The sequence below is a fragment of the Mesocricetus auratus genome, unplaced genomic scaffold (assembly GCF_017639785.1).
Source record: "Mesocricetus auratus isolate SY011 unplaced genomic scaffold, BCM_Maur_2.0 Super-Scaffold_100004, whole genome shotgun sequence".
Taxonomy (NCBI): domain Eukaryota; kingdom Metazoa; phylum Chordata; class Mammalia; order Rodentia; family Cricetidae; genus Mesocricetus; species Mesocricetus auratus.
Genome location: NW_024429189.1, coordinates 110,076,443 through 110,364,800, shown reverse-complemented (window position 1 = coordinate 110,364,800; position 288,358 = coordinate 110,076,443). Strand labels below are relative to the sequence as shown.

The following is a 288,358-nucleotide window of genomic DNA, read 5'->3' as shown; positions in this document are numbered from 1 at the left end:
GTAAAATCAAATTTCAGTTTCAGGGAGAGCTTGACCTTTGAAAGGAAAATAGTTGACAATATTTGTAAGAGAATAGCAATCACATACTTGTGCAAACTGCTACTCCCCAGTTCCACTAACCTGGTAATTTCTGATTGGAATCTAGACTTTCAGAGCATCTGTGCCAGAGACATCCCATTTGCTCCCCCTGGGCTTTGCCTGGTTCCCGTCTATTCAGCTCAGTGTCTTGGGATGCTGAATTCTAAAGCCTGGGTCAGTGGCTCCCTAAGATGTTGTTCTAGCTGGTCCTTTTTTATAGTACTAGGTAAGGGGGAGGCATATCTCCCTCCCCATAATCCCTTCCCTTCTGGGTCCCTGTTTGTTGGGTCCATCTCCCGCCTAAGGCCACGATTTCTGGCTGGGGCCCGGTCTGTGCTGCCACCTTCTCTGAGTTGCAGTAGTTGCCTCCTCACCTTTGGGAGCGATCCCCCGATGTTACTGGTCATGGGATGAGCAGTACCCTGTACTGCATCTTTGTATATGGCCTCTATTAAACTCTTCTCAAACTGCCCAGGTGAGTGTCCTGTCTGCATTTCCAGAGTCCATGCGACATTCAAAGCCTTATTTTGTAAGTGTCTTTTCACTCTCTGTGGTGTTCTTTTCTTTTTTTTGAAGACCTCAAGGAAACCTTGAAGCTGCACTGGAATTGCCACGGTTTGAACTTGAAAACCCAGAGCTGGTCTTTGGGGCAGGGGGCAGACTGGCTTTGTGCCTTCCTTCAGTGCGAGAACCAGCTAACTGAGGATGGCTTCATCCCTAAGGGACCATCGAAGACTGTTCTGAATAAATTCTAACTTATTCTGAGAGGGGGAAGGGAAAAGGAAAGTGAAGGAATCGGGAGGGGGGTTGGGAGGATAAATGATCAGTTATTTTATTTACAGCCGTGAACTTCAGATTGTTGGTGCACACTTCAGACACAGGAACATTGCTGTGAGTTTGAGGCCACCCTGGTCTACACAGTGAGTCCAGGTCAGCCAAGGCTACACAGCGAGACCTTGTCTCAAACAACCACAACAACAAAATGCCAGATCAAAGGTGTATGACAGCACCTTCCCTGTTTCCAAAGGGGGCCTGGAAGGATCCAGGCAGATAATTTATGCTCCAAATTCCAGTGACAGTTACTAGGAAGACATCATGGGTTAAGGGGCAAGTCAACAAAACAAACACCAGTAGCTTGTCCGGTGGAGTGTTGTGGGGTTGTTCAGAGTGGATTTCAGTTGCTCAGGGAGATGTGCCCTTGATGAGGAGAGCTTGATGAGTGCTAGACTCATACATTCAAAACTTAAGTCCTAAAGTGTCTGTGTTGGAAGTTGAGATCTCTTCCCTCATGACTTAACTAGCTATCCTGGGAGTGGGTTTTTTTGCATTGAGAGTGAGTTGTAAAACTGAGTTCAGTCCTTTCTTTCTCTTCCCACCTTCTGCCATGGGTTGATGCAGATGTTTTAAAGATTCTTACTACACATCATATGCTTGGGCTCCTTAACCTTCAGAATCAGGAGTTAAATGTCTGTTGGGTATTCACTTATAGTGACAGAAGGCAGGGAAAGCTGGCTGCAGGGAAAACATAAGCCCAATTTTGTGGGACGGGAATGATCTGTGTTTATTTGGGATGTAGAAGCCCATAGGCTGGGGTGAGCCACATTAAGGCTATGTGAGAGGTATAGCGGAGAGGGGCTGTGGGGAGGGAAGCAGACATGGGGGAAAAGAACCAGCAATGACACATCTCTAGCCCTTGTTCTTGTCAGGAGCTCAGTGTCTTTTGAGAACCCCCTCCCTTCTCTGGGCTGGTATGAAGACAGGGTCAGCGTGGTGAAGGTTTCAGGATGCTTGGCCCAACTGCCATCACCCTCAGTTTCCAGATGTGAAAACAAAGCTGAGATGACTCGACGTTGTCTGGGCCAAATATCGAACAGTTGCATTTGGCTTGCATAGGTGAGGGGTAGGGGGTCCATCAGGCTGCCATCAATGTGGGCCACATCAGGAGACAAGCAACAACTCAGGGTGTATTACTACAAAGCCTATCTTCATGGAGAGGCTGCTCTCTTCTGAGTGGGTTGATCTAGGGATGCAAGGGTGTTGAGGCCCTCTTCCTGAAGGACTCTAGGATGAGTTGCCAGAGACAGGTCAGAGAGGCAGGCGGCCCCCAGAGGTCACTGCATGGAGCCTCCACTACACAGACCTATGGTGAGGGAGGAAGAAATGGGCTGTATGTCTCCATCTCATCTCCTACCATTGTCTCCTATAGACCATTGAATCTCTACTTGGGTCCTGACCTGCCTATGCCTGCAGGGTGATGGCAATGGGGTCAGTGAATAGCTTTCTGGAAAAGCCTGCAAGTATCCAGAGCTGACAGGAGGGGGCAACCCTTTGGCTCTGACCCCTGGAACTGATGACATAGTATCTATCAGCCATGTCTCCTCCTCCATGGACCCTTTCTCATTCTTTGCATTGTACAGATTTCACTTCCTCCTCTTTCCCCACAGGGTGAGGATGAGTAGAGGGAAGAGGTGACAGACTACCGGTTTACAGTGTCCAAGTCACTGCTGCCTGATATTTACCAGGCACATGGAAGTCAGGGACGAGAGCCAGACTAAGCAGAAGATATGGAATGATGTTCTGGTCCAAAGCAGAACCTGGAACTAGCACTTTCTTTACCATATGCAAGGAAGGGAATGGAAGGAGGGAGATAAGAAGCCAATGGTGAGTATGCCAATGCTGGGTACCAGTGCAGACACTGGGCCTCCTTCACACTGTTGGGATCATCCAAGGAGCCAGGGCGGACACATCAAAATAGTCCAGCTGAGGGAGTAGAGAAGAAGAGGCTGAAGTATTTACCTGTTGGATCCAGACCCTCACCAGGAGGGTTTTCTTGTCTCCCTTGAATTCTGGTCACTTATGGGTTGTTCTGAGAGCAGGCTGAGGGGTCTTGAGCAAAGCCTGCAGTGTGGACATGGCAGCTGAGCTCCTTTGGTGACTGTCCACCAAAGCACAGCTGAGCTCAGTGGAGAACCCAGGGCTGGGTAGCTGCACCCAGCTACCTAATAGAGAAGCAGTCTTCCCAACTGAGAACCACACATTGGGCACCTGCTGTGTTCATAAGGACACACAGTTTTCATCAACTAGTGGTCTGGCACAGGAGCCATTGCTATGGAGACAGATGCCCCTGGGGCACTGTGAAACTGTATAGACAAAACTATGCCTAGCACATAGAAGGTACTCAATAAAGTGTGTTCCTCCTGGCAGTGGAGGAATTGGAGAAATGGAGGGAAATGCAGATGCGAGTGGTTGAATGATTTGACAGTCTGGGGAGCTCTGACTCTGGTGGGTTCCAATATCTCCAGAGAGTTCAAAAGCAGATGGAGCTGGGCCTGGTGGTCCAGGCCCATCATCCCAGCCACTAAGCAGGTTGAGGAAGAAGAATAGAAAGTTCAAGTCCTGCCCAGGCAACTTAGAGAGAGACTACCTTAAAATGAAAATTAAAAAGAGGACTAGAGATATAGCTCAATGGTAGGGTGCCTGCTCCGTATCTGTAAGGTACTAGACTCAAGGCTTGATCAAGAGGAGGCTTCAGAGACACTGGCAGCTGCTGAACCATTGCAGGACAGCCACCGCTATTGCACTGGAGCCCTGGAGGACCACTTTTGGAGCTTTAAGCCAGACATCGCCTTGTCTCCTCAGCTGCCTGGGTAGCCTCCTGGGAAACTGTGATGACTTTATCCCTGTGCCTGGTGGAGGAAGGGAGGCAGTGGGCTCATTGGGCAGGCCACACAGACCAGTCTTTGTGCCCTGTGGCCTACAGGAGGTGTAGGCTGTCTGCAGGCTCAGCGTCTGCTGGACGGCAACACAGGCACTCTTTGTGGTGCCCAGGACCCAGGAGGCATGGGGGCGGGAGGCCTAGGGGCAGGTTCCTGTGGGCCAGCTTATGGGTGGCATGTTGGAGGTAATATGATGATCCCAGCAGAGATGTGGGGTAAGGCACAGGGGTGTGTGTGTGTGTGTGTGTGTGTGTGTGTGTGTGTGTGTGTGTGTGTGTGTGTGTCTTGGGAGAAGATTCCTTTGGACTAGCCTGGAAATGCCATGCAGTGAACGGATACCGACTCCAGACCCATTGGCCTGGTCTGAGTGAAGGCCTCCTTCCTTGATCTATTTTTCTGGCTCTACTCCTAGCTATGTTTCTGGTGGAAATTCTCTCTACTTGTTTCAGACGGGTCTATAAGTAGGGATAGTCTGCCAGGCCCACTGTCTATGGAGTCACATGGGGTACCATGCTTAGAAGTGCATCATACTTGGAATTTAGAATTTTTGTCTTGAAGAACCAGAGCTTATATTTCAGGTCTCATGTATGCCAGGCAAGTGCTCTACCTGTGAGTCTTTTCCTTAAAATTGTGTTTTGAGACAGGGTCTTAATAAGCTGTCCAGACTGACTTTGAATCTGCCATCCTTCTGTCTCAACCTCCTGAGTAACTATACCAACTTGAAATTCTGACTGTGTCCCTGTTTTTGGTTTGCTTTGGACTCCATAAATATGTAGCTAATATGAGGTTGAGGGCCAGGACCACAATCCATCAGAGCCTTAGTCACCTCTCTGTCCCTAGGATCTGAACTTAGGTCCTCACACTTGCATAACAGACATTGCATTTTGTAAGTGATTGTTTCATGAGTCAGTGAAATGGCTCAGTGGGCAAAGGCACTTGCTGCCAAGCCTCATGACTTGAGTTCAATTCCCAGGACCTACAAGTTGTCCTCTGGCCTCCATATATGCATTATGGCACACATTCATGTACATGTACATATGCAAAGTAAACAAATGTAATAAAATAATTGCTCCATTATAATTATGCATGTTTACTGTGAAAAATTTTAAGCAATACAGAAAAATAGTAAGAAGATTTACACACACACACACACACATATATAAATGGATGATCATTTGGTATTGGACAACCACTTGCTGTGCTTTTTCCTGGGAGAGACTATTTCTCCTGATCTTAGCATTCCTTAGTTGGTGGTAATTCCTTGTGTAGAGCTGAGGACTCCTGAACTTCCCCCTGACTTTCTTGTTCAGCTCATGTTTAGGTGGTCATGTTGGTGAGGCTTCATGGGTGTAGTTTCTGACATTCCAGGACATATAATCTCACAGCAAGCTTCCTTTTCCTCTGGCTCTTACAATTTTTCCTTCCCCTTTCTGGAATGCTCTCTAGGCTTTGGTGCAGAGTTGTGTTGTATATGTATCTACTGGGAGTCCGAAGCTCTGTAGTATGATTGGGTGTTGTTTTCTGTAATGGTCTCTGTTGCAAAGAGAAGTTTCCTTCATGAGGGATGAGGACTACATTTATCTGTGGGTGTAAGGACAAATACTTAGAGTTTGGTTGGGATTATACTGGTTGTGGTGGCACACGCCTTTAATCCCAGCACTCGGGAGGCAGAGGCAGGCGGATCTCTGTGAGTTCAAGGCCGGGCTGGACCGACAGCCTCCAAAACAATACAGAGAAACCCTGTCTCATAAAACCAAAAAAAAAATGTCAGTTGTAGGTTCTCCTCTGAGTACTATGACTTCACTAACCCTGCGTATTTGGCTAGGTTTCTAGTGCCAGGCATGAATTCCCTCAATAATGAGTGTCTTAAGTCCAGTTAGAGACCTATTGGTTACCACCAAGGTATGTGTGCCACGATTGAACCTTGAAGACTATTGTGTCATGCTGGTGGTTGTTGTAGTTCCTAAGTGTCAGAGCTGAGTATGACTTGCTTCCCTTCTTTGTAAGCTTTCATGATGCCTTCTGGTTCCATGAAAGCTATTCCTCGGGGAGGAAGTTTTCAGATCTTATCCATTTTGAAGACAACACTTTTACAAAAATTTTTATTTTTTATTTTATATGTATGGTTGTTTTACATGTATGTGTGTCTTATTCCATGGGCATGCAGTGCCCGTGGAGGCCAGAAGAGGGTGTTGGATGCCCTGCAACTACAGACAGTTATGAATGATCATGTGAGTGCTGTGGATCAAACCTGGGTCCTCTAGAAGAACAGTCTGTGATTTTAATCCCTGTGCCATCTCTCCAGCCCTGGTGAACACTTTTATAGTGCTTTTGTGTGTTTATGTAAGTGGATATTTATAGTTACATACATACTCACATAATTCCAAGTACTTGTATATTTTTATGTCAATGGACTCATTATATATTATTATATAGTACACATGTATTTATAATGTGTGTGTGTGTGTGTGTGTGTATGTGTGTGTGCCTGTGCGACTGCATGTGCATGTGTGTTTAGCTTGCTATTTAGTTTTAGGCAGCTCAAAAATCCAGAACATATAGATAGCGTCCAAATTTTTTGACAGCTGTGTGGAATTTCATTGTATTTCTACACGCTGGCCTTTGACTGACTCTGAATTCAAAATCCTTATGACTCAGCCTCTCAATTGCTAGGATTCCAGGTGTGTTTACTCCTAAAAAATCTTTATTGAGGTATGATTGACATATAAAACTCTGTAGATATTTAATGTATACAACTTGGTGTGTCTAGAGATAAGCATATATCTACATCATCAGCAGTAAATGTCAAAAACTTGTTCATGATCTCCAAATTTTCCTCTTGCCTATTGTGCTTTTTCCCCCCATTTACTTATTTAGTGGGAAAAGCACTTAGTACCAGATCTGTCTCCAACAGACTTTCATGTATATAGCACAGTATTCTTAATCAAAAGGCCATGGATTATATAGTAGACCTCTGGAGTTTTTATCCTGCATGTCTCAGTTTGTGCCCTTTGACCTTACCACCTCAGTTTCCTCCTCCCCTAGGCTCTGGCCAGGACCATTCTACTTTCTGTTTTAACAGATTCCATGTGTAAGGGAGACAGTACCTTAGCATAGTTCCCTCCCAGTCCACCTATGTGGCTGCAAATGGCAGGCTCTCATCTATCTATCTGTCATCTGTCTGTCTGTCTGTCTGTCTGTCTGTCTATCTATCTATCTATTGGTTTTTTGAGACAGGGTTTCTCTGTGGCTTTGGAGGCTGTCCTGGAACTAGCTCTTGTAGACCAGGCTGGTCTCGAACTCACAGAGATCCGCCTGCCTCTGCCTCCTGCATTCTGGGATTAAAGGTGTGCACCACCACCGCCCAGCTAGGCTCTCCTTTTAACATTTTATCTATTGTATGTGTGTATGAGAGTGCGAGTGTGTGTGGTCAGAGGACAACTTCCAAGACGTGGTCCTCACCTTGTTCTCATCTTGTTGAGCAGGGTCTTTCTTGTTTCTGCTGCTGTGAGTACTCTAGGCTAACTGGCCTGTGGGCTTCTGGCTATTCTTACTTTTCTGTTGTTGTGACAAAGCATCTTGACCAAGGCAACTTCTAAAAGTAAGTGTTTAATTGGTTTGCAGGTTCAGAGGGTTAAAGCCCATGACAGCAGAGCAAAAGTATGGTGACTGGAACAGCTGAGAGTTCATGTCTCACACACTGGGAGTAACCAAGAGTCTTCTGGAGCCTCAAAGCCCACCCCCAGTGACACACCTCCTCCAACAAGGCCACACCTCCTAATCCTTCCCAAACAGTTCCACCAACTGGGACCAAGTATGCAGATGTATGAAGAAATGGGCACATTCTCATTCAAATCATCACAGCATCCTCCCATCTTTGTTTCCCATCTTGTGTAGGACTGATGGGACCACAGGTGCATGACCCACATCTGATTTTTATGTGGTTTCTGAGGACTGAACACAGATCATCAGACTTCAACCGTTACTCATTCTGCCATCTTTCCTGTCTTCTCTAGAAACGGAATGATATTCTGTGCATGCTTATGGCACAGTACCTTTTTTAATTCATTTATCCACCTACAAAGATACATATAGTTTCCCTACTTACCCATGGCTAACACTTCACGGGTAAGTAAACATTAGGGCATCTCAAATTTAATCTTAACTATTTTCATTTGCCATTACTCCTACCGTCACCACCCTTATCTACAGGAATGTACATCAGTCTTCCCTATCCATGGGAGAAATGTCCCAAGATCTCTAATGGATACTCCAAATCACAGAGATTATCAAGCCCTCATATGCTATTATTCTCATAAAGTTTAGTTGATAGTTTAGGCACAGCATAAGACTAATAATAGTAGCAATAACAAAACAGTTGGCACAATAAACTATAACAAAGGTTACATGAATGTCTGTTTTTCAGCATATCTTTCTTGGGCACATGTATGTGGTGTATGTGGTGTGGATATACGTGCATGTTAACATCTGTGAGGGTGCCTGTGCACACGTGTGCATGTGGAGGCCAGAGGTTGTTATAATGTGTCTTTCTCCATTGCTCTTCTTTTTAGGTGTTGAGGTAGGGTTTCTCACTGAACCTGGAGCTCATCAATCGGGTGAATCTAGCTAGCCATCTTGCCCCAGGGATTCAGTCTCTGCTTCTCTAGTCTAGGTTTGCACAAATGTGGGGACTGGGGATTGGAACTCTGGTTCTCCCACCTACACAGCAACCATTTTACCCACAGATCCATCTCTCTAGGCCTCGTCTCTCAGAGTAATATCTTACTGATGGCTGTCCCTCTGCTGGCATGCTGTGAGATGATAGTGTCTTCATGTGGAGGTGAACCGAGGCACACAGTATAGGCATAAAGCTAGCATCGGGTCTCTACCTAAGGGTTCCCTGATGTGAACATTATGTAAGGTCTTAATGTCACTATTTAAGAGTTCCTTGAGTCAGGAGATGATGGCACACGCCTTTAATCCCAGTACTCAGGAGTCTAGTAACACCGCAAAGTCATGTAACAGCTTACAGCCCTGCTGACGGGGGGTGGGGTGGGGGCGGGTGGGGGGTGGGGGGTGGGGGGGAGGTTTTCCCAATGTAATGACTCTGCTCTGGCAGGGGAAGTTTTGCCAGGAAAGTTGTTACCACTCTGCTTAGGCCCCGGGGGAGTGTAACAGCTCTGCTCCCTTCTGCTCCAGTAAAAGTTGCTTCAGCTGGACTTCACTCTGGCGAAAATGTCATATGTCACAACAAACCTCACTCAAGAGAACTACTGGGAAGGAAGAATCCAGGGGGTGGCTGCCTCCAGGGTGAGAAGCTGCAGCAGACTGAACAGGGTACAGAGCTTATATGGGGTTTCTTGGGGTGGGGCAGCTTTCCAGAGTGGCTTGGGGTTGGTGGATTTTTGTAGCCTGATTTTGGGGCAAGCTCAAGGATTGGTGGGATTTTGTGCTTAGGGATTGGTAGGATTCTGTGCTCAGGGATTAGTGGGATTCTGCAGCCTGACTCTGGGGTAAACTCAGGGATTGATGGGATTTCAAGTCCTAGTCCTGAGGTCAAATCAGAGTCAGGGTGTTTTTTCCTTGGTCCTTTTCACTGTATAATAGGTGACAGAGAGCAACCAAACCACAGAAATCAAAACCATGGACAAGACAGGAATACAAAAAAAAAAAATCTTGTTTACCTGTGATTTAAATGTAATTGTGTGCCTGCATTTTCTTTTGAAAGTCTGTTCCCCTTTCCTTCCTCTGCCCTTGTGCCCATTAAGGAAGTCTGGCACATGTGGGCTGAGTCAGAGAGCTCCTGTCTCCTCTGTCTGCTTCCCTGTGGTGTTGGAGCCAAATCCTTCCTCCCCAGGCAGGAAGTGCTGCCCTGTGTCCTGCATTCCCATATACTTTCTGCCAAGAGCATGATTTGTCTATCCGATGGTCTGTTACCTGTGAGTCCTAGCAAAGAACTTGCTCACTCAATGCCCTTAAAACTCGAGTGGCCCCCATGTTGTCCTCCACTGACACTCGAGAGCGTGGGGCATCAGAGGGGGCTGCTGCAACCACCTTTTCTGGCTCTGAACGGTCCTCTTTTGAAATCCTAACATGCTAAACCACACCTGGTTGTTAAGAGCCCTGTTTGGGGGTTCTGGGAATTTCAGGGACAAAATCCAGCCTTGAGGCTGGTGGGGCAACGCGGGGACAGGGTGCTTATGTTAGCTCTCCTCGCCCACGTGTGCAAAGTCCAGACACTGCAGCAGGCCAGTGGCCGCCTGGTCTTGCTTATCTGCCTGACGCAGCTCCTCCTCCCTCTTGTCTTCCAGCAATCTCCAGTGCAGTTTGGAGAGGAGGAGTGTCAGGGCCAGCTTACGGGAAGTCTGCTCATGGAGAGATAGATGCCCCCACGTTCAGTGCCTGGACTTCTTTTTAGTTGTTGTTTGTTTTAAAACATTTACTTATTTTTAATTATGTGTATATGTGTGTGTGGGTGAGTGTGGGTATGTGCATTAGCCATGGCCGCTGCCTGCAGGGGACAGAAGAGCGCTTTGCATCCTCAAACTGGAGTTAGAGGTGGTTGTGAGCTGCCTAACACGGGTACAAAGAACCAGACTCTGGTTCTCTGCCAAAGCAGTATGTGCTCTTAATTGCTAAACCACCTCTTCAGCGCCGTGCTCAACTTCTTTACCTGCTGGATGGATGGAAGGACTTCTGCTTACTCCAGTTGTACAGCAAATGAGATTACCTTGCAGCTGAGTCAGAAATGGGTATCTCTGTCACCAGAAGCTTTCCTAACTGTCCTCTTCTGTCACGGTGACATTTTTTAGTCTATCACTACAGTGTTTTCAGCATGCTGTGTGATGACCATTCCTGTTTCTGCTTCTTCCTGTTACTATAACAGGAGCTCCATCATTCCCAGGGGGATGAGGCCAGACTGGGAGTAATGTCCCTTTATAGTTTCTGCATACAAGTAGTACTCAATACATGTGTAGTGTAAACTACTGGGTGCAGGAGAGACAGAGGCTGCTGCAATTCACTGGCCCCCACCCCCACTCTAAATCAAAGTCTTAGATAAGCAGGTAGTGATTCACTGGACTCCCCAGGGTCCCTGGGGTCCCATGCTACAGCAAGAGTGAGCATCTGACTGCAAAATCCTGTGGTCCTGAACGCCGTGCTCCCCACGGAGGAGTGCCAAGCACTGGTACCGCTCTTAAGATACGCAACAGTAGGCACACCCTTTGTTGCAGCTCCAGATATGTGTGTTCCCCCCTCCTCCCAGTGCAACAGTTATTGGGGCTGGCATGCCACCTGCCCCGCTGAGCTCCCCTCCAGGTTAGACTGTAGTAGGTGCTCCCCAATCTCCTCAGACTCCAGCTTCTTAGGCTGCATCTTAGAGTGCAGCACCCAGGAGGGTGTCTCAGGTTCAGAAGCCACAGTCTGGTCCAGTCTCTGGGCAGATGCTGCATCCTTCCTGGGCTCCATGGAGTTCTACTCACCCCTAGATGTCTTTCTGAGACTTCCCTGGCCATTACTCTGTCCCCTGGGAAAGAAGGCTTTAAATCTGGACTTATGTTTTGTGCCTAACCTAAACAGTGCCGCCCTGATTCAATCCCAGGCTGCTTTACCTGGGTTATTTTATTCATCCTCAAAAAAAATACAAGGCAGATAGTATTCATAACACCTTCGGCAGATGGAGAGAGTGAGAACCAGTGATGTTACTTGTGGGAAATCACTGCTGGTGGACAGTGCAGGAGGAAGTCAGACACACTGGACCCTACTACCTAAGGGTTTTACTGGCTCTAACATGGTCAGGATAGGGGGCTGTGATCGGGTGTGTGCACTAATATGTCAACCTGTGGCGCATTAATGTAACAGTGCATGCTTAAGTAGGCTTACACAGAAGAAGTGGCTCTACACGAGGAGGGACATAGGGACAGGAGGTGCAGCAGGTAAAAAGGGGAGCCCTGGGAGGGGCAGGGGCATTGGCATTGGCAGGGCGACGAGGAGTGTAGAGGAGACCACTCCTCATGGCACTCAGTCAGGTACCATCTAAGCCTTGCTTTCACAAATGGAGCAACGGGGCTGGCTAGCAGAAGGTCTCTGCAACGTGGCATCCTATGTCTGTTGCCAACAGCTGGCCAGCGGATGGACCTTCCTCCGGCTTTTCTCCAGCTTGGACTTGCCAGCCAAACTCCGGGAGTTCTTTGATCAGGCGGATTTAAATGTTCAGCAGCGTTGACAACGATCAGGCACGCCCTAAGAGCTCGTCCTATGGCCAGGTTTTGCCTGAAGGCTCAGCATCCAGCCATCTGCTGCCACCCACCCTTCCATGGAGTCGGGGAGCTCAGCGCAGGTGGCAGGTGCGTTGAAGCTGGAGGAGCAGCTCCCGGGAGTCGCTCTTGAGTCTCCTTTCTACAAAGGTGGGGTGCTGAGGTGGCATTTCCGTGAGAGCCAGGACAGGGCGTGCCAGTGACAGCTGTCCCGAGCGCAGAGCTGATAGAGCACCCAGAAGTTGCAAACTGGTCAGTCAGGCTATTAGCACAGTAGCTCTGCAAACAGGTTCTGGGATCTTCAGCCCCAATACTTGCTAGCTCAGGAAAGAACTTAACCTCTCTAATAAAGCTTCAGTTTTTCTGTCTCTACAATGGGGACAATAGTAATCTTTACCTTTCTCAGAGTGTTTGGAAAGTTAGGGCTGACATCCACGAGTATTTAATACCACCAAGACGTTGTTTTAAGAATTTTAACTGTGTTCACTCACTGAATTCTCCACAGGGACTTTGTGAACTAGGTACCATGATTGTCCCATTCTGTGGGTGAGAAAAGGTACACTCAGAGACATTAAGTAACTTTCCCAAGGCCCACTGGCAGGGGGCGAAGTCAGGCTTCGGAATGGCTCTGAGCCAAGCCCTGAAGCAGGTTCCACTGGCGGCCTCTGAAAGGTACAAAGCCTGGCTTTGTGCCTGGCTTATGGTCAGTGCTCAATTAAAGGTCACCATCTGACAGGGTAGTGGAGGGTGACACACGATGCTTTATATCTTCATCAGGGAACTGAAGTTGAGGCAAAGGGGTGTGGGCAGGGGTAGATAAGAGACACTCCCTCCTTAGAATCTGCTTGAAGCCTCTTGTTAACGGAGAATCAAGAATTCCAGCACAATTAACATTTGCTACAGCTGGGTAGTGGTGGCTCATGGCTTTAATCCCAGCAATCAGGAGGTAGAGGCAGGCAGATCTCTGTGAGTTCCAGGCCAGTCTGATCTACAGAGCAAGTTCTAGTACAGCTAGGGCAACACAGAGAAAGGAGAAATGCACCATGCTAAATGCCTAAGCTGCATGACCTTACTCCCTCCCTAGACATTTTCCAGTAACCCAACTACACCAAACCTTTGTTTACAGTAGACATCTTAACTCAACCAGCAAACCTTGTGACCTAGGGTTTTACTTCACCAGCTGTGATCCTATGTAGTGCATAGGAACCACCCCCAAGATCTCAACAAGGTTCCCTTAGCAACCTTGTATACTTCCACAACCCACCCAAACCAGTATATATGGCTGCTGAAAAGACATTATGATTCTTTCTTTGAGAAGCCAATGCCCATGCTCGAAGATGTGTCTTTCTTCCAAGTGCCTCTTTCTGTTTACTCCTGTGCTTAAGATCTACATTAAAAATGTCTCTCGACAAATAACTGATTCATACTGTCTCCACACTTGGAATTCTTTTCTATGCTGAAGAACCAGATTTTTACCAGAGTGGAGATCCCTAAAAGATGAGGGAATTCCTCAGGCTGTGGGGAGCAGCATGAAACTATTTCTCTATGTTCCCTCCCACTGCTGACAAAGTGTCAGTATTTTGTTAATATTGACCATTCATCCATCCATCCATCCATCCATCCATCCATCCATCCATCCATCTACCCATGCATTCATCTTCCTCCAATAATTCTCCTACCATCTTTGCCTAGCATGCACTTTTTAAGGGTACAAATGACTCTGGGGCCATCATGCTCTTTGAAGCCTATTCAAGGGCATTCAGATGAAAAGGGATGAAGGATCTTCTACAGGGACTCTGGGACTCTGGGGTACCTGTTACAGGAGGAAGCATGATGCTTACTGAGAACAGCTGCCAGTGCCCTCCCCCCTACTAAGACTCTTCTCAATGAGCCGATAGTCACAATAGTACATAGACTGCAAAGAAGTCCCACTCACATTCCCAGCTCTGCCACTTACCAGGCTGCCTCCCCAACAGCTGGGCAGCTGTGTCTATTCTGCCAAAGGACAGTGCCAGGCTCTGCAGCCTCCAACTTGCCCCCTGGTCACCTCACTAGGCTGGCTTCTTCACCTGATCCTCTTCAGCCTCAACAACATACCTAATTCCCATTTCCTCCAAGACCTTCCCATGACGCCAATCTGGGGGTCAAGTTCTGAATGTAGCCTTTAGTGTTCCACCAATGTAGTCATCTCACACACAGCCATGACGAAAACACTAACAAAAGGCTTCCCAACACATACAAAGGCTGTGTCTGCTAAACATCCATTGTAGAGAATCCCTCCAGGCTATCTCTGACTTCACTGTCTTCGGTGACACTGAAATCAGAAAAATTGTAATGATGCAAGTGGTTCACAACCATAGATGTGCAAATTGTGTCCAATGGACTGTGTTACACTTGCTTATTGCTCTATTGATAGACTTCTGCATCTAATGGAAGTTTGTTTCAGCATTCTGATAACCCATAAGTGTGTGGTTCTCACAATTTTCCTTTGAACCAGACCAGTTAGAATATTTTTATGTGTTCCCTTATGTGTTGCCGAAATGAACAAAATCTACATGTTTTTATGAGGATTATAATTTCACATCTTCTTTCCAGTTACTCCCAAATGCTTAAAAAACTCTTGAGCTTAAAAACGTCTCGGGGACTGGAGAGATGGCTCAGCAGTTAAGAGCACTTGCTACTCTTGCAGGGGGCTTGACTTTGACTCCTGCCATCCACATTGGAGCTCACAATCCAGGTCTACGGGATCTAATGCTCTTTTTGGCACACAGGTGGTACACATGACCTTACACAAGCACACACACATACATATGAAAATGAATAAATAAATATATTTTTTAAAAATCCTGACTTGGCCAACCATATCAGCCAATGTTGGGAAACAAACAACAGAAATCAGCTGTGGGCTCCCATGTCATAATATGGAGGTTACAGAACAGCTTGCAGGAGTTGAACCTGGGGCTTAACTGTCAGGCTTGTGGGCAAGTATCTTCACTCACTGAGCCATCCCACCAACCCCAGTGCTCACAGTTTCATATTATAATTTTGGGCATGACTGAAGATACTCATGAAATGGCAAAATGGGGCCTGGTCATTGTCATTAGCGGGAGGGAAGTCATGCACTAATTTAAAACAGAACATCTCAAGGCCTGTTTGGCTGTGGGACCATTTTCCAGCATCCTCAGCTATAGCCCTCTTTTCTGATGTGTCTTTTACTGACATGGCTGGCCGCCAGAGCTGGGATACACAGCTTTCTGAGGGATGGTTTGTAAAACTTGCTTTTGATCTCCCTCGAAATCATGGCTGTGGAGAGATGTGAGCTCAAGGCCGAGGGCAGCCTTCCAGCAGACTTTGGAGACCCACCTACACTCTGTGGAGACTTCAGCTTTGTTCAGTAGCCTGTGACTCCATCATGTCCCCTCTCAGGGTTCTGTGAGGGAGAACAGGGTACCTTCCATGCTGTGTTGACCTCCATCCTTCCCAGCCTGCTTCCTCCTCTTCTTACCACTCCTGTACTCCGATTTCCACGACACAGGGAGCCTGCTCCTGGTACCCAGGGGCTCAAATACAGTTGTGGGGCTCCTATATGCTTGTTCCTGGTGTAGGAATAGGGGCCCATTCTGAGGAGGTTTCCAGTAGGGTGAGTGAGGAGTTTCCAGCAGACAGACCATGTGATCTTTCCTTGGGGGACACCCTTGCATTAGCAGGAGATACCTTAGAAAAGTAAAAGCAAGAAGCAGGATTTCCCTGTTCTCCACCCCAGTTACCCAGCTTCTCCAGAGGGAACCAGTCCATGCTGGTACCCTGTAACCTGACTAGAAGCAGAAGAGCAAAGGATGGGGTGATCTGAGGAAGGACATCAACCCCATTGTGGTGGCTTGTCTTGGCCGTCATCTTGACTACATCTGGAGTCAACTAAAACCCAAGTAACTGGGCATACCTTTAGAGGAAATTTTCAGATCTTCTGAGGCAAGAGGTCCCACCCTAAATCTGGATCATTTGTGGTCAAAAGGCCCACCCTAAATGTGGGCCACACCTTCTGGTGGCAGCCCACATAAAAAGACATGGAAGAAGGAAGCTTTGCTGGCAAATACATCTATACTACTGTTGAGGCATTCCTTTGCTGGGATTAGAACCTACTTCTTTGGGAGTGTTTAGGCTGAAGACCAGCTGAGACATCCAGCCTTGTGGACTGAACAACTACCGAATTCTTTCCATTGAGAGACAGCTGTTGTTGGACTACTCAGACTACAGCCTGTAAACTGCTCTAATAAAGTGAGTGTGTGTACACACGCACGCACACACACACACACACACACCAATGCATACACACATTCGTTCTATCAGTCCCGTTCCTGATTAGTACAACCACCCGTTCTGACTAGAGAGTGACATGCTGCATCCCTCTTAATTGTTATTTGCTCTCTGCACTGGTCCTGGTTTGCAGATGGTGAAACTGAAAGGCCAGAGCTCAGCCCTGCCCAACTTCCCAGCCCCCAGCTCTCTTTGGACTCTGCACTCTGTCTCTCCCCGATGATTATCTCCAGGCTTCAGTTCTGTTAGTCAGCAACTCCCTGCAGATGGGATTGCCTGGTTACTAAGACAGCAAAGAAAGGGGGGGAGACTCCTATTTTGTGTTGTTTAAAACCCTTGCAGCCATTTGCTTGCTCATTTGAAATAGTCTTGGGTGTGGGGTTTGGAAGGGGACCCAGATGTCTGGCAGGAACTTTTCATTTCTGGAATGAGAAGAACCACCAGACCTCCAGCTGCAGTGCCAGAGGTTGCCCTGGACGCTAGCTCAGGAAGCATACTGCCCAGCCATCCAGGCTATGCTCTCCTGGGCTTTGCTGATTCATACAAGAGGTTACCACTGGGTCTGGAGAGATAGCTCAGTGGTTGAGAGCACTGCTGCTCTTCCAGAGGACTGGGTTTGATTCCCAGTATTCACATGGCCATTCACAGCAATCTAATACTCTAGTCCTAGGGTATTCAACATCCTCTTCTTGCCTCCTTGGGCACTACACACATGTGGTGCATAGATTTACATGCAGGCAAAATGCACATACATGTAAGAATAAGCTAATTAACTAGAAAAGAGTCTCTTTAACAATGCCCATGCTTGCCAGGCAGTGGTGGCACATGCCTTTAGTCCCAGCACTCGGGAGGCAGAGGCAGGCAGATCACTGTGAGTTTGAGGCCAGCCTGGTCTACAAGAGCTAGCTCCAGGACAGCCTCCAAAGCCACAGAGAAACCCTGTCTCGAAAAAACAAAAACAAAAAAACCCCCAAAAAACAAAACCCACCACCACCACCAACAACAACAAAACAATGTCCATGCTTTGGGAGCGGCAAGAACACCCTAAAGTCACAGCCAACACTTTCACCCCACTGCTTCTTGATCTGCTGCAAGCCTTCATGTCTCCACTTGTTAGCTGAAAAGGTATACCATGCATTCTGATGACTTAACTTCCACCCCATCCATACTGAATTTAAAAAAAGAAATAAAAGGAGGACATGACTGCTCCTAGATATGGAGGAGAAGGTTCATTGTAGATATGAGGGAGAGCATGGCCAGAGGCAGAGACATCTGGGAGAATCCAGAGTGAGCATGGCCAGACAGAGGCAGGTCATGTGAGGGGGGGGGCTGTAGAGCAAGAGAGAAGGCACTGATCAAGAGGGGTGGCCTGGGCCAAGAGACTGGCATAGCCAAATTGACTGAGTTGTATAGAGACCAGAGAAGCTGGGGGAGGGGAATGGAGAAGTTTAGGGTAGGGAGTGGAGTATGTCAGCCAGGAGGACCCTGTAAACAGGTAGGGACTGAGGAATTCTTGTAGAATTTGGCAACCAGCATCAGCTTCAATCGGGTATAAGCATCTTAGCTTGACATTTGTCCCAGGTTTGAGACCTAACAAATACCATCTCCTCAAATCTCTTTCCCACATTCATGATTTTTGGTTTTATTTTATGATTTAGTTTAACCAGGGTTATCTGTGTGACCACTGAGGTGGATTGGATTGGAACCATCTAGTGGAGTCACTATTAGGTACACGTGGAAGCAATCACTCCCCTTCTTCCCGAATCAGTAGCAAATAGTTTATCAATGAGGAGTGCCCCCCAACCCCTTGTCCCCAAATAGTTTATCAATGAGGAATGCCCCCACCCCTTGTCCCCAAATAGTTTATCAATGAGGAGTGCCCCCACCCCTTGTCCCCAAATAGTTTATCAATGAGGAGTGCCCCCACCCCTTGTCCCCAAATAGTTTATCAATGAGGAGTGCCCCCACCCCTTGCCCCCAAATAGTTTATCAATGAGGAGTGCCCCCCACCCCTTGCCCCCAAATAGTTTATCAATGAGGAGTGCCCCCCACCCCCTTGTCCCCAAATAGTTTATCAATGAGGAATGCCCCCACCCCCTTGTCCCCAAATAGTTTATCAATGAGGAGTGCCCCCACCCCCTTGTCCCCAAATAGTTTATCAATGAGGAGTGCCCCCACCCCCTTGTCCCCAAATAGTTTATCAATGAGGAGTGCCCCCCACCCCCTTGCCCCCAAATAGTTTATCAATGAGGAGTGCCCCCACCCCCTTGCCCCCAAATAGTTTATCAATGAGGAGTGCCCCCACCCCCTTGCCCCCAAATAGTTTATCAATGAGGAGTGCCCCCACCCCTTGCCCCCAAATAGTTTATCAATGAGGAGTGCCCCCACCTTGCCCCCAAATAGTTTATCAATGAGGAGTGCCCCCCACCCCCTTGCCCCCAGCCCATTGGCCATTCATTCCTGTCTGACAGCCTTTTGTTTTGAGCAACAAAGTGTTTGGAAGAGTCATTTTGCCGGAACAGGCCCCACTGGGGTGACTTTGGCGATCTAAAGTTCATGGAAGTGCTGGATGTGTCCCCTCCTATGGTCCTGTTGAAACTGCATCTCCACCATGCTGGTAGCAAGTGGTGGGGCCTCCCCTCCTTCACAATGGATTAGCACTTTCTGCCTGCCTTGGGATGATGGAACCAGCTCGGTCTGGAGAAGAGTGAAAGAAGACTTTCACTCTTCTGCCCCATGAGGACTCCTCCCTTCTGGAGGAGGCAGCTACCGGACACCATTGTGGAAGCAGAGAGATACGGCCCCTCCAGAGGCTGAATCTGCCAGCACGTTGATCTGGGACTTCCAACTGGTAGAACAGTAAGGAAATAAATTCATCTTCTTTATTAACCAGCCACTCAGTGGTCATTTGTTTCAATAACGCATTCACATTGATACATGAAGCTAGGAAATTGAATTCTGATTTGGAACAATTTCCAGAAGGCGTGGCATGGAAGTACGGCTCTGTGAGGGTGAACAAGTCCTTTAAGGACACCTAAGCAAGCCACACCAAGTGACTGCATTATGGAGACAACATGTGGGCCCCTCCACGATGAATGCCGCAGCCAGCTGCCCTAATGTTATGCAAATAGGTGCTTGAGACTTGGGAGAAAAATTCCAGCAAATGCATCCTACAGATTCCAAAAGTGCTGATCACTGAGAACGGAGACAAGAGGGAAGGAAATGTGCTGGTGGGTTGGGCTGCAGTGACTCAAAAGGTAGCTCTGCCAATGCTGTCAATGCTGTTGACCCTAAGACCAAAGATGACCTGGGAAAAGTGGAATAAAATTTAATTATGGAATGGGGACAAAGTAAGTAACATTTCTAAATTAGCATATCCCTAGGATAATGTTATTATACGCACGTAGGGCAAGTGTAAAGGTTATAAATAGGTATCTAACAACCTCATACACTTTAAAATGGTGATGTATTCAGCCAGAGCCCTTGGCTCCTCCTTGTGGGGATGCAGGGAGTCCTCCCATTCGGAACCTGTCTTGTATGTGGAGGCTGCAGCAGGACGCTAGTGTCTTTCCAGCACCCTGATTTCCACCTGCTAGCTTTGTACTTTGTCCCAGGGCTTTCTCCAGCTGCCAGCACTGGGGACATCCATCCGGAAATACCAGGGAGACAGACATACCAGGAGGACTTGGGGTATAATTTCCTAGCTTCACCATCTGTGGGTAAGCCTGTGCTGGGGTCTGCTGCCCGGGGCTGAATCCCTAGTTGTGATCCCTTTGACTCCTCACCCCTGTTGGTTACCATGTCTTCTCTGTCTTCTTTCCTGGGACTCTCAGACTTGCCTCCAAATAAATCGTGTAGAATACAGCAGTCCTGGACTAGGTCTGCTTCTAGGGACATTTAGTCTGTGACAAGATCTGCACGCCATTTTGATAAAGGTCAGGAGTGTTGCCTTGTCCCTTCTGTACCTAGGACTTGTGGGGGTCAGCTGGTCAGCCACACATTCTGACTGTGTTATTTGTTTTAAAGCGAACTTTTAAAAAGCTCCCCCCACTCCCATTATATGCTTGAGCAGCTAAGCCAAAAATTGGTCCATCCAGAGCAATTAAAAGCTTCCTTTGTCAGACCTCTGGGATTTCTATCTGATCAATGAGAAACCTCACAGATGGAAAAGAGCCGAAACCAAGAACAGAGTAATCGCCTCTCAGCTGCATAGATGAGCCAGGCACCAGCAAGGCCTGCTCCTAAAAAAGCTTCTCACTAGTTTTCCAGTCTCTAAATGAGATTCTGTAAATATTTGTGTGTAGCTCATGAACCCCAGTAACATGACCTTTTTTTTAAAGTTATATTTGTGATTAATAGTGAAATAAAAGCAAAGGGAATCGTGTAGAATACAGTAATGATGTGCTATAGCCTCTGTGCTAAGAATTCCACATACAATCCAGGCGGTGGTGGCGCACGCCTTTAATCCCAGCACTTGGGAGGCAGAGACAGGTGGATCTCTGTGAGTTTGAGGCCAGGCTGCTCTACAGAGCGAGTTCCAGGACAGTCTCTAAAACAATACAGAGAAACCCTGTCTCGAAAAATAAAACAAAACAAAGCAAAAAAAAAAAAAAAAAAGAAAAAAAGAATTCCACATACATCCTCTCAGCTGAGTTAGCCATACCAGGAAGATTATCATTATTGTCTCTGTATCATTGTGGTAGTGTCTCAGACTCAGAGGGGTGAAGCACACAGCTAGGAGATGACACAGTTAGGAAGTAGGTTACAAACCCAGGCAGTTTGGTTTCAAAGTCTGGAGTTGTAACAGTCTGCCTTTTCCACCAGGAGGAAAGTGGCTATGGATATCTGTCTTAGCCAGAGCTCTGCAGTGGAGTGGAACTGATGGAATGAACATTGCCTTAGCTAGGGTTACTATTGCTGTGATGAAACACCGTGATCAAAAGCAACCTGGGGAGGAAAGAGCTTATTTTATCTTACACCTTGTAGCCCATATCCAGGAAAGTCAGGGCAGGAACTCAAGACAGAAACCTGGAGGCAGGAACTGACATAGAAGCCATGGAGGATGCTGCTTACTGGCTTGCTCCCCATGGCTTGCTCAGATTGCTTTCTTTTTTAAATTTTATTTATTTATTTATGTATCTTTTTAGGTATCACTGCTTGTCTGCATGTATCTACATGCCAGAAACAGGTACCAGATCTCATGACAGATAGTTGTGAGTCATCATGTGGTTGCTGGGAATTGATTGCAGGACCTCTGGATGAGCAGCCAGTGCTCTTAACCTCTGAGCCATCTCTCCAAGCCCCTCAGATTGCTTTCTTTTTTTTTTTTTTTGTTTTTTTTTGTTTTTTCGAGACAGAGTTTCTCTGTAGCTTTGGAGGCTGTCCTGGAACTCACTTTGTAGACCAGGCTGGCCTCGAACTCACAGAGATCCACCTGCCTCTGCCTCCCGAGTGCTGGTATTAAAGGCATGCGCCACCAACGCCCGGCCCAGATTGCCTTCTTATACACCCCAGGACCACCAGCCCAGGGGTGGTATCACCCACACTGGGCTGGACCCTCCCATTCATCATTAATTAAGAAAATGTAATTCAGACTTGCCTACAGAAGAATCTTATGAAGGCGTTTTCTCAGTTGAGAGTCCCTTCTTCCCAATGATGTGAACCAAGACATTATGTATCACAAAAGGGATTTGCTAGATTGGCTCACATGATCTGGACTGAGTAGTTCAGCAATGGCTGTTTGTACACTGGAGAGACTGAAAACCCAGTAGCTGCTCAGTCCACAATGCTGGATGTTCCAGCAACCCCAATCTGTGCTGAAGTCTGGAGGATTCCTGGAGAGCCACTGGTCTTCCATCTACATTTAAAGGCCAAAGAAATTGGGTTCCACTGTCAGTGAAGGTCAATGGCAGCAGAGACAGCATCAGAGTAGATGCATTCACAAACAAGAAGCAAAAGCACTCATGAAAAAGCCATGTTCTCTTCCCTCTGGCCTTTTTATTCCTGGATCTCCAGTGGAAGGCGCTACCTACTCTGGGGGAGAGTCTCCATGATCGATTAATTCTTTCAGGAAATATCCTCTCAAACAGCCCAGAGGGTTGTCTTAGTTGATTCCAGACTAAGTGAAGCCGACAATCAAGATTAACCCTCAAACCTCTTTGCCTGACTTCATTGCCTTCTCCCTAAACTCATGCTCTAAGAAGTTGATTGTAATGTTCTTCCTACTTTCCACTCTCCTTGGTGGAGAGTTTCTGTAGGTTCCCAATGGCCAGCATGGTCACCAGGGTGATGTGTCCCCAAGGAGATGCCCTGTGTGTGTTCAGCAGCCCCTTTCCTCTGCAGCTATATGGCTGCAGAGGGTGATGACTCATCTAGCAAAGCAGGGTGTTTGGAGAAAACACACACCTTAGGTGGATCAGCCCCGAGAGGCAAAGGCCAAGATACTTAGGGAACCCAGGATCCAGAGAGTGGGTAAAGGTTGAGGGTAGTCTGTGAGGACATCCTGGGATGTTGCAGGGATTAGAGCTGGGCCAGCCCTCATTCACTGTGTCACTTTGGTCACATCAGACCTCTGCTCCACTTCCTTTTCTGTGAAATGGGCTAATGGCTTAGGAGATCTTAGGGCTCCTATCTCGCTCAGAGATCTGTGAGCCACACCCCTGGCAAGTATGTGCCCCCTGTTCTTTGCTCTGCCTCTGACCACTTCCTCCACACCCTTGGTCCTTTGGCACTTGAGGTAGCCCATTTGTGTGGCTGTGTGTCTGCTTGAGGATCCAGCTGGAGCAAACATCTGTAAGACCAGTGAATGGGAACCTCTTTGTGTCTGCATTTTTACAGACAGATGGAGCACAGTATTTTCCAACCAGGGCTGACCTTGCTCCCTTTTCACAAGGCATCTGGAGATGGTAGAAGACGTTTTTGGCTGTCACATCTGGAAAGGGAGCAGTCAGCATCAAGAGGCAGAAACCAGGGTGCTCTTGAATGTGCAAGCTGGTCCCCATGAGGAAGGAGGGTGTAGCCCATGATGTCACTATTATGATTTTGAGGAACTAGGGGGTGGGGTTGAAGTGGAAGGCCTGCTGGGTTCATGGACTCATGGGCACCAGTGATGTGGCAGGCAGGTCCTGTTTCCTTCTTTAAGTCTTCCCTCCTAACAATCAAGAACAGGACACTCGTTAATTATGGTGGGCAGTCAAGTCATTGAAGTCATCGTAGTTCTCCTCCTCCTCTTTCTTCATCTTAAAAGCCGTTGGTATAATCAGTAAGAAATTCAGCACAGACTGTGTCAGAAGGACACACAAGGGAAAGAAAAAACTTGCATATTTATGCATCTTGATCCCCACCTGATGGGGACCAACTGTCAACCTATGTGATGGTCACAATTGACTGTCAATTTGACAGATGTAGAGTTACCTAGGAGACAAACCTATGGGCATGCCTGTGAAGGAATTTAGATATTGGGTTACCTGAGGCAGGAAGAAACATCCTAAATACCGCTGGACATTCCATGGCTGAGTCCTAGACTGAACAATAGGAAGGAAAGCTGAGCATCAACATTCATCTCTCTCTGCTGCCCGGCTACAGATGACTTGTGACCAGTGGCATGTCACACTCTTGCTGTCAGGCTTTCCTTGTCTTCAGGGACTGTACCCTCAAACTGTGAGCCAGAATAAACCCCTCCTTCCTTAAGTCACTTTGGCTGGTATTTTGTCACAGTAACAAGGAAAGTAACGAATACAACCTGCTTCTCAGTACCTTTCTGGACAGGTTTTGCAGTCAGCACAGTAGACATCTTGGAGCAGATGGCAATGCTTTGGTATGGGTTGTCTTGTGCATGGCTGGATGTCCAGTGGTCCCTGGCCTCTCCTATTTAGATGCTAGTATCACCTCTTAGTTGTGACAGATGTTGCTAGATGTCCCCTAGGGAAGAGTGGGATTCTGGTTACAAACTTCTGTTCTAGACATATCTGTTACATATTCACACACACGCATATATGATGATATACTTTTCCAAGTTTTATTTTACTTGTGTGTGTGTGTGTGTGTGTGTGATATGTACAGTAAGTGCATGTGTCTTGTGGTGCAAAATGGAGATCAGAGGACAACTTTCAGAAGTAAGTTATTTCATTCCACTGTGAATTCAGAGGACAGAACTCGGGTCATCTACCAGGCTTGGGCGGCAAATGCTTTAATCATTGAGCCATCTCGCTGGCCCTGAAAAATGCTGTTTTTATGATGTTTAGCACATATCTATTTCATATTTTCTTTTCATTAGGAACATTTTGTTAGTTTCTGTAATCAGACATAAGTAAGAGCCTATGTATTTAATACAGCGAACTAATTCCATGCATGGGGAGGGGTGTAGCTTTTGACAACCGTGATGTTAATATCTCTATGATGCCAACTCAACACTGTAAACTGGGAGACTATTTTCTGAGGCTACATAAATATTTGTTGAACGAATGGATAACAGAGAATAAGCTGTTTAAATGCCCTGCCGGAACAGGTTATATATTTCTCAGCGTAAGTATCATATATGAGCATCTTGGTGATGTGGAGATTGTTGGATCCTACATGCCTCGGAACTCTGCATACAGAGCCTAGGCTGGCCATAGTCATGATCATGGGTGTTGCCCTACTCATGGCGGTCTCTGCTTCACTCCTCCCACCAAGACTGGGACAGGAGTGATGGGGCAGCCGGGCCTCAGGGATGTATCTGGCACACCCAAGGGCTCCTCCCATATCTATCTTGCTCTGTCAACACCTGGTTTTTGTGACAGGTGGTGGCCTTGGTTCTGGAGAAAGTGCCTTTTCCAAGAAGGTGAGGGCATTAATCCAGTGTGGGTGATCAGCCCAAGTCCATTCTGGGTGATTCTGGGCAGCCTGCCCAGTTCCTTCCTGGAGTGCAGCTGACCTGGTATGGCCTCTGGATTTGATTTTCTGTTTCCTGGAGGGGGCATGGTTGGCTGCTGGGCATGTGCCCTGTGCCAGTTATCATTAGGGTCCACTCACAGTGGGTGCTGTACTTGTGGAGAGCCTGCTCGTCATTCTTTCCTCTGGGTCCAAGGTAGAGCACAAATGCACAGCAGGTAGAGGGGACAGGACTTGGGGGAAATCTCCAGAGGACAAGGTTGAGGGTTAAGACCATGGGGAGTGCTGAGGCCCAGGGAACTTAGATGAGCATTTATCTGACACTGCGGCCAGGGACTTGGGTCTTCTCCACATGGGTCTCTCTGGGATTATCTGACACGATCCCCATCAGTGATCTTTGCAGCTGTTGCATAAGCAATTAAATGAGAAGGGCTAAGTGACTGGGGACCTCAGAATCTCTTCACGTGGCTCAGTCTATGTGGCTTTAACAACTATTAGCTTTGAGAGACCCAGGATCGCTGTGTAGCCATACCTGGTCTGGAACTCTCTAGGCACACCAGGCTAGCCCCACACTCTTAGAGCTCTTCCTGTTATGGCCCCCCAAGTGCTGGAGTTAAAGGCATGAGCCTTTAATTAATGGACTTGGGCTGATCACCCACACTGGATTAATGCCCTCATCCTGTTTGGGATGGTGCAATATGGTAGATTTAAGAAAACCAGGATTGTTACGTGGTGGCTCTGGACTTCAGTGGCATAATTCCCAAAGAAGAACCTTGCAGGAGAGGCCTGACTTTATCTAACCACCAGGATCTGGTTACCTGGAGTTTACAGTGGACTCTTCCTGCTGTGGAGGACGTGACAGAGCTGTGCCCACATTCAGGGTGAAGGGACCCAGCCTCCACTTCTTAATGAGGATCTTGTCTGATTGTATAAGAGGAGGTAGGAGGAGCTACTGGGGCTGTTTGGGACAACATCATCTGCCACAGGCTGTAATGAATGAAGACAGGATGAAAGCCAGTGTTTCTCTGCTGTCCAGGAGCCCAGAAAGCTCTAGTTCCCAGGGACAGTCTCTTTGAAGCGCCTCTTGACAGCCCAGGTTTAAGGTGAGTTCAAAGGGCCCAGACATTACCTCTGCCCATCTCTTCCACGTGGCTCACTGCTGGGAGTGTTGGCTCAAATCAGAGAAGAAAACACAATAGCTCTTCTCTCTGTGGTTTTAGTTTCTGCTGTTTCAGGATGGTGAGCCACGGTCCCAAGTGATTACATAGAAATTCCAGAAATTAACAATTCAAAAGTTTAAAGTTGCACATAGCTTTGATGAAATCTTACAACATCTGCTTCACCCCACCTGGACTGTAAACACCCATTTGCTCAATGGGTCCATGCTGTGTATACCACCCACACAGTTAGTCACCTTGGCCCACTTGGCCATCAGATTGACTGTTGCAGACCTGCAGTCTTGTGTACATTTACTTAACAATGGCCCCCAAAGTCAAGAGTTGTGATCTGGGGATTTTATTTCAGCCTACTGTTATAATTGTTCTACTTTGGTAGAATTTGTTGAAATCTCCTCCTGTGACTAGTTTAAGAATTTTATTAGAGATGTGTGTATGTAGGGAAAACGCACAGTGTACAAGGGTTGACACTAGTGATGTTTCGGGCATCTGCTGATGGTCTCAGACAGTGTCTGTTGTGGACAGGGGTGACTGATGTGTACAGTGTCTGTGGTGGGCAGGGGTGACTGATGTTTACAGTATCTGTGGTGGACAGAGTGATTTCTGTGTATGGTGTCTGTGGTGGACAGGGGTGACTGCTGTGGATGGTGTCTGCTGTGGAAAGGGGTGACCACTGTGGACAGTGTCTGTGGTGGACAGGGGTGACCAATGTGTATCATACCTGTTGTGGACAGGGGCAACTGCTGTGTTTGGGTGCATTTGCTTAGCCCGCAGTGCAGGACCAGAAACTTGTGTCCATTCCAGAATCTCCTTCACCTGTCTTGAGTCCATCCTTCTGCTCTCCTTCCTTCCTTCCTTCCTTCCTTCTTTCCTTCTTTCCTTCTTTCCTTCCTTCCTTCCTTCCTTCCTTCCTTCCTTCCTTCCTTCCTTCCTTCCTTCCCACTGAATCTATTCTTGGCTCTTTGTTGAAGGAGTGACTGTCATCCTTGTGTGGCCTCTTGTGGATGGGGACACCTCTGCTTCTCTGAGATGTTTTTGCTGTGCTCCCTGTTGGTCCCCAGTCACTTAATCCTGTCTGTTCTTGTCTTGCTGGCTTGACCTCTCTCTGGCCCTAGGCAGGACCTTCCTTTCTTCTTGGGTCTCTTCCTCTGGTATCTACACCTTCTCCTTTCTCCTGGATGGCCCCTTCTCCTTGCTACACATCCCTGATACTCTTCTCTCTCTCTCTCTCTCTCTCTCTCTCTCTCTCTCTCTCTCTCTCTCTCTCTCTCTCTCTCTCACTCAACTCCTCTGTCCTTAGAAGTAGTGATGGCACGGTCCGTTTCCTGTCTCTCTGCCTATTTTGTGAGCTCTGGCTTCTCAGTCCCTTCCTGCTGGATAGCCATTCTAGCTGATTATCACCTATCTCAGGCCCACTGGACCAGGTTAGCTCAGCATGCTTCCGGGGTCCCCTGTCACAGAACAGCACCATCCTGCCTGGGAAGACAATAAAGTAGCCTATAGATTGGATGCAGTTAGTCCACATCAAGATGTATCCTTTACGCACTCACTTAAAGTGTGTATGGAGCTTCAGAAGACCCAGATAGGCAAAGTGAGCCTGAGAAGAAGAGCTGGAGGCACACAATGCCTGGCTTCAAATCCTACTGGAAATAGCACAGTGAGGATGGAAATGAACACATAGACAGATAGAGAAGGGAAGCCAGAGGCAGATCCGCACATCCATCAACAGAGGTGCCAAAACTGCACGCTTAAGAGTGGACAGTCTGTTCAATAACTGGTTTAGGAACATCAGCGGTCCATGGGCAGAAGAAAGAAATTAAGATCCCCTTCTCTTACCATGGGCAAAGGTAGCTGAAAGTGGGTGGAAGACGTAAAAGTCAGACCAGAAGTTATGAAACTACTGGAAGGGGAGGCACTGAAAGATGTTGAGCTGGGCAAAAACAAACAAAACAAAACAAAACAAAACGAAACAAAAAACAGGACTATGGGGGCTGGAGAGATGGCTCAGAGATTAAGAGCACTGGCTGCTCTTCCAGGGGTCCTGAGTTCAATTCCCAGCAACCACATGGTGGCTCACAGCCATCTACAATTCAATCTGGTGCCCTCTTCTGGCATGTAGACAGAACAGTGTATATGCAACAAATAAATAAACCTTAAAAAATGAACTTAAAAAAAAAAAACAGGACTATGGATGTGGCCTTAAAAGCACAAAGGACAGATCTAAAGCAGACAAGTGGGACTGCAGTAAATCTAAAGCTTTCGTCCAGCAAAGAGAAGAAGTAATCGAGCCCGGAGGCAGCCAGCAGAGCAGAGGGAAACGTTTTCAAACTATTTTATCTGACAAGAGATTAAGTTCCAGGAGATATAATGAACTCAAACTCACCTACTTCTTAATAATCTGTTCAAAGGAGGTGAATGAGCCGAACTCTAAACCCAGCACCCCAGAGGCAGAGGCAGGTGGATCTCTGTGAGTTCAAGGCCAGACTGGTCTACAAAGTGAGTTCCAGGACAACCAAAGCTATGTAGAGAAATCTTGTTTCAAACAAAACAAACCAATCAACCAACCAAACAAACAAAAATAGGTGAATAACTTGCTTATTTAACACTCAAAAGAGGATTTACTAAGGGCCAAGAAGCACAGAAAAACAACAACTAACGAACAAAAAAACAGCCAGGTAGGGTAGCACCCTGTGGTCCAGTCCTTAGTAGGCTGAAGATGGAGGTTCCCTAGTTTGAAGTCAGTCTGAGATACAGTTTCAAGAACAAAGTTGAGGAACCATTGAGATGGTTCAGCTGGTAAAAGTGCTTGCTGCCAAGCCTGACAACCTGAGTTTGATCCCCAAGATCCACATGGTAGAAGGAGAAAACTGACTCCTGCAAACTGTCCTCTGACCCTCCTCCCCCGTGCTCTTCTGTAAGTCCCCTGCCACGAGCAACATGCATACAAAATCAGTCAGTCAATACTTTAAAAAAAATCTGAGATGGCCACCTCATTCTTGGGTCTACACCCAAAGACATCAAGCCCATAGTTGTGGAGGAGACACATGTTCTTGCCTGTAATGAAGCACTTTTCTCAGCTGCCAAGATCTGAATTAACCTAAGCATCCACCAAAACTGAGCAGATGAAGAAAATAAAGGAGATATACACAGCAAGTATTCATCGGCCATGAAAAGAACACAGTTCTGCCTGCCATTATCAGCAATAGGGATGAACTGGACAACATTGCTTTAAATGAAATAAATCAGGGGCATACTGATAAGGACAAGTACTGCATGTCCCCATCTATATATGAAAACAGAAGTTTATCTTTTCCAGTTTTTTCCTTGCATTTACTTACTTATTTTGTATGTCTGTGTGAGTGTGGGCTGTGGCACATGCATGAAGGTCGGAGGACAACTTTGCGGAGTCATTTCTCTCTTTCCACTGTAAGGGTCCCAGTTGTCAAACTCAGGCCATCAGGCTTAGTGGCAGTTGCTTTGCCCTCTGAGTCATCCCTCCAGCCCCAAGAACAGAAAACTGGACTAGTGAAGTGACACCCCATACCCTGAATAAACACTTTGTAATAAAGAGGAACAGAACAGTGATTGCCAGGCTGTGGGGGAGAAGGAGTAAGGCCAGCCAGCCAGCAGGTGCAGAGAGGGGCAAAGGAGTTTCCAAGGTCCTATAGCTCACAGGACCACCACTCTGTTATCAGCGAGGAATTGGCTGTTTTAAAGCAGCTGGTAGAGAGGATTTTGAATGTTCCCAATACACAGAATTGAGAGTACCCCTGGGGCGGGGGATACGTTGGCTACTCTGATCTTATACCTTGTGCACCTGTATCGAAATAGGCATGGACATGTGGAGTCGCTGTGCTGTCATTAGTGTTTTTAAAATCCCATCGAGTCAGAAGACACAGAATGCCACTAATGGGTGTTTCTTTCTGCCACGGTTTAATTGTGTGAATTCCAAGCAAGTCTGTTGTCAAGCCATCTTTTTATTTTTAGATTAACTTATTTTGTTTTACGCCTATGAGTGTTTCACCTGCATGTATGTCTGTGCACCAAGGCGTGTCTAGTGCTGGGAACCAAACCCAGGTCTTCTGCAAGAGCTGTTTTTCCAGCCCCAGGCCATCCAAGAACTCAACCATGTATTCATCTGTTCCGCCGCAGACAGTTATTTCGTATGTTCTGGATCCAGACACTGCTCTGGTAGCTTATATTCTACAAAGGACAGAAATATAATTAGCAGATAAGTAATGGAACACACTGCAGGGGACTTGCTGTTAAGGGCTGGGAGACATAGAGCTGGGTGAGGAGTTGGGTCAGGGAGATGGGAAGAACTTTCAGGCAAAAAGAGATCAAAAGGAAATGCAGGCGGGATAGGAGGTGTTGAGTCTCCCCAAATTCCATGGCCCCCACCCTCATCCCATTGTCCCCAGAACCAAGGCTCCTACCTCCCAGTCGATCCCTTTGTCACCTTCCTCATCCTTTCCTCTCACGCCCTTTCTCTCTTTCTTTCCTCCCTCCCTCCCTCCCTCCCTTCCTTCCTTCCTTCCTTCCTTCCTTCCTTCCTTCCTTCCTTCCTTCCTTCCTTCCTCCCTCCCTTCCTCCCTTCCTCCCTTGATCCCTTCCTTCCTTCTTTCCTTCTTTCTTTTTTTCCTTCCTTCCTTTACTAAATCTTGCTGGTGTGGCTGGAATTTCAAGTCGGTGCCACAGCACAGACCTTTCTTCATGACTTCTTACCTTTGACCCACAATCAATAGATGGCTTGCTTCCAGAAAGAAACAGGGATGTGAGATCTCGTCTTTCATATCATATGGGCATCTCTCTGGAAAGACTTTATTCTGTTCTGTTTACAAAAACTAACCACTGTGCTGGTAGTCACCAGTGGAGAGGGCACTAGGCAGGGAGCTGTAGATGGTCCTGGGGTCTGAGGGACGCCTTTAGCAGGTAGTGTGTTAGAAACTTAGGAGAGAGCACGGTGAGAAAAGCCCTGAGAAGCCAACCAACTCTGCTGCCATCCTGGCCCAGATCCAGTGTTTCCAGTTGGTCTACCCCAAAATCTGCCTCTATCTATGAACTGCTGGAATGCATGGAGGAGAGGGTCGTGCAGAACCAGATGTCATCACTGAATAGGGCCAGTCCTAGGACCACTGTCTGGCCCCCAGCTTGGAGCTGCTGCAGCTGCAGCCTACACTACTTTCCCTGATAGTATATGGAGTGTGTGTGTGTGTGTGTGTGTGTGTGTGTGTGTGTGTGTGTGTGTGTGTGTGCAATGGTGCTGCGCACAGGCTACAAACACAAAGCCTCAGGGAAGCTGACACCAAAGGCTAAGAGATGTATGACATCCTGGAACTCACATAGAACCTGCCCCCAAACACCCTGCCAAGCCACAAGATTACACTGACTTTGGGCAATAGTAGGGTATCTAAGATGAGTTCCTGTAATGGTCCAATATTTAAGGTACATCAGAAACCAGAACCTTTGAACCATATCAATGATTCACTGCAATGACTATTTGCATGTAAAACTGTTTGGGCAATAAATATACAGGTATGGTTAAGACTAATGGACACGGGCTGTGAACACAAACCTTGAGTGGAAGCTGCTGTGTTAGAGCTACTAGGGGGTATTGGATTTTGACCTTCTAGCTAGTTGTAGCTGGGGTGGAAGAATCAGAAATCTCTACAACCCACTGTATTCTGCAAGCAAGCTATTGTTTTGGCATCTGTGAAAGCTTAGTTCTGTGGGCAACCTGTGTTCCCAGTAGGAGTGAGACTGATCCAGCCTGGGGAAGAGAGAATCACCAGGGTGAGGTAGCAGGAAAGCCCAGGCCTCTGCAGGATGTGAACAGAATGCAGAGTCTCGGGGACAAAGGGCACAGCGGTCACCTAGGAGGCTGGCTGGTTCTGCCTTTGCCTTTTAATAGCCCAGGTGCTGGGTAACCATTTCCCCAATAGGCTCCCCTGGGCCTTGGAGGATGTTTGGCAGTGCCAGGGTATTTTTAGCCCTCTAGCAACTAGAGCAAAGCACTCAGCAGGCCAGCCTTGTTCTGGGGCTCTGAGACACACTTGGTGGTTTTCACAGAGGGGAATATGAGTTCTGTGGGTCTGGTCCAGTTCCCTGTCTCACTCCTGGGCTCTTTCAGGGGTCTTCAAGAGGGATGTCTGGTCCTCATTAGCTGGTTGCCATTGGGGATGCCTACCCAGGTGTTCATAGAAAGGAGAGAGCATGAAAGCTTTTCTTTTACCAGGACAGGAAGGGTGCAGAACCAGAGGCTGCCTGGATGGCTGCTAGCTACTCTCTGGGGGAGATAATGATGTGGACTAGGACCATGTGTGTTCTACGGGCAAAACAGAGAGCTCCAGGTTAAGTGTGGTGTGGAGGACCAGTGGACCCCAGGCAGAGGGAGGGAAGAGGTGGGCAAGGGTGACAGAAAACCACTTCCTGGGGACCCTGGGAAAGACATTCAGGGCTAGCTTGCTGCTCACCATCCTGATGTTGCATTCACAATGTTTGCAGTTAACAGGTCAGTCTTGAACATTGATCTGACAAATATTTGCTTAGATCACTGACCTAGGGGACTTCCCATGCCAACCCCTCCCCAGTGGCAACCTGAGAACTGGTGGCTTGAACCCTGAGTGGTCATGTCCGGAAGAGAACTCTCCCACCTGTGGGTGTGGGCTGGGGACTGGGATCTTGGGTAGCCACCTGCAAGAGATTCTTTGCAGTGGCTCCTTGGTGCAGGTGGTCAGAAGCGGTCAAGATGTGTGGCAGCTGCCCACACAGAGACACTCCACAAGGTCTAGGCTGACTGGGTCCTGTTTCCCACACCAGTCACCTTGTCTACCCAAGCCTGGGAAGGAGAGAGAGACCTTGTTTTCCAGAGAAAACAGATGGAGGCCCAGGGAGGCTGGAGTCAGAGTTTGGGAAAATTTCTGTTTCTCTCAACACCCACATTGACATTTGCATTTGATTAGGAACACACACACACATACACACACACACACACGCACACCACCACCACCACCACCACCATCATCATCATTGTCATCATCACCCCATTATTGGGCCATTTCCCTCAGGCTGCCACCACCCTGGATCCAGTTCTGACTCAGCCATCATCTCCTACGAAATTCTTGCAACTCTGGTTCTTGCTTTGCTCCATTTGCCTGGAAGTCAGGAAAGATTAAACAGCGTGGCCAAGCTTACACAGTGAATGGGGAAGCTGAGGTCAAATCAAGATGTGTGCTATCTCCCACGAGAGGAAGAGAAGACCAGAAGAACTTATGTGCCTGTTCTTGAAGATTCCAGAGCAGGGGCTGATGGGCAGGTCTGAACAATACAGAGCCGCTGTGTGTGAACTAGCTTCTTGTGTACGGCTGTGTTATGGATGCTCCTGGGCTTGGGAACTGAGTAGCAATAGGCCTTCTTAGTGCCAAATTGGGGGAGAACCTGTGAACTCAGGGTGCCTTAGGCTTTAAAGACTGACTAAAATGAAATGGCGTTTTGTGTAGGGTTCTCTGTCCCATGAAGCCAGGCTGTCACTAAATAAAACCTCTGAGTATTGTTGTTATTATTATTATGAATTATTATTATTTAGTGCCTTCACCTGGCCTATTCCCACATGCAAGCTGCCTTCTCATGTCTGCTGTGGTGGTCTTTATTTTTCCTCCTTGTGATGCATGTCCTCATTTTTACACTGTGGAGACCCTGGCGTCCTTTCCCGATGCTCTCCGGGCTCATCATCTCAGTTCACTCTGAGCATTGACACCACAGTGTCTGATCGCTGTGTTACCATTTTCCGTGTTGTCTTGGACTGTCTTGCTCACTCATTTAAAGGAGGTAATGGTTGCTTGACTGACAGGCAGTGGTATGCTGGGAAAACAGCTGTCTGGGAGAAAAAGCACCTGATGAGAAGAGCCAGCCAAATCTCATGGTGTAAATGTTCCCACCATAGTCAATGTCAAGCTAGAATAATTTATAAAAATCCCTGAGCAGGTGAAGGCGGGCTCTCTCCAGCTAGCTGTTCCTGGGCCTGCTGCTTTGTTCTCTTAATGTTTGGGCTTAGTAGGCGGGCCCAGCCTGTGCCACAAACCCTTGAAGACAGTTCCTTTTCCAAAGCACTTACTTTGTTTCTGGAAGAATTAGAACGGACGTCAGGGAAGAGCCTTTTCAAGTAGATCTGGTGGCACTCCTTCCCTGCTCCCTGTATCTAATGTTCCTTGGTGACTTCATAAAGACCTAGGGCTGATTCCTTCCCTTTGTCACCTGCAGTTGAATAGGGAAGGAGCGACTCTATGCAGTTCCAAGGTTGGATTTCCAGAGGCCCTGCATCTTTTTTGTTGTTGGGCCAATACATTTATTGAAACCCATTTTGCATATAGTTCATAGTTCAATCAGATAACCTATAAATATAACAACATTTTTCCCTTTGGACATCACTGTAGTCCATGTAAGTACTCAACAGTCAGTCATCTGAGCAAGTGCTCCAGGTCTTACTGCTAGGTTACAGACCTGAGTACACGTCACTCAGCAATGGCACTGATGCACTTAAGTAGCTCAGGGGCTTTCGAATGTGACCACTGGAGGCCCTGCATCTTACTGTGCTTCTCTTGGGACTTGACCAGCTCTCCTGTATGATGCCCGCACTGCCATGCTTAGACCATCTTTCAGGGAGCCAGACTCTGAAGGGCAGAGATACACCATCTTTGGTGAGTGATCCCAGATGAACTAGTTTCCAGAAATCTGACAGCAGGCCAGATGCCCAAGTAAACTAGCTGGGAACAAAAGGGTTACCCAGCCAAGCCCAACCTGCATGGCCCTTGGAAGCTAAATGTTCTAAGCACTAAATGTTTGCTTAGTTTTTCTCTTTTTTCTTTTTGTTGTTAAATAAAGCAGAAGCCAACTGATATAGCATCCTGATGTGATTTTTGTTGTTGTTGTTGTTGTTCTTATTTTATGAGACAGGGTTGCCCTGTATAGCCCTGGCTGTCCTAGAGTTAGATATATAGACCAAGTTGGCCTTGAAAGTACAGAGATCCTCTGCCTCTGCCTCTCAGTTCTGGAATTAAGGTGTGTGCCACCACACTCCGCCCATCCTTGCACTTATTAGGAGCTTAGTTCTGGTTGCATTACCCATATCTGAGTGAGGTAAAGGTAGAGCTTGTGTCTGTTAACCACAGACAAGCATTCCAGTTGCCAGCACAACTGACCCCTAGCATCCATCTTCTGGAACAGTCTCCCCACCACCTTAAGGAGTCCATAGGAACCCTGACATGTCTAAATTGCTAGCAAGGTGGTTGTGGAGAAAGTAGCTAGAAGAGAAAAAGAAATTACTGCTAAGGAAGAGACCTTGGGCGTTTACTGAGACAATAAGGAAGGTGCCCGGAGAGCAAGAATCCACTGAAGAGTCTGCAGGATGTGGACACTGATTAGACCAGAGCTAAGCTGATTTGGCCTTTGACTTTGCCTGCGTCATAGTGACCTGGGTTGGAAATTGCCCTGCCCCCACCTGATCAATGAAGACCTAGTTACCCTTTCCAGGAAATGTACAGACAAGAACAGGAAACTGGCAAGTTGCCTAATTTTCTTCCCTTGCAAAAGCAATTTTATTGTTTTGGTTGAACAAAAACATCCTAATGTGTTGCGGGTAGGAAAGAGAAAGACACCAGGATGTGAAACTAGACTAGATACATTTCTACTTTTGGCTGGAGCGTCCTTGCCTGTAACCTGGGAAAGAACTGTGTAAAACTGAACTCCACCCATTCTGCCCTCTAGAGTTGAGCTGTCGAAAGTCCCTGGTGGGTGGCAAAGGGGCACTCTAGATCAGAGCAAGCAGCTCATGAAACAGTCTTGTGGCTGCTCGGGGGCCTTGTCGTTTCCCTCCAGCCAGCTGTGTGACCTTGAGTAAATGACCCAACCCCTCTAAGACTCCACATCATGCTGCCTCCTTCACCATAGAGTATTTCCCACACATTTAAAGATACACACGTGGAGATCTAGACAACCCTGGCATGTGACGTCTATGCTGCGAATGGAGGTGTGTGTAAATTTGGTTCCATCACTGTCCATTGTGATGACATGGATATAGTGATGGTATCACACTGTGACAGCTTCATAATTATTTAATCTTAGGACATCATAAGAGCCCACACACCAACATTAGTTCTTCCATTACAGTGGTGTATTTCATTAATAAGCTTTGTGATACTGAACAGATGATCTCACTTCTCTGGTTGTCTATTTCTTACTCTAAAGTATAATGTCTTGTAAAACTTTTCCAATGTCAAATCCCAGTAAATATTGAAGAAAACATACCTACTGAGCTGTATGGTTTAGTTCTTAGTTCACATGCAACCTGTTTTATCTACTTTTAAGAAATTTTATTGACTCAAAGGTCTAATTTGGCCTCAAACGTGTGTGCATGTATGTGTGTATGCATATATAATGCATGTGAATATATGTGTGCATGTATATATACATATACACATATTGTATATGCACACACACACACACAGAACTTTGGGGATGTTCTCATTTTCAGTTTCGGGATCTTAACTTTATGCAGTCATTCACGGAAACCTGGTGCGTTTTCTATGAAACTTCTCTGGTACTTAGTGCAGAGAGCTGTGACAGGATAGAAAGAAACAGTCATGTTTAATCTGTAGCTGCAGCAGCCATCAGGCCCTCTGCTAGAGTGTGGTTCCTGCTCACACTGCTCAAGAACTGCTGTGTGGAAAGGCAGTCATCCTGGTTTCCCAGGCCAGGTGTCATTTTCTAATCTTAAACCTTGTATGGCTACCCCCTTCTGTTGGGGACAGCCCACCACAACTTTCCCCCTTTCTGCTCTCCCCTCTATAGATATCTGGCTCTCATACTCAAAGGCCTCGGCTGAGGAAGTCTCCTATTTTAGGTAGGCTAGGGAGACCTTTCCATTCTCACAGTAAACTTGCTATTTCTCTCCCCAGGCTGGATTCCATACTCTGCCAGCTTGCAGGGCCCTGAGGTCTATGGACTACATTTCCCAGAATCCCTAGCTCACTGTCTTCCTGGTGGGTGTAGCCAATGGGAGACACTAGCAGAAGATTGGTGCTCTGAGGAAGGGAGAAGCTGAGGTGGGAGGTGGGCCGACACCAGCTCTCTCTGCTCAGGACAGTAGCCACTGATCCCCTCCTGCCTGGCTCCAAGTTCCAGCTGTAGATATGACTCCCTTCTTCTTTGTCCCTTCAGCCCAAGGAAGCAGCAGTTTCGAGCAGATTCCAGTCTCTTCCTGCTCTTCTGTCATCTTTTAACTAGGATAGTGTGTGAAATCGCGTTTGAATCGTTCATCCTAAGCTCTGTTTTTCTGATGGGATTCTGCCTGCTGCAACTACCTTGACAGACATCTAAGTAGACAATGTGCCTCTGTATCCACAGGCTCCAGTAACTGAGGATTGAAAATATCCATACCAAAAAAAAATGCAGACTTTTTCTTGTCACTTCCCTCTAAGCAGTACAGTGTAACAACTATTTCCATAGCATCAACATTGGTTATGAGTCATGTAGAAATGGTTAAAGTACATGGGAGGATGTTTGTAGATTATATGGAAGGATTTCACCATTTTAGTAGTGTGTGTGTGTGTGTGTGTGTGTGTGTGTATGCATACGTGCGTGTGTGCATGGCCTGAGATCAGACCGGATTTAGGAGTGCATTAAGTAGAGAATGTCTTTTGCTCCCTTGAACTCCTGGCTCCTGACATATTCTATGTCCAACAGTCTCCAGGGTCAGTGAGGGCCTCCTAGGTAGGAGTGAGACAGTCCGGTTGAGCTGGCTCTGACCTCAGTGACTGACCAAAGAAAACATGTGTGGGCAATTAAACGATGAAGTCTACCGGTCAAGTTGACGATGCAAATGCTGAATGTAGGGCTCAGCTACTGCAGGAATCCCCACTGCTCAGGTGAGGTATCCTGGGGGTCAGACTCTGGAGGGGAGCTACCCTATGCCCTCTACTACACTTAAAAGTGAAGCAGAGAAAGGCTGCTAATGGCCTGCCCCAAGCATCTTTGCTTATCTTACCACTTCCTAGATGTGATATGAGTTTCCTTGATCTGGTTTTCCTTGATGACCTGTCTATGCAGAAATCAATGGATGGGATCCTGGTCCAGAAGAAAGGCATGGCTTTTAACCCCCCATTATTTATTTCCCTGTCCAGTTCTAGCCATGCTGAGGGAGCTCATTCATGATTGACTGGACCTTCATGGCACCTTCTAGAATAGTTTATGGAATCATCTAGATGGGTATGTTCTCTTGGCTGATCAGCTCTTTACTTGATGGTGAGGGGCACAGCAGATTGGGGAGCTCTGCAGAGCCTCAAGATAGGGCAGGACTTTCCTTTCCTGGGCTGCCTGGAGTCACTGCAGACCTGCCCCTCTAGGACCCCAGAGCCAATGTTTCCCAGTGGGTCCATTCCTTGTACCTTGTTCCCTTCATTTAAGGAATGTCAAATGCCAGTCACCCCATGATGTTGTCCTGTCCCCACCCATTCTGTGAGATGGAAACGTTATTTCTCTTAATAATCAAACACCACCACCCCACCACCACCACCCCCTAGTTCACTGACTCCTGGGACATCTACCTCACTCCTTGGAGGATTACCTAGTTCATCCTAAACAGGTCACTATCCTTGGTGCTCAAAGTCAGGGGACCTATCTGTGAGTTGTCCTGTCCATTCATGTGATCCTGTTTTTTGCACCTGCAGCAGGTTGCCCGCTGGTCCTTTCCTGTTTGAGACCCAGCCAGAGGCCATCAGTTTGCAGCTGTCTACCCCTATCTTGGAGTCCCTGTTGCTCAGTATGGAAATTCACGTGGGGCAGATGTTTTTGGCAAACCACTGGGCTGTGGCTAACCTGGAGGGTGGGGTGAGTGCACGTGTGTGAGGGTTCCTTTCCTCCCTGGGCCATCTGGGCTCTTTGGTGGAGGAAGCTATAGATGTATTTATAGTGTCAATGACTAATGGAAGTCTGGTAATAAATAATGGTGGCCAAGAATTTTGGAAGCATGCCAACCTTGGAATCAAATTCCTCCCCAGCTGCATCTAGGGTCAGGAGGCTTCTATTATGTGCCAGATATAAGCCCCTGGTTAGAATTGAGAGGTTCCTTCTGCCACAGAGAAGGAAACAGAAGCTTAGAGAAGAGCAGAGACTTGATCCAAATACCCTAGTTTATGAATCTTATTAGATTTCTACCAGAGTCTGGGAAAATTGAAGCCACTACCAGAGCAGCTCTTCTAGAGACTCGGTTCCTGGTACTGCAAGCATTCACTGATCATGGGGACAGCAGGGCCTCCCAGACCATAGTGTCAGAAAAAAGTGCTCTCTGGAGCCTACTCTGGGAATGCACTTTCAGAACATGTTCTGGGGTCCACAGAAGCTCCCCAACCCTTGAAAGAGACCCTGAGGAGCTTCTCGGAGGAGACAGTTAAGTCAGGAAAGCTTTGTCAAATCCCCCATCTATTTATTTATCATCTATCCATCTATCTATCACCTGTTTACTGATGAGCAATTGGTTGGTTTGTGGTGCTGGGAATGGAATCCAAGGATTATACAAGGTAGACAAGCACTCTATCCTGGAACCTTATTCCCATCTCCAAGTCTCACTCAAAAAATGAAACAGGCCAGGCGATGGTGGTGCGCACCTTTAATCCCAGCACTCAGGAAGCAGAGGCAGGAGGATCTCTGTGAGTTTGAGGCCAGCCTGATCTACAGAGCCAATTCCAGGACAGCCAGGACTGTTATACAGAGAAACCTTGTCTTGAAACCCTCTCCACAAAGAAAAAAGTGAAACAGAGCATGCCCATGAGATGTTTTGTAATGGTTTCAATGTATATGTTATATACATGGGGGTACATGTGTAGATATATAGGTTTGATTGTACATGACAATGCGTTTCTGTATGTTTTTGTGGGTATAAACACACATGTATTGTGGACTGGCTTGTAAGAACATATGCACTGTTTATGTATATAATTTTAAGAATACATGTGTATGTTTACACACGTATATGTAAGTGTTAGTGAGGAATAACCCAGACCCTGGCATCATGTTAGATCTGACTATGTTGTTCTTTTTTAAGGGAGCAGGTGATAGTGCCCAGTGCTGTGATGAGCCACCTGGCTGGTAGGTCCAGCCTCCTATTGTCATCTTTCGGCCTCAACTTCCTTCCTGCTGAGCTCTTCATTTGCAGCTCCGACTTCCAGTTTGTTGCTGCCTAAAGACGACCAACAAAGCAACGCACGCTCCTTGTTAAACAAGCCAGAAGGCCTTTAGGCATACAAAGAAGATAAAAATTGTCCTTTGTCCCCAGAGCAAGAGTCCCAGATGTTGCTTAACAGAATTTTCCTCTCCAAGGTACGGGCAGTGACTTGAGGGTCAGAAGAGAAAGCAATGGGAATGCTGCCGTTATGTGGGCCTCTGCTCTCTGACCCCACAGTCGAGCTTAGATCTCAAGGATTCTCTTTCACCTTGCTCCTGCTGTTATTGAATTCCTCAGGAATCATGAAGTCCTGAGGTGGCCAGTCTTGCTCAAGCCATGGAGACAGACACACAGAGCTGGGTCTAATCCTGAGCGCTGCTTCACTTTGCTGACTCAGCTACCCAGTCTCTAAGCAACTGTGTCCCCATCTGTAAAATGGGATAAAGACAGCTGAATCCCAGGCATCAGCCTGGGAAGCCAGCATGGGACTGATCAAGACCCCCTGAATCTGGGTGTCAGTGAGGAGGCCTAGGGAATCTATTGAGCCTTGGGCAGCAGATCAGTACCCATCCCAAGTATACACACGGACTTTGGACTCCCATAGAACAATGTGAGGTACACTCTCACCCCGAACTCTTGGGGAAGGGTCTAGGCCCTGCCCTATATGAAATGACAGACTATGCACACCCCCATGGAGGGCCTCACCCTCCCTGGGGAAATGAGGGGATAAGAGGGGGGGAGGGCTCTGGAGGAAGGGAGGGAATGGGAGAGGGACCTGGAACTGACTTGTGAAGCAACCTTGTTTCTTATCTAAATTTAAACTGGAAAATAAAATAAAAAAAAAAAGACAGCCACCTTCAAGGGCAATGGTGGGGGTTCGAGTGGTGCCTGTCCTTTCTCTGCCCGCTTTTGTACTACCATCTCCATGTCCCCCCCTGCCCCCCACTTTCCACTTTCCACTTTGCAGAGGGCTCCCTTAACTGTGGCTGTCAGGTAGGTTTGGCCAAATGAGTGGAGGCTGAAGAGTGGAGGCTGGGGAAGCCAGTATCTTGTCATCTTCCTTTGCTGACAGTAGTGTCTCTGGCAGTGGTGGCTCCAGTTCCTGCTGGTGGCTTCAGATCATTGACTCAGGTGCACCTGCCTTACTGTGCTTTCCTCTCTTGTCCAGGCCTAGTGGTGGCGACAATAACTTCCATCTGTCTTAGTCCCAGTTTGGCTCCTCAGCAATTCAAAGTTCAAAAGCCAGTTCCTTACATTAAGTTCCCTGTGCTGAGAGGCCTGGGGTGGTTGTGGTTTTATGCTAAGGCCTATGCAATATGGAAACGACAAGCAGAGCACCGTGGTCTGCAGCCGTGGCCCCTTATGAACTTGTGACGGTTTTACTGGGTAAATCAAGGCTTACATAAGGCCTGCCTTCTTCCTCTTGACCCAATGGCTCTTTTCCATTTTGCGGTAGCATGGCCCAGGAGTATGGAGGTAGGTTCTGGAGTAAGAGAGGCTGCTCTGCTCTGAATCTCAGACTTGTCCTTCCTAGCTGGGCTTGGTATAGCTCAGTGGTAGAGCATCTGCCTAGAATATAGGGTCCTGGCTTCTATCCCAGCGCTGAAACACAAAAGACAACAAACAGCTCCAGCTGTAGTATCTATAGCTATGGGATAAGGATGGTTAATCAATGGAGATGATGTATGCTCAGTGTTTGATGTGTACAAGTGATCACATTTATTGAATATTATGATTAAACTGCTACCACAGCCCCTTCTTTCAAGTACACAGGGGTCTTTTCGCTTGGATTTGTGCTGTGGGATATTTGTACATCGTGGAAATGTATTACTGTGATTGGTATAATAAAAATCTGAACAGCCAATAGCTAGGCAGGATAGGCGGGATTTCTGTGGGAGATCGAAGAAGAGAAGGAATCCAGATGGACATATAGAATGGGATAGAGGTAAAGCCACATGGTAAAACATAGATTAATAGAGTCAGGGTAATTACGTTATAAAAGCTAGTGGGACAAGCCTAAGCTAAGGCTGAGCTTTCATAATTAATTAGCCTCTGTGTCATTATTTTGGAGATTGATGGTAGGACAAAGATTCGTTTCAGATTTGGGTTACTGGACATAAAAATGACTTACTGTTGTTCTTCCCAATATCTCTCTATATGAAGAGCTCAGTGAGTAAGTTTTCACAGCTGCAAAATAATGGGAAAAGAAAGAAAAAGATCCAGAACCTTCCCTTCCAACAGAGCATCCGTGGACTGAGATCACCCTCCAAAGATGGGAACCTGTCCATGAAGCACAGCTGGACCTTGAGAGGTTTCTGATGGGTGGAGCCAAGGCCTAATCACTCCTGGCTGGAGGGCCTGGCCTGGTGCCTGTGGAAGTCAGGCAAATGAATATATGTCAGCTGGAAATCTATCCCTCCCTACAAGACACTTAGAAGTAGCATTTGCAGTCCCTCTGCTCCTTCTTCCCTCCAGGTCCCCTCCAGGCCCCAAAGCTTGCTTTGCCTGCAACAGCTTTTTTTGTTTTTCTTTCTTTTTTTATTTTTTGGTTTTTTGAGACAGGGTTTCTCTGTATTGTTTTGAAGGCTGTCCTGGAACTCGCTCTGTAGACCAGGCTGACCTCGAACTCACAGGGATCCACCTGTCTCTGCCTCCGGAGTGCTGGGATTAAAGGCATGCGCCACCAACGCCTGGCTTGCCTGCAACATCTCTTCATTTCTTTTCTACCCAGAAAAATTCTACATATCCGTCAAGACCCAGCTGAATCTTGACGCACAATTAAGCACGTCCGTCCTGTGTGTTCGAGAGTATGCCCCTTGTGCGGTGGCACTTTCACTTCTGTGTACCTTTAATAACTCATAAATGCTTTTATCGTGGCACCTGGCACGTTTCTACAACAGCAACAGGCATAGCGGCAACTGGCCATGCCAACAGCCATAGCCTCAGTCGGGACTGTTGGTGGCAGCTGTTAAGTATTCGCCGAGTGGTAGATACTCGGTGTAACCTTCCCACCCGGACCCTCATCGTTTCTCTATGAAGTGTTTGCATTTTACACACGAGGGCACACACCGGTTCTCAGATCTACTGCACCCTGGTTCACTCTCTCGTTTTCCCTGTGAGCCCTCGGAGGCGAAAAAAGGAGACCTGGGTATACCCTGTCTCTGTACCCAGACACGGACAGGGTGCCTGATACCAAGCGATCACGATCACCTAAATGCGGTACAAAATAAAAGAGCTTTCTATGGCACGGATGTGCGGAGGTTTGTTAAACCATTTCCAACGTGTTGCTCTAGTTCCGGATATTCTATCTTTCTTGGACTGGATTATTTCCTTTGGGTCAGTTCCTGGGAGTGGAGCGACTGGATCCGAGGATGTGGCGCTTCTTCGCTCCGCCACGTCATCTTCCGCCTTGCGGAGCCCTGCGGAGCGAACGAGCTAAGCGATCGTGGCAGCCCTGAAAGCCTGGTTCCCACCTCGACCTTGACGCGGTTGTCCTGCAGGTGCCTCGGAGCGCCCAGGGCCGGAGCTCTGCACCGCAGCATTTAGATAGTGATCAGGGCCGCGGGACCTGCACGCTCCCGCCACAGCCGCGACCCCCCCCCCTCCGCTCCCTCCCCCATCCCACCCCGCCAGCAGCTGCCTCGTTGGCAGTTGGATTAGGCCTGGGGGCGGGGACCAGACCCGGCATCCTCGCCTGGCAATCGCGATGCTCAGATTCCTTATTTGGAGGGACGGGAGGTGGGGAGCCAGAACGGCGGAGACCGCCCGGGCCAGGGAGGAAAATGTAGAGCAGAGGGGGGCGAGGAGAACAACACCCCCCGCACCCGCGCGGGGACAGGTGTGTGTGGTGTGTGTGTATGTGTGTGTTTGGTCTCCTGCGCCACTCAAGGGTTGGAACGTGGCAGCTCTCCACCTTCCTGCAGAGACCCCCAAATCACCTCGGGGAGGGGACCGCGCTGGCAAGGCCGGTCCTGTGGTCTGACGGAGTGGTGGAAGGTGCAAGGATATTGGCTCTCCAATATCTCCACGCATGGACCTCCTCGCACAGTCTGAGTATTCCACTTTCATCTTCTCTGGGTGTTTCCTCTCTCTGTGTTGTAAATCCCCAAAAGCCAAATATACCCGCAAAGGCAGGGACACCCACATAAATGACTAGCAAGCCCCCACTGAAGCAAAACTGACCAGACTAAGGCAAAGGCATCTAGTGAAAGGTTTCTAACTAGTTGACCACATATATTTTTAAATGTACATTGGAGTTTTGCCTGCATGGATGTCTGGGTGAGGATGCCACATTGCCTGGAGCAGTCGTGTGGGTGCTGGGAATTGAACCTAGGTCCTTTGGAAGAATAGCCTGAGTGACCAGAGTGGGCAGTGCTCTTAACTGATGAGCCATCTCTCCAGTGCCCCTGACTCTAATTTTTACCTTACAATTTAGGGTTGCCAGATAAAAACCCCAGGATGCCCAGTTAGATTTGACTTTCAGATGGGCAAAGCATAACATTTTACTGTAAGTTTATTGCATGAAATATTGATAAAAATTGTCTGAAATATTGCAGAGCAGACAATAAAATTTATTCATCGTCTAAAACACAAATCGAACCAGGCACCCAGTGTTTTTATTGGCTAAATCTGTCAATGCTAATTCCTTCTTTCCTTGAATTTAAACTCTGGGAACTCCATATCCTCCCTTCTCCAGTCCCTCCCCCAACCAGTTTCCTTCTTTTTGGCTTTTCGGTGGAGACTTGGTTTCTCTGAGACAGTCTATTTTTTAATTTCCCTCATCCTCTGGGTTTTATTTACTTTAGCTAACTCACCCTGGGTCTCAATCTAAAAGTCTTTGATGCTACTGCTAGGGACCAGGGTTGAGGCAGCGGAAGCTTTAGGGGGATTTCTTAAGGACATTGGGAGGAAATTAAACCTCAGAAAATAAGCCTGACTCCCACCCCCCCATTTCTTTCTAAGCAGTCTGTGGGTTGAGCTCAGTTTATGGCACAGGAGCACGAACAGCTGAATCAGCTGAATTAAGGCCTAAAGCTCGTTTCTCAGCCGCGGTTCCAGCCAGTAAACGGTTTGTCCCTCCTTCATGGGTGTTTTCTCAGTGTTTCCATCTTCAGCTGAACTTGTGCAAAGAGGCCTCGAACCTGTCGGGTCAGAGTGCTCCCCTCTACCTCCTCCCCCCGCCCCCCAGGGATCTTTTAAGCGGTCCCCAGCTCAGGCTGGCCCAGTCTCACAATGTAAACACTCAGAGAGTGGGGCCTAGAAGATGTGAGTAAAAAACAAACCAAAAGCAACAAACCCCCCAATCCTTCCCAGATGACTCTAGCCTGAGACCCAGGAATCTAAGGCAGGGATTCTCAGTGGCTGCTGAGAGGTGGCAGCGGAGTACCCGACTCAGACAGAATACCTCTGACTGCTAGTGGGCAACTCGGAAGTGTGTGAGCCCTCTCTGTTCCTTCCTTGTAGCATCTGCTCCCCTTCACCCCACCCCAGCAGCACCAGCTCCATAAATCACTCCCCAGTGGCCTCTCTCTCTTTCGTCCTCTTCATTCCTGGTTGGTGCTTCCTAGGAACCCTCCCATCACATGCTGTGCCTGCCACCCTGCTTTCTGGGTCTGCAGTGGAGATACCTTAGTTTGGTGGGTTATGCTGCTTTCTGGGTTGCCACATGATTTTTTTTTTTCGAGACAGGGTTTCTCTGTTTTGCTTTGGAGCCTGTCCTGGAACTCGCTCTGTAGATCAGACCGGCCTCGAACTCACAGAGATTCCCCCTGCCTCTGCCTCCTGAGTGCTGGGATTAAAGGCATGCACCACCAACGCCTGGCTCCACATGAATTCTTGATGTAAAGGAATATCAGAAGACCCCAGTGTTTGGATTTCTGAGGCTTAGACACTAAACATTGTGGTATGAGGTCTTGTTTTGTTTTCCAAGCCTAGCTTCTTCAACTCTGCATTGAGGTTACCTATCTCAGAAAAAGAAAAAAGAAAGAAGGAAAAGAAAAACAGAAAGAAAAAGAAAGAGAGATGATATTTAGATTTTTTTTGTTCAGAGAGATTTGGCCCAATCCATCTGACTTAGCCATGGCTTTACATCACCCTTTGCAGCCCAGCCAACTTGATCTCTAACCAGATGGAAGGAAGATCCTTGAGGGAGATGAGGCACTGGGTGTACTTGGTGGGTACATTGTGCTGTGACACTGGTGACTGATAAAGCCTGAGGAATCAGCAAGGGACATTCATGCTTATGGTAAGGCTGGTTTTCTTGGTTCTGTGGACACACTCTATTGTTGTAAGGTGAAGATCTACTGGGATATCCGGGTCCTTGTGTTCCAGGACAAACTGAAACAAAGCAAGCAATTACAGAATGCGTAGGTAATAGAAATGGAGACAGTTTACCAAGAAAAAGAAAGGTGTTCCCCAGAATGAGCTACAAAGAGACAGGTGCTCGAAAGCACTGGGCCAGCAAACGCATGCCCCTTCTCAGGTCATTTACATAGCACCTGCCTTCTCCCATGTTTGTGTATTACTGGGCTTGTTGATGCAGGTAGCCCAGGTGGTGATGAGTTTCTAGTCCTTTTGGGCCACAGGCTCCCTGTCACACGTCAGTCTCCACACCTCTCTCTCCATCCCTTTACCTTCCCACCACTTGTGTTTCCTGCTCTCAGCATTCATCAGCTGCACTGGACCAGCCCTGCTTCCTCTGTGCCTCTTTCCTCTGTCTTGGGGACTCCACAAATTTCCAAAATCCACAGTTATGTCTGAGGATCTTGGCAGGCATCAGGATGCTTTTGGTAACAAGCAACAGGAAATTGACTCGGACCATGGTACCCTTTCCCTTCAATTCTCTCATCAGTTCACCTCTGTAGACTTAGTGGGGTTTTTTTGTTGTTTGTTTGTTTTTCAGCTGGGTCCCCCTGGGGTTCCAAGCCTTACTCCCTCCAGATTGCATTTGTGTTCAGTTATCTAGTACCAAGATAACTGAATTCTCTCAGGCCCACTCACTGTGGCATTCCAGGAAAATGTCACTCACAACATGACTTAAGTTCAGCTTGTATCAGTCACTGGGGCAAGTGGTCTAGAATTACTGAGTCTGGATTGGGACAGGGTCACACACACAATGCTTGCCTAATCCTTGGGGAGAGTGAGAAGAGGTTTGAGAACAGTTGGAAATTTATGAAGGGATATCATGGAGAGATAGGGGTCAGGTAGGAGAGCAGAGGGCCCAAGCATACTCAGTTGATTCTCAGACAATGCCCTCCTATAGATGCGGTCTTTTACAACCATGTCCTCTGAGATACTTAGCTGATTGTGCCATTTTTTTTTCTTCTTTAGTAGAATGGCTCCTGGAAAGGCCTTGTGGCCCAGTGATTTATTAAGGAAGTGCTCTCAGGGGTAATGAAGAAAGCAGTTCAGGGCGGCAAGGACACTAAGCTAAGGACAAGCTCAGGCAAAGTCCCCAGAGGATGACTCTGACATGGTCTCCGGAGGCTGGAGAGACACCTTTTTGAGGGTCAAACCCTTGCCCAAGCCACTGGCAAAGGATGGGGGGGGGGTCGGTAAATTCTAAGCACAGTGAGTTCATAGTATTAGTTTATCTTTTTTGTTGCTATGACCAGAAATGACCTGGGCTTCACTTTGGTTCACAGTTCAGAGGGAGACAGTCCATCAGGGAAGGGAAGGCCAAGAGGTGGGAACAACTTGGTCAGTGGTGTCAACCGGGAAGTAGAGAAGAGAAATACCAGGATTCAGCTCAACTGATAAGACATGCAGCACAAGATTGGACCTAAGCAGATCCCATTGGACCTAGGGAGAGACAAATACACCATGAAGGCAGAACTTATGAGAAGTTTATTGGAAGGAGGGAAAGTGTAAGCATTGTGGCTCAGGTGGAAAGATATTCTGGCACTCAGGAACCAAAGAGTACTGAGTGTTACAGCTCAGATGGAAAGGTATTCTGGCAATCGGGGCCAAGGACTACCACAGGTCACAGTAACCGTAGCAGTTCATAGCCCTGCTCCAGGGAAATGCTTCCGCAGTATTAACAGCTCTCCAGTTTACAGCCCTCCTCCAGGGAGGGCTTCCCCAGTAAAGTGGTTACATTTGGCTCCCAAGTTTAGCAACTCAGCTTCTCTAGGGGAAGGTTTCCCCCCCAAAGTGTTACAACTCTGCTCAGTCCTGTCCCACTCTGCTTTGGAAAACTTCTCTGCTCCATTCCCACAAAGGAAGGTCTCACCCAAAACTCATTCAAGAGATTTATTGGGAGGGAAGAATCCATGAGAGTGGTTGCCTCTGCTGGGGTAAAAGAAGACAGCCAGACAGCCACAAACTGAACAGGCACAGGTTATATAGGGTTTCTTAGGAGCAGACTTTTTCCAGGGAAAAGATTTCCAGGGTGGGGATTGGTCAGATTTCAGTCCCTGAACTCAGATTGGCTAGATCTCGTGCTCAGGGATTGGTTGGTTTTCTGCTCAGAGTCAAGGGCAAATTTGGTTCTGGTTTCAGGGCCAAAGTGTATTTCTTTTATTGGTCTTTTTTTAGCCCATTGGCTCTAATTTTAGGGCCAGGATGTATTTCTTTGACTGGCTCTGATTGTAGGGACAAAGTGTGTTTCTTTGGCACTAGTTTCAGGGTCAGGGTGCATTTCTTCCAGGGTACTACTTGCCATGCACGGAGGGGTTACCCACTCGGCCAGGCCCCCAAGTGGCAGGGTCTAGGTGTTCCTGGGTGCTAACATAGACTGTTTTCCTTTTCTTTTTTATTCAGTCTGAGATCCCAGCCCATGGGCTTCTGCTGTCCACATTTAGGGTCGATCTTCCTTTTCTTTTCTTTTTTTTTCTTTTTTAATAGGGTTTCTCTGTGTAACAGCTCTGGCTGCCCTGGAGCTCATTCTGTAGACCAGGCTGGTCTCGAACACACAGAAATCCTTCTGCCTTTGCCTCTGCCTCCTGAGTGCTGGGATTAAAGGTATGCACCACCCCCCATGTCAGATATTCCTTTCTTAGACAGGTCTGGAAACACTCATTATGGGGTGTTTCTGTTTTGGTTAGTTTTTGTTTTTTAAATATTTATTTTTATTCAGGTATAGAGTCCAGAGGGATGTCTGATCCCCTGGATCTGGAGTTACAGGTGGTTGTAAGCTGGGTGTTAGAAACTGAATTTGAGTCTTCTACAAGACCAGCAATAGCTTTTAGCTACTAAATGGTCTCTGAGCCAGCCCAGGTATTTCTTAATCCAATCAAATTGTCAACCAAATCAACTGACATCCTGCCCCCTCACACAAGGTGACTCCAACAGTCTCAGGAAAGGGCCTCAGTCACGCACTGCGGGAAGAGGAGTTCTTTAGACCTGGGAGGGGCTAGGGACACACCAAAGGCAAAGAAGGAGCCACAGTGCAGAATCGATGACACACTGCTCCAAGCCAGTTCTGGTGTCAGCCCTCTTCCAGGAAGCCAGGCCTCAGCAGGAGTCTCACATTCTCCCAACCTCCCCCCATTGAGGTTAAATTGCTCAGGACCTTCAGCTTAATTAGTTGTCAACATTTAAATCTCAGGTGTTTTTTCACATAAAAATCCAGTTTTCTGGCTCCTCTGGGGTAAAAACAACAACCAGGTTTGTAATCCTAGGCCCACATATCCTCTGGTAGATGCCATAGAGTCTGGCCAAGCCGTATGAGGTCACCTTGGTGAATAGTGCCATAGACCCCTTCGCTCTCTCAAGCTCCAAGTCTGTGAGCTATAGTTTTTCTTGTAGGAGAGCAAAGAAGAGAGAGAAATATCTGCAATCAGGGAGGTTAATATATATGTATGGAGTACGTCTGACTTTAATACATACAGCCCGGGACGCATTAGTGTTTTGTGTGCCTGTAGGGCCCTGTGTAGTGAGCAGTGTCCTTTCCACCCTGATGCAGAGGCTGGGCCTCCCTACTCTATCCCATTTTGTTAAAAGCAGCTGTTTTTCCCCTTCCAGCTTTCCAAGCGGTGATTTCATCTTTTCCCCTGCCCCCACCCCCCACAAAAGTTTAGAGCCAGGAGAGAAACGGTTTGGCAGGAAGTCAACACTTCTGTGGGAGGAAGAAGACAATGTGGAGAGAGTGGAGGCCAAGCAGGGGCTCTGAGGACTCCAAGAAGCCCCACCATCCCGGGGATCCAGATGCGTGTGGGGGGGTGCTCTTTTGCTTTCAGCAACTTCACTTAAAGGTGGAGTCCTGAAAGTTCTTTCATGCCACAGTTTGTTTCTGGTGTAGTCTGAGAGAGCTCGAGGGCAGCCGAGGGGGAAAGGAAATGGAGAGAGGATGGATTCCCCCACTCCCAAGCTGGAGCATCAACTCCAGCCCTCCGTTCTGCCCACCTTGGCTCCAGCAGCGGAATTTTGAGCCTGTTGTGTTGTGCTGGGACATAGGGAGTCCAAGCACTAACGGGGTGGTTAATGGGTAACCAGGACCCAGGCAACTGGCCCACAGACACACCAGATCCAGGAAGACCCCAGGGGGGTTTGCACCCAGCTCTTGGAGTCTCATGTTGCCCTTCAATCCCCATTCCGCAGCAGCTCCTTAGTTCTTCTTATCCAAGCCCTCCCTCCCCCCACCGGTACATCTGAGCCAACATCTTTGAGCTCTGGAAAAATTCCTTTCCCCTTAACTTTGAAAAAAAAAAGGTTGAAAATTTCCAAAGGGAACATGTAAGTAGGACAGAAAGGGAAACCCAGATGTGGAGAGGTGGCAAGTTTGCAGAGCACACGTGGCTGTGGCAACTTGATCTAATGTCTTGGGGTAAGGTCACTGGTGTGCACACACACTAGGGGCATCTACTCCTTGCAATTCTCTGAGGAAGCTGGGTCTGGAGGAGGCTGAACACAGGTTGCTGTGTCTGCTTTCCTCCTAGTGGGGACCTTAGCACCTCCTATGTTTTGAGCCTTTTGGGGGAAAGGGGCTCAGGCCCAAACTGAAACACTGGAGGGGCCTGGGGTTCCCTGAGTCGTGTGGTCCTGCCTCCTTTCCCAAGAAAAGCACTGAATTTCTGTCTTCTAGAAGTCACTGGTTTCTGGCTCCAGGTGGCTCCCTGTCAAACCCTACTCTGTCTCTGTACCTGGTCAGGTTTCCAGGGCCTACATGGGGCTCATACTGACTCTGTTCTGGAGCAGCCATGTTCCAACAGATGTGGTGGTGCTCCTTGCTTGAAGGATATGACACTTTTGGGATCCTCCTGGTTCTGACTTGAGACACTGGATTTATCTTTGGGGAAACAACTTACCCACATTTAATGCGATGAAGAAGTAATACATGGAACTGACGAGGTGGCTCAGTTGGTTCAAAGCCTGACAACCAGAGTTCCATCTTCTGACCACCACATGAGCACTGTGGTGTGAGCATGCGCATGCAGATCAACATGCTAAATAAATACACGTTTAAAAAAAATCAGCCACCACCCCCTTTTATACATTTGCATGTTAATGCAATCAAAGACAAATGCAAGTGGCTTCCCTCTCCATCTTCTCTTTTCTCTCCATGGGCAACCACCATAATGTGCATCTTCCAGGGCTGCATTATGCAAACATATATGTGCTTAGTAAAAAATTTCATATCTACCTACCTATCTATAGTTATCTATTGGTATTCGTGGGGTATTGTTTCCAGAAGCTCCTGCAGATAGCAAAATCCTCAGATTTCTCAAGTCTTTTGTTTAAAAAAAATACAATATTAGCATATAACCTATGCATAGCTCACCTCTGGACTATTTATAATGTTGAATACAATGTAAATGCTATGCAAATAGTTGTTAAACTGTATTGTTTCGTGTATAATGGCCAAATGTTCAGTAGAGACACAATTTCTTTCTGAACGTTTTTAGTCCACAGTTGTTTGGATCCATGGATGCAGACAAGAAGAGCTCTCAGTATCTCGTTTTGTGTGTGTGTGTGTGTGTGTGTTTATTTTGTTTTGTTTTGTTTTTCCCCCTGATGTTTTTACAATTGCAGTGTTAAGCCCTAATTTGTCTGGAATTTATCTTTGTGTGAGGAGGAAGGCATGGATCTATCTTTAACTTTTCCCAGGTGACTACCCCATTGTGGGGATGAACTGGGATCTTTTGATAAAGCCACTTAGGAAACTAATGTTCCCAAAAGGCTGCATTGACATGCTTTGATGGGGACACTAGAGAAAGGAGGGTTGCTAGACATAGACACAGTGTTGGCCTTGCAGCCTTAGCTTTGGCTCTGTCTTCTTGAACAGTTCAGTTCAGGCTACAAAGTTGCGTCTTGCCTAGTTGAAGCAAAGTTCAGCTGCTGAGATCTTCTCTTCTTGATAGGCACCTTGGTGACTGATGGCTCCTTTTCCTTACCCACTAAGATTATACAGTCTACCCTCTCCTCCCCTGCTCTCCCCTCCCTTAGCACAGAGCACTCTGGGAAGTGGGGTTGTCTCTAGCCTTTCTCTTCTGCTAGTTTCTCGATGGGTTCCTACTTGTCGGGCACTGCTTGATTTAATCTCTACCTAAAAAACATCATCTCATACCCCATCAGAGCACACTTTTCAGCCGATACTTGAATTTTAGGCATGAAAAAGGAAAGTTTAATTTAAGAAAGCCAGGATGAAGCCCCTTGCTCAAGGTCCCACTTTGATAAAATCAAATGCAGAATCAGCAATAGACTCCCTCAGTGAGGGAGGTCCAGGTGTCCCCATGAACTCAAGGTCAAGGGCATTGTTTTCAGCAATCCCGTTCTCTGCCTGCATCACCTTCCCCAGTGAGGTCACTGCTAGATGCTGTGCTGAGAGCTCGTTCAACAGAACTCTGTCTCCCTGCCTGGTCTGCTGGCTCCCACGGGTACTGTTACATCGACCTCTCCAGAGGCACACATGCTGGACAAGCATGGATTGTACCAATAGGAAGGAGTGCAGAGTGGCCAATCCAAGCCTGAATTTCCTGGGAGGCCTCTTGCAGGCCCCGCCCCCATCAGTCTGTCCTGGCTCCTACAATGCTGGGACTTCCCATTATCCCATTCATTCTGTAAAGGCCACCTGGATAATTGGTTTTTTTTTTTCTTCTTCTAAATCTGAGCTTATTCAAAGAGAAATGACATTGGCTTGGCATGTGTAAAGGGCCAGGCCATTACACAGCTGGAGATGTTTGTGACTTGAAAAGCATCCAGAGGCTCTGCAGAGGTAACTGCCCTGGCCAGAAGCTAGGAAGTAACTCTCCATGCTTGGGGTCAAAAGGGAGTGGTTTCATCTCATCTGTCACCCACAGGGGTGCCAGATCAGTTTGTTACCAGACTAAGAGGAAGGATTCGCTTTTAGTAAAGATGAATGGCAGTGGTTCTGTCAAATCTCAGATTCTTTTTTCCCCCATCCATAAGCAAATGTTTAAAAAAGTATTTTTATTTCATGTTAATCTTAATTTCTCCATTTAGAGAATTAAAAATATTGTGTGTGGATGATGATGATGACGTGTGGGGGGGGCTGCATATGAGCTATGGCACTTATGTGGAGGTCACAGGACAACTTTGTGGAGTTGGGGTCAAATTCAGGTTAGCATGACCAATGCCTTTACATGCTGAGTCATCTTGAGGGAGGGGAGCTGGAGTTCACGAATGGCCACTTAGGACACCAAGTGAGAGACTGTGCAGGGTCTTGTCTCTGTAGATGCTTCTGGGGAGGGGCCCAGTAATTTTGATTTAGTGAGTTAGAGTGCAGCCTGCTTTGCTGATTTTAATGTGTAGCTTAGGCTGAGTGTCCTTACTCTGCAGCAGTGAGCACTAGAGAAGTCAGATGAAAAATGCTGCCAAGCCTGGCAGTGGTGGCACACATATGTCTTTAATCCCAGCACTCAGGAGGCAGAGGCAGGTGGATCTCTGAGTTTGAGGCCAGCCTGGTCTACAGAGTGAGTTCCAGGACAGTCAGGGCTACATAGAGAAACCTTGTATTGAAACACACACACACACACACACACACACACACACACACACACACAAAGGAAAAGAAAAATGGATACCATAGAGGTCATGGGATTGTGTATGGCTGTGGGCTGACTGTAATGTGAAGGGAAGATTCCTCCTGGATTTGTGTAAGTATGAATATATAATTTATGTATTACAGATACATAATTTAAATACTAATTGCATCTGTTAACTCTAGCCCTTTGGGGGAGGACAAAGTGACATTACTATGGAGGGTGTACAGCATTTTAGAAAAGCTTAGCTTGTATCAGCTGAGATTTTCAAAGGTGATAAAGGCCAGGATACAAACTGAAAAAACAAAACAAAACAGCATCAAGAGCCAAACATCGGGCTGGAGCGTGGGATGCAGAGGACAGAGAGTCGAGTGGGCTAGGATGGTTGTGGGGCACGCTAGCCACTGTTGGTCAGGAATGGCTGTTTCCTGCTTTGCTATACCTACAGCACCGCCTGGCCCACTGCAGTAGCTCAGTGATCTGTGTTGAGTGAACGCACCGAGAAGCAGCAAGATTCCTCGATCAAACGGATCCACAACCACACATCACTTGCGGACCAGTTATTTATTTTTTGTCCACTTGTTTTTATTTTATTGCTTTTATTTAGCTGTTGTACATGTGTACATATGCCAGGGCACATGTCAGGAGGTCAGGGGCATCTGTTCTTTTCTTCTGCCATGTGGGTCCCAGGGATTGAATCAGGTTGTTGGTCTTGGTAGCAAGTCCCTTTACCCTCTGAGCTCCCTCACTGGCCCTAATGACTTATTTTTGAGACAGGATCTTGCTATCGTGCCCCAGGCTGTCTTCAAACTTGCCATCCTCCTTCCTCAACATCTTGAGTGCCATGGCTAGAGGAATGCACCACCATTCCTCAAAGTGTTATTACTGTGAAGTTCCTGACACACTAGGGAAGGCTGGGGTCCTCTTGCTTCCTCATCCCTAAATACTTCAGTATCCACTTTCTAAACACAAAAGCAATAAAATCTCAGTAAAAATTATAGAATGCAAGAGAATGGTGCAGAGGTTGTTATTTAATATGTAGTCCTGGGCTATATTTCTTTACTGGTCCTTTTAGTGTTCCTTGTAAGAGGCTCTCCTGACCTCAGAGCACTCGCTGCCCTTGGCTAGTCATTTTGTCTCCTCTCACTCTTTTGTTCTTCCTGGCCTGGCCTATGGAAGACCTCTGGGAAAATTTCCTCCCCATGGGTTTGATCTACATATTCTCAGGACCTGATGAAGGCAATGCCTTTGGCAGGAATAGGACCCCTGTGTGTCACTCAATCTCTAGGCCTTGTGGGTTCACAGACCACAGCATCTCCTTCCCCAAACCTGCTCACATCCTCTAGAGATGACCTTTTCTACCTAGTTTCTGTGTATACTGCCAGATCCCAGAGTTGGTGGCCACCCAAGGTCACCTACTTCATGAATGGATGAGATTCATTTATTTACCTTCAGCTGCTGCTTAGAATCTCATCATGCTTGCCCCAGTCCCCAAGCTTTGGAGGCCTTTACACTCCGTTTCCCAAGACAATCGTCTGCTTCCCACCCAGTACCCCCAACACTCCTGTCAATGTGCTGTGGTTGCTCTGAGCCTCACCCAGCATGCTGTTGGGATGCTGGGTGTAGAGAGGGGACCAAAGGAAGCTGGAGGCTGGCAGTGAGGCTGACTTCAGAAGCACTACCTCAGGCTGGAAAGATGGCTCAGAGGTTAAGAGCACTGACTGCTCTTCCAGGGGTCCTGAGCTCAATTCCCAGCAACCACATGGTGGCTCACAACCATCTACAATTTAATCTGGTGCCCTATTCTGGCATGTAGGCAGAACACTGTGTATGTAATAAATAAATAAATCTTTTTTTTTTTTCGAGACAGGGTTTCTCTGTGGCTTTTGGAGGCTGTCTTGGAACTCGCTTGGTAGCCCAGGCTGGTCTCGAACTCACAGAGATCCGCCTGCCTCTGCCTCCCGAGTGCTGGGATTAAAGGCGTGCGCCACCAACGCCCGGCAAATAAATAAATCTTAAAAAAAAAAAGAAGCACCACCTCAGAGTCATCCTGTGGAGCAACCTTCTCGAAGGGGATGTATAGAGTTGGGAGGGTTGTAGGGCATAAAAGGAGCTTAGGCCAGAGGATTTGAGGACCAGAGAAGAAAGGCTGCTGGGTCCTTAGCCTATGTTGTGGGTTGTGTAAAAAGAAGTTAAAATATTACGGTGTTAAAAGATTTTTATTTTCATTTTCAGTTATGTGTATTGTGCATCTTGTGTGTGGGCATGTGACTTGGGTGCAGGTCCCTACAGAGCCCAGAGCCATCAAATCCCCCAGGGTTGGAGTTCTAGGCAGCAGTGCCTTGCTCCATATGGGTGCTGGGATCCTAATTCAGGTCCTCTGTAAAAGCATCATAGGCTCCTAAATGCTGAACTCTCGCTCCAGCCTCTGTGACATTTTTGCTAGGTTTGGAGTGTGTTGTAGAATATTATTTTAAGATGTGTTACATTTGTTTATGCTGTGGAACATTTGTTTAATGATGCAAAGATGTATTGCATTCTTTCATGTTGCATTTGTTTAACTCTGTGAAGCTGTGTTACTTTGCCTGTCTAAAACATCTGATTGGTCTAATAAAGAGCTGAATGGCAGGAGAAAGTATAGGTGGGGCTGGCAGGCAAAAGAATAAAGAGGCGAACTCTGGAAAGAAAAGATAGGGGAGAGAAAGGAGGAGGAGAGGAGGACAAAAGGGCTAGCTACTAAGCTACACAGCCAGCCATGGAGTAAGAAGTAAAGAAAGGTATACAGAAACAAAGAATGACAAAAGCCCACAGGCAAAGGGTAGACAAGATAGTTTAAGAAAAGCTGACTAGAAACAAGACAAGCTAAGGCTGGGCAGTCATAAGTAATAAGTCTCTCTGTGTGTATTTATTTGGGAGCTGTGCTGTTCTTGGTTTCCCTGTGTAACCCAGGTTGGCTTTGAACTGTGATTCTCCCAGTACTGGGCTTACCATCCTAACTGCCATGGCCTCTCCACTCCTTCCTCTTCCGATTCTACCTTTTTATTTGTAGCCCTAACTGGCTTGGAACTTAGGTAGACCAGGCTAGCCTCAAATTCACAGAATTCTACCTGCCTCTGCTTCCTGAATGCTGGGATTAAAAGCATGCACCACCACACCCACCTCTCTCTTGGTCTGCCTTTTTGAGAGATTTTTGTTGTTTGCATTTTGAGAGAGTGTCTCACACAGCTCAAGCTTGCCTCAGACTTACTATACAGCTGGGGATGACCTTGAACTCCTGCTCCTCCTGCCTCCTCCTCCTGAGTGTGGAGACTGCAGGTGTGCACCACCACACTTGGCTCCTCTTCCAGAGCCTGTGACAAAGACATCTTGAAGGCCATAGGAAAGCTCTGTGCTTCATTCAGATACAACTCTGCATGTAGGACTGGCTTCAGGGTGCTTGATTGTGATGTGGATACAAATAGAGGGAGGATACATAGTGCACCAAACGCGCTAAAATAAAACGAAACACCAGAAACCCAGTGGTTTGAACCAAATTCCTATACTAGGCTCCATCAGACCAGACTAACAATCAAGATGGAGTTCACTCGTGACACCATTGTGTGTCACCGTTGGGAAACTAAGGTGTTATCTGAGAAATTGAGAGTGGGGGGAGGGAGAAAGAGAGGGAGGGAGAAAGAGAGGGAGGGAGGGACAAAGGAACAGAGAGAGAGGGAGGGAGAGGGGAAGAGAGGGAGGGAGGGAGGGAGGAAGAGAGGAGGGAGGAGAGAGAGAGAGAGAGAGAGAGAGAGAGAGAGAGAGAGTGTCTCTTGGCTATTTTCTTTTGTTTTGTCTTGCTATCTCTGCCTCTCAAAGAATGTCACTCATTTATTTATTTATTTATTTATTTATTTATTTATTTATTTATTTTAGACCAGGCTGGCATCCAACTCAGAGACCTGCCTGCCTCTGCCTCCTGAGTTCTAGGATTCCTTCTTTGCCTCCCGCCCCTGTCTAGCCCTTTTCTGGAGTGAAATATTTCCTGATCGTAGAACCACAAAATGAAGCTTCTTTATTCCTTGGCTGGGAAGGAGAGCTGGGAAGGGTCACAGGAGCAGCAGGTTGTCCCAGAGGGCTCCCCATAGGGCTTCTTCAGAGCAGGCCCACAGGGCTGGAAAGACCACAGAGAGATTTCTCTATTTCCTGCTGGGAGCACCCAACTCTGTTCTTAGGGTGGGTGAGGCAGTGGCAGGAGCCAGCATGTGGTGCACATTGCCCACTGAAGTCTCTTTGGGCCTCAGCTCAGCGTCCTAGCCTGTAAACGGGGCTGCACGCAAGAGCTGCAAGACACCGCCACCCGCTAATGCATCCAGGAGCTCCAGACTCCTGCTCATGCACCAGATCCATGTTTTTTTGCAATAGGAGCCTGTGCAGAATAACACACTGAGAAAATGTCCTAGGCCACACCAATGCTGCTCTAGCCCTTAGCTTTGGAGTGTCCTGGAGACGTGACTTGAGACTAGAGCAAGTAGGCACAGAACAGCCAAGTGTGTGAAGTACAAGTGGAGCTCAGACTTGAGGCCGGGTTGTTTGCAGCTGGGACACAGCCTGTACAGTGGCAGGGGTATTGCTTGCTAAGTGTCAAGGAAGGGGCTGGGCTGAGGCTTGGGCCAGCTGTCTTTTTGCAGTCTTGTTCTGGGGCAGAGTTCATGGAAGCTTTAGAACACAGAAGTCAAAACTGCACCCAGGGTCTCTTGAAAGCACTCAGGTCAGAGGAGGGGCCTGGAATATCATTTATTGAATCGCTCACTGCTTGATTTGTGATGTTTAAATATTTAGACAGATGGCATGTCGGTTATCTCTCGGACCCTTGTCATAGGCATGACTGGAGCTCAGGGACGGAGCCATCAGGCCCAGCACATGGCACCTCTAAGCTTATTGCTTGAGAGAGTCAGTTGGGAGCTGAGGAGAACAGCAAGGACCAGGTTGTGAGGAGTGCTGCCATGGGCTTCGGGCCGTCGTCCTTAACTTTATGCCCAGTGTGCTCCAAACGCAAGTTGTTGCAGAACTAGGTAAACTGCCGGGATGGTGGTTTGGAAATGGAGCAACATGAGGGACAGATAATGGAACCCTCCAGGAAGAAGGAGAGCCTGCAGGACCCCTTCCTGACCTGTCCTGGAGAAGTTAGCCAAGAGGTTGTCACGGGGTGGGGAAGGGAGGGAGGAGGGAAAGGAGCACTGTTTTGGTCTCATCCTGGTTTGACTGTGACCCAGGAGGTCACCCCGCATCACAGGCTGCAGCTTTCAGGCCATGCTTAGCGAGCTGTCAGCCTTCTGGCTGGCGGGCGGGTAATGGGCCCTCATGGCATAAGCCGAGGCACCCACTGGTCAGTAGAGCAGGTGTTGATAGGTGCTTGGAATGAAAGCATGTGTCACCCAAAGGAAAAATTCAGAGGACGCTTGAAACTGAAATAAGTATCAGAGCTAGAAGCTTTGGAGGTGAGAGATTCTTTTCAAATCTTTCCCCACCCCTCAGAGCAGGGTGAAGACGATGAATTTGGCACCTGAAGTTCTCCAGCCTCTTGAGGAGGGAACAATGTGGCTGTGTGCCTTGTCCCCTCAGACTTGCGTTTCCGTGGCAGAGAACACATTTCCTGAGATGGGCTTGAGTCATCTTTTTCCTCTGGTCGGGAAATTCTGGAAGCTTGAGGTAAGCTGTGTGGGCGAGAAGGAATGTACATCGTGGACTTGCTGGGCATTCCATCTTGGAAAGGAGCCACCGTGGGCACAGTCTTATAGTGAGAATAACAAAAACCCAGAGACGGATATTGAAGATCAGAGAAGCCAAGTGGCCAGCCACTAGAGAGTTCTTACCTCTACCAAGGCTGGAGCGTGGCTGGAGACAGAGGAATGCCCAGATGAGATCCTGAGCTCGGGTCTTATATACCACTCTAGTGCTGTGATTAATGGCATGCACTCCCATCACCTAGCTTCTGTGACTAACTAGTGTGGCTGCTGGGATTAAAAGTGTGTGCCACCACTGCCTGGCCTCTATGGCTGTGGCTAGCTTTGCATTATGATCTTCAGGCGACATTTATTAGATCATAAACAATATATCACCACACGATCTGTTCAGATGGGCCCTCTTGGAACAGAAGGGGCTCTAGAGATGTGGCTGGAGTCACTTTGGTTTTCGCTCTCCTTTGGATTAAGAAGAGGCTATGAGCAAGGCAGAACATTTCCAAGGGTTCTGCTGGAGAGACCCAGGTCTGTGCTGCACAGGACATACCGCTAGGCCCAGGGAGCCTGGGCTGCTGATCACGTCTAGGGAACGGTTCTTGTTTGCTGTTTTTCAGTCTCAGAGAAGGGACTTTAAGGGCCTTTGTTGGACCCAAACTGGCCGCAGGGCTTTGGAGGAAAGCCACCAACCAGTTTAGCAAGTCCTGTCCCCTACAGGGAGCTGGGGTGGGTGACCATCCTAGTTACCTTTCTGCTACTGTGGTAGGTACTCTGACAAAAGCAGTTTAAGGGGAGGAAATTTGTTGTAGCTCACAGTTTCAGGATCCATAGTGGGGAAGCCAAACCAGCAGGAACTTAAACACATTGTGTTCACAGTCAAGAGTAGAGAGAAATGAATGACTATAAGCTTACTCCTCTTTTATACAGTCTAGAACCCAAAACCAGGGACTGGTGCTGCCTGTTTTACAACTGGGTCTTCACATAATCAAGACAGTCCCTCACAGGCTGGCCTTATCTTGACATCACTCTCTTGTCAAGTGATTTCACATTATGGTGACAAACTAAACATCACAATGGCTCTGGCTGCCATCCCTCAACTTCCATTTAGGTTGGTTAGTTGGGCCAACACGGCAAGTCTTCACCCCCTGAGATTTGCCATTCTTTATCTTGGAGGGAGGAAGGCATGTTTATCTTGGAGAGGGCCATGGAGTCCACATAGTGTGAGGGTTGGAGAATCCTAGCCTCAGCTTCTTAGAGAATGGGGTGGGATAGGAGCTGTTTGGAAATAACAATCTTGTTCCCAAACACTTTCCTGAAAGTTGTATGGAAGTTAAATTAATGACTTGGAGGAGTTTTGAGGTAGTTCCTTATTCTGGGAATGCAGAGGTGAGTATGGCAGTAGCATTGGGGAGACCAGTGGTGCTCCTACAGCCCCTGCTACCTTTAAAGCACGTCCTGTCTCCTCACTTTGAGCCATGAATTGAGTGTGTAACAGATTCCTGGAACTGCTGTTAAAAGTGACCACAGATTAGGTGACTTTCAACAATGACAATTTAATCTCATACTTCTGGGACCAAAAGCCCAAAAGCAAGAGGTTGGCTCCATCCCCCAGAGGCTCCAGGAAAACTCTTCTGGTTCCTTCCTCCTTCTGGTGGCTGCAGGGCAGCTCTGGACTTGTGACCCAGTAGTCAGTCTATGAATAGGAAAATGGCCGTTTTCCTTGACTGTTTCTGCCCATACCAAGGCGATCTCCTGACATCTTTAACTTAATTCGTTTTTCCAAATAAGGTCACACTCACAGGTTCTGGGACTTAGGATAAGAATGTGTTTTGAGTGAGTTCTGTGGTCAGACTACACTTAGGCCATAGTTCGGTTGTCAGCAAAAGTGGCTGGTGACACTCCAGGATCTTTTCTTTCTAGCATATTCCAAGTGCAGCTCCTGACAGTCCATGTCATATGTGTCCACTCCCCCCAAACCCACATCTGTGGTGGTGACTTTGATCTTTTCTAGGGTTTTACAACTATATGTATATGTGCACACCTGTCTGCATCTTATTGTAGCATAGTACAGTCAGCCTGGCACTTCTGAGGATTCTCCACTTGTGGATTTAACCAACATCAGACAGAAAATAGAAAAAAACATACCTATCCTACATTCAAAGTGTGACTGGAGATTAGAACCGTGGCTGATCGTCTAGGTGTGCCCAAACTTCTGACATTATAACACAAGGCTGCCGTCTACAACATCACTCTCAAGAATGCTACAGTTGAGTTAAAAAAATCATAAAAACCCTCTCATAACTATATAACTCAATTAAGTTCATGATTTTTGTATTGGGTGGTTGGTTGGCAGCATTTGCAACAACCTAGCCTAACAGCTATATATATTGAACTCATTTACTTGTATCAGGTGATAAGAGTGACCCAGAGGTTATGGAAAGTATGCAGGAGGGTGTGCAGGCTCTGCACAAATGATAAACGTCACATGGAAGGGGCTTAGCACACATGGATTAAGACATCTGTGATAAGCGGGGCTCAGTGTCTGCATTTTCCCGGTCTCTGGGTGAACAACATTGCCCCAGGTACACAGAAGTTCACAGCCAGTCAGTCTTTAGCCCAAGAAGATGTATGGATAATGAACCAAGGACACTGACATATTCAGTGAGATCATCTGGGTCCGGGTGCAATTGGCCTGTCTGAGGACACCTTTCCATGTCATCTAAAGATTCAAATTTCAATATTTCTTGGAAAAGAATTGATCTGTCTGGCAGTCCCAATACACATACTCCCAGGGGGATGAACCATCAGTTAGCCCATGCTCCCCAAGTGTGAGTGGTGAACTCCCCTCACTTGCATCCCCTCACCAGCTACAATAGAGAATTTGGATTACAATTTCTAGACGTGAGTGGGGCTCATACACTATAATAGCCTAGGGTAAATGGCTAACTTCATATATTGCCTTGGTGAGGCCATGATGTCCAGATATGTAGAGCAACTGTAGTCTGGATGCTGCTGTGAAATTTTTTGTTTGTTCGTTTGTTTTTGACAGGGTCTCACTATGTATCCCTGGTTGTCCTAGATCTCAAAATGTGGACCAGGCTGGCATTAAACTCACAGAGCAACTACTGCCTATCCCTCCAAAGCACTAGAATTAAAGGCATTTGCCACCATGCCACACTGGGATTTATTTTTAAAGATAAGGTTTATTTATAGACCAGGCTAGTCCTTAACTCACTCCATAGAAGAGGCTGGCCCTTGAGCTTAATCTTCCCACTACATCCTGAGCATGAGGATACATGGGTGTGCCATCTGCATTAAAAACACAGCACTGGGGATCAGTCTTGGGTTTTGTGCATGCTAGGCAAACACCCCACCAACTGAGCTACACCCTCCCCCCCGCCCTTCTGTGACAAAATTTTAGACGTTAGCACTGAACTAGTGGACCTTGAATGAAGCAGATTACCCTCTCTAAAGCCAAAAGGCCCCATCCAAGCAGATGGTGATAATCTCAAGAGGAAAAGGGAGTTGGCCTGCACTCTGCTTTTAGACATGCAACATCACCTTGTCACTGGCCTCTAGCCTCCTGACCTACCATGTAGACTGTGGGCTTGCCAGCTTTCATAATTGTGTGGACCAATTCCTTAAAATCTCTCTCTCCTCTCTTCTTTCTCCCTCTTTTCTCTCTCCATTAGCATCACCAGTAGTAAAACACGTTAACATCATGAACCCTTTGACATGATAAGGATGCATAACATTTTAATGGTATTCTTTCCAAAAATGTGTGTTTTTCTTAGGCTTTTGTAGCTGTAAAGAGACACCATGCTTCTGGACACATTGGGGTACTGAGGCATATTTGTGAGTGACCAGCCTAGTGGGAAGCACAGGGATGGAGGGTTTATTCTTCCAAAAAGTGATCATTTTCTGATGCACTCTGGGAGCTATGCCTTCAGAGATGGAGGCTGTGGTGATATATTATTTATTATCTATTAAAGCTTGCCTGAGGATCCAGAAAGCAAGCCACAGAAGCCAGGCACACACTTTTAATCCCAGCAGCCAGAAACTAGGAGGTAGTGGTACACACCTTTAATCCTAGGATTTAGGATTAAGAGATAGACAGATCTCTGTGAGTATAAGGCCACCCAGATCCACACAAGATCCAGTCCTAAAGACAGATAGCTTACACAAAGATGATCTTAGCACCTGGGATCACATGCCTTTAATCCCAGCACGAGAGGGGAATAAAAGATAGGAGCAGGGTCTTCAGCAGTCAGTATCAGGCATTCATTCTCCAGCCGCATTGAGGACAGGAAGACACTGAAGTCTCAGAATTCTCCAGCCATGCTGAGGAGAGGCAGCAGTCTGAGGTTTGGTGGAGCCAGGCACGCATTTCAGTCTGAGGTAGAGTGAGAGCTAGTGACCAGGCGCTTTGCTTTTCTGCTCCTCAGCCTGAAGCTTGAACCCCAGTGTCAGTCTCTAGGTCTTTTATTTTTCATGTTACAGGAGGCAGAATCTAATGAATAATGTTACTGTATTAATAATAACTAATAAATAGCAACCAAGCAAATGGCACACTGATGTTATTAACAGTTTTTACTGAGTGTTGTTACTTACTACTGGGCTCTGTACTCAGGGTCTATCTAGTTGCATGTATTGAATCCTACTTAATATTTGGAATTGCCTAGTGTGGCAAGCACAGTTTTCATCACACTGTTTCAATGACAGAGAAGTCATAGGAAGGAATTAACTTGCTGAAGTTTACCTAGCTCCTGTGTGGCAAACCACAGCTCTGAGTAGGCAACTGAGGACCGTGGTGAGTCCTGCCGGCAACACCTACATCACCTACATTTCCTAAGGTGGCAGAGACTTTAGAACCCCAGTTGGAGGCATGAGCCAGGGTAGCTCCTGGCGCATGAAGGGCAAGGAGAATGGAGATGAGATCAGAGATGGTTTATTTTACCCCACTCAATGTTATCCATTCCAGGTGAGGTCACCCTCCACCCAGGTGAGCCACCTGCATCTCTCTACACCGCTGAACCCAAAGGGACCTGGGGATTCTTGAGTCTAGCTTGAACTTCACAGAGCTGTACTGGTGTTGGGTCCTAGAGGACTTCACATAGTTGCCCTTTCTCTTTCCACCCTGAGCCATTCCCACGAGCCCCCCCCCAACATTTATAGCCAGTTATGGAATTTTGGTTTCACTCAGGGAACATGTCACTGCAGTACTATGAGAACACTTTTGCAAGTGACCACAGGTCTCTCTGTCTAGGTGTAGCCTGTGTGGTCCCAGAAACCACCATAATAATGCTGTCCAGTGACCTCTGGTAATGGTGGCAATGTCCTGGCTCATCTTGCAGTCACATGTGCCTACTGAGCACTTAATATGTGGTTAGGAAGAATGAGGAATTTACCTTTAAGTTCACTTAAATTGAATTAATTTACATGACCAGCTATATGCCCTCACGTAAAGCTACTGAATGAACTGCACAGCTCTCTAACAAAGGAGATTCTGAACCTGGGCTGTGCCTGGATTTGGGGTTGAGATACATGCTGTCATGCATGCCTCATGCAAGGGTTGTAGCCAGAAACAAAGTGCTCAGTAGTTTGTTCTCCAGCTTAAGTATTTTCTTGGGTTAAGTACAAGTGGGGCAGGTTTGTTCCTAGCCCTTTGCACAGGATCATGACTATGATGGTTTGAATGAGAAATGTCCCTCCCAGGCTCTACTACACCTGTTAATGGTGTAGTTTGGGGTTTATGGAACCTTCAGGAGGTGGAGCCTTGTCGGAGGAGGCTCCTTGTTGGGTGCAGATTTTGAGAGCCCATAATCTCACCCCACTTCCAGTTCTCTGTCTCCACCCTACTCCTTCTGCTTTGTGTTTGCTGCTGAAGATGTGATCTCTCTGCTTCCTGCTCCAGCTGCTCGCTGCCATGCCTCCCCAGCCATCATGGACTCTTCCTCTGGAACCCTAAGCCAAAACTCTTTCTTCCGTAAGTGGCTTTTGGGATGATGTTTTATCACAGCAACAAAAAGTAATTAATGCAGTGACCTTGACTGGGTCGCAGGATCAGAACAAGAGCTGTGAATGCACTATCTGCCTGTGTCAGGAGCTTTAAATGAATGACCGTCCTTGCCTCCTGGGACTCCCGGCTCAAGGTTGCTAGAGGAGAAAACTGAGACTCAGCAAACTCTATCACTCACTCTTCTTCAGCTTCATAGTGTGAAATAGCCAAGTCGGGGCTCAAACCCGGGTCTACTGAGGCCCGTGACTTTTCCCTAGAAGCCTGGAGTGTTGTCTTTTCGCTTCTGGACGACTCTGACATTTACCAGATGGTTGCTGGGATGTCCTGGAATTAAGAGGTCAGCAGCAGAAGTGATCTGTTTCCCTTGGTCCTGTGCTGATGGGCTTGTGACCATTCTCAGCATCTCTAGTCTGACTGTATCCCACCAGCATGACTCTAGTGTTAAAAATAACCAGCAATGACAAGAACTGGGCTTCTGCAGTCAAAAGGACAACATATGTTTCTCATTTTGTCTTTTTCTTCCATAATTCTCTAGACATGGATTAAATATGAAAAAAGTACTTCCTGACCAAAGACTTGGAAGACACTGGGAAAGTCATTCAATAGTGAACTTACTGTCCAGAGAATTCTTTTACAGGCCTCTTTAAATTGTAAAAAATTCTTTGACAGCATAATACACCTATGCAATAAATTTTAGGTGTTTCACTCTCCCCTATTCTCTTTTATCCCTCTTCCTTCTCCCACTGGAACAGTAATTCCCAATCAGTCTTGTTCCTATTTTCATAGTGTGTGTGTGTTTGTGTGTGTGTGTGTGTGTGTGCATGTGCACGCACGCAAGTTCATGTGCACATGTGTATGAGACAGATGTTCAAATTAGGGTGGATCATTCCACAGTCATTTAGTCTCTGTCCTTTGACCGGTGGTGAGTCTGTATATTACCCTCTGTCTACTGTGAAAAGACGTGTGTGATGAGGGTTGAAAGCCACACTACAGTATGGGTGTGAAGGTAAGTATCTAGAAAGGATTTGGAGACTCAGAGACATCTCAATGGTTAGAGCACTTTTGCTCTTGTGGAGGACCTGGCTTTGGTTCCCAGCACTAACCTGCCGTCTCACAACCATCTGATGCCTCCTTCTGACCTCTCAGGGAAACAGCATACACAAGATACATACATACATATTCAGGCAAAACACTTATACACTTAAAACAGAATAATTTAATCTAAAAGTCCTGTTTTAGAAGACAGTTTGATACCATATTTATTTAGCAAAATAATAGTAGTATGCTTTTTTCTGGGGCCTACAACCTCTTAGGTACAGGTGCTTGGCCACATGGATACCTCGATTAAGTTGCCTCCTAGAGTGGGCCTCAGGTCCAAAAAGCAAACAGTAGGCTGCCCCGTAGCATCCACACCACTACTGCACCAATAGGTACATCTTGCCAGGTTGATTATTACTGTAGTTTGCAGAATTCACAGCTGTGAGAGACTGTTGATGAGTATGTCTCGCAGTAGCCTGTATAGCACCTTCTAGTGCTATGAAAACCAGTTAGCAGAGAGAAAGCTTCCAGGTCGCTTTCAGCTTGATGTCCTCAAGCCATGAGAGCAGAGTGTGTGGCGTCTTCAGCCATAGGCTTTCATCATCAAGTTCTGGTGGGCAGACAAGAGCAATGACAACTGCTAGTAATAATTTGGGGACCTATCTGGTAATTCTATGAACAACGACTTGCAGGGAAGTATCCTACACCTCGTAGGTTATTTAATAACCTACGGCTTCTGGAAAAGCATTATTCCCTCCATGTAGGATACCTCAAATCAAACTCTTTTCTAAAATTATAAATTAAATAAGTTTATGAGTAGATTTCCATGTTGCTTTTTCATAGATCCTTAGTGTTGGTTATCTCTAGAAGTCTCTTAATTATACAATCCTTAGCAATAAAATTCATGGATGTTCCTTAAGGACAACAGACAAACACAGTGAGAGAAAATGCATTGTAATTCTATTCAAAGAACCTTCACTAAAGAGCTACTGCATTCTTTTTTAGCTCTCCCACCACACTCAAGAATGTTTTGTTTGCTGTAGTTACCACTATAGATTTGAGGAGGATTATAGTTCATGGTGGGCAGATTCAAAGCCTCCCTGGGGATCAAAAGAACGATTTAAATGAAACCACTTCTCAAATCTTCTAAGGGTATGGATCAGATTTTTTTCAAATCTTCAAATCCTCAGCCTACCACTGACCCATGTGACTAGGCTGTAGCATATTCAGTGTTGTGTACGGGGACTCAATATCACTCCAAAAATGGGTAATGTTGGGTACACTAGACACTTGGCTTGGGGACCACTGTAATGTCACACTGTTTTAAAAGTTGACTTGAACTCTTCCTAGTAACAGATCTGAGTCAGGGTTGGTGAACTATGTGGTCCTGTCCACCATTTTATTTGAGCTAAGAAGAGAGTTTTAGAAGGAAAAAAAAATGAAAAAAAATTCCATAGCATGTAAATAAATCTTCTATGACATTTAAAATTTACACATTTAGAATTTATGAGATTTGATTAAAAAGGTTTTATGGAAGCATGACTTCTCTGATCTATGGCCCACGTTTTACTGCTCTTGCGTATCAGGGCAGAGGCTAGCACATGTGCAAAGCCTGAAGCGTTTACCACCTGGCTCTACAGGAAAGTTTTGTAGACCTCCGATGCTGGGGGTGGGGGATGGGGCCTTGGAAAACCACACACCCACCTGGAACTGCCTACCTCCACCCTGGGTCCCAGGGTGATTCTGGAAGCCAGGGGCTTAGGGAAGCAGGCAACTGTGTCTGAGGCTTGGTGTCAGCCTCCTTTGGACAAAGTCTGGTGCACCGGATTGCTCCAGTTGTGGGCACAGCATCCGTGTTCCTAGCAGATGGATCCTTAAGTCTGGCCTAGAAAGGTCCCCCTGCAGGATGCCAAGCCCCCCCCCCCCCCCCCGCTCAGTCCTCTGCCACCCCTCCTTAGCCATAGCTTCTTAGAATCTTTGGCAGCTGGAGAGGAGCAGCAGGCCCTGCGGCCCTTGGGCTGGGCCCACCGGGAACGCCCTGTCTGGGCCCGGTGTCTTTCCCACTCTTGGTTGTGTTTCTGGCACCAGCAAGGTAAGCCCCATGCCAGCTGCACACAGGGCCCCAGCCGCCGAGCTAGGAAGAGTGAGTGTTGGTGTCTGCAGGCATTTTCAGCTCTGTGGCCCTCTCTGTCCTTAACTCCCCTGTCATGCTCCATCTTTAGATTTCTGATTCAGGCTTTGTAGATGCCCTCACAACACCGAGGTACTCTTTTTACTAGACACATGCCCACACCTAGCTCCCAGAATGACTGGGGAACATGGCTTTAGCTAGATGCAGTGCCTCCCTGAGCAAATTGGGCTTCTGTTACTCCTGTGGCTCAGACATGTCTTGAGGGTATCTGGAAGCTCCGGGGTGGCAATGGCAGGGTGGTCGGACCTGAGAATTGGAACCTACTGGAAGGGGTGGAGCTTTGAGGGGTGGAGGCTAGTGCTGAGGATGGACTAGTATTAGCCTCTGGGAGTGGATTAGTTCTCAGAGATTAAGCTGTTGGGAGCATATTTAGCTGCTTCCTGTCTTGACACGAGATCTCTCATGCACCTTTATTGTGATGCCTGGATGCCTGGAGGTTCTCTCCAGAGCCACACTGATAGATGTCAGAGCCTTGTTCCTAAGCCTGCAGGACCTAGATAATAAACCTGCCTTCCATATGAAGTACCCAGTTTCAGGTAGTTTGTTACAGCACCAGAAAGCCAATTAATAGAGTTCCTAAGCCATAAAGGTAACACGAATATTGAAGGGAGACTAGGGCTCCTCCTTTCCCCCCAAAACAGACAGCAGTGTAATATTACATGCAGCAGACCAATGGCCCTTGGGCTTACCTCCCATCTCCTATATTACTCACTACAGCAATGAAGTAGAATCAAATAGTCTCCCCGAGATTCCAGATGCCTGTTCTAAAAAATAGACTGTTGGCCACAGTTGCCTTCCCATGGTAACAGTGACCATATGGGACCATTAACTAACTCTATGAATTAAAACAGGTAAGGCTGTTGTTTAAAAGAGAAAAAAATCAGTGAAATTGAAAACACAGCAAAACCCTTTTTAGCCTATAAGGGACCACAGCATGGATGGGTAGCTCCAACCTTGACAGCTGTCCTGTCCCCAAAGCCTGTGGTTCTTTTTATAAGGTGTGGCCGGAGCATGGGAGCAGGCAAGACACAGTATAAGGGTGGAGTTGGCCCCACCGAGGTGGAGGGCGTGTTAGTAATCTTTCTGTTGTTGTGACACAAACACATTAGAAAATCAAGTCATAAAGAGGGTTTTTTTTGGATGACATTTTCAGGGGCTTCAGTTCATGGTCTCTTGATCCTATTGCCCTGAGCATGTAGCACCACAAACATATCATAGTAGGAACATGACCAAAGAGGCCTGTGGGCAGCCTGGAAGTGAAAGTGAGGGAGGTCCCCTTGTCCCTGTAAGGGCACACTCCAGTGGCCTAACTTGTTACTAAGCCCTTCCACTTAAAAGGTCTACCTCTAGTGCCCAGGCTGGGTACCAAGCCTTTAGCGTCTGGGCCTTTGTGGGAGACATGCAGATCCACACAGCAGCAGAGGGTTCTTCTCTGCTGGAGACCGTGTGTCCCTTGCTGCAGTGCTTACCTGTGGATGCCCCTTTGATCCAGTGGTTCTTGCCCATTCCAGCCATTCTCTGCTCAACACACAATTACTGCACAGCCCGTTGGTTAAGGTCTCCATCCATTACTGCCCCTCATGGGTCCAGGAGTGGCCTGAATACAGCAGGGTACTGATTCCTATGCTTGTTCCTGGGTGTTGAGTGGGATTGGGGGGGGGTGGTCACCTGAATGTTCTCCTGGACTGGACTGGCCCTTCTGGAAGCTTCTATGTGGCTGGCAGGGATTCTGGGAGATCAGCTAGGTCACTGACCGATCTCTTAGCATGCTTTCTCTTTGTGGCAAAAAAGCTGGACTCTGAGCAGGAATGGCTCCAAAGGTAATGCTTCAAGAGGGAAAAAAGAGGACATTGTTAGACAGGAGTATCAGGTGTGATGGGGAGGCGTGTCTTCACGGAAGGGAAGGAACCACAGCAGCACCTCATACACCAGCTGCTACAGCTGCCCTGGCTGTGTGCTGAAACCACTGACACCAAGTGTGACCCCAGAGACCTCTGTGGTCCGTGATCTGGTCTGGTTTGGACATCTTTAAACCAGAAAGCTCCTGGGGATTGTTTGGAGGTGCAGTCAAAGCTGAGAGCCTTGGCTTAACCCAACTGCAAATAAAAACCAAACTCAACCATAAAATCCAGGGAAGGTAAAAAGGCAAGGCTAGGTGTGTGACACCAGAGAGGTGACTGGTCTGTACCCGCTAGCTCTCCAAATTAGCTATAAAAAAATTACCTGAAGTGAAGATGTTGTGTGAACTCAAAGGCTTCAGGTGGGAGGGGAGCGTGTCCCATTGCTTTAGGCCTCAGAATGGTGTGCCAGATGACAATGCTGGAGAGTACATGGTAGATACATACGTTTTCTTATGGCCAGGAAGCCCAAGGGGAAGAAGAGGAAGTGGCCAAGGGATTCCAGTCCCCTCCCCCATAGACACACCCCAAATGACATAAGAACTTCTTCCTAGGCCTACCCACCAATAGCTGTAACCCCTCCCAGCACAGGAACTAAGTCTTTGACAATGAGTCTCTGGGCATCATTCAAGGTCCAAGAAACAGCAGCTACCTCTCCTTGTTGGCTTGGTCCCCATGAAACTCTTGCTGTTAGGTATGGCTGGGTTTGCCCAGTTTATAAAGCCACTCATAGGCATCCTGAGGCCCAGGGTTTGGTCCTAGTTTGGCCTATTTTCCCCATTGCCTTTACCAGAAATTAGCTTTCTCTAATTAACCAATTAACAAGGCTATCAGTCTCCTTGTTGAGGATTTGGGCTCAGCCAGCCTAACCAGTTAGGATATCTTTCCCTCAAATGGGTGGTGCCTAAAAGAATGCTCTCCAGCCCTCACTTCAGAAGTATGCTTATGAATATTCATGGCTGTCTTCTGGCCTCACAACACTAGAAAACATGATTTATTCCTTAGGCTAATGAGCTCTTTAGTTTCTTTCATGGTAGAGAAAGCGGTCTTGTTTTTCTGGATAATTTATTTTTGGTGCTAGTCCATTTTCTGGAAGGAATCTTTCCATTAAGATGCTGAGCACATTTCAAGAGGAGAATGGGGCTGTGAGAAACGCTGCGGAGAGGAACCTGAGCACCTGGGGATGCCACCAGGAGAGCTGCACCCGAGGTTGGCGGCAGCGAGGCTCCAGGGGGAGATGGTTATTAGGGAAAGCAAGCGTACGTGATGGGAACCACCCTGTGAAATGCACAGAGCTCACAGCGACTCAGGCATGGAAGCTGGGCGTGGACAGCACACAGCTGGAACCCGAGGTACTGAAGAACAATGTCCAGTGAGACATCAGAACCTGGTTCTGCTGCTGGAGCCCAGAAGAGAAGCTCTCGCCTTTCCGTCTCTGTCTCATCTTCATCTGGCTCCAGTATCCCATCCACACAGTTCCTCTCCACCTGCCAGCTGCCCTGTGAACTCAGTGGTCCTTAGCTCCACTCCTGCCCTCCGTGCTCTGCTGGCTGCCAGGGTGGCTGAAGTCCTGCAGGTGGCACTTCACAGACACAGAGGCAAGCTGTCTTCTCAGAGTCAGTCCAGGGGAGGCACTGGAGAGGAACTAGAAGGTGGCAGAAAGGGGGTAAGGACCTTGCCTTTTCAGTTTCTGTAGAGGAGCGAGAAGGACAGCATGCAGGGGTCTGTCCCAGCAGCTCCATGGCCCAGCAACCCATGGGGTTTCCTCTTTTCCCTGTGGCTTCTCCAGTGGCAAAAGTGTTTATGGTTCTCTGAAGTTATTACCTCCTTTATTTTTTTAAGCATTTATTTATGTGTAGGTGTGTGCGCTGCATGAGTTTATATGCACCACATATGTGCAGTTACCCGAGGAGACCAGAAGAAAGTGTTGGATCCCCTGGAATTGGAGTTACAGGCAGTTGTGAGCTCCCTGGCATTGATGCTGGGACCTGAACAAGAGTTCTCTGAAAGAGCTGTGCCAGATCTTAACCACCGAGTCATCTCTCCAACTCCCTCCCTGCAGGTATTCATCTTAAAGCGTTGTCCCCTTTCCCTGTGAACCCTATCAGCTCTTAGAGGCCGCTGTCCCTGCTTAGTGGCAGACACTCTTTGTTAGAGGCTATTCTGTGCCTGCCTGAAACAGCTGACACCACCGGATCCTATGTAACCAGGCTCCCCACCCATACACACACATCTGAGGTAAAGATTGTTTTAAGCATAGTAAGAGATTTAGTCAGTAATAGTAGGATAAAACAACTATAAATACATACAGTCATAAACACTATACATTATTTCATTCTGGCACTTTCCATTTAGTATTTCGGAACTGCCGTTGACCACGGACAGCTGAAACTGCCAACACTAAAACCACAGATAAGGGAGGGACTATTGTATGTTGGTGGCCAGTTCCCTGTATCAAATTGCTCGTTTGAAATAACTGAGGAAGCCCCTATTTCTCCAACGGAACAGAGACAATTTTAGGGGGTTACCGGAGTTGTGTAAAGATTTTGTTTCTTTCAGGAGATAAATGATATCTGGACACGACTGTGCAATTCTTTTACTGTTTTCTCTTCAGCATGACACAAGTCCTTGGCCTTCAGCTAAAGCCTTGTCCCCTGTTCTATGGATTTCAGGTCTGACTCTTTCTCCCTCTCTGCAATGGGGTCGTTACTTTTGTCGTTTTCTGTCCCTGGCCCTTGCTAGGTTGTTGCACAAACCTGCAGAAACCCATATTGTGGTCTTCTCGACTCATCTCACAGAGAGCTTCTCAAGGCTCCTTCTGCCACTCCCACTTGCTTCTGGTCTTTGGCAATGCCTCCAGGTGACCCCCACACCATTGTCGCCCTCCAGTTTCCAGATCTTGATTGGAGCCCGGTGCTCTGTGGGTTCTCCTCTCAGTAACCCTTACATGTCCTGCTCATTTGGGGGACCCTGGCCTCCACAAACCTCACTGCCCTACCAGGTGCTCATTGTTTCAACTCCCCTAAGACAGCTGGAGGCAGAAAGGGGCTGAGTGACCCAGGCCTGGCAAAGGGAAAGTAATTCGGGGGCTTTTTGTAGAGCTCCCCTCTAATGGAGAAAGCGTTGTTTAAGCCCCCTCACTCCCCAGTATTGCCTGACATAAGGACTGGACAGAGGTTTAGCTACTGTTGTGGACGACAGGCGCCTCGGCTGACAGGAGGCATCCCTGGAAAGGGTGCAAATCACCTACCTTAGAGTCATCCCTGAGAAAGTCGTGGCATAGGGGTTAGGGTTCACTAGAGGAGCACAGCTGACCCAGTGAGTATCCATTACAAAGGGATCCATTCAAGTGGCTTATGTGACAGTAGGTGTGTAGTTACAATGGCTGACCACAGTGGAGAGACTGAGAACCCAGTAGCTGGCCAGCTTGTGAGGACAGACACCTCAGCAGATGCTAACACTTAGAAGGTTTCTGGACAGTCATTGGCCTTCAGTTCATGTTGGCAGCCTGCTAGAGTCTGATGCTAGCTAAGGCTGGTGGCGGCAGCAGTGGTGGCAGCAGCAGCAGCAGCAGCAGCAAGGCAGATGCCCCCACCAGCAAGAAGCACAGGCTGGCAAGCAGTACTGGTTTTTTTTTCTCCTTAGGACCTTTTATATATGGGGTGCTGTGAGAAGGTGCTGCCACCCTGGGGAGAGTGTTCCCCCTCAGTTAATCATTCCTAGAAGGGCTCCCACAAACCCACCCAAAGGCATCTCTCTTAGTTGATTCCCATATCCAGTCAGGTGGACAGTCAAAACTATCCATTAGACCAACCTCTGCAGTCCTTGGCTGGGATTTCTCTTGGGAGAAACAAATGTTTTAGTATTCCTAATCTGACACGCACAGTCATCTATGGTTTTAGGAGAAAACCCTAGGGAGAGACAGCTGGAACTTGGCAGGAACTCAGTGAAACAGCAGAATGGATGGAGAGGAGTGAGCTCCAATAGCCTCTGCGACAACACCCTCCGTCACTGGTCTTGCCTGTGCGTGGCATCTGGACATGCAGCATCTATTTTGTGACTGAGTGATAAGCAGGAAGATGACAAATCAACACACTGAGGTTGGCTATTCAGGACCGATGGGAGGGGTGGGGGAATCCATGGTTCTTGGTATCACTGGCTGCTACCCTAAACCTGAGCTAGCATTTGTAGTTCATGGAATAACTGTGTCTGTAATTCTCCAAGCTAGTGTTACTTCTGTGTTCTGTTACTTGTGCTCCATTCAGTAAATTCTACTTGAAACAGAACTACAGGGTACAGTTGAGAAAGCCAGCCTAAGCAGCTTACCAGACACTGGTACCCCAGTCTCAATGTTTGCTTCAAGGGAAGACTAAATGAGATTGTTAGTAAATGCTTGCTAATAGACAGGTGAATGGGTGGCAGACTAGACACCATGGAGGGGGGAACACCAATCTCTCTCTCACTGTTAAGTGACTCAGTTCCTATCCCTGTGGCTAATGGCTGTATACTTTGGGTCTTCTTTTGTCATCTGAGTTCACATTAAGACATCATCTGACACTAATTGTTGGCTTCTCAGATCCTCTGCTATTCTGCAATGGCTCAAAGGTCACTAATAAAGTCTTGGCCAATTTATTAATAGTCACAGCTATTTTTACTTATGCTTGATGCCGCAGCTCTGTGTAGTCCTGGAAGCGTAGGGACACTGTTTTCCTTTGGTATCCATGGTAGGAGCTGGTGTGAGGGGAAGGGCTCCACAGAACATCTTGGCATCATCAGGATGAGTAGCTTTGGGGCTAGGCACAACTGCAAATTGTCTCCTTGTCAAGATCCCTTTGCTGCAAGTGTTAGAAATCCAATTCAGGCACACAGGGAATGTGTTGGCGCTGGTGACAAGACTGTAGAGTGATTAAATTCACGCAGAGCCGGCTCCAGCAGCCCTCGTGAGACACATAACCCTTTCTGTTCTGTGTTCCTCCCCTTTGCTCTGCTTATTTCCACTTCCCTCTTTCACTCTCTCTTCTCTCTTTCTCATGTGCAGACACCTCATCTCATCTTATTTCTATTTACCTTTATTCGGCTCTATTCCTGCGCCAGGCAAAATGGCAGCCACGCTTCCTGGATGTTTCCAAGTTTTCTTTGTAGCCTTTCCCAGATCTCCTATTAACCTCTAAGAGGACCCTGATTGGGCTTCCCCGAGTCAATCACAGTGCCCAAGAGGATAGAAGATTCTGATTGGTTGCCCTGGGACAATGCCTGCAGCAGAGGGATGAGCATGAGAAAGATAGAGCTTAGGATGGAGTCATGAATGGAGGAGCATCCCGAGCAGCCAGCAGAAGGAAGACAGGGATGCATGCCGGGCAGACGTGGGCTGTGGCTGCTGCCGCTACCGCCTCCATCTCAGGCTCACAGACCCGCATTGCACAGTCAGAAGTCCCTCCACCAAAGCAACCAGTGGGTTTAACCCGCTGTCCCCTCTGTAGCTTTGAGGGAAGGGGCAAACAGGCTCACTTCCTTCCTACATGTCAGTGATCTGGGTTGAGACTAGCTCTGAGACAAGGACTGGGCACAGACTCCTTTAGAGACACACCCAGGGCAAGGGGGTGAATAAGTGGAACAGGGAGGGTAGGAACATCGATAAGGGGGGTGTGTTAACGAAGCCGGTAAATAGACCCAGATGCCCTTCCCCAGACCTCCTGAGAAGTGATACCAAGTTCTATCATTCCAAGCCAAGTGTGGGAGTGCACACCTGTAATTTCAACACTCAGGGGCTGAAGCAGAAGCTTCAGGCGTTTAAGGCCAACCTGGGCTGCTGGGGGGGCTATCCCAAGAGCCATTTGTAGCCCATCTGGCTTGTGCCACGTGTGGAGGGGAGCACAGCGACTATTCTCAGATAGACAGATGAGGTTCAGGGTGGCGGCTGTGGGTCAAGTCTGGCTTGGGCCTCATGGCCTTCTTCAGCCACCTGTTAATTGTGACCTCTGCATTTGGCCCAACACTTACTAGTGAGGCACACTGCAGCCCCAAAGGCTTCAGGGCTCTCACAGCACACAGGTTCTCGTTACATGGATTGGATTGATTGATATGTTAACAAAAAAGATTTTGTTTCCAGAACTGCGCATTCTAAATGTTTCATCTGAAACTCCCACCTGAATCCTACTGAGAATTTCTTGCTACGGTCGCTTATTTACTGGCCGTAATAAAAGAGCTTGGCAGTTATCCGGGATAGTTAAAACTTTTAGGCTCTTCAGAAATAGAGACAGGGGGAGGTAAGTCAGAGCCTGATGCACTGGAATGTTCTGTGTGCTTGTGATCAACTTTTCCCTGTGGAATCCATGCTAGTGGAGCATTTCCTGTTATAAATGAAGTCTGGCCACACTGGGGCCACTTCCCAGCCCACCACAAAGAGCAAACAGCCTCCCCTACAAGCCATCTTCTTCATCTTTCAGATGTCAAAGATAGGTACTTTTTCCACAGGCATGAAAACTTCTAAACATCAGTTCTTGCAAACCAAGAACTAGCAAGGGCTGTGGCTTCTTTGCTCTCAAGGGGGCAGAGCAGAAACCTTGGTACAGCACGGCCAGGACAAGTGGTTAGGCTTAGATATGTATTGCTGTGGCAAGAGGACAAATGCAGCTTTCCACCTGCTGCAGAGGTATGCCTGACCCAGCTGTGTGGCCATGGCAAGTCCCCCTCTCTGGGATCTAGCTGTTGGCTCAGAATGTGAGGGTTAATCATGTGGTTGACTTGAGGTCCTGATGCTGTCCCTGTCCTTTCCATGGTCAACTACATAGGGTATTCTTCAGTGATGGCACCTTCCCTGGAACCCTCCTTAACACAGCCATCCAGGAAGTCACCTGGGGGGCAATTTGAATTGGCAAGAAAATTGAAGTCTATGTATCATCCTTTAACCCTAAGTCATCTCCTGTGAACACATAAACCATGAGGCTACAAACTGTGCCCACAAGTCAAATCTGGCTCTCTGCTTGTTTGTGTCTAATAAAGTTTTATTAGAATAGTCAGATCACATTTTTATGCTGCATCAAATGCTAGTTTTGAACTTCTGCAGGAGAGGTAGTTAGTGTTTGGTGGTGGAGACCCTTTCCTTTGGCATGAAGTGGCTGGATATTCACTGCCAGATCCTTTATAAGGAAAGTTTGCCACCCTGGATATAAATCTCTCTCCTTGGCTCCGGTCTTTCTGTCAGGCCACAATGAAACTCTTCTTTATACTTGAGATCCTTGGAGCTGAGCAATGCTCCAGGGGCTTATGGACTGCTGGCATTCTTGAGTTGAGAGGAGGGAAAGAGAAATGCCAGGAGAGAAAATTAGAGGAATGAAAATGTTGTTGGAAAAGGGTGGGAAGAAGATGGCGGGGGTGGGGCCTCCTCTGTGTTGCATCTGCAGGGGCATGCCAGTGTTTAGAGAGCCGCTCAGCCTGGCCTGATGCCCAGGCTGGGACTCAGCCACCTTCCTCAGCTCTGTGCTCCAGGAACCCTGCCCAGCAGGCACCCATTGGCTACTACAGCACTTCCAAGTGGCAAGTATGGGCTCAAGCCCTTGTGTTTTTTCCTGATGAAAATGACAGCCTTTTCCTGGTCTCTAGACAATCACAAACCCCAACCTTCGCAGGTGGGTGCCTTTTCTGGCATCTGGCTGATGACCCTGCAGCTGTTTGGTGGGGGGCTCTATCTGGATTACTGCCTGTGGGGTCCAGCCCATTGTTCAAATGAATACCACACAGCCACAGCCGCACCCTTTCTCCCTCTTTTCCAGGGCCATTGGTGTCCTCTAAGACCTGTGTGCCCTGCTGCTAATGGCTCATACCATTGCTAGGTCACTGGGGTACCTGGGTACTCCATAGTCAATGATTAATGTGCAGGAGGGCAAAGGCCAATTGCCATTGCCTCACGATACCATCCCGCCTTGAGCTCCCTGAAGGAACACAGGCAGACAGAGACTTTATCAAGATCAAATACACACAGTGCAGAGCATCACCGAGTCTTGTACGACTCAGATGGTACAAATTACTTTCTTTGGCTTGAGGTGGTGTGGTGGTTTAAATGAGAGTGGCCCCCATGGGCCCCCATATTTGACCGTTTGGTTCCCCGATGGCGGACTGTTTAGGAAGAATCAGGAGGTGTGGCTGTGTTGGAGATGCTGTGTCACCAGGGGTGGGCTTTGAGGTTTCAGAAGCCAACACAGGGCCGGGTTTTGCGCTCTCTGCCCGCGCTGCTTACAGATCAAGCTCTCAGCTACGGCACTAGTGCAGTGCCTGCCTGCCTGCCTGCCACACTCCCCACGTGATAAAAGTGGACTCACCCTCGGAAACTGTAAGGCAGCCCCCAGTGAAATGCTACTCTTATGTGTTGCCTTGGTCATGTCTCTTCCCATAAATAGAATAGTAATGGTTTTTGACAGACTTATTCTGTAGTCCAGACTATCTTCAAACATGCCATCCTCCTGTCTCAATCTTTGGAGTTCTGGCCTCACAGTCATGTAGCCCCATACCTGCTGGTCAGTTTTAAATGAAGACAGTGCTATGGTTTGAATGTCCTGTTCTAAATTCAAATTCAAATTCAATTGTCCTTGTAGCAATACTGACAGGTGGGACCCTAAGAGGTGATAAATTATTCATTACTGTGGAAGTAAGACCCTGATTAAAAAATAAATAAATAAAATAAAGTTGAGCCTGCCCTTCTCCTGTTCCCTTCTGCCACGTTCCAATACAACAGAGAGACCGTCACCTCATGGCAGAGCCCTAGGACTCCCCAGCCTTCAGAATCATGAGCCAAATGAACTGTTGTTTCTAAGTTCCGAGGCTGGTAGTGAGTGTGCTGTCACGCCAGCAGGATCTGGACTCAGAGGCTGTTACTGACAGAGAGTGAGAAGACAGTTAGGTCAAAGGTGCCTTGTCCCTCCCACAAGCCAAGCCAGGCGCCCTGCTACTGAGGAGCCCTTCCTAAACCATGGCAGAGTGAAGGCAGGGTAGGGAAACTATGAGGACCTAGCTCATGACTCATTCCAGGGTGTCCCAGAGGTGAGGGGGTTGGGGTCAAAGCTGGAGGTTCCTGAAGTAGTCCGTGGTGTGTTCTGTTCCTATTGATCACCTGACTAAAGATCCTGGAGGTGTGGCCTCTGTGCAGGTGAAAAGTCTGGGGTGGGGCTTCCGGACAGGAGTCCAGGTGGATGCAGGCTGCAGCTCCTCTAAAGCGTCTAGAGAGAGTTTACTCACTAGTCTTCTCAGGCTCCTGGAGGCCAGCTGTACTCCTCCCCAGGGTCCCAGCCCCGGTTCAGTCATTGTGTCCCTTAGCCTCTGCCTGTGCCTCTTGCCATGGTCTCTGCTTCTGCTCCTCCCCTCCTTGACACACAACCTTCAGGTGACCTTGGGCAAGCCTCCATAATCCAGGATCATCGCCCCATCTGGGAGCCTTCAGTTATGCACATCTGCCAGGTCCCTTTTCCCATATAAGCTGACTTAGTCACAGGTCCCAGAGATCAGGACACAGCCATGTGTGGGAGGGAGGTGTCACTCTGCCCACACATTCAGCGGAGCTGTGGACCAGGCGTTGGCCTATTTGGGTCCATGCAGATGGCTGAGCACTGTGGTTTAGCCGTTTTCCCAGACTGGCAGCTGGAGCTGTTCCCTCTCTGCCCCCTCTTCTCTGCCCTGCTCCCCTCCTGCTCTGATCCTCACATGCTGTCTTACTAAATCTTTTGCACCAAATAGAAGGGAACATCCCCCAGGATAATGTGCTCTCCCCAGTGTCTCAGCGCTTTTGTCTATTCCTTACCTGGAATGACAGACTGGGACTGTGGACTCTTCACGGGAGACTGGCTAGTACTCGTGACAGTTTATGTTGCACCCTTCCTCCAAGAGGTTCTGCTGACCAGCTTGTGACTGGGAGCTTCTAGCAAAATACCTCTTGTCCCCTCTTCCCAGTATAGCCTGAATGCAAGTTCCTGTTTTCTACCTATCCTTATTGTCTAAATTCAAGTTCCTATTGTCCGCCCATCCTTTGCTGGAGGGCCCTGGGAATGTGAGCACCTGACCTTGGTAGTTTTCCACTGTGCCTGCTATTGGTATTTAATGCTCTGCTCTTGTTACAATAAATGCCATTCTCCTTGTAAGAATCAGCCACTGTCTTTGTCTTCATTTAAATCCTTAGCCCTTCGCCCAGATCATTGAGAAGTGTTGTAGCCCCGTAACCGAACTGTTTGCTACAGGTTTATATAAGACTGAGTGCAAGGCACGGAAGGTTGGGTAAGAGCTTTGTAGACCCCTGAGTAGAATAACCCTAGGAGTCCTGAGGCTAAAACAGACAGACAGTCTAGAGTCTCTCAGCTACAAGGCTGCCTTAGCATCTACCTCATGCTTAGTGGCTCACCAAAAGCAGAGAATGGGGCACTGTCTGCCTGTAATTGTGGCACCATCCACATGTCCTGAATTTGGAGGCCCCCTGCCCACTGCACAAGGGTGTGATCATTGGGTGCAGAATTTGAGCTCTTTCACTGATGGGCTTGGAAGTTCCTGAGAAGATTTTAGCAAAGGAGTGAGTGACATGGTCTGTCACCTCTGGAGCAGTCTTTCTGAGGCTTCTGGAAAGCGCAGTGGTGGTGCTGATGAGGCCAAGGCGCTAAGGGATAGGGGAGGCTGCAATATTATTCCTAGTAGAGAGGGTGATGGCTTAGGCTGGCCCCACTCCTGCCCTCTTAAAGAATATTCCCAGTGAACAGAGCAAGAGGCCTGGCCTCCACTTCTTGCCTCACAGTCCCAAAGCCAGACATCTCATCTTTGGTTGTTAGGTACTGGGGAGCCTGCCTGCTCCAGCCATTCTACCTTAGAGGGTATCCTTCCCTGCCTAGGCACAGCCCCCTCCCTCCCCAGTCACTGCTCATCCTTGAGTTTCTACCTCGGCCTTCTTTCCAGAAGAACACATGACCCTGGTCTAGAGACATGCTCTGGATGAAAGTGCCAATTCAGAGCCTCCTGGGGTCCTAGTGACTCAGAAGCATGCTTGCAGAAGGGGACCTGGATGTGGGCCCAGGTTTGATAAGCCCTGTTATATACACATTGGTGTCACCTGGGCAGTTCTCTAAAAATCCCATGATACTTGGGTAGGACTGTTTTGTCCCTTTTTAGTTTCTCAGGTGGTTCCAGTGTGCAGCCAAGAGTGAAGCTGTTCATGTTGGGAACAGGGCACTGTGTGTGATGGGCACGTGACTAATTCTACTACTCACGGAGTCCTCGCATCATCCACATGATGTTAGTGGGGCTGTGAGATGCAGATCCTAAGTGCTTAACAGGACGGCAGCAAGCCAGCTGTGCTCTGTGGGTGGGTTCCACATGTGCAGGGAGGATGTGCGGGAAAACAAAGACTCTGGATAAGTTTTAAAGACAAGCCGGTAGCCTAAGTGGCTACTTCTGACCAGTGACCATGGCCAGCCAGCCTGACCCTGGGGTTGGCAAGATCCCAGAAGTAGCTCCCTGAATCATCACCTACTATGCAACTGTCCCTTGGCCCTTGGCAGATCCAACAGCCTGAAAATGGGCAGTCTTCAAAGAGAGCTGGGGCAGGGTTGGAAACTGGCCAGGTCTCTGGGGGAATGCCAGCCCTTCCCACTATGGGGGGGGAAGAGGGAGAATGGGAATGAGTATGGTGGTCTGCACCAGGCCCACAGGCTGTAGGTTCAGTCACTCCTGCCTCCTGGCCACCAGTAGGAGGGTGCTGCGGGGCTTTCCCAATTTCTAGAGAGGAAGTTAATCTCTAAGTCAAGCCCTGCTGCCAGGAAAGTTCATGCTTATCTAGGGAAAAAAAACAAAAAACAAAAAAAACTAAGCACACTCCCTGTACTTGTTGGCCTCCCAGACCCTTTCTGGGGACTTCCTCTCTGCTGGGAGAATCCTGGTTACCAGAGTCATGACTTCATGGGGGGAAACTTAGCCAAATCTATCTAAAGAAGAAACTTAAAGAGCTTGGAAAAAGGAATCAAATAGACATTTCTCAACAGAAGAAGTAGAAATGGCCACAAAGTGTGTGGCAAGACATTTAGCATCTGAATCACAAAAGAAATGCAAATGGCAGTGATGCCATACCTGACCCTGGCTAGAGTGACTAGCGTTTAAACAAGAGAAAGAAGAAAGCACATGTTAAACAGATGGGGGCGTAGCTTGGTGGGGGAGTGCTTGTCTAGCATGCGTGCGGCCCTGAGTTCAACTCCCAGCACTGTAGGATAAAGAAAGCAAACCAAAGATTGCTGATGACCCAGGGGGCACTGGGTTACGCTTAGGCCATCTGGGAAGTGGCCATTTGACATGCGTACCTGGTCACAGCAGTTCTAGTTACAGTGGCTGAAGGGGGAAAAGGGGAAATGCAAATGTCTTTTGAAGGGGCTCTAACAGGTGCGAGCATGGCAAACATTTCAGACAGGTTTTGCCCTTATATCCCCTTTCTTTTCCCTTGCTAAAAACCCTTACATTCCTAAAGCTAGCCCCCAAGGGTCTGCTCCCTTATTTGGACACTGACTCATTCCTGAGACAAAACACCAAGGGCCAACAATCAAAATTCATTCTTTGGCTTCACTGTCCAATCAGGATTTACCAGCTCACCCTCTTTTTCCCCTTAAAAATACACTCCTGCAGAAATACCTTCTCTTGCTTGCTCTTGCTGCTGTTGCCTTTGCAGCCTCCCCCACCCCTGCCCCTACCCCTCCTGGGTCATATATGTCCTTTGTGCTGAGACTTTGGTGTATGGGTTTGTCCTGTACCAATCTGTGGGGTGGGTGACCTTCCTTTCACCTTCCAACGGGTAAGTGCTAACTGGGGCACATCCATAGAAGAAATAGTATTCACTTGTGAAAACGAGTGAGATGCTGATCCACGCTGATGTTAGGAGATGAGCCTTGAGAAACGTCCAGTGGAAGAAACCAGACATCGAAAGATGAATGTATAAAAAGTACTCAGAGCAGGTAAATCCATAGAGAAAACCCAGACTGAAGGTTTCAAGGCCTGGGTGAAGGAGTAATTGGGTGTAATGGCAGACAATCCAACAAGCCGGCACTTGAATAGAAGACACATGGACTGCATGTGCCCGAGGTCTGAAAACTTCGAGGGTTAAGAAGGTGATTCTGGAACAGGTGGCTTTCAGAACTTACAGTTTCAGATAGAACGACCACCTTCCAGGTTGGCATCACGGAGAGGAAAGGTAGCTGTGTCAATACCTCAAGGTTCTGCTCCTTCCAGAGAGCAGGAGTGGCAGAAGTTAGCAGGCAACTTTCATGTTGGGTCTTTAGGGCATAAAAGATGCTTTCCATAATGTGCACCAGTGGGGTTTCCATGGAGAAGGGGAGAGAAACTATGTATACTTTCTCAAGCTTCTACTACATGCTAGATACCATGTTAGCCACATCCATTGAAAGTGTGCCGGCTCCTGCCTGCCGGAAGTTGCTGGGGAGAGAAAGAAAGACCAACACGAGGTGTTTGGTATAGTGGTGAGGTCAAGGTAAGAACACTGGCTGTGGAAGGAGATAGGCAAGGAGGCAGGTTACAGCAGGAAGGACAGGTGGTCAAAGGAGCCTCTGGAGGGCGGGGTGGGCAGGGAGAGGCTTCCACCTGGGCAGGAGAGGCACCCCAGCCAGCCTTCACGGTGGCTATATCTAGTGGACATGTTGGTGTCTCCCATGTCTTCTCCTGGCCCACTGACTGCAGATGTTGGCTACGCTTGTGGATGACTTCCCACACCAAGCAACTCTATGCTGCTGTGATTTGTGCCTCAGAAGTTAATGCTCCGGGGAGGTGGCCCTCTGTGAAGGAGAGGACAACATATCTGAGAAAAGCAACTTAAGGAAGGAAGTCGTTCTAGTTTCATTTCTGTTACTGTGATAAATACCCTGATGAAAGGCAACCTCTATGGGGAAAAGGGTCTAGTCATCTAACAGCTCCAGATTGCTGTCCATCACTGAGCGGATGTCAAGGCAGGAGCTCAAGCCTCTATTTACTCCAGTATGCAGAGCAGAACAAAACCAAATGCATGATTGCTTTCGCGTTTTCTCTTTTCTTATACTTTCTAGGACCCCTGCCCTACATCAATTAACCAAGACAATCTCCCACACACAAGCCCACAGGTCAACTTGATCTAGATAAATCCTCAATTGAAGCTCTCAGGTGATATTTTAGGTTGTTTCAATTTGGCAGTTAAAACTAACCTTCACATAACGTTTTTTGTTTGTTTGTTTTTGCTTTTGCTTTTTTGAGACATGGCTTCTTTGTGTAGCCCTGGCTGTCGTAGAACTAGTGCTGTAGACCAGACTGGCCTGGAATTCACAGACATCCTCCTGCCTCTGCCTCTTGAGCCCTGGGATTAAAGGTGTGTGCCACCACCACTGTGCAAATGGTTTGTTTTGACTCAGTTTGGGAATACAGTCCTTCATGTCAGGAAACCATGGCAGCAGGAACGTGAGGCCGCTGGTCACATGCAAGCCCAGCCAGGGAGCAGAGGAATTAATGCTGGTGTCTAAGAACTCACTTCCTCCTTTTTACTCAGATTTGGACGCCAACTTATTCTAAGTTCCTCAGAAGTCCCCGAAGTGCCAAGACCCAGTGCCCCTAGCAGTACCCATCCCAGTCACAGACTTTTCCTGGACTCGCTTTCTCTGTCGCACTTCTGTTTGGATCTGCTTCCATGTAAGATGCCTGTGTGCAAGCCCCTGCCTCAGGTGAACCCAGACTAAGACTGCGAGAGTAGAGAGTTTGAAGCTGAAGGAAACCAAGGGAACTCCAAACAGGACAAGAAGATTGTGTGGTAGCCTTGAAAAGTTGTCCCTGGATTTATCAATGATGAGACTGCCGATGTCTTCCTGGCTTATTTCCTGGAATTCAAGGGTGATGAGGGCTGAGGGCTGAGGGCTGTGGGCAGACTGGGGCACAGGTCGCTTCTCAGACCTTCCCTGTCTCCATTCCTAATTCTGGTTGCACTCTGCCTCCCAACCTCCTCGAAGATCTCCAGGATCCTTTGGGAGGGGGTGTTGTTTTCTAATTTTTCTTCTGGAATTTTTCCTGATGAAAGTTCTAGCACTCAAAGGCCTGTCACCCTTCAGAAGTTGGATCTGTCCTCCGCAGTGTGACAGTCCCTGTACCCATGCTGTGCTTGGAAGTGCCGTCAGCTGCTTTTAAGTTGGCCTTCGGCATTTACCCATCCATCCCTAGCAGTGAGGTAAGCAGTAGCTAATGACAAAAAAAGAAATACAGGTCGGGCAGTGGTGGCACATGCCTCTAATCCCAGCACTCGGGAGGCAGAGGCAGGTGGATCTCTGTGAGTTCGAGGCCGGGCTGGACTGATAGCCTCCAAAACAATACAGAGAACCCTGTCTCGTAAAAACCAAAAAAAAAAAAAAAAAAAAAAAAAGAAATACAGACATAGCATAGGCGTGTGTCCCCAACCAGTCAGGAAGCCCATAGTGGCCCAAGTCTACGACGTAGAAATCAGATCTCCAGATGAAACCTCAGTGTGACAAGCTAAGCTAAGTGCCTCCAGAGGAGAAGGGACAAAGGAATTCCTCTCTCCTGTCTGTCTGGACAGCACAGAGGGACAGTAAGAAGCCAGGTGCTGTCATGTCAAGGAGGAAATGTCCTCTTGTTGGCTTAGGCCCCATGGCCTTAGGGCCTCTTAAGGCAGCTGAGGGTGGGCCACCCCATGCCTATCCTAATTCCAAGGCAGGAGGCTGTGGGTTAGAAGAGGTAAGAGGCGAGGGAGGAGAGAGTGGATTGGGAGGCTTTCCCTCTGCAGGAACTGAGGATAGAGCTGCCTACAGGATTACAGGGAATGGAGGAAAAGAAATGTGTGTGTGTGTGTGTGTGTGTGTGTGTGTGTGTGTGTGTGTGTGTTATAAAGATATAAAAGGCCCTTTAAGATCAATGACAAACATCATCTTCATGAAGTTAGGGCTATAAAACTGTAAGTCTTTTTATGAAAATTTAAAGTTTGAATAAACAGCAAGCAGATATATACTGATTGTAAATTTAAAAGTACAACCAGTGCTTTCGTTGTTTTTGCTTTTTAAAACTGAAATAAAGTCTCACTCTGTAGCCCAGGCAGGCCTGGAACTCATTATGTAGCTCAGGCTGGCCTCAAATTCATGGCAGTTCTCCTGCCTCAACCTCCCAAGTATTAAGATTACTGGTGGGAGCCACCATGCCTAGCCCATAGGTACCTGTCAATATTTGTAGCCACTGTTTATTTATGGAGGTGTGAGCGCGTGCCATTGCATGAATGTGGTGGTCAGAGGACAACTTTTGGGAGTCTGTTCTCTCCTTCCGCCGTGTGGGCCTTGGGGATCAAACTCAGCTCATCAGTGTCATCGGCAAGTACCTTTACCCACAGTGTTACCTCACTGGTCCCTGAGAAGCTCTTCAAAACCTTTGTCTTTCAGAACTACTTTAATCACTTGTGTGAGTGTGTCTGAGCACATGAGTGTAGGTCCCATGGAGGCCAGAGGCATTGGATCCCTCTGCAGCCGGAGATACAGATGGTTGTTAGCTGCCTGACATGGGTGCTGGTCCTCTTTGAGAGCAGCCGGCGCTCTTAACCAACAAGCCATGTCTGCAGCCCCAGCAGGTGCTTTTAAGGACAATTCTAAGATGCTCAGGTCTAGGTCTAGGGTTTTGTACATGCTTTTCTCTGCCACGGGGAACTTCAGGGACGTGCTGGTAAGCATTAAACTAGCTCTCAAAGAAAAACACGTCAGCAGTAGCATTTCCCCCACAATGTGGTGTAAACACTCTCCCATGGCCCACTTCCATCACCCCATGGGACATTGCTGAATCCAGGGTACTAGGAAGAGATGCTCTCACAACCTGCTGTCCCAGGCCAGCATGAGTCACAAGGATGTCAGCCCAATTCCTTCCTATACCAAGAAGGACAGAGGCTCATAAAGAAAAGACCACCCAAGGTGACAGCAGGGAATCAAGGGCAGAGCTGAGCCCCTGACAAAATGCTCTGCTCTTTGATTCATACTAATGTTTATTGTTATTCGTCCTGTTCAAGAATAAGTGATGAAGAAAAAAAAAAAGAAGCAGCTTTTAAACATTGTGTTCAGCCAGGCAGTGGTGGCACACACTTGGGAGGCAGAGGCAGGTGGATTTCCATAAGTTCTAGGCCAGCATGGTATACAGAGCTAGTTCCAAGACAGGTAGGACTGTTACCCAGAGAAACCCTGTGTGTGTGTGTGGGGGGGGAGTGACATTTATGTTAATTCAGAACCTTCCTTTTATATTTTAAAGTTGTGTGTGTATGTGTATATGCATGTGTGTGGGCACGCATGTGTATATGTGTGTACCGGTGTATGCACACACTCATAGCCTGTAGCATTTTTCTTTGGCATTCCCCTCTGGAGATCACACATCTTACCTGCCCCAAACTGGCACCTTTGTCTTTCAGTCTCAGTTCAGGTGTCACCTCTCCAGAGGGCCTCCTTGTCCTTTGCACACATTCGTCCTCCATCACAGAGCCCTGCCCATTTCTTCCAGAAATCTCCTCATGGTTAGTGGTCTCCTCCATAAAGAGTGATCACTGCGAACTGGCACACCAGTTTCTAGAATGAGCACCTACTTTGTGCCTGGCATAACTTTGGCACCTAGCATCCCAAGAAGAGCTGACTTCTGTTGTTCTAGGGTGGGATGCATGGCGTTTCCTCCAGTAGGCTGTGTGCGAAGGCGCCCACTGTCTAACCCAGGAGCAAAGGCTGATCTAGGGCACAGTGAGCAAACACACTGCAGCCATAGCTTCCGTCTCTTCTCCTCACGTTCTCTCTCTCTCTCTCTCTCTCTCTCTGTTCTCATATTTTTCCCTGTTACTGTGTAGCAAATGATTCCTCAAACTAGAGGCTCAAGGCACAAAGTTTCATCATTTTATTTTTTTTTATAGTGTCTCTTACTCTTCCTGGGAAATACAACCTGCCCGTGGATCCCCGTGGAGTTGCTATTCCTCCACTGAAGTCTAGTGAGAATTGTATGTGTGAAAACTAGAGGGACAGAAAAGGAGTCAAAGCGCTCCCGATGGCCCTGTGTGCAGAGTGACTGGTGCCATCCTCTTCTTGTCCTCTTCACCTGTGGTAGTTGTCTTTTGCTCCCTCTTGTCACAGTTCTTAGTGACCTCAGAATGGGAGATGATTTCTCAAGCAGGAGCTACAAGCATTGGGGGGGGGGGCTCAAGCCGGGGTGGGGGAAAGTTAAATTTATGGAGCATTCCCGGTTAGGCTCAGTGGGCAGCATGGGCAACAGTCCCTTTTGCAGTTGCTGGCAGCCTGCATCTGTTTTCTGTCTCCATACACCTGATCTTTCTAGAATGTCATAGGACTGAAATGAGAATGCAGCCATTTGGGTCTGGCTTCTTAACATTTAGCACAGGGCATTCGACTTCATTTGTGCTGTTGCCTGGTAGGCTCTTTATCTTTCAGAATGGCTGTCCTGTTGCTTACCACAGTCCCGTTTCCCAGCTCTGGAATTCTTTAGATGAACTTCAACTAGAACCTCAGGAGACAAAGCATCTGAGAATGGAGATCTGGCTGGGAATGGAGAGGGTGGGGTGGGGTCGAGTCATGGAAGCTCCTACAGACAGTCTGGAGTATTCTTTGGAGCATCCTGGGAAGTCTGGTCTTTATGCTTAGAGACAGGCTTGTCTCCATTTCATTGTCCCCTTGCTCATGTCTCGTGTTTCCTACTATAATACACAGCTGTTCCCTATGCCTGGGACCCTTGCTTTGAGACATCCGCAAGACTCGCCCTCTCCATCTCCATCTCTGCAGAGGCCTCACTTTTCCTGAGGTTCCCTCTGCCTCTGTTTAACTTTCCAAACTGAGCCCAGGCTTACTCACCCTCCCTTCCCCAGTCCAGTTTCTGCTCATAGCCTCTAACTCCATCTAGCCTGCTAAGCAAAAACTATTACTCATTAGGCTGCCTCCCTGCTGGAGGGTGAACTCTGGATGGTAGGAACCATTGTTTTACTTTCTTTTCCTGTTGCTTTGGTAAAACACACTGACAAGAAACAACTTTAAGAGAGAAAGGGTTTATCCATCTTATAATTCTGGGTAAGAATCTATCAGTTCGTGGAAGCCAAGGCATGAACTTGAAGCAGTCAGTCACCCAGAGTCAAGAGCAAAGAAAACTGATGCATGTATGCTACAGCTCAGTTCACTTCTCCTTTATACTTTCCTGGACCCAAATCCAGAGAAGGATGTCACACCCTTTTAAGACCTGTCCTCCCACATGAATTAATGTAATCAAGTCAGTTTCCCTAGACATGCCCGCAGGCTAACCTGAGCTAGACAATCCCTCACTGAGACTGTCTTCCCAGGTGATTTGATGATGTGTCAAGCTGACAATTAAAACTAACCATCTCATTCCTCTGTCTTAAATGCCTGGAGAGTGCCTGGGAAATTGCAGATCAATAACACTGAGTGAGCTAATGACAACAGGACCTGAAGATCAGATCTGAACCTGTGCTGCCGGCTTCAGTTGTCAGCTTTGTTAACTTTACATTCACCACCTGGACACTCTGACCCTGGGTTTTCCCTTCTGGAAAATAGTAATAATGACAGCCTACTCCACAAAGCCCTGGTAGCCACAAGAAAATAAGTATGCATTGCAGGCTATAAAAATAAGACTAGATTGCATTCATGTCCTAGGATGCTATAATCATTACCACAAGCTAGGTCGCTTTGGAAAGCAGAAATGTACCACACAGTTCTGGAGGCCAAGTTTCAAATCATGGTGTCAGCAGAACTTATTCTGTCTGGCCCCTGCAGTGAGGATCCTTCCTGCCTTCCTTCTCCCAGCATCTATTAAACACTGCAATCATTGGCCCTCTTGGTCTGTTAGCCAACTTTCCCTTGCTCAGTCTAACCTCAATTTCTTCTTTTGCTAACTTTTTTCTTTTTTTTTCTTTCTTTCTTTCTTTCTTTTTTTTTTTTTGTGGCGTCATACTTTCCTTCAGCCCTGAAATCCTGGCTATTTCTCAATCTGGTAGGCACAACACTCTTTTTTTCCTCACTAGGCTCTGTACTTAGTGACATCACCCTGTGGATTCTACAGAGAACATTCAAGTAAGGTTGGTCCAAACTCAGTTTTCTGCCAGCCACTCAACCTCTTGGAAGACAGAGCCCAGGGAGTGGTCCTTTCGGCAAGGACCCAGGGCCGAGTCATTTAGTTGGAAGATGACCCCAGAAGATATAGATGGGGGTGAGAGAAGGAGGGAAGCAGTGTGGTTCTGTCCTCAGGATAAATCTGGAGGGAGAGAAAAAGATGGGCATCCTCCTGGGTGCTCCTCCTGGTGTCCTGTCTATGGGCTTCAGAGGGAAGTTTTATATAGGTAGAAGCAGAGGAGCGGGTGGATTTTGTGAAATGTAAAACCACGGGAGGACATCAGCGTTTTGGAACAGCCCTTTCCAGTGAGGTGCACCATTCCATGACCACATGCTGTGGGGTATCTCCTGATCACTGGACAAGACAGAGCCAGCCCCTGCCCCCTGGGGTGTAGCCTGGTAGGAGATAAGGGTACTTAAATGGGCTATTGCTTGGCAGTGCCATGAACACTGCGAGGGCTTTTAGAGGAGACTAGAAATACTGGGCAGTTGTAAAGGCTAATCCCAGTGTAGGAAAAACATGGCTTTGTAGGGAGCATGTGGCAAGAGAGTGCTCATGCCTCCAGGAGCCCCAATGGGAGTGGGAGGGGGAAGCCAGGGAGGAGGGAAGCTGTTGAGGACAAAGAGCTTCTGAAGTGTCCAGCATGGGCATGGCTGAAGCAGATGCGTGCTGGGAAAAGCTTTCTCTAGTGACTGTGCCAACAGTGGGCTGGAAGGGCTGTGTAACAGAGCGGCAGAAGGCTCTCCCAGCTCTTACGATCCTACCGTCAACTTGGTGACTTATTCGTGCATGTGTGTCTATGTGTGTGCGCATATTCATGTTCCTGTGCATGTGTGTATAGGGGTATATTTGGAGACTAAAAGTCAGCGTTAGTGTCTTCCTTTCTAGCTGTCTGTCTTATTTCTTGAGACAAGGTCTGTCACTTGAACCTGGAGCTCACAGACAGATACAGCTAGATTGGCAGGTGAGTAGACTCTAGCCATCTGCCTGTCTCTGCCCTGCTTGTGCTGGGGTCACAGACGCAGAGCACCACACCGAGCTTTGACATGAGTGCTGGACATGGGATGCAGGTTTCCCTGCTTGCGTGGCGAGCACTTAATGGACTGAGGCTTCTCCCCAAGTCTTCTCTTCTTGCGCTCTGCACCATTGTATGAGTGTCTGATATTTATATATCCTGCCACGGATGGGTACTCCGGGCTGCATCCTGTTTGGAATCTTATGAACAGTGCTGCTATGAATATTCTAGCGGGCGTCTTAGGAGGCTCACATGCAACCCCAGCCCTCCTTTCTGCTAGACACATGGTGACCACAGCAAGGTTTTCAGAGATCTTCCAGTTCCTCCCCCACTCCTAGGCAAAAGGAGACGTTAGAGAGGCAGTGTGATGGCTGCCTTATAACAAACTAGTGCTCTGTGACGATTAGCGTTAACTGCCCACTGGACAGAAACTAGTGCTCTGTGACGATTAGCGTTAACTGCCCACTGGACAGAAAGCGCCTCTGGGAATTCTTGTGGGTGATTATCGTGGTTGTGTGGAGGTGGGGTTGCCCTCCCTCTGTGGGTGGTAACATTCCCTACATTGTGTAAGTAGAGGAAGAGAGCTGAGCAGCTACAGGTATTCCCTTGTCTGTTCCTGAGTGTGGGTTTGATGTGACCAGCTCCTTTAAGTTCCTGCCTCCTTGATGAGCAGCAGTATCTTGGAACTGTGAGCCAGAATAAACCCTGTCTCCATTAAATTGCTTTTGGCAGAATATTTTACTGTGGCAATAGGAAAAGAAACTAAGACATTCCCCATACCTGTCTACCTCAGGGAGGGGATTTGTCCCTTGTTTGCACGTCTGCTCATCACTTACAGATGCACACGTCCATCACCTTCAAGTGGAAACAGCCTGCCTGTACTTTAGGGTTCTAGCCCGTGTGTGTGTGTGTGTGTGTGTGTGTGTGTGTGTGTGTGTGTGTGTGTGTGTGTGTACACACGCGGATGGGGGCAAACACATATGTGCATAATGGTCTTTACAGGGACTCTTACTGGGAAAATAACAGAGCAACACCACAACTTGCGGTAATTCGTAAGATGAATTCCCCAAGAATGATTCTATTGAAACTTATTCCATTATTGCTCAAGAGGGTCCACAGACATGTGTGTCCAGCATGTTGGTAACAGCAGCCTTTCTCAGAGGACTTTGGGAAACATCCACTTGAGGAGAGTCAGGTGAGCTTTCTTTTAGAGGCCTTCTAGGGCCTCTGGTAAAGCTCTGAGGTATGCTTTAAACCCCTTTTCTCTGTGGAGCATTTTGTAGGTAGAGTGCTCTAAAGACACGAACTGATGCCAGGCGTTGGTGGCGCATGCCTTTAATCCCAGCACTCGGGAGCCAGAGGCAGGCGGATCTCTGTGAGTTCGAGGCCAGCCTGGTCTACAGATCGAGTTTCAGGACAAGCTCCAAATCAATACAGAGAAACCCTGTCTCGAAAAAACAAAACAAAACAAAACAACAACAAAAAGACAAGTTTCCACATAGGGGTCGCTAGTCTGCATATATGCTTAGCTAGTCTCCACATAGGGGTAGTTAGTTTGAAATACAGAGGTAGTTAGTGTCCATACATGGTTAGCTAGTCTCTATACTGTGGCAGTTTAAAAGCAGAATTCTTGGAACATTTAGTTTTTGCTTTGGTTCTTCAAGCCTGTTTCCTTCAAATCTGAGACCTAGGTCCCTGGGGACTTCTATGTCTTCAGATTGCCTTGGTGAGTAACAGGACTTGGTCTCCTCTTGTTTTTGGCTTTACTCAACCCATGAAACAGAGCTGACTCATTGAGTTCACAGAAAACCCAGTTCTGGGGAGTTCCCAGGCTCCCAGTCCCCTATACACACTCAGGTACGTGTATAGTGGGGGCAGGGGGTCCTATCCCTGTGATGTGGCCTTCTGGAGCCTCAGAGGGTGATGTCCTATGCAACCCCTGCCTTTATCTCCAGGTCTTTCTGCCTCCTTAGGACTTGCATGCCCACCTTAAAATTGCCGTCTACCGCCCTCCCATTTATGTTTCCTGCTGTTTATCTTCCACGACTATCACTCTCAGCATTCCACAGTGTCAGCTGTTTAACTTATCTTCTTTCCTACCCAGCTCAGGGTACATCTTGAGAGGCCAGGGAGTTTTCTCTGAACCCAGAGCTTCACACACACCAGGCAAGCGCTCCACTGCAGAACTAATTCCCATCAAGAACATTTTTTTAAAGCATCTTTTTTCTGGATTCCCCAGAGCTGACAGTGTTGTGAGGCACATTCTAGGTACTCAGCATATATTATCATTTGTCACTGTAATGGGAGATGGCTCTGCAAATCTTTAGCACCCAGGCATGCTATAGGTACCCGTGACCGTAGAGTTGGGGTTCTGAGAGCTTGCTGGCCAGCACTGAAGTGGTGGGCATCTGCCTCAGTGACATTCTCTGTATCAAAGCACTATTACAGACAGCAATAGAGAGAGACATCTGCTGTCCATACATCACACACGTGAGGGGCCTGTTCTCTGAGAAATGCATCTTCAGATAGTTCATCTTGAGAGCACCATAAAATGCTCGTTTATGATCTAGATGGTGTAGGCCAGCCATTTGTGATGCAATTGAGACACTTGTAAAATGTGAGATGTCTGAGGCTGGCAAGGCAGCACACCCTCACCGTGAACAGATTTTTAACACATAGAAGAACACTCTAAAATACAGTGAACTACAGAACAACAAATATGCAAGTCAGTTACAGTGACAGTTAGTGTGAATGACCAGCGTGGCAGGATGGAGAGTCACCTGAGAGATGGCCTCTGGGCATACTTGGGGGAGTATTGTGATTACACTAATTGACATTGGAAGATCCGTCTCAATCGTAGGTGGGTGGGACTATTCCTGGGTAGGGAATCCTGCATTGAATAAAGTGGTGCAAAGGTAAAAAAACAATCGTTTGCATTCATCATTCTGTTTCCTTTTACAAATGCTTATCTGTTAGGTTTTATATACATGTGTGTGCCTAAGTGTACTACATGCCCCACATGCCTGGAGTGCCCGTGGAGGTCAGGAGAGGGCATTGATTCACCTGGTCTGGGGTTACAGACAGTTGTGAGCCACCGTGTGGGTGCTGGAAATCAATCTCTGGTCCCCTGCAAAAGCAACCAGTGCTCCAAACCACTGAGCCACCTTTGCTGCCCCATTCTCTGGATGCAATGTGACCTGCTACTTCAGCGCCCTGCCACACTGAGTTCTCTGCTGTGATGCCCTGTACTTTGAACTGTGGGCTAAGATAAACCCTTTTGCCGGGCGTTGGTGGGGCATGCCTTTAATCCCAGCACTCGGGAGGCAGAGGCAGGCAGATCACTGTGAGTTCGAGACCAGCCTGGTCTACCGAGCGAGTTCTAGAACAGGCTCCAAAACAATACAGAGAAACCCTGTCTCGAAAAACCAAAAAAAAAAAAAAAAAAAAAAAAAAGATAAACTCTTTCTCCTTTAAGTCGCTTTGGTCAGAGCATTTTATCACAGCAACAGAGAACAAAGCTAAGACAGTCACAGCCACATGATCCTTCCATTCTCCCCCTCACCCCCACCCCCACTCCATAGCCCCCTCACCTCGCTGCACCCAAGACAGGGTTTATCTGTGTAACCCTGGCTGTCCTGGAACTCACTCTGTAAAACAGACTGGCCTCAAACTCACACAGATTCTCCTGCCTCTGCCTCCTGAATGCTGGAGTTAAAGCGTGTGCCGCCACCACCCAGCTAGCAACATGATTCTTAATTGGCCATTATTGGGCACTATATATTATATATAATTGTTTATGCTGTAGGCAGTGCAAATAGGTCTGTTTGTACAGTACCACTACAAACAGGCACAGTGCTTTGTGCTGGGGACATCTTATGTTCCAGTTAGGACATCACTGGGCCACAGTAAACTTTCAGCTCTACTATAATCTTATGGGACCAAAGTCACATGTGCAGTTAGTTGTGACCAAAGTGTCTGTGTGAAGGTGCTTCTCTGATGCTATTCTGACATGTTGTATTCCATTCTCTTGTAGCCCTTTCCTTTATTCTCTCTTGGTCTCTCCTCCTTTACCTTCTCCCCTCTCTCTCCTCTCTCTGTCTTGCTATGTAGCTTAGCCTACTTTCCAATGCCTGGGTAACTGGTACCTGCCACTGCTTCCAATCTCTTGGAATAATTTTTTGTTTCTATTGTTTCTACCCTAAGGAAATAGGATCGGTATTCTGTTTTTGAAAAGGTGCAGGCCACATTCAACTTGTTGAGGAGAATTGTATATGTGTGTGCTCTGATCCAAGCACAGGACAGGAGACACACAGACTCTAAACCCTGCTGTACAAATGCACACAGTGATGAGTGCATTCATACCAGAAAACAGGTCTGGCTTTCTTTTTAGTTTTGGCATGTGTACGTGTATGGTGTGCAAATATGTTCATGTGTGTTTATCTTAGTTAGGATCCCATTGCTGTGGTAAAGACCATGACCAAAAGCAAACTTGGGGAGGAAAGGAGTATCCCATCTCACACTTCTAGTTAACAGTTCATCACTGAGGGCAGTCCATGTCCTCGGGAACTCACTGCAGGGATCTGGAGGCAGGAACTGAAGGGGAAGCCAGGGAGGAAGGTTTTTGTTCACTGCTTTGCGCAGCCTGCTTCCTTCCTCCCTCCCTCCCTCCCTCCCTCCCTCCCTCCCTCCCTCCCTGCCTGCCTGCCTGCCTGCCTGCCTGCCTCCCTCCCTCTTCCTCCTCCTCCTCCTCCTCCTCCTCCTCCTCCTCCTCCTCCTCCTTCTTCTTCATTTTACAAGACAGGGTTTCTCTGTATAGCTTTGGAGCCTGTACTGGAACTCGCTCTATAGACCAGGCTGGCCTCGAACTCACAGAGATCCATCCACCTGCCTCTGCCTCCCGAGTGCTGGGATTAAAGGTGTGTGCCACCGGCTGCTCGGCCTGCTTTCTTATATCACCCAGGAGTGCCTGTCCAGGGGTGGCACTGCCCTGCCCACCCCATGAGTTGGACTCTCCCCTGTCAATCATTAATGAAGACTTGCCTATAGGCAATCTGAAGAAAGCATTTTTTCAACTCAGGTTCATCTTTCCAAATGAGTCTATATTGTATCACACTGACAGAAAAGCCAACCAGGGCACTGTTTGTACGTACTTGAGTGCACACGTGTGTACATGAGTGGAGTCCAAAGGCTGACATCACGTGTCTCCCTCAGTCACTCGTCTCACATTTTGAGGCAGGGTCTCTCTCTTAAACCCAGAGCTCACTGGTCCTACTAGTCTAGCTAGCCAGCTTCCTGCCAGGACTACCCAAGCAGTGGGATTATGGGTGGGCTTCCATGCCCACCTGGCATTTGCATGGATGCTGGGGGATCTGAATTTGGCTTGCTCTACCCACTGAGACATCCTGCCCCCAGATCTTTTTGCTTCCTTTTTGTCAGTGTGAGTGAATATATACATCCATATAAAGTGGACAAAGTAGCCCAAACGTAGATCCCTTCTCATTGGGTCCCCATGCTCCACCTCCCTTCCCTGCAGGCAGGCTTTGTTAAGATTCTTGTGTGAGCTTCAGAAGTACCCTGTGCATTTCTAACATTTTCCTTTACTCCTGAGTGATAACACATTACACACGCTCTTCAGCATGTTTCTTTCTTCACTTAATACGTCTCGGAGGCACATCCAGCCTAGAGCATAAAGAACCACTTTTAAAGGCCAGAGAGTGTTCCATAGGTGGGTCTAATGGACCTCACCCACCCACGTTCATCCATGGACACGGATGATGAGTCCAGTCTCTGCCCACCGCAAGCAATGAAAATGTGTACACTTTTTTTCAGAGAGGAAGGGAGGGAGGAAATGAAGAGAGAAGCAGGGAGGGAGGGGGAAGGGAGAAGAGAGGCAGAGTGACCCACGAATACGGGTTTGGAATCTGACATTTATTGGGCACGTTTTAAGAACCAGGCCTGTTGTTAAACTCTGCAGAGTTCTGGTCCTTGAAGCCAGCCTAACAATGACTCTCAAAGCTCCGTGGCTTTCCCTGCTCTGTGGGAATTCCTTGTGGCTTCTATAACAGGGTAGGGAGAAGGGAAAGGCAGAGGCAGGGCTGTATGGCTTTCAATGGTGCACCAGGCAGGGCTTTATGTGGAGGCACTCATCCGCGAACACGGTGGCACCCTAGAGTATAGGCATTCGGGCAGCCTAGGGTTATGAGTTTGCCATGATATATTTAGAAGGAGCCCTTGGGTGGTGCCCGGAGTCAGAGCATAAATAGCTGTTTACACGGTCATTTAAATTGAACACAGAAAGCGACTGTAATTGCAGAGCTCAGGAAATGCTGTACTTGAGAGCCATTCTGAAATGACATGCTATGTGACCCAATATTTTTCCAGAATGAAGAGGCATCTTTGATCTCTGAGGCAAACTGCTCTTGCACAATGACTGATTCACAGCAGCTCTCCAGAGAGACGTGCCCATCGTGGAGGGGTGGGGGCTGATGGCAGGACAACCTGAGCTGAGCACCCCAAGCTTGGAGTTCTGCCTGAGTTCTCCCAGAGACAGACATGAATAGAGTTCATGTAGACCTCTTGGAAGGTGATTCCTGTAGGTACTGGGGGGTGGGGAGGGAAGACAAGGAAGCCTGTGTTGATAGGCAGTGTCGTAAACAGAGAATCCTTCAGAACTGCCCACCAAGGAACATTGACTCCACCAACATCCACCCATCACTGACGGGAGGCTCCTTGGGAGGGAGTTATGGTAGAGCCTGCAGTCTGCCTTTCCTGGCATTTTAAAGGCAAGCTGCTGATTTGGCTCTGTGGGAATTTGATGGAAACTCCTGGCTTAGTCAGTACTGTGTTGCTGTGAAGAGACACCATGGCCATGGCAACTCTTACATAGGAAAGCATTTAATTGGGGCTGGCTTACAGTTTCAGAGGTTTAGTCCATTGTCACCAAGGTGGGAGCATGGTGGCACACAAGCAGACATGGTGCTAGAGAGGTAGCTGAGAGTTCTACATCTGGATCCCCAGGCAGCAGGAAGAGAGACACTGGGCCTGGGTTGGGCTTCTGAAACTTCAAAGCCCACCCCAAGTGACATACTTTCTCCAACAAAGCCACAGCCCCTAATCCTTCTCAAGTGGTGACTAAGTATTCAAATATATGAGCCTATGACCACCACAGCTCCTGACTGGTACACTCTGGCAAATGATCTCTAAATCTCTACATGCTGCAAGAGCCAAACAAGCTAAGATGAACACTTGGACGTAGCAATGGACTTACAGCTTGCCCATATTAGGAGGCATAAAGCCCTACTATCCTGCCATTAAGGGCTGCCTTTTTTTTTTTTTTTTTTTTTTTTTTTTTGGTTTTTCGAGACAGGGTTTCCCTGTGGCTTTGGAGGCTGTCCTGGAACTTGCTTGGTAGACCAGGCTGGTCTCGAACTCACAGTGATCTGCCTGCCTCTGCCTCCCGAGTGCTGGGATTAAAGGCGTGCGCCACCAATGCCTGACTCAAGGGCTGCCTCTTATGTATCTAGATTGGGAGACCTTTGAACCCAAGGTGGAATGACGAACTAGAAAGTTCCAAGTGCCTGCAGGGTTGCAAATGGTTCCTAAGATACCCTAAGAGTTTGAACTCTTTTCCTAGGAAATGAACTTGAACTGCAGCTGATGGTCCCTGACTTAACAGTAGTTCTCCTTGATGATTTTCAGTTCTCTGATGGGATGAAGGCAGTAGAAACTGTACTTTGGGTCTGCATGCTTTCTAGTTGAGTGATGTGGTATGAGTCTCTCTGGTAATGCTGTCAGACACAGAGAGACTCACAGTCACAAGGGAACATTATCAATAACTTCAGTGTATTGGTGGCACGTCTGGGATGTTCAGTGTAACCGGGTAGGCCAAATGGTACATTTGCTTCTTACAGCTTACAATTTTGTTGTGGTATGGCTTTACTGTGGAGCAAGGCATTTGGAACTTGAGAGATGGAAGGAAAATCAGAGCATTCTTTGAATGGGACTCAAATATTTTCGTTCTTGCTGAGAATAGTAACAGGGTTGGTTGATGGAAGAAGTAACGGCATGGTGGTTGCTAACAGGTTGTGACAGAGGTTGTACTAGCCAACTTTGACACTCCATCCCCAAGATGCCAATCTCCATCTCTAAGAAACCTCACCTCCACCTCACCTCAAGCAAGATGCCTCACTTCCACCTACCACCTGCCTCCCTTCACCTCCAGATGCCTTGCTTCCTTGCCTTCCACTGGAGAAGTGGCTTCCCTGCCTTCCACTGGAGAAGTGACGCCCCAAATGCTGTTGCCATTGCACTGCTCCTCAACTTATGCCTTAATTAAAATTCCATTAAGCTAGAGAGAGCTGACAATTGAGACATTTTCAGTTGCTTATACCTTGGTTTAAATGAGTTTTATAGATGAAAAGAATATCGCTTAAAAAACAACACCTTTACAGATGAAATGATTGATGACTGGGATCGTTGGAGTGTAGAGGCAATAAGACTGGCCATGAACTGATGATAATAGAATTCGGGCAGGGCTATCATATGCTATTTGTACAGATACTTGACTTTCTCAGTAATGGAAATTTTGGGAAAACGTTAAAAGTTACAGTTTGTTAATGAATGGATTTAAAAGAAATGGGAACACCAAAAGAAACAGTATTAACAACCATGAATTAAAACTTCTATGATTGCCCTTTCCCAGGGCTGAGAATCAGTCTGGGCTGCATACTCGCCATAGGCTAGCACTCTGCTGCTGGCTGAGCTGAATCGTCCACCCACCTTTTCTCTTTTTAAGTTGATTTATTTCAGGTATTTGTTACAATAGCAGAAAATGGAGTCATGCAAATATTGCCCCATTCCATGTGACTTAGCTACTCTGGTGGAGGAAGGGAGACACTTTGAGGGCTACCCCTCACTGCGAGGCACTGAGGACCTGCTGGACCTGCCGCAGCTTCCCAAGACCCCTCACTCCTTTCAAGGTCTAGATGTCCAGTCATTAGGTAAGATGGCTGCATTTTGCCTAGTCGATATGGAAAAGTCATGTGCACAGCATGACAATTTCTCAAGAGCAGGATGTGTAGGGTGATAGGCACCTGGGTCAAGAATCACTAGGATGCCAGAGGCCACCTCAGATTCTAGTCTGTGCCTGTTGTGGTAGCCACCATTACCACAAAGCAGATATGTGCTGTGGGCTAGTCCTTCTGTACTATGTGAATATGTTTTACTCTCATTGGTTAATAAAGAAGCTGCTTTGGCCTATAGAAAAGCAGAATAAGGCTAATCAGGAAAGCCAAACTGAAATTACAGAAAGGAAGAAGGGTGGACGGAGTCAGAGAGACAGAGATTTGCTACCAGGGAAGCAAAGCCACGATCCATGTGGCAAAATATAGATTAATAGAAATGGGTTGCCTGAGCTACAGGCCAAGCATTCTAGAATTCTAGAAGCCTGTGTGTGTGTGTGTGTGTGTGTGTGTGTGTGTGTGTGTGTGTTGGGACCCGGCAGTCGGGACAAAAGGAAAGTTCTGCCCCTGTTTACAGATACGTGCTCTACTTTTCAGCTTCACAGCCATACGGAACCGTCTAGCAATGCTCTCAGTGTAGGGCTCCATTTCCTAACAAGGGTTCTGTGTACACAGCTCCCGGTAGTTCACTCTCCTTGTGCTGGGTTGCATTTGTTCACTTATCCCTCAATACAATTATTGTGTGCTCTGCTTTTTGCTTTTACTGATGGTGGGTTTTGTAAGAAATAATTATTATGGTCCATTTCCAATATGAGGTACATTCAGAGTTCATCAGACTTACAAAGGCGCCAGGCCCTCTGTCTCCCCTGACTGGCGGCTCCTGCATGTCTTAGGACTTCAAGAATTCAAAAGCTATCCTTGGTCTGCTGAATGACTGAGTCTAGGATTGGGGAGGGGGCCGAAGCCTCAAGCCCCAAATTGCTCATTGGATAAGGTTTGGGAAGGTGTGAGCCCTGGCCTTTATCCTTTATGGAAAAGAGGCCAGGAATTTCTCTTTTTGTGATTTTAAGTCACTGTCTTGTGCCACACCACAGTCAGCCACTTTTGCTTCAGTTTGTTGTGAGTTTGGTGGTGGTGGTGGTGGTTTGGGGGAGGGGTCTTTCTACAGAGTTTATTAAAACTGCTTCATTTTTACCAGACTCTTGGATTTGTTATCTTATTTCTAGTGATCGTGAGTAGCACTCCTGAGAACCTTCCTAAATGTGTCTTCTGAGCCATAACAGTGACTCTCTCTGAAGCTATGCCCAGGAGGTGGCTTCAGGATTTGGGGTGAAAGCTGTTGCTTGCTGTTCTGAGGACTCACAAGTAGCTTGTTTGCTATCCTAATGTTCTCTGCTCCTTCTCTTTTGAGGTACAATGTATACAGTTGTTTCAGGAAACACATTTTTGTTTCAAAGGAAACCATTCCCTCCCACGACCTCCAACAAAGAGCCGGGATCCTGTGGAACCACATTCCTTCTTCCCTCCACTGAGACTTCTGATGCTCCCTGAGCCGCCAACATCTACCCTGGTGCTGGAGGGCAGGCTGATTCTGATGACCCCAGGGCAGAGTGCAGGGTGGACTCTCAGGTCCTGCTGGGCTCTTGTTTCTGTCTGTCGTTATCAGGAGCATTGAGAATGTCAGGGCAGCCACCCAGACCGGCTGCACAAAGTGAGACAGAGACAGAGGGATGGGGAGCACAATGGGGGAAGAGAGGAACAAGGACGCGAAACAAAGGCTGACAGAAACACAAACCAGAGAGAGGCAAGGCAAGGTTGGGAGAGGGGAGAGGAACCTACAACAGGCAAGGTATGGAATGGAGCCTAGGGCCACCAAAGTGAGACCACACAGTTTGGAGGAAAAATCTCTATCTTCACATAGATTACAGTTGTGTTTTGCTACCAAACTGTTGTGAGAGGTGACTTTGGTTTGAAAGTCTCACAGGACTCAATTCAAACGGCTCCAGAGAAATTAGATAAGCAGGCCCACACCACCCAGAGAGAGCAGAGACCTCTTCTCAGAGTGTCAAGGTCTAACCCAGGGATGAACCAGAGCAGTGGTCCTCAACCTTCCTAATGCTACAACCCTTTAATACAGTTCCTCATGTTGTGGTGACCCCCCCATCATAAAATTACTTTTGTTGCTACTTCATAACTGTAATTTTCTACTATTATCAATTGTAATGCAAATATCTTTTCTTCCTGATGGTCTTAGGCGACCCCTGTGAAAAAGTTGTTTGACCTCAAAGGGGTTGAGACCCACAGGTTAAGAAGGCTAAACTAGAGTCTCTCTATAGTCCCACCCAAGGGCAGAGGGAAATCTCTGGTTGGCTCTTCCCTAGGACAAAGACAAAGGTGACAGTTTTCCTTGAAGCCCCCAGCCCAGCCCCTGCTATAGGCACCTGCCCTGGATCTGCAGCATCCAGTCCCCTGCTGCTAATAGGATCTCCTTCAGAACTGTGTACATCCCCAAACATCAGGCCGTCAGAGGGTACACGAGAGAAACTGAGGTTGGCCTCTGGTGAGGAGGGGTCTGGAGAAGCCAGGCAAGGTGAGAGAGGCCAATGACATATTTGCTATAGGTGCCAAGAACTTAGTAATCAAAGATAGCACATGTGGACCTCACTTCTGGGGGTTCAGGAATTGAACCCAGGACCGTGTGCATGGCAATCAAGTGTTCTACCACTGAGCAACATCCTCAGCCCCTGATGTTAATTTTTTTACAAATAAACATGAATACAGAAATTTCATGATAGACAAAACTCTAAGGCTTAAATGTAGATGGGATCCAATATTGTGCTGGTCCAACCTTGCCTCCCTTTGTATACTTTTACCCTTGACCTGGCTCCAACTAACCCTGTGTTATAAGAGGGTATAAGAGCCCTTGGGGGCTATGACTTGTAAACTTTGTTTCTACAAAACGGGTAAGGCTGACCATTGTCTTTCAAGAACTCATGGGCTTTCTGGGTCTTGCTTAGATGTAACCAGAGGCAGGGACTCTGAGTGTCTTAGACATTATACTAACAGTCAGGTCTAAGGGTGGTTGATTGTAGGAGTAAGAGGAGGGTGATATAACAGACAGCCTACCAAAACATATATTCCTTCTTGCACTGTGTCATAATTGGATGTGTTTCCCCAAACTTAAAACTTAATCCCCCAAATCATGTTACATGTTAAGGGTATCTGGATGTAGGACCTTTGGAAGTCAATTAGCGTGAGGGCTCCATGGTAGCATTAGTGGCTTTATAAGTGGATAGGAGAGACCAGAGTTCACATGATTGCCTAACTTGTCCTATGATGTTAGCCATAATATGGTGAAGCAGAAAGACAACCTCCCTCCAGCTCCCAAGTGGATGTGGGTGCCTTGTTTTTTGATTTTCCAGCCTTCAAACAGATTACTCTTTATAACATGCCTAGTTTCAAGTACACTTTTGTATAGAAATGTAAACAGACTAAGACGTGATCAAACATTGTGCCCAGGAAGTAACTGTCCATTGGAAGCTACATATCCCAGTACCCTCTGCATATTGGCAAGAAATATGACTCTGACAATGGATGTGAATAGAAATGAAGTGGTTAAGAAAGACTGTGTCTTCTTCATTTTCTTCTCCATCTTCTTGACTTAATGCAAAGGACTCAGAGGCAGGGACAGATGAGGCCATGGGCATGAGTGGGCATGTTAATTGGGAGCTGACAGGCAGGACAAGAAACATTTGCCAACAAAATAAGTTTTATGTGTCCTTGATAGCCTCATGGAAACCCTCAAGGTCATCAAGGAACTTAGAGAGGAGACACCATCAATGGCTAGGTCTTCATAGCTTGTCCCTTTCCACTACCTTGATGTTGATGAACTGCTCAAAATGGTGCCTTGAACCTATGCTACAATTCAGCAAATCATTGCCTGGTCTTAAGACTTGACATACTAAGTGTCAGACCCACTCTTTCAGTGTGACTCTGGGTCTTGTGACCATGTCTCCTGCATTGTGGACCTTGGGCAGAGAATGAGTTGAGAGTCAGAAAGAGAGTAGTGACAGTGCTGGTCACAGAGGTCAGCTGCCTGAGATCCAGGCTTGCTCCTCTCCTTCTCACACTAATTCGTGATATCTCATAAATGTTCTCTTTCAACTACTTGCCTTTCTGGCCTGGATTTTTGTCCTGTGCACACGTAGAATTCCAGTTACTACTAAATATTTATGTGTATCAGCATTTTGTGAGGGGCTGTGGGAAAGGATGTCCTGGGAAGATCTTGAAGAGATGGGGTTCTATAAACTGTGTCAAGAGCCTCTGCTTACCCACTGGAAAGGGGAGATGGTGACAGTTTTTACTGTCAACTTGACTGGATTATGGAGTCCACAGGGTAGTGTAGTACACACATGGGTATGTCTGTGATGGTGTTTCCCATCTGGAAGATCTGGAGGGCTCTGACTTAATTGGTGGTTTAATCCCTTGGTGGATTTATAATACCATGGATTTATTGAGGTGGTGAGAGATGGGGCAGGAGAGAGCTGAATAGGTCTCTAGAGTGTCTTTGGGCTGCATCTCTCCCTTTCTGTGTCCTCTTTTTTCCCTGCTTTCTTGTTACCATCTCTGCCTCCATGCTCTCCTTGCTAGGATGAACAGGCACCTCTAAAATCATGAACCCAAATTAATCTTTCTCTTCCCTTAAATTGTTTGTGCCAGGGGCTTTCATCACAACAATAACAACAACAAACAAACACAAAGATTTTGGTAGGAATTAAGAGACAAAACAAATGAATCTCATCTCCAGCCATATTTAAAGACACCACAGAATCTGCCTGTCCTCTGCTGTCTTTCTGGCCATCCTCACGGATGGACAACGACCTGAACCACGATTATCTCCTGAACCCTGCAGCAGTGGTGCGTGACCTGGCGTCTTGTCAGTAGATGTGGCTCCTGCAAATGTGAAGGCTTGCAGGGAAACAGCAAGGAAGTTACCTGGGTAGCTTCGTTTTTCAGAAGGAAGCTCAGAAATGAACAGACTTAACAAAGAGGGTCTACAGATGGGAAAGAAGCGCATGAGAAGATTCTCACTGGCTCCAGTCACTGGGGAAATGCAGATAAAAGCTATGATGAGAGATCATCATATACCTATCAGGGTGGCTGAAATGGAATGCCAGGGATGCTGGAAAGAAACTGGACCACTCATCTGTGGCTAGTGGGACATATGGTGGCACAGCTACTCAAAAATGGCATGGAAGTTTCTCTTAAGAACTAAACTATCATACAACTGGAGATTGCATTCCTACACACTTACCCTAGAGCAGTGGTTCTCAGCCTTCCTAATGTTGTGACCTTTTAACACCTCATTGTTACTCAAAGGTTATTATTTTGTTGTTATTTTGTAACTGCAATTTTGCTACTGTTATGAATTGTAATGTAAATATTTGATGTGCAGGATATCTGATATGCTTCCCCTGTAAAAGGGTCAGTCAACCCCTAAAGGGGGTCTCAATCCACAGGTTGAAAACTGCTTCCCTAAAGAAATGAAAACAGAGTCACGCAGAAGCTGCAGTCAAACATTTGCTGTATCTTTGGTGTCATGGCTGTAAGTCTCGATGAGTGCAGATGGTCTTCAATGTGTGACCTCCATGCTGAGGAGCGGAGGAATGAACGATTGCTGCAGGCAACTTGAATTAGTCCCTAGGAAACTAAGCCATAAAAACATCAAGTTCCCAAATGATGAGTACTGGATGATCACGATTAAATGTCTCTCTTCCTTTTCATCTTCTCCTTCAAAATTTATTTGTATTGTTTTTTAACAAACTTAAATTTTATTTATTATTATGTCTACATATGACATGTATTTTTAATTATGTGGATGTGTGTGTCTGCATGGGGACATGTGCACATGAGTACGGTGACCACAGAATCCAGAGGTGCTGGATTCCCTGCAGCTAAAGGCTGGAGCTAAAGCCACAGGTGGTTGTGAGCCACCTGACCTGGGTGCTGGGAACTGAACTATGGACAGTAAGTGATCTTAATCACTGAGTGATCTCTCCAGCCCTTCTTCTTAAAAAAAATTGTGAGTGTGTGTGTGTGTGTGTGTGTGTGTGTGTGTGTGTGTGTGTGTGTAGGTATTTTAGGAGGTCAGAGAATGGTAGCTCCCTTGGAGCTGGAGTTATAGGTGATTGTGAGCTGCCCCACTTGGATGCTGGAAACCAAACTTAGGTCCTTTAGGAAGAGCATCATGTGCCCTCTCCCACCAGACCATCTCGAACAGTTTTGAGATGAGTGGGTAGCAGGAGTCAAGGAAAGAGTGGGCTTGGGAGGGAGGGAGGTATAGCTATCCAACTTCAATTAAAGCCCCTGTGGTTTGTAAATGCTGAATGCACTGTGTTAGTAGTGAAGTTTAGCAAGCTGTTTTCATTAGGGGAAACTGGGAAAAAGGTATAGGGATATCTTGCATGAATTTTTTTAAATGCACATGATTCTACAGTTATACCAAAATGATAACTTTGACCAACACCAAAGAAAAACCGACTTCCTCCAAAGCATTAGTGAAGTAGAGCAGGCAAAAACAGGAAGGAGATCTGTCTATCGATGCCACTGTTCCTTTCTGTGGCTTTTAGCCTGGAAGCAGCTCCAAGGCAGCACTGTGGAGACTGACTAGAACTGTAACAGCAGACCACCCTCAGCTGCTTTCTGGCTTGAAGAACCCAAGATAGAGTTAAGCTTATTGTTACCAATGCAGAGTGAAGAGAATGTAAGAAAGGCCCAGAGGGATGACCCAGGTTTTGTGTGAGAGACAATTGGCTCGGCTCTGACCCTGAACAGCGCATATGTGAAGAGAACTCCCTACAACCCAGCCTGGGGTACAATTTAAAATTATCAACATAAGGAAAACCTAGGCGTTGTGCTCACCTCTGTTTCATACACCTAGTAGGTTCACAAGAACTGTCAGTTCCACCTCCCTGCAGCTTGGCCTTTCCACAAAGCCCTGCTAGCCCACAGTCCTCACTGGTAACCCTACTTCTACCCTGACTTGCTCCTTACAGGTAACTGGAGAGATGTTACTTTCCTTGTCACTCCCCTCCTTGGCATAGCCTGCCTGACCCGCCTGCCTCTTGGGGCCTGTCTCCTGTTCATAGACCTCCTCATCACCACTCCGTTCTCACCAGCTGCCTTCAGCATCCTTACCTCTTTTGTACAGGCCCATCCACCTGATGCTTCCAGTTCAGCTTTCAGCTCAAATATCACCTTCTCGGATAGCTTTTCTAAAGCATCGAGTAATTCCTTGAGTAGGGAAGACTCTCTCCCCCACTTGTTTCTCTCCTTAGTACTGGGGATAGCACTGAACACACAGTTGGTTCTTCTCCCAGATACCTATAACACACAGGCGCCTTTCTACACCCCGAGGCAGACAACACCCATTGTATCTTGCCCACAGATACCGATGGTGTAGAAGGGCTCTGCTGCTGCTTTGCCTTAGGGATCTGTGATATCTGAGAAGACTGTACTGGCTGGGAGTGGCTCAAAGAGCTGGAGCCGAATCAGATGTAGCTGAGGGATCCACTTCTTTTTCTTTTTTGTTTTTGTTTTTTTTTTCAAGACAGGGATCCACTTCTAAGAGTGTTCCTCATTCTAAGGTCTGGGGCCTGAACTGGCAAGGTTGGAAGGCTGGGCTCAGCTAGGGATGTTATCTGAGCCTACTAGTTGGTCTCCTAGCCTGGCCACCTCTGGGTCACCATATCTCCAAGATTATGGCCTTGTGTGTCCACGAAGCCTTGGTCACAAAGGTTGGTAGCCATGGTTGCTGAAGAATGGGAAAGAATTTATCACTGAGGCTGGAAAGGTAACATCAACAAAGCTTTGGGTTCCATCCAAGTCCTAAAAGAAAAAAGTCAGCAATGATTCTCAATGACAGTTTGTTGCAAAAATGAATGACTTTATATATCTGTATTAGGATAACTGGAGGCAATTTGTCTCAAATAGCAGCTACTTAGGGTCAGTTCCAGGGAATCCCTGTATGTGTAAGACCTCAATGCATTTTCCCTTCACATAGTAGGTGGTCCTTCCCATTGTCTTCCCTGTTTCTTGAACTTTGGCCTGTAGGAACAAGCAAGTAAATGAGGACATGATTCACTGTGTTGAACTTTCTACCCCACCCCGGTCTCTGTCCTAGGCCTTTGTGACAGCTGTTGGACAAGAAAAGTGATGAAGAATATGGCACAGCATTGGTCTATAGGTCCTAGCAACTGGGTCACAGTGGTTATCAGTGGACACGTGTATGTCACTTACGCCTCTGTGCGTGAAGTGGGAAACTGAAAGATAATGATCCTGCCTACGCCCTCACCTCCCGGGAGGGTTTAAAGCCATCCTAGGACCGTAAAGGAGCCTGCAATCAGGTTAAGTGTGAACACACCCTGTGAATACCTTGAGCCTGAGTGGATGTTAAGAGAAAGAGAGACTGTGCTCTCAGACTGGAGGAAGGGTGGACACGCAATCCCACATACTGTTAAATATTCATGATGGGGCCTAGAGAGATGACTCAGTGGATAAGACATGTAACCCAGCAATGGTGAAGACCAGAGGTGAGAGAACTGGAACCTACCTAAGAGCTGGACATGTGTGCTGCTGGCAGACTGTAATCTCAAAACTTGGGGGAGCAGAGACTAAGGACCCTACAGCAAGCTGGCTGCTAGCTAGGCCAGCCCCCAGTTGGCAGACTCTGGGTTCAGAGCAAGATCATGCCTGATCTGAGAGAAAGTGGACATGGATTGAAGACACCTGACACCAACTTTGGGCTTCCATACACTCGCATATACACACACATGTACACACACATGTATACACACACACTCATGACATACGTGGCACTACACCACAGGCCAAGGGGGCCGTGAGTTAAGAACTATCAAGATTCTTGTGTGAGACTGCCATGGCCATGAAAACCCCTGGCTCTGGTTCCTGCCTTTTTAAATCTTCTTAAAAATTAATTTATTTTTATTTTATGTGTATTGGCATTTTCCCTGCACGTATATCTGTATGAGGGTCTCAGATCTTGGAGTTATAGACAGTTGTGAGCTGCCATGTGGGTGCTGAGAATTGAACCCAGGTCTTCTGGAAGATCAGCCAGTGCTCTTAACTGCTGAGCCATCTCTCCAGCCCCAACCTTTTTTAATCTTTAGGATTTTTGACAACAGTGTTGTGACTGGTGGAGGGGTCGCTGAAGCCTTCCCCAGGACCACTAAGTCATATTGTTGTGTGTACTGACCTCCACTTGCCCACAGCTAATCTGTCCACACCCTTACTGCTTTTTTCTTCCTCTTCTTTCAGTCATCCCCTTCCTAGATCCCAAGATACATCTCTAAACAAACAAACAAACAAATAAACAAATAAATAAAAAACAAAAACAAAAAACCTACTGGAACCCACAAGTCAGCTAAGAAGAGATCACACTATAGCACCAGGAAGCAGCTGGTGTCATGTAACACGGAGTGAGAGGACTGGTCAGCTGGGCACAGGCATGCCTGAAAAGGTAGCAGCTGGCACTCAGCTTCCAGCTGCTGGTTGCCATGGTGCCCTCTCCTTTATTTTTTCAAGATTTGCTAGAGAGCTAGGCTTTCACGTGATGTCTCCAAACTTTTGAGGCTGTAACAATGAAGGAGAAGGGAGAGGAGGGGGAGGGGATGAGGGGGAGGAGGAGGAAGAGGAGGAGGAGGAGGAAGCATGTCAGAGGCTGTAATCTGACAGACTGCAAATCAGAGGCTCACAGTGAGCTAAAGCCAGCGGAGGGCAGAGGGAACCATCTGCAGGTGTGCCCTCTGAGCAGCACTTTGAGAAGGTGATTGCCAGGAGATGGAGGAGGGGATAACAGAAAGGATCGCCCATAGAGGACAAGAAACAGTGGTCAGGCTATGGAGGGGAAAGGCAGAGCCTTGAGCTTTGGGGTTGGGGTGTAGCAAGGTGGATGGTGACATCAGATCTCTTTGTCCCTGGCAAGTAGACCTCTCCAACCCTTACTATCATGACATCCCTGATTTCTGGGTCCTGGGGAACCCCTCTCCTGTCTTTGGATTCCCATTACAGCCCCAATATCAGTTAGTGTCTGGGCCATGCCTTATACACCAAGAGTTTTCAAACGAAGACATTTTAAATGAAATGTCTGAGTATAAGTGAAACCTGGGGTAGGTGTCACTATGCTTCTCCCAGAATGCGTGAATCTTAAAGGACTAGCCCACCAAGAATCACTGAACACACAGACATCCAAGAGTTCCGACATAGCTGTTGAGAGGCCAACCATGTTCCAGGTCTGTCTGGTTATCTAGTAAAGCGGACCACATATGTGTCTTGTCACCCAGAAATCCCGTTCCAAGTACATCCACGGGAAACAAGTGTACTAAGAGACACAAAAGAATGTTCTGACTACAGAGCCCTAGTAATGGCCAATAAGGAAGTTAATCTGTCCCCTAAGTGGAATACTGCACAGTCACAACAAAGACAGAACTGTTGCTACTGCGGTGACATCTTGTCTCACAGATACACCACGGAGAGAAGGCAGACACAGGAGAGCATGGCACATGAGGTTCAAGAGTAGCCTAGCTATCTCTGTGAGTTAGAGGCCGGGCTGGACCGATAGCCTCCAAAACAATACAGAGAAACCCTGTCTCGTAAAAACAAAACAAAACAAAACAAAACAAAACAAAACAAAAGATTAGCCTAGCTAGTCTTAGCTGCCAGAAGTCAGCAGAGCAGAGTTGTGGGCTCTAGACTGGCTGAGACGGGTGTATGGGGAATCTGGGTGGCCAGGGATATTCTGTTGATCTGAGCAGGGCTTACCTGGTGTGCCACCCCTGGGTGGCTACACAGGGAGGGTCTGTGTCTGGAAACTTAAAACTGTTTGCTGATGATTCCCGTGCTTTCTATGTGAACATTACGAGTGAATGGGGTTTTATAAAGACCACATTGCATAGCTCAGCCACCGCAAATGCATCTTCAGGAAAGAGTCGGAGAACAATCTGGAACTCTTGCAGCCATTCCTCCAAAAGAGAATTTCAGAATGTTCCAGTCAGAAGTCAGGGACCTGGGTCTCTAGGGCCAGTCTCTGTGGGCACCATGTTTATAGTCTTAAGGGAAGGGCAAGGCTTTGGCTGTGTGGTGGCCTGCTCACTTGGGAGGAGTGTGGAGTGAGTTTGTGATTCAGATGAGCGCGGAGTTTGTGTCCTTTGGTTCAGGTTTGACCCTGAGATCATTAATTGTGGGACTTTGTTCATTGACTTGTGGTCACTTTAAAAACAAGACTATATTGGGGTTAGGAATTGCACTCCTTAGCTGCAGTAGAAAGAGCTTGGCAGGAAGTGTGGTACAATGGGGAGGCCCCACAGGGCCAGGGAAGGGATTTCCCTGCTTCTGGTGGGACCTGCCTTTCCGGTCCCCAGGCCTGTGTTTGCCGCACACACTGTCTCAGAAGCTACTGCTTTCCAAGGACTGTGGGTGGCAGTCCATGTCTGGCAAGAGGAGCCAGCACCTGGGAGGTCCTGGGTAGGCGGGGTGCCCTGGTGGGCCCTGCTCCCTGGGATCCCGGAAGCATTTGCACTCTTTCCAGAAACAGACTTTTGTTCTCCCGGGTCACAAGCTGGCTTATCTGACAGGGTCAGCCTAGTCCAGCAGGACAAACAACTCCAAAGGAAGCTGCCTCCCAGTGGACTTCGGAGCTGAGTCAAGAATAAAGAGCTGATGGGGGTGGGGAGGGAGGAGCTGGCAGAAGACAGAGCCCCTCACTATGGACGTGGGTGGCAGGGTGGGCCCCGGTTTTGTAAGAGTAGCATTTAGTGCCCTCAGTGGATTCAATTCAACACTTATTTCCTGTGTGCCTACTCATGCCAGGCATAGGGCCAGGCTCTAATGATTAATTGCGGTGGGCCAGAATAATAAAATAAGTTAAGTAAATGGTGTGGTTGATTAGAAGGTGATAAATGCTAAGGAGAAAAAAGTAACAGTGCAACTACCGAGGGTGGAGATAAGGCTGGAGGGGCTGCTTTTGTCTAAGGGCCATGGCAGACGTGAGTGAGGAGCAGGGCAGAGACTGGAAAGGGTGTTCAGGGCACAGCCTGTGAGGATGACCAATAGAGGGTCTGGTGTGCTGGGGACAAGGAGGGCCATTCTGGGTTGGAGCAGAGATGGTCGACCAACCAGAAGAGATGAGGAGAGAGAACCCACCCCAGGTGGTACCAGGCCTTCCCGCCGTCTAATAAATTAGGCTTTACTGTGGTGAGTGGCTTGACGATATTGGGTCTGAACTTTGGGAAAAGCTTTACATTTCAGTCTCAAGTCCATTACTGGGCATCTTCCTAAAGGAAGAACAGGGCAGGCTGCTGAAATAAATGTGAGTAGATGCTTGTCAAAGTTTTGCTCCCATCCAAAAAAAGCTATCAGTAAGCACGGAGGGTGTGAGACAAACATGGAGGCTTCGAGTCAACATGGCGCACACACAGTGCCGTTGTACAGCTGGCTCTCCGTGTCCACGGGTTCTGTGTGCACAGGCTCACACACTGCAGCTCAAAAAGCACCGTCTTCCTGATTGCATCCTGATGGAACGTGGGCAACTTTCCTCTGCTCACATTCCTTTACAGGGCCGTACCAGCATCACAGGGCCGCCTGATGGTTCTGTGTCAGTGCTGCAGAGACCCTGGTATGCACAGGAGGGGTGCATGGGTGTGTGCAAACACTAAAACGTTTCACACAGGGCCACGAGTGCTCGGGCTCCATTTGTCGACAGACCCTAGAACTGATTCTCCTTGGAAACCAAGACACAAATGTTTAGAACTGTTAAAACGTTTTCGGTTTCCTTTGCCTCCTTCTTCTACCTGGGCTTGAACCTACGGCCTGGTGCATGCCAGGCAAGGTCTCTACTACTGAGCTGTACAATTGATCCCCTTTTCATTTTTTATTTCTTTTACACTTGTTTATTTATTTGTATGTGGGTGTACCATGGTGTGCTTGGGAAGTCGGGGGACAGCTTGTGGGAAGTTAGTTGGTTCTCTATTTTCATCATGTGGGTTTTGAGAATCGAACTCGGGTTGTCAGGCTTGGTGGCAAGTGACCTTACCAGTAATCTGTCTCGCCAGCCCTCACTTTCTCACTCCATTGACCAGGCTGGTCTTAAATGACCTCTATATCCCAGGCTGGCCTTGACATTGTGATTCTCCTGCCTCAGCCTCCCTAGAAACTGGGATTACAGGTCTGTACCAGGCTTCATTTGCTACTTTTCAAAGATTTAATGATGAAAGGAAATTGCTTAAAATATGTAAAACATGTTTAAGACAAGGTGATGCTTGCTTACTATAATCTCAACTTGTTTTGTAAAATGTGCATACTCACGTGCTCCAACACAGATATTCTTGGAAGCATGATGCTTAGTGGAAGGGGCCAGAAGGCAAAGGTCACATAGCACATGATTCCATGCATATGAGGTATCTAGAACAGACAAATCTACAGAGATGGAAAACAGATGAATGTTTGGGGGGGGGCTGTGGGGAGGGAGTGACTGTCAATAACCTTGTCACTGGGTGATTAGAACATTCTGAAATCAGTTTTCAGCGAAGCCTGTGTGGCTCTGATACGCTAAAGCACAACTTCTCGTGTTGAGTTTAATGTTATATGAATTTTATTCTAATCAAACTGTCCTTGAGGGGCTGGAGAGAGGGCTCAGCAGTTAAGAGCACTGACGGCTCTTCCAGAAGACCTGGGTTCAATTCCCAGCACCCACAGGGTGGCTCACAACTGTCTGTAACTCTAGTTCTAGGGGACCTGACACCCTCACATAGATGTACATGCAGGCAAAACACCAATGCACATAAAGTAAAAATAAATAAATTTAAGAACTGCCCTTGGAAGTGCACGTTAAGGCTGGCAAGATGGCGCAGGACATAAGGGCACTTGCTGCCAAGCCTGGCAATCAGTTCAGTGCCAAGACTCACATGGTGGAAGGAGACAACCAATTCCCACAAGTTGTCCTCTGACCTTCACACACATGCTGTGGCATGCTTGTGTGATGCCCTCCAGTAAATAAATACAATTTAATTAAAAATGCATTTGGAAAATGTGTGGAAAGAAACTTTGATGACAGGAACATTTTAAATTATTGATCCTTAGTGTGTTCTTCTTTCCATTTTCTACAATGAGAATGCTGGTTTTTTTCCTTGTGCCCACATACTTGCTTCCAGAATGTCATAAATTATGATTAGATACAAAAAAGACCAAATGGACAATTATTACATGAAACAAAACCTTCTCGTGGATGATCTGTGATTCCTCCCTTGGCCCCCACGATGGGGTCATGTGGTAGTGATTTGGAATATGTGTCAAACACATTCCTGTCACTATACCACAATGCCAGGGGCAAGCAGTGTCTAAAGAGAAGATGTTTATTCCCACAGTTTAGAGGCTTCCAGTCCATTATTATTGGAAAGATAACCTTTGTCCTGGCCTGGAGTACACTAACACATCATGGCAAGGGCATGGTAGAGTTAATTGTCCACTTGGAAACCAGGAACCAAAGAAAGTGGAAGGGACCAGGATCCTGCAGTCCCCTTTGTAATCACACTCCCAGTAACCCGAGGTTCTTCTCTCAGCCTCCACCACCTCCCAACAGAGCTGCTTTGGGAACTGTGCAGGACTCTCACTGCAGTTGTCCACACTCCCTTTCCCCCTAGGGATGGGGGGACATCATTAGACCTGCAAATGATTTGTGATGGGACATTTCTGAGCCAGGACATTTAATCACCAGTGCAAACCCCCAGAGCTTTCTTCCGGCTGCACCATCTGTGAATACTCAGATGGGGGCTGCTGTGTCAGCTCCATCCTGGCATGAGACCAGAGTAACAGACAGGATGGTCGGGCAGTAGGACTAAAGTCCAAAGCTTTGCTGTCTTAAGATACTGGGTTCTTGGTGTTGTTGTGCGGACTTTTCCTAGAAGACATAATCACTGTCTACTCCCCCACAGAAGACACCAATGACAGACCAAAGTAACACAAGTTCAGTGTGGTCATCCAATGAGTCTAATGAGCTTACTTCCAGAAGTATGGGTGAAGGGTTGCTTATAGGAACATAGGTGAACCCTGGAATGAAGGACAACTTCACCATGGTTGCATAGATGGACTCCCTTCTTCTATCAACCCTAAACACTCCGGGTACTCTCATACCTCCCAGGACCTTGGGGCAGAGTAACATAAAGTTGGGAGGGGTGGGGGAACAGGAGAGAATGGCTGGACTCTCAGGTGAGGGGCTTTCACCACCTCAGACTAGGCCTTGTTGCAGGTCTCTGCAGGTAATCCAGAATCCCTGATGAAGACAGTCATGGCTGTTACTGGGGAATGAAGCATGTTTTCAGTGGAAGTCTCTGGTGGTGGTTGTTATCACAGCAAACCCAGTCTATACTGACTAACTCGGGCGAACAGATCTGAGGAGATGCATTATATTAGTTGGCACCTGTCGTACCTCCCCCAATTCGGGGGGAAAAATCAAGAAATAAGCACGCAGCAAGATGTTGTAGGGCACAGCATCTCCTTTGCTATTTAAGATGCCTTTATGTCTATTTTTGGAGCTGTCTTCAAAACAGAGCCAGGAGACAGCCCAGAAAACAAATGCAGACATCTGAAATGACTTGTCCATGGTCCTGGCCTTGCTTAGCGGCATTGTGTGCCACTTCCCTGTCTGGTGGTAGAGGCCTTTAATCTGGTCAATGCCGATCCAGGCACTAGGCCAGGCCCCGAAGCACAGCAGTCCAGCTCCTTCAGTGAGAGCTGTCCTTAAAATAAGACAAACGTGGCAGAGAGGGAAACAGATGTAGAGCCACGAAGAGTGATGGGGATGGGAGAGAAGGAAATGAGTCTGAAGAAACCACCACCCTCTTCCATTCTCCAAAGTGACCTTGGCCTTGGGAAAGGAGAAGAACTAGAGGCTAGGGAGTGAAAAAGAGATCCCCAAGTCTGCAGCCCAGAGAAGGCAGGAGGAGCCTCATCTCCACTCAGAACTGATGGGTGGCAGCAGTCATGGGAGGCTCCTCAGGACAGCTGGTCTAAGGGCCCTCCCTGTTCATCACAGTCCTGAAGCTCAAAGGCTTTGTGTCCCCAAGTTGGGTGTGTCTTGTTTTTTTTTTTTTTTTTTTTTTTTTTTGGTTTTACGAGACAGGGTTTCTCTGTATTGTTTTGGAGGCTGTCGGTCCAGCCCAGCCTCGAACTCACAGAGATCCGCCTGCCTCTGCCTCCCCAGTGCTGGGATTAAAGGCGTGCGCCACCAACGCCCGGCTGAGTGTGTCTTGTTTTCTTTTTTCTGAGTTACACAGCAATGCTGCGACAGTACCCAGATGCTGTAGTATTTGGTATAGTACAGAATGTGAATGTGCCTTTTAACCCTCTGCAATAACAACGGTTGACAGCTATCTCTTTCCCCATTTTCTGTGCGTGTGTCTGTCATAAACTAGCCAGAGTACACTAGACCTGTCTATAATCTGCCTGCCTGCCTGCCTGTCTGTCTATCCATCCGTCCGTCTATCCATCCAGCCATCATCTATCTTCTGTATTATTTGTACTAACGAATCTTTCTCTAATGCCTGTCTACCCGTTGTCCTCCACAGCAGGCACTGCCTTCACCTCTGTGTTTCATTCCCACAGTACTGAGAAGGCAGGAATGATCAGATGAGAAGTCCTTCAGTCCAGCACAACAGCCTGCTGTCTTCCCTCCTCTGGTCTGCTATGGCTGTCCTCCAGTTCCCAGGCCAGTGTCTCGTGCTGGTGCCTGGAATCACGCTAGCTGCCTACTCAAGGAAGTTGCCCCAGAGTCACACACACCTCTCACATCACCAGAGTTTTCTTGGACTCCCAGGGTGTGGCCCACACAGCTGCTTCCCTGGGCTCTTAGAGCTCTCCCTGGGGGTTCATCTACTCTGCTGGCTGCTCTGCCTTCTCAGCAGACCCTGGCCCTCTTGTCCATTAGTCCACCTAGAATCTCAGCCTTAAGCATGGATCTGAAATCATCTGTTTCATTGGTCTGTTTCTCCATCCTGCTCCCAGGGTCACTGACATCTCCTCCTAAATGATCTTTCTCACCTTATCCTGCAGACTGACAACACCACAGAGTGGTTCTTCTAAGACACATCAAATCATGTGATACTTCACGTAGATTTCTGTCCCAACCTGAGGTAAAGCCAAGTCCCATCAATGAACAGCCAGGTCCTCCACAGTCTATTTCTAGTTTTCCTCCCTGTCTTGCTCAATCCTTCCCTTGGACTCATCAGCTGCACGCTTACTCCAGGGCCTTTGCACAGGTTCTTCCTTCTGTTAGTGTTTCCCCCAGTTAAATGATACTCTCAGCCTTGTTAGCACATCATAGACATCCTTACTCATTCAGATTTCTGTCTGTTCCATGAGTGCCACCCTAGTGTCCCTAAGAGCAACTCTAGGTCACCAAACAAGTCCCCACAACAAAGAGGGCTTTGCTGGCAGCAGGCCCAGCGTTGGCATTAGGAAGACCTGGAGTGGATCAGCTGGATTGTGTTTTTGCCCCCCCCCCCATGGCCCACTCTGTCCCTACCATTTTTTTACTCCCCCTTTCCTTCCCTGTCTCCCTTCCTCATTCTCAGTTTATTCAGTTGGGACCTCCCTTTTAATGCCAAGCTCAAATATCACTTTCTTTGAGTGACAAGACACAGTGCTGTACATTGTAATATTTTGGCTGTCAGGGCCACTGTGAAAAGAGCTTTGACCAGGTCCCAGGAGTCTCCATTTTCCTAGCACACGAACAGACACATTCATAGCATTTTGCACTCACCAAGCTAGGCCAAAGGGAGGCTTCGCAAAGATAACGTAACTTGTGGCAAGGGATGAATTCTGTTTCAACGTTAAGCCCCATTGTGTTCGTAACACACCGGAGGCGGGTGCCACCGTGTCCCCACTCCTGATTTCCTGGCAGTGGCCAGTCACTGGGTTTCTTTGCCTTTCCAGTGAGGTGCATTTCCCCAGCGAGCAGCTCAGTGACTGGTGATTGTGTGTGGATACCCCAGGGTGGGGTCATGCTACCTGCTGGCTGCCAGAATTGCCCCTCAGGGAAGCTTCCCTGCTTATACTGATAAGTAGTGGGCAAGACCACTTTATTGGCTTCTTTCCCTTCTGGTTATGTTCTTGCTGTAATCTCCATTTCCTGGGGTGCCCCCATATTTTTACCTCTGTAGGATTCTTGCATTAGGAATGCTTCTGGGGTGAGGGTTCAAATGAACCCTTGTTGGGCTTCCCCCACCTTTCTCTCACCCCTAGTTGCTATATAGCCCCTGAAGCCAGAAGTCCTGACCTCACCACTTAACCATGCTTTGAACCTTAGACACTTGATAAATTCTGATCAAAAGCACTGAGTCCTGGCCAGATCCACCTTCCAGATCCAGGGCCAAGAGGAGGGTCAGAGCTCTCCATCTTGAAGACTTCTTACTACGGGTTCAGATGCTGGTCAAAGCTCTCAGACACCCTTCCCAAACCATAGACTCATTATTCTGCCAAAAGACTCCATTGGCTGGATAAGGACCACTTCTGATGTGTCCTTTAAAAACACCTTTGGGGTAGGGCACTAATGTGACTCCACAAAGTCACAGTTAAAATCTGAATATATTTGATGTTCATCTGCTGTCCTTTTTTCCCACACATTAAAGAGTGCAGGACCTAAGGGTCATGTGGTGTCCAGGACTCAGAGGCTGGAGGAGACCCGGCCTGGATCAAATAAACTGTTCCTGGGCTTTGTACTAGCACACAGCTGTTCATTCTTTCCTGAGAGCCATGAGAGGAACAAACCCTTAGGAGACCAGAGCTCCAAGGAGACCAGAGACAGTAGTGCCTTTTATTTCATTCTTACTATACCACGTAGTTTACATATGCTATTTGTATTGATCCACTATATGAGGCAGTAATATTAACATTACTGTCTTGCCCTTGGTTAATGGAGGACGAACCTGAGGCTCAGTGAAGTTGAGCAGCTCTCTCAGATAAGGTGGCGGTCAGAGGAGGCAGAACTCAGCAATATCCTACTAACTCTGAAAACAATATTCTTTCACCTGCCCTGGGCTCTTCAGGTAAAGGTGAGTTTGGACTTTGGCAGGGTAGATGAGTCAGTCACTCTGGACTAGAACGAAGGTGTCAGTTGGGTATTGCTGCAGAGTGAATTGCCCCAAACACCAACCACTGTAAATTGCGAGCCTTGATTCTTGTAACTACATCTGTGAGTCAGTGGAGGGTTTACTGGTCCACACAGAGCTACATGGGCAGCTGCTGCAGCTTGGCTGACCTTTGGTCCTTGCTTAGGTAAGTTAGGGTAAGCTCAAACCCACCTAATATTCATTCTGGGGCCCAGGACAAAGAAATGATGCATATTTAAGGTAGTAGCTCTCCTCTGGGTGTTTGTAGAGGCACAAAAGAGTAGACATCAATGTGAGAGAATCTTCAGGATGGATGTGTTGTCAATGGCAGCTGCATATCATTGGCCAAGGCAAGTTACATAGTCAAGTGACTAAGTCAACAAGACAGGAATCACTTTCTACCTCTAGAGGGAGGGATTGCAAGATCACAGGACACAAGCAGGCTTCTAATGGAAGTGAAGACTGGACAATTTTACTGAAGAATGAAGGCCATTAGTTCATCTACAAAGACAAGATAATGAATGAGTGATGAAGGAAACTCCTTGCCTTGAGTAAGGCTTGGGGAACAGTGTTCACTCTGATATCTTACAAATCATGTTATATAGTGAAGAGCTGCTCTTGCCTTCACTACACAAAATCCCTCTGTTGAGGTCCTCTAGTTTTGATGGTCTCATATCCTGTAGGTTTCTCATCTCCCTACCACCCCTGTATGATTCTAGACATCACTGGTCCAAGGGATGAATTTCAAAAGTGTTGGGGGAAGTGGAAATAGACTGAGACAAAAACCACCTTTTCTTTTCCTTTGGAGTCAGTCAACTCCTGTGCTCCAAAATGAATTACTTCTAAATACATGAGAAGAATTATTCAAGGATGGGTTATGAAGAGGGAGAATGGGCAGACTGGGTGGTCAGGAACTGAGCTCTCAGAGCTCTCAGAAGGCAGAGTTGTTTAACTCCTGCTTTCTCCATGAGGAAAAAAAGGAAGAGGAGCTGGAGTGGGCAGGCTCTTCTTGAGATAGCCCAACATGTTATAATGTCAGAAAGTACCTCAGTGAGGCATTCCGGGAAAAATATAAAGAGCTTAATTGATGATAACGGTCTTGATAAGTATGGTCTTTAAGCTTTCCCATTTCTTATGGATTCAGAAAAGAACTACCCCCTTTAGAGGTGGGGGAGGGCAATATGAGAGATGAATGCATGTAGGATGTATAACTTCTGGGGAGAGACTTTACCCTGGCTCCTTCCTGTTTTAATTATCATAGACATTGGTGTAGAGAAGGGATCTCTTCATCTAAGTCAAAGAATGATGACCAGGCAGCTCTCCTGATGTCATGTAACAGACATGTAACATGAGAGAGAAGGCAACCTTTGTTGGCCAAGTCACTTTTGAGGGGGTTAAACCAGTAAAGTCCTGCCTGTGATGATTGATAAGGGGCAACTCAGAGGAGCATTGGAGAATCTGGGATAGCAAAACCATGACCTTGAAAATTCTGGCACTAACAAAAATTGTTTAGGTGCTGAAATATACAACAGAGATTATGCTTATGGGAAGAATGTAAATGTTATAAAACTTAAAGAAATTGGAAGTATCAATAAAACCAATAAATGTGAATTGAGGAAAAATTAAATATAGTTCTTTAATGATAGATGAATTCGCATCATCTATCATTAAAAACTGTCATTTAAACCCAGTGATACTGTTTCTCCTTCCTGTTATACTTTGAATTTTTTAATCTCCATTTTTATGTGTATGAATGTTTTGCTTGCATGTAAATATGTGTGCCACACACATACTTGGTGCCTAAAGTGGCCAGAGAGGGCACTGGATCCCCTGGGACTGGGGTTACAGATGGTTGTAGGCACTCAGAATCGAACGTGGTCCTCTGGAAGAGAAGTCAGTGGTCTTAACTGCTAAGTCATGAGTCATCTCTCTGGTCCTATACTTTAAATTTTTTTTTTTGGTTTTTATGAGACAGGGTTTCTCTGTATTGTTTACTTTCTTTCTTCTTCTTCTTTTTTTTTTTTTTTTTTTTTTAGAATTTTCTTGCTGGGCCTCAAACCAAAGTACCATGCATGCTAGGCAAATACTCCACTATTGAACTCAATTCTCATGCCTGTAAATCCTTGATTCAGAAATGTATCACTATGTCTAATGATGAAAGGAATTCAGTAAAATTCAGTAGTTTCTTTAGTTCTACTTTTCTTGTTAAAATAAAAATAGACGCCAACATTCTTGTCTTAGGTTGACTTCGAGAAGCCAACTCAGGCATTAAATTTGAGTATTTCGGGTGGCACAGGGAGGAAGGAGGTATGATGACTAATTTTGTCAATTTGACAGAAGCTAGAATCACTTCAAGATGGGCTGCTGGGAAGGCCTGTGGGGGATTTTCTTGTGTTCACTGAGATGCGAAGACCTGCCCACTGCTTGTGACTCTTCCCTGACTGGGATCCGAGACTATTTAAACGGAGAAAGGAAGCTGCAGGCATCCATTGCTCTTTTCTTGACTGTGGGTGCAATGGAGCCCGCTGGAGCTCCTGTTGCTTCGGCAAACCTTCCAGATAGACTGTAACCTGAACCTGTGAGCCTAACAAACCCTTTCTCTCTTAAGTTGCCAAGATATTGTATCACAGCAACAGAGAACACTGAGACGGGAGGGATCCCAGGAATCAGTCTCTGGCAGGAGTGTGAGGTTGGAGGAAAAGGGCATAGACACAGGACATAAGGAGAAAATGACTACTTTGGATAAGTGGGGTTTAGCCCTACTGGGGTGCCTGTTTTAGGGCTGTCCTTGTCCAGATGACAAGGATACTGTTTTTCCACCAACTTTACCCATCCCTCCTTCCCCCACCCCCCACCCCGTTATCGACTGCATGATTCCTTCTCCTACCTCTATAGGCTACTCCTGCTCCTGTAGCCAGAGAGACATCATATGTCCTAGAGGAGGGCATCATATGTCCTAAGAGAAACTGTTGAACTTTACTGGAAAAGTGAATGCCAGCAGGGAAAGGCAAATACTCCACCAAGTAAAACCTTTTGGAGTTTAAAAAGCCTGTAAAGTAGATTAGTATCAGCTGAATTATGCTAAATCTAAAAAGCCAACCTCAAATGGCTACACACCATGTTATTCCATTTATATGAATTTCTAGAAAAGACAAAAATTTGCCAGGTTGGGAGTGGGGAGGGATGGATGGCTGCGTGAGGCAGCACTGTACTGAAAGCAAGTTTCACTGTTTGGAGTTGTACCTAAAAATCCCAACATCGATGGTCTTAAAAGCACGTCTTCATTCCTTGCTGTTTCAAGGAAGAGGGATTGCTTCTAAAAACTAGACTATGAAATCAAGCAGGTCACAGGAAGCAATGTGGTATCCTCTCTGCCTCTGTGTTCTTCTCTCTCCTCTTCATATGCTGTACCATGAGCAGCCCCGTGGAAGTCCCGGTGATGAGGACACATTAGTTTTGGAGAGATCGATTTGGCACTATATCATCTAAAGTGAGTGATGGAGGTTTCTGGGTGTGTTTCAAGGTGAATTTCTTGTTTAATTATATTCATAAACCCTTAAGATACTCATGCATCATTAAGGAAAAGCCACACATGGTGGTTCACACCTGTAATCACAACGTAGAAGTTTGAGTCCAGCTGAGGTTACATAGTGAGTTCCAAGCCAGCCTGAATTATAGAGGGAGACTCTTGTCTCAAAAATTAAAAAATAAAACAATTTGTGTGACTGTGTGTGTGAGTGCACATGCAAAAATTGGGGAGATGGGTCAATCAGTAAAGTGTTTGTCACATGTGGTTGATGGGGAACGTTCTTCTGTGTATGTTTCTCTTATTGGTTAATGAATAAAACACTGATTGGCTGATTGGCCAGACAGGAAGTGACATAGCTGGACAGAATCAGGATATAAGCAAGGAAAAACAGGAAATCGCTCTCTTCTGTGCAGACACGCTGGACAGATATCATGCAGAAGGCAAAGGAATTGCAGGTCCGGCATTCTCCAGTAAGCCAGGACTACGTGGAAATACATGGATTAATAGAAATGGGTAAATAATTAAGACAGAGCTAGCTAGTAAGAAGCTCAAGCCATCAGCCAACAGCTTTATAACTAATATAGCATTCATGTGCTTCTCTGGGGCTCAAGGGCCACGGGACCTGTTGGGCCAGAAAACTCATGTTTACATGTGGTGGTTTGAATATAAATGGCCCCCATAGTTCCACGGGGAGTATCACTATTAGGAGCTGTGACCTTATTGGAGGAAGTGTGTCAATGGAGGCAGCTTTGAGGTCTCATATGCTCAAGCCACGCCTAGTGTGACATTCACTTCCTGATGCCTGCTGATCCAGATGTGGAACTCTCAGCTACAGTGAGCCATGGTGAACCATGATGACAATGAATTCAACCTCTGAAACTGTAAGCCAGTCCCAATTAAGTATTTTCCATTATAAAAGTTGCCATGGTCGTAGTTTTTTTTTTTCACAGCAATAGAAACCCTAACTATGACAGCACACAAACAAGAGGTCCCAAGTTTGAATCCCTAGCACCCACATCAAATGGTATGGTGGCACGTGTCTAGAGACAGGGGGATTCCTGATACTTGATAGCCAGCTAGTCTTGCCAAATTAGTTCAGTGACAGAACTTGTCTAAAAATGTAAGGTGGAAAACAATAGAAAAAGAAAGCTGTGCCAACTTCTGGTGTCAACCATCATTCTCCCCAAGGGGTACACTTGTATACATCATACACATATGTTCACACACACGCAGCCATACATACACACGTACACACTCATACACAAATGATAATAAAATTAGAAACCTAAGCAATCACTTGGAGCCTGGGTGTAGGTGGTGGCTGTATCTTGTATCTGGGATAGAGTGGCTGGGCCAGGTGTTTACAGGAAGCAGGCACACCACTCCTTCAGGCAGGTGGAGCTCTGGCGGGCTTCATGCTCTGTGGCACCGCAACAGCAGATGAGCCACCTCTGGAACTCTGCTTCGTTCTTGTGCATGAGAAGGAACTGTCCCAGCAGGATGTAGGCCTGGGAAGAGGAACAGGTGGGAGGAAGCCGTGGTTATCAGAGTCTCACGCAGAACTGCCTGTCTTCCCCCACCCTCCGTACTCAGTTGACAGCCAAAGGTTGGGATGGGAGGGGCCAGTCTTCAGGTCGACTCCTGACAAGCCCCGGAGAAAGGTGAGGTCAAGTTAATCACAGGTGTCTCTCAGGCCTGTTCTAAGGAAGTCATCCTGCAGTAATAACTAGGCCTTGTCCTCAAACTTGAAAACGTTCTCTGGGGTTTGTAAAAAGCAAAGTTTCTGACTCAGCATCTAAATTCAGGGTGGGGTCCAAGGGTGCCTATTTCTAATTGGCTCCCAGATGAGGATGGGCCAATGAGTGTTTTGGAAACACAGGGAGTAGGTGGCTAGCATACCTCTGAACTCCTTTTAGACTTGTCATTTAATCTTTTCTTTGGTGGTGGTGGCGGGTATACATGTGCACACTGTGGACTAAATCTAATCTTGCATGTGCTAGGCAAGTAGTCTACAACTGAGCTGTATCTGCAGTCCAAGTATTCCGACTTCAAAATATATACAAAGCCAACCTAGAGTATGACTCCTTAGCCCACTGCTTTCTCAATGGCAGGAATATAGGGCACCTCAACCTTAGTACCACTAGCATACTGGATGATTCTGCATTAAGGGGACTGTCCTGTGCATTGCAGGACATTTAGTAGCATCTATGCTATCCCCTGGATGCCAGTAGCACCTTCCCTAGTCTCCAAGACAGAAGCAATCATAAGGATTTCCAGAATATTTTCAAGAAATCTTTCTTGCTTGAGAACCACTGCGGGTGTGGCTGGCCGGTGAAGGCCATGGTAGCATCCATTTGGCTTTGAAAACTACCTGTGTGATCTCAGTGGATAGGAGAACCTGAGGCACAGCACTGCCCTTCCCTGCCCTGCCCTGCCTGTGTCAAATGGAACAGCAAGGGAAGACACAAATGCTGAGGACAATCATCCCTGAGGGAACAGTGCAGACAGCATAAATCATCCTTAACCTTGACCTTATTTTTCAAGTCTCAGACTGGAGCTGTGTCACTGGACCTCTCTCTCTCTCTCTCTCTCTCTCTCTCTCTCTCTCTCTCTCTCTCTGAATGAGCTTTTCCGCTTCACAGACTGAGCAACAAGCTACCAATTTCCCTGTCTCTCCTGTCTGTGGACAGCCAAGGTGGAGGCTCTAATTGTGCAAAATTAAATAATAAACAAATCTCTAATAATTATATATAATCTCCTTGTTCTGTTTCTCTGGAAACCCCTGATAATATAATTTCCTGAGAATATCTATGAATAAAAAAACACATGAGCAAAGTATAATGGCACAGATGTATGAAAGAAAATGCCACTACAGATGCCAGTATTTTGTATGTCAACTCGAAAACTTCATTTAAAAAATTAGAGACTGGGGAAATGGCTCAGTGAGTAAGAATATTTTCTGTGCAAGCAAGAGGACCTGAGTTCAAGTCCCAAGTATCCCATAAGAAGGTAATGAATATACTTCTAACCCTAGCATTGTGGGCTCAGAAATTGTTGGGGCTTGCTGGTCAACTGCCTAGCTACAGATTCAGTGAAGATGCTGTTTCAAGAAAGTTAGACAGAGCAGGGTAGTTAACATCCTACTTCAGCCCTTGTATGTCCACCCATGTGCATGTAACACACATGACACACACACCCCAAAACAAAGAGGGAAAATGTAAAACACATAGAAGGCACCCTGATTCCTGGTTCTCTAGCAATTTTGCAGTCATGAGTTTTCTGTCTTCTTGCCCCCTTACGTCTTCACCAGACTGTTATTAGCAAGGACCAAGACAGTAGAGCCATGCATGGAGACAGCCACTACATGGCAGAGGCCAGATTTCAGGTCACAGTATATATTTATTGCTGGGGCCTGGCTTGAGGACTCTCTTTCTAGCCTGGAAGGAAGGAGACCCAGCTTCTATCCATACCTTCAAGCTCTGGGCCCTTCCCAGGAAAATCTGCTATTGGCTGTGTGTTGACTTTCCGTTACATAAAACAAAACAAAATTTCATCTTAAAGGGGATATGTGTGTGCGATCAAATAAAAGATCAAATAAAAGCGGAATCCTAGTCACAAAAGGTGCTGGAGCATTAGAGTTGGTAGTTTTTTATTTATTTGTTATTTATTTGTAGCAGAGCTGGGATAAATCCAGGGCTTTGCACACAGGTAAGTACTCTACTACCACCTTAGGGTTTAGTTTTAGATATTGTTGAAAAGAGAAAGGAGCTATGCATTTGCAGCAATTTTAAGGTACAACTTTATTTAAAAATATAAAGAAAAAATCCAGTGTCTTAGCACAATCTCATGTTTTTAATCAGTATCCTCCCATTTTCACTGATGGATTTTGCTGAGATGGTTTTAAATCAGTAGTTCAAAGCACTGGTGTTCACTAAGTGGTCAATGAGGGCTATGCTGAGGTTGTGGAAGTGTCTAGGTGAGTACAACAGGGTCCACTTAGAGCTTCACTCGAGAAGAAACATCAGTGAGATTTGTAACGACCCGCTGTAGGGCTCAGAGGCTTAGCTCTGTAGTAGAGTACTCTCCAAGGCACAAGGTCCTTGATGTGGTCCTCAACACCAGGAGAAAGAATGACAAATAGCCACTGAAACTTTTGAGGCTGTTGGCAGGCCACCCTATTAAACTAACACATTTGATTTTCATGGGTGCCCCAACCACCCTATTCTTTAGATGGTGTCCCAAACAAGGGACACCTGAGAGGTTGAGGCTCCCTCTTCCTCTGGCCAACCTACTCTTCCTCTTCCATATCCCAGCTATCTGGAGACATAGTCCAGTCTGGAGATGAAGGCATCCTCTGCCTGTTTCTAAGGCTGGTCACAGCCTCAGCTGGTGTGGTAATCAGAGCCTCTGCAGATGGCAGGGCTCAGCAGCCAGGAAGCCCAGGAATGCGTGGTAGGCGGGACCCAGGCAAGCTTTCCAGGAACGTGGCAGGCTGGAGAAGGGTCTCTGAGCCAAGCTGCAATCTGAGCCTCCATCCTTCTGGGCTTTCCCTGGAGTCCCACACTGGCATCTTCCAGAGAGTACAGAGATGGACTGCCTTCCCGCTCTATTCTCAAGGGCTTCACATTGCTCCCCAGGGAAGGGGGAGTCTATGGCTCTTGTCATGGTTCTGTTCAATGCCATTTTTGGTTTCCCTACTACCTCCAGAAAATGAACCTCTAACCAGAAACCCTGAGGCAAGTGGGTAGTATAGAATCACAGACACCCCAGGTAGGACTTTCTACCTTCTATTACCCTGGCCAGTGGCCATGCCACAGACGGGGAGGAACATTTCTTCCTGCAGTAGCAGATGGTGGCTGAGGGGCAGACTTGCTCCAAGTCCATACAGGGAAACTCTGCCAGGGTCTTCTCCCAGGCTGCGTGAACTGGTCTTTATGACTAGTGTCCTTGTTAACAGCAGCTATTTTATCTGAATCTGCAGAGGCTGATCCGTGTAGTTGCCTGGGACCCTGCATGCAGACCATCCATAGACTCCTTTTAATGCTATCTTATTTACACTTGATGTCAGCCCAAAGGCTGGAAAGTGATAAGCCTTAATACATTTAAACAAAAGGTCTCATCTTGTCATTCTGCATTGGGCCCTGAAAACCAGGTAGCTGGCCCTAATCTGCACTCATTGAGCCTTCAGGTCACCTGGCCTTGTCAGACTGAGATGAACTTTCATGGCGTCTCTTATTATCAAATTTCCCTTGCCCTCAATCAGCAATTCCCAGGCCCCAGGACAGAGTGTGCCTCCCATTGTTGCAAGACCCTGCTGTGATTATATGACTTTTCTGGACATGCCTGCTTCAGTCGCAAACCCAGTGTTTCTCAGTTACTCCAGGCTTAAAGCACAAGTCTTCAGTGTGAGTGCCCAATCTACAGCAGGTTCTGGTCTTCCTTTCTCTTCTCTATGCTCCTGAGATATGCACATATTGTTACATTATCCATTTCTTTTAAAAATTCAACTTTCACTGGATCCCTTTATCTCACCACAGTATGCAGAGTAACCTCCAAACTTAAGTGGCTGGTTTCATGCATGGCTCATACGTCAGATGGTAGGGTCCAGTGCCAGCAGAGGACAGGAGAAAACAGGTTTCTCAGTAGTTCAGCGTTGAGAACCTGGCGACATGAGGAAGGCGGCAACAACAGAATGACTTTGGCATGAGACTGGCCATTTCAAGGACCCTAAGTTGGAAGAGGGTGTGTCCATAGATGCTCATGCTCCTAGTCTGACTGTGTGTGGGGGGGCAGTGAGTAGGGAAACATTGCTCTGGCCTGTCCATGGTAGGTCTAACACCTTGTGCATGATGGATTTTCCATTCATATTATCCCTTTCTACCCAGCGGCTCTCCTGCCACTGTTAACTCTTGACCAGTGCTATCCAGGTGAAATAATACATAAGCTAGCCACGGAAGTAATTTTAATGTACTAGAGGGCATAAAAGGAATAAGGGAGAAGAAAAAAGATGAAATGCATTCCAATAATATACTTTATTTTCTTCCATATTTTCAAAATATTATTTCGGTATGTAATCAATAAAAAATGTTAAGAGATGTTTCACATTCCTTTTTGGGGGAAAGCTTCAGCATCAAAGAGCATGTTTGATATTTTTAGCCCATCTCATGCAGACAAGAGCTTAGCAGACACAGGGCTAGTGGCTACCACTGCATTTAGGTCCTCAGGCCAGAGTTGATGGCCCCAGTGAACAGCGGATGCTGAGCAACTAGAAAGACCAGTCACATTTTTTGGCCTCTGAGCCCCTGAAGAGGTTCAGGTGAGTCAATAGTTAATGTTTTCTTCTTAAAGAAAAAGCCTCAAACACACACACACACACACACACACACACACACACACACACACACACACACACACACACACACATGAGATAAAGGAGGAAGACAGAGGAAGAGAGAGAGCAATCAAGTGTCGGAGTGTGTGTGGGGTGGGGGGGGCACTTATGTGCCATAGCACGCGGGTGTAGAGGTCAAAGGACAACCTCAGGTGTCAACCATTGCCTTCCAGTTTGCAAGTCTTGTTTGCCACTGTGTAAGACAGGGGTCTCCCATTTCTGCCTCCCAACTTGCTCTATGTATGTATGTATGTATGTATGTATTGCAGACATACGCTATCACACTAGGTTTTGTGTGAATTCAGGGGATCATATTCAGGCATGGCAAATAATTTACTCCTTCAGCCATCTCCCTAGCCCAGGCTGGTCTTGAATTTATAGGCTGAAATAACTGTCTTGTCTCAATCTCCCAGGTCACTGAAACTGCAGGCACACACTCCTGCACCCTGTGAATCATAGTATTAAAAATCATGGTTTAACCATGTGGGGTAGACCAGTAGTCTATCTGATGTAGTCAAGGCTCTGGGGGTAAAGAAGGGGATACTCATTCCCCTTCTAAAATGCCAGTCATTTGCTGGAGAGATGGAAGCTCAGCCCGGGCAGGGGAGAAGGTGCTAGAAGGACTGGTGAGAATTAGGAAAGACATCTGCTCAATTCAGGCCATATCCCTAGAGAGGCGATAAATGGGTGGGGGCCTCCTTGCTGACTAATTAATGACTTCTTGTTCCCTGTGTATTCAGCTTCCTGGTGACCCTGGAGAGAGCTGGTGGCCTAGTAAAGAGTCTGGGCATCCCATGAACCTGCCTTCCACCAGGTATTTAGCAAGGGCACTGAGGGAGCTGAGAGAGCCAGTGCCCGTGGGAAAATGTCAAGAATGTTTTGTAAGCAAGTGTGGCCCCTGAGGCAATGTTTGCTCAGGGCAAAGATGAGAACTCAGCCTGGGGAGAGAAGAAGAAAATGATGGTTGCGCCTCACAGAGGCTGGTAAAGACAGAGCAAGATGAGGCCCTGTAAAGACCCCTCCCTGAAGGTCCCCTGTGGGCTGAAAATAAGTACCTCATGGCTGCATTTTTGTTGACTAGCCCTGATTTATGGAATCTACTTATCCTGGATGCTGTCATTCTGGCCTCGTCCACAGATCCATCAGCATCCTGATACATTTGTTCATCTTGTAGGGGACACATCTGGGCATCCTCCTGGGTACTCATATGGGCCCAGGAGCTGATGTGGAATATAACTACCAAATCTTTTTTTTTTTAACTACCAAATCCTAACCTAAGCCCCTTCTTGCTGGGTATAAGTGTGTGAGTCTTCTTGTGTTGTTTATGACAGTACAACCTATGGCCATTTTTAATCCCCCTGGGGACCTCAGAGAGCCAACTTCCAAAGCCTCTGGTCTGCATTTTTCTTTTACCTGATTATATTACTTTGTATTGTGTTGTATCTTAATGTGGTGTTGGATAAGGAACTCAGATCCTCTCAGGTGATGGGCAAGCATGGGCACCGAGTCACACCTGCCATGCCTCCATTTATAATGACCTCCAAAGGTAGAGAAACTCAAAACAAAGGACAACAATTACCAGTCCCCACCAGTGTCAGGAATCAGTAGCTCTGGGAATGCTAGGGGCCTTGAGTGGAATGCTGGACACTGTGCTGGTCATGTTGGTCATGAGCATAAAGAGAGCTCTTGCCTGTGGACCAAGATGTCCATAGGTACTCCCTATTGTATTGAGTGTGCAGGTCAGAGTCAGAAACCTGGAAAATGTCCATTTATTCATTCATTCTGTCATCTCTACCACATCTGTCTCTCTACCTATAATCCTTAGAACACAGTTGAGCTGGAGAAGGCAACAATGACAGGGCCACAAAACAAAGCAGAAGAAACTCAAGTTGCTGGGTTTCAAGGCACAGGGAATGACTGAAGAGTTTGGGTCGCTCTTTGTCTTGTGTAATGGCTACCCCACCATGCATTTGTAGAAGCTCACAGAACTGCTGTGTGTAGTGGCCTATGTCTGTAGCATACAGGAAAACAAGGTAGAAGAACAGCAAATTTGAAGTTAGCCTAGGCTATGCAACGACTCTAAGCCAGCCTGAATCCCAGTAAGACCCTATCTCTAAACAATGAAACAGACAAAAGTCATAGAACTATATGATAAAAAAGGATAAAGTCACTGTATACAATTATACCTTAATAAGAATATTTTTTTAATGGTGAGCATAAAGGAACAGCATAATTATGGAAACATGGTAGATAGCAGAACAATGGGCACCTTTGGGGATGGGGTTCACTCTGGCTGGGAGCAGGTCTCAGAGGCCACCTGGAAGTTGGGAGGTGTCGAGTCCCTCGACCTAGGTGGTAGGTATATGGACATATCTATCTATGTAAAATGCACTGGGTTCAACACTTCATACTGTGTGTATATTACACAGTAGAGGAATGTGTTGCTTTATCTTCATTGTCAACATGTCTGGATTTAGAAATCCCCTAGGAGATACACCTCTAAGCTTGTCTGTGAAGTTGTTTTAAGAGAGAATTAGCGAATGCAGAATGGCCCATTTGAATGTGAGTTGTACCATCCTATGGATGGAGGCCCAGACAGAGTAAAAGAAGGCAAAGGAGAAAGCCAGATGAGTGTTGGCATTCTCCTTCCCCTGCTTACTAACAACTTCATGGACCATGCCTTCCCTACCATAATGACTATGTGACTTTGAACTATGAGCCAAAATAAATTATCCTTCCTTAAGTTGTTTTGTGTTAGGTATTTGGTCACAACCAAGAGAAAAATAACTAATGCAAAAAAAATTGAAAAGAATAATCATTTCTTTAAAGAAAAAGCTATTTAATTAAAAAATTCTCCCATAGTCAGACTTGCCTGCTTTCCTTAGCTGCTTGGGAATAGTCCTCATCCTTTTTCAAGCAAGAAAGCATAAAGTCCCTTCAACCACGTAGCTCCACTCTGACAGTACCATGAACTGATATCACTTGGCCGAGTTAGGGGGTGAGATTCATAGCATGTAATAACAGGTACAGTGTAGCATGTCAGTCAGAAACCAAGGGCCCAGACATTAGGATTTGGGCATAGAACAAAATATATACATGCAGCAGTTCCTAACCTCCAAATGTTTTTGTTATATTTGTGGAAGATAACTTGGTCATTAATGGCATTGCCCTTGGAAGGGAACAATATAGTTCTCATGGGACCCTGATTGATTCTTAAGAGAGCAATTTGTATAAAAGGGCATGAATGGGACCTTGGGGACATAGCTTGTGGCAGAGGACACGCTTAGCAAATGTAAGTCCCTAAATTAAATCCAAAGTCCAAAACAAATGAATAAACAAAAGAGCAGAATGGTCCCTTTCCACCCTCTGGCTCTCTATTTTACCCTGTGATCTCCTCAAACAAGATCCTGCCCATGATACCATCCCACCATGCTGTGATGTGTCTGGAAGGATCCTCATCAGAGGTCAAACACATAATGTCACTTAATAGTGGGCTTTTAATGTCCAAAACTATGAGCTAAGCAGAAATCCTTTCTCTACTAAGTCCCCAGAGTCGAGTATTTTGTTATAGCAATGGAAATTAAACTAACCCATTCCAATTCCACTCACTACACCTGAGGCCATCCGTAGGCTAGGAATGAATCTTTTTTGTTGTTGTTGTTGTTTGTTTGTTTGTTTTTGTTTTTTCAAGACAGGGTTTCTCTGTGCCTTTGGAGGCTGTCTTGGAATTAGCTCTTGTAAACCAGGCTGGTATCGAACTCACAGAGTTCAGCCTGCCTCTGCCTCCCGAGTGCTGGGATTAAAGGCACGCGCCACCACCCCCAGCGATTAGGAATGAATTTTAGAATGACTCTTATCTCCTCTCCCAGGTGGAGCTCCCAAGCTGCTGGCTCTCAACATGCCATTGTCATGATGGTACCCTGACAGAGACAAGCGAGAAGCCATGGGCCCTTTCCTGGAGGCGGAGAGTACACCCAAGTCGTTGGTCCTGACAGTTCTGTCCCAGACTTCAGTAGCAGACTTGTCTCTATCAAATCCTGAGTGTTTGAGTACTGAGCAGACCCTGTCAGCCTTTGTTGCTCTGCACGGAAACAATTCTATCTGCTATCATGGGGGCTCCTAAGCACGTGAGGACGGTGGCAATGAAGTCTGTGGCACCCTGCCAAGTGGCAGCTTTTTTTCTCTGATGGCCACTCACTGGGGCATGTGGCAGGGGCTGCCATCTGGCTAGAGGAAGACAGGTTAGAAAAAGGAGTTAGAGAAGAAATAACTGCGCACCTTGTTGAAACCTTTGGTGACCAAATTGATGGCAAGCTCACGGCTGATTCCATCCACCCAGGCAACATCCTTCTCCCCAATGGGTTCAGAGAGGAAGGCTCTCAGCCTAGGAGACATGTGGTCCATCTCCTGCATCAGATATGGGGAGGAGAAAGGGTTAGGAGATGTCTGATTGCTCAAACTACATTGGACACTGGGGAGGTCCCTCTGTCCCAGGGATGGAGGGTAGCAGATGGCAGACTGGAGTCTGTCATTCAACATCTCATGGGGATTTTAAATGCCAGGTGTGCTGTCCTGTGCCGGAGGTGCTTCCTTTCCTACCAAGTTGGAGAAGTGTGCTGATGGCCGTGGATGAGTTAGTCCAACCCCATGACAACTGAAGGTGAGTTAAATGTTAAGAATTCCAAGCTCCTTTCCATCTCTTTCACCCAACACACAAAAAGAAATGATTGTTGATCTGGTAAGGTGACTCTAGGTAAAGGCACTGGCCACCAGCCTGACAGCCTGAGTTTAATTGTCTAAACCCATATGTGATGGTTAAGTTTAAAATGTCAATTTGCCACGGTTTGGGATTACCTGGGGAAGAGAGCCTGTATGGGGGATTGGCTAGATCGGGTCAGCCTGTGGGCATGTGTGTCCATATTGCATTGTTAATTGATGTAGGAGCTGGCGCACTGTGGGCAGCACTGTTCCCTAGTCAAAGGTTGCTGAACTACACAAACCAGAAGGAGGCTAGCGAGCAGGCAGATAGCTCGAGTGCATTCCTTTCTCTCTGCCCTGCTCTTGACTGTGGATGAAGCGTGAGTAGCTGCTTGAGTTCCTACCTTGATATCCCTCAATGATGGTGACCTGGAATTAATCCTTTCCTCCCCCTGTTGCTTTTTGTTAGTGCATTTGTCATGGCAACAGAAGTGAAGTTGTCTTCCGATCTCCATATGCATACCGTGGCACATATACTCACCACCACAATAATAATAAATATCAAGTTTTAAAAGAAAATGTCAGCCGGGCAGTGGTGGCGCACACCTTTAATCCCAGCACTCAGGAGGCAGAGGCAGGCGGATCTCTGTGAGTTCGAGGCTAGGCTGGACCGACAGCCTCCAAAATAATACAGAGAAACCCTGTCTCATAAAACCAAAAAATAAAATAAAATAAAATGTCATAAGGAAACACGTTGTTTTTTGTTTTTAAAGAACTGTTTTCTTTGGCTAGCTAACCTGTCCTCTCTCTTAGCCCCCTGATATTTTTGGCATGCTTGTATTTTAGCTTTTATCAGACTCTGTGATAGTTGGCTGATAAAGCATCGGGGTTAGATGCAGTACAATTGAGACCATCCCACTTCTTTATCAAGACTGCTGGCTTGCAAGGCAGAGGCAGGCAGATCTCAGTGAGTAATAGGCCAGCCTGGTCTACAGAGTGAGTTCCAGGACAGCTCCAAAGCTACACAGAAAACCCTTGTTCTAAAAAAAAAAAAAAAAAAAAAAAAGACTGCTGGCAGTAGCCGGTATCCTGAATCTCTTCTACAAGATGTTCACACCAGGCCTAGGAATGGCCCTCAGCTGTGAGACACTTGCCTGATGGTCATAAGGCCCTGTATAGATCTTCAGAAGCTAAAACAAACAAATGAAACCACCCAATAGCAAACAAACAAAACCAAACTCCCCATACTCTGGACTCTGTCACAGTGTGAAATGCCCCCCACCAGCCCATATTTTGAAGATTTGGTCCCCAGTTTGAGGTACTATTTTGAAGGGCATGGAGCCTTTTCCCAAAGAAGGGCTATGGTAGAAGAAACTAGGTCTCGAAGGGTGGGGGCCTTTGAAGTTCAGACTCACCACTGCTCTGACCTGTATCTTCTGCTTTCTAGTCTGCTGCAATGTGAGGAATCCCTGTCAGATGTTCCCACCGCCATGAGCTATGCCCATCACGCCTTTTCTGCCTCAATGGACTTGTCACACTCACCCAAGGGGAAAAAAAAAGAGTTGTATATATTCGATCCAAGTCCCTAGCCAATTAAATGAGGTCACTTAATTGCAGGCCATCCTCACCCCCAGCCATTGTTTTACATGCCAATCTACTCTGGAAATACCCCACAGACACCAGTTCTAGAAGCCTTTTAATCCAGTCAAATTAGCACAAATGGTAGAGCATCTTGCCTAGCATTTGAAACATCCTGGGTTTAATCCTCAAAACTAAGGAATTTGGGGAATATGCAATGCCTCATAGCATTGGTTCTATGAGCACAAGGTTTATAACCAGCTTTTGTTTTTTGCTGAGCAAAGATCACCACCTTCCTTGCTGCCCTGGCTTGAACATCTTTTCTCAACTGAGCCCACATTTAAGGCTTGCTCAATGCAGCATCCTTTTCCTGATGTTTGCGTTTTCAGTTTCAGTTTGTGATTTGAGGGATAAAAGGAATGCAGTTTAAAATGGCTCACACAAGATTCAATTAGCACACAATATCAAAAAGTCCAAACTGCTCTCTTGACTCAGCCTTCCCTTGTTCTTGGCTTAAATTCTTTTCAGAAGTAGCCTGGTTACACCAGGGCCTGCCATGGCTTTTGCAAACAGCACTCCCTCTCCAAAAGGTAAACAGAGTCATTTTTCCCAACAGAGCCTTAACAAATGTGGTCTCTAGTCCATATTGTCATATGAAAGGCCTTACAACAGAAGTTTCAGCCTGATATGTATGTTCTTCCTCTAAGATTGCAAAGCTCATATGCTGCCTGGGTGGGGGCGCTGGGTCAAAAACTGGGGTGTTTACCATGTTGCCAGGGATAATTACCCAGCATCAGAATAGAAAATGAGAATATCTACCACATAAATCCTCAGGAGATCATGGGACTTAGGGGCTGCCATTGCCTCCTCATGGCCTTCCCTCCCCCACCGGAGCCCTTTCTTGGTGCATCGGGTACCATGACTGACACATGGTAGACACTTGACAACATAAATGTGTGACTAAATGCATCCAGCCTCTTCATTCCCCTCCAGCCTTCTGACCTTTCTGCGAAGCAGATCTCCTCTTGTAAGCCTTCTTGTCTTCCGGTTCGTTTTGGAACACCTTGAGTTGAAACTAAACCCTTTGAGAAAAGATGGATCTGAAGACTCTGGTTTTAGAGGGCTCTGTGTGTCAGCAGACCCTAGGAAGGAGAGAAGATAGGAGAGGCTGTGGAGGGTCCTGTGACACGGCCACTCAGATCTGTAGATGCAGGAACCCTACCCATGATATGGAGGGCTCTAACCACTCTTTTTATCTGTGTGTTGTTTCCTAACACACAAGACTGCTTAGGGGCAACATCAGCAGATGAACTCCTCAGCACCTGTGGGCCTACAAGGTGATGGTTGGAATTAGTGGTCTGCTGGGGCACAGGCCAGGCTCAGGATTTCTGAATGAAGAATAGCCTGGAAGTCCCATGGGGCCATGCTAATTTTACTGAGGGAAAATTCCACCAACTATCCACCTTAGCCATCTGTTAAGATAAACCTCACCCATTAGACTTAAGAACAAATGGAAACTACAACAATGTTATCAATGTGCCAGCCCCATCAAAGACCCAAACAATTTGCTGTTTGTTTTTCCCACAGCTGAACCCACTCAGCTCCTTGAAATACCTCCAAACACCTCCAAGTCCCACAGCAGGGATCACTGTGAAAGATCTTAGTGTTCATTAGGATGACTTCAGTGAATCTCACTCGGGGGTGAATTGGCTCCATGGGAGTAATCCTTGGTTGCCAAATTGGGAGGCCAGGCTACTGGAATCCAATGGGCAAGTCCACAGACAGTAGATACGGAGAATCAATGGTAGGTGAGAGGAAGGCTTGGGTAGACTGGAGGGTAACGGCAGGTAGCTTTGAGAAAGCAGGGGCTGTTTGGAGTGAGGAGACTCCAGTGGCTAGGGGTTTGTTTCAGAGTCTTTAGGGTACCTCCAGTCGATACTCATACGGGCACTTTTCCTTTATAAGCATGGGACCTGGCTTTGAGGATCAGGAGAGGGAGGAAGGGAGAGGGAGGGCAGAGAGGGAAGGGGAGGGGAAAGAGGAGGGGAGGGGGCAGAGAGGGAGGGGGAGGGGAAAGAGGAGGGGGGAGGGGGCAGAGAGGGAGGGGGAGGGGAAAGAGGAGGGGGGAAGGGGGCAGAGAAGGAGAGGGGAAAGGGGAGGGGAGGGGAAGGGGAGAGGGGGAGAGGGACAGAGGGGACCAGGGAGGGAGGGAGAGAGAGAGAGGAGAGAGAGAGAGGGAGAGAGATCCCAGGTTTAGACTGCCACACACATTTTATAAGTGAGTGAAGATGCAGATAGAGGGTCGTTACTGGTTTAGACAAGTACTTGACTCTCATATTACATGATGTAAAAGAGTATAAAGGAAAGGGGACTGGGTGGGACGATGCTAAAAGTGCACAGAGTTCTGCTATAAAGTATCTGCTGGAGGCTGTTAAGGACTTGAGACACTGTAGGAAAGGCAATTCGCTTGTGTTTTTCTTTTTTTTTTTTTAAGTTCTCTTGAACTGGGAGAATAGTTCTAAGACATTTGTCCATACTGCTTTAATGACCTTCCTGTTATTGCTAGAGGACAATAAATACTGTGAGACTGTTCTATTGTCATTAATAATGATAATTTCTTGGTCCTAAACCACTACACACAGTTGATGGGACGTAATCAACCCAATCACTATGAAAGTGGTTGTTTGGAAGTTCCTCAGAAAGTAAAAACAGAATTATTACATGATCCAAATATGCCTACCCCTCCTAGACATATACCTGAAGGAATCTAAGTCAGCATGCCACAGAGACATCCGCATACTCATGCCTACTCTAGACCTAGCCACAACAGCCACAATACAGGACCAGCTTAGATGCCCATCAACAGATGAATACGTAAAGAAAATGTGGTATGTATACACAACAGAGTTTTATTCAGTCATGTCATTTGCTGTGGGATAACAGATACAACTGGGATCATTCTGTTAAACAAAATAAGCCAGATGCAGACAAATACTGCATGTATTTTCCCATATGCAGAATTGGATTAAAAACAACAGAGGGGGGACTATTTGAGAAAAAGAAAGGAACAGCAGGAGGGAAGAGGTGTCAGGGAGAATGTGATCAAAATATGTTATATGCATGTGTGAAAATGTCATAATGAAACACTGCTTTGTATATATTTTTAAAAACCCGTTTACTTTTAAAAAGGAAGTATTCAGTCCTAAATGTCAATAGTGATGAGGTTAGAGATCCTGGGCTATACATAATAGAAAATATGGATTCAAACACTCCTAGACGGTAGATTCACTTCCAATTTCACATAACCAGAAAAGCTTCTCATGCCAGAGATCTGGGATTTTGTCAATTGGTGTCTCAATAGCCTTATCAGGACCAGATTATCTATCTTCTGGGTTCTGAGATGCTGACAGAATTTTCTTTGATTCCTTCTCCCCAAAGGAAGGTCACTCCATTTCTCCTTGGGTGTTCCTAAAGGGATATCACCTTCCCTTGGTTTCAAGGCCTAGAATCAGACAACATGGACACCCACCCCCTGTCAATGACCTCGAGGACACCATCGCAGGGTGGTGACTCAGCCTCCCTGAAGCTCAGCTAATGGCAGTTTTTTGACAGGGGAGGGTGCAAGAAAAGAGCAGGTGCTGGAGAGTCAGATGGCAGCATCTTCTAATAGTCCAGCCCAGACGAGGCTTCTTTCAAAGTCTGTGCAAGGACTACCTGGAGCCTTGGTGAAAACGCCACAGGCCTGGGGCAAACCTTTGAGTCTGTGTTTGCAACAGGCTCCATGGAGGGGCCTGAATTGCTGATCCACAAGCCATCCATTGAGCAAATCACTACCTGATATTATGCATTCCTTTTACTGATATTCACTAAATAAAACTTGCCGACTTGGCCCGGTGTGATGACCCAAAGGTGGTAAATGCAGTTACCACCAAGCCTGATGACTTGCCTTCCTTCTACATGGTTGGAGGAGAGAACTGACTCTCAAAAATTATCCTCTGGCCTCCACATGTGTTTTCATGACATGTATGTCCCAATCCCAATGACTAATAAAAAGTGTAGTTCAAAAATAGTGTTTCCACATTAATGTGCAACCCATCTCTGGACCTCTTCATTTTACAAGCGGAGCCTCCATATCCATAAATAATGACTTCCCTGTCCTTTCTTGCCTACACACTATCCTTCAATTATTTACTTTCTGCTCCCATGGATTGGCTGATATAGACACCTTATATACACAGAATCTCACAGCATCCTTTTGTGAAATTTTATTTAGCATGATGTCTTCAGGGTTCACACATACTGTGGTTTGTACTAGAATGGCCATCATTTTTAAGGATGGATAATACTCAGTTATATGCTTGGGTCACTGCTGACCTCTGGCCTGCGGGAGGATTGCTGGCATGAACACGGGAGCATAAGTGTGTCTCTGAAGACCTGTTTCCAGATCTTTGGGGTACATACTCAGAAGCAGAAATGATGTATTACATGGTGACCCTATTTACATTTTTAAAAAGCAATCATAATTTTACATTTGGCTACACAGTATACTCATGTGAAGATTTACACAAGTGGCTTTTGTTTGACTGCCCCACCAGGGAAGACCTTCCTATCACAGGTGTTCTCTCAGTGGCCACATCCTGAACCACAAAGGGCTACAGGGGAGGACACACTGGCAAGGAATGACCTCAGTCAATTCTGGTTTGAGGCACTCAGCAAGTCCCCTGCTTAAATAAAGAATGAAAGAGCCAGTGGGATTTAATCACAATTCCCAAAGGAACTGCCTCCCTTCGAAAGCTCCACTTAAAGGTCATTTTCAAAGGCTACATAATAGGTTTTAAAGAAGTATACCCCCACGTGAAGAGGGGTGAGATGGAGGAACCTCAGGAATGCCATGCAAATGCTTATTTAGGGTTTGGGGTGCAGCTATCAGTGTGGCTCAGTACCAATTGCAAACTTACTTTAAAACAAATGAGCTCTTCTTTTGTAATTTTTTCTGCAGAGGGTAAGAGTAAGGGACTCGATTGTGTGCTTTTTGAGCATAAACTTCATAAATGACAGCATGTATCACAAAGGTCAAAAGGTTGGACCTGATGTAATAGGAATTCAAAATGGCACATCTCCAAGGAACTGAAAATGAAGTTGATATTCTCTGAGAATTGCATCAAATGACACAGAACTGCCACCCATTAGAACAATTTGTTTCCTAAAATGTGAATTGGAAAAGAACAGTATTTCACAGTACTTTATACAACCTATGATTTTAAGTGCATATATTATGAAACCAAGCGATATATATGAAACTATCTTGTCTATGTCCCTAAAAGTTTTTATATCCAAATGACTAAAACTTATCCTCAAGAGGATTAACTTTCCAAAAGAGTGAGAGATTATCTTACTTTCATGCTTGTTGTTTAGGCCCCCATAGTATTGCCTACATCAGGGGACTGAGATATTAAAGCTTAAACTTCCCATTTGGCCTTGTGAGAGGGTAAGAGAAGGAGTTACAAGAAATATTATGGGGTGTGGGTCCTGAAAGCATTAGAAATGCCACCAATAGCTCAGTGGCAGTGACAGAGTGCCTGACTGGTATTGTATGTAGTCCTGGGTTCAATTCCCCTGTAGTGACCAAAAGAGAAAGAATGCTATTGTAAGTATTTTGTCCTATTAAATATTGTGGAGGTCTGGAGAGCTGGCTAAGTGGTTAAAATTACTTGCTGATCTTGCAGAGGACCTGAGTTAAATTCCTAGCACCGACATGGCAGCTGACGACTTTCTGTAACGCTAATCCTAGGAGATCTGGTGAACCTCTTCTGACCTCCACAAGCACCAGGCATGAGTGTGGTACACATACACGCAAGCAAAACACTCATATACATAGAATAAATATATCTAAATTGTTTTTAATGCTGTGCATTGTTGCGTCTGGGCCATCAACACTCTATCATGATGAGATCCTGCCCTCCCTGAAGAGCCACAGATAAGTTCATGATCGCTGGGAGAGGGGGAGTCATATTCCTCAGTGGTATAGCCACTAGTCTGTTGCCCTTACCAAGTAAACAATTCCCCCACCACGCTCATGGAAGCAGTGCTAATAACATGCAGTGTGGGACTGTGGGGCAGGCTTGGGGGGGAGGAGAGATGACAGGGGATTTGTGGGGAAGAATAAGAGGTTTGGTGGGAGCGAGTAGAGCAGTGGGGAATAAAAACAGTTAATGGGGAATATGACCAAAAACTTTGTTTATATGCATGAAATAAGGAGTAAAAATACTGCACAGAGTATATACAGTATTTCTTATGGAATTTAATGCCAAGAAAAAAAGTGTGCCTTTCTAAATAGATGTATTCCATTTCTATGAAAAAAATTTCAGGTGCTCTGCTTTCTTATTCATATAGGCTGCTAGGTATGAGATAAGTCTAATGACCAGATAATAAAGCTAGCCCTGATTAGCAACTCCTCACCATAGTGTTTTAGTTGCTTTCTTTTTGTGCAATGACTTCATTTTCCATACTTTCTTTAAAATTTAAAACCCATGTATTCAGAGCACTCATACCTACCTCTCCTTCCTTCCTTTTCCTCCCCACCTCCCCCTTCTGTTTCTTGAGACAGGACCTTCCTTGGTAAGTAGCCTGGGCTGACATCAGATTCTCCATCCTCCTGCCTTAGTCTCTGAGTGCTGCGGTCAGAACCATAGATCGCCATGTTCTGCTACATCTTTGTTTTTTTGTTTTTTGTTTTTTGAGACAGGGTTTCTCTGTATTGTTTTGCAGGCTGTCCTGGAACTCACTCTGTATACCAGGCTGGCTTCGAACTCACAGAGATCCGCCTGCCTCTGCCTCCCAAGTGCTGGAGGAGTTAAAGGAGTTTGCTACCAACATCCGGCAACTCAGCTACATCTTTATTGAATGCAGTGTTACCAAACAGTGGCCATCAAAGATTCAGGGCCAGATAGATCAGGCCTGTCCACCCCAGATGCTTTGAAGGCTGAGGCAAGGGGACAACAAATTCAAGATCCACCGAGATATTGATAAGGTTTTTATCTCAAAATAAAAAGGGTCTGGGAATATAGTTAAGTGATAGAGTCCTTGCCTAGCTTACATGAGGCTCTGAATTTACTCTCCAGAAAAGAGGAGGGAAGGAGGGGAGAGAGAGAGAGAGAACTCAAAGATGTGATGAATATGAAACTCTCCTAAGGCAAGCACATCAGGGACATCAGTACCCAGCCTATACATACAGAACAGTGCAGGGCTTATAGCCCTAGAGAAGAAAAGCATGAGAATGAGAGTCACAGGTTGTCCCTTCCATTGGTTTGCAGTGTGACAACAATGGATAGTCTGTATTGATGCAATTGACCTGGATGGGATGGGCACACTCCCACACCCACTGCGCTGAAGTCTGAGGGAATGCTGTCTGCCAGTCACTGCTGCTTCCTGGAGCTCTATGCCCTTATCTCCACTCTTCAATCTATGGTTTCTTCCTTCAAGTAGGCGGTCTCTCATAAAGAAAGGATGAAAAGAAGGGTGGTGTTCTCCTGTCTTTTTGTTGCTGTGACAAAATACTCCGACCTACAGTCACTTGGGGAGGAAAGTGCCCCTTTGGCTACCCCTCCCGGGTCACAGTACATCACTGAAGGAAGTCAGGGCAGAAACTTAAGAACCCGAAGAAGACACCACAGAGGGATGTTGCTTTCTGGCTTGTTTGCTGCTAGCTTTCCTAGACAGCCCAGGGTCATCTTGTCTAGGAAAATGGCTCTATACATGGCTGGCTGGGACCTTTTAGTTCATTAAAAACAAGTCAATAAAAATAGCAATAGTCAATAAAAATAAGCAAGACAATTGCACACATGCATGTCCTCAGAACAACCTGATAAAGCCAGCTACTCAACTGAGACTCCTTTCAGACGATCCTAGGCTGTGGCAGGTTGACATAAAGATGGGGAGGACAGGCTATATACTGTTTTCTTGATGCTGAAGTCTGACTCTGATGAGTTCAGAGCTGCAGGAGGCATGGTAAGGTTTCCCTCATACAACAAAAGGGAGCACCATGATCACGGTCTTGAGCTTCCAAAGGGCTGTATTTTGTACAGTCAGCTCAGGAACCATTTCCAAGGTGCACATGGCTCACCTCAATGTCCTGGGACTGGTTACTCAGGTCCTTTCTCTGAAGGGATTGCTTGACTGGAGGATGTGAGCTTGGCAACCACCAGTGGAGACGCCACATGACAAGGGAAGCAATCCTGAGAGGAGGAAAAGGACAGACTCCTAGTACTCAGTGGCGTGTCAGATTTAGTCAGACCTGGAGGCATCTACCCTAGGACTTCTTAGTTAGCTTAGAGAAAAATCAAAGTGATGCCCACTTTATTTTAGTTGGGATGGCAATAGTTATAAGAAAGGACCCTAAATAACAGACCTTCAAAATTCACTTACTAGCCACTCATTCAAGAGAGACCTGGGATGGGCATCACCAGACCTTGGGAGCAGAGGAAGTCATTGTCAATGACCATGATGTTCATCTTTCAGAAACAGAGGTCATATTTGCTGTCCTCCCCCTTAGTTCCTGTTTGACAGTGGAAAACAAGATCTTTTATTCCTCTGCTATTTTCTGGCTTGCATGTGATCCTTCTACTATATAAGTCTTTCTCTGCACATGATGACCAATTAAATTCAATAATACCCAGGGGTTCAGTGAACATCATCCATACCCAAGAACTTGAATCTTTGAACTTGTAGGACAGGATCTCCAAGCGTAGGCTTCTCCTCAGGCCCATAATAGAACCCAGTGATCTAGGGGTGAGGATGACATCGCCAAGGGCAAGGAAGGGCTCCCATCCTTGGGGGTTTGAGTGAAGGTCATGAACTTCAGACTCTGCTGCATGGTATCTGTCTGAAGGTGACTGCTAACTCCCGCTGGAATGGCCCAGCTGGAAGTAAGATTCCTGAGCTTGGTTCAAGTTCTGCCCACAGCCAGTTCACTAAATGTGAGCCAGTCATCTGTGTTTCATCAAGCCAGAATGCTAGGCGGATTGGAAGTCTGCACGCTGGATCCTTGCCACGGTGGTGCCTCTGTTCATTTACAGTCTTCAGATGGCACACAGCTCAAACAGGCTCTGTCCTACCAGTTTCAAATCCAAATAGCTCTGAAAACCAGAGTGTTTTTACCCCCTTTTTTTCTCTTTTCATTTTTTGGCAAGGAGTACTTACTTAGGAGCCAAACCTGGCCTGAATGGACATGAGGCTATTTATAGTCCTTATTATCCCATTTGGTGTGAGTATTTATACATTTCATCACAAGAATATTAATGGGTTTGTTTACAGGGTGCTGGGCCAGACTTCACTGGGAATGTCTGGGAGACACAGGATAGGCACCATATTATATTGCGTTCCTCATGTTAAAAAGGTCTGAACTCATCAAAACTTCCACCCACCTCTCCAATGTTGAAAAAGGTTCTACGAATCTATACCAAGGTCAGTGTGTAGCCAAGACACCTGTTGAAGTTCTCAACTTGTTCATACCCCATATAAACCCATGACTGTGTAAGTCTCTCAACACTCTACCAGAATCATCAGGTTGTGTAATTATGTACCAGATCAGGTCATTTTAGTCTACAAAGGACATTATATATGAAAAGAGCCCAGTTGTAGGTTTACAATGGAACTGAAACTCCCTATGGCCTAGAGATGTCATAGTCATCCTATCACTTGGCATGTTTACAGCATAAACCAACATATTGATGACTGTTTGGCACATGAGTGGGGAGATAGCTCAGTTGGTAAAGGGTATGCCATGTCTGCACAAAGACTGGGTATTGGTCCCCAGCACCTACGTAAAAAGGTTAAGTGTGACTACACATGCTTATGATATCAGCACTGGGAAGCTGTAACAAGAAGTTCACTGGGGCTCACTGGTCACTCACTATAGCCAATCAGTGAGCTCTAGGTTCTGTGAGAGACCCTGCGTCACAGATGTCTTTCTTACTGTTGTGATAAAACACTTGCAAAGAAACAACCTTAGAAAAGAACGGTTAGTTTTGGCTCACGGTTCAAGAGCAAAGTCTGTCATAGCGACAGAGGCTTGAGGCAACTGGTCATACTAGCAGTAGGCAAGAAGCAGAGAGAGAGAGAGAGAGAGAGAGAGAGAGAGAGAGAGAGAGAGAGAGAGAGAGAGAGAGAGAGAGAGGCCTCTACTTAGCTCCCATTTTCCTTTCTATTCAGTTTGAGACCCCAGTCCATGGAGTCATGCTACCCGTATTAGGGTGGGTCTTCCCACTTCAGTTGACCTGATCTAGAAAAATCTCTTGTGAGTATACCTAGAGGTTTGTTCCCTGGTGAGTATAAATCTCATCAATTTGGCAGTGTAGATTAATCATCACATTCTGTCTCAAAATTAAAGTGGAGAGCCAGAAAGATGTCTCAGTGGCAAAGATCCTGATTACATGAGCTTGACAGCCTGGATGTGATTCCCAGGACCCACATAAAGATAGAATGAGAAAACTGTCCTCTGACCTCTATATGCATGCCATTTCACACACACACACACACACACACACACACACACACACACACACACACACACAAACGAATGCATGCACTACTCATACATACCCAAAGCTTAGCATGTACAATTATCAATTATGTGCAGTGCATAGAATTTGATAATGAAAGTAAACCCCTATGTGGCTGGTCTATATATTTATGATATTGTACTTTTTATCATTATTTCTGCTTACAAAAGTTTAGTGTGAAAAAATATGACATGTACTCTAGCTTGAGTATGGTTTGAGAGTCTCCCCCGGGGACTGTAATGATTGCTAGCTTCCTTGTCAGGATGTGGCCTATAGGTCACTGGCCTGTGCCCTCAGAACTAGTTCTCACAGGACCCCTTGGTAGTTCTCTGGGAAGTCTTGCTATAAAGGTGTGAGTTTGGCTTCATGCACCCCTTTCTTCTTAGATTACCATGTGATATTCCTTCCTGTGCCCTCCACTGTGTTTCATGCACAGGGGCATCATGCCAAGTGAAGTGCCCTGTGGTTTTTGGGCTTTCAGTTTCCAAATCTGTGAGGGTCATAAAACCCCGTCTTCTGCCAACTTAGCTGCCCAGACACTTTGTTGCAGTAATTCAAAGGTTCACACCCAGCCTGACAGCCTTACCTGTCATTCTCTTGGGGGCAGCAGGAGGCCATGACATGTGACAGACCGAGACCTTGTAGGTGTGTCTAAGGATGCTCTCTGATGTTCACACAGCCATGGGCTCACCTGTTTCTCAGCGCACCTCCCTAGCCTTAAGCAACATATGTCTGTAATTTTTTTAGCTTCTGTGACATCCTGCCTAGCCTACAGTACCTTTATTCTAGCTGTGACTGGTCCCAGTCATATATTTCCTTCCTGAAAATATTCTCTTCTTCTTGGGGCCCCATTCTCTGCAAAAGACTGAGAGCGGACTTAATGAAAGTCATATGGAGAACAGATGAGGGTGGAGATGTAGAGGAGTAGAGTGATTGTCTAACATCCAGTGTCATCAGCTGGTGACAGCTTGACGTAGTGGTCATGCAAAATGTGGCAGTGAGCCAAAATCAAACATACAGTGGGCCTGAGGTGTTTCTGCCAGTGTGCACTTGCGTTGCTTCACAGGTTTCCTCACAGCCTTGGTACTACACATGCAGCACACATGGTGTAGACGCTCAAACCAACACATACCTGACATCACAAACACTGCCTGAAACAACTAGGCTCAGGCTTGGGACTCCTGCGAGCTGTGAATTCCAATCTTTCTATTGTGTGCATAAAAACTTTGCTGCTTTTATGTTTAATTGTGGAATTAAACATAAAATTCCAGTCCTTCCTCAGCATGTATCACCATATATATATGTATATATATATATATATATTCCCTTTGGTGTTGCTCATATATACATGTGTTTAGAGTGGTCCACTTGGGAATCGATAACCTATCAGGGGCTTGTCCCTAGAGAAAACTGATTCTCCTTCTCTTAGCAGCCAGTGGTTGCTTAGAAGCAGCTCTTCATCAAGGGGCGGGCCCTTGTAATGTTTCCTCCATCCACATTGACATATCAAGTGGTATTGCACAGGCCTTGTTAAGATGGCCATGTTGTTGAGATGTCATGTGTGGAGCTTCCCCATCACATATAGAAGACACAATCTCAGACGTCCTGATCCTCTAGATCTTACAAGCTTTCCTTCCTCTTGCCCTCAATTTTCTCTTTTCAGGTGTAGCGTTGGGTTGTGGATCTCTGTACTAGTCTCCATCAGCTACAAAAAGGAGCTTCTGCAATGAGGGACGAGAGCTACACTTATCTGGGGAGAAGGATAAGTAGAATACAACTAGAAATTACATTGGTTTAGAAAATGGCAGTAGTAGGTTCTCCTCTGGGACTTATGACCTCTCCAGCTATGGATAGTTGACTGGGTTGACAGTAGCCAACATGAATTCCCTCCTCCTGAAAGAACTTTAAATCCAATTAGATAACTGTTGGTCACCCCAAGATAAAGTACCACTATTGCACTATTGGGGCCATCTTGCCTGGCTGGTCATTGTTGTTGTTCATAGGCTTTACAGCTTTTCTCTCTTGGAAGCATACACAGTACCTCTGACACTATGAGAGCCAGTCATTATGGAGGAGACCGCCAGGACCTGTGTCCTAAGTGTGTAATGTCTTCAGTAATGGGATCTTACTTTCAAGTTCTGGAAGGTAACCAAAGGCAATGGCAATAATCTATACTGTTTGGAAGGGGTTATTATACCACCCTGGCCAATAATTCCAACTAGCACTGGGGTTTTTGTTAGGTAGTGTATGGGTCTTGGGGGAAGCATTAGCATCCCATATGATGCAGCTCTGTATGGGAGTATTTTCTTTTAAGAATTGCTGTTTGAGTTGCTGACTTAACTTCCATACACATAAAAATTTTGTCAATAAATTTTAGCCTGGGATTAGGACAGAATGTCCAATAACTTCTGAAATAGTCCTAAGCATATTTCTGCCATTTTGTACTACATATTTAAAATCAAAGCCATTTTGTACTATGTATTTAAAATCAAAATATGGGTCAACTTTGAAAAATGTTGAAGATGTTCTAGAGCCTTCAGAGTCAAATTTGACTAAGACTTCATTCATTCTCTTTCATCTTGGGATATGTATGTGTGTGCATAAATGCGATTTTCATGAGTGCATGTGTGTACATGTATGCTTTTGTGTGGGCATCTTTGTGAGTACACCATGGCACACGTGTGGCGGTCAGAGGAAAACCTGTAATGTCAATCTCCACCTTCCACCTTGAGACAAGGTTTCTTGTTTTGCTAGGCTCCCCAGCCTATCTTGCCGCAAGAGTGATGGCATTCCAAATGTAAAAGCTGTGAGCAGCTTTTACATGGGTTCTGGGAATCTGAACTCAGGTCATCATGCTTGCAGGAAAAGGTTTTTACCCACTAAGCCATCTCTTCAGCCAAGACTTAATGTAAAAATTAACGAGCACACCCATCTTATTTGTATGCAAATTTGCTTTTTGTCTTTAATTGTAAAATTATGTGGATACCAAGGAATTGTTTTGAGATGAATTTATGATTCATTTTCAGTGAATGTTTGGTTTGTGTACTAATTTTACATACATATGAAGGGTCACATTAAAATTTCTTTAAGCAGAAAGGGGTAAGGGGTGGAATAAGTTTAAGCCCTCCCTAGCATCCACAAAACTCTGGATTTTGTTCCCTGATGGCAAATGAAACCAACAACAGTATTACTCTACTGTCTGTCACAAGGCATCTATATCTGTACACATGCATACTTTAATCTGATGTTTGCATTTTTAACTTCGATTTAATTCTACTTTCTGACTCAGTGGTTGCCTACTCTAAAAATAGAAAATATATGGTATTTGGATTTTTGTATTTATTTCATTTAGCATAATGTCATCAATGTTCATCCACACTATCATACACGACAAGATTTCTTTCCTTTTTGAGTCTGACTACTATTTCTCTGTATGGTTACATAATAATACAACAGCTCCTTGGCTCAATACATCCTCCATCTCCATGATGCAGCAACCTCCAGATACTCAAGTCTTCTATTCATGTAGTATTTGCATTTGCACATGACCAGTGTACAGTTTCCTGTATTCTTAGTTTAAGTAACCTCTAAGTAACTTACAGAGCCTAAGAAATATAAACACCATGTAATAAGGGCAGCGCAATATTGCTTAAGGAGCAATGGCAGCAAAAATATCCATACATGTTTCCTATGGATGCAGTTTTTATGAGGGCTATTTCCTGATGTGAGGTTGACTGAGCTTGGGCTATGGAAGCACTGGTATGGAGAGAGGCCTGAGCATACTTGTTGTCCATTCATGCATCACTGGACGCTGGGTACCTCTTGACTACCGTGAATAATGCTGCTGTGGGTATGGGTATACCAGAATAGGTGAGTTTTAAACCTCTTGATTTGCAGTTCATTATGACTGGATTCCTTCTTCCTCTGTGCCAGAGAAGAGGAGGAAGCAGTACCAGATGGAGAGGAAGAATAGGGACCAAGGAAGCAGGTCATGGGGCAGGGACTTGGCTTTCTCTCTCTGGCACAAATCAGAAAGTAGCAAGCATGAAGTTCCCAAAGGGATAGGTCTGCATGAATTGTGAATTTGGGAACTGCCTCCCAATTCTAATTGTGAGTTAGAGACTGCCTCCGTGGGCTTATGGGGAAATGACCAGAGCAGAGCCATTTCCCAAAGGTTTTGGATGGTGGTCCAGCATCAACAGTGCCCAGGTAAAGAGTCTACGAAGTTGCCCTTGGCATTTGCAGCGAACAGCCCACATGTCCAGGACAGTGCTCTGTGTGTGTGTGTGTGTGTGTGTGTGTGTGTGTGTGTGTGTGTGTGTACGTGTGCTGATAAGTAACCTGAAGCTTGGTGTCCAGATGAAGAGGACTCCTGGGGGAGAAACACCACCAAGAGTGAGTGACCAGGCCACAGAGCAGCAGCCATGACTATATCAAGATGTCTCTACAGACTGGATGGGGTCAGTCACCGCAAGCCAGAACAGTGGCAGTGCTATGAGGATCAGGTCGCCATCCTGCAGACTCCACAGGTATTCACACACACTCTCTCTCCACTGCCACTAGAGAGCTATCACCTGTTCCCATCAATTCCCTGGCAGCCATAGTAGTGTAGATCTCCCAAGGGCAGCAGAGCTGTCTCTGAGGACATCAAATCTCCCAGTGGACTGGATAGAAGCAGATTCTGTATTCACGTGCAAGGACATAGGAACTCAGGGACAGTGGTAAGTGCCTCTGGGGCTGTGCCCAGGTCTCCTGCCCAGTCAGCAAACCATCTGAGGCTGCAGATTCACAGAAAACCTCTCTGCTGTGGAAGGAGTGCTACCTAGGAGACAAAGTCATCACACCTTGAGTCACCTGGAAGGTTCAAAGGCCCAGCCCCCTGTCTTCATGATCTGTAGACAGATACAGAAGCACAATGGCCCATTCTCCCCATGTTAGGATTGTGTTCTAGAGTGTACACAGGGCCAGGCAGGAGCTGACTACACCTGACATTAGGTTACCAGTTCCTTTCCTGTGCCTTCACTGCCCTCAGTGAGTCTGAGTGAAATCCTGATCCCCTCTGCTTCTAGGAAAGTCACCCAAGATGTAAACGTTTCAAGGTCTAGGCCGTCTCTCCCTGTACCCCGCAGGTTGGAGATGTCTAAGAAAAAGCACAAGTGGCCAGAAGAGAGTGATGATCCCCTGGAGCTGGGGGTCCAGGCAGTGGTAAACTGCCCCAAGTACAGGCTAGGAACCAAACTCAGGCCCTCTGAAGGAACAGCAAGTGCTCTTAACTGCCAAGTCATTCCTCCAGCCCCAGAGCAGGGCAACTTGCGTTTTTAAAATACATTTTTAATTAAAATATAGTGATATCCGTCTAAGCCTCCATGTCCCCTCCATTAAGCTCCTTCATGCCTCCACACTCCTACTCCTACTTCATAAGCTCTCCATGTGTCCTCCATCAGGCCCCTCCATGCGTCTGCACTCCTACAATCAATTCGATGACCTCTCATTTCTTTGATGATTGTAGTTTTGCTTCTCTTGCAACACAGCTGGACTCTCAGAAGCCACTAGAGCTGCCTCCATTTCTGACTCAAGGCAACAGAGTGGCAGAAGTGAGAAACGTCCCTCTGGGATTTTGTTCTTGACTGTGAGTCTTCATCCTCCCTCTTCTTCCTCTCCACAGACCAAGAGGCCTGAAGTCTGAATCTTCTGGGGTCTCTGGATGACAGTACACAGCCAGAGCAAGGTGTGTCTCACGTCGCCTGGGAGGCAAACACTGTTTGGCTGTCAGCAAGTCCCTGCTCATCTGGAAAGGAGGCCTGATGCCAGCTGGGCTCACTCCGGAAATAGAAACGGAGTAAAGACTGTGGGCAAGTGAGAGATGCGAAACCAAGTTGCCCTGGCAAGTTCTGGAACTTAATTGGATTGAGCAATTCAGGCATGCCTGTCTTTTCACAGCCTCTGACATGATTGATTGATTGATTGATTGATTGACTGACTTATTTGGAGAAACTGAGGCTCAGAGCAGCAAAGAGGGTTCAGTAAAAGAGGCAGGCTATAAATTCAAGGCTAGGGGATCCGCAGAGCAAGGTCTGTCCTCCCAGCCAGGGACTCAGAACCATGGCAACCTTAGCAGATGCTGCCCCAGCCCCAATTCTCATCCTTCAGGACTCAAGAGTTCCCACAAAAGCCAATGCTTGTGGCCCTTTGCCCTGTGTCTGGGCGTATTACTCAGCCCAGGAGGGATGATGGTGGATAACACACTCCCATGCTCTCAGGTAGAAAAATTCCCATCTCCCAAATGTCCCCAGGAGGCACACTGCTCAGGAAAATAGCCTGCTTTGCAACCACCTTCTCCATCCTGTCTCTATTGTGTGATATAGATCCCATCCCAAGCAACTTGTCAACTTAGGAAAGTGCACTTGGTATGACTAGCTCGGTGGACATCACAGTCAGTTCCTATCAAATGTGCATCACATCAACACAAAGTTGGAAGTCACCCAGACAAACCAATCGAAGTTGGGAGCTGCTGGTGCTTGCGCTTAGGTTAGAGTCTCAAGGACCCTGAAGCCTAAGAAAACAGCTAATGCCTCTGAAGGCTTGACGCAAACACCTATCCAAGACCCCTTCCTGGGTCACCAAAGCAGAAAACAAAGACCCTCCAGAAATCAGTATCAGGAGACTGATTGGGTCTGGCTTTAGAAGGGAAACCAGCTTGAGAGCTCTATCATTTAAATTCCAGTGGAATGACACACAGAAAAGGATTTCCCAAAGCCTCGTATCACATTTGTTGATGGCATTTCCTTGGAGCTCTTTTGCAAACTGTAAGAAACAGTGAAGTCATTTCTGGACATCTTCAGAGTGTGTAGCCATTTAATAGGGAAGATGACCTCAGAAGCTGTCGCAGGTTCAAAACTAGCCCGAGCAACTTAGTCAGACCATGTCTCAAAATGAAACAAACAAAACAAACAACTTAAAAGGAAGCTGGTGGTGTGTCTCAGTGTTAAAATGATTGCCTAATATATGTAAAGCCCTGGATTTAAATGTTACAAGAAGCTTGCCCATCCATGTGTTGATACAGAACTTGAGAGAAAGTGAACCTGACTTTCCTAGCCTGGGCAGAGAATAGTCTGTAGGTAGGGATGAACTTGAGTTCCTGGTCTTTCTACCCTATTTCCGAAGTGCTTTTATTATAGTATGTGTTATCACACAGAACAATATTTTTCCCAGACAAAATCTTGTTATATAGCCACAATGTGGCCTTGAGCTAGCCTCATGCTGACAATGACCCTTCTACTTCAGTAGTCTGAGTGCCAGTAGATATGTGCCACCATGTCTGCCTCAAGCTGCTAAATTTTAAGTGTTGGGGAAAATTCTCATAATTCTCTGTTTTCCCAACAAAACAAGTCATTACCACCAGTTTTTCTTTGTTACCACAGACTTTGCTTCCAGAAGAATAATGCCATTTGTACATATGAATACAATTTGACAGCATACAATCAAGTACTGTAGACCAGGGCTTCAGGTTAAGAGTCCTTTCAAGCAAACCCCATCTCTTAGGAAACCTTCACTTGGGGTTTTGTGGTTTCCTCTTAAACTTTGAATGATGGTACTTCTGCTATTTGTGCCCTTCCTCATGAAGCTGTCTACAGACAGGTGGCTGCCACTCACCTCTACCTTCATGTTCCCCTCAATAAGATGCTCATCTCAGTGGGCATACCCTGAAGATGCTGAATTTCCAGACCTGCAACCTGGCTTAAAGTGCCTTGTTCACAGCGCTTCCAGTCCTGTGAGCTCTGGTGTTTGGTATTATCTGGATGTCTTTTCAAGCCCCTGGGGTGGGGGTGGGGGAGCAAGTGTTCACACCTTACACACTCAGATCTGATTCTTCTCTGTGCTGACTTTGGGTAGAGTCATCTGGGAGTGACTGAGGACACACATATGGTTCCTGTGCTCCTGAACAGGGAGGAACCAGGAGAGCTCTGTGCATGTCTCTGTACCTCTAGGCATCACATCTGCACACTGAATGCTGCTTGCTTCACTCTGAGAGCAATGTGAGACAGGGGAACCACACCAAGTCACAGACACACACATGGCAACCCTGGTTTGCTACTCACTGGCTGGATACCTTGAACTTGACACACATACCTGCATTCTGGCCACCACTAAAGAAGTCCCTATTCTAAAATAGACTGTTACTGTTTCAGAATCAGCTTATAATACCCCCATCACAAGTGCATTCTAGCCAGCTTGACAGGTAAGGGAATAGGGTTGAAGAGCTTAATAACATACTTAAGGTCATATACGTGACCAGGAAAAGTCACAGCTTGATTTCTGTGTGTTCAGAAAATTACCTGCGAGTTGAGCCAACCAAACAATGACTGTTTTTCTCTTCCCTGCATGGTCTATATCAAGCTTATGCCAGGTCAATGAATAGCCCATAGGAAGGGCCCAGGCCCAGAAGGGTCTCGAAGCATAATTATAAAACTTCCCGTATCAGCACACCATACACTGATACCCAGGCTCTCTAGTAGAAGGCAGGGAGTGTTGTGCTCTGGAAGCATTAACCCCCACTGCCCTCCTGCTAGGCATATTCTGCAGCTCATGGCACTGACTTGAAGCTTTGGCTGAGCACGAGCTTGTTTAATTTCACAGTGATGTCATCCTGATGGTTGAGTGATTGTGTTTTCATAAGACCAGACCCCATGGAGCCTTCTACACTTTTCACCCACTTCCTCTGGCTTGCAGTAGTAGGGGGTGGGTTCCAGGCTAGGCTGAGGTTCTCTGAGTGCCCCCAGGGCCCTACATTGGAGCTTGTGAGCAGTTCCACAAGGAAAGGTGTTAGAAAGAACAGCAGGTACCCTCCACACAGAAGAGACACATGGGGAAGGGTGGGATGGGAGAGAGTTTCCTGATAGTACAAGCAGATACTTCTACACGGTGTGAGGCATGCCCCCGTATCAGCTCACGGGAACAATCCTAGATATAGCTAACCATGTGATTTGGCCAAGTCACTTGACCTCTTTTCCTTGGCCTTGGTGTCTTCATCTATAAGATGGATAGCACACAGAGCTATTCTAACATATTCTGAGTTCCTTCCATGCTCCTGGCAGGTCCATGGAAAGCATCATCCCCACCTTTAGCTGTCCATAGACATTCTCCAGCCCACCTCCTCTGAGAGGTATAAGCCTTTCTCGTTCCGATGATCTCTGCCCATCCCTAGAGGAAGGAGTGCTTCGGAGAGAAGCCTTGGAGGATCTGAACAGATCCTTGATTGGGTTTCTTGCCCCACCCATTAGTGTTGAGTTGTACCCTTTTCCCCAGTCACCTCTGTACATGGTTGTGCATGCTTCAATTGCGCCTGTGCAGTAATGGCTCCAGAAACACGCAAAACCAAAAGTACCCATGGATAGGCTTCAGGAGGATTCCAGACAGTTCAGCAATGGGGATTCCTGGGGGGCAGAGCTCTATTGAGGGCCGGAGACTGGGGCCTCCCTCGCCTGCCCCAGAAGCCTTTCCTCAGTGTCCCTAGCAATGTTCTGCAAAACAAGCAGGAGACTTGTTCTCCTGAGTTTTGAGGGCCTCTTGGGTCTGAGCTCTGATGGAACGGCACTCCCCTAGGTAAGCCACATCAACAGTGCCTGGGATCAGACCCGCAGTTGTCATCCTCTGCTTTGGCATTGATGGCTGTCATGAGAAACCCTCCCACTTTTGGAGAGTCATAGGTGTCTTTCTATGCTGGTTGTGTTGTGACATCAGGGGTAAACCAGGCAGTTGCTAAGATAGTAGAGTTAGATTAATAATTCTTCAACTGCCTACTATCTTCCCTCAACCCTTGAGGATCCAAGGCTATTGCTGCTTATCTAAGGCTCTGATATGTCCTGTAGAACAAAAGGACTGCTGATTAAGTCCTCATTACCACCTAGACTTTCTCAAGGGCCTTTTAAGGAACACCAAGTAACGTCCCTTGAACCAGTACACTTTGGGTGGAGCATGCCTTGGCTAATCTTTATCTTTCTTCTCATCCTAGAGTTTAATTTAATGCCTCTCTGAGGCTGCCCTATGGTTTTGGAGGTCTGGTTTGCTGTGGGCGCTCTGGAGCTTACAACGATCCTGCCCACCTTCTGATGTCTCAGCCAACACGGGACACCCATGCCAGCTCTCATGGCTAGCTAGAGGGATATTTTGTTTCCTTTTCAGCTACTCTATTTCCTTTCCATTGAGAAAAAGGGTTCTTTTTCTGATTTCATTTTATGTAGCTTGGAAGGGACCAGCCCTACCATTTGGGTCCAGGGACTCATAGCAATCCTGCCTGGACACAAAATAGCACACCCTCTTTCCCCTAGTAACTGCTATAACTGGGCCAGCTAGAGAACCCTGGCACTTTTGTTGCAAAGTCTGGGGGAGGAAATGTGCCCCTTTCCTGCTGGGGTTGCTTGGTGCCCAGGAGCAGGGGATCTCTTCTCTGGGGTAGATTCTGCCAGAGTGGTCCTTGGGGAGAAAAAACTGAGGGTGTTTAACTGGTAGCTTCTTGATATCAGTTTTTGAGGGTCTATATATAGTCAGTCCCAAATACCTAATATGCTCCAATCAAGACCCTTCCTGCTACAGCACTGAAGATTGAATCCAGGGTCTCACATGCTGGGCAAGCACTGTACCATTCCTCATTTTTCGGTTTTTATTTTGAGTCAGACTCTAAGTTGCCCAGGTTGACTTCTAACTATGCATATAGTCCAGACAGGCCCTGAATTTCCGATCTTCCTGTCTCAGCTCCCTAAACAGCTGGAGTTGCAGGACTGTATCCCAATATCCACAAAATTCTAGTCTTTTAAACTGACTTAGGTGTTTACATCCTGATAAACACATTGTAAGTTGATATTGCATTTAATAACCCTATTTACTGAACATTACACCTTAGTCTACTGTAATCATACTCAAACATATTAGCAAACAGTTGGGCCAAACCAAAAGGAAATACTTGATAAAATGCAGAATATCTCAAGTATACTACTGAATTCAGAATCCTGTACAATCTCTGGTTTAATCTCAATGATTACATGTGAACAGATGGCTGACTGACAGCTTAAGTTCACCACCCTTGACCAGCACGCCAAGAAGTGATTGGATCTCAATTGTCAGCATAAGAAAAAAATCATAATTTAAAATTCCAGGTGCAATTTCTACTGAATATGTGTTGTTTCCACCCCATCGTCAAGATTTAAATCTCAGGACTGGACAGAGGGGTCAGCAGTTAAAAGCACTTGTTGCTCTTTCAGAGGACCCCAGTTTGAGTGCCAGCACCCACTTGGCATCTCACAGTCAGCTGTACCCCAGTTCCAGTAGACCTGGCACCCTCTTCTGGTCTCTGTGGGTACCAGGCATGCATGTGGCACACATATGTACATGCAGGCAAAATACTTATAAAATTTTAAGCGTTTAAAAAGGGTTGAAATATCATATATCAAACCGTCATATGTCAGAGACTGTGTGCAGTTTGAATTTGGTTTCTAATCCTGTAACTGTGAAAGCCTTAACCGCCAGTTTTACAAGCATGATGAGAACCAAATGTTAAAGGAAAGATGGAATGTATGGCAGTGTTTGGGACACAGGATTGTGTTTTTAACATTCCCTGAGAAGATGTGAACAAAGACTTTTTAGTTTAGATTGGGCGCCAACAAAAGACCGAAGAAGCCGTTCCACCAAAGACCAGCTTGGTGACCCAATGGGTTAAACTTGCAAGGGCGTGGGCAACTTACCGGATGTTACACTATTGAACTCTGTCTACCACCACTCCCCCCTCAGCAAGTGTAACTCCTTAATCATCATCTGGGAGGGTCAGAGAAAGGTCCCATTCCTGAGGCATATCCCCAGTCTCATGCAAGGCCTTGTGAACTGCTCATAGCCCTGCTTGTGAGCTGCCTTTCCTGAGCCTTGTGAGTCATTCTTCCCCTCCAAGAAGAAATGTTAGTGGGCTCAATCTTGTGAGGGTCCTGTGAAGATAATCATAGCTGCTGACTTTGAAACATCAGTGGCCACATTGTCCTCGAGGATGGAATTCCACAAAAGGTAAGCCACTCCATGATATTATATGGGTACCTGTGCAGGTAACAAAGGGTTGAGCACATGGGACTTAGCAGAGGAAGGTAATGCTTACTTCAAGGGGAGGATGTCCATTCGAGGGACTGGGAACAAATCTAAGTGTAAATCAGCCCTGATGGGCTGTGATATAAGAGCACCCACAGACATGCCTGCAATCGTGGTCTTGGAGCTGGCTAAGAATGAAGTCTTAGGCTCCACCCATACCTAGAAGATCTGGATTTAAGCAGCCCCCAAAGGTTGGACAAACGAGACTCTACCTCACTGTGGTAACCATGGTTGTCTGAAAAGGTACTGCTGTGGATTTTTTCCTCCTATGTATTTTCTGCCCACCCAAGCAAAGAAGAACTTCCTCATCCTTTTTATTTAGGTTTGCTTCATAGCTTGGCTTCATCAATGTATGTGATGAAAACTGACTGGCATCTTTTATTTCCTCTCTTAGAAGCTAACTGTCACATAAAAAGCAAGGTTCCAGAGACAACCATGATGATGTAAGGAAACCCAAGTTACCTGCATGGGTAATGTTACATGAGAGTGAGGCCTTCACCGGCCACCTAGTTCAGCTTTTGCTCAAAGATGAATGCAGCTGAGTAAGTGACCCTCAATGATATCACACCAAGACATCAAGTGACCCTCACTGATATCAATGCCAAGTTTCTGAGCCATAGAATTGGGAGAAATAAGTAACCTTCGCTGTACCAAGCTACTCTGCTAGGGTTATCCAGCAAGCATACTGAAGTCCTGATCACCTCTCTTCGCTACACTGCCTGCAGCGTGTCCATTTAGCTTAGGTAAGATGCTGGTTGAACACTTACTCTGTCAGGCACTGTCCCAGGCATGAGGTGGTGGGTAAGAAGACAGCACCCACGTACTGGAGGAAATGAAGCTCTCGGGATAGGCCAATAAATGAGACAAAACCAAGATGGTTTCAGAAAGATAAAGAATGATTTGTAGTGGGGATGAGGACAATGTTAGATAAACTAGATAAACTTCCTTCTCAGGAGAAACCTGATCTAAAACCCTCATAGTGAGTGGTGGCAAAAAAAAAGAGACAGACCCTGAGATGATCTAAAAAAAAAAAAACAAAAACGGCAGTACCAACAGCAGAAAGAACACATGAAAATCTGGAATGTATATACAGTCTGGGGAGTGAATGTAGCTAAGAGAGACCTGGAAATGGAGGGGCTGAGGTCAGAGATGACATCACAGAAGTGGGCGGGAGTTAGAGCTACCCTGTCCAGGTTATTAGTTAGTTGTAGCCAAGATTGGCAATGTGATCTAACTTAAAATTTGAAATGCAGTTCTTTAGCCCCACTAGTCACATTTTAAGGCTCCATGGCCTCACAGGATCTAACAGCTGCCCTACTGATTAGCACAAGAACTGACCCATTTGATGGAAGTTCTATTGACCATGCTGGCTATAGGACACATCAGACATAAACTCAGATTTGGGCTCAAGAGGTCAGATCGTATGCTATGGGGCTTGGTCCTTCATGAATTTCCCGGAGGCTACATTTTCCATGAGATAAATGAGGCTCTTCGTGTTCAACAATGGGGAACAGTTAAGTCTACCAACATTCAAATGCAGTAAGAGTGGTCCTGCAAGTCACACACAAAACAGGCTGGAGCCTTCCTCCAGATTAGTAGCACCAGAGGTCTATTCACAGACTCCTCTGCAGCCTCGTTTCAGCTACCAATTTGGGGCTCCCTGATGTGAAAAAAAGCACAGGGCATGGCTACTATTTCAGGGCAACACACAGAAGGGAAATTGCCACAATTAGACAAGGCTCATTTCCATTAGCATATTTTCTTTCCCAGCACAAAACATCTGTTGGTGTGGAAATACTGGCTCTGCCTTGTCCCATCAGAAGGAAACGTCCAGGCACCAAAACTGTCTGTGGGGAGCCTGATACTGTCTGGGACAAAGCCTACAAGGGGCACAAACTTTGGAATCAGGCAAGACAAGGGAAAGTTGTCTAAGGGAGATGGAGAAAGCTCGGCATGGCACTGCACCACTGTGATCCCAGTCCTAGGGAGTAGAGGCAGGGGGCCCACTACATAGTCTGGACTACACAAGACCCTGACTCAGAACAAAAAAGACAAGATTAGGAACTGCTGTTTGTGCAGGTCAGGGGTAATTGCAAGCAGAGATGCAGTGTCTCCTTGCTATTTCCAAGACCTGAATGCTTGTGACAAGTACCTCAGCTTTGGGCCAACTCTATAACCACCGTATATCTGTGAAATGGGGACACTGGTACTATTGACTCCAAAGCCAACTTTAGTCACATTTTTTTGTGTGTTTTGAGACAAGGTCTCTCATGTAGTCCAGGCTGGCCTGGAATTCTATGTAGCTGAGGTTGACTCGGAGCTCCTGATCCTCTAGCCTCTATCACTTGAGGGCCAGGCTCATAAGCATGTTCCACTATGCCTGATACCATAATCTAATTGATAGTAGTTTTGTAATAAAAATGGAATAGTGTGGTTGTTGACTAGTACCTAGGCCTAGTTCCTTCATTCATCTTTTCAACATGTATTAATCCTGGATTGTTCTTGTGACTTTGGAAACCTGGGTAACTAGCTCATGCTGCTATTATCACTTGGGGCCAGCAGGTAGGTACAATTGATCTCTAGTTTTCCTTCTGGCTAACCCAAACTAACATGGATTCTACCACTGTCATGAAAGGCCTGGCTTGTCTGGGCTCACACAAGCAAGCTATGGGATCCAGAATTCTGCCATGTGGGATCTAGAAATGGTCTTTAAGATCTTTTAGTCTAATGTCCTGCTTATGTTGAGAATCCCCATCCCCATCCACACTGACAGAAGGCCAGGCTTGCCTATGTCTTCTCACTTCTATTTCCAGAGCAATCTTGTTGGGGACAGTTAGTACAGAACACATATGCATCTCAGGTTACAGCCCCCCATTAAGTACATACCCAGCACAGAATATAGTCCTCAGCTCCTTGGTTCATCAGTGAGAAGTGTGAGAATAACCTACTTCTCAGATCGGTGCTCTGGATGAAGAGCAGTAATGGAAGCCAATGGTCTGACATGTACTAGGCACCGAGCTTGCCCCCACCTTCCTCTACAACCATCACAAGCCTCTCTAGCTTGGTTGCACAAAGCTACCTGCAGGGAGGAGTGTGTTCAGCCAGTAGCTGCTTGTGACCTTGGTGAGGGATGGGAAATATACTCCAGAGGACTTGCCATCTGCAAACCTAGCCTCTGCCGCAAGGATCCACTAAGAGTGTGGTGACCTTTACCTAGGAAACAGGTGATGGTTTGAGCCCTACCTCCTCCAGGTGGTTAGCCTGAAGGAAAAGGCTCAGAAGAAGGCAGGCATAGCACAGTTGCAACATTCCCAAGATGAGTTTGGGCTCATTCATGCATATTCCCAGCTACCAGCTTGGCCCATGCTTTCCTAATGTGACAAGGGGACTCCAAAGCATTAAGCTTGCAACTGTTGGGTATGTCCTGGTCCTGGGGCCTAGGAGCAAGGTATCAGTACTCACCGGGTGTACCTGGTCAGGTAGAGGCAGGCAGCAGGTGGCTTGCTACTATGGATCTGTAACTGCAGGTGTGCTCAACATGGACAGTAATCAAGTATTCTGGGCCCTTGGGATAAACTAGTGTCATACCCTGAATGGGCCACATTGTGATGTCACGTTACTGAGGTAGCCCTTGATGTCAGGGACAGGGTGTGACAGGAGGGCCTGAGAATTATTGAGAATATAAGCCTGTGGGACCAGGTATGACACTGCCTCTGCCATTTGCTGCTCCAATCCCTGCCCGTGCTTATCCTGGGCCAACTCGACTAAACCAACACAAATTGACTGGTGTGTACACCCAACTTGTCGCAATTTCTGTGATTCATTAAAATGCTAGGGCAGCTTTTTTTCCTTTTACTGCCACCACTCTTGCTGTCACCCCCCAGCCCCCACTGCAATATCTCAGATGTTCCCCTTTTCTGCTCACCTGGTGTGGCCTCCATACAAGCAAAAACAATTTAAACATTAGCTTAGGAAATGGACACAAATCCACCCCACACCCATGGAATCTGGCACAGATGTCCTTTAGGTCATCTACTGTGGTACCTGACTCTGTTCTGTGGGTGGTAATCAACAAATAGGAATTCTTTATAATTAGTAGGACTGAAAGGCAAAGAGTTCTTCAAAGGTAATGAACATTCCCTGATATCTCAGCCCTCCTTTTCTGCTGGTGCTTAGGGATTCTATCATGGAAAGAGTTCAAAATGGGTCCACCAACTGACATTGGTACAAGTGTTTGCTCTCAATCCCAATAACCCATTCGATTCACAGAACCCACATGACGAAGGAGAGAACCGGTTCCTGCAAGTTGTCCTCTGACCCCCACACGTGCTCCAGCCTCACAAATATATATTTTTATAATGCTTCATTTTGGAAATAATCGAGTTATTCTCAATTTTAGAATCTGAACAGTGAGTCTCCAGGGCAGATTCCACGTGAGGCATCTTGATTCAGTAGGTCTGGGAGAGAACTCACAGATGTACATTCTGTCTAGCGGGCAGACAAAGCTGGTACTGTGGGTCTAGGAACTACAATGCACTTCGGGGGCAAGTGAGGAGTGCTGGTCCCCTGGGTTTGATCTTAAAATACTCGAGCCGATTGATGGCAGGGTTTTGAGGTTTCTGGAGAACAAACAGGAGCTGTGCCTTTGAGACCAAAGCTAGCAGAGCCTGTACTTTGTTGAAGATCTGTTCACTGGCTAGCCTGAGCCCGGATGGGGGCCTCCCCATTGGTGTCAAGGGCCCTGCCCACAGCCTCTTGGCTGTTCAGCAAGAGCAGCCTGACTTACAGCTGCCATGCTATATCTCTGCTCCAGAGCCTCCTACAGCAGCCCATCCTGCCCACAGTTGGCAGTGAGCATTGTCACAAACTGTCAGTCATTCCATCTGAACGCCCTCAACCAGTGGTGAACATGTAATGGAAATGGCAGAGGACCACATAGGTCTGAACCCTTGGTACCCACAACAGGAGTAGCTTCATAACTTGTTTCTTGCTTTCCTCCTCTGTCTCTGCTGTGCCAACTCTGCCCAGTATCCCCTTAGGAATAAGCCCCAGACTACTGCTCTCTGAGTCCTCATCTCAGGGGGAATCAGCCTAAGACATGAATAAGAAATGCTGTGTGTCCTTGGAGGGTCACATTTTTTAATATTTTTTAATATTTTTAGAGGGTCCCATGTAATCTACTCTGACCTTGAACTTACTGTGTAGCAGAGGATGACCTTGAACTCCTGGTCCTCCTGGCTCTACCTCCTGGGAGTGCTGGGATTACAGGTATGTACCACCACACCTGGCTCAGATCCTATCTTGGTCAGGCTTTTGTAAGGGCTGAGGAATGGAACCCAGGGTTTTACACATGTTAGAGAAATGCTATTCTGATCTACATCCCAGGCCCTAAGAAGGGCACAATTAGGAAGAGAAACATGAGCTGTCCTAGAATAACGTGGAAGGTCTGGGAATAGCAGGCAAGAGTAAGGTCCCTGGGCAGTTGGAGGCATTCTGTTGGTTGCTCTTTGGAGTTCAGTCAAGACTACCTTGAGGAAACACACAGTAGGTATGCTGGGGGCGGGGGCATGGAAACCTAGCCCAAAGGCCTTTTCCCCCACGTGGGGAGGCTTCTCATACTGCCCACGACAGCTGAGGGATTCACACACTTCCCCTGTGCTCGCCTGCCCCACTTGAAATAAGAATGTGGAGGTGGGACTCAGCATATGTGGCAACACTCTCGCCCAAATGTTTGAGGAGTGTTGGAAGATTGGAGAGTGCTTGAGAAGGGCCTGTGCCTGTGCTGGGGGACAGAATTAGGATGCTCTCCTTGGTACCCTGCACTAGAGTTTGTCCAGCCTTCCAAATGTATCATAATAGGATCAATCCAATTCCCCCACTGCCTCTGCTGGGGACTTCAGTCCCGTCCTGTCGCCCCTCCCCCAACAGCTCCTCTCATGGTGTCCTCTCTCATTTCCATCACCCTTAAATCCATACACAACCCAACAGAAATGTGTACGGCAAGAAAATATGCCTCAAATCCATTTCCTCCAACCATATAATTCATATGTGGGAATTCTGGAAAGTTCCTCTTCCCCCCATTTTCACTTGGCTCAAGACAGCATGACACCTATGGAACCAGGGCACTATCAGGACCATTGTCAACCATTCACCCATAGCCAGGGGTCAAAAGGAAATTGGCGGAAATTATAGAGCTATGTGCCTATAACCTATGCACTCAGGAAACTGAGGCAGGAGGGTGCTAGGTTCAAGGCCAGTCTGAGAAACACAGTAGACAGAGAGAGGGAGAGAGAAAGAAGAGAGAGAGAGAGAGAGAGAGAGAGAGAGAGAGAGAGAGAGAGAGAGAGAGAGAGAAAAAGAAAAGGTGAAGTGTTATTTTTTTTCTTTTATGGTGTGGCAAACAGCTCCAAAACCTTATGTGTGTTAGGTACAAAGTCTATCCCTGAGCTACATTCCAGCCCGAGAAAATGCTTATGGCAGATCATTTCATGCCTATGATTTATTTGGAGAAAATAATCCAAAATGTGGAAAATATATACATAGTACATATTTGAATGCATAAATCTAAAACATAGAGGGAAGTTTATGACTAAAATGTTAACATTAGTGCTATTTAGAATTGTGAGAAATTGGAAATAATTTAAATTTTAATAGAAGGGTAATTAAGTAAATTGCAAAGAATTCTCTTGTTAGACTATTAGGAGTCATTAATATAGTGATTATGAAGACTGTGGGTAACAGAAGAACACGAAGTATGAATTTAAATAGCAGAGCAGACAAACAATTATAATTATGAAAACACTTGCCTATAAAAATGGTACCATAATTAGGGAAATGCATATTAAAGCCAACACATTCTTACCAGGATGGGTAAAACCAAAAGAGCAGCCATACTAAGGGCTGACAAGTACCCTGGTCAACCACAACTTTCATTTAATGGAAAACAGTACAACTACTTTGGAAAATTGGTGGCTTCCTTTAAAGTTGGACATACACACCTATCTTATGGCCCAGCATCACTCCTGGGCATTTCCCAAAGATAAAGGCAGCACATCCACAAGACAAGAAAGACCTGTGCAGAATGCTCATAGCATCGCCACACACTGTAGCCCCAACCCAGAAACAATCCAGATGTCCATTAATAGGGACAAGATTAACCAGTTCAGTGGACTTTTCTTTGGAACAAAAGTCAACAATAAAACTGAAGAAATTATTGACACTTACAGGATCATATGTTAAACATCAAAAACATCCTGATGAGCAATAGAGACCAGAGAGAAAAGAACACACATGTGATTCCATGAACACAAATTCTCAGAACAGGAAAAACTGGCTTGAGGCCACAGAAGTGAGCTCAGTGGTCATCTGGAATAAGCTGGAATAGGGGGCTAGCCTGGAATAGGGGGGTAGGGAGTGCAGGATGAAGGGTACAAGGCAAGTTTATGGGACAAAGGGATATTTTAGATCTATTTCTGGTAACAACTGAAGTACACTTACTCAAATTCATAGGTTTTGTACTTTTTTTTAGGAGGGGCACTGGGTATTGAACCCAGGGCCTGTCCCATGCCAGACAACTACTCTACCAACTGAGCTACATCCACAGTCTGATTTGCACTTTCAAGAATGAAATTTGTGTCAGTGAAATGGCTTAGCAGCTAAAACCAACCTCTTGCCTCTGGACCTGGTAACCTCATCCTTAGGATCCAGGTGGCAGAAGGAGAGAACTAACCATCCCAGATTGTCCTCTGACCTTCACTTCACATTATGGTACATGTGTGTACACATACACAAATTGTTTAAAGGCATTACAAAAAGTTTAGTAATGAGTTTAAAGCCTATAATTAATACCCCAAGAAGGTAAACACATATGGATAACATGTGTGTATTTGTGGTATATGCAACAATGTATAATGCATATATGCATACATGTTGCTTGTCTAGAGGACAATAGAAACAAATATACCCCAAATATGATAGGGATTGTGTTTTGTGGGTAATATTTTAGGAGTTTATTTTCTTCTTTTTAGATTTAACAAGATTTTACCTGTGTAATTCTCTTTTCTTCTATAGTATGCTAAAGCACTCCCTTTTTTAAACTGCAAGTTACTGGGGGCAAGCACTTATAATGGTCTATAATATATTAGAGTTTTAGTATGATGAAATCTGTAGATACTTTTCTTTGCATATCTATCCTTGCAAGTCTTAAGGCAGCTCTAATCTCCAATCTCATTGTAAACTAGCCACAGTGTCCTTGATAAAAACAAATACTTACAGTATTTTTATGCATTGTTTCTTTTATTTTTTCAGACAGGATGTTATGTGACCCACACTGACCTCTAACTCTATGCAGCAGAGGTTGGTTTTGAACTCCTGACCCTTCTGCCCATATCCCCCAAGTGTTGGGACTATAGCTACATTTTTTTAAACTATAACATTTTATGCGATCACCAAGGGTTAGGATAATCTCTAACTTTATCACCTAATACCTGCCTATCTAACCTCCCTACGTACTGAGCGACAATTCCAACCTAGGGGACAAATTCTTATTCTTCACATTTCCACCAGTCCTTAGCATAGGGGAAAAAACATAAATACAAAAAAGTCATTCTAAGGTAGCACAGAGTCACTAGGTCTGGGGTACAGGCTGCTTACTGGACAACCTCCAAGCCTGGATACAAGCAGGGCCTTATTATCGGAACGTGTGTGGAGCTCTCCAGAGTTACGCCAACGGTTCTCTAGCAGCGTCCATGCCCCACTACAATCTAGCTTTGTGATCTTGGAAAAACTCTCTCACGCTTACTTCTCTTTCTGTCTAACGGGATTGTTGGGATTATTGAAGTAGTGTGTGTTTGAAACCCTCTATATATTATTAAACACACTACAGTGATAGATGGGTTATTCATATACTAAATCTAGAGCCTGGTTTTCTTTATTTTCCATTTTGCTTGTGTGCATGTGTCTGTGTGTGTAGGCCAACATGTGTGAGGCTGCCTTTGGAGGCCAGAAGGGGATATCAAATCCCATGGAGCTAGAGTTACAGGTGGTTGTGAGCCTCCTGGCGTGGGAGCTGAGAACCAAACGTGGCTCTTCCAGAAGAACAGGGAGCAGGCTTAACTGCTGACCTGCCTCCCCCGCCCCTGACTTTCTGTCTCTCTTCTTCCCACTTCTCTTACCGCTATTCCTTTACCAGCTTTCACTCAGTTTCCTAAAACCACCAAGTATCCTCAAACCCCCCAGCCTTTGCACAAACTACGCCCTGCCTTCTGCTGTGCCTGTTCTTCAGATGGCTTAGGTTTCATCTCTCATGGCACTCAGGGCTTGTCCTTTTCTGTCACTCTAATCTGCTTTATTACTGGAGAGTTCTGCCACATCTGGGGGAATATTTCTCAGTTCTTCAATAGCAGAGATACTCTGTCCTTCCACATGTTACACCCAGGCATCACTGGCACGTTATTAAGGAAAGAGAGTGCTGTCTGAACACAAGTAGTATGATACTGAGTCCAGACACCCACTCCCCCACCTCCCGAAGCTACTACGTACCTAAAGAGCAGGTAGCGTATACAGTACAGATACACTGGACAAAGAGGCGGTTCCTACATGTGGGAATTCATCCTGCTGCTCACATTGGTACGCACTTTAATACTTATGGATTATCTATTTTCATCAAAAAACGTTGGGCCTCAGGTAAGGCCAGAGGCAGCCGCTGTCAGAGAAAGCTCTTGCTCCTTCAATGCTGCTTCTCTGCTCCTATTGTGCACCTTGAGTGGAGAACTCATGTCTGCCAAGCTCACTGCTCCAGCCTTAGCCCTGGAGCACAGCAGATGTTCAAAAATCACACACCGAGCCGGGCGCTCAGGCACATGCTGCCATCCCAGCACTCCGGTGCGCGATGTAGGAGAGACTAGGGTTGAGACCTGTGTGGGCTACACAGTGACCTGCTGCCTCCACAAGCAAACAAAAGTCACGAACTGAATGAAGAAGCAAATTATTTACTGACACTGGGCTGCACACTGAATGCACTCTGTTCCATTTTCCAACTGTTTCTGCCTAAGGAGACTCTTTGACACAAGTACTACGTGTTTCTACCCATGACTGAAGGAATCTGCCCAGGACGTGTCTCAGCCTCAGGTTGCAATGTTTGCCATGGCAGCAAGGCTCCACATTGACCAGTGAGTGGTAAGGACCGGGGAATAAGGAGGGCATTGTCCTGCCTGAGGGGATGGCTGTGCTCTGAGAGGAGCTGGGGAAGTCCCTCCCAGGTGGACATCTCTGCCAGTCAGTTATGGAGCTACAGGGCTCTGCCCTAGTTGTGCCCTTGGAGCTATCAGACCGAGGACCCTGTAGGGCCCTTGTGTGGGCACAAGTCTTGTCGAAACCAGAGTGGAGTTTTCTAAAACACACCAAAGATGGAGTTTACTCATGTTCACTTCTGAAGGAGAGCAAGCAAGCACTTCTTTGGGAGTTGGTGTTTGCTCTGCTGAAGGAGCGCCAGGAAGCCCAGGTTTGTGGGTGGGTCATTCTAGAAAATGCCAGCTCACTGCCACGTGTGCTGCTCACAGTGACAGCCACCAACTGTCTTAAGTGACTTGGGCAGAGCAGGAAGGTGCTTCTCCTCCTCCAGTGACCACCCAGTACATTTCCAGAACACTCTTTGTCCCTTCCTGTTCCCTTCTTTCTGAATGCCCAGGTTCCTGGAGGGGCTGCCCTCAGACTCCTGCTTTTGGAGAAGTTAGTTCAGGAACAGTTAGATGCTGGACATATTGAGGAATCAACTAGTGCATGGAATTCACCTGTTTTTGTTGTCAAGAAGAAGTCTGGTAAGTGGAGAATGGTTACTGATCTTAGAGCCATCAACAAGGTAATTCAGCCTATGGGGTCTCTACAACCTGGGATGCCGTTACCTTCTCTAATTCCTAAGGATTGGCCAATTATAGTTATAGACTTAAAAGATTGTTTCTTCACCATACCGTTACAAGAAAACGACAGAGAAAAGTTCGCCTTCACGGTACCTACCTATAATAATTCCCGTCCGGTACAGAGATTCCACTGGAAGGTACTACCTCAAGGTATGTTAAACAGTCCAACTTTGTGTCAATATTTTGTGAATAAACCTCTAGAAATAATTCGTAAAAAATTTCCACATTCGTTAATATATCATTATATGGATGACATATTATTGTCTGATTCAAATAAGGATACATTGGAAAAGATGTTTGAAGCAGTAAAAGAAACTTTGCCTCGCTGGGGATTACAAATTTCCCCAGAAAAAATACAAAGAGGAGATTCTATTAACTATTTAGGTTATAAAATAGATGCTCAGAAAATTAGACCACAGAAAGTACAGATTAGAAGAGATCGTTACCGGACTCTTAATGATCTTCAAAAACTATTAGGTGAAATCTCTCAATTACAGACAATTATCGGTGTAGAAGGGCATGATTTGAAACATTTGAAAATGGCTTTAAAAGGAGATAAAGATCTAAACAGCCCACGAGTACTATCAGCTGAGGCTGAAAAAGAATTAGAATGGGTAGAAAAGAGAATATTAGAAGCACATGTGGACCGTGTGGATCCAAACCTGGATTGTATTCTAGTTATTTTACCATCTAGAGAATACCCCTCAGGAATATTAATGCAGAGGGAAGACATCATACTAGAATGGGTATTTCTGCCACATAAACAGAATAAAAAATTGAAAACATATATAGAAAAGATCTCTGATTTGATATTAAAAGGTAAGTTAAGGCTTCGTCAATTGACTGGGAAAGATCCAGCTGAAATTATTGTACCTTTAACAAATGATGAAATTTCCTCCTTATGGAAAGATAATGAGTATTGGCAAATAGCTTGCAGTGACTTTTTGGGAACTATTAGTAATAACTATCCCAAAACAGAGAGAATAAAATTCATAAAGAAAACAATTTGGATTCTTCCACGTATCGTGAGACAAACACCTATTTCTGGAGTTCTTACCTTCTACACGGATGCAAACAAATCAGGTAAGGCAGGGTATAAATCAGGAAATATAAGTAAAGTAGTTCAAAGCCCTTACAACTCCGTACAAAAGGCAGAGTTATATGCCATTCTCATGGTACTTAAAGACTTTACAGAGCCTCTAAATATAGTCACCGATTCTCAGTATGCGGAAAGAGTTGTCTTGCATATTGAGACTGCAGAATTTGTTCCTGATAGTACAGAATTAACCTCATTATTTTTACAATTACAGGAAACCATCAGAAACAGGACTCATCCTATATATATAACACACATCAGGTCCCATACAGGTTTGCCAGGTCCTCTGGCACAAGGCAATGATGAAATTGATCGTTTGTTAGTAGGTAATGTGTTGGAAGCTTCAGAATTTCATAAGAAACACCATGTCAACAGCAAAGGTTTAAAGAAGGATTTTTCTATCACCTGGCAACAAGCCAAAGAAATAGTAAAAAATTGCCCCAGTTGTTCCTTCTACAATCAAACTCCATTACCAGCAGGTTGTAATCCTAAAGGTATTCATAGAAATGAACTTTGGCAAATGGATGTATTTCACTTCCCAGAATTTGGCAGTTTAAAATATGTACACCATACCATAGACACGTTCTCAGGATTCCAATGGGCTACTGCCCTCAGCTCTGAAAAGGCTGACTCTGTTATTACACACCTCTTAGAGGTGATGGCTGTTATGGGTATACCTAAAACGATAAAAACTGACAATGCTCCAGCATATGTCTCCAGTAAGTTGGAACAATTCTTCAAATATTATAATATAAAACATGTAACTGGTATACCTTACAATCCCACAGGACAAGCAGTGATTGAAAGATCTAACCGAACCTTAAAAGAAATGCTTCATAAGCAGCCGGGGAGAACAAAGACCCCTAAACACAGGTTACACAATGCTTTACTAACATTGAATTTTCTTAATGCTGATGATAAAGGACAAACTGCAGCAGAAAGACACTGGACTACAGAGAAGACTTCTGAATTGAACCAACCAGTGTATTTTAAGGATGTTATGACCTCAGTCTGGAAACCAGGATATGTGTTACGTTGGGGAAGGGGCTATGCTTTTGTTTCCACAGGAGAAGACAAGCTTTGGATCCCATCTAAATTAATTAAGATTCGATCAGAACAGAAAACGTCTCAGGAGGAGGAAGGATGACAGCTCATCTACAAGGTCTGCTAAGCATAAGGAGACCTCATAAAAGGAAAGAGAAGTATTCTGTTTGTGTCTTTACAGGACAATTAGAAAACCCTAGGTATATGGATACCTAAAGAAGAAAGGATAGCTACTCAGAGGACCACCAAACATGAAATAATGTGATGTGTTATCAATGTCTACATCTCTGTATTGTGTTATTATAATTTCTATTTCTTCCACTTCTTAATATGCCTGAGTCCCAATTCATTTAATTATTGCTGGCTTTGGAGTTGGATTGGCTCTCCTACTTTAAACCCAAGCGTATTATTAAAATGTAATTCAGACTTTCTGTATTATATCAAAGAGCCATTGATATAAGACAGAAACAACATCAAAAAAAAAAAGACATACCTATATGGGGACTGTCATCTGTGTATATTTGATTTTTCTAAAACTCTAATCTCCTTCATGTGTATTATCTTCCTCAGGGTTGCCTTTTCAAGTATTCATACACATAGAAGTTAAGAATTTCTGTGTTAACATTAATATTTCAGTTTTCTAGAGACAAAGGGATTTCTTGACAGTGATCTTCAACTGCTTCAGAAAGACAATGTGGATTCACTTTCCCAACTCTGCCTGATTCGACTGGATACATCTAAACTGCCCCACATCATCAACCCCACCTGACAGGCACCATCCTAAAACCAGCTTGGAACTACATCACCCGACACATCGTCAGGCCAAAAAACTGATACAGTGCATCTTCTACAATCTGATCAGAGCTTCAAACAAGAGCTTCAATCAAAATCAGAAATCTAATCCAGAACTTCAGTCAAGCCTCTCCTGCAAAACGACCTATTTAAGACTCTTGTTATACTAACAATTTTTTCCCACAGGTCCCCATGATTGTCATCGTCCCACTTCAGCAGGAAGTAACTTTGAGAATTCCACGTCCCCTCTCCCTACTATTGACATAAAAGGATAGTTTACCCCTGTTAGTGTAATTTGCAATTATTTAGGGTTGGAACCGGAAGGAGGTGTTCAGACTTAGGCATCCCTTTCGGATAAGTTTAGAATTTAGGTGGAATGGATATGTTTAGTTTAGGATAAGTAGATTATAACTTAATTATCACCCTCTATGTATATATGTTGCATATGTTTGAGTTTGTATCAAATTTAAATCTTCTATTTAGACTAAAAGGGGAATTGTAGGAGTGAACCCCACAAAGCTACCCGCCCAACAGGGCGGGGTCAAGGTAGAGATAAAAGGTAGTGAAAGGAAAAGGGGCCTCCCTCTTTTTCTCCTGGAAGCCAGCCACGCTTCTAACTCCTGGTATGTGCGACTCTCTCTCTCCCTGATAAATAAATATATTGTTTTTCCCTATATAGCCTCGATTACCGCGATACACGGCGACCTGAATTTCAACACCAGCCCTCATATAAAAAGTCAGCCATGGCCTTGCATTCTTGTAACCCTAGCACTATGCAGAGTGGAGATGGGAGGCTTACTGGCCGTCAGTCTAGTGCTAGGCTTGGTGAGATCCTCTCTCAAAGGAATAATGTGAAGAGTGGTAAGCAGAATGCCTGACCTCTTCCTCTAGCCCTCACACACCTGTCCAGGTACAGTATCACATCCGTATAGATGTGTCCAGGCACAGCATCATACCCCCCACACGTGTGTCCAGGCACAGCATCATACCCCCACACACGTGTGTCCAGGCACAGCATCATACCCCCACACACGTGTGTCCAGGCACAGCATCATACCCCCCCATACACATGTGTCCAGGCACAGCATTATACCCCCACACACGTGTGTTCTGGCACAGCATCACACCCACACACGTGTGTGTCCAGGTGCATCATCACACCCATACTCACATATGTACAAAGATGAAATAAAAACTTCTACTTACAGAAAAAAAATTCCATTTTTGACAGCACTTTCATACTTGAAAGGACTTCCTGGATGTGTTTTGGAGAACCCAGATATGATGTGAGTATTTGTGATGGTCAGTAGTCATTGCCCACTATATCCAGAGGCACCTTGGACTGAGGCACACTTCTGGGCATGTCTGTGAGGGTGTCTCAGAGATGACTGGAATGTGAGTGGCACTATCCTGAGGCCTGGGAGCTCAGGTGGGAAAAATAAAGAGGAGAAAGTGAGTTGAATGCCAGCCTTCTCTCTTCCCTGTTTCCAGCACAGGCGAGATGCGAGCCGGCAGCCTCAGTTCTACAACCACATCGTGGATCACTTGCTGCCACCAGCCTTCCGATCCTCCGTCCTCAGCCTCTGCAGAGCTAGAATGGCAGGTATGCACCACCCCTGACTTTAACATCGTCCTGAAAAGGATAATCTAGACCCAAGTCCCCCAACCTTGGTGTCCACCTTCACTCACTGTAGGGGACAGTCGGGCAAAAAATATGTGAAAGGTGTTGCCTAATAAGTCACTGAAACTTTAGTATAAATGAATCTGTCACCTTTCCCCCTTCACTCATCACAGCCATACAAAATATACACATTCACAGATGCTCCGCCCCCAGCTCACCCCACCCCCGCCCCGATGGACCCATAAGGAAACAACACAAGAAGGAGGAGTGAAACCTGCCTACGTGAAAGCCCTTCACCGAGTTCTGTCCAGACCCAGAGTTCTCTGATGAGGGTGACCATCAGCAGTATAGAAAAGAAGGCTACTTGCACTGCAGGCTAAGCTCTCTTCCTTTGCAATTGGACTTCTCCAATTGCAATTGAAATGGGTTGTGGGGAGCATTGTGCTGGCTGGGATGGCGCTGTTGTACCAGCTGGTGGTAGGGCCTTTCAGCCTGAGACGCAGATGGAGCTCCTGTTGCCCTGCTGGGCCCTTTTAGAATTTACTTTACTTTTTTTTTTTTTTTTTTTTTTTTTGTTCCTTGCTTCTGGCTTAAGGACCATCTTCAAAACTCTCACCAATGATTAAAAAATAAAGAACGAAAAAGCTGATTAGCAGAGTTGCAGGAGAGCCACGCAGTGATGAAGTGGGGGGCAGCGGGGGGAGAGGGGTTGAGGAGCTGCAGTTTTTAAGCCTGGAAGGATGAACCTGGAAGACAAGATTGAATAATAAGGTTTAAGTGCCAGACACTTATTAACCAACCACTACCCACATCATGATCCCCTAGCAGAGGCTCAGCATTGAGCAGGGGACCTTGGCTCTGCCATAAAGCCACAAAGAACAAGGCTGGGGGGAAGAAAGCGCACACTGAGGACAGAATGGTCTAAGATAGACATAAGAAAGGACTTCCTGGAGCTCAAAGTGGCTTATGAAATCACAGGGAATTCAGGAGGAAAAAGAACAAATCCAGCCTTTTAAGTATTAAGTATGACTATTGCTGAACTGTGGCTTCCTGGACACGGGGTCTCCTGGTATACTCTGTGTGACAGCCTTCGAGGTGATCTGGGGCAAGGGGGAAGTGTTTAGTAGTGTTGTGGAAGAAAGGGTTTCATGGGTTTCTTAAGAACAGAACACAAACCAATTCAAATAAATGTTTCACCCCTATGACAAGAGGAGTGTTTGGAAAACTCAGCCCCAGGAAAGGTGAGATGATGAGAGTGACCTTGGGGGGTAGGGGTGGGGGCCATCCAAGACTCTAGGTGTGCACGGGTGGGAGGATGTGGAGCCTGATGGATGGAGGTGGGTCTATAAAAGTCAGGTGTAAAGAGAAGCCTTCCCGCCAGCCTGGTTCCAGAGCCGCATCAGTCCCAAATAAACACACAGGAGGCTATATTAATTATGAAGCTGTTGGCCTTGCTTGTTTCTTACTGGCTAGCTCTGACTTAAGTATTTACCCCATAATTGTTAATCTAAGTATTTCTCTTACCGGAGAATTTTCCGGGCTTCTTATCCCTAGTTACATCTTGACTTCCTGTGTTTCTCCTACCCAGACTCCTCGACTCCTAGTCCCACCTATCTTGCTTCCCTATTGGCCAACAGTGCTTTATTGACATATACACAGGACTTCCCCAACAGTCAGGCAAGAAACTAGCCATGGGCCGGGCGTTGGTGGCGCATGCCTCTAATCCCAGCACTCGGGAGGCAGAGGCAGGCGGATCTCTGTGAGTTAGAGGCCAGGCTGGACCGACAGCCACCCTGTCTCATAAAAAAAAAAGAAAGAAACTAGCCATGGTGAGGGCCATTTTAAGCTTCTGCATGTAAAGCTAAACAAGCTGGAAGTAGAGGCTTTATGGGTCAAGTTTGCAGAAAAATAGGCTGGAGAGAGAAAAGGGAATGGGAACCAGCTCCAGCCTTTATGGTTCCTGCACATCTTTTGTCTTGTGGAGGGTATCCCATAGTTGAAATTTAGTCTATTGCATAAACCAATTGCCTGCCACCAAGACTGAGCATGCTGAAGACTGAGGGTCTATTTGTCTAACTCTCTGTTGAAGTCTTAGCAACTGGTAGAGACTACTGTACTCAAGGCTCCCTACATGTTTTTTGAGTGAAGAAATAAGTATATGGGCAATGAGGTATGGAATTCTGGACTACAGCTCTTAACCTCTGGCAATTCTTTGTTTTATTATCTATTTATTTATTTAGTTGTGTAGGGGATTGACTCAGGACACTTGTGCATGCTAGATAGGCTCTTTACCACTGAGCCAAATCCCTTCTCCTGGTACTATTAAAGAACAGGTAAGCAACTGGGCTCTTTAAGGATGCTATCTACCTGGGGATAGAACCATGATGGCCCATTGTACCTTCCAAACCAATGGCCCTTGGGTTTTGTCCACGATGTCCAGTGTGTGGCATGTAGCCAAGCCAAGCTGACATCAGAACCATCGTTTCTCTGGACTGGTACTTCCCCTTGCTTGTGAATGCTGGATACAAGTTTGCAGATCTAAGAATATTATGGCTAAACAGCAGAACTGGACAGGGTCTTTGATTCAGCTAAATATTTTTTTTGAGACAGGATCTCATTATATAGTCCAGACTGATCTCAAACTTGTGGTTCTTCCATCTCAAGTTCCTAGATTCTGGAATAATAGGTTGTGCCACCACACTCACTCAGCTTCAACCAAAACACCACTGACAGCTTACCTCCTTCTCATTAGTATCCAAAGAAAGGTCTGGAGCCAGAAAGAGATGGCAGAAATGAGAAAGGTTTCATCAACTAATGAAGGGTCTGTTGTACCTGCTCATTTCTCCATTGGTATCTATGGGGTTGGGGTTGAGAGATGTACCTTGGAAACATGCTGGTTTGGGAATCTTCAAAGCTTACTTTGTCATTTGTAGGTGGGAAGGCCCAGACAAGCCATTGTACTTCCCTGAAACTGAGTGTCTTGTCCCTAATCTGAAGAGAACAGTTAGGACATTTTCCTGTCAGGACTAGTGAAGGATAACTTGCAAAGCATTTCAGAAACCACTAAGTACATATTGATGTGACTCTTCTTTTCTTGTTTTTTTTCTGTTTACTTTGGGAACTTAGAGCCAGCCTTTGGACCAAGTATTGCCGTCTGCAAAAGTCCTCTTAATTCTCAATCCTACCCCCACAACAAACCAAATATTCTGACCTAAGTTACATTTCAGTACCACTAAAAACTACACATGTTGGTACATTTGTTGGACCTACTGTCTAATTTATGTTGTTTTATCTTTCTTTAGACACTATAGTCTAGAGATTTTTGCCTTGTGTGTATATTACTACTCTGGTTTTGAGGAGGACAGCTGCAGAATTTAAATTATCTAAGATCACACAAGTTCTCTGCTCTAGATCTTGCAAGAGTACAGGAGGCATGTGCTGACTGGGGAATAGAAGGATACTCATTATGTTTTGAAGCTCTTGAATTCTAAATTTAGGCAAGAAAGGCTCTGTATCCATTCATTTATTTGTTAATTCATTCAAGAACTGTTTTGAGTTATGAAGCAGATGCTGTTAGTGTCCTGCCCACAGCCCCTCTGTCATTCGTGGGCCCATGATTACAAACATGCACTACCTTCTCCCATGACTTTAGGAAAGATGCTAAACACAAGCATGCAAGTGCAAAGGTCACAAAAGCTACTGTGGAAATGGCCCCTGTCCATTCCCTTTTCCCACTCCCAGAAATTGAGTAAGTGCTTTCGTGGTATGTGTGCTAGAAATACTAGTGAGTTAATGCTGACTGGACTAGTTTTCAACTAGGGATGGACAGACATTGCAGAATAAGGGCTCCCCTCCTGGATTGGTGAGAGGGATCAGAAAGTTAATATGCTTGGTGCCAAGCCTGAGGAATTGCAATCAACCCCAGGACTCACATGGTGGAGGAGGTAACCAAACCTTAGAATGTCCTTTGACTTCCACATGTGTGCCCACATATGTGTGCACATATACACTAGGTAAATTTAAATTCTTTAAAAAAATCCACTCCTTGCATCTCAGGTTCATCAGCAGGATTTTGCCTTAGTGGTCCACAATAGTTTCTTGGGTGCACTCTGTACTGGCTTCTCCCCCCATCTCACCTCCCTGCTCCCCCATTAGACATTCCTGCTATATATATCTTCTTGTATTTATGTCTTTCTCCAGGGTTTCTTTCTGGAGAAATCTGATCTGTGGCAGTTTCTTACCAGAATCAAGGCATTGCCTGGGTCTGTTGCAATGGTGTATTGCAGAGACACACGCTGACCTCAGAGGTCTGGGTCTGGCCAATGATGCATTGCAGAGAGACATAAGGACCTTAGAGGGTCTGGAAATGTTAACCCACACATGCATGGTATTTCATTTTACTTGTTTTCTATATAGTTTTTTTTGTCAATAGGGTTTCACTCTATAGCTCCATGATATCCCAGGATTCACCATATATTCCAGGCTGGCTTTAAATTTACAGCAATTGCCTTGCCTTAGCATCCTAACTACTGGAGTTACAGGCATAAACAACTTGCCTTGCTTTATTACTTTTCCTTATTATATTTTTGGGTGAGGATTGAGGTAGTCTCAATATGTCATCTAGATGGTTACAAAGTCATGATCTTCATACCTAAACCTCCTGATGCTGAGATTGTAGGTATATGCTACCACACCTGATTTAGTACTTCATTGTTTCTATTATTTTAAAATCCTGCCCCATTCACACACACGCACACATTTACACGTACATCCTATACTCTGGTCTGGATGACTAGTATGCTTGCTCGGTGATGGAATGCAACTAGTTCACTTACAGAGCTAACTACTACATTTGAAAGTTTTTGTTTTGTTTGTTTGTTTGTTTGTTTTGAGACAATGTCTCTGTAGCTTTGGAGCCTGTCCTAGAACTCTGTAGACCAGGTTGGCTTCGAACTCACAGAGATCCACCTGTCGTTGCCTCCTGAGTGCTGGGATTAAAGGCATGTGCCACCACTTCCTGTGTGGAAGAAAGTTTTGAGGTATTTATTAAACACAAACATCATTAAAAATTGAATCATCTAAAATTTGTCATGAGGTAGATTTTTAAAAACAAAGATACTAAATATCATTGTTTTTCTCATGTCTACACAGCAGAGATAGTTTACAGAGGCATGTGATTACAGAATTCTCCCTATGTTTGACTTGAACACAATGGGATCTGAAGCAAGTATTTACACCATAGGAATTGGCAAACGCTATAAACAAGGGAGGCATCACTTATAAAAACCAGTGACTAAATATTTACCAACACAACATCAACAATACCTTGCCTGGAATCTTGCCCCAGCTCCCTGTGTTTCCTATCTGTTACACCATACAATCTGTTCTGTGTATTGCAGCATTTATAATGTGATCATTTATAATACTGATCAGATTGCCTTCCCCCATGTAAGGTTCCCCTGGATCTTTCATCCTGTCATACCTCTAGGCACCTCCTCCATACCTATCTGCCCTGGCTTTCCTTCTCCCCTAAGCCCTAGACAAGTGGCCAGCCTTTCTTCTGTTCCCTGCCCTAGTATCTTTGTGCTCCCTCTTCTTCATTCTGAGACAAGGTCTGTGTCTTATGCAATCTCAACTATATCCCCTGTCCCTCCATAGAGTCTTTCTCTCATCATCTTTACATCCATAGCACTCCTATTTCCAAATTCTCACTCTTCTCTGTCCCGTGAGCCTATTGTCTTTCCTTGTAGCTCATTGTTCCACTTGAACCCCTCTTTGCTTGTTTATGGTTGTCCTTCTCTATGATCCATCTCCCAACTGTACTGTGACTATGAGCATGGAAGATAATCCTTTATCTTACCCAAGGCTGTGTCATCAGAACCCAGAGAGTGATGGGTACACAGTGGTACTCATGAGATACACCTGTGAGATGGAGGGATATGCATTGCTTCTCTGTTTATTCTTTAGCCCTCTTTGACCTGGAGCCTGCTTCACCAGCCATTCTCTTCACTGTTTCCCCAAGTCCCCTGAGACTGCTGAGTTGCAACATTTGCTGCCTAGCTCTTCTGTTGGACTTCCAGGTTATATTGAACACCGATCATTCCTTCCACCCCTTGAAACCTCCAGCTCCATAAGCCCACCCTCTCCGGGTTTACAGTCCCCTCTACTGTTGTGGAATATTTGTTTACACTGTGAAGATATCTTTGCCAAGATGCCTTCTGATTGGTTTAATAAAGAACTGAATGGCCAATAGCTAGACAAGAAGAGGTTAGGTGGGACTTCCAAGGACAGAGGACTCTGGGAAGAGGAAAAGGCCAAGTCGCTAGACAGACTTGGAGAAAGCAGGATGGGTAGTACGAGCCTCATGGTAGAACATAGATTTAAAAATATGGGTCAATTTAAGTTTAGAGAACTAGTTAGGAACAAACCTAAGCTAAGGATGAACTTTTATAATTAATAATAAGTCCCTGTGTTGTTATTTGTGAGTTGGTGGCCCAAAGAAAAGTCTGACTACATCCTACCCCTTCTTGGACTCAGCTGTGCATAATGTCTGTGGTGCCAATCATTCATTTCTGCCAATACCTGCATTCCACTGGGATCCAGGCTTACTTATGTGACATGTTTTGGCTAAATGAGGCAACAGAGTTCTGAGCCTCACCTTCAGGAGACCTTGTGTACTTCTGCTTGTCTTCTTTTGCTTCCATAATGAACACAATGGCGATGTTTCCTTGGCCTTACTGATCCTTGGAAGAGTGAGTGAGCCAAGAGCTTCAGAGTAAGCCTCTCGTACACTCTAGTCAAAGCTCAGGCTAGAGAGAGCATGTCCAGACCACTCAGAGACCTGTCAGCAAGCCAATAAATCTCAGCCAAGGCCTAAGTTAAGTCACAGAATCCTAAGCTATATAATGCAAAATCAGATTTGTTTTAAGCCTTTGGCTTTTAGAGTGTTTTGTTATGTGGCAAGAACTGACTGATACACTCTTTTGTGGGATTTCTGCTCTTTGTTTGACTCTTCAACACTGGCTTTTTCCTGTCTCCCAGTACCCATAGCTCTGTACTCTGTGCATGGTCATTGCTGTCCTTCTCATGGCCACTGACTCTCCACTTGGCGCATTTTGGCTTCCAAACTCTGTTATGGACTCGAAACTTCAGTGACAGACATTGGTACATATTGCAATATGGTCCTGTAGGATTGCATGTCCTAATGATGCTGTAGCTGTGTAAGTTTGGGTGGTACATTTGAAGCTGATTGTGGAATAACAGCACCTAATGTTTCAGAATGTGTTGTTGGAGAGTAAGTGAGGTATTGCCTGTTGTATCTCCCTCAGGACTTCCTTCAGGTGCATTTCCCTCAATTCCCTTAGCCAGTTACATATCCTGTCCCAGAAGTGACACCACCATGGTCCTGTGACTCAGGCTAGAAACTCACAGGTGATGCCTGTCTCTCCCTGATCTTTGTTCACCAAACTCACTTGCGTCACCTGCTAAACACACTCCTACCACCCCATCCTGCCCCTTTCAAACATTCATGCTGCTTCTTAGTTGAATTGCTGTGAGGGGTCATCTCCCAACCCAGTGGGTCCCCAACCTACCTGGGTCTCAGTCACTCTAAGAACATAGTGAGGGAATGATCATGGATGTCATGGTCAGAAACCCTGTGTTGAGTGGCTACCACCAGAAATTTAGCTCCAACCACCTCTGTTCTTCCCAGAGACACCAGATACCTTCCAATATGCAGCCTTTATGTGTGTGGACTCTGCAGTCAGCCAGTCCTCGTCTGACTATCCTTGGGAGAGTGGGCAGGCTACCCACCCTGTCCGAGCCTCTGTTTCCTCAACTTTAAAATGGAGGTATTTACAGAGCCTCCCTTATGGGGCCATTATGAAGGTTAGATAATTTTACACCTTTTCAGGGTGCTTAAAACAATGCCTGGCTTATTATAAGTTCTAAAAATACTGTATGTTTTACCCTGACTTTTCTTGAATTAAAAAAGGGTTTATTTATTTATTTTCTGTGTATTAGTGTTTTACCCAGTGTGTGTGTATGTATGTATGTATGTATGTATTTTATTTTCTGTGTATGAGTGTTTTACCAGTGTGTGTGTATGTATGTATGTATTTTATTTTCTGTGTATGAGTGTTTTACCCGGTGTGTATGTATGTGCACCATGTGCATTCCCGGTCCCTGCAGAGGTCATGAGCGTGTACTGGGTCCTGTGGGACTGGAATTACAGATGGTTGTGAGCCACCTGTGGGTGCTGAGAACCTAACTCAGGTCCTCTGCAAGAGCAACAAGTGCTCTTAACCTCTGAGCCATCTCTCCAGTACTGTGTGTCTTTGTGTGTGTGAGAGAAATTTCATTTCATTTGTCATCCTTCTATAGCTGTTGACAAAGCAAAACCACCTTTAAAAACTGTACCATATCTTTATCTTTCTGCCTACTCTTGTAAAATAATACCTGCAATTTAGTAATCAAAATCAAGGCATTGCCATGAATTAATAGACCATGCTTGGTAATTAATCTTACATGTTTAATTTTTCCTAATAAGAATGCTTCATTTACTTTAAATATGCAACTAAAACCTAATGTGTCCCTTTTTCGGAGTCTGCTTGACTTAAGTATGTTTGCTTACAAACCAAGTCTTAGCTTTTTGAAGACCCTGCCATTTGGTGGATTTTGCTATAGCCGTGTAACCATAAGACATGGAACATGTCCACCACTCCCGTTCTCCTGTGATCCGCCTTGGAGACAGTCTCTCCCTCTCTCTATGCTCTCTGGCTGCTCTTGCCAGATATCTGCCCTGGGTATCCCAGTCTCTCCCCACTGGGTATCCCAGTCTCTCCCCACTTAGCCTTTGACCGTGTTGCTCTTCCCAGCTGCATATCTTTTGGCCCGGGTCCTTGCACGCTTCCTTTAAGCTTCTGCTCACCTCTTCTCTCTGTCTGGGTTAACTTCCTGCCTGGAGTCTGCAGTCAACCCCAGGCCTCTCTGATGATACTGCCCACTTTGCATGGAAATCTCCTATCCACACCTGCATGAGACATTGTGGACTGTCATCTGTGCGTGGCAGGGACCTATTTCATAGGTTTCAGCCTGGAGTCTGCCACTGAGCAGATGGCACCCAGAGGCCGGACAGTGACACGGGATCATCCTCATAAGGCTGGGGAATGTGTGATTTAGCTGGCTGCAGCCCATGTTGGAAGTCCTTAGCCTCAGAGTGCCTCTCACTCCCCTCTAAGGCACCTTCTATTTGTTGATTCCGAAGGTGACTGTTTCTCCAGCTGCTCCTTGGGAGAGCTGAAGAAGAGGCCAGGCGTGGCAAAGTGGAGCCAGGGACCGGAGTTTGCACAGCACAGCTAGAGGGTGACAGAGGATGAAGGTGCAGGGGAAGAAGGAAGGAAGAGCTCACGCCATGCTACACTGTTCCATCCTGAAATGAGTACTGTGAGAGACTGAACCAAATATTGAACTAGGGGAAGGAACAGAGAGGGAGAACCCTTTTTGTAAACACTCCTCACTCCTGGGGACTCTGTGATCCTATTGCCCAATGAATAATATTTACAAAACCTATATTTGCCATCCCCTCCTCCATGCATGCTCTGTGCCAGGTGCAGGTTCCCATGTAGAAGGTATAACAGCGGCCCCTGCCACACCCTCTGCCACTCACAGGACCGCTAAGGGCTTCTTGTTTCTAGGCTTTCTGTACTGATGGAGGTGTGAGATGAGTTAAATTCTCCCCCTGATGAAGAACCTTCTAGACAACAAGTACTAAGAATAGGTAATGAATAAGGACGCCTTCTTCCCTCTTGAGGGGAATCTTTGGGGGTGGGATCTATAGGACTTTTCTGCATCCCCAGTGACATGAGCCTTGGCTGTTCCCACACCACAGCAGCTGCTTGCTTGATACCATGCTTTCTCTGTTGGTTCCTTCCCTCCCCAGTTCTCCATCACTGTTCCCCAGCTTGTCTCCCAAATGAACTTCCGTCAGCCCTTCAAACCACAGCTCTATAGCCACAGATTGAACTAGCAAGCCAAAAATATTTGGAAAACACTTGTCTGTATTGAGCACGTGCAGATTTTTCCCCCTTGTCATGACTCTCTAAACATTACAGTATCACAACTATTTACGTAGCATTGCGTGGCAGTCTGCATATGCTGCCCAGAGAGGATTTAAAGCACACGGGAAGAGGCTGTAGGCAAATCATTTTAGAAGAGACTCGCCCATCTCCAGACTCTGCAACCTGGTAAAGGGGGTCCTGGAACTAATCTCTGTCAGATGTTGAAGGACTACTACATTTGAACCAATTCCTCCTGCCGGGATCTGCTCTGGGAAAATCTGAAGACACACAGTGAAGAAGATAAAAGGCAACGCTGCTATGGACAAGTCTGTGGGCCCTTGGTGGATCTGGGTGTCCTCTGGTCTGCATGTTCAGCCTTTGTTTTCCTCAGGCTCTAACAAACACTAGTGAATGAATGAACACATGAATAAATGTGCTTACTTACTTACCCCCAAAAGAAAGAGCAACTGTTTTAAAGTCTATTTATGTTCAGCGAGGTAAATGCCTTGCCCAACATCCAGCCAGACTAGTTGGTAGCAACTGCTGGCCAGAAGCTGGGATCCTTGAATTTTATTTCAAGTGAGTGTCTGTGCTGGAAAATGACTGAGTGTGGAAAGGTAATCCATGTTAATTCCTGCCGATTAATCATTAATTTGCTAAGGAACTGCTGAGATTAAAACTAGAAATGAAGGGTTTAGTTTCAACCTAACCCCTGTGTATTTTCTTCCTGAAGCTTAACTTTCTACCAACAGCTTGTATAGTAGCAATGACTAACTGCAGTGCTTGTGGGAGGAACTGAGGCAAGACTTGAAGGCCACAGAGGCTGGGGCAGTCATAGTCCTTTTGGTGTCTTAGAAAATTACATTTGAGGCTGGGCAGTGGTGGCATGAGCCTTTAACCTAGCACTTGGGAGGCAGAGGCAAGCAGATCTCTGTGAATTTGAGGTCAAGATAGGCTCCAAAGTCATACAGAGAAACCCTTTCTGGAAAAACAAACAAACAGAAAGCAAACAAAGAATAGAAAAAGAAAAGAAACTATATATTTTAGAGACTGGGGATATGACTCAATGGGTAAAGTGATTGCTCTGAAAGCATGGAGACCTTGAGTTCAATTCCCAGCATGAATGAGAAAAATCCAGGCACCACATGTAATCCAAGCACTGTAAAGATGGAGATAGACAGAGCCCCAGGACTTACTCATTAGCAGTCTAGCCAGAGTAGCGAGCTCAGGGCAGACACAGACCCTGTCTCAAAGAATGAGGCCCAGAACAATAAAGGATGAGGCCTGACATCAAACCATCAAACTGGCTTCTGTACACACACACACACACACACACACACACACACACACACACACACACAGATAGAGACAGAGGGACAGAGAGTAAGTTCATTTCAAAAAGGCTGACCTTGGCTCAAGCTCAAAGGGATAATTTTAAGAGATACGGTTAAAATGGTTATAACCCAACGTTAAACTGGTGGTTCATGCCTTAATCCCAGCACTCAGGAGGCAGAAGCAGGCAGATCTCTATCAGTTCAAGGCCAGCCTGTTATACACAAGTTATAGGACAGCCACGTAATGAGACTCTGGCAAACAAAAGCACCAAAACTTAAAACTATTTCAATTTAAGTTGTTTTTGAAGACCTGGTATTGGACTGGTGAGATAGCTCAGGGTAAGAGTGCTTGCTATGAAAGTCTGACTACCTGAGTTTGATCCCTGGAGTCCACCATGGAAGGAGAGAACCAACTCTTCTGAGTTAGTGCATGGTGGCATATGCATCCCTCTTCTAAATAAGCTTTGTTTTTGTTTTTGTTTTATTTGGTTGAGCCTAGCCTTTAACGACTGAGTTATCCCTCCAGCCCATTTTTGTATTTTTTTAAGGAGAGAATGTGTTAGGGCTAATATTTGGAATACCACTGGACCAATTTCATGGATTGCCAGCAGATTTTCTTGAGTAAGAACCTCATGGATCCCGACACTTGGAATCAAATGTCACAAGGATGGATATAACAACCAAAGACGGTATCTCATACTGTTTAGGGAGTGTGGCCTTCCTTAACAACATGACATGCAGGCCACCTAAATTTCCTTTGTTCTTCCTGGATCTTCCAACTCGCTTCTTTCATTTATTCAAGAAAATTCCATCTAAAGAATAATGTTTGCAGATAAAGCCCTAGCCTCCTTGCTCTCTCTCATCCTTGTAGAACTTGTCTTAAGACTCAGGGGCTGGTGCTTTGTGTGTAGTTACTTAGGTTTAAAATAAAGCATTTTCCCTGTCATTCACGGGTTGTGCAATCCTCCTCAGGGTTACACCCATCGCCACCTCAGCACGGCAGTGTGAGCAAGAGCAGCCCGCGGCCACGGGGATTCGAACCACAATCCATCTGCCTAGGTGGAGCCGACTCGGTGGCAGGGGGGAAGGGGAGAGCGGTGGCGTGGAGAGCAGCGGCCCAGAGTAGGCGGGGCCGGCAGGCGACCTCCCTAGATGGGCGGGGCGTTAGAGACCCGCCTCCGCGCAGAGCTGAGAGTTGCGCTGCGCGGCTCCGCCCCTCTTCGGCCCCGCCCCCCGCGGCTCCCTGCAGCTCCTCCCCGCTCCCATTGGCTGAGACGTAGACCCTCCTTTTTACCCAATGACCGCCGCCGCGGAGCGGCAGTCCGCGATTTGATTGGACAGCTGCCGGTAGAGTGGCGGTCAGTAGACCAATGGGAATAGGCGGCTCGATGAATGGCTGGTCCGGGTGGGGAAGGCAGGAGGCGGCGATCCCGGCGGAGGGGGCCGTTCGCCAGCTCCGAGGCAGAAAGTGCCACGACTCCACACGCGCGCACGCAGCCAGCGAGCGGCCGGAGCGGACGGCGGACGGGGCGGACGGCGCCGGGGTCGCGGTGTGTGCAGCTGCTCAGGGGCGGCTTCTTGGCGGAGGCTCGGCCGGCTCCTCTCTCGCGGTTCGGCGGCAGCGGCGGCGGCGGCGGCGGCGACGACGACTGCTCTTGCCTTCTCGCTCTCCCTCTCGCGTCTCCCGCTGCAGGTAAGAAACTTGGCCGGGCCCTGCAGCGGCGGCGGCGGTGGAAGCGCGCGGGCCGGGCCGTCGGTGCGCCGGGCCGGTCGCGCCGCGCCGCGAGTGACACGTCTCCTCGGCGGCCCCTCCCCCCGGCGGCGCCGGCCCTCCCGCCCTGGCGGTGGCCGCGGCCCCTCGGGTGGGACGGAGCTGCGTGTGCCAGGCCGAGCCCGTGCAGGGGCGTCGGCCGAGCGCGCCCCTCGGGATGGACTCCCCGGCCGGTCGGCCGGCCGGGAGCTGCGGCGGCCCCGCGGCGCAACGTGGCGACCCCTCCCTCCTGGTCTGGCCGTCGGGCCGGCCCGCGCGCTCCGAAGTTGGGCTAAGAAAGTTGGGCGGCGGGGCGGGGCGGCGCACAGCTGGCGGAGGAAGGGGTTAAGTTTCGGGAAGCCACCGGATGACGTTGCCGGGCCGGAGTCCGGGCCGGAGGGGGTGGGGGGGGGGCGGAAGGCGGTGGACCGGCCTGGGACGAGGGCTGAGACTGGATGGGCGACGCGGGGCCCAGAGCCCGGGGCTGCGGGCCGTGGCCACTGGACACGTCGGCGGCCCCGACGGGGCGGGCGGAGGCCACAGGGTTCGCTGCGGGTGCAGTCCCGGACTGGCCTTAGCAACTTCCCGGAGTGCGGGATGAGGCTCTCTGCTCCCCCTGGCGGCGGGGCCGCAGCACCGTTTCCCGGCGGGGCCGCGCGCAGCCCGGCGCGAGGGTGCCGGACCCGACCAGAGTTGGGGCCACCCGGGGTCCTGCCTGGCCTCTCCCTCCCGCGGCTACGATGAATGGACCCGTGGTGCCAGGCCCCGGCGGAAGCAGACACCTCCGGCCCTGCCGGCCAAGCGCGTTGGCACTGGGCCCGCCGTCTGTCCCGGCCCGCCCGGCTTCCCGGCTGTGCCCGGTGCAGGGAGGCCAGCCGCCCCGAGCTTCCAGCGGTACGGGATGCTTCAGGGGCTCCTTCTCGTACTGTAAACCACCAGCTATAATTCTGTTGGTGTCACTCTTGGTGGACGGTAGTTAACCAAGTGGTTTAGCTCAAAGCTTTCCCATTTCCCCATCAGAAAAAACAGGGTTCCCGCTGGTCTCTGTTTGAGAGACAGCGGTGGAGGCCACACGTAGGGAGTAGCCGGCTAGTATTGACTGTTCTTGTGGGATTTGTGGTTAGGGACGTGAGAGACAAGGGAACAAGGTGGATCCTCGTTCATACTGTGAACCACGCAGGATTCCGCCCCTTTGACCACCTGAGGCCCATGTCTCCTAACCTCTGAACCTGGGTTTCCTTATCTCTAGCCTGAAGATAGTACCACCCACTCACCACTGGGATCGGGGAACTGGGCAGGAAGTATGGGATCTTGTGCAAAACAGAGAGCAGTTTGGCAATAACTCTTGAGGTCAGAGGTCAGATCTGGGAAACACCAAGGAAATGAAACTTTGGAGGATCCTGGAGCCTCCCACATCTCTATTTGCTCTAAGCTAGTCATTCATTTGCTTAAAGCCGTCTGGTGGGGGTGGGGGTCCTGGGTGGAAGTTTGAGTAGAGGTTCACATTGTAGGCTGAAGAACTACACACTGGACACAGCCCTTTACAATCGAGTATTCCCTCACCATCCACACCACTTTCTTACGTTTTCCCCAACTGTTCTTGCTGTCTTAACTTCCTACACCCAGAGAAATGGAGAAATCTCTGTGATCCAGACACCGTGCTGCCTGACCGAGAGCTGTCTTAATGTGTTAATGAACTTTGCAAGGTCAGCCCCCTCTAGTCTGCCAGTTTGTTTCTCTCCAGAAGCAGCTTCCTGTTCTGAGGGCCTGAGATGCCACTTCCCTTCTGTTGAAGTGCAGGAGAGGTCAGGGCAGACCTCTCAGTAAGTTTTCCATTTAGAGGCCAGGGCAAGCCTGGATTGCCTGGCTCCTGGATTTGTTGAGGTCTAGAGAAGGCCACGAGTGGGGGATGAAGGCAAGAAGGAATCTTGAGGTTTGGGAGTATCAGGTTTTCACGAAGCTGTGGCGTGTTATAAAAGAACTTTTCAATTTCATATTTAGGACTTGAACTCTGGCCATCTCCTTGTTCTAAGGAGTTAGAGTGGTATTATAATGTATGGATGTTTTTGTTGATGGGAAATATTTTTCTTTCTTTCCCTTCCCCCCCTCTCCTTTTTTTCCCTTTTCTCTTCTGCTTCCTTCCATCCTGCCCTCCTCCCTCCTCTCCTTCCTTCAGTTTTGCAGTTTTCAGGACAGAGTCTTAATCCTGATGGCCATCTGTGTAGCCTGAACTGACCTTGAACTCCTGGTCCTCTTGCCTCTACCTCCCAAGTGCAAAGATTACAGGTGTGCACCCCAACACCCGGCTTGATAGGAGAGTTTTAAATAAATCTTGAATCGAGTCACATTTGAGCAATTATGCTCTTTGCTGAAATGAGCCTTAACTCTACATGCTACAATAATTATATAGCACCAAACTCAGTTTAGATGGTTGCATGCAAATGATTTAATTGGAATATTGGATTATTATGTAGCAGGGATACCTTTTAAAAGCACAGGAACCCAGCTCCTTACTTGGGCTTTTATCTCCAAGGCTTTAACTAATAGATGTATGACAAAGGGATCAAGCCAACAGTCTTTGTGATTTTCCTTGCCCAAATCTTGTTTCCAGAAAGAAAATGTCCCTTGTGTTATCCCTTTATACATCCTAGGTCTGCAGTGGTGAAGTAAGTCCCTTTCCAATGAGTAGTGCAAACGTGGGCTGTCTGACTCCTGGAGGAGGCCAAGTTTGGGGCTCTTAGGTTTTGAAGCCCAGGGTGTCTGTAGTTCATACTGATTAGAGAGACTAACTACCATCTCAGGGTATAAAAGTATCTGAATGCAACTTAACTTTAAAAGGCTTGCAATTTAGACTCAGATACCGAATGCTATGTTTTTAGACATCATAATACACCCATGTTTAGGGTAGGTGTGGTTGTCCCCCATTCAGTAGATGAGACCCTGGAAACCCATTGGATAAGAAGGCTTTGGAACCTGTTCCTTTTGCCAACTGCTAGGTGACATCGTTCCAGCTTTCTGAACAGGCTGTGGGGCCACATAATTCTATCCTGCTGGGACAGTAATTACCCAAGGGAGGACACAGAACTAGAAGACTAAAATGAGTTTTAGTGGCAAGGTGTAGAGTCTGAAAATTTGGCAGTGCAGGAAGGCACTTGGCATTTCGTTGTTTATGAAGAGTTTATGCTCTGGGCTTTCAAACTCCATACATACTAATGTGTGACATGTGACTGTGTGTGAAGAAGCTGTTGTCCACAGTAGCATTGTCGCTACTATGTACAGCTGTGGCCACATACAGCTGTGTAACTTTAAAGGACGTAAGTTAAAGTGCAGTAGCATTTTAACATTCCATTTTGTAGCCAAGTTGGAAGAGCTGAGGAGTGGCATGCAGAGCTACATCATCTTGGCAAGTTTGACCAGACACCACCAGGCTAGGGTAGTTGTTATCCAAAGATTCAAGTCCCTGTATCTCCTGATCACATGAAAATATCATAATGTTGAACCAGGTGAAATGTCTATTTTGACTGCCAAAACGTGGCTGATAGCAGTTTGCTCACTTAGCTCAGTAAATTGTCACCCTTAGTCATGGTGGCTGGAGAGTTGGCTCAACAGTTAAGAGCTTTTGCTGGTCCTACTAAGGGCTGGATTTGGTTCCCAACACCAACATGGTAGGTCATAACTGCTTGTTTCTACAGCTCCAGGGTATCTAACATCTACTTCCGGTCTCTGTGGACACCAGAGATGTACATGATGCACACACATACATGCAGGCACTTACACATACAATAAAAATGAATCTTAAACAATGAGTATAGTCTCAACTCTCTGTGCATATGAGGAAAAGGGAGTAGGGCAGGGAGACAGACACTTTTATCTAAAACTAACAGCATGAAGACCAAAACAGAAAAAATAAGTAGGCACTAGATGGAAAGTATGCAGCTTGTAAGGAAAGTAAATATTTAATTCTAAGTGAGAAAGCCTGGGCACTGGAGGCATTATAGAATATTAACTCGGGGACTGACTTCCTAGGAGATTGTTTTCTTAGGCAAACAGATTCTGAATGAGTCTTCTGAAACAGGCAAGCACACACCCTAATTTAAAACTATGCTCACCTTGTGCTTTTCTTTTAAATGTTGGTAATGTATAGCTCTCATCTTTTCAAAATGAACAGCAACTGTATACAGGATGCTATATAAATTACATGTTTCCTGGTTGTTTAGGCATGACTAGGATACCCTCCTGGTCCCCAGCACTTTCCCATTCCAGTGTGCTGGAGTTATTTCCTGAGCACTGCAGAGACTGCTTGCAGGTCTTATGATCCTCTGTATGGCCTTGAAAGTTCATTGGGGCTTGGGAAAACTTTTTGAATTCTTGGTTGCCAGTGCTCAGTAGGCTGTCAGAAGCCCAAGTTTAAAGGAAACCTCCAGTGATGGGCAACTGGTTATTCTCTTGATGGACAGAGAGAGGGTCCACTGAGGTATAGTGATAGTGAGCATCATCTGACTCAGAAGCTGGATTAAACCACCAACTTGAACCCAAACTTTTAATTCTGTACCTAAGCGTGGGCAGGCGTGAGCAGACAAGGCCTGTGTTAGTGTCTTCAGACTCCAAGCCAGTGAGTGCCCTATGTGGATCTAGAACTTGGAACAAAAACAACATCTGCTTGCCAACCTTTTGTTACTAAACAGCCAAACAACCTGTAACAAAAATAGATCTTTTTTTTAATTATTAAAATTTAGGTTTTTAAGGCTTTCACTAGAAAAGTGAGAATTTGGCTTGATTCTTGCATGGCGTTTGTGAGCCTGTGCTTGCCTTGAGCGGCAGTTCCACCCTGGCGTACGTGGGGCAGTCCCTGAGGGTCTGTGGAGCTGCCGCAGGATGTGCTGCAGTGGGGTGCTGTGAGCGTCTAATCCCAGGGACGGGGAGCATGACCTCTTTCCTTGGGCTTCAGGGTTCCTTTCCTGTAGAATAAGAGCTGATCAGGTGGCTCCATTCTCAGGTTTATCTTTAATCCTTGCGGTCTCATACTTGCAAATGCCATCAGCCCTGCTTTCTAAGTGGGAACCCAAGCTGGACCATCTCACCGTCTCTGCTGGTTCCACTTTGTCCTTCGGTCACTTTCACCTCTAGCCTACTTTAGCCTTTGAAGTAGTTTCCCAGCTCTGACTTCACCGTCTTCTGGACTGTTGCTGCAGTTGGTGGTGCCACTGCTCAGTCTGGTCCTTGGTCTGTCTTGACTGTGGTCTCTTGGGCCCCACTTATACTCCTGCCCCTTTGCTGCCCTCTTCTTCAGCCACATTGGTCACCTCCTTAGACCTCAGACTTATATTTGCTGTAGGGCTTTGGCTTGTGTTCCTTCTACTTGGGGAGCTTTTCCCAGATATACAGTTGCTCCTTCACCTGCCTCAGATCTGTTATCATCTTGTTTAAAGTGACAGATACCCTCCCTCCTGTCCAACCTACACATAGCTTTCTCCTCATTCCTACTACTTGGTATGTCCTATGTTTGATCTGCCTGTCATTGTCTCCACTGGAGGACAAAAATCTCTCAACACAGGCGCGTTGTCTGATTTATTTTCCTAGGTGATCCCAGGGTCTAGACCAGTGAGGGCACCTAGTAGATGTCCATGCTCACTGGCTAGCGGAGAGAGGTTTCTACTGCAAGTCTGTAATCATTTAACTTACAGTAGAGTGGATTGCTGGAGCATCAGATAGAAACACAGAACATCCCAGGGCCAATGGGAGTGAGTTTTGGATTACCTCCAGCCTGGCTCCAGTTGAGAAACTGACAAGAACATTGGTGCTGCGAAATGTCATCAGCCTTTTGCTGCCCTTGGAGGCCAGAGGTGTAGATGAGCCTTGGGGCAGGGGCGTGGACTTGGATGTTGGCTCTGTCCTGGGCTCCTGGGTCTGTTTCATGACTCTGAACTGAGCCAGTGTCTTCACTGCTGCTCTGGTCCCAAGAGGAGTGTTAAAGGGATCACCCACATTCCCAGGGTCAGACCTGCAGAGGAACTAGTCTGTCTAGGAAACAAAACGTTATTTTTGGTTTGAACAACATGGTAGCTTTCTCTAAAAAGTTGAATTTTGTGCTTGGAGAATAAAAGTGTGCCATAGTGGTAGGAGGGAGAATTATTGTCTTGTAGTTGGCATGGCACTTTTCTTTCTCTCAGTCAGACTGTTTGCCAGGCTAAGGAGTGAAGGCTAAGGATTTGCCTTCCCTTGTGGCAGTGTCTCCTCTGAGGAACTTGGTGTGGAGGAAACTTGGCAGTCTGCTCCTAAGATCAGATTCCAGACCTTTTCTTTATTTGCCTTCCTCTTTACTACTTTAGGCAAAGAAATGGCAAGTGCACCCTGGAGTTCCAGTCCTTTGTGGTGAGTGAGAGCATGTGAATGAGTCATTTTATATGGAAGGGTAAAAGATCCTTGTCCATTCCCAGGTGGTATGTTTCTAGAACTTCTCATTTGGTGCTTAAAATTACAGTTCAACTATATTCAAACCAACTTTGTTTTCCATGAAGACTGTTCCTGAGTAGGAATTAGATGTAGCTTTCTGTTGGCTATATTATTTCCTGTAGTTAATGTTTGTGTATAGTTAGAAAGTCACTTCATAGTAATAACAGTGATTGAGAAAAAGAAGGAGAGAAGAGTAAATGAATTATTAAACCCTTAATGAAAAGTCTTATTAGTGACATGTCAAGGGACTTCCTCAAAGGCCTATGCATTTGAAGCCCCACTACTCCTCATCATTGTAAGTCGCTTACCAGGTGAGTTGGATGATGCAGGGCTGCCTTTTGTACAGTTTTCATTTTTAAAGACTGTGAAGAGAACAAAACAGTAGCAAGGCTAATGAAAAGCTCTAGCCTCTCCAGGAAGGGGACACCCTCCTTCGCTGAGGTCCCATTAATTTCTCTCTGGAGAGAGCAGTGTCCTATATGCTTGTTAGAGCTGGAAGGTGGCAGTAGCAACAGTACTCAGTGGCAGTTCCTAAAGATGTCCCCACTTTCAGGATGCAAGGTGTGTGTATTTTTAACTCGTTACTAAAATGAATGTGTATGTACTGGAGCCACGGTGAAATAAGTACACGTATGTAAACTGCACACCCTTGTTTAACTAGTTCCTGTGTCCCTTTATTGCCTTTCTTCAAGGATACCTGCTTTCCTGTTTATAACATCAGTCTCTTTGCTGGTGTGTGAACATAATGGAAGTAGATCACGTGACATAAGCTCATTTGTCTTTCCCTTGGTGTATATGTAAGATTCCTCCATGTGGTTGAGATAGCTGTGGTCCGCTCATTTGTTGTTTCGTCCTGTGTGTGAGTGTATCACAGTATCTGGCTAGCTTCCAGGGAGGAGCTGTTGTGGATAAATAACCCAGGCATAATTGGTCTCGCCCTGACTTTTGGTTAACATGCTCACATATTTCTGTCAGGTCTGATATCTAAATCTGGAATCGTGGGCCATAAAGAAGCATATGCTCAGCTATAGAGAAAAGTGCCAGGCTTTTCTTTTAAAGTGCTTGTTGTAATTTATGCTCTCACCTCAGTATTTGAGAGCTTGGGGTATATTATAAAATGGCTGACTTAAAAAAAAATAAAAGAACTAAAGTGAAGTTTGAATCACCATTGATAATAAAAAGAGTTAATTCCCACATGCTAGAAGTTTTGTGTTGTTGGGGGTGAGACCAGTAGGATTTGTTGATCGAGGTGGGCCTGTGGAGAAAGGGCTAGACTACTGACATGCTTCATAACAAAGCCAAGCGGGAAAGCAGTGAGCAGTGAAGGCAGAAGCTGAGCAGTCCTTCCTGAATAGCCTCCACCTGTGGATTTTATAAAAATGAAGAAACAGACATGTCTAGTTAGAATACTGGTCCTTCCTGAATGGCCCTCTACCTGTGGATTTTATAAAAATGAAGAAACAGACATTTCTAGTTAGAATACTGGTCTGTCTCCAGGGTTTATCCCTACTGGGTTTCCTACTCCCCCAACTCCTAACCTGCTGTGGAGTACAGTGTTTCCCCATCTGTGAGGGGGCACGTCCCTGTATCCCCATTAGATACCTAAAACTTCAGGTAATGCTGAACCCTGTATATACTTTGTGTTTTTGCCTTTAGATACTTATGATAATGTTGAATTTATAAATTAGGTAGGCACTGTGAAATTAAGAAGAAAAACAAAGCTTAAGAATTATAACAATATACAGTAGTAGAAGTTATCTGTCTTATGTAAATGCAGTGAGGTCGGTGGTGAGTCAAATGGCTGTCCAGGGGTTATCGAACCCTCCAAAAGTAAAATGGTGGATAAAGAGGGACTTGTGTGTCCAGCTTTAGATTAGGAGGTTGTTTCCCTGGCCCAGCTGGCCTTCTTGTCATGTAGCAGTACTCTTTCTTCTTTTAAATTTAAGACACAGTGAATTGCTATTTGGCTTAGCTATGATGACAGCAGTGGCAGATATCATGGAAGGGGTACTGGGTTTCTGGTGATAGAGGTTGTCTTGACCAGTCTTCTGACTTGGGCAAATTCTGAATAAAAGATTTAAACATACCTCTTAAAGCATAGGGTGGCTCAGAAGAGTCCATGGAAGCTGGTAAATAGGGTATCCAGAAGGCCAAACACAGACCTGTAAAGCTTTTAGCCCTGTAGTATGTTCAGGATCAAAGGACAGAGGTCAGTGTAGGCAGCAGGCTAGGAAGTAAGAGCTGATACCACCGTGGGTGATGGACCCTCCAGGAGGAAGACTGAGTGCCATTAAATACTTCTCTGGCCAGAGTGTAGTTGAATGGTTGGTTCTTGCTTAGCATTGGATTCCAGCCTCAGACTGGCAGAAAAGAAACCAAAACAAAAAACAAAGAACATTTTTCCTACTGTAGATATGCTAGGGTAGGGGGAACACAGCTTGAAAGTTGGCATCACAAGTTGTCCCTCATGAAGGTCATATGACATGCTAGGAAGTTCAAACTCATTTAAGACTCTGTGCTTGAGAGGTGACTAGGCAGTGCTCCTGGGCCAGTCCTTGAGTATTTGAAGGACCACACCTATTTCCTGGGCTTCAAGAATCCCCAAGGCATAATTACAACAGGAACATGGACAGTGGATGCTTATGAAACACAAGGAACTAAAGACAAAGGTTGCAAAGTGCTGTGGACAAAGACCATTAGGAACAGTTCTATGAACAGGAGGTAGAGTTGACACAGGTTTGAACACCACCACTTGCTGTGCTGAAAGTAATAGGAAAGGGTTACAATATCTACAAGTGATAGAAACTATAGAATAATCTAGCACATTTGAAAAGGGGCCAAGTACAACTTAGAGGGATGAAAAGTCCAATAATTATAATAAAAACACAGCAGGTAGGTCCAGTAGCAGGATAGACAGGACCGCTCAGAAGAACTGAACTGTAAGTTAGAGCAGAAGAAAATACGCACAATTCACTGTGGAGAAACCACAGACAAGTGGTTTATAGGAGCAATGGAGAACCAAGGGGAACAGACTGAGAAGTGTGCCTAATTACAATTCCAAAAGAGGGGGAGAAACAACCAGTGTTTGAAGAGATAGTAGCTGGTAATCTTATAGAATAGATGAGTTACCCATCTTTTCAAAGATCCCAAAACAACCCAGCCAGAATAAAAATAAATATACATGGAGATAATTCATCATATAACTGGAGAAGAATTCAGCAGTGGGGGAGATCATTTTTTAAATGTATTTTTATTTTATATGTTTATTTTTATTTTATGTGCATTGGTATTTTTTGTATATGTATGTCTGTATGAGGGTAGGGTGCCGAATCCCCTGAACTGTAGTTCCAGTCAGTAATGAGCTGCCATGTGGGGTCTGGGAATTGAACCGTGGTCCTCTGAACCATCTCTCCAGTCCCCATTGGGGGAAGGAGAGATAATTTTAAGGCAGAAGCAAGACTATTACTAATAGATCATCAGGAAATACTCAGAGCGTTCCTTGGAGTGAAAGGCCGGAAGGAAAGAATGAAAAATGAAGACGGTGGTTAATATTTAGATAATCCTTATCAAATGACATACTGTTGGTGAGACTGAAAAATTGTAAGATCAAACACATAAAAACAATATTTAGGTGAAGAAATTAATGGGACAGAATAAAAGTTTTGCTTAGAACTGGAGAGATGGCTCAGTGGTTAAGAGTGCTGCCTGCTCTTTCAAAGGTCCTGAGTTCAATTCCCAGCAACCACATGATGGCTCACACTCATCTGTAATGAGATCTGGTGCCCTCTTCTGGCATGCAGGCAGAACACTGTATACATAATAACTAAATCTTAAAAAAAAAAAAAACAACAAGTTTTACTTAACTTTTATGATCCCTGAATGTTGATTTTATTTTATTTTTCCTGCCAAAGGTAGGTTATTACTAAAGAATTAAAGAGTGGGTTACTTCTGTAATACTAGAAGGGGAAACAAAACTTCCAAAAGTAATCAAGAAGGAAAAAGACAAAAAGCAGCCCAGGACAGATGGGAGACTAATGTTAGAGAAAACACAGATTTAAACCCAGTGTATTAAATGCCAATTACCTAAATACCACATTTAGAGCAAAAAGATACTGTTTGTGCTAAATTCTAAAAATACAGCTATTGCACTGTCATAGATTGAATGGAAGATTATAGCTATAGAATCATCACTAAAAGAAAGCCAATTCATAGGTGCTAGTGTGATATGTTAGCCTAGGCTAGCCAGGGCTACATAGAAAGACCCGTGTCTTAAAAGAGCAGAAAGAAAACTGATGTTGGTCAGTATTATGAGAACAGGCTTTAAGGCAGAAAAAGTACATTGTGATTGCTTAGCCGCTTTTTGGCTGAGATCAAGTATAAAAGCATTAGAGGGAGGTGGATGCAACAATTTAAGCATTTTAGCTTCAAAAAAACTGTGTGTACACATGGTCAGAGGAGAACTTGTGGGAGTCAGTTCTCTTCTCCTACTGTGGGTTCCAGGGATCAAATTTAGGTTGTCAGGTTTGTACAGCAAGCACTTTTACCTGCTGAACCCTTTCACTGGCCCCATTTTAACTTTGGAGTTAACATAATCTCAATATATAAAGTAAAAACAGTCAGAATTTTTAGGGACTTGTCTAATTTATAACCACCACAGAGAAACTTTGCACAAAACAGTAAAGAATGTGGTCTGTATGTGACTGTTATGTATTAAAAACAAAACGCCGGGCGTTGGTGGCGCACACCTTTAATCCCAGCACTCGGGAGGCAGAGGCAGGCGGATCTCTGTGAGTTCGAGGCCAGCCTGGTCTACAACGTGAGTTCCAGAACAGCCTCCAAAGCCACAGAGAAACCCTGTCTCGAAAAGCCAAATAAATAAATAAATAAATAAATAAATAAAAAATAAAAACAAAACCCTGCAGCCACCTAACACACACTTCATAGTATTTACATGGCTGTGTCAAGGGCAAAAGCAGTCCAGGACAGGTGGGAGACTAATGTTAGGCAAAAAGGAGATTTAAATCCAAGTGTCACTCCAGGTAAATTAGAAATATGAATTAAAAAATAGAAAAATAACCATGTATTTGAAAATTTAGAAATACTTATGTTTGTAGGCCATAAAGTAAGGAACTACAAAATGTTTTGACAGTGATAAAGAAAATGGTACATACTAAATTTGTAGTGTAGCTGAAACATTTTCTGACAGATTAATAACTTTAAACATTCAAAAAGGGAAGAAGAAAATAATTGAGCAAGGCATCTATCTTGATGCAATTTATGCTAACTAGGATAAAAAGCAATTTATTTAACTTGGTAAAAGTGAGAGTAAGCCCAGTTGGTCTTGAAGTAGTGGAAGGAAGAGCAGAGGAGACAGACAGACAACAAGCAGCCCCAGAGCCGTGGGGCCTCCTCAGAAGAGATGGTGGGCTTTGGCAGCCCTCAAGCAAAGCGTGAGCAAGGGACACATCAGCAACATGAAGTACATAGAATGGGACCTTACTACAGATGCAGACACCTACAAGACAAGTGGTATTTATGAAGAGATCACATTAAATCAGTTTTTTAAAAAATTAATACCACTGGTGCTTATCTAAAACGGCCAGGTGCAATGGCATACAGCTGTGTCCTGAGCACTCTGAAGGCTGAGGTAGGAAAGATCTTGAGGCTGGTCTACGATATGTAGCTAGCAGTTTTTTTGTTTTGTTTTGTTTTTCGAGGCAGGGTTTCTCTGTGGCTTTGGAGGCTGTCCTGGAACTCGAGCTGTAGATCAGGCTGGTCTCAAACTCACAGAGATCTGCCTGCCTCTGCCTCCCGAGTGCCGGGATCAAAGGCGTGCACCACCACTGCCCTGCATAGCTAGGAAGTCTTAAAAACATTTTTAATAGAAACTGGAGGACAAAGATACATTGTTACTTAATGATACATAGCTCATTTTTTACAGGTTAATATGACAAAACTTCTGCAAGTTGTGACAACCCTGAAACATTTCTAGAAAATCAAACATATCAGTACTAAACTTAGGGGAGAGAGAAAGCTGCATGTTTCTGTAATCATAAGGAATTGGATTCTTACCAAGCATGTAAAAAATACTATTCCAGTTCTCAAGCTTAGAAAGAGAGAAAAGGACATTATGTATCTTCTCATTCTGATGTCAGCTAGCCTTCTTCCATAGGAATAGTAGGAGGGGAGAAATCACTAGCCATCTCATACCTAAGAATAAAAGCCAAACCCAACAGTATATACAAAGACAGAGTGTTGTTTGTCTTGGGAATGCAGACTTTAGTGAAATAATTGTATGCTCATCTGCTGTACTGACAGCTTATAAGAGTAGAATGGTATAATTATTTTAACAGATACAGAGAAAATTTGAGACAAAATTTACCATGTATACTATGGGTAAAAAGCAACAACTTTAAGCTGAGAAAGATGTCTATAGAAGTCAGCAAGCATTGTACAGCTAGGCACCTATATTGTCCCCATAGGTATGAGTAAAGACTTGTCTGCTGTCCTTCTTTTTAGCATTGTACCAGAGGTTGGACTCCACAAAGACTCAGGAAAACTAAAACAGGTCAAGATTGGGGAAAAAAGGAACAGACTGATTTATATGTTTACAGATGCAGGAAAGTTAAAAAAAAATCTAAAGGCATATCACTAGAGTTAGATAGAGTCACTCAGGAAAACAATAAACACGTGAGAATCATTCACACTTCTGCATGCCAATGACAGACAACAGAACCTTAGTGACAGTTTGCAGGAGTATAAAACTGAAGAACTAAGAAACACCTTTCCTCTTCAACATGCAAAACATTTTTCTACAACCGGATACCTATGTTTTTCCCTTTGGATTTATTCATATGAGTGCTAGATAGTGGTCCATACCTACTGAGAACTGACGTTTGGTTGGATGTGATGCTGACTGGTCTCTGCTTTCTGGGAATGGATGTCTATTACAGTAAGGAAGCTTTGTGGACCAGTTTTGTGTTTTGAGGATCCTTTACTGTGCTATGTAGGCCTGTCATCTTCTGTAATAAAGTGGAGGCTGGTGGCTTCTTATAAACCCCCAGAGGATTTGGGTCTATTCTAATACCTACTTTTTCAAAGACTTTTTTTTAAAGGAAACACAAAAGCTTGTTAATTCTATATTTTATTTCTTCAGGCATAGAAATTGAATCTGAAATGGCTGATGATTAAGCAGGGCTTATAATAGAATATATTTCTATTTTTAGTGTCTCAACTCTTTAAAATGAATGATGTTGTTTCTTTAAAGTAGGAAGTTACTTTTAACACATGGAATTATTTCAAAATCCTACTTTTAGTTGTTACATAGTCTTCAGTTACTCTGTTTTTTTTTTTAAACAAGTTTAAATTTTTAGATGAGAGACTCTGATGCTTCTTTGGAAATATTAATTAGTGTTAATAAGCATTGGGCTTCATAGGTAGCAAAGAGATTTCCAGAGGAAAGTGAGGGGAGTAACAGAGGTTGGGATCCTGTTAGGTGGGGTGTAGGTGAGGTGTGGGCAGCTGGTGTCATCTTGGGCCTTAATGTTCAGATGGAACAGGGATTTGGAAGTGGGGACTAACACCTAGTGTGTCCTGAACTTTTGAAGGACTGGGAGTTTTCTAGTTAGTAGCAAGAAGAGATGACAGGGAACAGCCAGACTGTCGGGGCAAAAGCTGAAAAATTTCAATCAGAGGGCCCTGCTGCATATAACAATCAGCCCATGGCTGGTGACTCCTTTCAAGGCCTGGCCGAAGCAAAGATAAAATGATGTTTAGGGGAAAGGCCCTAAAGAATTGCCACCAATAAAGCCCAATAGAAATGTAATAGGAAAATTAGAATTGAAGGCAAGGAAAGAAATAGAAAGGGGGTAAGAAGGTACCATGAAAGAAGCCAGTGGATTTGAAACTGATGGAAGAACTCAAAGAATTCATTAAGGCACTGTCTGGATTTCAGCCTAAGAGTGAGTGAGTGAGTGAGTGGATCTTATGTCTGAAGTCTTCCCTAGTGGACGCACAAGAGAATTATTAAGGTCTAATTAGAGGTGACACCTTGAAGGAACACAGAGGAACAAGACAATTGTCAAGGGACTTCAGTGACAATTTTCCAGAATTAATGTTGATATGATGACTCCTCAAACTTGGAGCACAGTAAATCTAAATAGATTAAATACACATATGTATTTTGTGGACTCCTTAGAACCCTGAAGATAGAACTTGAAAGTGATGAGAAGGACTGGGAAGAGCAGTCCCTGTGTGCAGACCCCATATAAAGGTCCACCTGTAACCCCAGCACTCGGGAGTTAGAGACAGGGTCTCTGGGGCAAGCTAGCTAGCTAGACCAGCCCATCAGTAAGCTCTGGGTTCAGTTGAGAGACTGCCTCAACAAAGTCCTCAAGAATGAGAGAGAAAGACACTTAAGTCAACTTGGGGCCTCTCCATGCATGTAAACATGTTCATTCACACCTGACATTCCATCCACACATGTGCACACACACACACACACACACACACACACACACACACACACACACATAAAAGATGGTAAGAGATAAAAAGATAAAGGGTTACAGTAGGTTGGCAGCATGTTTTCAGTAGTAAACTTTCTACTAGCAAAGAAAAGCCTGTAAATAAAAATCAAATCTTTAGAGTGGTGAGAAAAAGCTTTTGTATGGATTCTGTACAGTGAAATCAAAGTCATTTCATGGAGTCAGGACTGTAAAAGTGGATCAGGAAGCTGTACTTATTCAGTGAATCGACCAATGGAGTTTTTGGCAAGACCCTAATGGGCTGAAATACATGAAGCAATGATGAACAAATGACAGACTTTTGAGTGGTTAAGTGAGCATTAGCTGTCTGTCAGAGCAACAGTGATTAGGTGAGATGGGTGTTGTGTGATGTTTTACTCTTTTGGCTTTTTGAAAGGCATTCCACCCGACTCCCAAATAGATCATACACGGAAGCTTATTCTTACTTTATGAATGCCCAGCATTAGCTTGGCTTGTTTCTAGCCAGCTTTTAACTTTTAATTTAACCTGTCTCCCTTTTCCCTGTGGCCTTTTGTCTAACTTCGTGGCTGGCTGGGTGGTTGGCCCCTGATGTTCTCCTCTCCTTGTTCTGTTCTTTCCTTGCTCCTTCCTTGTTTCTCCTATTTATCCTCTCTGCCTGCCAGCCCCTCCTGTCCTTGCCTCTGCTTTGCTGTTGGCCATTCAGCTCTTTATTAGGACCATCAGGGGTTTTAGACTGGCAAAGAATCACAGCATCACAGAGTTAAACAAATGCAGCATAAACAAAAGTCACACACCTGAAAATAATATTCTACCATGATGGGGTGGGGCTTCTGTGGAATGGAAGGTAACAGACTTAAAGTCTTTTAGGTTCTCCTATTGGAGCAGGGGATGGAGAGGTGAAACAGAGTCAAGTATGTATGCTAGGAAAATGTGGGGTGAACATCACAGCTAAAAAATTTAAAGGAGCTGGGCATGCTGGTGCATCCCTCACTTCTATCCTAGCATTTGAAAGAGGTCTCTGTAAGTTTGGAGCTAGTCCAGTCTGCCTAGGCCAGCCAGGGATACATAGTGAGACCCTGTCTCAACAAACAAATACTAAAGGGAACTCATTTGAAAAGAAGTACAGTATTTAACACCCAACCTATAAAGCAAGAAAGGATAGTGCCTGAATAATCCAACATTACAAAAGGGATGAGGTTGTAAGTAAAGAAACACTGCTATCAATAGGCATCACAAAATGAAGAGGATAAATGTGTGCATTATACAGAAAATCACAGTACATGAACTAACCCTAAGGCAAATTGCCACTGGGATTAAAATAAAATCCAGTTATACGCTATTTTTAGGAGTAACACTTAAAACATGAATCGAGAAAGGTTGAAAAAGAAAAAGAAAAATGCCAGTCTAATACTATTCTCACAAGAATTGGAGAAGTTTTGGAAATAATCAGAGAAACTAGAATTTAATGAAAAAAACATTATTATATTAAAGAGGGTCATTCTCAGATGGGAAGAGAAATAGGAGGTACTTAACCAGGAAGACCTATTGTGATTTTATATCCTCACAAGATGGTCTCAAATAAAACACAAGTTGATAGATTCCAAGAAACAACTGAAAAGTATGTGAGCATAGTGGAAAGGTAAGAGCTCTCGATAACTGTTGGATTAGACAAAAAGGTGTGAGAGAGGGAAGACTGATTTTTAGATCATAGTTAAAAATATGGAAGTTTACAGTACAGTTAAAATTAATCTGTGGTAATTCAATCCCTTCTGTATGTTAGAAAAGTTAAGTACATTGCAACACCACAAGTCAAAGAAGAAATATGTGGGGATTTGGAAATTGAACAATAATGGAAATGTTCATTATAGCTTTAGGATAATGCTACAGGAATATTTAGAGGAAATTAACTGCCTTAAGTATTTGCTGCCAGAAGGGGGTCAACAGTTAATATACATTCATGCCAAGAAGTTGGAAAAACAGTGTAAACCAATAGAAGAGGGAGGGAATAATGAGACTTCATTGGATCACAAACCCAAAAGTTGGGTGTACAGTGATCATTAGTGGTGCTCTTACTACCTTCCCTCTCAAAGAGATCTCAGGCTTCCTCCTTGACAGTTGATCTTATCCTGTCGTCTTGTAAACCTACAGAGAACAACAGCTTCCACACACTGTCCCAGTGAACCCAAGTGAAGGGCTGATCCTAAGCCCATCAATGAGAATCTAGTGGCCCTGCCACCAGGGTGAGAACAGTGAGAGTGACCTGATTTCTCTCACTTTGAAGACAAAGACCACAAAAAAAAAAGGACAAATCAAATCTAGAGATGTGATTTAAAAAGAATTTCTGTCAAATATTTCTGTTTCAGTTACCCACAGTTAACCATGGTCTAAAAATATTAAATGGAAAATTCCAGAAGTAATGAATCACTTTCACATTTATGTCATTCTCATACTATTGAATGTCATCCCAGGACATGAATTGTCCCGTCTCAGTGCTTCCACATTGTATAGACTACCTACCCATTAGTCTGGACTACCAGATGGACTGTTACTTAATTATGGCCCTTAAACACAACAGTAATGACACTGTCTGTGGTATTTATAATTGTTTTATTTTGATTGTTGTTGTTTTGCCTTTTACTGTGCCTAGTTTACAAACTAAACTTTATCATAGGTATGTGTATATAGGACAGAACATAGTGTATACATACAGGGTTCAGTACTTTGTGTCAGCATTCCCTTGAAATGTTGAAATTTAGCCCTGGCAGATAATATATTTCACATTAAAGGAGAAAATATCAGAAGATGTGGAAAAGTTGCTCAAATTCAGTGCTCATTTATTTATTAACAGTAATTGAGAAGACAGCATATACTACTACTTAACCTGAGGAAAGGATTCTACCAAAAATGTGTATTGATTCTCCATAAGATAGAGAAACCTGAGCTGTGGGGAGGCAGGGACCTGGCAAGGAGGCTCCTGCTACAAGTTCTCAGAAATGAGGTGATGTAGCCCAGAGAGCAAAAAGCAGGACTTTCTTTTTCCTGCACAGATAGTTTTTTTTTCCCCCCAGGAAAATCAAAGCAAATCTGTAAACTCTACAGTTTGACAAGAGTTTAGCATTACAAAACCTGGGTTAATGATACATATATAAACATCATGGCTTTACTGGTTGTATGCAGCTGAGAATAGAAAAAATAATTCACAAAATATGCTTTTTCTCTAGGACTTTGCAAAAAGCAATAATCTTGATAATATCACAAAAACATGGAAGGCTTTCATGGAGAAAAAAATTGAGAATTTCTAAAAGCTCGAAATAAAGCATTGACATCAAGTTAGTGCTATAGTGTGATTGTTCATTGTTGGGAATCCCTATAGGCACAATGTCAGTTCTTTCTATGTTTATCCATAAATTGAGCATGATTCAAATGAAAAGCTCAGTAGAAATTCTGAAGGGGATAGTAATAGGCTAAAAACCCCAAATTGATACAGGGCTTAAGTAAACACACCAGTGGAGTGCCACAGTATAGAACCCATCAGAAAAGAAGGGTGTGGTGCTGTTGTCTGTCATCTACCAAAGACAGCATCCAGTGAATGAACTTGCGAAAAGCAAGATTGAAGTTTGCCAGTGAGTGCATCCAAGGCTCCTGGGCAGGTGGATGTGCTACTACCTCTGAGCTCTGTGTCCAGCTCTTGTACAAAGGTTTGTACAAGAAAGCACAACTGGGCAGTGACTATGTCACAGTGGTTACCTCTAGTAGGAGCTCACTTCAAATGGCAATAGTCAGGAGCATCGAAGAGGTCCTTTACTCTCTGGTAAACATGTCACTCCAGTTCTGTTCAAGTAGCATAGAATTTAAAACATAGGCATGTAAAGAGTATGGCTCTTAGCATGTCATGGGAGTTAAAAGGAATGAGCCAAAGCTATTTGTATCTGTATGAGTTCCAAAATGAAGGTGAGTTAAAAATTGCCAGATGAGCCGGGCGGTGATGGCGCACGCCTTTAATCCCAGCACTCGGGAGGCAGAGGCAGGCGAATCTCTGTGAGTTTGAGGCTGGGCTGGACTGATAGCCTCCAAAACAATACTGAGAAACCCTGTCTCGTAAAAACCAAAAAAAAAAATTGCCAGATGTCACCCAGAATAATGCCTTTTTCATAGCAGTTACAGTGTTGGTCTTTCTGGAGGAGATGGGTGTGTGTGTGCGTGCGTGCGTGCGTGCGTGCGTGCGTGCATGTATGTATGTATGTATGTATGTATGTATAGAAGTGTTCCAGACTTGGGGTTTTGTTTTTGACTTTGGTATGTATCTGTGAGATACCAGTTTATATACTTTTGAGATAATTAAAAAATGAACATTTATTTATTAGTTTTAAGTGTATGTGTGTTCCCTTGTATGAATGTACGTGGAGGTGAGAAGAAAGTGTCATATACCCTAAAACGGGAGTTACAATTTTGAGTCTCCAAATACGGACATGTGCTGGGAACCAAGCCTTGTTCCTTTGTAAGAGCGGTAAGGATTGGCACTGAATCAGCTCTCCAGCTCCCAACTTTAACCACCAAACCATGTCTTTAGCCCTCCATTTTACATAGTTTTAATGTGCCTGATGTTTTGACTGATAACATCACCTAAGGTTTGATAGAGAATTTTCTACTTGTAGCACCATCTCTTGCTCCCCAACTTTAAGAATTGGGTGAATTTCAAATTTTTGGATTGGGGTACTCAATCTTTGCTTTAAAGTATTAGGAGATATGCCTATCTTGATGTAGTTAGAGCTATTGCTGACTTTATTTTCTTGCTGTTCAGTATCTTTCTGGCAAGTCACCTTGGCTCAGGAATGGGTCTGGAGGCTTGTTATCTTTGACCATCCTCTACAAGATGGCTTCTCTGAGAAGTGAATGCTGTCCACTGTAGAAAAGCTAGCTAGTAATAAGACAAACTTCAAGTTGTTGTTGAAGGTCCTTTCCTAAAATCGACTTAAATAAATCTCAAGTGCTAAATTGGACTGAACTGGCTTTGTTATGCAAGTTGAGTTAGTAGATAGGTCCACATTTGAAGGGCTGAAAGCCCCCATTTCCTATTGAGAGCCCGTACATCCTAAAACCTAAAGAAGCAGCATTCTCTTGGAATCTAAAGATGGTAGTGAATTCCATTCAGTCAAACTTGGGAGTGGTCCTTCTGTCTTAGGGCTTTCATCAGCTAGCCATTCACTGAGTATTTTAATAGTAGTAGGTGTGGAAAAATACCTTTTTCACAGAAGTTTCTGGAAATGACAGAATAGAGATCCTGTGATGAGGTAGTATAGAGTATGGGTAGGTGCACATGTAGCCCAATCTTAGCCGATGCAGGCATGGCCCAGGGGAAAGCCCTTGAAGAGATGTGGTCTCAGTCCGGTGGTCTCAGTACAGTGGTCTCAGTACAGCGAGCAGACTGCAAGCATGGGAGAGAGACCCTCCTGACTATTAGTCTGTGGGTCAAGAGACTCCCAAGATGTGTTCGTGTCCCCACCTAAATTCTCTTGTGGGGGAGGTATTTCAGCTTACAATTAGAGTGTATCATGAAGGTAAACTCACTTTGAAAGCAGAAGGCGATTTCTTTGTTTTGTTTTGTTTTCATTTCAGTGCTGTTTGCAGAGATACTGCTTTAGCTTGAAATGTTTCAGTGTATTACTAAAGACTGGACTTTTCATTTTCCCATGAAAGCTTTCTTAAAAAAATTCTACCTCAGGAATTAATGGTATGGATATAATTTCTTTTTAAAGCAACCTGTTCTGCAAAAGTTGGGAAGACACATTTATGCTGGACACATTTATGCTGTTATAAACATACTTTGTGTGTGTGGCAGGGGTAAAATATTCACCAAGTTTGCTTACCTTGATTCTGAACTCCCCACGGAGAGTGCATTTTGTGTGTCGTACTTGTAGTGTGGGGTCAGATTAAAGGCTGATTTCCAACCTTGGCTTTTCTGTCTGAGCTGAGCAGTTGGAAGGCACGAAGCTGCACAGAGCCCTACAGTCTTCAACTGGGAACAGGCCCTGCTTTGTTGATGGTCCTTTACTGTTTCAGGGGCTGACTGGTGCCAACTGCAACTCTACAAGAGGCCACCCCTTGAGTACATAGTTGTCTGGAGGCCACTTGGTGTTTATGGAGCTGTGGCCAGGCTGAGCCAGGCCTAATGTGGGTCTACTCTGGAAAAGGTGATGCTCTGGAGAGCTTTTGTCATCTGACTAGACATCTGATTGCATTGTCATTTGTGCCTGAGCATGTCTCTGTTGGTAGGCTCTGTAGGAGTTTCAGTTGGGGGATCCCTACCCCTGCTGGGGGGTGGTCAGCTGTATCACACACACTTTGTCCCTGCCCTCCTGTACACAGAATAGAACCAGCAAGCAAGTGTGCTCCTAGAAAGGCTTATTTTAATAGCCTCCCTTGACATTTACATGTGAGAGCGCTTGGCCTTGGCTTTGGACCAAATGCCACTAGTGGTTCATAGCTAGAAGTCAGTATCCATTTGAGATATAAATGCTGCCTTGCCCAGGCTCTGAAGGCTTGTGGGGTTGGCTCCAGACTTTTCATTTTTCCCCAGAAGTGATGACAGGGATGGAGTGTTGGGCCTTGGTCCTACATAGCCCCAGGTTACAGTCTGTTGAAGAGTGAAAGTCACAACAGCTGCAATGGGGAATAATCACCTTGGAGAGTATGCTAGCAGATACTTGCCATGAGCATTTCAGTCCTTCCTCAAGAGTCTTATGATGCAGAGGAAAGGGGTTGCACTGTGAGGAGACAGTGTCCTAGAATGTGATGCTGAGGTGTTTAAACAATGTCCCTTCTTTAAAATGTCCATAATTACTCTTTAGAAATTCATTCCTAATCGCTTTCCTTACTTTGCCCCTGTTAAATAGGAGCATAAATCTCATTGCCAAGCAACCAGTGTCTACAGAGCCTGGTTCAGTGTTCTTGTCTTCCTCCCCTTTCTCTCTTGTTACCCCTCCCTCCTAGCCTTACCCTTTTACACTGTAGTTCTGCTCGTTCATTCTTCGATTATCTTCTTCAGAGGGAGTAGACTATTTCTCCTCTCTAGTTCAGGGGACTGGGAACTGATGATGACATTTACATGACATTGACATTAAAAGCTTGGTGAAGCCAGGTAGTGGTGGTACAAACCTTTAGTCCCAGCATTCTGGAGGCAGAGTCAGGTAGATCTCTGTGAGTTTGAGACCAGTGTGGTCTATATAGAGCGAGTTCCAGGACAGGTTCCGAAGCTATACAGAGAAATCCTGTCTCAAAACCCCTCCCCCAAGGCTTGGTGAAGTGGAACTGAGCCTAAACTATTAGCCAGCAAGGGGTAAACCCAGTTGCCTCTGATCCTTTGGACTTTGGTCTGTAAGCAACAAGAATGGTATGCTTCATCCTCTTGGTTTGGGGTATGTTGTCTGACAAGGGCCCAGTGACACTGCCCCCTTCTGTGAAGTCTGCAGATGTGAAATTGTAAAACTAGAATTCATTCAGCTTCCCAAGACTTCCTTTCTGTTTCCTAGTATGGAAATTGTAGGCTCTGTGACTGAGGTGGTATTGCTACAGAAAGGGTATTGTTCTGAATCAAGTTCTTGATTACTCTTCTGGACTGCAGTACCAAGGTGTTTGTCTGTGGCCCTAGGGGCTTTGTTTAGGGTACTGGCAACAAAGCGGAGTATGGTGTGCCAGGGACCGCTGGGAAAGCCTTATGTGTTGGGGCTGACGAGGTGTTTTGTTTTTGTTTTTGTTTTTTGTTTAACTAAAACCAGTCAACTTTACATTGAAGAAAAACAAAAATTCAACCCAACATGAAAAATGAAAGATTCTTTTTTTGTTCGTTTTTTGAGAAAAGGGGTTCTCTGTGGCTTTGGAGGCTGGCCTCAAACTCACAGAGATCCGCCTGCCTCTGCCTCCCGAGTGCTGGGATTAAAGGCGTGCGCCACCACCGTCCGGCCTCAGATTACTCAGAATCACATCTTATGTTTGTGGCACATGCAACCATACATAGCTTTGCCACATTGCCACTGCTCCCTGTTGCTTCACTTCTAAACAGCACTTGTGCTCATGAATGGTTTGAATTCTGTAGTGGGTAGTTTTCAAGGGGCACCTTGAACTTGGACCATGGCCTTGGACTTTGGAGGCTATTGAACATTACAAACTCTAGCTGTCCCCCTGTTCTCTGCCATCTGCCTGTTTGTATCTCTGGGCACTAGAAGAGAAGCTGTTGAGACAATAGGTAAAAATTACCTATTTCTGAAGAGAGGGTAAGGATATAGGTTTGCTTCTACTCTTAATTTAGTCTGAAGAAACAGTCAGAAACCTTAAGGTTGTAATGGGGGTAAGAATTGTCCAGTTCCTCAGTTTCTCTAGAAAGTAAATCTACTTGTTTATATTGGCAGGTGGAAAGCAAGCCAGCCAAGATGGATATCTACGACACTCAGACCTTGGGGGTTGTTGTCTTTGGCGGATTTATGGTTGTTTCTGCCATCGGCATCTTCCTGGTGTCAACCTTCTCCATGAAGGAGACATCGTATGAAGAAGCCCTTGCCAACCAGCGCAAAGAGATGGCAAAAACTCACCACCAAAAAGGAGAGAAGAAAAAGAAGGAGAAAACTGTGGAGAAGAAAGGAAAGACCAAGAAAAAGGAAGAGAAACCTAATGGGAAGATACCTGACCATGACCTAGATTCCAGCATGACCATCATCCTCAAGGAACCAGTGCGCGTACCTGCTGTGGCTGTGGCTCCAACTTCAGTCCATTCTTCTGTGGTTCATACCCCTGTAGCCACAGTACCAGCCATGCCTCAAGAAAAGCTGGCTTCCTCCCCTAAGGACAAAAAGAAGAAGGAGAAAAAAGTGGCAAAGGTGGAGCCAGCAGTTAGTTCGATTGTGAATTCCATCCAGGTTCTTGCTTCAAAGTCTGCCATCTTGGAAGCCACACCCAAGGAAGTGCCTATGGTGGCTGTGCCCCCAGTGGGCTCTAAGGCCAGTGCTCCTGCCACCAGCAGTCAGGGCAAGAAGGGAGAGGGAGCACAGAACCAAGCTAAGAAGGGGGAGGGAGCCCAGAACCAGGCCAAGAAGGGGGAGGGGGCCCAGAACCAGGCCAAGAAGGGGGAGGGGGCCCAGAACCAAACTAAGAAGGGGGAGGGGGCCCAGAACCAGGCCAAGAAGGGGGAGGGGACCCAGAACCAAGCTAAGAAGGGGGAGGGAGCCCAGAACCAGGCCAAGAAGGGGGAGGGGGCCCAGAACCAGGCCAAGAAGGGGAGGGGCCCAGAACCAAACTAAGAAGGGGGAGGGGGCCCAGAACCAAACTAAGAAGGGGGAGGGGGCCCAGAACCAAACTAAGAAGGGGGAGGGAGTCCAGAACCAGGCCAAGAAGGGGGAGGGAGCCCAGAACCAGGCCAAGAAGGGGGAGGGGGCCCAGAACCAAACTAAGAAGGGGGAGGGGGCCCAGAACCAGGCCAAGAAGGGGGAGGGAGCCCAGAACCAGACCAAGAAGGGGGAGGGGGCCCAGAACCAGGCCAAGAAGGGGGGAGAGGGAGCTCAAAATCAGGGCAAAAAGGGGGAAACAAACCAAAACCAGGCTAAAAAAGGTGAGGGAGTCCAGAACCAAGCCAAGAAGGGGGAAGGATCCCAGAACCAGGGGAAAAAAATGGAAGGAGCCCAGAACCAAGGCAAAAAGACAGAGGGAACCCCAAACCAAGGCAAGAAGGGAGAAGGGACTCAAAACCAGACCAAAAAATTAGAAGACTCTCCTAACCAAGGGAAAAAAGCAGAGGGGGCCCAGAACCAGGGTAAGAAAGGAGAGGGGGCCCAGAATCAGGGTAAGAAAGGAGAGGGGGCCCAGAATCAGGGTAAGAAAGGAGAGGGGGCCCAGAATCAGGGTAAGAAAGGAGAGGGGGCCCAGGACCAGGGTAAGAAAGGAGAGGGGGCCCAGGACCAGGGTAAGAAAGGAGAGGGGTCCCAGAACCAGAGTAAGAAAGGAGAGGGGGCTCAGAACCAGAGTAAGAAAGGAGAGGGGGCCCAGAACCAGGGCAAAAAGGGAGATGGAAACCCTAACCAAGGCAAGAAGGGGGAGGGAGCTCCCAACCAGAGTAGAAAGACAGATGCAGTTGCTAATCAGGGCACAAAGACAGAAGGTGTCTCAAACCAGGGGAAAAAGGCAGAGGGGTCTCCCAATCAGGGCAAAAAAGCAGAAGGAGCCCCTAACCAAGGCAAAAAGGTAGAAGGGTCCCCCAACCAGGGCAAAAAGGTAGACATAGCTGCCAATCAGGGTAACAAGTCAGAGTCAGCTCCTGCCCAGGGTAAAAATTCAGGAATGGTCCAGAGCCAGGAGGCACCAAAGCAAGAGGCGCCTGCAAAGAAGAAGTCTGGTTCAAAGAGAAAAGCTGAGCCTGGTGAGTGCCCTGTCTCCCCTGTGAGCTTGAGGGAAAACTGTTTGTCTGTGACTGGTGGGTGTCCTTAGTGTTGTGTTGTTTCACTTTTCCTGTTCACCCCTGATTGGGTATTGATGACAGACCAGAGAAACAACTCCACCCAAGTTGCAGCCTGATGAACCATTGAGCTATCGGGCTTTTATACAGGAGCAGGAGTGAGGGTTTACTCACAAGAGCATGGATGAGGCTAAGGCAAATGCATTACCACCGAAAAGACTACCTCAGCCTGGCTGATGGTTCAGGAAAGCTGCCTTCCTGGAGCTCCCTGCCCTTGCTTCACTTGGAGGCAGCTCCACTAAACAGTCCTTTCTCCCCCAGTAATTATATTGGTTATGTAACCTTGAGGAGGGAAGGGCCTGTGAGTCTTGTGACTTTCTGAGCTTTCTGAATTTCATGAGCCTCGATCCTCTGCAGGAGGGAATGTTTTAGTTTGGTGCTTAGCTACCATCTGCACCAGTCAGCTGCTACTATAGTAAGGCTACGGAACAAGCACCCCAAGTTTCATTGCCTTATAACAGCAGGTCTTTGCCCCTGTGTCTGTGGTTGGCTAAGGTTGGCTGGTTTAGGTCCTGTCTGCTGGGAGACTGCCTCATGTTGTGTCTCTCCTAATGCATGAGTTCGTTTGGGGGCCTGGGCTGAAGTTATCTGTGTCTCTCCAGGACAGAGGCCCTCTCAGGCTTGTAGCAGAGGCTTAACTCATTTTGAGCAGGCACATTCAAGGTGCATCTCATTCTTCAGGGAAGGTCATGGGAATTGGTCTGAGTCAAGGTGCAGGGCACTCACTGTGTCTCTGTGCAGGGACTGCACAGTGAGGTGTGAGGAAAGTCTAGTCAGGGTAGCCTTGGCAAATTTTCTTCCAGGTCTGGCTGTGTCTTACTAGTTGTTCTGTGTTCATATGTCACCTAATGTTAGCTTTATTCATCTAGCGTTTTTAAGAAGTAATTAATTTCTTTCATATTGCCCCATCCCTTCTTCCCTAGTGATTTAATGAAGCACTATAGAACATTAATGTAGATTCCATATCATATAGACAGAAAGTAGATAATATAGAACACTAATTTGCTTTGGTGTCTTTAGTGGGTTGTGACTGTACAGATTCAGTCAGGCTTTAAAAAGTGGTTGAATTTGTGTGACTTGTGAATTTGACTTCAGCAGATTCTAACAGGGGTTTTGAGGTAGTTATTCTCCCAAGTCTCTCCTGAGGGAACTGAACTGTGCCACACAAGTGCTTAGTGTACTCGATGCCTCCAGACTGCCTGGGGCCCTGCATCTGCCAACGCAGACACAGCACAGCTACCAGCTTGAACGGTGATGGGTGTTATGACTCCAAAGAGACACACAGAGATGGCATGATGAAGTAGGCTATATAATAATCCAAACAAAAACAACTTTAAAAAGTAATCCTCATATTTCAGGAGATTGATTCCAAGACACCCCAATCCCCACCCCTGTGAATTCTAAAATCTTCAAATGTTAAAGTCTCATAAATAGCATCAATGTTTGCATATAACTAACTCCCTAAGTCCTGCATACTTAATTAATAAGAATCTTTTTATTATCTACCCTCTATAGTGTTGGGGATCAAACCAGGGCCCTTATGTGTGTTAGGCAAGTTTTGTACCAATGAGTATGTTTGTAGTCTGTCCCACATACTTTAAATCACCTATAGACCGTTATGATATACCTAATACTATACAGATGCTATGTAGATAGTTATGTTATATTGTTTAAGGAATAATTACAAAGAAAAGAACTGCATATGTTTTATGGAGACATGGATTTGGACTTTTTGCTGTTACTGGGTTTGGTTCCCCCCTTTTTTTGTTGTTGTTTTTTGTTTTTTGCTCTTTTTGTTTTTTAATGTTTTCTTGATCCAAGGTGGTTGGATCTGGAAGGGAACCTGTGGAGGCAGAGTGCTGGCTGTCCCACAGTGAAAGTCCAGTTGTTCTTTGACTTCTTTTTTCTATGCAGTGTGCTGATATTTTATTCTTCAAAAGTTGGAAGCAACCCTGAAGAAGGCATTGGCTCTTGTGACTGTGACAACGCCCCCTGAAGTTGGAAACACCTGTGTGGAAGGCCTTCGATATCATTCATTCTCCTTGGTGCAAGGCCACATGGGACATGAATCCTAATGAGATGTTGCAATAGATAATTTCCCATTAAAATTCTCATTTGATGGCCTTTTGAAATTACTTTAGGGGCATAAAATTGGGTCTTGATATACTATCTTAAATGCTGTATTCCTCATCCCCAAAAGAATAAAGCAATAATGATAATTTCCAAATGCCAAAACAATCCAGAAAGAATCCTGAGGGTGTGTGTGTGAGAGAGAGAAATAGAGAGAGAGAGAGAGAGAGAGAGAGAGAGAGAGAGAGAGAGAGAGAGAGAGAGAGAGAGAGAGAGAGAGATGGAGGCTGGAATTCCTTTTCTTGTGATTGTCAGGCTCTCTGAATGTGATTCTTGTCGGTAACTGTTGAAATGTAGAGCGGAACCCACTAACAGGAGCCCCAAGCTGAGGTGGTAAGGTGCTTCAGGGAAGCCCAGGGCTGTCGGTGAGGTAGCATGATCCCACAGACAGGCTAGACCTCCAGCCATGGGGAAGAGACCATGATTTTCAAGCTGTGTAAGTTCAGGACAGGCGATGGGAAGCATTCATAAACACGTGGAGGGAGTTCTTGACTAGCACTTGGCTGGGCAGTGGGTCCTAAGATTCCAGGTTCTGCTTAGTTGATAAGTCTATGTCTTTAGCTATTCCCCCCTTCCCCTATGATCTTTCACTGTAGCACAGGCTGACTTCAAAATGATGGCCTCCTTGCCTCAGCCTCTCAAATCCTAGGATATATATATGAACCATCGTGCCTGGTGTTAGACACCTTTTTTTCCCTAAATACTCAGGAGAGTATACTGGTGAGGCTCCCTGGTTGCTGGCAGAAAACCCTTATGCCGTGTGTGAAGGTCTGTGAGAGTTCTTGTTTTTGCTGTTCATAACTCTGTTCCCACTTAGTACCCGTAGGTAAGTGAGCCCCCACCTCATCTCTACGATGTCAAGACTCCCCTCAGCTTCCTGTTACACCCAGGATGTGGGGAACTTTGAGTACCTCCTGCTTGCAGTGATGTGGACAGGGTGAGCATGTTTTATGTGGAGGTTGTCCATTCCACTCCATGGCCAGTTTTTGTGGAAGGTGATGGAGATAAAAGAATCATGTCTTCTCATTGTGTCTTTTAGTGCAGTGGCCAGACCCTGTGGCATTGTCAGACCAAAACAGGCAAGAACGTGTTCGTGAGTTACTGTTTTTATAGTTGCACTAAATGCTTGGGTCTGCTCTGTGCTAGGGTTATCTAAGAATGGCCCAATCAGTATTGCTCCTGATGGTTGTGGGTTGTGAGGACAGCTTGGTGTTTGCATTTACATATAGTGCTCTATCTGGTTCCTTGGGGCCTGGCTGCCCTTGGCTAGACCACCCATTTGGGTTTGCCTAATGGATTCTCTCACAGTCTGTTTATTCTCCAGCAAAATATATTTCCACTCTTTCTAGTTCATGGGCTCTAAAGATATTTCTTACTGTGGCCACGATTCTCCTGATTGATGATAGCACGGGAGGGTGACCCAAACCCAGCCATGACTAAGAAGTGATGGGGAGAGTACCTGCAGTGTCTCACTGCTTGTGTGGGTGGGGGTCAGCGTGAGTCAGAGGCTCGGGGTAGGCTCAGGAAGACACACTCACACTCTCTCCATTGTGCTGGTGTTTTCAAGTACGACTTGTGAATGAATATATATATAAAATTTTGTGAAAACATTCAGGCCTGCTTCTCATTCATGCCTGCTCACCTGACAACACTATCACAGCTGCTAGGCAAAGAAAACTCCAGGGAAACTTGGGGGCAAAGTAGGGCTCTCACTTCAGACAGTGGAGAATTCTGATTTGGGGTCTCATGTGTGAAGATCCAGTTAAAAAAAAAAAAACAGAAACAAAAACCAGTACGAATCAAGTGAAGTGCTTGGGATTCCTGGCCATGTTGCTTCAGAAAGCAGCTCCAGTGGGAACTCAGATTCACCTTGTCTAGCAATTTTTTGAACTTCCTGCATGATTTTATCACTGAACTGAAGCATGAACTGTAGTAACTGAAAGTTTGGGGCATGAAATCTAACAGTATGGATATTTAGCAGAGGGTCATAAAATCGTCTTACTGGTGTGATATATGAAGTGGGCTGGAATTCACCTGACTTAATATCAAACATTGCAGCTGGCACAGTATTGCCAGATGAGTAGGCACGAATGAGAAGCAGGCCTGATTATTTCGCAAAGCTAGACCTTGGGTTCTAACTCCCTTTGGTTGGGCTGTGCTTGGCCCCAGTTGGCCTGCCTTTAGCCACCTTGCAACCTAGCCACAAATGTCTGTCTACAAAGAAAGCTACCTGCACTCTAGGGACTACATGTGCTCAGCACAAAAGAACTGCAGGTGGGTGCTAGGTATCTGGCAGTGTAAGGCGGGGTAGACGAAGCAGCCTGAGATGAAGCTATGAGGATTCAGGAAATGCTGGAGGGGTGGGTCCCATCACTGGTATAGAGCTGGCTGGTAAGGGAGCTCTTCCTACAAATGCAGGAGACTAGACTTGGGCAGGGGATGAGGAGGACCCTTGCACCATGAGGTTAACAACTGGCTGTAGCAGTAAGGATTGAGAGATGTACTGTCTGCCAAGAACTACTAGTCACCCTGGCCATTTAAATTAGTCCAAGATAAGACTCAGTTCTTTGATCATACTTTCTATCCCTTAATGCTCTATAAGTAGTCACAGGTTGCCAGTGGCTGCCCTTTAGAATGGTGTAGAGATAAAGTGTCACCATCAGAAAGTCCTGTTGCATACTCCTGTTTTAAGTAGCAGCCATTTGGGGGGTGGGGGTGACCTCCTGGGTCACCTTGAAGGTATCCACATAAAGAAGATACGGTTTTGCAGCCATGTGTTAGCATCATCCACAGCTCCTCCCCTACTTGGTTCTAGTTGTCCACTGTTCGTCATTTCATAGAGGCACGAAGAATGACATCACAGTGTAGGAGCAGTCCATGAACTGGGGTTGCATCGCTAGTCTCATTCTGTCCCTAGTTGGTGCAAGGCCTTTGCTGACTGGTACCATAGAGGAGACATGGCAGGTGTAGAGGCAGGCTTGGGCATATTTCCACAGGCCAGCCAGAGCTCTTTCAGAACTTCTATGTTGACATTAAGGGACTGATCACATGCCACAGGTTTTTTTTAGCCACTTGTCTATGGCAGTGTTTGACAATGAACACCTGGTCCCTGCTTTTAAAAATGTATTATTACACAATAGTATGATTCCAGCAAACAGATTTAAATAGTCGAGAAGTATGGATAGAGTGAAAATCTGACGTCTTTCTTCCTATTCTGTCCCTGTCACCATTCACTTCTGGGGGACCCTGGGAACCCTGGAGACATTGCTGTCACATGCTATGGTATATACCCAGTTAGAAACTGCTGTTTGCTTCACAGTATATTGGTGACATCTTTCCATATCATGCTTGCAAAGCTGCCATACTCAGCTGTATAACATTCCGTAGCATGAATGTTCCGTGATTTAAATGACACTTAAGTAGTGTGCAGGCTTTTTTTGGGTGCTAAAATTGATGCTGCAAGTGATGTACATATATTGCTGTGTGAATGTCTCTTAAAGTAAATTCCTAGGTCTATAATTGCAAGTCAAGAGGTGGGTACGTTTTTCATTTGGGAAGACTGCTCCCTCACGCTCCAAAAGCAGTTCGTGATTTACGGAGGCCTGCTTGATTGTGTCAGAGCTAACCCCTGTGTGGTTCTTCTGTGGCTCTTCTGTTGGATTGAGAAGGGTTTGTGTTGCAAAGAGGTGTTCTAAGCTCTTTCATGGAAAGAGGAGAAAACACTGGCCTGTGAAAAAGTAGGGACTCTTTTCTGAATGTTTAGGTGCTGGGAATTGGTAGAATCCTAGAGAAGTGAAAACTCCCACGAACTAAAGTGGCACCACCGATGGCCCAGTGGGTAGTCCCGCAACTGTGTCCAGCATCCTTTAGGATGTGCAGGAAGCATGTGTGTGTGTGGTGGTGGTGATGGTGGTTGTTAAAATCTATTTTTATCCTTGGATTTAGTCTGTGCCTTCTTAATTATGCCCGTCTGCCTCCCATCCTGAGCCGAGGGTCGCACTGATTACTTTGAATGGCCTCGTGGTGTTGTGCTGTCAGGAGAGCTACACTAGAAGTGAGTTTGCTAGATCCCTTGTGGGTCTGGGATATGGGAAGTACACTGTGTGTTCCATGACCCTGCAGATAGCATGAGTTTTAGAATGGGGCAGGTTAAAACTGAGTGAGGTCTGTTTGCTGCTGCTGGTAGTAGGGACTGAGACCAGGGTCCAGGTGAGGAGTCTACCACAGGGCCCATGGCCTTCTTGCTCAGTGGAACAGGGGTGCACCCAGGGACTCTGGTATTTTTGTCATACTCTGTGGATTGGATTTTTGAAGGATTCCCTCTCTTTCCCCAGCTGGCAGGCTGGTGGTATTCTGGGGCTAGGTGACTATGATATGGCCAGAAGAATCCCACCAGCTTCCGTCATACAGAAACAGAAATAGGCTTTTATGAGTCTATCATGGCTTACATAGGAGAAAGGATACCACTGGGAGATAGGAGTGTGGGTGAATTTTTTTCATCTTTCATTCATTCTTTTACTTTTTTCTAGTTTTTCTATTTTTTTTTTAAACTGGAAAAGAAACAAAACTCCACTATGGAACCCTTGTCTGTGTGTTCCTGGAGCGTCTCTGAACGATGGAAAGGGAGGCCTGTTAGTCCTTCGGGAGAGTTAGGGTGGAGGGAGGCGGCAGCCAGTTCTCAGGCCTCCCACAAGATGACAATGCCCACCCAGCCCCCCGGTACCTGTTGCCTGGTAAGTGCTCGTAAGCTGAGGTAAGATGAATGTCAAAGGTGCTTCTGTACCCTGAAGCTAGCAGTGTGCTGTGGGCGCTGGTGGCGGTGTCTGAGCTCTCTGTGCGCAGCCCTGCAGGGTCATCATTCCATCTGCAGACCAGGCAGAAACACAGTGTAACAAAGTCTAACTTGATGGACATGAGACAGAAGAGATGGGGGGGGGTTATCAGACCTTCCAGGGAATCCTGCTCAGGGTGTTCAGAGCAGGTCAGAGCTATCCTGAAACTAATTGGCCATGGTCGTGCCCTTCCCTTCCTCCACCAACCTTTGCCGGGTCACACATGCTTGGGTGCCCATCCTGCCTTGTCTTTGTCCTGCCGTGTCCTGGTGCTGTTACACAGTGTGGCAACCATCCTGTGTAGCCCGGGTTTCTAGAAGTGCTGAATGTTGCTTTCCCTGCAGTTACACCCCTTACAGCCCAGCTTACCTGTTTTACACAGCCACAGCTCCTCTTGGCAGAAGTCCTGTGGCCAGCAGATGGCAGTGCAGGGTCTCCATGGCAGCACCCCTGGGGCACCTTCCCATCCATACTGCTAACCACTCACCCTGTTTACAGGCTGAAGCCCCCAGATGTGCACTCAGAACCAGCCTTGGTGACCTTCTTTTTCTTTGGATTTTAACTTTGTGTCAGGGTTTGAGTCTGTGAAAAAAAAAAACCCTTGGGGCATTTGAGCCATTCATTTTCTATGTGAGTTCTTCAAAACCCAGGTTCCCATTTTCTTTTCCCTTCCTTCTTCCTTTCTATCCCTCTGTTCCTTTCCCTCCAAAAAACCTGTAAAGAGATTCCCTCAGGGAAGCAAGTTAAGTGAGAAGCTGCTAAATGACATTCTTTTGGACATCTCTCATTTGGTGACTGTTGGATGTGGCAATAGACTTCATTCAGGTACTATGCAGGCCTCTTCGGTCAAGTCCTCGATAAAGCCATGGTCTTTCTCTGTAGGCACTAAGGAAAATTGTGACTGCCACTGAAATTCTCTGTTGTCTTCGGCGCTCTGCCTGAAAGCCTAAGCAGGGAGCTTGCCCAAGGCCTCCCCATGGTTGTCTTTAAAACTATTGTGATGCGTGGATTTGTTTTCCAAGTATAAAATTGTTTCTTTTGAAGTTTGGAGAGAAAAACCCCAACGTGTAATGAGGAAAATAGTCATTCAGTCTGTAGGATACCATTTAATCCACACATCTTTTCAGCTTGGTAATAAATTACTCTCTCCTCCAGCCTTAAGAAGCTGTTCTCCCCAGCTTCTGTGCTTGGTGCCAAGGTAGAAACTCCAGATGTGAGTGTTTGTGGCCTTGTAGGGGTCAAGTGTAGCTGTTCATCATTGGCCTGTATGCTTTGGGAAGGGCTGACCAGGGATAGGCCACTTGGTCCAAGAATGGAGTCTCCACTAACATGCTGCCCAGGACCTGTCTTGGTGATGGATAGAAGATCACTAAGTGGAGATGGGAGCAGTCGTGTTGTATTTAAATTTCTTTGAGGGCCTTTACCTTCCCCATAGACTCTTGGCCACAACTTACAAATGTGCAGTTGAGGGGAGGCTGCAGTGATGTTGGTCTACTCTCTTTGTTATTAGAGAAAGTATCAAACCTGTCAGCTTGGCTGGGCACCAAGGAGAACTGGCATGATAGGAGAAGGGATGCCTCTAGATTTGAGATGTCAGGGTAGAGAGCTTGCCTTTGGTCCCTAGACCTTTGGTTGTAAATGTAGATGACTTGGACTTCCAAGAGGCTTAGAGGTGAGGGGCCTGGACATTCTACAGAGCAGCTCACTTTGCCTGGGATGGTTGGGGTAGGCTGGGCATGGAATCTACTTAAGGTTAGGATGTGACTTCCTTCCTGGGGAGATGGTGTACTGGGGACTTGTAGCATCCATGCCATTACCTGAGGGTTCAGAGATGGCAGCTAACAAGTATGGCTTTTGCATTTGAGGGGAAGTTCTTTGGATTGGGTTTGGACAGTCTTTAAGACAATGTGCTTGCCATTGAATCCTCATTAGTCCCCAGGCCATGGTCCTGTCAGGCCCCACTATGAGGGGTCCCTGGGTTAGCACTTAGGCTTTTCAGACTTAGTCTCCTGAATGTTCTTGGGCTTGAGCTCTGTGGCTTGGGTTCTTAACTGAGTTGTCTGCCTTCAGCCTTGTTCCTCTTGGCATCCTAAGCAGTGTTCCCTTTTAGTCACTGTGCTTTGTCTACAGGATAAAATCCAGATCTCTGGGGCCCATGAAATCTTGCACCTATTCCAGACTTACATCCCTCTACTCTGCGGATCCAAAGCCTTGGATCCTGCAGACTTGTGTCTTTCTGGGCTGCTCCTCCCCTTCCTGCAGGCATCTGTTCTTTAACCCCTGTTTGCTTTGCTGCCAGGGTGCTTCCCTAGGCCCTAGCATGTTGCTCTGTTGCATGACCTCTCTGTGCCTGTTGTGTTTTACAGCTGTGGTCTTCCTTCTGCCTACCCCTCCAAGCTTAGCATTCTACAGACTTCTCAGGGACACAGTAAGTGCATACACTGTGTTTGGAAATAAGCTGGGTCTGTCCTTCCTGGGCAGGGCTGTTGGGAACCTACAGTGATATTCAGCTCCCTTTAGCCTCTAGCTGTCCACAGGTTACAGGGCAAGTCCTGGAGTGGGCTGATGCCCTCCCTGCTGGTGAAGAAAGTGGGGCATGGGCAGGGCAAGCATGTTCTACAGCTGGACAGAGGAGGCAGGGCTGTTGCTGCTGGAGCAATGAGCCGCTGAGTCTGAGGAGTCCCCTTATGTTAACATCTCCCTCTTAACACCGAGGCTGTTCATTGGGGAGTTGGTGGTTATGCAGGCAAAGAACAGAATTTCTTAAAGAATCCCACAGATGACAGAGAAGATACTCCTAAGTGCCTCTTTACAAGTTTCATTTTCTAGGTGGTAAAGTATCTCTGTAGCAAACCACATCACCATTTTGGAGTCTGGGATGTTAAGCACACTGACTGGCTTCTTTGGGCTCTCTTTGGGCTTCTTGGCAGTGGAGGCATAGTCTGCCCTCAAGACCTTACTGCTCAGTGTCATGAGTAAGATATCTGCCCTTTTTATGGATGTCTACGTCAGCTCTGGCCTCAGAGAGGCTGTCTTCATAGCCTTACCCTTGCCTGACTTCTTCACTATTAAGCTGGGAAGGGACAGGTGTTTGGCTGTTCAAGGAGGGGTCTTAATGGTTGGGCTTCCAAAGTTGGCTTTGGGGGGTTAATTTCCAGTGCTTCCTCCTGTGCCTTATTTCAAGCACATTGTAAGTTAAACTTTACAGCCAGACCGTGAGGGAGGAACAGTTATTACTGACTGCAGACAAGGAAACAAAGGCAGGACGTAGTTAAGCCAGTTTTCCAAGGACACAAAGTTATCAAAGGAGCTGAGTTGGAAAGTGACATTTTAGCCTAGGCCATTGGACCCCCCCATGGGTGCTACACTGTATATAACCAAGGCCAGAGGTGACCTATAGGCTGGCCCTGGCCCACGTGTATTTGTATAGCCCCTTGGTGGCTTTATTCATTAATTTATTTTCTTACAGAGTTAGCTGTCAGCCCTGTCAGCCCATCTTCTTAGTCCACAGCTGTAAGGTTCTAGACTGACTCCTTGTATAAATTCTTATGTGGAAGAGGTCTCAGGCCTCTCTGTACAGGACAGGCTTATTCCTGAGGGACCTGACCCATGGTGGCTGTTGCTGTGCCCCCCTATAGGTGGGGTCTGGTTGATGCCATCTTGTAGCTGCTCTTTGCTCTCCATCTGCCTCACTCCTCTCTAGACCACACCTACCAACTTGAGCCAGACCCTGGCTGCCAGAGCAGCCGTGCAGGGAGCTGACCTCTTCAGGATTTCCCTAACCCCTTGCTCTTTTTAAAGCCTGTGGCTAATGGATTAGATATGGAGGCTTTGGCAGGTTTATTCTAATACCTTAAGATTTAACAATCCCAAGGATTAGGAGAATCTCCAAGCATTTTCCAGAGGCATGAGTGGTGTGCTGTGAGTGGGGTACTGGGCGGGGCTGGGCTCCTGAGGGCATGTTGTGGGATGTGACTCATCCAGGCCTGTATTTTCTTTTTCTGTCGGTTTTCCTGCCTCTGATTCAGAGACAATGGAGATGCTGCTCCCCTTCCCCCCTTTTTCCTTTAAATAAAACTAAAAGATTCAGGAAAAAATGTTTTGTGAAGTTATCTAAAAATAGTGTAAAGGAGAGAGTATGTGTGGAGAAGGGCCATGGAAGTTTCTGTGGCTGGAGAAAGGGGAGAGGCAGAGAAGGCTCAATTTTACATTGCTTTGAGTTGTTTGCCTTGTTACAACCGTTTACTTTTAATTGAAATGTTTAACAAAAAATCATAGTTACTCTAGGAAGTTTTAATAAAGATTCATTAGAATGCTGTTTTTAAGCTTGCCAGAAAAATATCTTCAAGATGATTTTATTTTGGTAATTATTGTATTTTAAATGCTTTTTAAAAGTAATCTTTGCCATTATAATATAATTACAACATTTCTCCCTTCCCTTCCTCCAAACTCTCTCATATACCCCTCCCTGTTCTCTTGAAACTCATGGCCTCCCTTTTTATTGTTATTGTATGCATATATGGATTTATATATACATATATATTTCTAAAAGTAACCTACTTAGTCTATATATTATTACTTGTATGTATATGTTTTCAGGGATGACCATTTAGTACTAGACAGTCAATTGGTGTCCTCTTTCCCCAGGGAAAGCCACCTCTCCTGCTCCTAGCTTTTCTTGGTTGTCTATACCTTCTTTGTGTAGGGTTGAGGCCTTGGGGGCTTTTCCTCCATTTGATTTGGCAAGCCCATTGGTGTAGGCCTTGTTCAGCTTACATTTGGGCAATCATGTAGTGAGACTTTCTGGGTGTAGCTTCTGACATTACTTGTAGACAAAAATCTCACAGTGAACTTGTCTGACTTTACAGTCTTTTCTGCCCCTTCTAACATGTTCCCTGAGCCTTATTCCCTGAGCCTTAGGTGCTTTGTAGTTGTATCCGTAGGGACTGGGCTCCATAACTCTCCATTTTGATTGGTGGTGGTTTTCTGTAATGGTCTCTGTCTGTTGCAAAGAGGAGTTTCCTTGATGAGGGTTGAGAACTACACTTACGAGATAAGACCCTGAAGGAGGTGTGGGAAGTCTGGATATCAAGTCTAGAGTGCCACTTTCAAGAAATACCCTCAGAAACCCCCTGAACCTAGGAGGGAGCTTTTAGACAGTGCTGGAAGCATCATGAAGCATCCCATAGCTGATGCTTGTACCCAAGATGATGGGTATAGAATAACCAGTCCAAGAGGAATATGGTATGAACCACATCTGTAACTTAACAGTCCTGACTAGCCACATTAGAATAGGCCAAGAAGAAACAGTAGGGATTAATATTAACAGCATATTTCACCCAATTTATCCAAAGTTTTTATCCTTACAATTTGCATCTAATATATCAGGCTACACTATTTTATGTTCTTGTCTACACTGAGCTTTTGAAACCCTGTGTAAGCCTTTGCTTGAAGCATGTCACAGGTTGCAGGAGTAATATACAAGTTCTCAGGGAGCACTGTGTCTGAACCATCCTGAATTGGGAAAGGAAATGTCTCTGCAGCCTCCAGCTCGCAGAGACTTACGGGGCTGTCATTCCTACACTGTGTCTTTTAAACCCTGGGCAGTGAATATCCACCCAGGGTTGGGGGTGCATGGGGAAAGCACAACCAAAATTGTGTCAGTGGGGGTGTTTTAGTTTGGCTTTGTAGCACTCAGGACTCTATCTCGTATGTATAAGTACATCATTAGTTGTGTGTATATACATATTTCAATGAAATTAAGGGGGTACCCACATACATGCTTCCATTTTCTTAGAAATACAAACTCTTAGGTCTTTAATGCTGGTGTGGCTATTTTTAAATCCACTGAGCTTTCCCAAGGTAAGAAGTTATAAAATAAAGTGCTCATAGCAACCGGCTCGCCCACATCCCACCTTCCCCTTATTATGGTATCGTGCTAAGTGCTTCCACTTGTAATGAAAATATTGTGACTACAAAGTAAAAATATTGTGATAAATCAGAGAATTCAAGGTTGCTGTAGAAACCCTCCCCATTCCTTGTCCTCCAAAGGTAGGTTTAGCTGAATTTGCCATGGCAGGCCTGTCTGTATGTTTTAGTGCATTTGGCCCTCTGTTTGAACTGTGGGGCAAATTCAGACATCAGCAGAAGGAATTCCCCAGGATTTTAGGTGAGCTATCTCAGTTTACACTTGTCTTGACTGATAGGCAACATGACCATCAACGAAGGGTACGTTTAGGAGGATTTTGTTTGTTTTTGGCAGTGATAGTTGTGAGCCAAGTGATCTGTACCTAGGGAATAGACAGGCTTGTTCTGGCTCAGTAATTCCTCTCCTGAAGCCAGTCACTACTTAAGCTTTACCCAGGGAGACTAGAGATAGGGTGCTTGTCCCTGAATGTGGGGAGCTGGCCTCAAATTCACTCTGGAGTGGAGTAGGACCTTGATCTTCTTGCCTTCCTTTCTGGAGCGCTGCCTCCCATCCCTGCATAGCTTCAGTCTTGATCATTTAAGAAAGGAGGAAGGCTCTTGTAGCCCAGTGCCAGAGTGCCTGCCTAGCACGCACTAAACACTGAATTTTATTCCTACTACCAATATAAAATAAAGAGGATATTTCTCCCAGCCTTGGCTGGGACCCTTCATTTATAAAGAAGCCCCCTGTGCCAGCCTGCTATTCTGAAGTCGTGGAACAGTTCCCCTTGCCTCTGACCAGAGTCACCTTTTGATGGACATTGTTGTGCATCACTTGTTTTGAGATAGAATGTAAGCCCCTGCTCCTTCCTCCTTCAGGACCCCCAGATTGCGACAGCCCTCTCTTCCTGCCCTACAAGACACTCGTCTCCACAGTTGGAAGCATGATGTTCAATGAGGGCGAGGCCCAGCGTCTTATTGAGATCCTCTCTGAGAAGACTGGAGTTACTCAGGACACCTGGCATAAGGTAAGCCACTGCAGGACTGGCATGGTGCATTGCTTTCCCTAGAGATCAGCTTCTTGCTCAGACCTGCCCCTGCCCAGGAGCTGTCTATCAGGCCATACCCAGCTTGTCAAACTCCCTAGTGGAGTGTCCACTTCTTCATAGAGAGTCCTGCCAGTGCTGCCTGTGCTCAGGCTACATGGATCAGTGGTCAGTGACCTACCATTGCTTGTCTGCCCAGAAGGCAGAGCAGATCTTCTGTGCTACATGTGGTCTGGAGTTAGAACTTGGGGCCTGGCCCAGCTGAAAATCTGGAATAGAGTGTGACAGAACCCTCTGGCATGTCCATTGTGCTACCAGGGCAAACTCAAAGGCTGATTCCTACTCTAGTGCCCCTGGCCAGTGAACTGTTCTAGGAAGTGAGGTATGAGTGGGTTTGTTCCTTAGCTAGTTGGGTAGTAACTTTGTTCAGTGGCTGGAGGTGTTGGGGGTGGTTCTTTCCTGGCTGTCACTGGGGGATGACATGCTCTGTATATTCCCACTGATGCTGGGAGCTCTTCAACAAGTAAGCACTGGGGGTGTTTCCTGGGCATGAGTGTTGGAGGTCAAGGTGGCTATAGTCCAGGGTCATCTCAAACCATGTCCTTAGAGTAGTTTCCTGTTCTAGTTCCCACACTGCAACAAATGGCTTCTAGTCTGCATGTACTGGCTTTAATGCTGGAAATACCATGGTTGTGAAAACTGCCCCAAGTGTCCATGAGCACAAGGTCTGGGAGTTCCTGAATCCTGGGTGGCTTCTCGTGACCATCAGTTCCCATGGAGGTGTCTAGGGTCAGATGGAATCACTTATCTCATTGCCAGTGTGGGGGGAACTATGTCTCTTTCTGTTCCCCTTTAACATGGCTTTGTCAACATTTTTAGGCCACTCAGAAGGGTGACCCTGTAGCAGTTCTGAAACGCCAGCTAGAAGAGAAAGAAAAGCTACTAGCCACAGAGCAAGAGGATGCGGCTGTCGCCAAGAGCAAACTAAGGGAACTCAATAAGGTACTGTCTAAGCTCACAAGTGAGGTAGTCCCTCCTCTCTCTTCTCTGAGGATCCCCTACCCCAAGGCCACAGCTGCCCTTTGGTCATCAAGACGGGCTTGTCTGCCTAGCATATGGCTCTTACCAAGCAAAGAATATTTTGACTGAAGATTCTGTGCTGTCTAAAGAGCTGAGGTATAGTATTGGGGTCCCCCCCTGTGGCTTAAGAATACATACAGCTCAGCAGAGACCAGGACCTCAGATTGTAGTGGTTCCCAGGGTGACAAGTCATCTTTTGAGTTAGTGCACCTAGGAAGGAGGATTAGTACACTTAATCCAGCGTGGTTTTCCTGAGAACTGAGACTCTGTTTCTGACATCAGTGGAGTGATGTACAGGGGAGTTCTTGGCTACCTCTGGCTAGTCAGAAGGTTTTTATTCTGAACTCATTGGATCACCTCCCTTGCCTCTGCATCTGAGAGGTGGGCCCTGGTGTCCGAGCATCATGGAGAGCTGGATGAGGGGAGTCTCCATGGGCCTGGTACCCTCTAAGTTAGGAAGTTGTCTCTTCTGCCAGGTCCTGGGGGTTTCTCACGCCCTTTCCTTGCATTCTGCCTTCTGTGTCCCAGGCAGAGGCTTAGGAGATGGACTGGGTCAGTAAGTGCCTGACACCATCTGAGACATAGCCCTTCCCTTAGGTACTCCCCATCTGCTCTACTTGAGATAAACTAGAAAGGAAGCAAAGTGACTTTGTCCTAAATTCAGTGGCTACACCTCTGAGCCAGACAGAAAACCTGATTGAGGGACAAGACCTCTCCTAGGATTCAGTGGTCTTCTGTCCTGCCTCCAAGGTGTCAACACATGGCCTTTACCTGAGCTGCCTGGGATTACTGGAAGTGCAGGTCTTTCAGCTATGTGGTCTGGCTTAAAACAGCTGGATCACTGTTTCCTCCTAAGTCTGTGCCCACTTAGGATTGATGCCTAGACTGCAGGGAGGGTGTTTATGCCATGGGATTTGCCAGAGCTCTCCCACTTCTCAGAATAGATGACTTGATTTCATCCTGGGTCAGAGTCCGCTGTTCTGGGGACCTATTCTTCCATACCTTCTGCCTTAATTAGTTTCTATTGCTGTAATAAATACCACAAAAACTCGAGGAGGAAAGGATCTATTTCATGTTAGAACATTCAGTTCATACTCCACCACTGAAGGAAGTCAGGGCAGGAACTCAAGACAGGAACTGAAATGGAAGCCATGGAGTTGCTTACTGACTTGCCTAGCCTGCTTTCTTATACAACCCAAGACTACCTGCCCAGGGGCAGCATAGTGACAGTCTTTTCAAATGACTCCAGATTATGTCAAATGGACCAAACAAGCAAACAACAACAACAACAAAAAACCCCCAACAAAAACCAGAATGCCTTCTTTCTAAATAGAGAAGTCCTGATGGAAATTCACTGACTCCCAAAGTCAAGGGCAAATGAGGGGGTAGGGAAGTGTCTGCCCCTCTAGCTGAATGGTGCTTCACTAGTTAGTTGTGTCTGTGCCCTTTCAGAAAGGGCTTACGGCCCGATGAATGAGGAGGTTGTAGCCTCTATGGAATGAACTCTTTCCTATTCTGAAACCACATTCACCAAGGACAGGTGGCAGCTCTGAAGGAAGTAAGGTCTAGTAGACACTACCTCTGCTGGCCGTGTAAGTGTCCACGCTTTCCTTCTGAGGTGACTGTGACATGGTTTCAAAAACCACAATCGCACCTAATTCCCAGGCCTAGATTCATGTTCCATCCTCCTCTGGCAGTAGAATCTGTTCCTGGTGTGGCTGCAGGTCCAGAAGCCTTGATGTTTGTTACCCACCTCATCTTCCAGAGTGTGGGACTGAACTCCGATCCAAATTTAATGCCAGTGTCCAGCTATGTTCCTTTGTCCCTAGCTACATCCGGCTTCCTATAAGCTCAGGAGGTTCAGTGCTGATCTCTCCTTAAACGTCTGTCATGCTTTGTCACTAGCTCCTAGGCTCCACCCCCAAATCCGCACCCTGAATATCCCTTTGTATCTTTCCTTCCTCTTCCCTGGATTGTTGCCTGCTCCCAGTATGCCCTGCTCTTTCCAAGGTTTTCCTGTACTTCCTGATGGGCTGAACATTTCCTTACCATCCTGCATGACTTAGTTTGGTTACCAGCCCTCAGGACTGACTGTTATGGAACTCCCAGGTGGAGGTGGGCAATATAATTGCCACATACCTGTGTTTGGTTGCTGGCAGATTGTGAGCCTTGTAGAGCAAAAACTGTGATCTTGCTTGGTCCAACCTAGCAGGCTATTTATGAGCAAGTGGCTTGCATCTGAGGGAGGTGCTCTTTTTTGGTATTTGTATCTTTTCTCTTTTCTTTGTAAACAGTTAAGAATCAGTTTGTCTGCTTTTATCTTCCTTGTGCCCTTGAAATTGTGGACCATCCTATCCCAGCAGAGTCAGCATGTTTATGTCATTCTTGTGTTGTATCTCCTAGTCCCAAATCATTGAGAAATTATATGAGAAAATGTTACCAAGCATGTGGAAATTCTCCTTATAATTCTCACAGGAGCCATTGAGAGTGATAGGCTCTGTGTTCAGTCCCTCTACATTTCCTTTATTCACTAGGGACATTTTCATGGTTGGGAAAAGGGTCTTCGTTAGTGATCATTCTTGGGATCATGCCAAAAGACCTGGCCTGGATGCACTGAGAATGCCAGTCTCTGCAGAGACTCATAGGGAAGGTCCTGGCAGAGTTGGGCCTGTGACCAGTGTGAGCAGTGTCTAAAGGTGCTTGGGCACTCTTGGGAGCTGCATCCTAGTCCTTTTAAGTGTTCAGGGTCCAGGTGGGGCTTTGAAGACTCCAGGCCAAGGAAGGCAAAACCTTCTGGAAAACAGTTGCAGCTGTTGTCTTGCCAGGCATCATACTCTGGACTAGACCATTGTGTGTTCACTCCAGTGCCTGAGCATGAGGCCTCATAAGATAGGGCTCTGCTCAGCTGAGGAACCCGAGGCCTTCACACACCAGCCAGACACTACTGGGATGAGTCGGGATGGGAAGTGGTACAGGCCCAGGCTCTCTCTGATGGCAAGTCTGTGGACACCTTCTGGACCCTGCAAGTCTATGCAGGGCCCCACTAAGCCTAGGGAACGGTGCCAGATCCCCAAAGAATGTACCAAAAGAGCACCATTGAGTACTGGTGACAATGCTCATTTTCCAGGCTAGACAGACAGAAGCAAACTCCACTTAGAACATTACTTTTCCAATGCTTTTCAAGGAAATCACCTGTCCCTGTCCCTGTCCCTGTCCCTGCCTGCCTGATCAGTCCCCTCATCCTCACCTGCCATTTCTTCTTAGGAGATGGCTTCAGAGAAGGCCAAAGCTGCAGCTGGGGAGGCCAAGGTGAAGAAGCAGCTGGTAGCCCGGGAGCAGGAGATCGCAGCGGTGCAGGCACGCATGCAGGCCAGCTACCGGGACCATGTGAAGGAGGTGCAGCAGCTGCAGGGCAAGGTAGGCACGGGAAGGAGCAGGCCTGGTGAGCGTGGGGCACAGGGTGAGGCTCCATCTGGGGCCAAGGAGTCTGCTGGCATTGAGTTTGACTGGATGTTTGTATATATATCTGACGTTAATAACCTGGAAGGGTTAAAATATTTTTAAAGAGCACCTTTATAAAGGGTGGTGCCTGAGGAGAAGGGTTTCAGGCTCCAGTAAGGCTGGAGTGATGCTGCTGGTTACACTTTCTCCCATAAAGTAGGAGACCTGAACTTTCCTTTACCTGAGTCTGGAGACCAGCACTGGTGACTCCCTGTCTAGACTGACCTTCAGTGTCAGAGTCTGACTTTTATCTTCTGAAACCTATGCTTGGCTCATTCTGGGCATGACTGCCTCCTGCCACATGTCTCATGTTTGGGCTCAGAAGGTAGTTGTGCTTTGTGGCCTTGTGCTGTTTTTCACTCAGAATAGTACACATGCGTGACCTCAGGTACATGTGCATATATCTGAGGAGACAGAAGAGATGTGTTATGGGTGGTGGGGAAGGAAACCCACACTTGTCTCTGAGACCTTGACACTGGAGTAGCACCGTGCTTAGGCCCCTTGCTTCATGCACACTCCTGACTTACCTGGGTGCAGATGTAGCCTCCAGACCTTCCACTCTGAGCTGTGTGGCCTTGCTAATTGTGGTCTGGCAACTGTCCTCTGTATGTGGCTGACCAGCACTGATGTTCTTGTTGGTAACTTTTCAGATCCGGACTCTTCAGGAGCAGCTGGAGAATGGTCCCAACACCCAGCTAGCCCGCCTGCAGCAGGAAAACTCCATCTTGAGGGATGCCTTGAACCAGGCCACCAGCCAGGTGGAGAGCAAGTAAGCTGAATGTCCATGCAGAGACTTTGGTACCAGGTTCCCTAGAGCTTGGGTGGACTTAGTGGGTCTTTTGTGGGCTATAGTGTCTTTCTGGGCGTGGGGTTGGTGTGGCAGTCGTTTACAGGGCTTCCTGTGATTTTCTATTCTCCCCACATCCAGTATCTATGTGACTTCTGAGCAGTTGACTCTTGGCAGCTGGCCCAGAGCCCCTCATGTTATTGATGCCTCCTCAGAAAGAGCCAATGTGTGCCAACCTGCTGCCCATCCTTGCTAGTATATATGGTGTGGGGAGGGGCCTGTCACAGATCACCAAAGCCAGATTTGTTCTGGATGAGAGTATAGTTGTTGCAAGGACCTGCTGTGATCTGTCCTCTACTGGAAGGATGTGGGGACCGAGGAACTCTGTCACTCTGTCATGTGGAATCTGCCGTCAGGTTCTGGAGAAAGTTCTGAAGTCTGGGGAATTGTTACCAAGTGGCAGCTGCTGCCTCTCCTCAGTCCGGAAATGCTGCCTGGTAGGGGGTACAGACCAGCCAAGTGGCTTTTACCAGCCCTGTCTCTGTCTACAGATCCAAAGCAGTCCTTTCCAGGTCCCTTGGGCTTGTGTACTGTATGATGCCTGAGCTTTGTGGTGTAGTCTCTGGTATAGTTAGGAACCCTGAGTCAGAGAGCAGGGACCCCATCTGACAGTGGAGCACAGCTGTTCATAGCTAGATTTTACACTTCTGTCTGTCCCCTTGTCTTGTCTTAGGCTTTTTATGTGCTAGTGACAGAGGTAGACACGAGTCTCAGGCTTTCCTTTCAGTAAGTTTCCTGAAATTCTAAAATGTTCTTCTGGTCTGAGACCCACTTCAAAGTGCCACACTTAAGGCACTTTTTTCTAAGTTTCTTCATCTGTAGCTTTGAATGACCTCTTTAGTCATCTGCTGGGACAAGGAGCCAGGACAAGTGCCATCAGTGCCTTCAAGAGGCACTCCCTAGCCTGATCATCACATGGAGTTTGTGAGCTGCTGTCCAGCCCCTTCAAGGGGTGAGGGGGAGGTGCCTAGCACTATCTTGCCCTTGTTCTGAGTTTCTAGTAGTGTCTGGGAGAGGTCTTCTGCACCAAAGCCACATGCAAAAGACTCTTAGATAATGGGCCTAAGACGAGGGCACTAAAATAGAAAAGGGAAGATATGCCTGAGGGAGGGACTAGTTGCCAGTCTCTATCACCCTCCTTAATTGGGGCTGGGGACTGTCTTACAGGCAGAACACAGAACTGGCAAAGCTCCGACAGGAGCTTAGCAAGGTCAACAAGGAGCTAGTAGAGAAGTCGGAGGCCTCCCGGCAGGAGGAGCAACAACGGAAAGCTCTGGAAGCCAAAGCAGCCACCTTTGAGAAGCAGGTCCTACAGCTACAGGTGAGTAGCTTGGTAGCCACCTCAGTGTCCACCCGTTGCCCACCAAACCTAATTGTACTGAGTCATCCATCCCTTTCCATCAGCACAAACAGCTAGAGATGTAGTCAGTGTTGGGGCTTGAACCCTTGATCTTTGTCTTGTTAAGAGCAATAGTAAATGCTGGTGCTAAATATCAGTATAAGTGCTTAGTATCAGTAAGTATTAGCTCAGCTAACTGTTGTTGTGTCCTACCCTGTGAGGTAGGAACACAAGGATGCTTGTGGCCCAGAGAAGTGAAACAACTACCCAAAGTTTGCATGGCCAGGACATGGCAGAGTCAGAATCTGGATCTCAGAGTCCAGCTAATGCAGCTCTGGAGTGGCCAGCGAGCTAACTGGCTGTTTTTCAAGGGGATGCCCAATAGCTTGTGTGAGGTTGGTTGGCCTAGGCCGAGGCAGTCAGACTGTGCCTTGCTTCCTGTCTGTTCCTGGGCTTGATAGCAGCACCTGCTCTGCAGTGTGACATTGACAATGAGCCATGCAAAACTGCAGCTTTGTTTGTAGAGAGAAAGGGCTCTTTCCATTCTGTTCTTCCTTTGGCTGCATCTCCTTTACTGTGAGTCAGCTATCTTCAGGGATCAGGGCAGGCGAGGCCTACTGGGTTGGTTCCCAGAGCATAGGCATCAGGAGCTGGTCCTAACCCTGACTCTAGAGCCATCTCCCAGGCTTGGCAGAAAGGAAGTGTAAAATGTTTTTTGAGTTACTGATGGCACCTGCCCTCGTTCCTTGTCCCTGGATGGACTGAAGTTTAGAGTCTCAGCAGTGTTTATGGAAGTCCCTAGCCAGTTGGCATAGCATAGAACAAGCCGTTGAAATCCTTTGATGAGACTGGCTGTGTTGACCACCTTGTTCCAGGCTAAAAGACTTGTTGTCTCCTAAGGTGTATGTATGTGCTTTCTGTTAAGTTTTGAAGTTTTTGATTTTTGTAGATGAATGAACTTCCTGTAGTTGCTTGTTGATGAAGTCAGTATCTAGTTAATGTTGACCATGAGTTAAAAAACGTGCAGTCTCCCTGGAGTCTTGGTTGGCTCTCCTCCTTAATGAAAAGAGAGACACAGACAGGCCAGTGGTGTTCTTGCACAGGTGACATTTCTGTCCTGTCCCTGTCAGTACCAGCAGAGTGGTGAGGATAGTGGAGTCCAAGTAGGGAAGCAGGCTCCTGCTGTGATAGGTGGGCAGAGGAGAAGCAGGCCTGCCCACTGTGGGGCACTGGACCACTCTTTTGTGTCTTTAACTTGGAGCTGAGCCAACCTTTTGCCACATTTGAATGTACAGAAAGCATTACCCACCCTAAAGCCACCCCGCTTTCCCCTGTATAGTTCATGCTTTTCTATAGCCGAGGGGACACATCTTTAGTAAGGGCTGCCCTATCACTGGATTTAGCTCAGTCTCTGCGGTCTCATTAAAGTGATTGGGCTAGCATCACCTTAGAAGAGAAGGAAAGTGGTGTTTTCATTCTGTCAGTCCCTTAAAAGGGTTTGAGGCATGACCTGGAATATCACTTTAACTGACTAGAGTTATTTGTTGACTGTCCCCTCTCACCCAGCCATTCCCCAGACAGACTTGGGTTCTGTAGAGATCTGGTCCTTTGTAGAATTCGGCCTGTCATGTACTCCGTCCCCAGGAGCCCAGTGCATGGGAATGATTGACAAATAGCCTAAGAAGGATGGATGGAGATCACCAGAGATGAGAAAGGCCTTTCTGCCACTGAATGGGCAACAGAGAACATCAGGCACATCAAAACTGTTTGGCTCTGAACAAGGATGAGATGGGCCTGTCTGTATTTACATGGAAATCTTCCAAGTGCAGACTAAAAATAGGAGAAGTGGCCATTTTACAGACCAAACATGGTTGAACACTGATGGTTTTGTATGGCTGAACTTAACAGGTGAAAAGGCTGGAAGCGCCATATCCCTTAACTGTGTGCTTCTGTACGGCTGCTTTAAGGGAGAGAATTGACACTGTTGGACAAGCTGTTGTAATTTAAGAAAGGGGCTTGAGAGAGAAAGACACCATGCAACAGAGTTCAAGCAGAGGTGTTTTTTTTATTATGGGAAAGGAATTGTAAAAAGGGGAGGGAGAGACTGGCCTCCAGGGACAGCAGCAGGAGAGAGGAAAAAGGGGCAGAGAGAGAAAGGCAGGGAAGAGGATGGGAGGTGGGCAGGGCCATTTTAAAAGGGATTATAGTCAATATGCACAGGTGGTGCTCTTAGTGACTGCAGCTGAGGGTGTATCCTGTCAGGACCTCAAGGACAGGCCAATAAAGATGCCTAAGTACTAATAGAAGCTATCTCCCAAAAGGAAGAACTCTAGCAGTTGTCCTCCCATTGAAGGGGTGCTAGCTGAAGGAATATTTTATCCAGGTTCAAAATTATCCAGAAATAGTTTCTTCCTTGTTGAAATTACATTGTAAGAGTCAGTTCTCACCTATCATGTGGGTCCCAAGGATTAAATTCAGGTTCCCATGTTTGGAGGTAAGCACTTTCACCTGCTAAACCATGTCACTGGCCCTGAACTTTGTCCTTCGCCCACCACCCAGAGACTGCAGTGAGTAAGATAGCCATTTAAGAAGCATTGTTCTCTTCAGCCCCTGAGCTTACAGGAGCTCTGTCCCTCACAGCCCTTGAACCTTGTTCCTCCTCAGGCATCCCATAAAGAAAGTGAAGAGGCTCTGCAGAAGCGCCTTGACGAGGTCACCCGGGAGCTATGCCGGGCCCAGACCAGCCAAGCCAGCCTCCGGGCAGATGCTGAGAAGGCCCAGGAGCAGCAGCAGCGAGTGGCAGGTGAGTGCAGTCTCCGTGGCTTTCTGATGAGTCTACCCAGTGCCCTTGTCTCACTGGGAACGAGAGCATAGTGTTCCAGGACTATGTGCTGAGTACAGAGTAGGACCTGGAAGGATTAAACATGAGTTGAGGACTGTAGGACAGAGGCAGGGCCTGCCTACGAGGGCTGGATGAGGCTTAGGCAGGGCTGGCGATGAGAATGTAGCCGCCAGTCACTTACCTGCCATTCCTCCTAAATTGACGTGGGCATCAGCCTAGCAGCAGTGCTAGCCACAAGGACTAGTCACAAGAGTGTCTTCTGGACAGACAGTGTGTGAGGAGCAGAAGGTAAATACTTGACTTTCTAAGACAGATGATTTTTGTTACAACTCTGCTGTTGGGGCCAAAGCAGCCATTGATACCCTGTAGTCTGCAGTCCTGGCATTGAAACAAAACTGTTTACTGGGGTGAGCAGCTCTAGAAGGCTGGGTATGCCTTTAGCCACTGTGGGCTTTCTGAGGTAGGAGGGATCTTAAAACTAGGTCAGAATGATGGAAGGAGAGGCCAACTGGCACCAAGCCCCAAGAAAGAAGTACACTCAACCTATTAACCACTAGGATGAGAAAGCTGACTAGTTGAGCAGGACCCTCGTTCTCCTCTGAGTGGTAAAGTGTGACTGGGAGATTTGGGCCAGAGAAATGACTCAGCTTCACTGGCATTTCTCAGTCATGGTGCAGGGTCAAAATGCGCAGTGGGGGCAAGAGTGACTCCAAGGAGGAACGGGGTGAGATGAGGCAACTGCCATTGTCAAGACCCCTGGTGGCTTCAGAGGGGCTGGAGAGGAGGCAGACTGTCAGATAGTGAGTGCAGAGCCCATGCTTCAGTGATGGGGGCGAGGTGAGCTAAGGCAAGACAGCACCCATGATCCCACACCTGGGAAGCTGGGATCCAGGGTCTCTGTTGCCTTGTTCAGGCTCCATTTGGAAGCAACAAGGAGCAACACCTAGGGCCAAGCCTGAGGACCAGCCTTGAGGAGAGGGAGTGCCAGAGGCACTGGGCCCACTTAGCTGTGGGACTTCTGAAATGACCCTAGGAGGAGGATGTCTCCTGCAGAGAAGGGCCAGGGCAGGTCCTTGTGAAGGAAGGCCCAGTCACTAGATGTCACACTCTGCACTCAGTCTCAGCTCATATGAGCCAGTGTTTTCTAGAGAAGGAATCTTGTGCCACTTCTCCTGAGTGTACTTTGCTTGCTGTCAGTTTCCTATTGGTGGTTCATTTCACCTTGTAGTGCTCACAGATGTTGCTGCCACAGCATGTCGCTCTTTACCAGTCCACAAGAAGCTCCATGCAGATGTGTACTTTAAGGCCTCTGGGCTCAGAGCACAGCCCAAAAGGGAGCCCCTGGTACTCTGTGTGCGTTGGAGGAGGCAGTTGCTGAGGCCAGGCATTTCCAGACCCTGACCTCTTTCCTTGCCCTTCTACAACAGAACTGCACAGCAAATTACAGTCTTCTGAGGCAGAGGTAAAAAGCAAGTGTGAGGAGCTGAGCGATCTTCACGGACAGCTCAAGGAGGCCAGGGTGGAGAACGAACAGCTCACAGAGAGAATCCGTTCCATCGAGACCCTTCTGGAGGCAGGCCAGGCCCAAAACACCCAGGTGAGTCACTTCTCAGGCTAGTCTGAGGAGAGGGTGGACTCCACTGAGCAAAGGGCCTCCCACCCTGCCCAGTTCCTGTACGTGTGAGCCTCGTGGAACCAAAGAGCTTTCTGTGTTTCTTTCAGGCCAGCCAAGCTGAGGCCAACCAGCAGCAGACTCGGTAAGCTTCAAGGAGGACTCTTAGGAGCTATAAGGCTGTAGCTGGCAGCTATCGCCCACGTTGGCCATGGGCCCTGGAACGTGGAGCTTTCATGGGAATGCTTGGGTCTCCTGGGGGGGGCACAGGACCCTTTTAGAGTTCTCTTTTTTAACATGGCCCTTCAGTGGCATAGAGGACAGGAGACAGACTTGGGTAGGGAACAAAGCCACCTTGAAAGAGTTTTCCATCATTACAGCAGAAGCTGGGTACTCTTAAAAAGAAAACATACTTATTTAGCGTGCAAATTTGGTATCTGGCCTCTGGTGAGTGGCCCCCTTGGCTATCACATCATGGTGAGTGGCACTATGGCAGGACTCTATATAAGGAGGAAATTGCTTGTGGTGAGGCAGGAAAAGAAATTACTCCTTTTTAGGGCAACACTCCCATAACCTAACTACCTCTCCTAGGCCGTTCCTCTTAACCCCATTCCTTCTTAACACTGGAGGCTTCCATTGCACAAACCCTTGTGAACATAATAGTAAAACTCAGAGCAGGCTGTGCTGTCACTCTCCAGGAGCAAATTTAGCTGTGCAAGGGAAAGACTTCCTGCTAGTTCCAATGGTTCCAGAGGTGCTCTCATTTTCTGCAAGGTGAGGGGTTTTTAAGGGTTGAGGTCCAGAAGTCAAATGAGGAGGTGCGTGCTCCCCTCCCTTTCTGTTGGAGTAGTCCAGAGCACATTTCAGAGCTCATTTCCTTTGTGAGGTGACTTCCCTACCAGCCAGCCAGTTTTCCCCAGTGTCAGGAGCCATACAGACCCACATCAGGTCATTCTCAGGGCTATTGGTTGTTGTTGCTGAGGCTGAAGTATCTGGATGGGCCAGCTTGAATCAGTGCCTCTGGGGCAGATGCCTACAGGCTTGGGATGTGAGTCCTGGCTGCCGTGGTCTAGGGCCCCAGAGCAGCCATGTGAAGGAGAGGCATGGAGGATGGTCTTCATCTCCTCTATACTGGAAGTATCTTAGAATATCAGCCAACAGGATTCCTCATTCTTGTTGTCACTGCCAAAGAGCTGTTTCCCCATGTGCTTTACAGCAGTTGCAGCTCCCTAGCCATAGCCCTGGTGTCCACTGGGCTCTGTAACTGGGAAAGGGGGCCGTGCAAAAAACAATATTGGGAACCTACTACGAGACCTGGAAACCAACTCTCTCCATCTTTCTCAGAATGCACAGGCGAACCTCATATCTCCTGTGATATTTATAAGGTGGAGGGGTTGTGTTCATTCAGGGCTTTGAAGTCTGGCCTGATTGAGGCAGGAAGATTATAAGTTCAGGGACAGACTAGCCTACAAACCACCTCAGACTTTTGTATCACACAGTAAATTACTAAGATAATTAAGTCACACTCCAAAGAAGACGTCTTAATGTCTTGCCTGTTGTTGGTCTGTCCAGCAGGAACTTGTTGATTTCCTTCTGAATCACTGTAAGTTGCATGGGCAGGACCCTCCTGTTCTGAGCTGGAATATCAGCGCCAATTATTCTGAACTTTATAGCCACTTCCAAGAAGGTTATGGTCAGTGTGTCCTTGCCACTGATCTGCACTCTCCACTTCTTCAGGGTCTTGCCCTGGGCATGCTTGGGTGTTGTGCTGGAAGAGACTCTTGTATAATGCTGGCATTCAAGGGAGTAGCCAAAGGATCCCAGTGGACCCTTGAGGGTGGAGTCAAGGTTCTGTGGGCCTAAAACCCATAGCCACAAGGCCTACTAGAGTCTTCAAGGACAGGCCTGCTGTATTCATACTGAAAACAGGAAGCTGTGCCAGACTGAGTCCATTATGCGTCAGGAAGGTCAGAATGGTTGTGTGTTTAGCTCATGTTGGCTTTATAGTTGATGTTAGTGTGAATTAGAATAGTGGTTTTCAAAAAGCTTTTGACCATGCCTCCCAGAAGAAACATGGGTGTGTATATTCCCCTCTAGCTGACATTGGCAGTCAGATCCCTGCATCCCTTGACTGGTGGCAGCTCTCCTCTACCAGGCTTCCCCTGGCATCTCAGAGTTGCTCAAACTGCTGGTTCAGAATATCATTGATGTCTTAGGATTTTATTGCTGTGAAGAGACACCATGATCGTGTGGCAAGTCTTATAAAGGAAAACATTTAATCAGGGCTGGCTTACAGTTCAAAGTGTTAGTCCATTATCATCATGGTGGGAAGAGTGGTGGCGTGCAGGCAGACATGGTGCTGGAGAGGTAGCTGAGTGTCCTACATCTGGATCTGCAGGCAGCAGAAAGTGGCAGTGGCACACTGACTAAGCTTGAGCTTCTGAGACCTCAAAGCCTACCCTATAGTGACACACCTCTTCCAACAAAGCCATACCTCCTAATAGTGCCACTCCCTATGGGCCTATGGGGGCCATTTTTATTTAAACCACCACCGTTGACTACTTCTGGACTTGGGTTTCACATACCTTGGTTGTGCCATCTGTCCTACATTCTAGTGCAAAAGTTAGCCATTTGAGGCTCATCCCTGAGAGCCTTGAGTATAGCTTTTACTCAGTGTGGTGAAGGTCAATGAAGCTTACTGGAGAGCACTGGAAAGATGGGACGTAACCATTCTGTAGTGTAATAGGTTATCTTCTGCTAACTCCTCAAACCTCAGTCCCAAGGAGAAGGAGCGTGTAAGTCTCTGAAGAGCTGGAAGTCAGTGGGCCCTTGAAAGCTGCTAAGAACAGTGGTGCCCAGAGTTCCAGTGCCAAAGGTGACAGCACTGCCCCAAGTCCTTTGCATAGTTCCGAGGGCCAGGTATGCACCACAGAGAGGGCTCAGCTGACATGGGCTAGTGGCAAGGTAGGACCTGGACTAGAAAGAAAGGTCTTAAAAACCTTACTTCTGACTCTCACCTGGGGCTATGCCCTGAGTCCTGGCACTTACGGAGTGGAGAAAGAAGCTAGACAGAATGGCTTTTCTGAAAGCTTATGCCCAGGCTGATGGGAGGGACTTCAAGCTTGGCCAGGTGCCCAGGCAGAGAAGAAATGAGTTCTTGGAGCCAAGACTGAAACCTCATCATAATTCCCCTCCCCCACCCCACCCCCAGTCTCAAGGAGCTGGAATCACAGGTGACCAGTCTGGAGAAGGAGACCAGTGAGCTCAAGGAGGCTATGGAGCAGCAGAAAGGGAAGAATAATGTGAGCAGAGGGCCCCTGCACTGGGGTGGGATGAAGGAGGCAAGAGGAGCCTGTGGACAAAGTCCTCCCGGAGTCACCTGAAGACTCTCTGTGTAGACCACCCAGTCCCCACGGGACCTGGCTTTGCCCCCAGCTCTTTTCTGTTGTTTGCGCTGGGAGTTTACGGTGCGTGCTGAGACTTTCCTGCTTCTCCACGCCACAGTCCACAGCTGTCCCACAGCAGACTGCCCAAGCATGGAGCCACCTCTGCGCTGGCTTGCAGTGTGCTGGTTGGCCTGGCTCAGGACTAGTCGTCCTTTGAACAGTCCAGGGTGGGGAGTGTGCTGCTGGGAGAAAGGAAGAGGCCATGCTGAGCAGGTGGCATGCCTCCCCACTGAGACTGTGTTTACACTGGTCTTGTCTCTGCCCCCATAGAGAACGAAGTCTCCAGGGCAGTCTCCAGGCCAGAACTGTGTCAGGGGCTGTGCTTTCTGTTTTGGGGGCAGGAACCTCTTCCTCTGAAGAGATAGGCTAGCTCCCCACTCCACTTCCCTGAAAACGGCAGGCCATTTTACCTTGTGCCTTGACCTTTCCTACTTCCGGCCTGTTTTGTATTGAGCTCCTGCCCTGAGAGGCCATGTGTACATAAACCAAGGAAAGGAGAGTTAGTCCCTGGCAGGTTCTGTGAGATGTCCCTGTCTGGGCTAAGGGAAGTTCTATGGGCCCTGCCTTTGCTGAGACCAGCATGAGGTGGCCATTGGGGACCATGCTATAACTGACCCACACGAGCTGCTGACTTTCTCTGGTTCCCTCAGGACCTCCGAGAAAAGAACTGGAAGGCCATGGAGGCACTGGCCTTAGCCGAGCGGACCTGTGAGGAGAAGTTGCACTCCCTGACCCAAGCCAAGGTAGGGGCACCTGCCCATCCTGAGTGCTTTGGTCAGGCTAAGGCTGGACCAGCAGTACCTGTCTACTTCAGCAGACACCATGAGACACAAACTATGGATGGCTAGCTGTGACCTCAGAGTAGCTCCTGTATCCAGCTCAGGGTCCCCAGCGCTCATGTCCTCCTCTTTCCTTTCTCCCTCCCTCCTTTTTCCTTTTTCCTTAAGATGGAGAGAAGACATTTGTGCCCTCGATGTCTTTCCCGTGTTGAGAGGAGCGCAGACTCTGAGTAAGCCCAGGGTTATGCAGCTTACAGCCTCTGTGCAGTTTTCACCCTGGGTTAAGTTGAATATTCTTGCATGCTTCTCTGGCCCTCTGAAATTATATTGCATCTCAGGGAAATAGCAGTGAGCATCTGAGTAAAGTCCTCTAGGGCCTTGGTTGGCCAGGGGGCAGAACGGATTGTCATCCCTGCAGTAGTGACACCCACAGCTCCTTGTACACCTGTGCTCATCACATGTTTCCATCCCATGTGAATGACTGTCTCCTGTCGGCATCACTTACACAGGAGTGTCCGTCTCCATAGGACAAGCTTTGCGGTGACTCTCATGGTTCTCCTGAGAAGCCTGAGGGCTTTCAAAGACAGACATGGGAGGCTAGCCTTGGCCACACTACATTCTTAAAACTGAAATCAGACTCCTAGAATCTTAGTGCTGTTAGTCCTAGAAATGACCCATGACCATCTGACATGTTGATGTGGAAATTGTGGCCTAAGCAGTTACCGACTGATAGAGGTAGAGGGTCCCCACACATGACGTGTTGTTTGCCTTCATGCATCAGCTATATATAGCCAAAGTACTGCTCACAAGGTTGGGGTCCTTGCCACCCCAAACCTCAAGCCACCTTCAATGGTGTGGAACTGCCTGTGAGTTCTGTGTGTCTCAGATTTAGACAGAACTTTTCTTTTAGGACAAAGTTCCCTGGGGCCATTCCACAGATTGATGTCCCCAGGGGACACACCTGTCCTGGGCTTTGTCTCTTGGCTCCTTTATTTCTTCTCTGCTCCCCTGTCCCTCCATCCCCAACCCCTACCTCCCCATCTCCACTTTGTGTAGGGGCTCTGGCACCCTCTGGAGGGCCAGTGAGGAATGTCAGACTTGGCACAACTTGGGATGAGTCAAGCTTAGGTCACATTCACTGTGTTCTTTAAGTTGGTTTAGCTCTGCCTAGTGGGAATTTGGTGCCCTTCTCCAAGGTAGCTGGAGGTGAGCCTCTTCAGCCTCTGTCCCTGTCTCTCACTGGGCCTAAGCCTGGTGGCTGCTGGGGATGCCCTACTTCTGCCTTCACAGTTTCCACCTGTACCTTTTAGCCTCTTCCTGCCCCAGCTGTACACTTTAGCTCGGGGTGTGTGTGTGTATGTATGTGTGTGTATCCTTGCACACACAAGCTGGAAAGGGAAAGTTTATGGGACCTGAGTGTCCGCTGGCTCAAACAAATAATCGGGCATAGTGCAAACAGCCTCGTTGCTCTGACCTGTCCCTCCCTTGAAGTGCTGAGGATGTGCATTTCTGGGGGCATAGGCTGAGTGCTACCCTTCTCTCTCCCGTCCTCCAGGAGGAATCAGAGAAGCAGCTCCATTTGGCTGAGGCCCAGACCAAGGAGGTTCTGCTGGCCTTGCTCCCAGACCTCTCCACCTCAGCACACCAGGTAGGAAGAAGGATGGCCTCCCCGAGTACCCACTGTTGTCAGGGAGCAACCTGGCCCCATCATGCCTGTTTCCCTGCAGAACTATGCTGAGTGGCTGCAGGAAGTCAAAGAGAAGGGCTCTGAGCTGCTGAAGAAACCACCTGCTTCCCTAGAGCCCTCCTTGGTAAGTGATGCTGCTGGGCATGGGTTCTCCTCTGGCCCCTAGGAACCAGGAGCCCAGCTTTTTCAGTCAGTCATCAAGAGAAAGGACTAACAAAACTCCTGATCATCTCTCTGCCCTCAGGACATAGTCTCCAAGTTGAGGGAGGCCGAAGAGACCCAGAACTCCTTGCAAGCTGAGTGTGACCAGTACCGTACCATCCTGGCGGAGACGGTGAGCAGCCAGGGCCAACTTTGGTGGTGACTGTGACTCAGTGCTGTTCCTAGGGCACTGCCAGGAAGAAGAGCTTGGCATCTTTAGGGCAGGAGTAACATGGTTCTGTGTGACCTCAAGTAGCCCCCTTGCCCTCTCTGGGCCTCATTTCTTTAGCTGGATGGTAAACGGGATAGACAGAGCCCTCGGGTCTTTGTTTTTTAAGTCGAACAAGGGTGGGTTTAAGGTTTGGGGCTAGGAGAGATGGTTACAATAGGGATGCCTGGGCTGACAGGCAGGAAGGGAAGGACAAGGTAAGCCTAGGGTTGAACCCTTTGACTCCAAGAACAGTAGGAGTTCTGGCAGCTTTACTGCAGCTATAGACTTCATTTCCTGATGAAGCCCTGCCCTGGCCAACTTCTTTCCCCTGTGACACTCAGTCCATTAGTCAGTGAGGCAGAATAGTGCTGCCGAGGGTCAAGAAGATACAGTGTGTGTGTGGGGGGGTCAAGCTCAGGAGGGAGAGGGCCTTCCTCAGTGTCGCCTCCCCTCCAGGAGGGTATGCTCAAAGACCTGCAGAAGAGTGTGGAGGAGGAAGAACGTGTGTGGAAGGCCAAGGTGGGGGCCGCTGAAGAGGAGCTCCAGAAGGTATGGCTGGCCTACATGCTTCCTGAGCTTGCTGCACAGCCTGGGTGGGCCCTGAGCTGGCTGAACCCAGGAGCTGTCCCCCAGATTCTCACGCCTCATGGCTCTTCCCCTTTGTAGTCACGGGTCACAGTGAAACATCTGGAAGACCTTGTAGAGAAACTAAAAGGAGAACTTGAAAGCTCAGATCAGGTATGTCTGCCTCTGTTCTAAGGGTTGCTTTCTGTTGTCCTATAAATTTGCTGATCAAGCCGGGCAGTGGTGGCACATATCTTTAATCCTAGCACTTAGGAGGTGGGGGCATGTGGATCTCAGTGAGGTTGAGGCCAGCCTGGTCTACAAAGAGCATTCCAGAACAGCTAGGACTGTTAAACAGAGAAACCCTGTCTGGAAAAACAAAAACAAAAAAACAAATAAAAATTGCTGGTCATATTCTGACAGTCAGCAAAGATTGCATGTGTCCTTGTTATGTTTTTCCTCGTGGACCCCATGTTCAAGGAGTCTGTCACTCTTCTGAGCAAGGGCTTTGTCCTATTGAGACTAAGTAATAAGCTTTTACAGCCTCAGTGGCCTGGGAGCCATGGGCTGTTCAGCTCTGCCCAGCAGTGACTTTGGCTGTAGACCTTAGAATTGAGACATGTGCTTATAGGGGCCTGCTGCTCTTCAGGGTACTGCAGCAACCTTGGCTTTGTAAAGGCGTCCCCTGGTCCTAAACATTGTCTACCTACTTCTCATCCAGCAGGACTGGAATTTGGGGTTGGTGTTCGATGAGGAGCTCTCTTGCTGGAGTTTGGGGTTGGTGTTCAATGAGGAGCTCTCTTGCTAGGGATTGTTTCTCAGTTTACCCAGTAGTATATTTACCCCTGCTTATTTCAGGGCCGACCAAACTTGGTACCTATCATCCCCACTCGTATAATTAGGGCCCCTGCTGGCCACTGAGGAGGCTCTGACAGTGTCCATGTCTGTCCCTGCCCAGGTGAGGGAGCACACTTCACTTCTGGAAGCGGAGCTGGAGAAGCATATGGCCGCTGCCAGTGCAGAGTGCCAGAATTATGCCAAGGAGGTAGCAGGGGTGAGTGAACCCACCATTCCAGAGGTCCTGGTCCTGAATGTCTGCCCCATGAAGCCTAGGTTACTGCCAGTGGCTCCTTCTTTACTGTTTGAGAGCTTGTCAACAGAGCCTTAAAAGCCAGGTTTTCAGGCTTTCATCCAAAGCCCTGCTCACACCCCTGTGGACTGACCTCCCTGAGGTATCTTGGGGCAGATTTCAGAAAGGCAGCTCCAAGGAGGGGCAGGGGCAGAGCCTTTATTTTGGGAGTGGCACCTCATGCTCTAGCTGGCCCTTCAGCCTCTGTTAGGCTTGCTGCTGTCATTGTTAGCTGGGACTGGATTTCAGTCTGCTGCTGTCTTGGGATTTCAGGAGTAGAATCCCAAACCTGGCACCTTCAGTCTAGTTTTGGTTGCAAACTTTTGCTCTTTAACAAGAGACAGTGGGCAAGTGTTTCTGAACTCTGGGTGTGCCGTCGTTCCTAAGTCAAAATGACAGGAAGTGATAGCTGGAGGACTCCTGCCCCTTCTCTGTCAGTCTCCCGGGCTTGGGTTCCATCTCAGGGTTAGGTTTGGACTCACTGAAAACGGTTTTGTTCTTTTTTTCTCCTCTACCACTCACCTGGTGTTTCCCCTGAAGTTGAGGCAGCTTCTCTTAGACTCTCAGTCTCAGCTGGATGAAGCCAAGAGTGAAGCTCAGAAACAAAGCACTGAGCTTGCCCTGGTAGGTTGGCTTATGTCCTGGGTAGGGGAGTGTGGCATTGGCATGTTGTGACATTGGAATGGATATATGTGTGTGATTAACTTGGTGGTGTTTTGATATGCATGCTGAGACTCTGCAGCTTAGCAGGGCATGCCATGCTTTAGTCATGTAGTGCAGACTTGATGGGGCTTGGCATTATGCCTAAAACTCTGAGCTGGGCTAGTAGCTGCCAGCGGCCAGCGTGTTCACATTCCTTTTCCGTCTTTGGGAAGACCTGATCCCTGCTCAAGGCCCAGTACTGTGGGACGTACAGGCCTTGTTAGCCTGCTTTGTCACCTGACCAGTGCAGGATATAGGACCCCTGACATCACAAGGGGGTCCCTCATTGCCTTTTGGTGGCATGCTCCCTCTGGCCCGCTGCCAGGCACTGGGAACAAATAAACCTGCAGAGTTGTGAGGGGCTGCGTTATGCAGTTTGCCTCCGAAGCAACCTGTGTGACCCTGCTGCCTTTTAGGTGGGAGGCAATAATTGCATCTCGTCTGGGCCCCCCAAAAGGCCATGAGCAGACTACATCCTTGCCTCTGTTCCATATGGTCTCCTTGGCTTTGTGTGGTCTACAACTACTGAGTCACTTTGCTCCAGGGGGTGGGGTGGGGGTCACCAGTTCACCTCAGAAAACACACACAGCAGGCCTCTGTTAGGCTCAGGGTTAAGTGTGTGGTCTACCCCTCCTGGAAAAGGGTACTGCCCTCCGCGTGTGGGCGTGCGGGCGTGCGTGCATGCATACCTTCATGCCACCAGCTGTGTATTTGTACAAATTCACCCCTCCCTGTTTCAGGTCAGGCAGCAGTTGAGTGACATGAAGAGCCACGTAGAGGATGGTGACGTGACTGGGTCTCCAGCTGTCCCTCCAGCCGAGCAGGACCCTGTGAAGGTTAGAGTGATGAGCTGGTCCTCAGATGTGTCCCTAACTCCTCAGGTGATACTCGGGGTGGGCAGCCCCTGTGCTGACTAAACCGAGTGTAGGTGCTTCTGAGCCCCACTGCTAGCTACCCTCTCTACCCTGCTGGTCAAGGTCAGGTACCAGGGCCTTTAGCCCTCACAATACCAGGGGCTCCTGGACAGGCTCGCAGCTTGGGTTTGGGTTGACAGCCACAAAAGGGATTTGTCTCTAGCTGTGGCCCTTTCTTGGGTTATTGCTAGCAGGATATCTGCCTTCTAGACCAAAGGAACAGCCACCAAGAGCAATTAGCAGGAGGCAGGGACTTGTCGGTCTCCCATGTTGAACTTGGGATCTGCCTCATGGCTTTGGGGTCTTTCCTACCCTGTGAGTCCTGTGAAAGTCTCCTGAGATTGCAATGTCGCCCTGGCATCCCTTTGCAACTTCTCTGCTTCTCTCTCGAGTCTGAGGCACTGTCAGTGACTCACCAGGGCAGGGAGAGGCCCAAGGAGTCCTAGAAGGTGGAGCCTGCAGTCTCAGTCTGTCCCCAGAGGGTTCTGTACCAGACTCTGCAGTCACATTTGTTGTGTCTCCATACAGCTGAAAACACAGCTGGAGCTGACAGAAGCCATCCTGGAGGATGAGCAGACACGGCGGCAGAAGCTCACAGCTGAGTTTGAAGAGGTTAGCCTCTGCCAAGTGGACCTCTGTCCCTACAAGCTTTCTGGCTTTATGAGAGCTTGGGCATCATCTCTGCCCTTCCCAGCTTTTCCACCAGGCACCTGGGCTAAGACGCTGTGGGGCACCATTGGGTAGCCAGTGCTGAGTCGGCCCAGGAGCCTTGTGGGCTCTACATCTTTGGGGAATCTGAAGGGTGCTTGCAGACGGATGTCCAAGCTTCTTGCCCATGTGAATCCAACCATGTGGATTAACCTGAACTATTGCCTTCTTTGGCTAAGGATGCCCCTACTCCACCCCATGCCCCTAGGTGAACTTAGCCAGGTTTGACTGCTAGGCCTCTCACTCAGACCTGTCCCCTGTCTAATAAGGCTCAGAACACAGCCTGTCGGTTACAAGAAGAGCTGGAGAAGCTCCGTGCTGCTGGTCCCCTGGAGTCTTCAGGAATAGAAGAGGTTATGCAGCTGAAGGTAGAGGATGGAGCTGGGTATGGGGAGAACTTGTAGATTTTCAAGGCTTTGGTCACTGTCTTAGTCACTGTTTTGTTGTTGTGAAGACACCATGTCCAAAGCAACACTTATAAAAGAATGTAATTGAGAAGTTTATTTCATTATCACGGCAGCATACACGGTGTTGGAGCAGTAGCTGAGAACTGCATCCTGATCCACAGGACAAGAACGAAGTGGACTTTGCATGGGCTTTTGAGACCTCAGATCTCACCCCCAGCAACATATTTCCTCCAGACACACCTGCTCCAATAAGCCACACCTCTTAACAGTGCTACTACCTTATGACTAATCACTCAAATATATGAGCCCATGGAGGTCATTCTTGGCCTTGGACAGGGGCCAGTCCAGAGAACCACCCAGGCATTGACTTCTCTTGTCACACCTAGTGGGGCGTGGGGGCACTTGACCACTAAGCCACATCTCCGTTACAAGTTAGTATCATCCTTTAAATGTAAGCGCTATATGAACTGAAGTCATGTTTCAGGTACGCATGTAGTGGCCTTCACACTGGGCAGTGCACAGTAAGCCATCAGACCAGAAAGCTGTCCTGGCGGCAGACAGAATTATCAGCAAAGGCTTTCCTTCCACTAGCACTGTGCCTGAATGACCAGATACATCTATCTGCCTTGTGTTCATGGAGGTCCTCAGAGCTAGCTCTTCTCCTGGTACAGTACATGAGGCCTGACTTCCTTCAACCCTCTGGCCCGCAGGAGAGACTAGAAAAAGAAAAGAGGTTAACGAGTGACCTGGGGCGTGCCGCCACCAAACTTCAAGAGCTTTTGAAGACGACCCAGGAGCAGCTGACAGAAGAGAAGGACACGGTGAAGAAGCTGCAAGAACAGCTGGAAAAAGCAGTAAGCACTTGGTGTGGGTTGGACTGCAGGGCTAGCCTCCAGGCCTCAGTGGGTTAGTCCATGCTGTTTAGGGGCCCCTGGGAGGCAGGACACTGGGCACCAGCCTGGGCGGGCGCCTCAGCCTGGGCGGAGCCCGTTGTGTGCAGGGTCACAGATCTCAGCCACACTCGTATCTCACCTTGGTGGTATCATAGGGTCTCACCAATCGCTGTGCATGTATGCCCCCACCCCAGAGTCAGCTCTGGGCCTCCACACTCTCCAGACTGACAGGCTTGCTTTCTCAAAGTGCCTGGAGGTGTCTGTGGAGCTCCCCCAGGAAAGCTTCATGGGTCCTGGGCATAGGGCAAGTAGGGGGCGATTCCTGGTCTGGCCTTCCCTTCATATGTCCACTTTGTTCGCAGGAGGATGGTAGCAGCTCGAAGGAGGGAACCTCCGTCTGAGTCTCCTCGGCAAACTGTTCAACTTACCAAAATGCCTTACACATTCCTTACAAATAAACCAACCAACACCGAGTTATCCAGGCCCATCTTCCAGTGAAGCCATTGGAGACAAGTCTCAGAACCACAGAATTAAATCTTCCAGATCCCCAGTCTGTAAAAGAACTTTTGTCACATTTGATAAACACTATTCCCGGGAGCAGCCCTGGACCACCTCGAGCAGACGCCAAAGCCCTCATCAACACTGACAGACCAGAGTGTGCTGGGAGTCCAGGCCGCTTGGGATTATGTCAATCAGTGCAATTGTCTGTATTTCTCAGTGGGGCCGGGTCGGGAAGCAACAGGCCAGGTGGTGAGTTCTTGGAGGCTGCTGAGCAGACTGGAGGGCCCAGCCCAGCCCAGCAAGGCTGCAGCCCTCACCCCTGGAAGTTGCCAAGCAGAACTGACATGTGACTGCCTGGATGTCAATGCCATTAAAACCAACGTGTTGCCCGGCACTGGGGTCTTGTGTGGTGATCTGCTGGGCCTCCTCCATCTAGCTGCTGAGCCCAGGAGGAGGAGTTAAGAGTGGCTGTCCCGAGAGGTGCATTTCTCTGAAGGCTGGGACCCTGACCAGATAGCATGGGAATGGAGGCCACTGCTTCCTGTCTGTCCCACCCCCTCCACTCACTTCCTAAGTTCCAGTGCTCCTGGAGCAGGGCAGTGAGCTGAGACCCACCAGTGACCTGGATAAACAGCTATGCCTTGGGGTTGTTGTCAGGTGCTGCCACCAACTGCCCTCAGGCAGTAGCCACTCTAGACTTCCTGTGACTCAGAGCTGGCAGCGATTAACCTGATCTAGGGCAACCTCTCCCAAGTGCGGTGTATGGGCTTGTATTGATAGGGGGAACCTGGAGTGTATGACCAGTGTCACAACAGGCTGAACCATCAGGAAGGGAAAGTGGCGCCATCCAGTCCTGTCAAGCTCTTAACCAAGCAGCAGTTCCCATCCCCTAACATACCACCCTCTAAATCCTGAGAGATTTGACTGGCTGAACGTGGCTGGGGGACAGCTGCCCCTTGGAATGCCAAGTATTACGGGGTAAGGGTGACTGAAGGGTACAAAATTCCCACACTGCTCTCTGGTTTGTATCACATGGTTCCGAGGTGGTAGGTGACCCTCATGCTAGCTGTCACATGAATCTTGGGAGATATCTCTATGCTTATCTGTGTCCTTCAGCCTCTTCCTCACATCACAGAACATCTCAGGTTTTGACACTATACCAAGTACTCTGGCCCAGCTTAGGAAGCACCTGTGAGGCACCAAGGCTTATGATGCTGCCTTCCGTGTTAATGAGCAAGATGCTGGGGGGGGGGGGTGCCCTGGAGACAGCATGTAGCTGTAGGTGATGGAAGGTGGGGAGAGAGTAAGGCTGGGATGGTATTAAGGTCATGTGATTGGGCAGTATAGGAACAAATATACCTATTTTACCTGTTACAGAGCCTTCAAGAGGCCACGGAGGAGGGTGGCTTCTGAAACTAGACTTTGGCCTTGTGTTTTCCCACCGGGAGACTGAGTAGGAGGAAGAAACAAAAGCATAAGGAACTCCATCTAAGTCAGTGGTTCTCAACCTTCCTAAGGCTGCAGCCCTTTAATACAGTTCATATTGTGGTGACCCCCAGCCATAAAGTTATTTTTGTTGTGATTTCATAACTAATTTTGCTGCTTTTATGAATCATAATGGAAATGTTTTCTAATGGTCTTAGGCAACTCCTGTGAAAGGGTCCTTGGACCCCTAAAGGGATGGCAACCCACAGGTTGAGAATTGCTGCTTTAGGTAGTCTATGAGGTGAACTGAACCTTATGGGAATAAACATGAAGCCCAGATGGGTTAGTAATGGGGGAAAGACTTGGAAGTAACAGCCCACATACTTAGGGGAGATGCTCTGTGATGCACAGGAGTGGGAGACTACACTACACTTTTTGTTTTGGTTTGGTTCTGAAGACGGGACAAGAGTTCTGGAACTCTTTTGTAGACCAGGCTGTTGTTCTTGAGCTCAACAGAGATCTGCCTGCCTCTGCCTCCTGAGAGCTGGGATTAAAGGCGTGTGCCCAGCTACACTCATTTTGAGGAAAGAGGAACTGAGAAAAGGTGGCAGATACTGGAGTTACCAAGCTATAGATATGCTTAGCACTCTCCTCTACTCGGGCCGCAAGTAGGAGCCATGTCTCTTTGGGGAAGGGGGTTAGATAAGACAGCCACAGTGTAGGGAGAGGCCTGTAGGGGGCTGGCCTGGGCACCGCCTGGATGCAACAGCATCTCTGGTTCAAAGGGCCCATCACACCAGCAGAGGGAGCCTGAGTTTGCCAGGCAGTAAACAACAGTGCTGGATTTTGCCTCAGACCTGACCACCCAGCTGTTGTAAAGGTTCTATCCTCGGGACTCTGAAGCCAAGGAAAGCAACTCGGAGCAGTGGCCTTTTGCAGAGTGTGAAAGAGGTTAGCAGGTAATGCCATCTCCCACTTTGTTCAACATGGTGAACAAACACCACAGGGGTCTGGCCAGTCAACTCCCTGCTCACCAAGACTTAAATGCTCATGCAGTCCAGGTTTCCAGTCCCTTGGCAGAGGACGTGGAAATAACAGGCGTCCTCTCTGCCAACAGTGCTCTCCTGGGGTGCCACACTTCCTCGAGCATCTGAGCTGCCTAAAATGCCTCCCTTTAGAAAGAAGGTCCCACCTGCCACCAGAGATGTCCTTGATGGCCAGTGTCCTGTGGCATACAGCACTAGCAGAGCTGGAAGCTCTATTGCACAGACCACTGCTGTGACAAGTACGTTGCCCTGGTCGTCTTTCATGAACCCCCAGTAAAAGTGTGGCCCACAGGCAGGATACAGGCCCATAGGCAGCTACATAGAGCCTGGACAAGGAAGCAGTATAGTACAGACAGGACTAACAGGCCACCTTAGCAAGGCTTCGGAGGGCAGGAGGCAAAGACACAAATGCCTTCTCACTGAACTCCATTCAGGTTTGGGTCTAATGTGTTCCAAGGCCAAAAGGGGGATGTTTTCTCTCACTCCTCATATCCCAGATCTACTAAACAGAACACACCATTTAAATTCCAAGGGTTAAAACAGAACTGGACTCACCACAGTAGCAGGGATAGCAGAGCTAGAATCGTGGCATCTGGGCTTGTTAAAGTCAAATTGCCCAGTTAGGTGAACCTGGCCAGAGGCTTCCCAGTTGCCCTGGGCGGCTGAACAGATGCCCCACTCTGTGGCTCAAGCCTCCCCAGGAACCCTGGTTCCCTGACCATTCTGTCATGCACTGCGTGTTCCTTCTTCCAGTGGCAGTCTGAAACTTACTACTTCAAAATGGCTCCAAATCCTTGGGCAGGTTCATTCTCCAGTAGACTACAGGAATGAAGCTGCCAATGACCTAGGCAGCTCTGTAGTAAGACCATAACTCAACTGTCCAAGTCACAGCTGCTTTCCCAGACTAATACTCCCAGAAGTAACAAACTTCATAGCTAGCTCCTGATGGAACTGTCAGCACTGGCCTCATGAACATCCTTCTTTCTCAGGGACCAAGGAGACCCACTAGATGAACCCTAAGCTGGCTTTCTACAGAAATTTTCTATGTTAACCCTTGATTGGAAGTGCCTTCTAGAAATAGCATTTCCTTGGTAGTTTTGTCCTTGACTAATGTCAACAAACATGTAACCTTAACTGCAGCAGAAATGAAATGAAATACTTGTTAACACAATGTCCCCTGAAGCTTCCCAAAAGCTACATATAGGAGACAAAGAGGTTCCAGGAATCATTAACACCTATCCCATTTCTGGAGACATTCATTTACAGACCCCTAAAACCCTTCCTGTGGCTTCCCTGAACTACACACCTGTGTGCCTGACCTTCTGAAGCCACAGAGCTGTGATGGCAGCAGCAGAGTATCACTTCACAAGAAGAAACAGTTCTAAAAAGCCCTGGATAGTACCTGGACCTCCCACGCGGTTCTTAACCTCATAGGCTCTGGGGCACACTACAATGGCTACTAAAAGCGGTTTTGCATAGTGTTTCAGGATGAAGAATGATAAGCAGCCAACTTTTAGAGGCAGTCTGATGAAAATACAATTACCATTTGGCTTGCAAAATCCTTCACAGAGACATTTGGATTAGGAAGAGGATGTCAAACTCTTACAATAACATTCTCATTTAAGCAGGAGTGACCTGTGATCCTAGTCATCCTTCTCAGAGAATTCAACAGCATAGGGAAAGTATACTGGCTTGTTTTGTGTCAACTTGACACAACCTAGGGTTATCTAAGAGGGAACCTCAACTGAGCAAACGCCTCCATTAGACTGCCCTGTAGGCAAGACTTTGGGGCATCTTCTAGTTGAAGATTGATACAGGAGGGCCCAGCTCACACCCTGCGCAAGCCAGTAAGCGCATTCTTCCATGTATGAGGTTGTGCTCTGACCCCCTCAATGATGGACTCTGGTAGTTGTAAGATGAAATAAACCCTTTCCTCCTCAACTTGCTTTTGGACATAATCACAGAAAAAAAAGCAAATAATCACACAAAGATTAAGTTACAAATGCTTCCTTTATTACATAAAGCCAGCATTGCTACTTCTAAATTCAGCTGTTTGTGCATCTCTACATGGTCAGTGTCATGCCTGTGATGTTAACAATCACACCCAAGTGTTGTTCGGTGGTCCCCTGTGAGTGTCACGGTGGTACCTGCTTCCCATTTCACACACAGCTGGTAAACTGCTCTAGGGGTTTGCATCCAACCAGGCCCCAGAGAAAATATACTCAACACTCTTCCACATCCTACTGGACCAGATGCAGCAGGGTTCTGAAGGAGAAATTAAAGATTGACAGCACCCTGGCTTATTAATATACTGCTTTATCATTTTTCATTAATAAAGTAGATTACAACAAAGCCCTAATTTGCAATATAATTAGTTGTTACAAGACACTGAACATTCTCCTGAGGATATACCATGATTTCTAAGTCACAAAGTCACCGCAAGCAGTTTCCCAGCCCAGGGAGCCTCTCACTGCAGGGACAGACGAGCTGCTGGCTACCTCCAGCACTGTGCTCTGGATGGTGCTCGGCAGGAACAGTGTGAAGTTTAAGCAGACACAATTGTGAAGCAGTCTCATGACACATCCAATAGAATGAAGACTGCCTGGCTTAGTCTTGCTGCTGTTAGTGTAAGTTAGTGTTGTACACATTATAAAGAAAATTCTAGCTCTTATTCTGTTTAAGTCAAGGAAAAATAGAGAATTTGGATGAAAATTATACATAGATTACAATCAGTTTTCTAAGCAAGAGAAACAAAAGTAACTGCTGAGGTCAGCGAAGATTATAGAGTTCGCTTCACATTGCCTTGTATTGTTTTGTGAACTGTGTTATTAAAAATCCTGAGCTTAACAAAATCTTTACACGTCACCTCATGAAAATAGGCATTTGGCCAATAAGAATTTAATTTCACACCAATGAAACTTTAGAGGCTAGATTTATGTAGGGTGGTGGTGTTTGCACACATCTACAGAATTTTAGTTCAATTTACTTTAAAAGATGACAAGACAAATTCCCCTCAGTGAGATCTGGCCTAATATGTTTGCTTTACGGACATAGTGAAAGGATAGTGTTAAACATGGAAGCTTCAATTCGTGGCACTGGCTGATGATCTACACAGGGGATCCTTCAAAAGCTACGATTAGGGAGCCACCTAGCTTTTCAGCAATACTATTCCGATTGAGGTCTTCTGGTCCATTTGCTTGATACTCATGCTTTATGCCTAGAGAGAAAAACAAATTCTATTTAGAAATATGCAAATAAAGACCCTTGTATATTATGGACCACAGAATGCTATATCCAATTGAGGGAAGAAATAATGTATAAGCATATGAATCAAAATGATGGCACCTCACAAACATAATGCTGACTGGAAGCAGCCAGAAAAACAAGTGGACATCCTGGTATGATTCCATTTATTTAACTCTAAATCAGCCCCAGCTAATATATGCAGTTACATGCCAGGGTATCAGTTATCACTGGGGTTCAGGAAAAGGTAGGGGAATGGTACAAATGAAAGTAAGCATCAAGAAAGGTTTAATAGGGCTGGTAATTAGATAAAAACCAATCATGTTCAGTCTGTGAAATTTAGAGTTCCATAATACTTTACTAAAGATGCTGTACTTAATAAAAAGGTAGGTCTAGTAATTTTTTCCTGGTATTTAAAACAAATGGAAATATGGGAGCTAGAGATATGGCTCAATGGTAAGAATGCTTCTTGCTCTTGCAGAGGACCATAGACCATGCACAGCACTAGTGTGTTTTACAACCAACCATTTGTGACCCCAGATCCATGGGATCTGGTGCCCTCTTCTGGACTCTGAGAGCACATGCACTTACATGTGCATGAACCCACATACTGATGCTCACATATGCACATAATTAAAAATAAAGTAGAAGCTGGGTGTGGTGACACATGCCCATAATCCCAGCACTTGGGAGGCAGAGACAGGTGAATCCCTGAGTTAGAGGTCAGCCTGGTCTACAGACTGATTTCCAGGACAGCTAAGAATATACAGAGAAGCTGGGCGTTGGTGGCACAGGCCTTTAATCCCAGCACTTAGGAGGCAGAGGCAGGAGGCTCTCTGTGAGTTTGAGGCCAGCCTGGTCTACAGAGCGAGTTCCAGGACAGTCTCCAAAACAATACAGAGAAACCCTGCCTGAAAAAAAACCAAAAGAACATACAGAGAAACATGGCCTTGAAAAACTAAAATAAGTAAAAAATAAAATGAATCTTAAAAAAAAAAAAACAAGCATGAACTAAAACACTGCTCCAGGAAACAGCTCTGTGGTGGCATTACACACCATGCTTAAGGCAGTGAACACTTAAGAAGTGGCACAGATGGGGTCTTAGGACAATTCCATCAGCACACTGGAGAGCTAGCTCACCTGTGGGCTTGCACACAGCAGTTTCTCTGCACAGAGCTGCTATGTTTTACACAGCTGCATAGTTAGTCTACAATTTGAAGATCATTTCTCAAACTCAAAGCACAACAGGTCAGTTTTTAGACAACTCTGAACAAATTTGGGAAAGCAATTGATGATTCCACTAAAAAAAGTTTCAAGGTATCTATCATTTAATATCCCTAAATCAGGTCTTATATAGCAATTCTCCTTAAAAGTATTTGAAGCTGAGAAGTCACTTGAAGCATCAGTTGAGAGATTAGTGAGCACACTATGGTGCCCCAACATCAATGCAAATGCATGCAGAACCCACTGACTTGAGCAGCAGTGGGGCTTGGGAAAGGAAGCAGCAATTCCTTCATTCATTAAAACAAGCGAGGACCAATCAGTTCTACTCCAATACAAAAGTCAGTCGCAGAAATCAAACCCTGTAACCTCGGCTCCCTCAGTTGCTCAGACACCACAGTGGAAGGGAGGTGAAGAACATTCAGATCAAGCCTCCTGCCCCAAGCTGAGAGAATTGAGGCCCATGAGGTTATTGGTTCTAGCCAAGGTCACACAGCCGTTAGACAGCAAGCTCAACCCTGTGCAAGCCTCTGGGCTTGTGCCTCATGCTCTTTCCACCATACCGATGACTTCTGGCTGGAGTCTGGCCAAGGCCACTTCCTCTAGACCCCAGTCACCCAGTGGCAAGTCAAATACAACTGGCCAGCTCAAGGTGGGTGTATTTTCCTTTGGACCCAGATGAATCATTTACCTAAAATCATATCATTGAACAGTAAAGCTAGAGATAAGAGAATGCTTCCCCACTTATTAAAAAAACAACAATTAAATACAAATAACATAAGCCATCAGATCCCCACCTGCTATGTGAGAACCTAGTTTAAAACCAGCTATACAGTGACGTACAACCAATGGGAAAGGAACAGGGTTCTGAACATAGGCCCACAGATGTAATGTGACAGAAATTACTCAGAGGGCATTTCTCCCTTCTTTGTTGCCAAAGCTTTCCAAAGAAAATAAGGGGTTTTAGTCCGGTGTTGGTGGTGCATGCCTTTAATCCCAGCACTCAGAAGGCAGAGGCTGGCCTCACAGAGGCCAGCCTGGTCTACAGAGCGAGTGCCAGGATAGGCTCCAAGGATACACAGAGAAACCCTGTCTTGTAAAACCAAAAAAAAAAAAAAAAAAAAAGAAAGAAAGAAAGAAAATAAGCAGTTTTTAGAGACATTCCAGTCCTGAGTCTGAGATACACTATACCCATAAACCTTCATATGTAAGTCTAGCACATACCTTGAAATTTCTTTTTGATGGCATCCTTCGAGCTTGCGTAGATCATTTTGCTTTTCAGAGACGCATGTTCTGGTGCCCTAGAGAGGAAGATGCCAGAATGAAAGGACTGCTTTAGAGAAAGTGTAGCCCCATCGTATTAAACATCTCCAGTGGAGATGAGACAGGTCTCAGAATCTATCAGTTTTCTATTTCCCACTTCTGAAGGCAAATGTTATTATGTACAATAACCACAGTGAAGAAAAAAGATACAAAAAAACCAAAAAAAAAGGCAAGTAAAGAAAACATTGCCTAACTTAAAAGCCTATTTAGTCAGCATATCTGCCACACAATTGTAAATTCCCCAAGGCAGGGACTTTACTAATTTTATTCAAAGGACTGTTTCCCCAGGCCCTAACACTGTAACTGGTATATAGGAGAAATAAAGCTTAATGAATGCACCTCATTCAAATCCAAATTCTGCTAACTTTAAGGCTTATCAATAATTACTTTTTAAGTTCTATTTTTATTTGTATCTATGAGTGTGGCTACTTGTCTGTATGTGTACTACACGCACACAGGTGTCCACAAAGGCCAGAAAGGCCATCAAACTCCCTGGAACTCTTACAGACAGTTGGAAGCTACCTGATGTTGATGTTGGGAAAACAAACCGTGGTCCTCTGCAAGGGTACAAGTACTTTTACCACTGAGCCCTCTCTCCAGGCCCCCAATAATTATCTTGATGTACCATTCTGCACAGATGGCAAACTGTCCATTCTTACATGTGTACCTTGACCTCGTGCTCACAGTGCTCACAACATCATGGTTTAACAGACTACAGGAGAGCCTTAATGAAACAGAAACGATGTGGAATCTACCATTACCTTCCTTCAAATCTCAATGCTTTTGGCCTGAAGTCCTAGACCCCTTATACCCACGCTGGCCTGGAACTCATGGAGATCCTCCTGCCTCTCCCTCCAAGAGCTTGGATTAAAGGTGTGTGTCACCATGCCCGGCCACAAGACTTTCATCTAAGGCTTAATGTCAAACAGTTGAAAAGACTAAAACAACTAGAAAAAAGCAAATAAATCACTTTAAAATGCTAACTAGATTACAATGGAAATGTTCTATATCTGTCAGTTGCAAGTGCCTACACATCAGAAATACAGTTATTCGTTCAGCTAAACAATGAATTTTAGTTGGGCATGGCAGACCATGCCTTTATTTACAGCACTAGGAAGGGCTACTGTTTAGTTCCAGACCAGCTTGGGCTACACAGTGAGACCCTGTCTCAAAATATCGAGGTATCTTTTTTAGCCAATTAAAATTTAAGTATCTTTATGTAGGTAGTAGTAGGGTCCTAACTAGAACATAGCAAACCTCGATGAGGAAGGAATGACATCAGTTTCCTCAAAGGAAACAAACTACATATAGCTAAGTGAATGTTGAGCAGGCTGATGCTCAGTATAGCATGCTGAAGGGGGGGCTTTGGGTTCCCAGCAGGAACATTTGGTACAAATAGGGAATTTTGATTTAGAAACTAGTTCTAAGAATCTACAAAATAAACTACCTAAAATGGTGTTCTTTCAAGTAGACACTGTAGCTAAACTATCGCTACAACTAAGACTTAATAAAGACAATGAACTTGTAACTTCAACACAAATTATTTTAGGGTCTGGGAATGCCTAACATCATCACCAGTGGTCTCCCAGAGCTGACAGTGAGAGAGGGGTTCAGAGCCACAGAGCTCTGTTCTAATTGCTTACCACAAGAAGAACATTAGCTCCTCTTTCCTGGACTCCTTGGTCTCAAAGCTTGCATCATACAAAGCATAGCGACAATCTTTCTCAGGCAGCATTCCCACAAAATGCTTGAAAGGATCAGTTATGGTAACACCAACATCTCCAACCAAAATCTCTTTGCCTTCTTCAACAACTATGCACTTTTTGTCTGCACTGAGACAAAAAATGACAGCCTTCTTTCTTTTCTTGATTTCTTCTGGTGTGGAACATTTCCGAACTTTCATGTCATAGAAAATGCGACATACTTCATCAGCAACCTGAACTCCTGAGGCCTAGAATGAGAATAGAGATGTGCAAAACGCTTAGAACAATTATAAGTTCAAATATAAAACATATATATATATATATATATATATATATATATATATATATATATATAATCTTAAGAGTATGACCATTATTGACTTCAGACTTACACATACTGCATAAGCCATTTTCACCACTACATGGGCTAAGGGGACATCTGACTGTAGTGGTCTCTGCTGTCCTAAAATGTCAGATGGGCTTCTTCATCAGCTGAATGTAGTCATCACCACCAACTCCCAAATCTGTCTCTTGGACAGAGGGTCTCATGGACCCCAGGCTAGCATTAAGGTCTCTATGCAGCCAAGTATGACTATAAACTTCTCACCTTTCAGTTTCTGTGATTACAGGTGTCTGACATTGTCTGGCTAACGCTATGCTGGGGACTGGATAAAGGCTTCATGCGTGCATCCTGACTGAGCTACATGCAGACCCTGAATTGTTTTTCTTACAGGTTTCTTAGAACCTTAACTAAGATTGCTTTCCTAGCTTGTATATTAATAATACCTGAAAAAATCTTTTACATGAAGCAAAAAGGATGTTTGGTTTCAACTTCTTGGCTGAAAAAACCTCCAGTCCTATAAATCTCACACACACACACACACACACACACACACACACACACACACACACACACACACACACACTAATGTAAAGATTTCAAAGTTCTGGTCAATATTCAATAACATTAATTTTTCTTTCAGTTCATCATGTGGAAGGGAAAGCTTAGTCAGCGAAGTGCTTTCTGTGTAGGTCAAAAATGACCTGGGTTCTAGCCCCAACATCCACAGCAAAAGCTGGGCCTTGTAGTGTACTTGTGGTCCCAATATTGGGAGGGCAGCAACTGCAAAATATTGGGCTTAGTGACTGCCAGCCAAGACTAATCCATAAACACTAAATCTTGTCAATGACAAGATGAACAGTTTCTGAGAAACACCTGAGGTTGACCTCTGGCCTCCACTACCACCCCCACCCCCCGCCATACATGAAGGCATGCACACATGCACATATGCACACATACATGTATTTCATTGATAAAATATTTAAGTTATAAACTGGGATTAGAATAAATGTTTTCCTGTTAATGGTAAACATCAGTTTAATCTGGGATTATGCTAACCAGAAAAATAACGCTTTATTATATTATTACTCTATCAGGGAATTAAACAAGATTGTGAAGCAGTTTCTAACCTTTCTGTCTTCTGTCCATCTTCATGTGCTACAGACACTAACTCCAGCACCCACCATTCTGTACACTTCTTTAACTGTTTCAGTTCACAATAGCTTTCCTAAAGCAAGGACTACAAGCTTAAAGATGTAATAAATAATATATAAATACTGATACTCAAAATTAATGGCAAAAGTGCATGAAAAGTGAAGAAAATCCTACAGAATGGGATTTCCAATCAAGAAATCTTTACTCAGAATACATGAGGAATCTTTTTCCAGTCAGTAACAAACAAACAAAAAAAAGAATCCAGTTAAAGGGTGAGCAATGGATCTGAGCAGACATTTCTCAAAAGACCATCCCAGGATGTTACAAATGACCAATAAACACGTCGGGGGAATGCTCTCCATCAGTAGTCATTAGAGAAATGCAAATCAGAACGTATACTTACTGGGATATTTAAAAAGAAAGACTGGGCTTGGGGGAAAGCTCAGTGGGTAAAGTACTTGTCCAATATGAGGACCTGACTTCAGATCCCTAGCATCCATGCAAAAGTCAGGCAAGATGGCATGTGCCTACAACTCCAGTATTGTGGGTACCAAAGACATGCAAGATCCTGGAAGCTTGCAGACCAGCCACTCTAGCAAAACACCAAGTTCCAGGTTCAGGGAAACCCTGCCTCCAAAAATATGGCAGAGAATGACAATGACACTCAACAGCAACCTCTGTCCTACACACACACACACACACACACACACACACACACACACACACACACACACACACACGGTATCCACTAACAGACATTACTGAGTATGGACAAGCTGAATTTCATATTGCAGCAGCAAAATGACAAGCAGGTCACCTGCCTGTGTAATTCTCAAAGAGCTAAACATGGAGTTAATAGATTACCTAAAAATTCCAGTTCTTGGTATAACAACCATGCAAATGTTCACAGAACAGTTATTCAGACAAAAAAAATGGAACCCCCCCCAAAGTCCATTAAGTGAAGGGATTTTTAAATGCAGTACATCCACACAATAAAGCAAAATTAAGAAACTGACATGCTACAATATAAATGAACCTCAGAAAAAAGAAGCCGAAGAGAAAGGGCCATGTACAGCACAATTCTTTTTATATAAAATGTCCCCAAAGGAGAATCTCTATCACTAGTAGTTTCCTGGGCAAAGGGAAGAGGAAGGGACTGACTGTTAACTGGCAATTTTCTTTTGGGAGTGATGGTGCATGCCTATATCCAAGCAAGCAGTTTTGACAGCTGAGGCGGAAAGACTGCCAGCCCAAGGCCAGCCTGGGCTACATTAGTGAGACCCAGACAAAAATACAAGAGAAAAAGATGCCTGCAAGAATGTGGGGGAGTGGGGTATATTGGGAACCTAGCATTTATTATTAATCTGGCATTTCATCATCCAATTGTTAAGAAGCCCTACATACACTGCATACAGTCTATCTAATCCAATCCATATCTACTCACAATACCCTCCAATCTAGCTAACTGAGTCCACACGTTTTTCTTATAAATGCAATTATTGTAAATGAACAGCAGCACTTTCATACAGTGGCAGTCAGAAAATTAATAGTGGGGAGAAAAGAAAAACTATATAACCTTATTATACTCATGTTACATTCTTATTACACATACATACTTATATTTTTAAAATCACTTTGAAGCCTTTTACAGTTTTAGTAGTATTTTCTGATCTTTGCAAGAAATGGGAATAATGTCAAATAATATTATCAAGGAAGAACTAGAAACAGACTCCAATTCCTCTCTAGTCCATAGTAAGGCTAATACCTGAGTTTCTTTTCACCAACAACCAGGTCTTTCTTTTTAAAATACTTTTAAAAATTTCTCATTCATGTCATGTCTCGATCAATCCACCCCCACTGCCTCCCTCTAACCCTCCCTCCCTCCCCCCCCCTCCTGAAAGTGTTCCCCTCCCTGCCTGACATGCTCTCATTTACTAGTTTCTTTTAATACCCAGAGTCCAATTGGGTATTAAACCAACTGGGGTGCATTAGGCCTGAACAGACGGCCTTTGTGTTAGGGAAGCATAGTGCCTTTGCTCATCCAGTGTTAGAGCCCGTGAGTCACCCTGTGTCTCAGGACAACAGAGCCACTGAGGTGGTCCAGACTGCCGGGTGAACTCTTGTTTCAAACCCTGTGTGGTTTGCCCAATTCTCAGAGGACAACGCGGGAAGCTTTGTATTTATTCAATCAGTATCTGAAACAAGACTTGAAAGTGCTTAGAAATCAATTGTGTACTATAACTGAAAAAGCAAGCACGATTCTGCAGTCACGGTGTTGCTGGCTCCAACTCTGGCAGCTGGAGCCTTTTCTATCACACACGTCGCCGTGCTGGTTTTAAGTCACAATATGTGGGGTATCAGAATACGATGGGTAGAGCCTAAAAATGTACATTCATTAGATCCAGGTGACTACTGCTAACATTTAGCCCTAAAATTTGATGAAATATGACTAATGCTTAGTTCACTGCTGTACTTTATCCCTTCACCTGTAAGTTGTGATGAAAGACTAGAGTCCGGTGGCCTAAATACAAGGATCTGTGCCACAGACACCTGGAGCAGTCAGTCTGTGGGCCCCTTCACAGATTCTTAAGCCAAACACACAGGGTCACAGAAGAAGCTGACTGCATTGAAACAGAGCTCATTCACCCGGCAGTCTGGACCACCTCAGTGGCTCTGTTGTCCTGAGACACAGGATGACTCACGGGTTCTAACACTGGATGAGCAGAGGCACTATGCTTCCCTAACACAAAGGCCGTCTGTTCAGGCCTACTCACCTCAGCCTGAGGACTCTCCTCTCAGAAGTATCGCCAGGCAGAACCTGTCTGGTTCCTTCAAGAGAAATTGTGAGAGGAAAAGACCTCTCCTATCAGTTTCACTTTTCAGTACTCAATTAACTGCTCAGGAGTCAAGAGCCTATAGATTTATTTTAAAGACAATTATATCAAATTCCACTTTAGATTTAAAGTTTGCATAGTTGAAACAATACAGACCACCGAAAAGCCTCTGAACCAGGGAACACTATGTTGCTGCAGAGCTGAGAGCAAAAATAGATTGCTTCCACAAGCTCTGATTACCTTAAAAAGCTATGGAATTCACAGCAGAAATTTCTGTGTTCTGTACCAGGACCCACTGGAGAGTACAAACTCACACTACACCCTGCGTCAAAAGAGCTGCTGCTGATCTAGCTTCAAGCATAGTTGCTTGTCTTGAGTCTCTTCTGGTGGTGATTTATAAAACTCACCAACTTGGGGGCTGAAGATAGCTCAGCAGTTAAGAGCACTGGCTGCTCTTGCAGAGGTCCTGAGTTCAATTCCCAGCAACCACATGGTGACTCACAACCATCTATAGTGGGATCTGATGTTCTTTTCTGGTATAAAAGTCGTACAGGCAGACAGAGGACTCATATACATAAATAAATCTTAAAAAAAGAACAACAACTGATATTAAATAAATACTAACGGTTCATGAAGTACATGGTCAAACACAAATTATACTACAGAGAATACAACGCTGGGTATAATCTTGGAAATGGCAGAATTAAGCTGGAAGAGCAAGTCTCTCAATTCTACCATAAGGATGAATGGAAATCTTTGAAACTTAAGACATCAAATTTTGAGGTTTTAATTTCTATCAACCACTGAACCAGTCCAAACCTAAATGTGATGATCACTAACAGCAGGCCATCCTAAATGAAAACATCAGAAAGGGGTTCATTTCTCACTGCTGTGCTCAAGTAGGACACCTCACCTTGGCTCCATTATTAAAACCCACTATACTTTAATCCTAATGAAAGAAAACTGTAAGTAAATCATTAATTTCTAAAATTTGGTTTTTCTAAGAGTCTAAAATATCTGAAAAGAGAGACTATTGCAGAACAGACACAACTGTAAATTAACTGACAGAAACAGTCAGCGGCTCCTTTCCTACCAGTTTCTCAAAGGAACTGAGAGTTTCAAACTGGGTCCATGGTTCCCTTTGTTTATATCATGCCTTCTGCACAGCAGGGTCAGCAAAGACAGGGCTAACAGGTGGGTTGCTGGCTCCAGCTAACGCCTCCCAGAAGTGACAGACATGACAGGGCTTCGGAGCTGACTGAGGACCGAGTCCTCCAACTGGGCCTCCTACTATACAGTCCCACTCAATTAAGAAAGTGATTAGAAAAGACCACAATCTGATCAGGACCAGGAAAAAAGAGGAGAGAGAAGAGAGGGGAAGGGAAGGGAGGGAAGGGAAGGGAAGGGAAGGGAAGGGAAGGGAAGGGAAGGGAAGGGAAGGGAAGGGAAGGGAAGGAAAGGGAAGGGAGGATGATGGGAATTCAATGGGAAGAGTGAGTGAAATTAGTGATTCCCTCCTGAAATTTATATTTATATATTCCTCTGTTTCTTAACTCTGAAATTCCAGAGTTCATTCTCCAGAATATGCTGACATTTCCAGCTTAGTCATCCTACTGAAAAGAGAATAAATGATGACACAAAAATGAAGGCAGACTCCCAATCACACTGAGGTATGACCCTAAGTTACAAAATCCCTACTCCAGCTGTTCTAGGGAAACATGTGGACCAATAACAGCATATGCCAGCATTTCTTTCCTGCCATATATTGTGGTAGCCATCACCATGAGTCAGAACACTGAAAGTATATGAAATAATAAGTAAACTCTTTATTGGATTTTAAGAAATTTTAAAAGTGTACATAAAACCGATACAATACTAAAATAGATTGTTTCGGGCAAACAAATTTATAAAAACGTATTACACAACTTTCTGTCTTGGGAAACAGTACACTGTTTTGCTAATGACTCATGTCACTTGAAACTTCAGTTATATTATGAAAAAACAGATTAATGTCTCTAAGGGCAAAAGAAGGAATTTTGAGGGAAGCAAACTGCTCTCTCTCTCCTCTCTCTCTCTCTCTCTCTCTCTCTCTCTCTCTCTCTCTCTCTCTCTCTCTCTCTCTCTCTCTCACTCACACACACACACACACACACACACACACTAAGGCAGGGTTTCATTATATAGCCCAGGCTAGCATCAAATTAATAATTATCTTGCCTCAACATCTAAGTGCTAGGAATACAGATGTACACAAACTTGGTATTGTTTATTAAAAGTATATGTTATATTTGTTTGGAAGACTAAAAGCAGTAAAAATGAAAAGCCAAAGTTTCATGCAAAACAGCTCAACTTAAGCAAATTAAGCAAAGGCTTAATTCTTCCAGGTGGCTTAAAAGAAGACCTTTTATTTCATCCCTTCCAAAGAAGCACTGGCTATTGGGAACTGGAAAAAGCTTATGGAGACCAGGAAAATCAACTTTGGCCCTGATCATTCTGACTAATTTGCAATTAACTGAGAATATGTTCTTTAAATAAGTTGGGAGAAATGCCTTAAACAAACAAAAACTGGCTATACCTGTGTCCTAAGCAGACCTGGGGGTGCTTCACTTTAGATCTTTCTCTGCAGGAGTAACATCCCACAGCATCCTCTAGCGCCCCCAGCACGGTCAGAGCTGCTCCTTCTGCACTGCTAACTCAAGAGGACAGGTGGAACCACATACGCCAACTGGGAATGCAGTGCTTGGCAACACCATTCAGTAAGTGCATGCCAGCTATTATTATTATTAACCAGAAGATCCAGTTAGAGCATCTTCAACTCTTCAGTGAGTCACATTGCCAGGTCTTAGTAAAGCCTTTGGTTATTGGACAAGTTAAAACTTGTATATGGATTCTGGAGAGATGGCTCAGCAGTTAAGAGCACTGGCTGCTCTTCCACAGGACATGGGTTCAATTCCTAGCACCCACATGGCAGCTCAATCCTGTCTGTAACTCCAGTTCTAGGGTACCTGATACCCTCACAGAGTCATACAGACATGTAGGCAAAACACCAATGAACATAAAAATAATTTTAAAAAACTTGTATCTGAAACAGGAATTTATTTATATATAGTAAAAATGAGACAAGTTACACTACAAGGGGCAGAGGGCAGGGTGGTAACAAGAACAGACTCTCCTCAGAGATTCCCTGTTTCCCATTCACTAGAACTGTGGCAGCTGGCTAAGTACCCATCTCTTGCTTTTCATGAATATTTAGTAGTGTCCTGAGGAAGAGACAGGGCATCAGAACACATGTGCAATGACAGTAGAAAGGACGTTACTGGTGGTTAGAGGGTACAAAAACTGGAGAAACAATGGAAGGGAGCAACTAAGAACAATAAAATTTGTTTGAAACTGACATAAAAAACCTAATTCTTTGCATGCTAACTAAAATAAGTAGCAGGATTGTTCAGCACGTAAAAGTGCTTGCTACCAAGTCTGACCATCTGAGTTCAATCCATGGAATTCACACGGTAGGAGGAACTAATGCCTATAAGTTGTCCTCTGTCCTCCATATGTGTACTGTGGCAGCAATGCATGCACACACACACAGACCAAATAAAGAAATAATCCAAACAATTACAATACCATGGGGCTGGAGAAATGTCTTAATAGTTAAGAATATCTACTGGTCTTGCAGAGGACCCAAGTTTAGTTCCCAAGACCCACACTGCATGGCTCACAACCATCCTCTTCTAATCTCACGAGCACCTACACCCGCACCCCACACACACCACCTCCTTTTAAAGACAGCAAAGAAATGCTCAATAAAGAGATCGATAAGAGAAACATTTTAAATACACTCAATGTAAATATACACAATTTTAACGAGCTCTTGACATCAGAGCTAACGATGCTCCCTCTATGAGTCAAAGACCACCTAACAAAACCCTCAATCAGACATAAAAAGCCCTCTTCTGAGTTGTTGGCTAGGCTGTCCAAAAGACTTCCATAACATACAGCCTATTGCTGTTGCCCTTGGTTGTCCCTGGAGGTGGAAGGTAAGTCCCTACTGCTGAAGACACCATGCATTTCAGAAACAGGGTCCAAAGGCCCCTGAGCTGGAAGTGACCAAAGTCAACCAACAGCCCTACCCAGCTATGACACCTACGAACCACATCAACAACCAGAATGGCAGGATAACCCTAAGGATGCAGAAATGGCATGCATACCTTGGCAGTGACCAACAGCTCTCCCACTGGACTTAAGAACTCATCAACAAGAGGGAAACCAAGTCTGGCACTGGGAATTCAGCTAACTACTCCGTGCTAGTGAAGTCACGGGTCTTGGAGGAGAATCTACAACCACCACTTTATTAAACCAGCACAATCTCTAAGTACACTCTAAATATCTGTCCTTATACCACAGATAAGTATAGTCCTCACCCTTCATCAAGGAAACTTCTCTTTGCAACAGAGACCAAGACAGAAAGCCACAACCAATCAGAATGCAGGGCTGCAGAGTCCAGTCCCAATGGACACATCTATAAAACACTCTTGCACCTAAGGCTCAGGGAACTAAAAGACTGTAAGAGTCAGAGCATCAGGGCGTTTACTATGAGATTTCTGTCTCCTAGTCACGTCAGAGCTACATTCAGAAGTCTCACCAACATGACTGCCCAAATGTGAACTGAACATTCAATGGACATGCCAAACTGGATGGGGAAAAGACCATGAGGCCTCAACCCTACACAAAAAAACTATAGCAGACTGAGAAAAGCTGGAAGAGAGAAAGGTGGTCTTCTCCAGGAAGAGCACACCAACTGGTTGTCCAGTGCCAGACAGCCCTGAAAACACACACAAGTAACATTACACAGTCTTGCAAGTTACATTTAGGAGTGTGTGTGTGTGTGTGTGTGTACACATGCAACAACAATGAAGAGGCCATGGATTTGAAGGAGAGCAGGGAGGGGTATATGGGATGGTTTGGAGGCAGGGATAAATGTTGTAATTATATTATAATCTCAAAAATAAAAGGTTCAATTGCACGACTTTAGGAAGCTATCACTCACAATGAAGAAAACTGTGGCAAGACTAGCCAGTGAATAAGTGTATGTTTTACCTTAAAACCTCCCTTCTCAGTATGTATTAATCACACAGGGATTCTCTGATATCCTGATAAACTGAAAATGTCTGGAGATATTAAGCATAGTTTTACAGATCATGCCTTTACTTAAAGATGCCTGGAAAATGAGATAAGATGGCTAAACTCATGTTTCTGCTCCATTTGTCAAGCTACAGGCCTGCAGGACTGCCATTAATAGCAAGAGCATGCTGGCTGTACCACTGCCTGCCCTACTCCCTCCCTCCTCCCCTACCTTCCTCCCTCCCTCCCTCCCTTTCCTACCTTCCTCTCTTCCAGGGCCACCATACCACACTCTAACTGCAGTTACTGCATCAGATACCAGTGATCCAGAAAATGTTTCAAGCTAACTGCTTTAAGACTGCTTCATTCTAAAAAGCCAGGAATGGTGGAGAATGCCTTTAATCCTAGCACTCAAAGAGACAGCTGGATCGCTGAGTTTGGGAGCAGGCTGAGTTCCAGGACAGCCAGGGCTACACAGAGAAACCATCTTGAAAAACCAAAAATAACTTAATCAACTAAAATATAACAAAGAAAAAAAAAGCCTAGTGAACAGTATTAAATTTATCACCAATATAAAACTCCTCAGTCACTTTAGAACAAAGCACAGATGTCACTGGGATGGTTTATGCAGCAGACCAAATGGAAGTTCTACTTATGATCTGTTTAATGAGTTGAGCTCATTATTTAGCATCCCTGAACATCTCACATTCTCTTCACTCATCTGGCTGCCTTCCTTCAGGGTCAGCTCAGATTCTCTTCTAAGCAAGCCTGTTCATCCACAGAGGGATGAGGATTCAAGAGACCCAACAGAAAAATAGCAGAAACCTGGAGGGGGGGTGCCGCTGGACAGACCTTTTTTCAAAGGAGAAATGACCAGTTATGGATTAGTCGGAAGGGAAATGCAAAGCACAGCCTGTCACACTCCTGTGCTGAAGGCCACCATCAAGAACCTAAATATATCCACGCTGGCAAAGATGCAGAAAAAGGTGAACTGCCACATATCATGGTAGGAATGTAAATGTATGTAGCATTATGGAAAATAATATGGAGGTTCCTCAGAACACTAAAAACAATACTCCCATAATCTAGCTATCCCACTGGTTATATATACAAAAGAAATCAAATCAGCCTGTCAAAGAGATGTCTAGTAAATGCCCATTTTTACTACGACACTAGTCACAAAAACATGACACAAAATCAACTAATATATAATCACTGTATTTGTTATCACTATGCCATTACCTTTTTTAAGAACTTGCCGGAACTCACAATCTTCCTGATTGGCCTCCCAAATGGGGGAATTATAGATGTGTGCCACCACACCAGACACCATTTGCTCCTCGTAATCAGATCATTTAGGATTGCTCCTGAGTTATATATTCTGGACACTACTCCCTTGTTGGGTGAATAGTTGGCAAGTAAACACTCCAGGTTTTCAGGTTATCAGTTCACCCTGTTGTTCCTGCTATACAGAACACTCTTAATTTCACTAATCAGACTATTTTGAAGAAATGGTACAAATGAAAAAATGAATTTAAATTTAGCATGAATCAACGTTATGAGGTAGACCATCAACATCTAAAATAGAAGTGAAATAGCTGAGGCATGAGCAGCTAGCTCCCAAATTTAATTTTGTAAAGAACTAAGAAACTGAAGGTATTGTCCATCTATGCCTACTTCAATGGCTCTTAGGAGGTAGGGATCAGGAGAAGGAAGTAGGTTAGACACAGGCCACTCCTCTTTAACCTCTGCTTCCTGGCAGTCAGGAGGCAAGCAGCTCTCTCACTGTATATTTCTATCATGGTGCTCTTGTTCTACCACATGCCTAAAAGCTATGGGCTCAGACAATCCTGGACAGACACCACTAGCCAAAATAAAACTTTCTCCCTTAAACTACTAACTTTGCTATTCTGTCACAGCAACAGTAGCTGATGTACTACATTTCTCCCTCGTTTGTAGAGTTTTAGCCAGACAAGCCCTTCTGCAGGGAGCAGACCAAGCTCATCTTTTCTCAAGACCCTTGAGGAGGCCCTGACTGAAACACTCTTCACACAGCTCGCTCTTTCTTTCTTTCTTTCTTTCTTTCTTTCTTTCTTTCTTTCTTTCTTTCTTTTTTTTGGTTTTTCGAGACAGGGTTTCTCTGTGGCTTTGGACGCTGTCCTGGAACTCGCTTGGTAGTCCAGGCTGGTCTCGAACTCACAGAGATCCGCCTGCCTCTGCCTCCCGAGTGCTGGGATTAAAGGCGTGGGCCACCAACGCCCGGCTACAGCTCGCTCTTTCTTACCATGAAGGATTAGCTTCCCCAGGACCAGCTTAGCAGAAATAGCTTTTGTTTTGCTTTTTTAACAAATTAAACAAGTGGTTTTGGCTTTTTTCATTCATCTATCAAGAAATGAAAAGTGATAAAACTGAGGAACAAAACAGCAACTAATCAAAGGCCATAGAGAAAGAGGCAAAACCAGACTCCAAAAACATGCCTCTAACAGCTATGGCTCAATAGAACTGGTACCACCTGAATTGCTACAAGGGAACTCAATGTCTGACACACAGTTAACACTCCCAAGTTCCCTTGTTCTTTCATGTGTTAGGCCTGTAAGCTATTTTCTATGATTCAAGATATCCAATAATCAAATCCACTCCCTTTCATTTCACAAAAGAGGAGTTTCTGTATGCCAGAATCATCTAAAGTGTCACCACAGCAATACTAGCTTCATCTCAAAGGATTTACATGAAAAGATTGAATTGCAATGTGTATAAAGGTGGGGTGCTATGCAATTGTTTCAATGCTTAAGCCTCAATTTTCAATGTATTAGAACAGAGGTATAAAACTTAAAACAATCCATCTCTACAGGAACTTGTCTGTCAAAATTAAGAAAATCCTTGTATAATTCAGTAACATCTGTGAGCTACTATGAAAAAGGGACTGCATTATTGATCTGTACAGACCCATCTTAAAAGAGTGGTACAACCTGGCTTTTAAAAACATCTTAGTATTATAAAAGCTGTCTGGAGAGATGGGTCATCAGCTAAGAGCACGTATTGTTCTTGCAGAGGATTTGGACTGAACCCACAAGGTGGCTTATAACTGTAATTCCAATTCCAGGGGATCAACACTCTTGGTCTTTGTGGGCTTTCTGCATGCATGTGCTAATACATAAACTCAAGCAGGCATAGGCACACACACACATAAATAATAAGACTTGACATTCTTAGCACTGCTTCTTAGATTTTGTGCAGAAGTACAAAGAATTAAAGTGTCAGTTTAGTATTCAAGCTAACTTCCCACCACAAATTGAATAAATCAATTCATAACAAATATGCCTGGTTCAATAAGACCACCACTAACCATAAACCAAACAGTTTAATGACTACTTTCAATGTGGCTAAGCAATTGTACTTTAAATTTTATTTCACTCTAATTAATAACTTTAAAGTTCTAAATTCCATTGCTAATAAATCTGTTTAACTGTATTAGAGGAAACTTGGGTATGTGAAGCTACTCTTTAGGCTACAGTCATAGTAGTAAATACAAGTCAAATATGGCCAATGAATATTTAAGCACTTGGGTTGAGACAGTCTTATTTAGCATCCAGGCAGGCCTAGAACTCAAGATCCTTCTGCCTCTGTCTCCATCTTCAGAGTGCTAGGATTATATATGCACAACACCGACCCTGACTGAGCTGTGCTTTAGGTAGAAAATATATACAGAATTTCCAACGATGAAAATGTGTAAAACTTACTATTTTTTCTATCAGTCAAATGCTGATATAATATTTCAGATAGGGCTAGGGATGACTTAGTAGAATGATTACACAAGGTCTTGGGCTGGTACCTAATGCCACAAATAAGTGATGATTATACTGGTTTAAATAAATTTCACCTTTGCTGGCTACTTTGTTTTTAAGGAACAAAGAGAAAGAATTGAATATACATATATTTCTGTGACAAAATTTCATGAGAATTCCTCAAAGCTCAATGACTTAAAGATCGGCCCCAAAGTAAGGTGCTCAATCTTAACCTGTGTCAACTTCAGCTCTGCAGCCATTTGAGAATACACCAAATGTACGTGAAAATATTCAAGACTAAGTGCTATCACACTGATCAGCCAATAGACAGAAAATTCATTTTTCTTTTTCTGTAATCAGGTTAAGAGGTACAAGCTATAGTATCACACACAAATGTTGAAAGTAGTAGTCTTCCTTCGATGGGACATCTGCTATAGGAGGTACTGAGGTCTCCTTCCCTCAAGTGCTTATTTATGTCTTACTGTAGCAGACTTCACAACTTTTACAAGTCTGCAACTAGACACTAAATTCATTTTACTTGTTTTTGATATTACTAAAAATTCTTAAATTGTAACACAACACACAGAAAACTATGGAACTGAGTAAGCAACATGTATCATGTTAAGTGGCAATGTCAGCCACTAAAATATTAGTTTAGAATAGGAGTTAAGAATAACTCCAGATTAAAAGCTGAATTCAATGGCATCCCTGTCCAGCAGATCCTGATGCATGTAACTAGAATTGTTTGAAGTATTAGTGGGCTGAATAAACCTGATATAGTTTCCTAACTCTACACCTTTAATGGCAAAATGTTAAGACAACAAGGGGTGGGAAGGATGGCTCAGAAGCACAATTCCAAGGGAAAACGTGTCATTTGTAACAGTACTACAAGGAAGCAAGAGCAGAAGGAAACTTAAAATATTCTTGGTGTTAAATACAAGACTTTGGATTTGACTTCATGAACAATCTAAAAGGGAAGAGGCTCATAGTGTTTCAATCATCTCATATTTTATGTTCTTTGGTATGTACATACAATCAGCAAATTCTACACTGACATCAGACTGAATCACTCAGAACAGGGCCTAGAGGATGTTTTGCAGACAAAAACAATGCATTTATATATACACAAATCAGTTTCCCAAGGCTCAGAGCCTTTCAGATGTCAAGAATGATATGCTCCATCTCAAAACAGTTATTACTGAAAGGAGGAAGTTTCAATAGTATGAAAATACAAACGTTGCAGATCCTTTACAATGTTAAGTGCTACTTCACTGAAACCAATTCTATTTATGGAAAACTGTTGTGATATGCCTGGTGAAGTGGCATATGCATGCAATCCCCATACTCAGAGGAGGATGGAGTGCTAAAGACCAACCTGGGCCAGCTACACAGGGTGGAGATCCCGTCAGGCAGAATGAAAATCAGTAAGTGTGATTCGCATCGTTCTTTTTAAGTGGGCTCTACGTGTTTGTTTAGCTTACAACAAACTTAAGTAGGAAGTACAGTGCCCACACATTCTCTGGGTGTTTGGTTTATTTATAATTCTGTGTATGGATGTGTGCTTGCTTGTCTGTATGTGCTACCATGTGTGCTCAGCTCAGTACCTGCAGGGGTCAGAAGAGGGTGTGGGGTCCTTTGGAATTGGAGTTAGAGGTGGTTGTGTGCCACCTAATGAGGGTGCTGGGACTGAACCCGGGGCCCCTACAAACAAAGCAGGTGCTCTTTATTACTGTACTGTCTCTCCATTTGTCTTAATATTCTGACTAAATGAACTGTTGCAGGAAAAAGAGACAAGTATAGAACGGAGGGGATAAATCTCTGTAACCCCAACTAAGAGGAACCATCTACTTTACAGTTCACCACTCCAGAAGCCTGGAAATGGCAGGTGAAATAAAGAGAAAGCATTTGTGCTCTGTGATTTAGCAGCTTAAGATGCCTGGAAAGACTCACATGGAGGAATACCAGTCCATGGTATAAGGATTCAGCACTGACAATCATGTTCTTGGGGTTTTTTGTTTGTTTATTTTGGTCATTGCTTGACTGTGTAGCTCTAAGTCAGCTCAGATGACGTCAGGTTCACAGGTATACCAGGTATAAAAACATAGGATGGAAGCTGATGGGACCATGGTGGTACCTTGCTTACCTAGATTATGTGAGGCTTCGGGGTCCATGCCCAACATCAATTAAAAAAAATTCATACAAAAACAGTACTAATAAACATAGAAACCATTTTCTACACATCAGATAAGCAAGGGATTTAAGGTTCAAATTAGGTAAAAAGAAATAGAAAGGAGGCTTGTATCAGGTATTTCCACCAACTGGGGATCAAGTGTATAAACACATAAACTTATGAGGGGCATTTCTTATTCAAGCAACCAAAAGGCTAACGAGATGCAAAGTAAAGCATACCAGGAGAAGGAGAAATTATATATATATATATATATATATATATATATACATATATATACATATATATATATTCATATTCATATATATGCATGCTCTCCACCCAGGGGTCTCTGTGTTTATACCAAGAGACACACACAGGGACTGGACAAGTAATATATAATAATGTATATAGAAACCAACTATGGTAAAAAAAAAGTTTAGAGAAATCAACTGGAGAAATGTCCAGTAATAGAGGGATAAACTTTTATAGTTTTTTGGGGGGGGCTGTTTTTTTTTTTTTAGACAGGGTTTCTCTGTGTAACATTGGTTGTCCAAGAACTCACTCTGTAGACCAAGCTGACCTCAAACTCAGAGATCCACATTCCTCTCCCAAGTACTGGGATTAAAGGTGTGCACCACCACTGCCTAGCTAAACTTATACAGTTTTATAGCGGAGTAATATCCGGTAGTTCAATCCAACACCATGGATTGGTGATATGTGTCAGAGGAAAGGCTTTTGCCCAAAGCCTGATGACACACAAGGCAGATGTAGAGAATCAACTCCAGCAAGTTGTTCTCTAACTTATGTAGACCTATGCAAGCACGTGTAAACACAATAATTTAAGTAAACGTAATAAAAAAACAACACCCTCCTCAAAAGAACACACAAAAAAATTTTAAAAGCTGAAAGGGGATAAGCAAGGTACAGCATATATATATAATTTAATCCATTAGCAAAGCATGAATTAAAAATACATGTATATATAATTAAAAGTATGAAAAGAGAAGGGGCTGGAGAGATGGCTTAACAGACAAGAGAACTTGTTGCTCTTGAGAAAACTTGGGGGTCAATTCCCACATAGCAACTCACAACCATTTATTAACTCTAGTTCCAAAGGATCTGACACCCACACAGTACACAGACATAAAACATCCACACACATAAATGAATAATAATAATAAAAGCCACAAAAGTGTCAAAGAGTGAAAACTATCAACTTCAGGTGACTGTGTTGAAATGCAATGAGCCCAGCCCCTCTGGAAAGCAGTGGTATTTGAGAAATCCGCCATCATTCTGTGTTCTGGGAAACAGATGATTGAAAAGGATAGGCCTTTTCTTTCTAGCACTTGGGAGGCAGAGGCAGGCCTATCCCTATAGGTGAGGCCAGCCTGGGCTACACAGTGAGACCATCTCAATTATTAAAGAAAGGAAGGAAGGGAGGAAGGGAGGGAGGGAGGGAGGGAGGGAGGGAGGGAGGGAGGGAGAGGAAGGAAGGAAGGAAGGAAGGAAGGAAGGAAGGAAGGAAGGAAGGAAGGAAGGAAGGAGGAAAGGAAAAGGCCATTGTGTATTCTCTAACAAAATCTGTTCATATACTCCTTCAAGACTCCCTGGGTTACCTGCCCAAGTTCATTCTTTCCCTTGGAGAAGTTTCTCCACCATGAACATTCTTTGAATTTATAACATCCTGAATGAAATCATTTCCTAATGGGCCAGTACTTTAAGGTCTTTGACACAGGAGTGGTACCTTTATGGGAGGAAAGAGACAACCAGGAAGAAGTACATTGAGCTGCAGTGATAACAAATACATAAAATATAACCCTCCAGGACAGCCAGTGCCACAGGGGAGAAAAAAAAAAAAAAACAACCCTGTCTTGCAAAACCAAAGGGCACAGGACAAACAAATGTACACCCAACCTATTTAACTGAATCATTAAAAGTATTTTTGCTAAGCACTGAGTGCAGAATAAAGTGGTAATTCAGTCTAAGCCAATTAGCTCAGTTCGGAGAATTCCATGTAATGTTAAGGGTTACATTATCACATATTCTTTAACTTTGTTTCAAGGCCAGACTACACCCTACTTTCCAGAGAGCTACGAAACTATGCTGCAAATGCACTCCCTGGTTAAAGAAAAGGCTAGCCAATCTACATGTGATGTGTCAAGCTGTACCCAACAGAACTGAGCAAATAAAGCTGGGAATTTAATGGTGAGCTGGCAAATAATCTTTGCACATAGGAGGAAGATGACACACCCAGTACACACTCAAAAATTTTATTTGGCATGTGCAAACAGAGGGTACATTTTCCCCCTGTGGGGAGGAGATTTTAGAAAGACATTTATGATTTTTTTTTTTTTTTTTTTGGTTTTTCGAGACAGGGTTTCTCTGTATTGTTTTGGAGGCTGTCCTGGAACTCACTCGGTAGACCAGGCTGGTCTCGAACTCACAGAGATCCGCCTGCCTCTGCCTCCCGAGTGCTGGGATTAAAGGTGTGCGCCACCAACACCCGGCTCATTTATGGTATTTTATAGTGAGACATTTGAACACATGACAGCTCATTTTTCTGATTTCAACTTGCTTTATTCCAATCGCTTCTAAAAGACTTAATGAGTATGAGGAAGTAATTATTCTAATTTAAAACAAACCCATATGCAGTTAAACTTTAATCTCTCCACTACCATCCAAAAAAAAGGGGGAGGGAGCCAGTCAATGGTGTGCTGATGGTATCTGTGAGTTCGAGGTCAGCCTGGTCTACATAGTGAATTCCAGGGTAGCCAGGATTATTACACAGAAAAACCCTGTCTCAAAAAACCAAAGGAAAGGGGGAGAAGCTTAGCATATTAGCTGACACCTGTAATTCCAGAACTCAGGAAGAGAGCAGAATGCTAGACCACCCTGGGCAAAATGCTAGATGCCCCCAATACCTGTAAACCTAGCACCTGGAGGCTCAGGCAGGCTTGCCTCAAAGTTCAAGTCCAGCCTGGGCCTCACAATGAGTTCCCTATCATTCTGGATTACAGAGTGAGACCCCGCCTCAAAAAAGGACACCAAGCAGCTAAAAGGTTTCAACTATAGAGAGTGCTAGAATCTGGGATAATAAAGGAGAAATTATCTCTCTCTAATACCCTCTAATGGCTGAACTGAATGGAGATGCTCCCTGCTAACAAAGCCAAACATAGTAAGAGCCTGTGTTCTGAAATCTTCCTGCTAAAAACTCACCCAGAACTGGTGAAATGGCTCAGCAGGTGAAGGCACTTGCCAGGCAAGTCTGACAACCTGAGTTCCATACCCAGAGTCCACGGTGATAGGAGAACTCCACAAAACCATGGAACTCCAGCACCCACGACCTCAGACCATAATAAATATGGATCTAAGAGTTTTTTCTCTCTCCCCCAGGTATCAGGAAACGCAACAGGTTCTTCTTTCATTGTGTTTGAATGTACATAGTAAAGTTAAGCTTTAAAACTAAGCATCCATACATTTAAAATGCTTGGCCCACTTTAAATATGAAGTTTGCATTCGCCACTTAGAGAAAAGATGTTAGTTACATCAGCAGACTAGAGAGCCGCCACCAGTCCACTCCATTACAAGGAGTGCTCACATGTATCAGAACTTAAATCCTTTAGATTTACATTTAAAATTTCGAAGAGGTTCAAAAGACTTCAGAACCTGATCTATTTGTAGCCGATACAGCATTAAACTCAAAGAACCAGACTTACTATTAAGACACTATTAAACACGATCAAGAAAACTACCCACTTAACCTAATGAGCCACCCTGCACCTGCAAGCTAGCTGCTATATCCTAAGGAAAATCAAAGTTGTTATTCAATGAAAACATTCTGTAGACAGATAAGTTGGTACCAACTGCTTCGAAGCGCACAGATGCAGTAACAGGATGATATTTCTAGCAGCATGGCAAGGCCTTGCCAGCAAATCATTGACCAAAAATGGTAACAGTATGCAGACAACAGTGACAAAATGTTCTACCTGATCGCCCAGTTGGGATACTGTTTTCCAGCAGATTTGAGGAACAGTTTGGAGGTAGAGAAGTTTGTAAATTACGCAAAATCTCCATCACCTCAACATAACGAATGTTTCTCTTGTTAAAGGCCTGGAGTAATTAAATGAACCTTCTGAAAGCTTTTAAATTTGCTTCGGGGAAGCAACATCATGTTCACCCAAAGTTGTGGCAAAGCCATGTTCTCAGGCGACGGCAGATTTCTAGTTATGGAAGGACGGACCCGGCAGGGAGGGGTTAAAAGAGACACTGCCAAGCTTGACAAGCCCAACGAGAGTGCCACTGAAGCTGATTGCCAGATACGACAAACAAAGCTACGGCAAGGCCACCCTGTTCTTAATCACGCTCGCTAGCAATCACCCCGCCCTCTAGGGTGTTCAATAAAATCCTTCTTTTCCTTCTCGGTGGAAAGGGCTGGAAAGGCTCATGGGTCACTGAGCTGGCCTTGGAGAAAACCGCACCCACACCGACGGTCCCCGGGATCCGCGGCCCACCCGAGGGACCTGCAGACTTCGGGATCGGCGGCAGCGAGGCCGGGCCGAAGACTACCCCGGGCGGTGGCCCGGGAGCTGCCTTGTAGCCGGGAGACGCGGTCCCTCCCTCGGCGGACGCCTCAGTTGCGGGTCACTCACCATGTTCGCCGCGGTGGACTTCGAGACGAGAGCTAGGAGACTAGCGGCAAAGTCCGTGCAGCGTCCTCCGCGCGGTAGCAATACCCGGAGAGCGAGCGCAAGGCGGACGCGACAGCTCGAGTCTATTAAGGGGCGGGTGGAACGGGTTCCAGCAAGAATGCGGCTGCGCGCGCTCCGCTCCGCCCCCCGTTGCTATGTAACAGGCCACCCCCCGGCCAGGCCCCACCCAGGAGGCCCGGCTCTCCGCAGACTGCTGGAAACCTCGCTCTGGCACTTGAGGCAGGGGAGTGCGTGGATCCTCCGCCCTGTTCAGCGCCGGCCTTTTCCTCGGTGAAGGGCGGGCAAAGGACGCTCCGGGGGAGAAGGATGGCCCTGCCCTGGAGGCGGGACCAGGAGACGCCCAGCCCACCGCGCGGCGGTTGCCCATACATGGAAGTCGCCACCTGGCCAGGTGTGCGCGCCGCCGGGGGCGGGACCGTAGCGCGGGGTGGGCGGGGCAGCGCCGGCGGGCGGGAGCTCGGCTCGCCGGGCGGGGGTTGGGGGAGGACTCTCTCAACAGCGCTCAGGGCCAGCATCTTGAATTTTTTTACCTACTTTGGTGCTGTTCCCACCATCCTGTGCTGATTGGTCAGCCCGGCCCGTCGGCTGTCGCGTGAGAGGAAAAATCTGCACATTTTTCCTCCTTCCTGAGGCGACAGTGGCTGTTCAAAGTGCTGCGTGAGTCAGCGCTAATTTCAGGGCTGGAAAACAGGAGTGATTTGTTTATCTTCGGAGCAGGCTGGGAGGAGGCCGGATGGCCCGCGGGAGTGCGTGGGGGACGCCGCGTGGCCTGGAGCTGTGGATCCGGCCCCTCCGCTGTGCTTGGGGGCTTCTCATTGGGGAATTTTGTGTTTTCCTTAAGGCTGCCACCTGGCCACCAGGAATCCCAGCGTTGTTTGTTTTTGTGGCGAATAAAAGGAACCCTTAAGACGTTGAGTGATTACCTAACTTTTGGACTTAATTTAGGCGATGATCACGATCTCTACCAAAACTTCAATTCTCTAGATAGGAGGCTTTTGGACAAGATGCTTGTTGTGTTTCTTTGTTTCTGTTTTCTGGGCGCTATATAAATTCTACCCTAAGTAACTTTTGTTCTGCCTACGTAGCAGAAACGCAGTTCCCAAGTTTTTGGGTTTTTTTTTTTACTCAAGACAAAAAGCAAGTTGTGACAATTGCAAGGCTTTCCGGCTTTGCCACAGGCTGTTCAGAGGGCTCTAACAGCGGCCTCAGAACCACCTAGACAGCCTGTTCAAAAGATTTCTATTTCGTTCTCTATCAAGGCATCTAGAATGTAATCGAAAGTTTTGCATTTTAAACAATTCTCTGGTGTTACTAGTTGGGGACCACACTGATGAGAAAGAACCTACATCCAGCTGCAGCTGTAACCCTTCTGGTTTTTTGTTTTGTTATATCTTGTTTTTCTGCCCAAAACTCTGGCCCCTACTAAATGAGACATCCTCTCTAGTGTGGAATTGAATCAGCTTAAGGACCGGTGTCTGCAGATTCTGATGTCTCATTTGTGTGTTTTATCACATTGCTACTAGTTATGTTCAAACACAAGAATGTAATCCTTCTACTTACTTACTTAAGATTTTCTATGTCTCCTTCCAGAATCTTAAGCAAGTCTCTCCAGCCCCTCTGCCTTAACCTCACTCCCTCTTCTTATGGATCTGCCCAACAATAGAGCTCCCAGTGTTCCTATCACCTGCCAGCCTGAAATTTTCTCTGACCGCTTTCCAGGGAATGAGTTTGGTGGCATCTCATAGTCTTACACTTCACCCTTGCTCTAGCCTTTATAAGCATCTAAGTCACCAGGGGAACTATTTAAAATTCACATTTTAGAATTTAGGGTCTCTGATGTCATCATGAGATACTGAAACAAGAGAGGTAGTGATGCAGCTAGACCCTGGGGTACACCTTTCCTGGCTTTCATTGACTTGTGGCTATGAACTGTTTTTTATACATTTACCACTACTTCCAGACTAGACTGGGAATCCCAAAAGAAAAACAAAATTGGGGTGGTTTCTACATGAAGTGGCCCAGCCCTCTAATATGCCACATGCTTAATAAATGTTTTCCTAAGTTAGCCAGAATCTGAATGTATCAGACAAATTAATGTATCTGTTCACTATGGCCTTGAATACATTCTTACTGAACTTTAAACCACCACATCTACAGCCAGTTGTTCCAGATATTTTTATATTTTATATTATTATTCCTCCTCACCCTCAGAAGGACCAAGTTTAATAGAATGATCAAACGTTGAAAGCTAATTCCCAAGGTGATGTAATGATATTTGGGGGCGTGAAGTCAGCACTTGCACAATAGGAGAAGATAGCAATCTGAGTAAAGAAATTTCCTCATCAGACACTAAATCTGCTGGTCCCTTGATCTTGGACTTCCCAAGCCCACAGAACCATGGGAAGTTTCTTTTGTTAAACCATCCTGTTTATGCATTGAAGGGCCCAGACCCTCACCCAGCCCCCTGCTTTGGCAGCCATGACAGGCTATAGAAAAGACCCAGCAAGACATAGGCCCCTGACCCAGCACCCCCCTTCTGCCTTAATCACTAGGAAGCCAGATACCCTCCATGTGGCCATGTGGCCAGGAACCAATTAAAAGTTAGCTTGCAGGCTCTGGATGTGCTTTACTGATAACAGTGGAATGCAGAGGGATGACCTCTAGGCATAACAACCTTTCTGTGCTACAGCTGACCAATCAACTCAGGACATGTTGCCCAAGCCCAGAGGTACACCAATCCTGAGACTGTTGCTATGTAACTAGGAGCCTCCCAGACATTGCCCTTGTTCTTACCCTACTATATTCCCTGCCCCACTGCTGCTCAGGGTCCCTCTTGCTCTGCCAACTGTGTTGGACGGATAGGGGGCCCGAGTTAATACAGTAAACTCATTAATTAAAAAGACTATTTGCTTTTGCATCAGAACTGGTTTTGGGGAGTCAGAGTCTGTGCACAAGAGGCACAACAACATCAGTCTATCATAGCCATCAGAAAGACTGCAACACATAAGGGCTCCCTGAATAGGAGACAGATGTATTCCATTTGTCTCATTTAGAAAGTGTTTTGGGTACTGAATCTGTGAATATATAAATGATACCACTTTATATCCACTAACATGAGTCACAGGGAAGAATAAATTATACATGGATGAGAACTCAGAGAGCTGTGGGCTAATGCTCATAACCCTATCAGAACCTAAGATAGAAAACTTTTTTTTTTTTTTTTTTGGTTTTTTGAGACAGGGTTTCTCTGTGGCTTTGGAGACTGTCCTGGAACTCGCCCTTGTAGACCAGGCTGGTCTCAAACTCACAGAGATCCGCCTGCCTCTGCCTCCCGAGCGCTGGGATTAAAGGTATGTGCTACCACTGCCCGGCAGAAAACTATTTTGATCTCTCCATTTCTTTTCCACCACAAACTCATCTCTCTGTTCCCTGCTTATTTCTATCTGTAGCCTTTAAAAGTAATATTAGTCACATAGATAAGATGTATGTCCTCACTAGGGAAGATTCAAACTGCAACAAAAGGTACCATGGACACCCACTTGTCCTTTACTCTCGGTGTCTTCAGAGTAACCACTAGTGTGAATGTAGCATCTGCCTTATATGGAAACACCCTGAGTCTATTTGATTTGCATCGGTGTTATGAGTAATGGTTTTATTCTGGATGTCCTATAGCTTGCTTTATGCAGCTGATGATTGCCTTGGTGACCTTGCCTTATCATTACCTGAAACTGCTATAAGCATGACTGACCATTATTGAATCTTTCCGACTGCTGGTCATCCAGATGGTTCCTGGTGTATAGTCATCATCAATAGTGTACAGTGACCAACCTATGACTGTCCCTTACATATATAAGTTAGTACACATCTCAGAAAGGGGCAAATAAGAGAATCTAATATTTGGTTTATGGCTAGACTAAGTCCAAACTCTACAAAGTGTATATGGAAGTAATTGTACCATTAGTGGTTTTCTTTTTCAATATAAGATAACAACTTGGCAGCTCCTCAATATACAGTATTGAATAAATGAATGAATGAGCATATATTGCTTGTATCCTTTTAAAAATTTTCTGCATTGCAAAGATGTCAAATGCTAATGATGTGACTTATTGGTAGGGCACGTAATGAACATTCATGAGACCCTGGGTTCAATTCCTAGCATGTGAAAAATAGTGGTTTAGCCACTATTGAATTTTCATATGTGAAACTTACTTTACATGTTAAAGAAGTAAAGAGACAACCAATTCCAATGTGGTATATTGGTTTGTTTTGTTGAGTATGTAGATACCTTTCCCAGAGTCACCTAATGATCTAAGAATGACTGGAGCACTGGCTATCACTTCCGTTTTCTGGGTGGAAAGAAGAAAAGGATGTGAAAAGGTCATTTCTTCCTTTTAAAAGAAAATTTCCAGAAAATTTCTGCTTGTATCAGACTCACCAGAATTTCATCAATGAGATGTCACCCATTCCCTAGCCAGTAGTATTCTCAGCCTAGAAACAGGCACAAAGGAAAAATGGGTGTTGGGAGACAAGTAGAAGTGACTGCCACAGATAGATACTATGTGGGTCTACAGAGAAGGTAAGGTGACAAGGTAGTCCTTAGAAGCTCCAAACCCCAATAATCAGGAAGCATGATTGATCACAAGTTGACTAAAGTCTTCTGGAATTTTCTTAACATGACAAAGTTTTGCTGGAAAACAGAAGGAATTTGTAGAAAATACATTGTGGCTGTTGTTCATTGAGCATGGATAGACGGTAGGCAGACAAACAGATGTATACATAGATGATAGAAAAATGAATTGCCTATTCTGATGATTGGCAGTCCTCAGGCTCTGGCATCTCTTGGTCCTTATGGGACAGTAAAAATCACTCTTCATATGTTAAGCACACAACAGATCTGTGTGATTTTATAGGTAACAGTTTTCTACTCAAGGTAAACCAGGAGAAAATGGAATGGAAAACGGTGCAACATTTGTGACCGCTGGTTCTTAACCCCTCTTTGTCCAGGTATTCTTCTGTGGGTTTTTGTCTGTATGTCTGTCTGTTTTTGCAGTTTTCTAAATTTATTTTTCACTTAGCTGTAATTTTTTCTATAAAAAATTGACTGTCTATAAATTCTGAATGTAGTAGAAGGGACATGAGTTACTGACGCACAAGGTTTGTTTGATGGCTCCTCAGCTACATTATGTTTTCTGACAAATGCACATGGATGTGGACCGTTTCTTATTTCCTTGGCCGAGACAGCTTTGTTGAACCTGGCATCAGTGTACACAATCTGGGATCCCCATCTTGGACTTCATGGAAAGTTTGTGCATTTCACTGAGTACCCAAGGTAAATGCTTCCTGAAGCCCACTAGCCCACTCTGGTAGATGTACGTGAGTGTTGATGGTGTATTTTCAATTCTCCACCTCCTAGATGGCTAAATAGCTCCCCTTCTCCCCCCTATACCCTTCTTCGTGGGGCCATCAAAATGCAAGCAGCAGAGAGGCTTCTCCCTGGCCCAAGTTGGAAAGGAAGGACACAAGGGATTGTCAATACTGTGGTTTTAATAAAAGTTATTAAACTCCCTCCTATTCTAGAAAGATTAATTTTTGTGCCAACTCTCAAAGCTTACTCACAATCGCCAGGAGCCCATGTGCTCACTGCCCTGAAGCCCAAGTGCTTAAACAAGGTATCCCAGGAAAACTTATGAGAGGTTCTGAAAAGGAAGCCCTGTTTAGGTATATACGAACAATCCCACAATTCCTAGACCTAGATCCACCAAAATTAAGGGTGTCACATTGCTGTGTTTATCAAATAAAAAAACCTCCCAGAGTTGGGGACATAGCTCAGCTGGTAGAATGCCTATGTAGCATACAGAAAGTCCTGGGTTTAATCCCCAGCAGCACATAAACAGGACATGGCAGGGCACACCTGTAATTTTAGTACTAGAGAGGTGGAGACAGGAGAATCGGAAGTTCAAGGCCAACCTAGGCTACATGAATAAAAATAGAATGAATGGGGAAAAAACAGAAAACAAGATAAGGCTTCCATACCTTTATGGAATATTTAAAAAGTACAGCTGGTCTCCATAACAACCACAGAACTAGCGTGCATTCATTCATGCAGCAGTATATCTTGGGTTGTGGAGAAGTATCCATCCTTGTTATTCTCCTGTTTCTTCTGAGGCATGCTGTGTTCATTATATAGTTCTGATCCTGTGGTTGCTTTTCTGAAGAAAGATGAGCCAGGAAAGGTTCATGAAGGGACAACTAAAAAAAATGAGTATTTAATTTCAAGGATAAATTTTCCAAAATACAGAAGAGGTCAAGGGTTGAGTACCATCACAAATTATAAAGTTGGGATAGGAATGAAGGAACAGGATTTTTGTAGGCAGTTTTTAAAACCTAAAAGCAGCTGCCAGATAGTGGTGATGTACACCTTTAATCCCAGCACTTGGGAGGCAGAAACAGGTAGATCTCTATAAGTTTGAAGCCAGCCTGGTCTACATAGTGAATTCCAGGACAGCCAGGGCTGCACAGAGAAACCCTGTCTTGAAAAACAACTGCTTTTTTTTCTGCCTGCCGCTGCGGAATTGTGCGGAGGCAGAGGCTCGGGTGTGTTCAAGATTCGGCCTCACCACCGCCATGGCTGAGGAAGGTGTTGCTGCTGGAGGTGCAATGAACTTCAATACTGTGTTTCAGGAGGTGCTGAAGACCGCCCTCATCCACGATGGCCTTGCACTTGTTATCCTCGAAGCTGCTAAAGCCATAGACAAGCGCCAAACCCATCTCTGTGTGCTTGCATCAAATTGTGATGAGCCCATGTATGTCAAGTTGCTGGAGGCCCTTTGTGCTAAGCACCAGATCAACCTAATTAAGGTTGATGACAACAAGAAGCTAGGGGAATAGGTAGGCCTCTGTAAAACGGATCGAGAGGGGATGCTTCGGAGAGTGGTTGGTTGTAGTTGTGTAGTGGTTAAGGACTATGGCAAAGAATCTCAGGCCAAGGATGTCATTGAGGAGTACTTCAAGTGCAAGAAATGAATAAATAAAAATTTTGGCTCAAAAAAAGGAAGAAAGAAAGAAAGACAGCAACAACAAAAAGGCATCAATATTTTCCTGAAAGCGCAGAAGTAATTTTAGGGAAAGCAGGACTATTTTATATGACAGGTGAGTGATGGACAAGACAGAAGAAATGAAATGACAAGTCGAGAGAAGAAAGGATAACAGCAGCAGGCCAGGCATGCTGAACTCTCTGATAGAAACCCAGTTCTCCCAGTCCCTCTGTTCTTTGCCCATCTGGCTTCTCCCACTGGGACTTCAGGGCAGGCATTCCTCAGAACCTGCAAAAACATCCATCCTCCTG

At 46.1% G+C, this 288,358-nt stretch overlaps 3 protein-coding genes, 3 long non-coding RNA genes and 1 pseudogene across 10 annotated transcripts; 3 read left to right on the top strand and 4 right to left on the bottom strand.

Moving 5' to 3' along the window:
• Nucleotides 1–30,438: 30,438 nt before the first annotated feature.
• On the bottom strand, nt 30,439–34,715 carry LOC121140259. The gene is made up of 3 exons (XR_005877051.1): nt 34,523–34,715; nt 34,004–34,285; nt 30,439–30,612 (listed from the first exon to the last, which is right to left on the bottom strand). It is a non-coding gene; the product is annotated as an uncharacterized LOC121140259 (long non-coding RNA).
• Nucleotides 34,716–44,251: 9,536 nt separating this feature from the next.
• On the top strand, nt 44,252–67,002 carry LOC110340640. Its single transcript, XR_005877452.1, has 4 exons — nt 44,252–44,462; nt 46,727–46,868; nt 60,076–60,249; nt 66,193–67,002. It is a non-coding gene; the product is annotated as an uncharacterized LOC110340640 (long non-coding RNA).
• Nucleotides 67,003–67,493: 491 nt separating this feature from the next.
• Nucleotides 67,494–71,872, bottom strand: LOC121140258. Its single transcript, XR_005877050.1, has 3 exons — nt 71,750–71,872; nt 70,996–71,352; nt 67,494–67,945 (listed from the first exon to the last, which is right to left on the bottom strand). It is a non-coding gene; the product is annotated as an uncharacterized LOC121140258 (long non-coding RNA).
• Nucleotides 71,873–125,550: 53,678 nt separating this feature from the next.
• Banf2 (BANF family member 2) lies at nt 125,551–163,170 on the bottom strand. 5 transcript variants are annotated; one of them, XM_040744949.1, is made up of 5 exons: nt 163,054–163,163; nt 145,029–145,140; nt 137,909–138,048; nt 134,909–135,037; nt 125,551–125,747 (listed from the first exon to the last, which is right to left on the bottom strand). In XM_040744949.1, exons 4-5 carry the CDS (start codon nt 135,032–135,034, stop codon nt 125,601–125,603), a joined length of 273 nt encoding a protein of 90 aa, XP_040600883.1. In that variant the 5' UTR covers nt 135,035–135,037; nt 137,909–138,048; nt 145,029–145,140; nt 163,054–163,163; the 3' UTR covers nt 125,551–125,600. The 5 variants fall into 5 exon arrangements, 3 of the variants coding, with proteins under 3 accessions (XP_040600883.1, XP_040600885.1, XP_040600884.1); XM_040744951.1 differs by lacking the exon at nt 145,029–145,140; XR_005877049.1 differs by lacking the exons at nt 125,551–125,747; nt 134,909–135,037 and adding an exon at nt 136,779–136,865 and having other exon boundaries at nt 163,054–163,170.
• Nucleotides 163,171–188,016: 24,846 nt separating this feature from the next.
• Nucleotides 188,017–251,332, top strand: Rrbp1 (ribosome binding protein 1). The gene is given in 25 exon segments (XM_040746396.1): nt 188,017–188,145; nt 211,568–212,430; nt 212,432–213,564; nt 227,409–227,557; nt 228,455–228,577; nt 231,920–232,072; nt 232,807–232,925; nt 234,171–234,324; nt 237,007–237,145; nt 238,612–238,781; nt 238,907–238,941; nt 242,008–242,098; nt 242,893–242,985; nt 244,577–244,669; nt 244,749–244,832; nt 244,953–245,042; nt 245,577–245,669; nt 245,787–245,858; nt 246,643–246,738; nt 247,354–247,437; nt 248,256–248,351; nt 248,958–249,041; nt 249,407–249,505; nt 250,255–250,398; nt 250,800–251,332. Coding segments are annotated over 24 exon segments (4,275 nt in total). The 5' UTR covers nt 188,017–188,145; nt 211,568–211,588; the 3' UTR covers nt 250,839–251,332.
• Nucleotides 251,333–255,400: 4,068 nt separating this feature from the next.
• Nucleotides 255,401–281,097, bottom strand: Dstn (destrin, actin depolymerizing factor). Its single transcript, XM_005068707.4, has 4 exons — nt 280,954–281,097; nt 260,840–261,147; nt 259,098–259,174; nt 255,401–256,626 (listed from the first exon to the last, which is right to left on the bottom strand). Exons 1-4 carry the CDS (start codon nt 280,954–280,956, stop codon nt 256,517–256,519), a joined length of 498 nt encoding a protein of 165 aa, XP_005068764.1. The 5' UTR covers nt 280,957–281,097; the 3' UTR covers nt 255,401–256,516.
• Nucleotides 281,098–281,475: 378 nt separating this feature from the next.
• On the top strand, nt 281,476–288,063 carry LOC121140542 (annotated as a pseudogene).
• Nucleotides 288,064–288,358: the final 295 nt, after the last annotated feature.

Excerpts from the sequence above, each read along its gene's own strand:
- Dstn (XM_005068707.4), bottom strand. Across the intron at positions 259,175-260,839 it reads GAGCTAATGTTCTTCTTGTG|GGCACCAGAACATGCGTCTC; the intron begins GTAAGCAATTAG and ends CTTCCTCTCTAG. Across the intron at positions 256,627-259,097 it reads CATCAAAAAGAAATTTCAAG|GCATAAAGCATGAGTATCAA; the intron begins GTATGTGCTAGA and ends TTTTCTCTCTAG.
- Banf2 (XM_040744949.1), bottom strand. The coding sequence starts at position 135,034 with ATGGACCACATGTCTCCTAGGCTGAGAGCCTTCCTCTCTGAACCCATT. Across the intron at positions 125,748-134,908 it reads TCACCAAAGGTTTCAACAAG|GCCTACATCCTGCTGGGACA; the intron begins GTGCGCAGTTAT and ends TCCTCTTCCCAG.